The 255,930-nt window shown below is 45.0% G+C and overlaps 3 protein-coding genes and 1 long non-coding RNA gene across 6 annotated transcripts; 1 reads left to right on the top strand and 3 right to left on the bottom strand.

Annotated features, from left to right (window-relative positions):
• Positions 1 to 29,849: 29,849 nt before the first annotated feature.
• Positions 29,850 to 74,109, bottom strand: LOC118770105. The gene is made up of 3 exons (XR_005004536.1): positions 73,837 to 74,109; positions 55,586 to 55,621; positions 29,850 to 29,909 (listed from the first exon to the last, which is right to left on the bottom strand). It is a non-coding gene; the product is annotated as an uncharacterized LOC118770105 (long non-coding RNA).
• An 11,335-nt stretch (positions 74,110 to 85,444) lies between these two features.
• Positions 85,445 to 131,504, bottom strand: tspan11 (tetraspanin 11). Of its 2 annotated transcripts, XM_036518254.1 has the most exons (9): positions 131,370 to 131,504; positions 124,391 to 124,487; positions 117,883 to 118,074; positions 105,194 to 105,268; positions 103,762 to 103,866; positions 101,434 to 101,592; positions 96,448 to 96,534; positions 91,487 to 91,567; positions 85,448 to 85,525 (listed from the first exon to the last, which is right to left on the bottom strand). In XM_036518254.1, the coding sequence occupies exons 2-8, from the start codon at positions 124,475 to 124,477 to the stop codon at positions 91,490 to 91,492; spliced, it is 783 nt and encodes a 260-aa protein (XP_036374147.1). In that variant the 5' UTR covers positions 124,478 to 124,487; positions 131,370 to 131,504; the 3' UTR covers positions 85,448 to 85,525; positions 91,487 to 91,489. The 2 variants fall into 2 exon arrangements, with proteins under 2 accessions (XP_036374148.1, XP_036374147.1); XM_036518255.1 differs by lacking the exon at positions 91,487 to 91,567 and having other exon boundaries at positions 85,445 to 85,525.
• Positions 131,505 to 139,153: 7,649 nt separating this feature from the next.
• LOC118770520 (protein arginine N-methyltransferase 8-B-like) lies at positions 139,154 to 162,494 on the top strand. The gene is made up of 10 exons (XM_036518245.1): positions 139,154 to 140,359; positions 145,835 to 146,053; positions 146,761 to 146,916; positions 149,821 to 149,884; positions 152,486 to 152,628; positions 153,455 to 153,542; positions 154,391 to 154,506; positions 156,818 to 156,968; positions 160,907 to 161,028; positions 161,645 to 162,494. The coding sequence occupies exons 1-10, from the start codon at positions 140,291 to 140,293 to the stop codon at positions 161,726 to 161,728; spliced, it is 1,212 nt and encodes a 403-aa protein (XP_036374138.1). The 5' UTR covers positions 139,154 to 140,290; the 3' UTR covers positions 161,729 to 162,494.
• Positions 162,495 to 166,034: 3,540 nt separating this feature from the next.
• LOC118770771 (ras and EF-hand domain-containing protein homolog) lies at positions 166,035 to 196,752 on the bottom strand. Of its 2 annotated transcripts, none has more exons than XM_036518544.1 (18): positions 196,579 to 196,752; positions 189,069 to 189,361; positions 184,644 to 184,755; positions 183,811 to 183,997; positions 181,477 to 181,623; positions 178,821 to 178,911; positions 178,628 to 178,723; positions 175,805 to 175,992; positions 175,095 to 175,166; positions 174,794 to 174,839; positions 174,227 to 174,318; positions 173,293 to 173,692; positions 172,508 to 172,640; positions 169,949 to 170,030; positions 169,068 to 169,182; positions 167,860 to 167,961; positions 167,182 to 167,258; positions 166,035 to 166,444 (listed from the first exon to the last, which is right to left on the bottom strand). In XM_036518544.1, the coding sequence occupies exons 2-18, from the start codon at positions 189,279 to 189,281 to the stop codon at positions 166,351 to 166,353; spliced, it is 2,247 nt and encodes a 748-aa protein (XP_036374437.1). In that variant the 5' UTR covers positions 189,282 to 189,361; positions 196,579 to 196,752; the 3' UTR covers positions 166,035 to 166,350. The 2 variants fall into 2 exon arrangements, with proteins under 2 accessions (XP_036374437.1, XP_036374436.1); XM_036518543.1 differs by lacking the exon at positions 196,579 to 196,752 and adding an exon at positions 196,400 to 196,474.
• Between the last annotated feature and the right edge of the window lie 59,178 nt (positions 196,753 to 255,930).

The following is a 255,930-nucleotide window of genomic DNA, read 5'->3' as shown; positions in this document are numbered from 1 at the left end:
TCAGCTGCGTCTGCTGCTGCGCTGGTGTACTTCCTTCACACGCAGTCAGCGTACGTTCGAGGCGCTTGTGTAGTTAAAGGGGTTTCTGCGTGAGGCGCCGGGGCACGGGTCGGTCTGTCTTTGCCCCAACGGCCCTTTTTCGCTCCCTTGTAAGGAGCAGAGATAAATTGGCAGCCTCGGGGGTTATAGCGCCATTTCAGGCATGACGCTAGGCAGCGGCTAATGCACTCTCCACACTTTCCTGTGGAAACCCGGGGCCCGGAGGAGAGATTCCCTCCATCCACTGCATGCAGACAGCTGACAGCAGCCCAGAACGAGGGCTCTGAACGGAGACGCGACACCCTTTTTCTACATTTCATTTGCTGCCTCGTTAAACGACCACAATGAGCCGAAAAAAAAAAAGAAACGGCTGCATGCTGTCAGTCCAAACAGCCTGTTCTGTTCTGACAGGGCCAACAAGAAATCATACTGATTTTTCCAGAAGCTGTGAATATATTTAGCCCCGATAATTCCTATTTGCATAAACTGGATGGAATCACTAAAAAAAAAAAGGGGGTTACGAAATGGATGGCTTCTCATGGCAGATGTTGATTTAATCTTTAAGAGTAAACAGATTCCTGGTATTACTTAGGGGTTACGCACTGCTGCTTTAACAGCGGGGTTTTGTTCACATTTAATCAGAGTGACGTGTGTGCGTGTGCATGTTTTAGGTTTTAGGATACCGGCAGTCACCGTTTTTTGCCATTCCGTGCAGAGGCCGGTTCTGCTTCTGCAGCCCTCTCCCTCGCACCTTAATGCGACGTACAGCTGTCATTAAAACGGTCACACTGCTGTCATTTCCTCTTAGACTTAAATACGTTGTGGGGGGGGGAGGGCGGATCGGTTTACACGTGCGTATCTCCAGGGAGGTATTAATAAACGGAACCCAGGAGAGATCGCATCACAATCAAATTTAGAACCCTGCCACGGAGGTTCCGCCCCTATTCATCTCGTACGCTCGGAGCTCGTCCTGGATGCCACGGCGTAGCGGTGAGTTCGGGGGTACGCTCGGAGCTCGTCCTGGATGTCACGGCGTAGCGGTGTGTTCGGGGGGGGTCGAGCGGGGCTCATAAAGTGTGCACGCGAGCAGAGCCAGGGTCCCGGGATGCCATGATAAGGGTCCCTCCTGCTGCAAGGTGAAGCTGAGCGCTTGTGAATGCTGAACTCTGGGGGGGACAGATGGGAGAGAGATTCAACTGAATGGGTTTTAAGGTAAATCCAGTAATACCCTGTGTACACTTAGCCGCTAATCCATTTCTCCTCCATTTTATAGGCTAGACCGCCTTAACTGATCTGTGACAGCTTGGATCAAGTCGCACACAACAAGAATCAGAACAACAAACTGTTTTTTACCATAGTGGGCCGACCTAGAGGACAATTCTGCAACTCCTTCACAGAACAACTCAGCAAGACATAATGTTTTATTAACAGTCATCTATGTTAGCAACAAGAATATCAGCCAATTTAATCAATTTGAATTGCCATCTCAGCATACAGTATATAAATATAAATATATAAATATAAATACAGTATATAGCCTTTATATATGCTCTTCAAAGCTATGACCACACGAAAATACCTAAAAATGTATGAATCAAAAGCAAATGGAATATTGGCAAGAGGCTAAAGCATCCATGGTATTTAAAGATCTGTCATGAAGAAAAAATCTGTACAAATTTCCCGCTGCATATGAAGACAATAACAGCAAAACTAGCCTATTGAGTCATTCTGTACACACACACAAGCTCACAAGCACACGCATGCACGCACGCGCACACACACACACACACACACGGCCTCACAGGACCAGGGGTTACAGGAGAAGACAAGATGATGGTCATCCATCACATCTTCAATCAGACAGCTGATCAGATCTCACCACCTAATCAGGTAACCCCTATTTCCACCGCATGCTGTGTCAGCACCCTCTGCACCTTATTCTGCAGACATCACACACCTCCAGCCCACTGAGGGACCCAGTGCCATCGACATGTATGCTAAAACAATTACGCTTCATAACACTGCCACGATCCCTAGGGCACATTCGCACACTTTGGATAACATACCAACACTGCCACAATCCCTACAGAACATTCCCACTCTTTGGATAACACAGTAACACCGTCCCTACTTCAACAGGCAGCCTCCAAGCCTTTGTGATCAAAAAAAAGACCCATTCCACACTTCTTTAACTATTCTAAACCTAGGGACAATGTTTGGTTGGGATACCATGCCTTAATGAAGTCACACTTTCAGGTCCATTGAGTCAGCCTTTCCTGGGGTTAATTTTACGACACTCACAGAATTGGAGTCAAATAAACCAAATCATGTGGGTTTATTTATGGAGCGTCGGAAGTTACAACGTGATAATCCAACTAAAAACAGCAGATAGGCAAACACAATACAATCAATAATTGTAGGGTTGACCATTCAGTTAAAGGAGGCCTTTAAACCGAATCTCTGACAATCAATACCTGCCAACTAACGGCTGTGTCCCTCTCCCTACCTTTTCCCCGGATTTGCGAGCCCCATTCAGTTTTAATGAGGCATCGGTAAGCAGCAGCGGGAGAAGTCGGAGCGCTATCTGATTGAAGCATAGGCGGTGCCGTGTGAATTATTCAGTCCGTTGGGCCTGGAGGAGCCCTGGAGAGGCAGCTGGCCCTGGTCCTCGTTCATTTGATCTGTGCTCTCCTCCGGTCACCTGAAATCTTCACTCGATAAACAGTACATCAGATTCTGGCTGCCTGTCTCAAGCCTGCCCTCATAAATACGCTCGGCAGGGTCATTTCCTCTCGAATGCGGCTCAGTCCCCCGAGAGCGTCAGACGTGGGAACTGAGAGCCAGTCACCGTGTACTCGAGAAAGAGGTGTGCACTGCGTCCGTCAGCCATCAGACTCAAAGGGCACGGAGGGACGAGGACAAGGAGAGGATCCGTGACTGGTCACAATCTGGGCTCTGACTCGGCCATTTTGTCTCAGACTGATCCTCGCTGGAACTACACTGTGGAGTAAACTGCCTTGTGCTCTGGTCAGCAACTAAGATGTGATATCAGAAGTTGTCTGTGAAAGTATGGTACTTAAATATTATGTCCGTTTTAACAAAAGAAAAACCCTGAAAAGTATAATCTGTACAAAAAAAGTGTATAATTAATTCATGGGAAATGGACCTAACCCAAACCCCAACCACTCACCTGGAACCTCACTACTGAGAGAAAAGCCTGCAACTCTGGAAGCCTTAAATTTCTCTGTACAGAGAAATTTCTCTCATGCTACATCTGGATGAAAACTCCTCAAGCCTATTAGGGCCAGACGGTCTCACGGCCAAGCGGTCTACCCATTTCAGCTCCAGCAGTGGCCGTGACCACCAGAGCTTCAGGAATGCACACCACGCAGTCCACAATTTCTGGCCTGAAAACACACATCTAAGAGTGCATTTCACAGACACCACTATCTGCACTCCACACACTCAGACATGAATAATGCTGGCTGAGCTAAAGGTGGGGGGGGGGGGGGGCAGGGGGGAATTATCATCTTTCTTTAATTATCATCCATCTTTTCAAGAACATCCATATAATCAGCTTGAGTTCAGATTCTTCTTAAGTGGTTTTTATCTCAGTTGTAGGGTGAAATAATTACACTAAAGTATTAAAAAAAAGTTTGGTTAGCACAGTTAAAGCTCTTACCCAACGTGAGGCAAAGTTTGGCTTCGTCAGCAGTCTCTCTGTTCTTTAATAACAAGCAGAAGAGCTTAATTAACCAGTTTCCCCCAAACTCACCAAGTGGCTGCTCTGATGCACGAAACCAAAGAGCACAGACTATTCTCAAAGATAAATAAAAATGCTATTATTGTGCATGATGCAGTGTCCTAACAAAAACAGACAAAACAACCGAGGCACATTTAACTGCCACTTCACAGAACACTGTGCTCCTTTCAACATCAAGAGAGAGGCACTGCAGGCAATAGCTAACAGGCTTAGCGCAGGCCCGCTGGTCTAATTGCGTTCTAAACCAGGAATGTATGTGAATGGTACAAACAGGAGAAAGACACGAGAACCGATGTCCTCACTCAACAACGCCGTGCCTGTGTCTGACGCTCTGCGCACCACAAATTAGATGCGATTCAAATTAAATACAGCCAATGATCTACAGGTAACCCCGTTTGCAAATGTCTACATTTAGGGCATGGGTCAGTACAGTAAACAACCTATTTACATCTCCGCTGGCTGTTCCATCTGAACTCCCGAAATCAGCAGTTTATTTTCTCCTGTAGGGACTTCCCAGAGGGAGTGCGGGAGAGAGGGAGACTGTGAGAACACCTTGCGTGAAATCGATGCTTGTGCCGAAAGGCACAAGGGAAGAAAACTCAATGAAGTCTGTAGAACTCCATAATTCACAGCTGCTGGCGAAAAAAAAAGCCAAATGACCTGCAATCGTGTGAGTTAGCTCATTGATGGACCATTGCTCCTCAGAAAGACTGAGGTCAGAGGGGGGCCCTGGCTGATGTCCTTAAACCATTATTTGTAAGCCGTGCACTGACGACTATATTCACTCGCTCATTTAATTATGAGGGTCTGACACTGTCAGAGGACAAATAATTAGATCATCCCAGGACAGCCACCATGAATCCTTAAACAGCACAGGAGCACCTCCGTGACTCCTTTCTCGACAGGCACACATGCTAGAGAGGCAGAGGCTGTTCCAACACAGGTGAGAAAACAAGCCTCAGACGTCAGACGGACAGGAGTATGCGGCCCACACACTTCCACAGAACACCACGCCGGGGGAAGGGGAACTGGTACAGCACCGTGGGTGACTAATCACTCCAAAGACAGCTTCTGTCTGCCTGTGTGTGGCATTCACGAACAAAACATCTCCACAGAAGCTCCAGATACAGGTTCAGTCAAAGACACCTCCTTGCACCAAGAATTACATTACATTACATTATTGGCATTCAGCAGACGCTCTTATTCAGACATAGGTGGCATTTTTCTGTTACCCATTTATACAGCTGGATATTTACTGAGGCAATTTTGGGTTAAGTACCTTTCCCAAAGGTACAACAGCAGTGCCCCAGCAGGGAATTGAACCAGCAACCTTTCGGTTACAAGCCCTGCTCCCTACCACTATGCTACAATGCCACCCCAGGCAACACATAAAACACATCTTCAGGAGCGAGTTCAAATTTTTATACTTGCTCAGAAAAACTTGCGACAATATCTGACCTTTAATCATCTCTGAAAGAGTCCTGATGAGATGAGAGCGCCACATTTATTCGCTCTGTGATGACATTACACTGAAGATAATGAAGCTGTCTGGCCAGAGGACCTTGACCAGAAGTTATGAGACTGTACACGTTGACTGACTCTATTATCAGTATGACAGTCTAAAATAAAATCACGGGAAAATGATTTAACAAATCGTTTTAACTCTGAAGTGGGAATACCCACAAGCCGACACAAGCTAAAATCGTAATGGATCCACTGGAAAATAATGCCCCTTAAGGCTATACAGTGAAACCATATATCCACCTCTGGTCTGCTGGTTTCTAATCTGAAATGGGCAGGGGGGGGTTTGGGGGGTGGGGTGTCCAGGGGTGCGTTCTGCAATAAAGTGGCGGCAGATCCCCAACCCCCCCTCCCACCCCCATTGTGTGGGGAGCAGAGGGGATGGGCGTTTCGGGCCTCTCGATGAGACCTGGAGTGACAAAGCCATGAATCTGACAACCCTACAGACCCCCAGTGACTCATACACTGCCCCCGTAATTTAAACAACAGACCTCCCGGCACATCCATTAACCCGGGCCAGATAACACAGATCACAGCCACTATGGAACTAAAGCACACACACACACTCTCACACACACACACACACACACACACACACACACACACACACACACACACACACACACACACACACACACACACACACACACACACACACAGGCACATTAGCATTTAGAACAGAAAAGTTTTTTTATTTTTTGTTTTTAAGTTCCGAAGTTATATTACCACGGCGAACTCCAAGAGTCAAGAGCTGATAGAGGGGCTATTTTTGAGATGCCCTGAGGTTGCAGGGTACAGGGAAAGGCACAAAAAGGAAAACAGTGGCAAAATGTTATGGTACAGTTAATCAAGAGGGAGAACAATTTATTCCCTCAGACAAGGAATTAATGTGATATCAAAACTACACACAGTATCATGTATGGATAGATCATAAGCCAGCATTATAAATCTCATCCAGAACAGTAGAAAAGCACCCAAGTGTTAAGTCAGCTTCTGCGCATTGATTTATTTTGTGCAAAGTTAATTAAAGTTCACAGTAAAGGCCTTTTAAAACTAAGTAAAGGTCTTCAGAAAATCACTAATCCTTTCCTTCTCCAACGCAAGCTATAATTCAAGTCGGAAAATGTGAAAACCATTGTTACTGAATAATGTGGATATTTCCGTTACCTTGTTGTTAAATAAGATTATAATAACCAGAAAACTTTACCAGCAGAGTAAAGTTGAAGGCAGCTGAAGTCAAATCCATAAAGTGAAGAATAAAATGGCATGTCCAGGAAGGACGCAAAACTCTCACAGCTGAACTTCGAGGAAAAACAAACCTCCATGACAGCGTGGAGGGCCGACATGCTGAACTCAGGGGGTTCTGGGTAATGAATTTGGGAGGTTCTGGGTAAATAATCTGGGGTGTTCTGGGTATTGAAAGTCGAAGCCTATACGTACGGTGTAAGTCCATCCTTTGCAGGTTTGTTCCAGGAGGAGCTTTGGGTCAAGGGGTCACCTACATCTCAGTTTAAACACTCTCTGCCTTCTATTTCAGCATCACTGCAAGTGTATCACACCTCTTTGCCTTTCTTATAAAACCCATACCGGAAAACGCAGATAATAATAATCACTTCCCCTTCTATAGTTAGCGCGGGTTAGGTTACTCCCCGAGATATGCAGAGAAAAGGCAAGCAGGGACCTTTTATTTTGGGAAGGGGGGGGGGAGGAGAGTGACAGGGTGGGGGGGACTGCCGTTACAGTGTGCACGCTAAGCCGGCTGCCGTTAACGGTAACCGAATAGTTACCGCGAGATAAAACTTATTCTACCTTTCCAAAAGAGCACGCCCGTGCTCAGAGGTAGTACTGAGGCCTGCGGTCTATTTCGGTCTGCGGAGGTCTGTGATTATATCAGCATTCTGCCCCCCCCCCCCCCCCCCCACAGAGCCGTTCCCGAGGCCACACGCCGCCGGCGCCGCTCAGGCAATCCGACACATACTCAACCTCCCCTCTGTGGTTCATGGAAACAGGTTACAGGACACGGCAGAAGGCCAGGATAGAAATACACGCTATCCCCCCCGCCGATGCTAAAGCAGGGGGGCTGTGTGCAAGGTGCTTCCATTGACCCCGAGGTGTAACAGACCAATCGGATTCCTCCATGCTGAAGAGCACAGCACTGGCGGGGTGGGAGTGTTGGGGGGGTTGGTGGTGCAAAGTGTGCAGGGCTGGTTCCATTTGTCGAAACATGGTAGGATTAGAGGGGCCTGTCCCACATAGGGCCGATGCTGGGTTAATATCAGGGTCTTAAGGAGCAGCTGGTATGGTGTCTGCGCTGGGGGGGTCCAGCGGAGACCGAGGACAGACCAGACAACCAAAAGCCATAAGCGACTGACAGCCCGGAGAGGCGGAACCAATCACGTAAATGCTTCAGCCTCTCTGCCGAAGAGCGAGCAGACGCAGCGGACTCTACGTGGGCTTGCTTCACGCTGCCTCACTCCAGCGTGATCGCTCAGGGCGTAGCGGTCTCTCTCCCGTGTGGGTGCTGCCGTGGATTAAACACAGCGGTGGGCTCTCAGAGGAGGGCTTGCATTGTGTATAACACACAGCACTAAAGGAGGGCTTGCATCGTGAATATCACACAGTGAAGGCAGCACCAGAACTAAAGGAGGGCTTGCATCGTGTATATCACACAGCACATGCAACACCAGAAGAGGGCTTGCACTGTGTATATCATGCAGCACCAGGAGGGCTTGCATTGTGTACAAATCACAAAGCGCGCGCAGCCAGGGGGGCTCTCCAGAACAGCAGGGATGCCGGTATCTCCACATCCCTCCTCTATTTGTGCTCTTGGCTGTTTCTTGTATGAATCAATACCATTTGATCCTCTGCTGGTATAAAACCTTCAACTGTCAGCAAAGTTCCAACAAAACAAACATAAGTATTCAGCATAAAATGCCCCTTGCTTCAGAGTGAAGCTAATATTTGATCTTACTTTTTTTCGTCAAGGTCCCTGCAAATAAACCGATGGAAATTAGCGGACAGGAACTTGGCTATCGGATATACCTTTCTATTTGAACTTTGATAGTATACAGCATGAATTAAAAGGTATAAACACACAGGCAAAAAGAGTGGCCCCTTATCTTTGTAAGGAGAGGTATAAGGGATGGGGCCCAAGCACTGCTCATCAGATTTGAATGGCAGAGTATGGGGCAGTATAAGGCTGCATTTAAATACCCTGGCGCCAGGGTGCAGCTGAACAGGAAGCAGGCCCCTGGGGGCCTCTAGAGAAGCTGCCAGACGAGCGGCGTCCCCTCTCAAAATGGCCGGCAGTCGTGACGCCAAACACAGCCCGGGCACGCCACCAGCCTCGCCCCCGCGGCCTTGGGTCAAATTTAGCTGCGCGACTAAGCCGCCGGCCGAGAGAGGGCACGTTGTCCACCCTCCCTGAACTGCCGGTCGGAGGGGGACCAGATGACCGGAGGGGGAACGAGGCACTGGACCCTGAAAAAGCAGAGCGGCCGCTGCACCTTCAATTTGGATTACAGCGGGAAAATCCCCCGCTGAAAGGATTAGAGTACAGCCATGCCCTCAGGAGGAAGCCGGGCGCGTCTGAGGGAGGGGCCACTGCGCAAAGACCAGCGACTGCTTCTGACACGGCCGAGCGGACGTGACCAGGGGGTCAAAGGTCAGGGAACCTCCAGGAGCTCACAGGAAGTCTTTGTGAGCCCCATACCCACGCAGGCACTGGCGAACCTCCTAAGCATCCCATCCTCACTGAACAGGGGTCCTGTCGCTGAGAAAAGGGCAGACACCCCTTCTCTGCAGCTCATGGGGCACCCTGTCAGAGATCCAGCAGATTGACATCTCACATTGGTCCGATTTTGGGGGACAAGTCTACCCCTATTCATGCATGCCCTCACGACCCAAGAGTCCTCTCATATATACTGTAAGGGTGGTTTCTCCTAAGGATAATCCAAAGGCTAAAAGTTTGCACTCTTTTCCCCATTTTCAGTCTTTATATATATATTTTTTTTTTCAGTTCGATGCTTATTCACTGAAGCTCTGCTTGTTCTGTATTAACACTTACTGATTTTTCAATCCAGTATCAATATCAAATGCATTTCACAATGTTAGGAGGGAAAAACAAAAACTAAAACAGGGTAATTAATTCACCACCACCCCTCCTTTTTTTTCTTAGCCCCAATCTTTATTTGAATAGCGTCGACCCTGGCAGACAATTTTAATTGAACTCAGTGGAAAGCAGATCTCTTTAGGGGACTGGTTTAAATTAGCTCTGGTTATTCTTTATTATACTGTATTACTTGTATTTACAGACATAGTGGCTCCCAATTTTATCCTCTGAGCATAGATAGTCATAAATTGCTTTCATATTCTGTGTGTACATGTATTTCTTTTTTTTTTTTTTTTTACTGTGGCATGGTTGTCAATAGCTTATGCCCTCATCTGGGAGCCACAACATTTTATTCATGCAAAAAAAGGATTTGCTTTAAATCTATTGTCATATAATGGTTACTGTGCTGGTTTTATTAGTCTGAGATACTGCAGTAATAAGCAATGATGTTACCCACAAGTAAAATAACCCAGTTTTCTTCTCTCTGGTGGTGGTCTAGACGATTTCATGACTGACACATTATCATGTAACCCATTCTACCAGAGTCTCATCCATTCTGAATCAGTCTCAAAAGGTCATGATAAAAATGATGTCTAGAGAGAGAGAAATGCCTCCAAATGACCTAGTGATATTATATTTGCCACCCTTGAGTGAAAATCATTATCAACAGCATAAAATATTTAGCCTGTTTGAAAAATGCGGATATCACATTTTTCCTTACATTGTTAGTTGGATTTAAACTAAGTGTAATGTCACCAGTAAGACTGATTCCATCAGGATGCATGTACACACACACACAGACACACACTTTTTGTGGTTGATTTTGTTTCCATATGGTTGCAAATACACACACACATACACATGCATACACATACATGCGCACCCGCACACACACACACTCAAACCCTCACACACACACACGCACACACACACTCAAACCCTCACACATACACGCACGCACACTCACACAGATACACACACACACACACATTTTTTTTGCGGTTGATTTTGTTTCCGCGCGGTTGTAAATCGGCAGGCCACACATCTCTGTGTGGCAGCGCTTCCTGGAGACACCTTGGAAACGGGAAATGCTTGGCAGGTCATCCCGACTGTGGGGATTCTCAGCCCTGCAGGTAAAAATATGCTGCAGCTGTCTGTGGAGGATGTCAGCCACAAGGTCCTCTATAAAGTCTCCATCACTTTCACCGCACAGTTATACAGTTTCACACTGCTGGAGCAGGGGGCACTTACACTCTGAGCCCACACCATTAGAAATCAGACACCGGCCAAGGCCAACCTGCCCACAGAGGTGCTGTATATTTAATGCACTGGACCCCCCCACCACACTTGCACTGACCTTCAGCGCTGTGGAAAACAGCCTTCCCAAGCTTCTCCCCTCCTGCCGGGGCTGACAGAGAGCACCAAAACTTTCTGCTTTTACTTGTGTGACATTTAACGTTTCCTGTAAGCGAGCAACTTTGTGAATTTCACTGGGAGAGGGGGGAAAAAAGCCACAATGATAGTGCCAAATCCAACGTTGAAGCTATTTATGGTGTGCGGAACCAGCCCCTAAGTATCTGAAAGAATGCCTGTGTGCAACATGACATCTTTAGCAGCTGTGAATGTTTCCATTCCTGGTTCTTTGAGAATTTCTGGTTTGGAGACACCGAGTCCAAACAGTCTCCATTTGGCCATTCTTGCCAGATCACAGGTGTGCAGAATCGCAGCTGTCCTGGGTGGAGACCAGCCTTTGATTCCAAAGGACATCAGATCCTGAAATCTATCAATGTCGTGGTGGCGGACTCTCTGTCTGATTAATCAGGTTTATTCAATACCAGAAAATCACAAACTCTCACAAAAAAGAACTGCCCAGTCAACCAGCTCTCTCTCTGTAACTACATATGAAAGAACTAGACTAATAACTACAAAACAGAACGCACACAGCTCTCACTTCTGTTAAATACACCATGAAAGCTGATTTTAAAACATATAAAATATTTCTGAATATTTACCGGTGAGATGTAATCTAAATGCCTTGCACTATCAAGCACTATAAAAAAACAGACACAGCAGCTCTGATTGTTACAGCTAATTACTGAAGAGATCATTTTCATCTGCTAGTGGGACGCCAACTCCCACCTCCAGGGTCAAAACTTGTCTTCTGTCAAGAGTGGAAGGGGTCTCTGATATTCCCCCCAGTCCTGAAATGATGTTGCATTTAATTAAAGCAACAGATGTTCCTTTATTATAAAGGGACAATGTGTTTTTAGTGCAATTATGGTGCTCTCATTTTCTTTGACACAAAGCTGTAACTGACATTGTCACTCTGGGAAAGAATCTTCCGGACTGGCAGGTTAGACTCTCCAGAACAAACAACCGCAATGACAGCGGGTGACAAGGTGAGCAAACCCACGGGGGGGACTCTGACAAATGTGGACGGAGGCGTTAAAGTGGGGGCCGGGGAGGGCGGGGGGGCCGGGGGGGCCCGGGGGGGGAATGGGCGACATTGCCAGGTAACAGCGACAGTCAGCGCCAAGTTCACAGAGCCATTATGCACCCTGACAGCCTCGCCGCTTTTTCCGTTTTTACTCATCGATGCGTTTTTTTTTTTTTCCTTCCCAGACATAATTCACTGTATTTTAAACAAATATGCAAGGGCCACCTTGGTGAGGAACGCGTGAAGACTCCCTGATTGAATTCTCCTCGGAGCAGGCCGGCGGCGCCCGGGCACAGAGAGCCGCCCCGCAGTCTGGGTCGCTTGCAGGAGCGTGACAGAGCGTTTCGCATCGTCACGGAGACCCACGCCGCCCTTCAGAAGTGCTGCAGTTGCAGCCGAGCAGCAACGGTTTCACTGATTCACCTCGGTTTAGTCTTTCAGTAAAATGACATGGAATAAAGAAAAAAAAAAAACATAAAATGCATTAATATTTAATTCACTGTTCCTCACAGCTTTGAGGAATTCTATACCAACGTACAGCGTAATAAATAGTAACAGTGTTTCCTCTAAAAAAAGAAAAAGTCTTTCAGGGATCAAGTCTCTGGGTTTGTCTAAGACAGTGCCCCCCCAGGAGAGCAGAACGTCAACTGGTCATACATGAACTGAAATAGCTTCTGTGCCATTGTTGGCAGCAGGCACAAACTTATTTCAGTTCTAAAGGGTGTAAAATTTTAGGTGCAAATGATTTGATTGCACTTGTCAAAACACTTTCATAAGCACCGCCTGCGCTGTGCTAACAGTGAGGGCTCCTGGAATAGATCTGCAGACGGACAGAAAAGTCTCCCGAAAGGAGGCAAACAGGAAGCACCTATGGGGCCCTCACTGGTCAGCTCTGGGTGGAGGAACACACCGCATGCATCCATACGAAGGCTCCAAGAGCAGAAACTGGGGTTGAGTCTTAGGGGAAGCGCATGGCAGAAGTGAGTGGGAAGTACCAGGCAGGGAGTGATTTATTGGCTGTCCACAGAGAGACAACAGCCGTGTAGCAGCCTTGGTCCTGCTGGAGGCCTTCCGGCTGAAAATGACTCAGTCACTGGATGGGAAAAGCACCACAGACTTTCCCCCCCAGGGACGGGCAGCGCAGAACCCTCCAACTTTTGCGGGAGGAAGAGTCCTCATGCTGGTGCTTCTGCCAGCGGCTCTGTTTAGTCCGTCGCCCTTCCTCCGTCCACCTGACAGCCAGGAGGCGGCTCCCAGGAGACTCATTAGGAGAGAGCGGCACTGAGGCCCGCGGGTCAGACGCACAGGGCCCGGTGCCGGTCCAGGCCATGGAGAGCGGGGCGCTCGGGGCAGAATGAGCCCACAGAGTGTCACATCCCCGAATGCTCCCGGAGAAACGCATCTGATGCAATTACAACGACAGTAAACTGTAGCTGCAATGATCTTGTGTTCACTTAACAGGTTCTGCTCTTCCTGCAGATTGTCTTGCAGAAGTATGAGAGCTGGACCAGCAAGCCGCAGTGGGGACTGTTCCAGAACACCCAGAAACATACAGAACATCAGAATAATTGGTGGAATACTCTTAACAGGGCAATACACAATTTGATGGCCAGAACATTCTTTTCATGTCCCCCCCCCCTGTTGTGCATACCTCTGACATGCTATTACCACATCTCTGGCACCTCATCATAGCTGGGAAGATGCATCTGGTTGTTTTTTATATTCAGAATATAAAATTGCCCACTGCATTTGAAGCAGGTGTCCTGGACCCAACAGAAGCTACCTCTTTTATTTAGGCATCTAGCATTCAGAGAAACAGTCAAATCAGGCTTCTGAAATACTGGAGGTAAACCTTGCCCGTGTGTCATAATTAATGAACAACGGCAGCGACACGTCGCACAGAATGCCTCTGTTTGGTGATTGGACAGTCAGCTTTCGAGCAGCTGCTGAGGTGAGTCACTCAGACACACAGCAGTGTCCCATTCCTCTTCAAACAGGTCCCTGAAAAATTCCCCCCTTTATCTCTCAACAGGCCCCTGAAATGCTCAGATCTCATGACAGTAACCCTCCACAATAACAGCATTCCAGGACAGTGACACAAATATTCTCCATCTTGATCTGATATTAAGCTGCATGTGCTCCATTTTGAAAGTTCTGTCTCTCAAACTGTTGGACCCACAGTATAAGTGTTCCGATTTGCGAGCGTGTTATGAACATTCTCGAGGAGGCGTGGTCTAAAACAGAAGCTCTGAAGCTAAGGTAATAATGGAGACAGAACTGGCACCTTCTGTTACCAACCAGAAACTTCTAGAATGAGGAAGGAAAGAACAAAGGAATTGAACATCTGGTCATAGCCCAGAATATCTGTGGTAGTGAGGTTTGAGGTGTGACCTCAGTGAGGCCAGGTCACATGACCTCCTGCTAACATTGGCCGTATAATTAATCCGCGCCGGTGCCAGCGATCACATGGAGTCAGAGAGAATGACTGAACCTTCAGCGGCTCTAAAGATAGGCTGGCAGCGTCACTGAGCCAAGACACAGCGGAGCCAAAGAAACAGTGGAAAAAAAAAAAGTATTAAAAAATGGTAAGCGGTTGTTTTGGCAGAGCAAAGCTGAACATGTGTTTGGAAAAAAGGGACAATCTGTTCAGCTGAGCCTGTGATTTTCAGCACAGAGGAGGAGCCGGGTGAATGGCAACGGGACGACTTCCGTACACGAGCGCGCCAGGAAGGTGGGGTGCGATATCTGTCCCATTACGCCAGCAGGACCCTGACCCGAAGGCCGACGGGGCGCACGGGCTGACATATTTGTATTGGAAGCGCAGTAATTGGACGCTTCCCGTGTACGCGCAAATCGAAAATTCCGTCGTGAACGTTAAAGCCGGGGCCGGAGCTCAGGGTGCGGGAATCCGGCGCTCTGTCTTCCATGTAACACCAGCCACGACTGCGTTCTAATGAACAGCTGCCTCGTTTCCCCGCGACTCGCTCTCTCCGTACGTGAAAACAGACAAACCGGGCTCATTACGTGCCTTATGAATTAGGTCACCGCACAGATACGGCGTGACTCAAGGTAGGAGAGAGTCGCTCCTGTGTTCCCGCCCCTGCCATCCCCTCCGCCCCCCCAAATCCCACCCCCCCGGTTTATTTTTGACGCCGCGCTCCACAGCGCCGTCATTATCACGTGTGTTTACTCTACCATGCCGAGGCGAGCTGGTTAAGTTCCTCTAAATGAACAAGCAATCAGCTGAGGGTGGGGGGGGGATGCCCGCCTGCCGATGGTGCCTCCAGGACACGTGGGGGAGGAGGGCGAGTGTGGGGGTTCGGATGCAGCCAAACAGATTCCTCATTAGCGATTCGCTGGCCGATCCGGGTCACTGAGCCGAGCACTGGGCGTATGGCCGCTTTGGAACACTCCTCCCGGGCGACTTCGCCGGCTGCCTGCTGTCCGCGGGGAGATGGGCCCCCAGACAGCCTGTCTTGTTGGCGCGTAATGAAACCTTAACGAGCGGAGAGAGGCTGGGGAAGATTGGTAAGTGGCGGGGGCCTCCCTCCTCTCTCTCTGGCTGGCGTGAAGAGGAAAGAGTCGCAGAGCAGAGTGGAGCGGAGCAGAGCAGGGCCCCCCCTTCCTGTGTCCCTGGTTCCCGCACCGCAGCCTCCCTCACCACGGCAACCGTACCCAGAGGGACTCCATCAGGGCAACTGCGTCCAGCAGCCGCCTCCCGGCACCGGAGTGAAGCCCGCCTCCGGCCCAACCCTGAGTCACGCAGCACGCGGCCCGTCTGCTTCCAGTCGCAACAGCTCCGTCAACGAATCCCCCGTGGGAGGGGGGACAGGTGGAGGAGGGGCGGCAATCAGCTTCAACACGATCTGCATACTGCATCCAGAAACAGACAGCTCCTGAATCGAACACGCCATGTACCGCCTCAAAGTACACACAGAGTAACCTCGCCGGTAAGGTGCTTCTCCCGCTGAGCCCAGTTACGGCTTTAAACATATGCCAAACATTCCCGCATTAATATTAATAAAACAGCGCAGAGCTGCACACTGTCTTGATTGCTGTCTTCAGGGCACCGACTTCGTTACGTAATCAGCTGCGGTTCTGCAATTTGAATATGACATTTTTAAGCATGAGGGGAGCCTAATTGGAGGGAATCTGCACTGTTTGGTTTGGGAAGCAGGGAGGAAAGTTGCTGAAAAACCAGCCATGCTTGCTTTACCGGCCTTGTTGTTTTTCCCTCATCTCTTCCTCATGTATGAATGCCACGTCTGCTGGCTCGAACTGGTTACGTAAGTATTCTGTTGCATGGTACAAGAGGAATTTAGGAATTGTCAGGTCCTCTGAAACTGCCCCTTTAGGGTGTTGCATTTTGGTGTTTGAGAATTTGATCATGCCTTGTTTACATCATTTGCTACAATCAAGAGATGGAAAATGGGGAAATCTAGCAAAAGCGTTTTCTGTTTTTTGCCCTTTTCTTATTAACTGTCGGATAAAACCGCACTTTTAGCGCTGAAACGCAAGCCCTGAGCTCCCGCTTTATCTTTATATTCCAGCACCTGGAATGCCATTACAGCTAAACCCTGCAGCCTCTGTTCCTCTGAGTTTCTCATTAACGTTGATGGATCAAAACAACAGTTTAATCACCATTACCGTGCATATGGGCGAAGGTACTCATTCTGGGCAGACATCAGTCTGAGAAAAGGCAGCCTGAGCAAGAACAGGCAAACTTCAAAGCCGAAGGTGAGCCCGAAATCAGGCTTTTTTTTTTTTACTCACGTCTCCCTTTCGTGGAGACCAGAGAACACACGCGGTGTGTTAAATATGTATCAGCTGAGATGGCGTGCCTGAGACCCGCTCGGCAGACACCGTTACAGTGGGGAGCTGCTTAGTGCTGCTCCAGGACTGCACGTTCTCTTTTTTTTCCCCCGGCTCCCTGCTACATATGCAGGAATAATCTGCAATTTAATATCAAAGGTTTGAGGGAGGGGAATGGAGGTATCGCTTTGCAGCTCGTGGAACTCATCAATCACTCCCCAGCCTCTCACTCGCAGCCCCTGCTTAAAATGCTGCCCCGCTTCCCCTGCAAATTTACGCCACCTGCCTCTTGCGCGGCCAGCGCTCTTTTTATAATGTACCGCCGGCATCCTGTGCAGCTGCACCGTGGCTCGGAGCGTGACACACAGCAGAGGGGGTGTCGTGGGGGGGGGGAGTGAGGACACATGTGAGACATGGGACACCCCCGACTCCCCCAACGGCAGAGAAGGCGGTTCCACCTAGCGTTGCGTGTCCTGAGACGTGCCGATGGTGGTTGATGTTGCAGGGTAAGTAAGGCCGCCGTAGCACCCAACGCCCCCCCCCCCCCCCCCCCCCCACCCCGTGTGCCCCCCCCCCCCGTCCCCATTGACGATAGTGGAGGAGATCGCCGTCCTCCGTTCCACCTCACGCCACGCATCCTGAGACGGCCCCACGGTGCATGACGTCGCAGGGTAAGTAAGGCCACCGTAGCGCACCCCCCCCCCCCCTCCGCGTTCCCATCCCCCCCACCCCCACCCCAAGGTATCGCCAATGCGGAGCCCGTCCATCTGTGGAGTCACGATCCGGGGGCGAGATGAGAAACTAATATTAAAGGCGGAGTGACAGAGAGGGTTTCTGGTGGCGAGACGCGAGATGCCATCTGACATTCGCCGCTGTCACTTGGGGGCATTAGTGCTCCTCTCGGTCACTTCAGCACACTACACTTAATGTGTTCCTGTCTGACATCTGCCATCCTGCTCTGTTAAAGGTACAGACAAGTTCCTGTCTGACAGCTACCAGCAGCTAGCCGTCCCTTCTCAGAACAGCTCTATTTGCGTTGTTCCCCTGGACTGCAAGCCGCACTCACATTCTATCCCAACAGCAACACTCCTCTCCCCCCACCCCATCTACATAATAATTATCTTTGTGTTCTTGAGCTCTAGTATCAATTAAGCAATGAAAGTCATTTGCAAGCAATTAAGTCCACAAAGTACTGCGCCGTCTGGATCGAATGTCGTGCGTGACTGTGGACTAGGAAGGCCACATCTGACCGCTTACTTTCCACTCCGGGAAATAATGCTCCCTTCACATTGGAGGTGGCTCAGACCGGGACAATTTGCTGATGATCTTTCAGGGTCACTTGCTATGGGTTCGATATGAGTTCAGAGTTATAGAGTCATCCACAGTAAGTGTGCAAGGGCAGCAGAAGTCAATTAAATGACATTTCAATCCATTCCATTAAAACTTAAGGAGGAAAAAAAACAACCCTTTCTATAATGGTTTAATCGTTCGATAATAATTAAAATGACCGGACAATTAACCCGACTGTCTTCGGCGAAATGGATGAAATGAACCAGTTACAGGCTGACTTGGCGTTTGGCTGTCTCCTCTCTGCACATGGTAGTGCTGGATTCAGCAAAACAGCCCTTAATGGAGAGGGTGCCGGAACAGGCAACGCTCGCTGGAGAAACGCATAAAACCAGTCACGTGATCCCCTACGGTTTCAGTGGTGTTCGCGAGCGCGGAACTGAAGTAAAGGTGTATGAGAGCACGCTCCACACATCCTACAGAACATGGAACATGGAAGAAATGAGTGCTGAACCACTCTTCTTAGACCAAAAAAAAAAAAAAAACCCAAGCACTGCGCTCGCTCTGCCCATTTCAATCAGAACAGACGCGGTGGGATGCTCACGGGCTACGTGCTCCCCATTCCGAGAGGGCCCTCCCTCCTCTAAGAGCGGGGCTCTGTGTTCAGAGTTCACACCAGGTAAGCGGTGAGATTGACATGGAGAACAGGGAGGGGGAAGCGCGGCTGGGAGAATCCCAGGACTCTCGCTCCAGTATGTGCGGACCTGAAAATTAAAGGTTTAAGCCATAAGGCACACACCCGAACCTTTAACCTCGCTCTGTAGTCCTCGGAGCACTCTAATGGCCTCAGACCGCTGCTCGCTCCTGCTTTGGCCTGCACAGAGAGACCTGCAGAAGCACAAGCACCTCTCTTTAGCACTCCTGGGCAGTGCTGGGACCAGGACTAAAACATCCTCTCATCCACAGAGACTCCACCCCCTCCCTCCCCCAACATCACTTATTCACCACCTCTCGCACTCTGAGCCCCGGCTGACGGTACGACCGCAAACGCTGCAGCTACACTCCTGCATCCTTTATGCTTCTGAGTACTCGGGGATGTACATAGTTATGCAACCACAGAGGCTTTCAACAGACAGTCCACCAACTCAAGCGTGACAATTACCTTTAATAATATCTCAACCTGAAAAAATAAGCCGTTAATGAAAATACATGGTAAAAAATATTTTCCTCAACAATACTGTAAGATTTAAATTGCACGATACCAGCTAAACAAATAGCATACAAAGTTAAACCGAACCCAAAACGCTAAACCCAGAATCCCCTTTGTTACAGATTTTTTTTTAAATAAATTGTTAAAAAATGTAGAGATTCAAACCACATAATTATTCATCAGAAACAACAGAAAATTACATTAGCGTTAAATAATTTGGCCAAACCATAAAAGATGCATCAGAGAAAAAGCAATGAACAAGTGCAGGTCAGTTTATGAGATGCTGCTGGATTATCTTCATTGATTCTGGCCACAATTCCAAGGTAGTTTCTTTGATCATGAGATTCATCCTTTGAATTATTGCTACTCTCAGGAACAGTGCTTCCCTGACACGCTGGACGCTGGAAACAAATTGCAAAAGGAATACATTAATTTTCATTTTCCCCCACAGTGATAAGGTCACATTGTGGTGAGCAAGATTTAAGCAAAACTGATTTGGAGTTGAGTTTTCTCCTGCAGACCAGAAAATTTAAAGCCCTAACTTTAAGAAATGTACTTTGAAATTTTGAATTTTACATTTTGTACATCAAAATATTAAGTATAATGCTCCTTCATGACCAATCTGATTCAAACTGGACAGCACACCTGCAGCCAAACTCCCAATCATGGTATAGTTTTCTCTCCTTTAACCAAACTAGCCAGCATTCATATACAAACACAGACACACATACAACACAGGCACACACACACACACAGACATATATAGACGGCATGTGTAACATACAGACACATAGACAGAAGCACAGACACACACACACACCGATGGATGCATGTGTAACATACGCACACACTCACACACATGCACACACCAACCCACACACACACACACACACGCACACACACACGCACACACGCACACGCACACACGCACACGCACACACGCACGCACACCCACACACAGGAGCGGAGGGGGGGACGGAGGGGGGGACGGAGGGCTGGCGCAGTGTTAGAAGGATTGGTGGGGCACGGCTTTCAGTGACAGGAGATCGAGAGGGCGGTAATCAATAACAAGCCAGTCGATCGATCGGACACTCGCCTCACCCACTTCAGCCGCCTTCGAGCGCCACCGGCAAACTGCAAGGCTGCTGCGGAGGTGCGTGGGTGAGAGCCGTGCGAGCCGGAGAGACGAACGAGTGGAGAGGGACAGCTTCAGGCCAGAACAGAGCAGAGCCTCGTTCCAACAGGAGAAGCTACCGAGCTGCCGAGCCACAGAGATGATTACCAGCATTATAATAGAACTGTACATGCTGATTATTATGTTAATGCCTCGGCTTCATCAAGTAGCTCCTTTATCCGAGGCGGCTTACGATGCTTAGAATATCAATCTGATTGCGTTGGTCCCGTACACAGCTGGGTATTGAGACACTGTGGCTAAGTACCTGACTGAGGGGTGGAATAATAGTCCCCTTAAGGGATCCGAACCAACAACCACCCGGTCCAGTAATCAGGATACCACCTGGCGAGCAGGATTAAATTAATCATGAAATCCGTCATTAATTTAATCATGCAAAGTGAACAGGATCAGGACATGATGAGGGGAATCACAGCCTCTGTCTCTGTCCCTGCATGTGTGCGCATTTGTGTGTATATATGTGCATGTCGTGAGCGTGAGAGTGTATATGTGTGTGTGTGTGTGTGTGTGTGTATGTCCATATGCACATGTGTGAATGAGTGTGTATGTTTGCATGTGCAGTGTGTGCATGTTTCTCCCAACACCTCTGCATAACTGCATCACAAAACATCCAGCACCTTCCACACACACGCTTCCATGCCAGATTCAGTGCAGTGCATGTTACACACACCATCTTCTGTGTTCCACCCTGACGCCTTACTAAAGCAGAGGGCTGGTATTGTAAACGCATGTGGGCATAAGTCATCTCTCTGTGACACTGCAGAGGGCTTTCCTTCGAAGACTTTTGTCCCTGAATGTACAGGAAACGGGAGGTGCTCGTCTGCTCGTCATGCTGGCACTGCAGTAAAGATTCACCTGATGCACCTTTTTTCACTTCAGTCACCCTCATTCCTCCATCCATCCGACGCGCGGACGAAGAGAAACACGAACTCAGCAATATTGCAGGGAGGGAAGACCGCAGTGAGGGTGCCAGTGAGAATCAGACAACCGCAAACCAATAAGACAAACGCACGGCGCCGTGCAGGGAACACAAACTTTTCATTATCCGGGCTCTGCAGCCTTTCATATCTGCAGCAGAAATTGAGAAAAGCAATCTCGCAATCTCTCAATCCGCACCGCACCTGCGCCAGGCTTCCCACGGCACGCCGGCGATGTTCCGTCCCGCCGTAGCGCGGAATAAATACCACACACCGACGGCTCGAGCGAGAGGGTCAGGGACAGCCACGAGCCGCCACAGAAACCACGTAACGGTAAACGCTCGCTATTGAACGGTCACACGCTCAACTCCACTTGGAGAGGACAGCTCAGACAATGCTGGGGAATGCGGGGGAGTTAGGAAGTGGGCCGATAAACCACACACAACCTGAGGGACATGAACAGAATGTGTATTTCACTGAACTTAACAAACGACACCTGTTCGCCCCAGTTGTGTCCCTTCAGTCTGCAGGGCAGCGGGGACAGTCCAATCAATCTGACAAGGGGGACCAGATGCCCATGACTCCTGGGAGGGCTTTTACATTACATTACAATTCTGGGTTAAGTACGTTGCCCAAGGGGGCAGCAGCAGTGCCCCAGCGGGGAATCGAACCAGCAACCTTTCGGTTACAAGCTGTGCTCCTTACCGCTATGCTACACTGCCACTTCATTGAGGCAACAACATTTGAATTCTTTGTGTCACCATCCTTCTTAATTTCGACTATGTGTGGAAGTATGGAGGCAGACAGGAACACCTCAGCATGGCTTCTTGCTAAATCTCATGAACAACAGACATCATAGTCACATTAAAGCAGCTTTACAGGGAAAATCTGGATTAACCAACAGACGACAGTCCAATAAATGTGTAACAACCACAGTAAACTATAAGGAGAACAACAGGCTATAAGGCCGAAGCATTAAAACAGTGGTAAGCAGCAAGCGCTTTCACCTAAAATAGTGAACCCCTGGAACAGACAGCAAAATTACTATATGAAACAGCCAATTATTATACACCATTGATTTCTCTGCTGGTGAACTGCATCTCACTGCGAGTGCGTTGAGTGTTCGATGCCAAGCTTATTCTATCAGACAGGCCAGAGATGTCATTTAAAGGAAAACTATTAGCAGCATTGAGAGAATAAATGGGAAAAATATAATCAATTTAGTATATTTTTAAAGGCAGAATGATTAATGCATTTTAATTGAGTGTAGAGCAGTTTAGGAGAACAGGATTTCATTACAATGAGTGATTCTGTGCTAGCTTGAGCATATTTAGTGTCCTCCTGCAAGTGGTTGGTTGCACACAGCACATAATGGCGAAGTTTTTGAATAATAAGTAATCCTTTATGGAAAATTAGTCATTCAAAAATTGATTTCTTCACAAAAACACGTGTCTGTTTAGTGCCACTTTTCAATTTCACCTCGTTTCGAAAGAATCGAATGAAGATAACCGTATTTCCCGCTGCTACAAGGAAAGAAACGGAAATCGTCCTCAGAGCATAGAGAGAAGCCTCTGAACCAAATACAAATGCTGGAAAAACCCATGCAGTCATAAGCAGTGTGCTAGTTCTTTTGATATCCCTCTCGGGAGGAGGAACGCCTGCATTAGCAACACATGGCTCATGCCGCATCAAGCCTCAAGTTCTGCTCGTGGCTGTGAACACAGAGAGAGGACGTTTCCTCGCACAGACCCGAGCTCCCGAAATCTGCAGAGACAGCGGGCGGTTTTAACTGGCAGCTGGAGCCGCGGAGTCCGGCTGTGGATGTGAGACCTCCATTGATCCTGAAAGGGGAACGCTGCACTGTGGTGTTCTCGGGCGCTAATAAGAGACGGTTTGCCGTCTCAGGCCTGGGAGAGACAGCCTTGTCGGACCGCGGACACAGAGGCCTGTCACAGCCCTGTAATCGCCACCGCACGTGGATCTCTGAGCAGGGATCTGCTCCACCACAAAGATCCAGAAATCCGGCCTCACTCGGCAAGCTCAGCCTGTCTATCCCAGGATCAGTCCTCCTGAGCCGCGCCAGCAGGAGCTTCAGCGGGCTTTGTCCTTCTGAGTTTCACACACAAAAGTTTAAGAGTCCTACACGGACGTGACAAAGTCACTGTATAAGGTCGTACTTGCAAGGGCCACACCGCTTCCTTGAGAGATATCAGGTGAGCCGGCCACTTTATGCTTTGACGCGTATGCCTGTGTGCAAGGCTGCACATTTTCACAGCTCCGTCGAAGAGTACGGTGGAGCTGTGACAGAGAAAAATAACCACGACTTATGAAAATACAACACTATTCATCAGCTCCCCGCCAGACACGAACTTCACAATCGGGTATCTTAAAAGGTGAGGGATAAGGACTTCTTTCTTATTTTAAACATTACCATCTGGTAAAAACAGCCTTGCCCGGTCATTAAAGCTGAGGGAATGTGGGCTGACTTATAATCAGTCACCTTGCTTTTGTCCTGCTGCGCTTCCAATTCGTTTTGAGATCCCTTTCATGCGCGGATAAAGGCAGGTCTTTATCCACAGCACCGCAAAGCTTAGGTAAGAGGTTTTTCTTCAGACGGCTCCTGGAAGCGGAGCTGGGGGGGGGGGGGTGCACAAACTCTTTAATAAACAGAAAAACAAGCACACAGGGAAATGAGAGGCCCCTTGCTGATGCGAAGCCTGAAGCATCCGAACGGCACAGAACCCGCCACTGAGAGTTGATTTCACTAACACTTCCCTGTCTGTTGTCTTGGCGCAACAGAAAATCCTCCCACCGTCAGACAATGATGGTAATGATGCCCTCCTGCCACGACGCGGCTAATCATCTTCGCCTCTCAGCTAAACACAGACGATGAGCGGCACAGTCTATACGTCCGCCACCTTTCTCTCATAAATTTCGTTAAGAGCGCTGCACTCACCCCACTGTCACAGAAAGCCCCTCCCTGACATTTACATCATAGCCTGACAATCCAGCCAGGCCATTAAGCACACCAGAACATGGCTAATGGCAGGTTTGGCATCGGAGGTCAGAGGTCATTCTCGACTGATTTGGTAGCACCAGGAGGCTGAAGGTTAGATGGAAGAAAGGATAGGCTGGGTTTCGGTGATCTGTGACCTGTGACCCCCGCTCCACCCGGGTATAACCGAATTATATATATATATAACCGAACCCTTATTCTGACCCTGAGAGCCTCCATATGCAATTCTATTATTTAAGCAAAGCGTATCAGCATGACCAAACCAGAAAACGCAAACCGACATGTAAAACGTGTTAAGTGCCTGAATGAAGCTATAGAATATGCTGTTGCAGACAGGGAACATCAATTACAGACATACACAGTGATGCATGCGAAGAATTGCTGTGCTGTGAACTCAGTGTGGATGGCTGCCTCTCTTTGCATCACAGGAGAGGAGGATTATGGCAGACAGGCCCTCAGCTCTGCAGTAAGGCCTCGAAAGAGGGCACACGTTCAGGGATGTGCCAGTGCTAGTGTGAGAATTAACCTTCCCACGCTTCCTCGCGCTCCTCTTCCTCAGAGACCTCCGCCCACAGCCGCACACGCTGCCCTTCCTCTCTCTCTCTCTGCTCACGGACAGACCCTCGCGGTCTACACTCTCTGCCTGGCCCTCTCTTACACACGGGATCACGCGTTCCTGGTGCGATTCAAGACATCTGTGAGGGATGTGTCAACCCGGCTTCCCGCACAATGCTACGTGAAGATAGCACATGTCTGAGAACAAAAAAATAACACAAAAGTAAAATGTTTTCTGACAGAGTGTGGCGTATGCGTGTGTATGGTGCCCAACTACATTTAGAAGATTAGATGATTAGATGAGATTGTGGTTGTCTTGTGTTGCAATGCAAGAAACTGGCTATCTCTTAAGACTTCCACTTAATAAGAGACAGTGAATGGAGAATCCTTACTGTAATCTGTTTGATTTCCATATCAGGTTCTCCATTCCACTGAATATCCCTGACAAATCAGTTAGCAGCTCACCTCATCCCTTGTTCTTCTATATAGAAGTGTTTTTCTCACGCTTACAAAAACTAGTGGTGCCTTCCCCTGCGTGGGCACAATTCATAAAGTTGAAAATCTATCTGAAATCTGAAAAAAAAAAAATGCAAAGGAAAAAAAGTGAGAAGGATATAAGTAATGGTAGTAACATTTGAGTCTAATTTAACATTTTCCTTAAACGCCCTGTCAGCATTTGAACAAAGTGACAGAATGAGCCGTGTGTTTAGAGGGATGTGGCAGACGCCCCCATTACCCTCTCTGTTAGGTGATCATGATTAAAAAAAAGCAAACACGCTAATGTTCAAGGCCCCTGAATAAATAAGCAGGGAACAGTGACATCCATCCTTTTCTGCTCTTGAAGGCCTCTTCAGCAGCATTGCCTATTGGGGCACGACGACTATTTTTACTCAGTTTGCAGAACACGGCGTTCCCGCGAATTAAGCAGGACTTCTATACTTAGGTCATAATTACGGCGAGGCTCTTAAAGGACAGGGGGGAAGAGGGGGGGGAGAAAAAAAAAAGCAAAGTTCAGAAACAAGGCTGACAGCTTCAGGGCAGACTCCCGTAACAAGCGCTCCAGGTTCTGCAGAAACATGCGCTTTATGCTAACAGGGCACGAGGTTCACGGCACTTAGCTGTCAACAGCCCAGTCCACAGGTGGCACAGCTGTGAAAACAGGGAGGGGGCTGATTACTGCTTTCAAGCGACGATTTTTCCACCTTTTTCAACAGCCCTTATGCGTTCCGTCTACATGCACACGCACACGCTTAATGATGAGTCTGACCACGTTTCATTCCGGTGAGACTCCCACAGAACTTGCGAGGAAGAAGGAGTGTTTTAAGCGGCCGAGTGGGGTGGAGCGGGGTGGAATTCACACGCACGTGGGTGGCCTGGGAGATAGAGAGGGGTGAGGGGTCAAGCCTCGGACATCTCTATCCATCCACTCCGGCCGACGGCGGGGGGTCAAGTTTCAGTGCCCTCTGTACACGGCAGGAGAGAACTGCCTCCGTCTGGCTGCCGTTCGGTAAAACCTCACACGCCTCGACATCGCTCAGAAGCGCAAAGCCCACTGATGTGCCCGACAGGCGATGCTCTGTGCCCGCAGGGCATCGGCCTCGGGCGGCGGCAGATTGAGGCGTAATCACAGCGGGAGCACGGGGCGAGATCAAACCCTGGGAGACGGAGACGGAGGAGGGAGGGAGGGAGGCGTGGAACGGGGTACCCAGGGGAATTCCTGGCATTCCCGCTTCCCAGAACACACAGGGATCTCCAAAGACAGGGAGCCCTAGAATTCCTCCCCCTGAAAATCCCCGCGGAGCGCGGTTATACATAGCCCTGCGAGGTTTCCAGGGAAACGGGTTTAATAGCGAGGGGGAGCGGGTGGCATCGGCCGCTCCATTACCTGCGTGACAGAACCTCTGTGTGTGGCCACCTCAGCACCCTGCGGAGAGAGAGAGATCAGCGGAACAGCACCACCAGCTCACATTACCACCCTGCAACATGCCGTCCTCTTAAAACAACTATGCAAATCTGGACAACTGCCTCCCACCACTAAAAAAGCAGCCAGACGAGACTATTTCTAAACCAATAATCACCTTAGGTCTTAGATGCAAGCGGGGGGGGGGGATCAGTAACTACAGTCGTAAAAATCTGCACTCTGCATTATCACATAAAAATTTGTGTAAAAGAGTGAAATATTCAGCGAACAGCTTTCTTCTGTGTCTAACACTTCTCTGATGAAGGTAGCATGCCGGAGAAAAAGTTAGGAACCCATCGCTAGCTTTGCTGAAAATAGCACCACTAATTAGTAATTCATCTCTAATTAACATGGGCTGTACACCTTTAGCGATTCTGGTATCTAACAACTGCCAACAGTCCAATTTTGCCAATATCATTTTACAGATGAAGGCAGAATGTCATAACTGTTCTGCCTCATTTTTATAAGCAAAAATTTAGCGTGCATCTCTGCAGGCAGTTACTCCTATTCTGCAAACAGGAATGACATTCAGCCCTCGGCTTAGCAAGCTTAAATTTTCTGAATCTGTCAGCTTATGTAAACGGATGCTTTTTTTCATTATAAACAAAATATAACCGTGGAGGTAGTGAACTAGGGTTTTTCCCATTCAAATCCTGCCCCTTAAAATTTGACTAATCCAATTAGCCTGCCTCGACAAACTGCCAAGCAGCTCCGTTTCCATGCCAAGTTCCTGAAGTTAATGATGTTCCTGGGACTGCATCCCTGGGAAGAAGTCACCTCTCTCCATCCTGCTGATGATCACCACCCCACACTCCCTCTCTCTGGACCGCGGCCTGCAGCAGCCACCAATTACAAACACCGCCAGCGCACACGGGGGCGGAGAACACGGATCTCACATCAAAACGAACCCAGGGGTGAGGACGACGTCATCCTTCATTCAAAAACAACGACGACTGAGAGCAGCAAAGTTTCAAAGTCTAGCTACTGTTTGGTATCTTTTGCTACCTTGGGTCTATCTATCACCAAAAAAAAAAAATAGAAATGCAGATGAGCAAGATGGACCCTATTATTATCATCAGTGTAAGTATTCATTAAGTTCCATACAGGGAATGCGCTCCTTGTATAATAGCATGCGGCTGTCTGACACGCATATGTAATGAAGGATGCCTGGACAATACATACCGTATGAAAAGAAGCCACTTACGGCAGTGCCGCTGTCTTCCGAGACCAAACTCGAACGCTCATTGTCTCACATGAAGCGCGACTGTCCCCGTGAGAGGGAAAACTGTAATTTTCTTTCCAGAGAATACACAAAAAGAAAATGAAAACCTGCCACACAGCCAGAGCAAACAATCAGGAAGTGAGAAATAACTTTCCCTCTAATGCGTCTGGGTTGTATCATTAATTATCATCCACAGCTTCTTTTAAAAAAAAAAAAAAAAAAAAAAAAAAAGAATAAATCATTTAGCCCGAGCCCTTGCAAACACGCGCACACCCAACGGCACGCTGCTACCTCTTTCAGCCTGTAATTCATTGTCTCCCCTGTTGAAACAGAGTCAATCAATACACAATTAAGCAGAGGCCTGCACGGCTCCCTGGAGTGTTGAGGAGAAACCAGAGAGATGGGCCAGGGAAATATAAATGCAAATCACGCTAGTCGGGCAACACCTCGTCTCTGTGTAGACCGACGGGTCACCATGTTCTGAGTGAGCGCAGTGACCCCCCCCCACACACAGGTGACACCCCACCCCCCCGGTGACCCGCATACCTGTGGTCAGCCGGCCCCGCCCACCCCAGAACTGCTGATATTTCGGTGACCCTCCCTGTCAGCCTGCCTGAATGATTCACCAGCTGAACAGCCCCGGCCACAGCATCGATTACAACCTGCTCAGAGAGGGACACATTCAGCACACATAACCTGCCAGCTCACACACGCACAGACAGACAGACAGACAGAGAGACGGACTGATGCACGCACGCACGCACACACACAGACAGAGAGACAGACTGATGCACACACGCACACACACACATGCGCACACACACACACCTATGCATACGCACAGACAGACTGTCGCACGGATACACAAGCGCGCACACACACACACACACACACACACAGATGCACAGACAGACGAGCATGCATGCACACACACAAATGCATGCACACATACGCACGCAAAGACACTCACTCACACATTCTCTCACTCACACACACACACACACACACACACACACACACACACACACACTCACTCTCTGTCTAACCACACAGACCCCACTGTCCCAGCAGGTGATGATGACTGGGAGAGGACAGGCTGTAGGATAGGGGTCCCTGACGGTGCCTCTCCCGGCACGCATCTCCCGGAATGGAGCTGACACCTCGGAGACAGGGGCCTCTCACAGCGCCGCAGGGATGAATGAGACCGCGGGCCCCCATCGAAGGCCACAGGGGCCTCTCACAGGGCCGCAGGGATGATCGAGACCGCGGGCCCCCATCGCCACTCCGCCTGACAGCTCAGGCCCCCTTTGATCCGTGGACAGGACACAGGTCACCCTCCGCCCAGCTAATTTTAGCCTCCTTTTTAGCAGCGCTTGACTTTGAAGTGAGGGGCCACGGGGGGAGTGTGTGTGCGTACGTGTGTGTGCATGTGCGTGCGCGTGTGTGTGTGTGTGTGTGGGAGGCCACACTTCTGCAGAGGGAATCTGCCAACACCGAGAGAGATAATCCACAATGTTCTCACAAGATAAACTGACAGCAGCACTATCAGACACCCAGGGGAAAGCGCGAGTCATATCTGAGAGGACTGTACCTGGATTATATTTTGCCACCTTGCTGTAATCACAAAAAAAAAAAGTAAACGGACAGCAGGACAGTAACACCAGTCACTGCCTGCCTGGCTCTGCCGCCTGTTCCGCTGTACAGGTATTCTGCTAAAACTGATTAATTCGCTTTGGGTAAGTTTCCCCTCCAAATCCCAGCTGAGAAGGCGTCGGGGGACAGCGGTCTTACCTTTTTTTTTTTTTTCGACTGAGGGAAGATGGAGACTGTGGCCACACCTCTGTCACAGACGCCTGACCCCCGGAGCCTGCCAAAAACAAACACATCACTTTTACACACTGCTGGCCATGAATAATAATGCCCTATTTATGGAGAGGAACAGTCTGTGAGACACAATAAAAGTACGCCCATAAAAAGGGTTCATGTATTCCACAGGCCCATGGTAGAGGCATTAAAATTTTAAGAGCGTCAACACAGCAGCTGGAGAAAATGTACCTGCCGCACACTTTCATCTGACACTACAATCTGACTGCACTCTCTGCAACCTCTGACCCTGTGTCCTCACATTATACAGAGGCAAAGAGAGGCGGCTGCATTTTCAACAGAAGCAGGTTTTACGAATACATTGCGCAAATACACCCACACACTATATATACATTAAATGGTAAAGAAAAATCCTGCATTTTCAACAGAAATAACAGTTCAAGAAATAAAGTGTTCAACTATGCATGCACCCACGCACATGAATACCTATCTTCAATCATGCACATACTCACGCCACCACACACACACACACACACACACACAGGGGCTCTACCCCCACCCCATCACACGCACTATGAGGTCATCTCCAGTCGTGGAATGGGTGCCGGGTTTCAAAGGCCAGCCCCTTCACTGGTGCATGAATAATGGTACCCTTGGACAAGAAGTGCAGAGGACTACAGGCTGCGAACTGATTTAGGGCCTGGATGCTACACAGCGGAGGCAGTCTTTCTCATTGTGATTACAGTCACGATTCAGCTGTGTCCTTTTCGCTTCATTTTGAAGAAGGAGAACGAGACTGACAGCTTTTTTATCATATAAAGAGCATTTAGACAAAAACAGAAAACAGCCACAATAATGTGACTGCCCAAAAAAAAAAAAACCCTCCAAAAACGCAAATATGGGCCACCAGTTTATTTTCACACAAAAAACAGAAAGAGATCACTGACTAAACAGCAGCTGGTGCAACACCATTCCTCTGATTTCCTGTGAGTTTCTATGATTTTGAAGTTCAAACAGATAGGCACTCACTCACGCACACTACAGAAGAAATGACATTGGAATTTGAACTGTCCTTATCAAGCAAGTTCTGAAGTAATTTTCAATAGACGAAAACCCATGTTTGTCTGCCAAGTTCCATCTGAATATCCTTTTATATAAAAAGTATGTAGGAGACAAAGCTTTTGTTTAACAACTCCAAGGTTTTTAGTCAAACAAAGCACTAACCTCACAGCAGGAAGAAAGAGGTGAGGAGGCCTCTTTGTAAGAATGCCATTTCATACAAAAAGCAGGCACAAAACAAAAGCCTAACGCTTCCTGCCAATTCAGACTTTGGCCATACCTCTGGGGTTTGGGAAGGTAGGGATGAATATTTCGTGTCATTATTGACAGCTGTTTATTTAACAAATTAAACACATCTTTCAGACTCACTCCTGGACATGTTTTTTTTTTTCTTAATCATGTTTTTTAGTCACCCTATCTGTAAGCCCCTGAAGATGCCCTGTACCATTTTCCTTCCATTCTAGAACCAGAACAGCCTTCAGTGTTCCATCAACACATTACTGTGAAAAGGCCAGCCATCTGCACACGTACGGGAAACTGTTCACGCTAGAGCTTGTAATGACTTCCCCTCTTTGTTAAAGGATACTGGTAATGCAGGGACCGCCAGTTGCCCTTCTGTGAAGCTGAGCGTCACAGATGTGACACTCTTTGCTTCTGCGAATGGCAGAGGGAGATGGCATTAACAGGCCAGCCAATGCTTCGACCGACTCGCTATTGGCTAGTCCGTGCACTACTGTCACCATCTGTACCGCCCGTCTGAGAGCCGGGGCCGTTTCCCGCTTCTGGATAATGACAGCTGCTCATCTTAAAAGATAAACCCCATGGACAAAGTTTCAAAACTGACTGATTTGGAAACTGAATTTTCCTTTACAAAAGTGCTCTTCTTCCTTTCAAAAAAGTGTGTGGCTGTGGAAGTTGTGAGCAACCGTCACATAATTATTTAAAGGCGTTCCAATGTCAGCAGATGGGCAAAAGTAATTACAAGCAACAAATGGGGGATGTAAATTTAGAAATGGAGTGAAAAATGCTGTGAAAAGGATGAAATAAACAGAGATAGCCTTTTTAAAAAGGGAACAGAATGAGACAGAACCTTGGTATTGTGCTCTACAGAGACTGAGAATGTGAGAAAGCCTTGGTTTGGTGAGTAGAGCATGCTTATTCAGACAGTGCAGGTGCTGAACAGCCCAGCCTGGCTTTATGCCGCAATTTCCCTTAATGGAGGATCATCAGGCCTGAGGACCCACTGGGGGGACAGCAGCTGCTTCTGACACTGAGACCTGCCAGCTGTGAATCCACAGCAAGCAGCCAGAGCCTGGAGGGATATCTGTGAAAAGACTGGGGGAACTTCACAAACACAGGCTGGGAGAAGTTTTCTAACATAGGCTGGGAGAAGTTTTCTAACACAGCCCGGGAGAAGTTTTCTAACACAGCCCGGGAGAAGTTTTCTAACACAGCCCGGGAGAGGTTTTCTAACACAGCCCGGGAGAGGTTTTCTAACACAGCCCGGGAGAGGTTTTCTAACACAGCCCGGGAGAGGTTTTCTAACACAGCCCGGGAGAAGTTTTCTAACACAGCCCGGGAGAGGTTTTCTAACACAGCCCGGGAGAAGTTTTCTAACACAGCCCGGGAGAAGTTCTCTAACACAGCCCAGGAGAAGTTCTCTAACACAGCCTAGGAGAAGTTCTCTAACACAGCCCGGGAGAAATTCCCTAGCACAGCCTGAGAGAACCTCTTCAGCAAAGTCTAGTACAATTTTAGTGACATAACCTGGAAACACAATCAGAAATCTTTACCACAGTGGAGACAAGGGGAGGCTACAAAGGATAAAAAGAAGATGTGTAATGATGCACATCTGGAGGCCATGAGGGGATCATTTACCATGATAAAGCAAGAAAAAATGATTTTCCTTTAAGGGTATGTAACAGCAGTTCTGAATGAACTGTAGTTTCCTTCACTTGGTGACTGGGCTGAGGTTCGGCTGTTGGTTTTTGGTTCACCCAGCACCACATCAGCTCAATGCGCACTGGAAAATGAGGGTGTTGAGTCTGTGTCCTGCTGTCTAACAGCTGCTGCTGCTTGTCTGTCCATTCTCCCATAATTCCACGTGCTGCAGCAAGGCTCCTGTAGCCATCGCTCCGGGCTCCATCTACAGGGCCCTGGGGCCAGAGCGGCACATTCTCATGTGTTCCTCTCCTTAATCCATCACCATCAGGGTAACTTCAGATCCCAGCGCACAAATCCCCAACAGCTGCACCTCTACTCCCCCTCCGAGCCGCAAAACACCCCGACCCCCCCTTCCTCATCCCCGCGCGGCCCCGGAGAACCCGGCCCAAAGAGGCCCCGCCCACCCCAAACCGGCAGCCAATCCCGTGCCAGGAGCCACGGCCGGGTTAATGAGTTAACGAGCCGCACGCAGGTGCTCCGCTTCCCTCGTTATGACTTTGGAATCGTGATACATCACAATGGCCCACTCTGAGGCTTGGCAGGATCTTCAGTGTGAGAGGAGAGTGGCTCCTGGAGTTGGAGAACACTTTCAGAATGCGTGACTGCGGGGGATTTTTTTGAATAGACTGATTGCAGAAAACTGTGGCTCAGATGTTCAAATCTGAGCAATCATTGCCAAGCACTACCGTTTCTCTGGCAGCGGATCAGCTGGACTGCGTGTCAGAGTCACGGTCTGCATTGTGCCGAATTAAACCAAACACATCTGCGAAGGCTGGAATTTGCTGTGTTTGATACTGGGGATGCAGCGTAGGCTTTGAGCAACCTTTACAATTAGAGCAGATGCAACCCAGCAAATGGCCACATATACAGTATTCGCTGTGTCTATTCAGCATTTTATTTGCGGATCCAATTTTTGTGTCTTAAAAACACAAACATCTACACACAGTATAATTCATGAAGACCCAGCTAAAATTCACTGCAACAGTGCCAGTCAGTAAAGGGGCTTGTCACATTATATGATCAAAAAAGTACAACCTTGCTTGCTAGCTAACCGCAGTAGCAAAACTCAGCTACATGCTGCCTGGTTACATGTGCATGTACTGTGGAAACTTGTTTCCAGAAATTTGGTTGCAATGCTTTCCTTTCCTTGCCTGAAGCTCCACTCCTAAAATGTAAAAATAGTCATTTCTTAAGGCAACCAAAGCCTTGTCTAAAAAATCTTGTCAAAGGCTTGTCAAGGCTTCCATGACTCCTCTCAATTCAAAATGATTTTCAGGGAGACATTTTCAGAAAATAAAAATAACAAGAACAATTTAGATCCAAATTCCGTTCTTTTTCAAAGCAATTACCTTACTTTATACCATTGCTACAATGTTTAGCCATCAAACCACACCATGATAACTGCATATCACATCATTTAATACAATAAACACCTGTGCATGGTTCAGCAAATTTTTCGGCAATAAAAACTGTACTGCTGATTTTTTTTTCCCTTTATTAAAACTAATGAGGGTAAAAAGCACTGACATCTTTAAGCCTCGGTATATTCAGGCTTCAATATATATTCGGGCTTAAATATGAAATGCCAGGATAAGCTCTGTGCGTGCGGCAGTGAGATCAGATTCAGTCACTACGAGGGCTCGTGTGAGGAGAGACGTGCATCTGGAGAGTGTCCACCATTACGCCTGCGTTTCTGCCTCTCTCTGCCCCCGTCAAGCCCCTCTTCACAGCCGGAGGCCGCGGTCACTTTATTTATCTTCCTGGGCGTTTTCCTTCAACGACAAACGGAGGCGTGTTCTGAAGCTCCCCGTCGCCCCGCGTTCTCTCACAGGTCACGATTCCAATTCCACTTACAGCTCCTGCGGGGCCCGCGCCGAAGCTGACGAACCGGCCCGCGATAAATTCAGCCCCGTCCTGTCAGGAGCTGATCGTTTCTTCCTGCGAAGTTCACAGCGAGAGCTGCCTCGAAGGCCAGACACCCACCTACCCAGCGCAGGCAGCGAATCGCAGATCGAGGGACAGGCATAAAAAACGACATTACGCGTGAGAGCCGGGTACAATCGCACAACCTCTCAGAGGGTTTCGGTTACCATAAATCATCATCCCGCCTAACGCGGCGGCAGTTGTTTTATGGTCTGATAAGCCAACAAATTGTTTCGCTTTGCCGGTTTAAAGCTCACGTTTCCAGCGAGAAAGCGCCCTTCGCGTACCCGCTGAGCCGGCGCATTGATCAGCCCTGAAGATGAGCGACGTCTCGCAACAGGGAAAAAAAAACCGGGTGTGCTGGTACCAGCAGAACCAGCCGTGTTTCTGCCTGACAGGCTCTTGACATGAGGTGATGCAACAGTCTGGCACTTTGGCTCCACTTTGGGCGTGTGATTCAGCCCTCCTTTATTACAGTAAACACAGATTCACAGGGCAGGAGAATGCACCCTGCGGCTATGTGTTCTAAGTCTCCCTCTCCAGCATCTTCAATAAAAGATAACAAAAACATCTCTGCGTGTTGTACAGCAGCCTCCCCGCTTTCATATTTATGGTTTATAATTAAGGTACAACGCTACCAGCCACCTCTGGCCCTCGCTGCGGAGCTGTTATTCACTGCATGTGGTGAGCGATGAGGGCCGTGATAAAAAAGGAACTTTTAGGGAGGTTGTTTTGGTCAATGACGGAAGACTTGAAAAGGGGAAAAGAAAAACAACTCCGCGAATATTTTTCTGCTCATATTTCTCCGGCGCACATTTGTTTTGGGAGGAGAAAAGGGAAAGGTCAAAATAACAAACAAACAGCCGAGGGAAAAGGGCAGAACGCATTTTCAGCTGGCCCGCTCTGACATCAGAGCTCTGAGGCTGGAATTAGCTTGGCTTTCAGACGCCCACCAGAGGACGAAACGAACTGAATTTTACATTAATCCCTTTTATTTGCTTTGCCACCTCAGAGACATCATAGGTCCGGTACTAATCACACACCCGCATCTCTGACCGGCTGCTAATCTTCGCAGTGCCGTATGTTTCTCTCACGCACAAAGAGGTGTCCTCAATAACGCAATATTTCATATCGGTGGGTGCTGCTAAATTAGCTTGACTGATGCAATATTTGCGTCCTTCAATCTTAACTGAATTCCGTGCGCCGCACTTCAGGATGACAACAGTGCGGCCATTAATCTGCATTATCTAATTTAAAAAGCTCTTCCGCCTGACCCTGGCAGTGATGGATGGAGGGGGAAGATTTTTTCACTTGCAGGAGCTCCACACCAGATCAGCGCAGCATCACTCAGTGGATAAACGGCACTCACCACTCACACGCACCAATCGCCCGGGTCCTTGGGTCCGACCCTCTGGCGCGGTCCGGGCGGATTAGACTGCAGCTGCTGAGAGAGAGAATGGGTCCGACCGCGTTCGGCCGGCGAGCGGGACCTTGAACTACCCACTGGTTCGTAAGGAATTTCCTTCCTGATCCAGCGTGGAATCGGGGGTGTCAGCGGACCCCTCCTGGCCCAGATCTGCCCTCCCCGCCCCCCCACGAGCATTACAGATGCGCTGGGGCATCCGCGGGGGTGTGCCAGCGAGTGCACAGCTGCGCGCCCGCTCCAGCGAGCCAATCGCGACGATCCAATTCACGGGGGACGCCCGACCCCACCGCGGACCCGCAACAAGCGTGGAAATAGCTACAGGATGACCTGTCAGCACCGCCTGGCCTGAGTAATCCTCCGTATCATCTGGGAAGCCAGACATCCTCGACCCCGAGGAGACAGAAGTAGAAACCCCTGCCGCAAGACAAGAGGCGACGGGGGGGGGCCCGGGGGCGGGGGTAGGGAGTTGGGCGGGATGGTGGAGGTCAAATTCACGCCACGTTCTCTGCACCGATTTCGAGTTTAGCAGCTCAAGCTAATTCTCCCAGCATCCTCCGAAAGAGACCCCCCCATCCCACCCCACCCCCCCGCCATGCTTTTTGGCTCTGCTCCCTCCAAGGACCTTAAATGAAAAGAACAGGACTGCCGTGGATCAATCTGCACATCTCACAGGGGCAGGGATAGAGAAAGAAACAGGAAGATGGGAGCCGGTGATGAAATATGTGCTCGGAAAACAGAACGGGGGAGCCGAGCCGCGCCGCGCCGCGCCGCACACGCTCTCTCGCACCCCGCCTCACGGCAGGGAACACGCCCTCGCTGCGGAGCAGCGATGCACCGCGGGGTGCGTGACGAATCGCATTCCCTCACAGGCGTGCATCGGCGAATCGGGTCCCATCAATTAAACCCCCGCGTAAGACATGCGCTTCTCAAAGGCTCCTCGCAAGGCTCTTACTTGAGATGCCGCGGGCATCATCATAACAAACATACACACGAGATGGGAGATAACTAGGAAGGAAAAAGGCAAAAAACAGGAAGGGGAGAGAAAAAGGTGTCACTTCTGACAGCTGCCTGACAGAGGAAAATGAGAGGGTTTCTGACTCAACCTGCCAGACGTCTCCTCTAAAAAGAAAAAGAAAAAAAAAATCCTTGTAAAGCGTTCCTTAACTTCTCTGATGCAACCCGCAACAGATGGGCGAGAGCGCCCTGTCTGTGAGCACGCTAGCGCGTGCGTGTGTGCACACTCTCCTCCGCGGTCATGCTCCCACGGGTCCGTGACAGCGACTGTGCCCGTGCAGTACATGCAATAAAAGGGAAAACAGAAAAGAAAACTTATGATTTTATCAGTATGCATCTGGTCTACGCCGGGTGTAATCCAGCACTTTGCAATATACGGCCGTGAAATCTGAGGGTCAGGTCAGTCCTCGGATCTACGCTCACTGTATTGGGAGAGGCATCCAAGAAAAACCCTGCATACATAACTATTCCACAATATATTACACGTATAGAAGGAAAAATAAACAGCATTTAAGTCAGTTATCACTGATATAATAAAACCAAAAAGAAGCTCTGAAATTCTGAATACGTCTAATATGAAGTTTACAGGACATGTTACAATTTAAAGCAAAAATAAACACTAGATCTGAATCCTAAAAAGTCCCCTTCAGACAGCTGGCTCTGAAGTGAACTAATTCACTAATTTAGGCTAACAAACATCAGGCTTAGACCAGTGTTGCTAACCCAATGACTCATAATGTTATTAAACAAACTGGTGTGACAATCTAGGCTAAAACCACTAATACTGGGCATACAATTGCACACTGTCCAGTGAAGTGTGTTTGCGTCAAGCTTTTTCATCATATATTACATATTATTTGGCACTTATTATACCATCTGATGTAATTTACTCATATTATATGCGTTAACTGAAAGCTTTTTATACTACAGTGTGCTTCCTTTGTCTTCCTCTAGTCCTCTAGTTGCTGGTACAGTGTAACTGTAAGCATCTTGTTGTGGATACAGGTTACTTAGTTTATAGCGGACTACGTCATTTACACATCAATGAAATTAAAACATGTAATAAACAGCCTGAATGGCCCTAAAAAGAAATCAGAATCTTCCAGAATATCCCCTCACTGCAACAAATATTAAGAGCAGAGACCTGACCACTGGCTCAGTGACCACAGCCTGGCCATTGAGACAAGCCACTGCCGGTACACCTGGACAGGTTGGAAGGACAGGCTCTGGGAGGAGGTGTTGCTCATACCACGCAGGGACCGGGCTGCCATTCTCCCACTTCCCATGATTCCCTTGTCACTGGACACCTTTCCCAGCATGCACCTGCACCTGCAGCGCCACGGTGACGATGCAGCTCACAGCAAACAAAAGGAAACCAGGCTGTGGTTCCGTGAGCAGGCCTGTACAGTGAGGATTGGAGAAGGACAAAGCTATACCCTGGGGGGGGGGGGGTTATCCCCAGCTCCATTATTTCCGGGCAGATATACGGCCCCAGCATCAGAAAAGGCCCCCGACACACAGAGATACAGCCCTGCTTTGTTAAACTGCAAAAAAAAAGACAAATGATTTGTTTGCCTCTCCCTGGAGAAGCTCTCCCGGCTCTCTCGGGCTGCAGGTGATAACAGGTGATGTGAGATATGGCTGGGGAGAGGCGGTGCAGACAGGGGCATTAATACAGGAAGAACAGCCAGGCACTCGGAGGAACTGTGATGTCACTCCTACAGTGATGAGAAATCAGTGGACAGATGTGCGAGGAGAGGGGTTCAGTGTGAGGTGCTGCAGGATCACAGGCACACGTAACACCACAGAATGATGGGTTCTGGGAGACTGTTACTGTGTTTCTGCGGCTTATTCTGGTTTTCCGTGTGGCTTGTGCCGAGTTTGTTTAATGAGCGTGTGGTGCAAACGAGGGTTATCATGTGCTTTACTGCCTGCTGTAATGAACCATACTGGTATATCTGTAGGACCACAGACAGATGTACAGTTTCCAGAGTCTGTTAATGTGTACCAGGATCAGTAAGTCTGTAGGACCACAGACAGATGTACAGTGTTTTCAAGGTCTGTTAATGTGTACCAGGATCGGTATTTCTGTAGGACCATGGACAGATGTACACTGCTTCCAGAGTCTGTTAATGTGTACCAGGATCAGTAATTCTGTAGGATCTCAGATGTACACTGTTTCCAGGTTACCAGGATCAGGAAGTGTGTAGGAGTCTCAGGGGTCCTTCACTCTTGATCTGACTGTTATTTATCTGAGTGCTGACAGCAGTGCTGATGAACAGGTATCTCTGGATCTTCCTCCTCTGACAGCTTTACTCTGAGCTTCCGGCTGCGGATGGCACCGGACCCAAAGCTGGCGCTGACGTGGGTCATACCTTCAGCCCCGTCGGAGTCACGGGTAAGGCTCGGGCGGCTTGGTTTCGATTTACATGCTCCTGGTGGGGCCTGGGAGTGGATTAGGGCGAGGATTTCTTTAATGTCACGTCACATTGGGGGTCCTATTTTAATGACAGGCATAATTCAAAGACGGGCTCTTATAAGCAAAGCCTACTGAGCGTTTGGGAGGGTGCAGCATGCTGCTGGGCTTCGAGTGCGGTGAGCGGACATCAGATCCCCCAACCCCCCACCCCCACGCCTCCCAGTCACGCTGGCACCCCGCCACAGGCTGCCCTTCAGGTCCCCCCCCCCAACGCCTCCCAGTCACGCCGGCACCCCGCCACAGGCTGGCCTTCAGGTGTCCTCACGCCCCCGATGTCGGCGCACGGTCGCTGGCGGCTCCCTGCGGCGTTGAGTGGCGGCCAAATGCAGAGAGAGCAGACAGCACCAGGACGCCGAACTCGTCCCCGCAGACAAGCGGACCCCCCCCGCACCACAGCAAGTGAGGTGCACTTTCCCCTCTCCCCTCCATCACTCCCTTCCTCCTCCTCGGCACATCAATCCTCCACCTTGGCTCCGTCCAACGAGACGCAACGCTAAACGAACCCTTCAGGAAGTCTATTAAACGAAACTGCGTTCCCCATGTTAAAGTCATCAGGGACTGAGGAGCCCGCGCTGAAACGTCTCCACTGTTTCCACCATGAGGAACAGCCTTGTGAAATAAGCTTTCCAGACCACCGCCTGGATTTAGAGTGTCTGCAGCGACTCTCCCATCTATCTGGGTGTGCTCTTCGATACTAAGCTGCAATTGGTTTGACTGACGACACAGCAGTGTGCCAAATGGATATGTAATATGGCTTAGACCAGAGGTAGATGGGACCAGTCAGCCGCCTAGCAGAAAACACAGACCCACAGGCAATAAAACTGCTCTACAAATACCATATGAGGGCTCTCTCAATCAGAGACTTTAGGATGTGCAATTCACCCGCTGACAGTAACAAAAAGGGTATGTACCCCCAAAACGGGTGATGTACCAAAAAAGGGTACCGACTCCACTTGTCCGGATGTGTCCCCTTTTTGTCGTTCCAACCCCCGCAATCCTGAGCAGGAGAGACAACTCACAGCCAGACAACCTCCATACCCACAGTCTTAGTGTTCATATCACCTTATTTAATTTACTCAAACACCACCACAGCTCTGCTGCTATTTAATGAACACCCAAGACAGGGGATGGGACCCGGGCTCAGATTAGACTACAGATACAAGTCCCTAAAATAGTAAAACTTGTTTAAACTTATTATGCAAGGTTAAGGACAAAGCGCACTGCAGTGAGATTTAATCTGAGCCCTCCTGCAGGACCTTCATCGCGTAGCTGCAAACACATCGGGGACCCAGACCCAGCCTTGCATAGACCTGACCACCCAAGCGCTAGCCAGCCTCTGACACCTGGGCGGGTCTCGTCTACGCACAGCTTCTGACGGCTAAAAAAGGAACCGGCACAAGCCCGACACACTCACAAGCTGGGAAACAATGCACACATGTATCTGTGTAGACAGCCCGTGATGAGAGCAAATGACTGGGAAAAGCTGAAAACAGCTGAATGAACACCGACAGGCAGAAGATTCCAGAGCAGTCACCCAGGGGTCACCAGAGGTCAACAGGCTCAATCTGTTGTTACCAACTGCTGAGGACAAGCAATCTGACACACGAAAGGTCTGACGGAGGAGACAGGGGATGTGCGTGCCGTACTAATGAGCGCGGAAAGCCGAGCGGAGATAACACAGGGCTTTGGAGGGGAACACGGCCTTGAGAAGGCCCAGAGACTGTGCTGGGAAAAAAGGGCGTTTTTATTTGAGAATAAACCGTTGTGTGAAGAGAGATTTATACATGAAAGTAAGGCTCGCACACGCAAAGACTTCTATAGCTGCCGGGTATGTTGAGAGATACAGTCGAAAAAAGACAAATACCCAGAGACTGTTGTAATACTCTCTGAGCAACGTTTAATGAAAATAATGTTTGCGCTAATAAGTATGTCAAGAATTTAACACTTTTCACAATGCGTGACATCACAGTTCAGCACACTTCATCAGGTGAAGAATAAACCTACAGCAAAATATACGCACATATGTATATAACCAATTATGCACTCATAATTATTCATGCCAAATATGCACATTATGCATGATTTTGCTTGTATAATTCAATTATGTGTACCAAACGTCATCATCAACCATGAAACAGAATCATATTAATTGTTTTTGTTAAGGTTCAACGTTTCCAAAGTTTTCAATTTACTCATCATAAAACAAAAAAGTTATCAATACTTTTTTTTTTCCCCAAAACATACTTCACAGTAGGGCTGGGCGATATGGACCAAAAATCATCTCGGTAATTTTAGGTTGAATCGCGATACACAACATATCTCTTGGTATTTTCTATGTAGTAGGCTAAATGTTCAGTTGTAAGTCAAAGCCTCTTGTGAGACTAGGACTTTTTCTTGCCGGTCCGGTGTCCATAAAGAATTTATTTTACTGGACAAATTTGAAACTTAGCCTACCGGGCATGTCTCAATAACAGTCTATGTTACAAATGCAAATATAATGTACACCTAGACGAAAGAATGAAAATCAGTTTGACTATTTAATGAACGGTAACGATTAAGCAAAATGAACAATAACAATTGAGCAAAACCTCAACTCTAGCCACTAAAATGTAGCCTATTACAAAACATCTGTAACCTGTAACATCTGTAGCCTGTTTTTAAAAAAAAAGGCTAGGCCTACATGGCATCAAATGTAGCCTATAGGCTACCAGGTAACATTTTACTTTCTCCTGTTTTTCATTGCGGTAAAGTCCTCCGCTGCCAACTTGAAATCAAATGTGTCCAATGTGTCTTTGCAGCTTGCAATGTGCATAAACCGTGTCGCTCTCTCCTCCTCCAGACGACTTCGCAGCGCCGTCTTAATTCGATTCTGCAGAGAGAAGCCCCTCTTTGCTGGCACACCTGACACGGGCAGAACACAGGCAATTTTAGCCAGTGTAGCCCAGTCGGGGTACAGCTCGCTCAACTCATAAATAAGCATGTTTCGCTGTCAAAACACAAATCCCTGTTTAGGGATAGCCTTCGTTATAGCTACAGTTTGTATGAGCATTATTACCAGACAATTTGACCGGCAAGTTATTAATTTATCGTTTTTTATAAATTTTACCAGGCATAAACCGGTAATTACCGGCTAACGGAAACCCTGGTCACAAGCAAAATAAAATGCAAAGACAGGGTTTCTATCCCTGTTTGAAAATATACAGCTGCAATCCATGGTGCAGGAGATTGTGTGAGCGAGTGGGGCCGGGTTTGCACGCAGACGCAGAGGGAGAGTGGGGGCGGGGCTGCGCGGAGTGTGAGAGAGGAGAGATGCAAACGGCTTTACAGAAGAAACGGGTTATGTAATGCAACATCAAACTATATCGATATAAACAGTATTTTCTCATCCTATACCTCCTTCGAAAATATATCAATATACCTTAAAAAAGTCAATATACCACCCAGCCCTTCTTCACAGCAAAACGTATTCGGGGCAAAGCAAGTACTGAATCTGTAGAGACCTTTTGGAAAACAACCAGCAAGCCATGCTAGACCATATCATATATTCCATTTGATATGGAATGCCCTGTTAAGACCACAGGGGGACCCTGAATTCAGCATAAATATCTGGTCAGCTTCATGCTGCATTCTCTCACAGTTCTCGCTCTGTGTTGCCTCCTCAATGCCAAAGCCCAGGCAAAACACTGAAATTATCAGCCATCTGTTTAGAATAAGCCACAACACAGTTCCCACGTCACCTGTCCTTATGTTGCTGCAGGGTTCACTGATGCATGTCTTTTGGACTTTAAGCATTAAACACACATAAGAGGCCAGTACAGACCTTTGAGGAGATATACCACAAACGTACCGGTGCAAGAAATTAGTCTGCATGCTCTCAAACCTTTACCTGAGGCAGGGTACGGCATGAAGAAAGCTTTACCTTGAGCTCTAATGCCTGTGGAGTCCATTCAGGCGAAATCGTTTAAAGGATAACTCTTTTCTCCTAGTTCTGAATAGTTAAGGTAAAGGGAAATGGTAGACTGCCCACAGAGACCTGTAACGCCGCGGTGAGATAAATGAATGCCTTATTTCTGCTGCGTTTCATTGATTCCTTTTAAGTCAGGCCATTGACGTAGAGTCTGATATTAATGACACACATAGATTACGACACCAGGTCACTTTCCTCTATCATCACCGTGGAAACAGGAGAACGCTGTGCTCGTGTTCTTTTCCTGTGCCTGGACACCTTCATTCAGGTGCTCCTGGGCCAACACCCGAGGATACCGCTTCCCGCTTGCCGTGTTAGACTCACTCTCCTGTGTTCATTTTAAATGAGGGCAAATATTGGAAGATTAATATAACTTTCACAGCGTAAAACTCAATGCAAACACCAACAAGTCATCCACTCTGGCTTTCCAGTCTGATAACGGTTTCCGAAGTTCTCTGGGTACAATGCGTGCAGAAGGGGAAAAAAAAAAAAAAAAATCGCTTATGTATTCATATATTCATTAGATTGAAAATTGCCTGTGATGTTTGGCGGTAAGCATGAACCACACACGCAAGAGAAGGTGAGAAGGAAATGAGGGCACTTTGCTCACCTGTGTGTTTAAAGGAGTCAGAGCGGTCACCAGTACCAGCTACAGCCACCATACAGTAACACATGCACTCGGCATCAGTAGCCTGCACATACTCAGAGAGGGCGTGGTGCCTCCGCCTTTGAGACATTCATCTGAGAAACCCTCACATTCCCACAGGAGTGGCACGACATTCTAGTTTACAGGACACGGTATTCCGATATGAAGGATACGGTTGACCTACAGAGCCGAAGACCAGCGCGGGCCGACTGAGTTTTTACAAGGAGATTAGACGGGTCTTGGCTGACATCTGTGATGGATTTTGCAGCAACGAGATATGGCCTTATTTTAAAATTGTTAAAAAAAAAAAAAAGTCCCAAGTTTATGGGTTTCATCTCAGTTTCAAAGAGTGACATTAAATGTAACTTAAGCTAAATCACACAATAAACTCCAATCTAAACAGGGGGGAAAAAAGCCAAAGCTTTGGATTTCACAGTGCATCGATGCAGCAAACATATTTCTGTGAGGGGATTACATTTGGCGATACCGCTGTGGGTTGTGTGTGGGTTGCTTTTAGGTTCTGTGCAATGCGATGTAAAAAAAAAAAAAAATACACACACAAAGACAGGGAATTGGAGCCTTTCCACACCATTGCATCCATCCATACACACACTGATTTTCACAAACAAAAAGAGCATGCTCAGCGCCTAAATATATGCATCCAGTTGACATGTACCATTATTAAACCCGAGCGGAATGGAAGCTATGAGCAGCGCTATCGCGTGTAGCCCTGACCGCACCGCTCTCCCTGACCACGGCAGGCCTTCCACTGCCCGTGTCATTAAAAGGGACGGAACCGCTCCGTAATTCCGCAGTGATTAGACGTAAACGGCCACAGATGATGCTAAACGACAATCACAGAACGCACAGAAACGCGAGCGGGACGCAAAGCAAAACCAAGCGCGTGCATTTGATTAGGTACAAATGCTAAGCATTGTGTTACCAGGAGCGATGAAGCCCCTTAATAAACATGTAGGAAACGAATATGCTTCCACTGGGACTACAGGGAAATAAATCAGCTCTTTAAAGAGGAGTGTATGACTGCGTATGTGTGAGCCTGTGTGTGTCAGAGAGAGGGCGCGTGTGTGTGTGTGTGTGTGTGTGTGTATGAGCAAGCATGTGTACAGCGAGTGTGTGAACGAATACGAGAGGGGTTTGTGAGAGTGTACAAGTGAGAGAAATTGTGTGTTTGTGTATCCACGTGTGCTTGTGTGTGTGTGTGTGTGTGTGTGTGTATATATGAGAGAGTGTGAGAAAAAAAAGCGTAGGTTGGTGTGTGCATGTGTCATGTGTTATCCACGCGTAACATAGCATGAATGAGGTCATTGAGAGCTGCAACAGAGCACTTTCTGATTTAAGGTGTTTATTGTGAGCCAATTCAGAGGGATTACACAGAAAGTCGGCATAATACTATGATACCTTAATAACAAAGCTGAAAAAAAGCATGCAGAAGCATGATACATCTGCCAGTCAACGATGGATGAGTGTAGAATACATTACAGCCGCCTAACCACGGCAAGCTATGGTCTGGAGGAGAAAGGGGATCTGCTGACTGCTAACATCAACACAGAATTGGAAAAGTCCTGCAATTCTGCAGTCTGAGAGTGCCCGCGCAAGCCTTTGATAAACTCTGGTTTGGGAGGCTGACAGACATCTGTTGTTTATGATGCAAAACTGGGGAAGAAAAAAAAAAACAGCATGAGAATTCACCCAGTGCAAACTAAACACTGCGTTCCAGTAATAAAACTGAATATAATCGGTTTTCTTGGGTCTTTGTTTTTCTGCAGGCAACCTTCCGTATTCCCAAAGCCAGGCAATACTACCTGCCACATTTGGCATTTTCAAACAGAAAACGATGCAAAGTTATTCACAAACGCTGGACCAGGTGAAATGACTAACCTTTCCAATGCACACTACACCCTGATCTGCAGCGGTGCCTCCACACATTTACTGATCTCATGCAATGCGACTTAAAGATATAAGCACAGATTTCATAGTCTTAATATTAAAAACATACTAGACCGCATAAAAGCGGGAAAAGCAATGCATTCACCTCTGAGAGCGAATTCTATGGATGGCCGGGCTTTAATTTACAACCCAAAGAACGTTCAGAATTTGAACCTTGCAGACAGAATAAATGAATCCAGCGGTCCAAATAAGCCCTTGGGCAGAGCCGGGAAGGGAGCCTTACGGAAATATTACTCGAACGCTAATAAACGAGCGGAGCGTAATTGCAACAGATGCAGCGTGTCCCGTGCAAATCCCCCGGCGACTGCAACGCGATACATCCTGCCATTTGGCGAGAAGGCTTCCCTCGCGATGCACGCGGTGCGGGCATCGAGATCGAGATAGCGGAGGGGCGTTATTCGCTTGAAACCCTCAGGAGCGTGAGGGGACGGGGAGGGGACCACAGGGGGAACACGGTCGGGGTGAGCTGGGGGTAGCAGGGGCCTCATTAGTTTTGCTGGCTGCTGCTGTAATTACCCCCGGTAGCCCCAGATCGCTGCACCGAGAGCTGACAAGTACGACACCAATTACATCAAAGTCACTGTCACGCAAGCAAGCACCCCCGACTGGAGCACTGACCTGGAGTCAGTAGGGAACAGCTGGGGGGGGGGGTCAAGATTCTAGAGAGACCATGACAGGAGAGAGGTGTGCAGGTCAGACATGCATGGATCTAAAATGTGTTCTTGAATGCCTGTTCTCTTTCCCTCTCTCTCTCACAGGGCGACGTGTCCCACACCGACACACTCAGAGGCCAAGGGGGTTGTGAGGGGGCAAGGGGGCGAGGGTGGCCACCTCTGAAACGTAAGCCCTCGATTTCTGCACATTCCTCTCATGCTCACCCCTGAGAAACGCTGACCCTTCTCCGACAGGTGCCTGCTCCATTAGGCCACGCTGACAGCCGGCCTTTGTCGTGTCTGTTTTTCTGTCTTAGTGGGGTTAAAAAGTATCGCTTATGTGGTGGCCTTGGTATGCGGCTTAGTCATCCCTGCAACGGAATGCGACGGCTAATATCACATCTGAGCGCTTCAAGATAATGCAGTTTTTCGGGCATCTATTAAAATGTATTTTAGCTATATCAGAGGGGTGAGTCCATTCACTTCCCCATCTTGCAAACAGTTTCAGCTGATTCTGAGCGGTAAATAGAGGTGAGCCATGCAAAACAGCTTTAATGAAAAACTCCTCTCCATTCACTTTAAAAACGCTGCTGGAAAAGCCATTAACAGTCTATCCAGACTTATGACACGAAGTGTTTCAAAACAGAGCACTGAAAACATTTTGAAACACAGCGTTCAAGAAATGAGAAAAACAGCAGGAGGACGTTCAGGTCGCAGTTACACATTCACGCTATGCAAAAACCAGTTTTAGTCTCTGCTGCCACCTAGTGGTGATGCATGGAATTTGATCTCATTGGTAAAAGTACAGGAACCGTTTCATCTCAAGCAATTTCATATACACAAAAAATGCATTCTCTGGTGATATAAGTACATGTGTCCCTCCGACGATGTAAGCAAATGACCTCCAGAGGCACTCTACGTGATATGGATTTAAATTTCTTTTCCATTGATTCTATTTATAATATGTCCCAAAATCCCTAGAGCCCATGATTCATTTAGTTCTGGTAGTTTTTCCTCGATGAAAATGCCACCTCGTAACATTTTTCCTAATCAATACATGTGGCAATGCCTGTGGAAATGTCACTATAATATCTACAAAACTGCAAAGCCATCACTCAACTGAGATTCACTCTGTCTATTCTCCACCACAATCTGCTAACACACTCCAATTTGCAGCAGGTGAATAATATATTCATTCAAGAATGTCCTTTTAGCAAACCAAGCATTTTCAAAATGCTAGCAGAACCAGCAGAATAAGCCATTAACATGCATAATACACATTCGATCAATCGAGCAAGGAAAATACAGCACAATGCAAAACAAACAATGATAATTAACATCAATACTATCTCAAACGAGGACACGGCGCTATCTGAGATCAATCGCCCTCAATTTTCCACCAGAATAACTTAATTGTTCCTGCACAGCGCTACGTCCAGGCCATTGCTCAACGCATCCACAAGATGGCGCTGATCTCACAGAAACACAGTTGAGGATGGCAGACCCTGTTCTTTAGCTGCCAGTCATCAGAAGCACTGTTTCAGTGGGAGCCACTTAATCTCCATAGGGGGTCGCTGGCACTGGGAAATTAGATCTGAAGCTTGTTTACACACAGAGAAGAGAAATGTAGTCTCCTTTTACCCAGACATGACTACAGTAACCACACAAACCGAAGCAATATAGGAGATTTAATCAAGCCATGTAAAGTCACCATCAATCGTGAGGCGAGGGGCGGTTCTGCATTTCATGGAAATATTCCCCCTTTAACTCGAGGGACAGCGGCTGAGAAGCCATCACGGCAATGCTGCTAATGAGAGTGAAGTCAGGGCCTTGCGTGCTCAGTAATCAGTAGGCAGGGGCCGTATGAGTCAGCCCCCTCATTAACAGCAGCTCTCGCCGTTTCCACTCTGATCCGCTTCCTGCGGACAACAGCGCCGCGCAGACGATGTCCGTGCGTCTCGCACAGATGGTCCCAGACATCAAAGGAAGGCAGAGCAAGCCGGGCTCCCGTGGGGCTCGGTTCTGAGCATGAACCGAGGCCGACAGCACAGACCCGCTTTGAGGACGGGCTGTGTCAGTAGCCGATAACGACCGGGAGTCCACAGCCTCCAGGCACATTTGGCTTCCTTCAGGGTTTAGTCAGCTAGCATCCCCTCCCCCTGCTGCTCATTAGCACACTCTAGTGGCTCGTCAACCACCTGCAAATTATTCATTTACAAACATAAATAAGCCAGACCCCTCCCTTTATCAGACAATCTCAGCAAAAATCCTCCACCATCATCTTCCTACACTTATGTGCATCCCAGCTGCCACTGCTTCCAATCCTTAAAGCGCCACGCCCTAGCTGCCCCACATCTTTCATACATTGATGCCCCACCACTTTCACCCCAACTTGCCCCGCCCACATCACACCTGCTGGCCCTGCCCCTATAACTCCTGGCCATGCTGAGGACTCTCCTCCTTTGGACCATACAGGTAAACTGGCCTGGGTCACATCTGCCAATGTTTCCTTACGCATGACAGACATCCCTCCACCTGCCCCCCCATACCGTCCCTGGGTACACTACCTTTCCTGCCAGTCCAAGGACAATCTTCCATAAGCTGTCCTTGGTAAGAGGAAACTGTCATCATGCAAAGCGGGCCTGTTAACAGACAAAGCATGCCTCTCTGTCCCTGGTGCAAAAAAAAAGGACCTCCCAGTCTCCCGTAACCCAAACCAGATGTTTCTTCACTAAAGGGGAGGATGACAGTGACAGCCTCTTTAGCATCCCTGGCCTCCGTTTCCTGACACACACGTGTAACGCTGGATCAAAGCAGGAGCTGGCCTTCCCCGCTGATCTCATCAAACTCTGCAGTGTAGGCTGTAGACACAATATCTCTTCATTAGGAGGCAAATCTGGGACATTACATCATTACATTACATTATTGGCATTCAGCAGATGCTCTTATCCAGAGCAACTTACATCGGTTACACTATGTTTTTTTTGCCCAAGGGTACAGCAGCAGTGCCCCAGTAAGCAATCGAACCGGCAACCTTTCGGGTACGAGTCCTGCTCCTTAACCACTACGCTACACTGCCGCCCATCAATGCTCCCAGCATCCATAAATCTGCCTGAGACACTGCACAAACGTTTCAGGCCATTGACACAGCAAACACCAACACAGGTTCACACAGCAGAGACATGATTTTGAATGCACGGGTCAGCCCAACGCAAGCTCAGTCCGAGACTCCCCTAAATTATCAGCACTTTAGTGAAATGACTGGACTGGGGCAGCCAATGACAGTCTGCACAGCCCGGGTGATGAGGGATAGAGGAGAGAGTGTGGAGGGAGAGTCAGAAACTGCATGGAGAATGAGCCGCGTCTCTCAGTACCGCAGCCGAGCAGCTGGACCCCTGGGGGCTCCGTCTCCCCCTGCACCCACACTGAGCGCAGCTGAAAGAAATCAAAAATCAGACAACCGAAAGGCGCACAAAAACGCAGGGCTGAGAGTGCGGAGAACAGAGAGCTTAAAAACCCAAAATCTCACACTAAAGCAAAAAAAAAAAAACACACTACAAGATGAGCCTGGAGATACGCCTCAATGCCACAGGCCTGTCCCGCAGAAACAAGGAGAAGCCCGACGACGGGCTCTGCAGAGAGGGGGCCGAACCGGCGCTCGGAGGCCGCGCCGCCACACAGCACAATTAAAATTACAGCAGGCCAGAGGCCCAAGCCTTTTATCACCACATAAATGACTGCCGCTGCGGCTCCGGGCCCCGGCTGAACAATCTGCTGCAGAGTGATATCCCACACACACACGCGCGCACACACACACACACACACACACACACACACGCACACACGCACACACGCGCGCACACACACACACGCACGCACACACACACACGCACGCACACACACACACGCACGCACACACACACACGCACGCACACACACACACGCACGCACACACACACGCACACACGCACGCACACACGCACGCACACGCACACACAGAGGGGCGGAGAGGCGATTACGGATGACGCATCACCTCCGCCTCCCCACGCATGTCACCCCAACAACGCACCTCAGAGCAGAGAGCACGACACACGGAGGGGTCCTACCAACGACGGGAAGGAAAATGAAGCCGTCCGTTTATGTTCAATAAGCGAGACCTCCAGAGGAGCCATAAAAGCAGGCGCTGCTGGTTACTGTGTTTTAGTTTCAATTGATCGAGCTCCTCCATTCACAGAGAAAACATGCTCGCTCCTCATTGATAAAATCACCCCCCCACCACTATACACTGCACTCGGACCAAGCTGAACGAGCTAGAGTGATTTTACTGTGCATTTCCCTGTGTGTTTTAATCGACCCCTCTCTGGCAGGCTGGTGGTTTGAGGTTCTGATCTCTGCCTCCTGCCGTCTTTACAGAAAGAGAGAGAGAGAGAGAGAGAGAGACGGGATGTAGAAAAAGATTGAGATGTAGAGGGAGAGAGACAAAGAGGAAGACAGAGAGGGAGAGAGAAAAATATGGGGAGCTACAGAGAGTGAGTGAGTTAGAAAAAGGGAGAGATGGGGAGATAGAGAGGGAGAGAAAGACAGACTCATCGCTTTGATAAGCTGATGGTCAGAAAAGGAAAGGTGTGTGGGGAGGGTGTTCAGATTAATGTATGCTCATTGATTTTCCCTTCACTCTCATAGATCCATGAGGAGTGCATCGCCTGTGATATCAAATTATAATTCGCCTAAAACTTTTTGATCATTCCACTCTGGCAGCAGGCCAGGAATGGGTAAACCGAGGTGAAAAAAGTTTTCGGATATGCTGAAACGTGAAGTAGTTTTAGGCTAGTTATACACCGGATGACCCAGCTTGCGGTTTCCAGTACGTTCCAGTATCAGGGGTGCGTTATATACATCTAATAAAAGCATCCCACAACAGCAGAGATTTATGACTCTCACAGCGGCACTGTCACATTAAGGCCGAGAAATTCTCTCTGTCCTCCAGGTGAATAATTCAGGTCACGCTGTTTGAGCGCATGCAGTGTACTTTCACAGTTCAGACGGAAAGTGTGTGGGTGAGGGCGGCTTCCTCGTGCTGCACTCCCAGCACACAGAGGTGCAGTAAGGTCTGCGGGCATCTATGGCCTTCCTGTGCAAGGTCAAAGGTCAAAGGTCAGGTTCAGGAAATGGCCGAGTCCAGCCAAAAACAGGTCATACTTTGCATTCCCGCTGAGAGGCAAAACACAGCAACACAAGACACAAAGCGAAGCAGCAAACATGGGCACCTCAACCAATAATGCTTATTACTGTTCAGCCAGACACCTGCAGCCGGGGCACCCAGCAGAGCTTTAGCAGATAGGCTTTCAGTAAAACCCCAAGAGGCCTGAAGCAACAGATGACAGTTGGCAATTAGTTAATTAGCTAATCAAATTAGTGTGATACATCTCAGTTAGTTTTTTTTTCATAACTATTATTCACAAACAGAAAAATAAAAAAAAGAGGCAGTTACTCCTTGTTCTACTGGTTCAAGTCCAAAGGCAAGTCTCCATCAGAACATTACTGCTTGCTTTGCAACTTGCGGTGGCTAATTGCTGTTGAATATTAATGAGCTTGACTGGGCTTCCAAGTACAGCATATCTATTTTCCATCAATAGGGGAGTTAAAAAATGCAGATGCGCTCGTAACTTTTTGTCTCAGAAATTCCCCTGTGCATCAGAGTCATAACCCAATGCATTTTCTGAGCAAAGTTCAAGGTGCACTAGCAAAAAGAGCCTAAAATCCTTACTTGCTAGTGTGTACTTGCCTTGAGGCTTTAAAATGAAACGCACTGCAAAAAAAAGGTGATGACCTTGATGGCCTCGGGGTGAGACCACGGTTCACTGTAACCATGGAGACCAAGGTGATCTCTTCCACAGCTTTCAGTGCACCTGCAAAAGCTGCACTCTACGAACTCTATGACCCAGAAGACACACACACACACACACACACACACACACACACACAAACGTTCTTACAGTCATAAAAAAACACTGCAGCAACATTACCCCAGGGAAACATCAAACATCGCATTGCCATTGAGACATGATCAAGTCCGCTGAGAATACACTTTGGAGGGACGGGAGGACACCGCTGAGGACCTAACTAGTAACAGTGTGTCCAAGTCAAGAAGACCAGCTGCTTCCTAACTCTAGCTGCCCAGTGGCAACTTCACCCTGTAGGACAATGCTGTGCGTTTTTCTCAGACCGATTCACCCAACTTACATATTATATTACAGCTTCACATTCTACTTTATGCCCTGCGCCAAAACACATACCCTCTTGCACTTTTGCAGCTAGGGGGAGACACTATTTTTAATCTCTCCTCTGCCTGCAGACACACCAAAGCCCCTGTGCTACGTGTGGAAGCGTTGCTTGGAGTGAAGGCAGGATCCAGGCTCAGGCCTCCAGAGAACACCCACATCCGCGCTCCCCCAGCCGGAGATCTTGCACTCCCCCCCCCCCCCCATTTGCTCTTCATTCTCCTATTCGCCGCTGATTCCACATGAAACGTGGAATCTGCAGTCTGTAATTAGGCCCTGACGGTCGGAGCGGCGTGCTGAGGCCGGCCTGAGGGGACCGTCTCAGGAGGGAGAACCGCGGGTCTTCAGAATCAGCTCGAAGGCCCCATCTCAGTTCAGACTGCGTTCAAGCCAGCGGATTTTACACAGGCACCTAGTGGCCAGCTTTCCTCCTGATGAAGCTGAATCACTGTAAACATGACCCGCTCCAACAGCAAATTATATTTCAGTGCAGATGAAGCAGTGTGGTATTACTTGCTTTTTTTTTTACGCGTGATCTAGTGACTGATGTATGGTTGTGTACTTGGCTTCCCTTGTCTAGTCAGGCTGCACAATTTAACCTGTGGTACGGCTTGAACAGTGTTATGCTGACACTCACTGGTCTGGGAGTGTTTTTAGCCTGGTCTGACACTGTTGCTCATGCAACTTGAATGGATCTACTTGTGTTCTATTTTGCTCTAGTCGCTCTAGACAACAGCATCTGCTAAATGGCAGCACCGGCTTTCCTAACACAAGAGCAGAGCTATTTGGCGTTTCAGGCGTGAGGTGACACGCTCATTAGCTGGAACCCTGGAGCTGCAACATACCGACTCTGGAGAGCAGGACAGGGGACCCGAATGGCTAAAACAGTCCCCGTTTCAAACTCACTTCGCTATATTCGAGATTTACAGCGTCGGTTTTCCCCCTCCGCTTGCTCCCCGCTTTGCAATAACCCTTAGAAATGTTTCGGCCAGACCATATCCCCAGGGCGTCCTTCACGCAGTCCGAACAAGCTCCAGATGTTGCTACGCTACCACACTCAGAGAGGCAAAACAGAGAGGCCTGCAGGCTCAGGGCTACCTGATAAAGGCCACTGACACAATACAAAACCTTCAGACGATGCCGACTGCAATAGCAGGTCCTGTTCGAATTTAATTAAAAACACCGTGCTTCTGGCACGAGCCTGACCGGACGACCGCCGTTAGGTATGCTGACGTTAGTCTTTCCTCTAACACGACAAGCGCTGAAGCAACTCTCATGGGCCCTGTCCTCATTGTTTGTGCCGGTACCTGGACACCTTGTTCACAATCAAACGCCCTCTCTACACTTCGAGGCCTTGCCTTTTCTGTTCTGACATCCGCCTTGAGTGTGACCTGAAGCAGCTTTCACAGTTAGCACTAAACAGACACACACTTTCACTACCCTGACAGGCTCCTTGAGTTGACACAAGATGGAAGCAATGAGCTTTCCTGTGGCTTTTCAAGGACGTACATCGTGTGGCACTGGAAAAAATTATGATGGTTACAGTGAACTAGATCCAGGCACACTCGGTGTCCATTTTAAACTTTTTGGGCCACTGGGGACTGAAGCATTTCATTCTAGTAACTGACTCTCCACTGCCCTTCGCTGTAAGAATATCGAATGACGCCCCCAGAGACACTTTCCTCAAAATTTCCCTGGTGTATCATATCCCTTAACGGCTGTGCCGTGCCCTTGTTCAGCGAGTACTATACTGGAGAGGGGAGTCATTTCCTGGTCTCTACAACAACACCCCACGCAGGCTTCCCGACAGGAAGTAGGCCTAGGTCCAACAGGCGAGTCATTCCCCCTCGTTGGGCTCAATTTAGCCTCTTGGGGTCTGTCATCAGGACAGCCCACGGGCTCCACGCAGAACTTACGAAGCCGGAAAAGGCCCACAAACAGGCAGACCGTGCCGAAAGCAGGCGTGAAGCAGCAGGGGCATCCGCCGTATTCTAGCAGGGCTGACTCACAGGGAGCCGGAAGTGCCGCATTTCCGAAAATAGTTACGACGCAGAGCGACCATCAAATCTAATGGCGAATCACACGCGTGAGTACATGGAAAAGCCACTCATTCTAGAGGTGGAAATGTTACAGTGCAAAATCATGCTATTTTTGCCCTCTAACGACGTGCCATTAAGCTCATCATCATAGGTGCTTGCTTGCACTTGGTCGGAAGCTTGTTCCCCGACATTGCGAATGCATTAAGCAAGCAAAGCGAAATACATTTCTATTATATGGCTTGACGATAGCAAAATACACTGCATTTTTTAAAATTCTGTGTTTGTTTAATATTGAGAAAGAAATGTTCGTGTAATCTTACCAGCTTTGAAAAGGAGACACACGAACTGAGCCTCACCTGTCAAAGAAGAAGAAGGGAATTACTGAAACAGGCTTTTTTCATGAGACAGCAGCAGCAGCAATAAGAGTTATTTACTGGAATCCCTGAGATGACTGAAAGCCTAGAATCGAGCAGAGAGCTGACATGCAGCAATGCTGTTATTTTCACACGAGGAGGGCGGGAAAGTCATGCAGGCAAATGCACACAATGCAGACAGATCCAGCGAGAAGTCAACGAGGAGCTGGAATGCGCATGAAAATGGGGTCAGGTAGAACAGTGACGCGCAGCGAAAACGCTACAGCAGACAACAGCACATGTGACACACGCAGAACACTGAGGAAAAACTGTGTGAGAGCTGAGGTTTTTCAGCGCGGTACCTCCGTCTGTGTGTTTGTGTGTGCTCTCTGTTTGTGTGACAAACACACAGAGGCCGGCACAATGACTGTCATTCGCTGCCACAAACCACTCCGAAATGTAACGCGGTGATGTAAGAGCTGACCCCGGCATTTTCGGGCCAAGAGCCTGAGACAGATGCCAACTAATAACTCCGAATATCAATTTTAAAATAGCTTTCTGTCATTTACAGGCAAGAAATATGCACCCCTAATTACACAACACAGTTATTCAGCACACCGCAATATAATTCTGTACTTCGAACATGATCTCATGATCATATTGACCAAAACGAGTATCCCACTGGTACGGTTTTAGTTTTGGGAAGCTATTTAAGACTTTAAGATTAAAAGCAGACTCAAGACAACACTAACCTGAGACATTACACGCGTGATATAGCCAATTGCTAATGGCTTCAGAAAACACCTGTAAGAACATGTGTAGTGAGGAAAGAGCAGGTGAGGGAAGCATGTCTCACATTGGATGTAACGCAGTTGCTCAGACAAACAGCTCCAACGACAGGCTAATCAGACAGCGGGCCAGCTGCCGAGGGTCTCTTTCTGCCGAGCGCTTCTGAAAGCTGTTCCCTCGCTCCGGCGAGGCTCGCCCGAATCACAGTTCACTGCGTTGATTCAATTATCGGAAAAGCGCAACGCCTGGGTTCTCTCTCCATCCGGCCTAAGTCAGAGTGCTTTTCACGCTGATGAAAGAAAAGAGAGAGGATAACTTGAGGACGTGGCATTTTCAACAGAGCTCTTTTCTCTTTTTTTTCCTACCCTCACCAATTCCAACCAAACGTAAAGTCAACATGTAATTATTTTTCCTTTTTTGTTGTGGCACGACCACTGCGGGCGGAACATCAATTCAATATGTAGCCCTAAACTCCCGGCTGTCTAATCTCCCCCTCCCCGCTCCCAGCCGGCTCCGATGTCTCCTTTCTTTCGGGAATAACCCGGCTTCACACACCAGCGCACTCCTGTTAACACTCAGCAGTCAGACCTCCGCAAAGTCTGTATCTGAGAAGGACATTCGGATACAGAAAAAAATCCAACAAGTTCACGAGCAACTACCTTCAATTATGGCGGGCCCTTCAGATTCTACACAAGGTACCAGGTGAGGCTCACCTCAGACGAACCTGACCCAGTTTGATCCATGCTCCTGTAACTTTTCCTGGACTATAGTACTGTTAACACTGTGCTTTAGTATTCTGTCCCTTTCCCACTAAGTGATGCGAGGCATCTCAAGTTTGGACTTGCTAATTAGGCTCATACAACAACTTCTGTAGGTCTCAAATGGAGAAGCTTGTTAACAGGGATTTTAATTAATGTATTCTCATGAAGGCGATTGTTCCTTTCTAAGAGAGAAAAAATAGCTACTGTACAGGATGCATTCAGAAGCTGCTGCAACAGATATTTGTCACGTTTCAATAGTCAAGAGACACTAAAATAGCTGAATGACGAACTTCACTGCCATGTGACCCGAGTAATGACCTCTGTGAGTTATATTTCCCAGAATGCCACTTGTCAATGCCTTTCCTGCTGGTCTGCGCCAACTTGGCAGCCAATCAAAGCAAGACCTCTCAGCTGACTCCAGTGGGAGTTGACCAAAATTTCCCCACCCTTTCCCCTCCTCCCAGCAATCACCCGTCTGTTTATTTGCCTTCAATCAAAATCAAATGAGAGAAGGTGGGCTACCCTCTCCCCACCCACACACACACACACACACACACACACTCCTGTTTTCAGGACAGGACGTGCAAGCTGTTGTGTTGGGTGTGGTTCTCATTACTTCTCACCTCACTGAGTGCTTTCACCCAAATTTTCACTAAGAAATTCTGGGCTGTGTTAAAGCGGTCAGCTATCTGTGTGACAGACTGATACTTTGCAGGTGCGTTGGACGGCAGGGCTTGTCTTATTGGAATCTGTGTTTTGGAAGAGCCGCAAAGCGCAAACTGCTTCAGCTCCGTTTCAACCACAAACACTCCCAGAGGAGGAAAACTACATTATTTCAATTAGGACAAGAGGATTGGCTGGAACAGGTGCTTAAGTGGCCAGATGGAAGGAAAGCTTGCTGACAATGCAGCCCTTTCCCAAGCGAGGTTCAGTGGCCCTGCTCTGGGCTGTAATGTTGAGATACCAGAAAACACTCCTGTGTTTAGGTGCTGAAGAGTGTCAAGTGTGGGCGTCGGTGAGAAATATGCTACTTTATTTGTGCATATGCGTGTGTGTGTGTGTGTGTGTGTGTGTGTGTGTGTGTGTGTGTGTGTGAGAGTGTGTTTGGTGGATCAGCCAGGACAGGAGAATGCTCCACATTGTCAGTGTTATTCTTACCAGAGAATGCTGGTCCCCCGCCAGTCACACAGAAGGCCAAGGGGCTCATCTGTCCGAGATAAGAGCTGCTCTGCCTCACCATGCACACCATCAGCCTCCAGAGAACGCTATTTATACATCCTCAAACTGGATCCTTGAAAACACTGAAACACACTAATGCCAAAAACAGAACGACCCCTAAATATATCTGCACTCGATACTCGTGAGTCGTACACAGTACATCAAGTTTCTGGGAGTCGTTTTTTACTCCGAGCCCGACCTCTGCAAGGATATGCCATATCAATCAGGCAGACAGGTTATTAAACATGCAGAGATGGAAGAATGGAATATGGATGGCTTCATTTAAGGCTGTCAGTCTGCCTGGCCTACGACGGGCTTCGGACCGCGGGAGAGTCTCAGACCGGGGAACATGGACAACTCCTGACAGATGGCCAGCGCTTCAAGGGTGGAGGGGAAAAATTGCTGGATCAGCACTGGAGCTCTGGCTCTGACGGGCTCCATGCCAGAGTACCACGGGCCATCAGCACAGACCGACCGCTCCTGGAGAGTTAGGTGCGGGTAATGTCATTGGACGCTGACCAAACTGGTGAGCCTGGTCATGTGCTCACACCCAAACTCTGCCCAGACTCAACACACTTTCTCCAGGGAAATGACACCGGGGTAACAGAGCTATTGAACAGATGCTCCGTTGAAACAAATCTTCATTGTGTGACAAAACAGACCAAGGCCATGAGTGAGGAACTGGGAAGGATACCAGGAAGTGATGTGCCTCTCGCAGCCTCTCTGACCTCGGAGCCAGTCTCACACAGTGAGCCTGGAAGAATTTGGAGAGGGAACCTCTTACCCCAATAGGGTCTGCTTCATTGGGGTCACAGTGGGGTCTGTTCCATTTGGGGGTGACAATCTACCCCAACGGTATCTAGTTCATGTGGGAGTCACAGTCTACCCCAATGCCCCTACTTGATTTGGGTTTCACAATCTGTCCAAGTGGGGTTTTACATCACAAAAACGAGGGGCAAACTGTACCCCAACAAGGTTTGTATTAAAAAGGGGCACAAGCTACCAAAATATGTTCTGCATTACAGGCAGGGGGGTGCAATGTCCCCCTATTAGGGTGTGCCTAGGACACAGCCCTCCCAGAGGGTCTGGCTGGGTAATGGAGGGGTTACCACACAGCCTCCCCTGGCCTCACCCCCCAGCCCAGCCCAGCACAGCACAGCACCGACAGAGTGAGGTCAACGCAGGCCAGAGCAAAGGCATCATTCATCACTGTAACCTTCCACAACAGCAGGGTCACAGCAGGGTGCCAGTCTGTCATTGTCGGGGGGGGGGGGGCATTGTGTTAGGAACATCTCTGCGTGGGTCCCTGACATTCCTCCACTTTGCCCCGTGACGGGTACAAGGGCCCCCTCAAAAACCCCCCACTGCAAACTACACCACTCTCCCTCCTCCTCTCCCCAACGAGGGGTCAACAAGGATAATCAGCGTTTCACGAGAGCAGGACCCGTTTAGTGCTACATTCTACCATTCCTTCAAGAAGAAAATCTAACAAGTATTCTTGTAGGGGAAGAATTATTTGGAAGCATGTGATCTCATGTATCACATTTCAAAAAAAAAAAAAAAAAAACATCCTGGAACAGTTCTTCAGTTACCAGAAATAACTTTAATGGGGGAATACAGTTTATTTGGAACAAAAATACAACAAAGCTTCCATTTTGTAGACCTCAATTTTCCATAGTTTAGAAACATGGCAGATTATTAAACAATCCTACTCCAGTGCAAGGCAAAGTGTTCAATGACACAGTGCTACAGCTCTACTACTTCACCTCTGCAGTTTATGAATGGCATGATAACATTTAAACTACCCTCCTGTAAAATAAATAGGCACACTATGGGTTGCACATGAAACCAGTGGTTCACGTAGCACGCATGTATCATGTAGCCCTTTCTTCACTCAGTACTGTTCACTTATACCATGTCCTAACTGTTGATCAGTTATTACATTACACGCATTTAGACCCTATCCTAGCTGCTGATAAGTTAGAACCTGTCATAGCTGCTGATCATTTAGAACCTGACCTAACTGCCGATCAATAACATCCTGCTCTAGCTGCAGACCAGTTATTCTCTCGCATAGCTGCTGATCAGTTACATCCTGTCCTAGCTGCCGATCAGTTGAATCCGATCCCAACTGGTGAATAACTGAGACCGATTAGATCCTAACTTGTTCCCTGATTGGGTCCTCGTCTGGTGTCCAGCAGGATCCCAACACCATCGGTCGCTGGATTCTGTCCTTCCCGATGAGTAATCGGGCCCTGGCCCAGCTGGTGAAGGGACCTGTCCCGTGCAGCGATCAGGTCCTGTCCCGCCTGGTGATTGGGTCCTGTCCCAGCTCCATGCCAAACCACACTCCGCAGCCCACAGATTACTGCGGCAGCTGCTGCTTTCCAAACGCTGGCGAGTGATACGGAGAAAGCGTACTGTGGACTCCTAGCGCTTTTTCCATTCCAGCTAATAAAATTCATTAGGAAAAAAAAAAAAAAAGATTCTTTGATTTTGCTGGATATGCATTAGAGCTACCGAAACGGCTCTGAGAGACTGTAGCTGGGGGCTGCATATGGATTTAGTTGGGACTTTCTGGAGAAACAGCTGCCATTTAAAAGCAGAGCCCTGCTCTCATGACCAATAAAAGCCTAGCTGAACCAAACAAACACATACACAAAACAAATACGTGCGCGCGCACACACATGCATACACACATGCATACACACACACACATGCACGCACGAGCACGCACGCACTCACACGGCCACACACGGCCACACACACGGCCACACACACACACACACACAAACACATGTGCACACTCACACGCACACACACGCACACAAATACATTGCTGAGCAAACCGCGTAATCCTTGTCTGTAATTACTTGAACAGAATTACCATTCAGTGTTGCGCCAGTGGATCTGGAATGATTATTCACAGAGGGGTCTAATTTACACATATTATACACAGTCCCTTTGTCTCCGAAAAACAAGCTTACCTTGTATTTAGGCCACAAGAACACAGTCCGCTCTGCAGGGAGCAGCCAGATCATGTCTTGCACTGGGGAGGATCTCTCTCTCTCCCTTATTTGAGAACACAATGCACCCATGTGAAAAAAGAAGCACATTTAATTTAACGACTTTCACTGAAAAGAAATGGGGGGTAAATTTACGACTGCTGTCTGGTTTCAGACCTCAGCCCAAAAGAGATTTTCTGTTTTGTTTCTTTAACCATCTTCCTTCCAATTACGAAAACCAGTGTTTGTCTAACCAGCCCGGTTCTGAAACTTTGCTTCACCTCGATTCCCCCAAATTCTCCGCATCCATTAAATATGAAGAGCGGTTCTTTTCAGCCCTAATGGAAATCGATCACTCTCAGCTTCCACGCAGATTTACCACCTCAGAGAAACGTGCAAAAATATGCAAGTGCTTTAAGAGCGGACAGGAACAACACGGCATCAGTGCTCTCCTCTCCCGGGGGGAAGCTCTACAACACTTTCTTCAGCTCTGTGTTACATTAACAGTTTGCTATACCACAGGGTCACGTCATAGGCTTCACACCTCAGACTACAAAAGTGACATCACCCAGATTAAACAGCAACAGCACTGTCCTCCATAATATAGATAGATATTTAGACACAGCGGCAAACAAGACTAAAGAGGCCGTTAAACACCTGGGCAGGTCACCACCACAGATAACCTGACATGATGGGCCCCACTGGTGACATCACCACCGATACACTTTGACCCCACATTAACAGCTCATATAAACTCTTAAGGTTTTAGCACTTTATCCAGATGATTTATCAACTAAGACTTAAAAGTGCAAATTAAAATTTTAACATTCTATTTATGCTGTGGCCAAATTAAAAGTTAAACACAGAACCGGAGATTAGGCAAGAGGCCAAAGAATAGCCCTTAAAACAGCTTAATAGTCAGGTTGGCATTACACCTTTCTGACAATATGGGGTTTTGAAGATAATTACCAATGACGCAAGATACACAAAAGGCATTTGTATTTGTATTAGCCTGTTACGCAAAGCCTATTACCATTCAGTGGTGTGAAACAGGATCTTTACTGTTAACAGTAAACTAATTCGAAAAAATGGATTACTCAATCAATACCAAAACATTAACACACAAAAAAAAATATGTAATCCGCCCAGAGGCCTAGCCTGTGTGCCCAACTTATGAATTTTAACATCTAATAGCACACAGCAAGTGATATTACTGTCCGTATTATACATCATACGGACAGATTAAGCTTATTCTTCACACTCACTGAATATAAACCGTCCAAGGGTTTTAACTGTGCCACTGCTATTAACACCCACCTGCAAATTACACAGAGTGAACTACTGAAAAGGAGAATAGACTGTAATTGGCTCGGCCGACTCACCAACGCTGAAGGACATATCAAACTGTCTTTTTCATGCACATTAAGTAGCTCGCAAGAAATCACATATTACAGTCCACAGAGTAATTATCATCTTTCAAATGCGCCGTGGCCATGATGGAAATTAAAGTAATTTTGATATGTAATTAGTCAGGTTCAGAAGGGAAGGCGATATTGCTCTGCTCAAGAGGGGCGGGCGTGTCCTGTATCCTAATCCTCATTCCTTCATCGCTGTGCGTCAATGTAATCGAGCAGAGAAAAAGCAAATCTGGTGCATCTACACGTGAGATGTTATTTTTTTCCCCTTTCTCATTCACGTCTTGCAAGTCATTCTCCATGATGGTCTGGCTTGGCAATGACTCACGGAGTCAAAGGTTCCTAGTCTGATGTTAGGCTGTGCTGCGGTCCCAAAGGACCTGTCAGAGTCTCCGGAGGACCTGGAAACATGCAGCTGCCTTCCTCTGAATGGCTATGGGACCAGACCCCGACCCTGAGCTGTTCCAGGTCTGTGCTTTCAGCCCAGTGGGTATCACTAACAGCTACAGCCTCCGGCACGTACTGCAGCAGTAAAATCATTAAAAACGTCTTTGTGAGTCTGAATTCACTGCTGTTGAAATGGTGGTACTGTGCATTTTTTATGCATAAGTATGTGTGCGAGTCCCTGTGTGTGTGTGTGTGTGTGTGTGTGTGTATGTGTATGTGACTGTATCTGTGTCGGTCTGTGTCTTCTCCAGGGATCAGATGAAAGAGGTTTATTGGTGGTCTGAGCGCCAGTCTCATCATAAAAATCAGCATGGTGCCTTCAGCCACTACATTACCCGTCCCAAACAACACAGCCATGTAAGATCCCTCCACTGTCTGACGAGGACCCCAGTATCCACTGCACATCCTGCATGGAGTCGCGGATGCTTTGCCTGGGAGTGCGTAGGTCTGCACCCTGCTGGGCACAGAACCCCAGGGGAGAGATAAGGGGTCGGAGGGTCAGGCTTCCTGCATTGCTCCAGGGCAGAGGAGACATCACCGGCCCCTGCCTCAGACAAGGACAAGAGCCTCGTGTGATTGGCTGACTCAGACAGCACCATACAGAGCCACCAGAGCTGGGATACACCCATAAGTGTCCAAGATATCTTAGCATAGTGATGCACTTATTTGGAAGTCGCTCTGGGTAAGAGTGTCTGCTAAATGATGTAATGTAAAGATATGAAACTATAACAGGTTCGCAACATGTTCACTACATTTATGATTGCTGATTCAGGCTGTATTTAAATAAATGGAGAATACAGTACTGCAGTCAAGCTTGAGGGTATTAAGTTTGAGAAAATGTGCCCTACTACATCAAACAGTGTCATTCTGACAGTGTTTTGTCAGCAAAAATATCAGGGTTTCAAAAAAATTCTTACTTACTTTTTAAAGATTATGTTTTATGTTTTGTTTTTCAGACAAGGTTTCAAATGCACATTAATGCTGTCATAGACCATTAGTGAAAGAACTTTTCAGGGGCTGAACACTGCTGAATGTTACATTATACTGTCAAATGTCTTCAATAGGACTGTGGCTTTTGCTCTGGAGAACAGCTTGGATATACGTCTACATTACATTCATTCATTTGGCAGACACTCTTCAGGGCGATTAAAGCAAAGATGTCTGGATTTCAAGTGTGTGGACCAGGGCTGTTGCTGGCTTAGGAGGTGAACATGATATATAGTCACTGGGTACCACTCAAGGCACTCATATCAGACAGGTATTGCTGCCTAAGCTTCAGGTGTTCGAAACCATCAACTTCGTACTCTGCTTTTATCAAAAAAATCCTTGGATTTACACTAAAACCGTGTCATATTTCAATGGCTTGAAGCACTTCCAGACCATTCTTACATGAAACACTACCTTTCGCTGTCTTCCTCTAAGCAAAACGGGAGATCAAATGCACTGAATGTGGTTTGCACAACAGCCTTTTTTTAGACTCGAAATGGCTGCTTATGTCCAGAGCTGGTCCTTCCATTTCCCATCTCTCTGTCCAAAGGGTGAATTTCTAAATAATAAAAGCAACATTCTTACACGGGTACTCCTACTGTGTCCATCCCTATGGAGTCTGAATGTTGAACCAGCCCAAAAACCTTAACTGCACTTGTGCTTCAATTCTACTTTTCCCTCCACGGTAAATCCTTCTATATGTCAGTTTTGACGTTTCTTCAGCTGTCCTGTTTGGTGTGTGTCTGCCCTGTTTCTCCATCTTGTTAAAAGCTCATTTCAAAGTGCAGACAAGTAAAGACAGCTAGGAAATAGGTCTCAAATTATTCACAGGAAAAACTTTCATAATAAGGTTCAATTCCCAACTTTTTGGAGTCATATAAACAGGACAAGTTGTTGACGGGATGTGAGCATAATATTTGCTCCCTGGTTAACTGTAAAATCAGTGTCCTGCCAGGGTCCGTGGCCTGTGTTCAGTTATGGCCGAACCCCAGTCATTACACAGTACTGCACACGGTCCCTGCCTGATCAGTCTTTCCAAACCTTACACACAGTTGGAGAAATGCTTTGAGGGGGATTTTCTTTCCGTCCAAATAATGAAATTCCACTCCGGGAACATGCGCCAGACGGCTTGCAGAAAAATATTTCAGGAGGGAGCACCATCCAAAAACCGTCCTCCTCACATTTAATTAAACTTGAGTTAATCCTGTCAGCAGACTGACAACGCCGTGCCACTGACACTCACTGGAACAGCACAGAAGCGCACTCTGCTGATGATACTGACCGAAACACCTTGTGATGAAGATGTCTGGCACTTATCATTAAAAACAGACAGAGGGAACACAACTTACAAAAACAATAACAAGTGCAGATATTGACAAAGGATGGGTCGGGGATGGGTGGAGGCCCTCCTTTACAGGTATCCAAAAGATCTCAAATTTAATTAATTTAATTAATTAATTTTAATTAACACAACCTAAAGTTTAACTGATTTGCAGAGAGAGCCACACCATACAAGGATGAACAGCCACGCTTGCTTTTATACAAAACTTTTAAAAAGGTTTTCGAACGTAACCTTTTCATGTATTGTTCCAGCACTGAGACAGGTGCCATGCATGTGTCAGGAGAGAAGCCACTTAATTCTGTATCTGCATGGCTGTAACACTGAGACAGTTGTGTTTGCAAAAGCTAATAAATTCTGGCTGCTTTTAATTCCTTTTTCAATTTGATTAATTGAATCGTGACTTTTTTAATACCAGTAATTAACGGCTGGAATGAGTCTCTAGTGATTAAATGATTAGACTGACCAAGGCCTTTTCCAATCTCTACCCATCAGCACTCAGACCGCTTTTAAACCTCCCTGCTGTTCTCACATTTAATTAACTGTCTGTTAAGTGGATGAAACTGTCAATCATGGAGAGACAAAACAAACGGGATACCAAATGGACCAAACGTGTCAATTATTTCTGTTGGAAAGACCTCCTGAGGGCAAACGTGGATCAAGTACCAACACATGAAGTGCTCCAGTGATCACAACAGCGATTAAAGAGACGGTAAGGAGCCACAACAAAGACACAGACACACCCACCTGCACGCACACACCTGCACCCACACACACGCACCCGCGCGCCCACACACGCACCCGCGCGCCCACACACGCACCCGCGCGTCCACACACGCACATACACGCGCACACACGCACCCATGCGCACACACACACGCGCACACACACACACGCACACCCACCTGCATGCATGCACACACACACGCACGCACCCGCACACGCGCGCACACACACACACACACACACACACACACACACACACACACACACACACCCCCACTCATTCCTCCTTATGTCCACAGCATGGAGCAGTTCCTGCCAGTGAGGTCACTCTTAGGTCACTGTCAGGAACTGCTGGCTCAGGGATCTGCGGGTGGATTCAGCCCTGAATGGATGTGCTGACAGACAGCACCGATTGGCTCAGACTGTTATCTTTGATTCACAGACACACACACACACACACACACACACAGACACACACAGACACACACAGACACACACACACACACACACACACACAGACCCACATACACTCAAATCAGTCATGAGAAATTTGACCTTGGCAAAACACAAAGACTGCTAAATACTATATAATATAACTGGATTTGTGACAATGTATACAACTACTTCAAACAATGTATATTTATTCTATGCAATTCGATACAGTTCAGCTAAGGACAAGTAATCATAGACAAACTACAGTATTTGGGCAATTCAGACTGCCATCTACTTAATGCACTATTGTATCATTAAAAGACTTCATTGACCACATGTTTGAAACAACTTCTTTTCCCTAGAAAAATCTTGTTTAACCACTAAACCAGCCGTGCAGGATGATTGGTGCTATGGGGAGCACCGATTCCTCTTCCAACTGAAGTGGTGCATTATGGGGGATGCAGAAAACAAATGTCTTCAAGACACAGGCAAAGCAAACTGCTGCTCTCTCCACCCCAAGGGCCATTAATGAGCAAATTAAAGTGAAACAAGATGCAGTTCAGATCACACTGCTAGAAGATCTAGCCTCACAAAATCCAAAGGCTTGCATTGGTGCAGACTTTACAAAAGCTTTTTATGTCTTAAAGATGTTCTGAAACAAGCACAAATATCAAGACAGGTCTATTTTGGTGAAGGCACCAAAATAGCTTGAATTGATAGAAATCCATAGATCTCAGAGACTTGCCAGGGTTCATTTACATTGAAAACCCACATGTAAAACTACTACTGTCTGTACACCTGAACAACCTCTGCTCTTCAATTAGTCTCCAGGAAACGTGAGGAAGACACCGGCTCTTAACGAGAGCAGCTTCTTAACAATGTGTCTGCGTTGGAGAAGCCGGTAGCGGTGGAGGTGAGCAGGTACTGTTTTCAGGCTTTTTTTAATTGCCACAGCGGGGCAGTCATCCAAGAGGCACAGCCTTAGTTCTGCCTCACAAAGCCCTCTTGATAACAGGTCTGTCAGGAAGCGGGCTTTCTGCGGCGTCATTAGGAACAGCGTTCTCAGGTAGCGGGGATCACTCCCCCCCCCCCGGCCCCCACCTGAATTCTCTTCTCAATCTGCGTCTGTTTACACGGTGCAACAGTGACCGGGGCACTGGCCTGAGATAACATGCGTCCAGAAGGAGCATCAATTAAACACGGACTCTCCTCTGCTCTCCTCACGCTCCTCACTGTCTCAGTGCACTGGTGGAATGACACAAACAATGTTATTTTACATTATATTACATTACATTACATTATTAGCAGGTTATTTATTATTATTATTATCATTATTACAGGTTTTTACAATGTTATCTATTTATACAGCTGGATATTTACTGAGGCAATTGTGGGTTAAGTGCCTTGCCCAAGGGTACAGCAGCCGTGTGCCCCAGCAGGGTATCGAACCGGGAACGAGTTTCGGTTAGTCCTGCTCCTTAGCCACTATGCTACACTGCCGCTCCATGTTGGTAAGAGGTACGTCCAAGAGCAAGCCAGAGAGACCGAGTCTCCTGCCCAGAGAAATGATGTTGTTATCTGAGAGCCGAAGAGGCTGCCCCCTTGGTCCTGCACCCAGAGGAGGAGGGAGGTGTGAGCTCCACCAGGGGGCACCCGTCACTGCACCCACCTGCCCCTGGGCCTCCACGGCCACAGCTGGGGCTCGAGCCATCCCAAGGAACACCAGCGGGGCATAATTTGTGGAAATAAAAAGCCTCAGATCCCATTTTTCATAGGGCTCTAATCCAGCATGATGTCATTCCCACCCCATAAAGCAGAGCGCTTTATCGTATCCTTCATCCAGAGGCGTCAGATGAAAATGTCATTACAGAAGCCTGTGGAGAGTCAGTGATAACCTCCTTCCCAACACGGACAATTCACACTGCACTGGAGGCCCATCTCTGTTCTCCCATCTTTCCTGGCCCGATAAAAAACAGAGGATTTCTCTGTTACTCAAACTATGACAGGTCCCCTAAATAATCAAAACACACTGTTGAGATAATGAAAGAGACAGAAGACCTACGTCTCCCTCGCAGGCGTGGTCATGACAGCCATGCAGGTGTTGAGCAAATAAAGAGAAACAAGGGCAAGACAGATGTGAACATGAAAGAACAAGAACTTAAGTGGTGCGATTGAACTTTCCAAGAAATGCATACTCTTCCTCAATCTCATCTCTCACTTTCTCACCTAATTAAAATGTTGGAAGTAGAACTTACGCACATACTCAGACAACTTCACATGCCTCTGGAAAATAGCAATCTATTGTTTTCTTCCAAGCCAATCACGTTCCAGAATGAGAAAGTCCCGACTTGTACAGGATTGATTCCACAGCCACTCGCGGGACAGTCCTTTGTGGCACTGTGACATAGTGTTGCGTCTCTCACAGGGGCGGGGCAATCACGCTCCCCATGCGTGTGCTGCGTGGCCGCAAGCAGCATGGAAAAGACGATAGCCCGAAGACCAAACACAGCTAATTGAATAAGCGTGGTGCTCACAAACTGAGGCGGGGCACTGAACCACGCCAGTAAAGTGCCAGGCGAAATACTGAAACCGTCTTCATAACGGCTGTGGTCACATGTCTTCCCCTCAACCTGGCCACGCCGTCCCCCCGCTGCCGGTAGCCCCGTCAGCACGAGAAAAACACGTGCGGCGGACCTGAAGAGTAATGACATTTTTTTTTTTTTTTGTTTTGTTTAAACCCGGAGCCCCAAACTCACTGTGACAGGACATTACAGTCTGTGCATGTAAACACGGCAGCTGCACCCAAACAAAGACCCCCGCACGCGCCAGGAGAGGAAATTAACTGCCACGCATCCCTCGGCTCAAAGCCCTTTCATTTCCCCCCAAAAAATCCAATCGCGTTTGAATCTCATTCCGTGACGTTTCCATTAATTCCAGAGACAGCGATGAGCACTGACAGGCTCCCCGAGCTTCTCCTCCCGTGACCCTGGGGCTCCAGAATGTCCTGACTGCAGGACACTCATGGGTCATGGCCGCCACTGGGTCCAGAGTCTTACAGTGCATTTTCCCCTGAAAGAACACATTCTGGATCATTGGTTTTATTGTCAGTCCTGGTTTTAATATGGTTCCAATAAAAACATCTCAACACAGTGACTGTCAAAGTCACACTTTTTTTTGTTTTAAACCGACAGTGTTTAAACTGGCAGTGTGGTGTGGTGGTAAAGAGCAGTGCTCATAACCGAAAGGTTGCCGGAGCGATTCCCCAATGGGACACCGCCATTGCACCCTTGAGCAAGGTACTTCACCCAAAATTGCAAACCAATAATTGTAACCTATGTATGTCACTCTGGATAAGAACATCTGCTAAATGACAATAACATAATGTAAACTGTAAACACAGTTTACAGTGTTTACACACTGTTTATTGTTACAGCCTCTGATAAACACCAACAAAGCCAGAGGCCATTTCCCAGACAGAACATGCCCACGAGAAAGACCACCAGCGTCACAAAGGCTGAGAGAACCTTCGGCCCCCTTAAATTCAGCAACCCAAACGTGGCATCTAAGCCAAAAGATTTACGAGTGTGACTTATCCGGGGAGAACAGAAGTCTGAGAGGGCCTCGTTAATTTGAAACGTCGGTCTTCCGCCATGTGGATGAGGTGGTGAGTATCTGATACCATAAAAGAAGAGCAGGATCCATTACAGCTGCCGGCGTGAAAAAAATCTCAATGGCAAAGAGGAAGGGGAAAAAAAATAAAATAAAATAAGGCCGCTCTGTAAGAAGCAGGCAAGACTTAGGCCTCTGAACTGGCAGCTTTGAAAGGGGCTTCAACACTTAGAAGCTTAAAAACAACAGTGTCCACTGGGCAACTGAAGTAGGAATCCATCTTGGCAGTGATGCAAAATAACACTTTAAGAAAACAGTGTAACCGGAGCCAGTAAATAAGATGCCATTAACCGCAAGGGAAAGACAAAAATTGGCCCCCCCCTTGACTCCTCCAAACCACCCAAGACAAAAGAAGCCACTGCAAAGTGTGGTTCTGCTATGCTTAAACACATATAGAAGTTATATAACACATTTTATTACTAGGTTTTTCCACCGGCTAACAAGCGTCTCTGCACGAAAATAAACAGCTCTAGCACCAATGCCTGGGGTCCTCCTGTGGCATAAAGGGAGACATATGTTTGCCACATTTGGACAAATCACTGTGATGTGTTTTTGTACAGTGCAAAAAAAAAAAAACAGAGCAAGTGAAACGCAGCCCCTTCAAAGCCAGTGTTTCGACCGTTCTTCAGAGCACAGAGCTCTGACCTCCCTACATGAGACCTCTGCCTTGCACTGCACAAATCTTGAAGTCTCCGTCTGCATAGAGGGAGCCTGGGGAAGATGGAGGTAGCCGTCTCTACGAGCAGTGCTACTGTAAAAGAAATCCAGAGCTCTTTAACAACGCCGTCCCCATCAGACACAGTCCCGACCCTGTTGCCGCTACAGATCGCTCAGCGCCGACGTCTCAGTGGACCGACCGGCACAGAACAGAGGGGACAGGGACCCGGGGCCGCTGAGGTCAAAGGGGGGGGAGAGAGAAAGTGTCAATGCAGCAGACAGCTGGGCCATTGTTGGGAGACAGCAGCACGGGATCCAGGCCGCGCATCGTGACCGGTCACGCTGAATGGGAAGCTTCAGGAAGGCGAGGCACAGGGAGACGGTTTGGTGACGGCGACGGGCCGAACGGGCCGCGGCGGGGCGGTAAACACACAGAGCACATCTATTCTTTCACTGTTTTCAGAGCTGCTCGGCAAACCTCCGGAAGATGATGCACAGGGAAAAAATGGTATTGTTTTGAGAGAGGCGGCCGAGGAGGGGGGGGGAGGGGGGGGGAGCGTGCTTTGATGCTGGTTAGCTGGTTTAATGAAGCCAGCACTGACACAACAAATAGCCCACAGCTATTAAAAGCAGCTGTGAGGAGGAGAAGAGCTAGAGACGTCTTGAGCCAAACTTGAGCAGAGGCCATCTCCCTCACCCTGACAACGCAGCTACCCCCAAGCGAAGAGAAAACAGGAAGTGAAGGCATTCCTAAGGGTCAATGGCAAAGGGCTTCAGCCTCCCTTCCCCAAAATATCCATTCTCTTGTCACTGCTGGCAGTGAAAACAGTGTTAGGACAGAGGCTGAGATACTGCAGAAAAGAAACCAAATATTTTTACAGCTCTTTTCTTATTATTCATCTGAACACCCACCACTTTTGGCGCCTAGGTACATGTGGCCTGACACTCACCGCATACCTAATACCTAGGTTCTCTGTCCTCTACAGCAGCCATGCAACAGCAGAGCCTACAGTGGCAGCAGGTAATGACAAGAAGCTACTGCTCACTTTTCGCACGAGCAGCTGTTGCTGAGCAACAGCCAAGAATGTTCTTCCTTAAACTCACAAAAAAAAGTCAAGTCTTAACACCTATATGGCATAACGTTCATTTTTCTGCCGAGCATATTTTTGTGAGCAGTAACGTGCTAGCTTCAATCTGTTCGACGCAGGAACGTTAAGTAGCGCGGGCAGAGGTGACAGTCGACAATTTAATCAGAAAGATCTCGCAAATGTTGCCATATGGTAGACAAGTCACAAGAATCAGATGTGTTACATAATGAAGTCTCGTCCCATTTGAGGTCTAACGCTGAGAGTACTGTTTGGATGGTATTGGATGGATCTGTTTGGAAGCAAGCTTATGTTAACATGGCAGGGGAACTCAGTGTAAATCAGAGGCGATACCCAAAATTCCGCCTCACAAAAGTTCAGGAAGTAGTTTTAAATGTAGTCTGTCTCAAAATCAATTACATCTGTCACCGAAATTGGTTATCTCTGTGACCTTTTGCACTTCATGAAATTTCACTAAAGTTATACAAAGAGTGAGTCATATTGATTTCATTGCTTCCCTCCTTCCATGTACCGGGAACAGAGCCTGAATAATTCCCCATGTAGCCGAGGGAAAAACTCTCTCAGGGAACTTCCCCGACACTGGTGAGGAGTGAACAGCGCTGTAGGGCTCTGCCACTGAGGCCGCCGCTCGGCATCCTCGTCGCATTCCCCGGGCATACCAGCCAGCGGTCAGCTGTTACTTCTCGAAGTCCACGAATTTATCATTTAATTCTTTGCATTTTTCTACCTCAGAACGAGCGGCGTTCGGCGTCCCCTTAGATCCGTCCATGATGCTATTTTAACACAACTTTCCCTTCCATTACAGTCTATCTTATAATTTATGCATAAAACCTTGTTCGCCTTAAAGCGTGTGTCTCTAGGTGCAGAAATATGGGTCAACAATTACTTTAAAATCCCAGTTTTGGCGTATGTGCTGCATTTGCCGTTATAGATTTCATTACCAATAAATCAAACGTCAATAGTCTTAGTGCCCCCCGTTTTCATTCTTAATACCATTGGCTCAAAATGTCGAACTAAAATGTGTGATAGTGAGGAAAACAAGTTTACTTAAGCGTAAACATTTTAATTACACACGCTCCCCCGTTCGTTTATCGTGATTACTTTGTATTTGTTGATGCATTTTGCTAATACACAGCGCCATATAAACAGCGGGCTATCAAAACAGCTCTGGGAAGTAAACTTTTGAAACAACCAACGCTATCCCTAGAGTAAACTGGAAATAGTACTGCATGCGTTAAACTGTTATTCAACCTAACATGATGTAACATTTACTAATTTGATATACGACTATTATATACAAGACAAGAGGGACCACTCACAACTGTATTTTGCACCTCATGAATACTGTATTCGGTTTACTAAAAACTCTTCAAACAATTACTGAAGGTTCAGTCTTACGTTCTCACATTCCCTACCCTTAACTTCTGTTGCGAAGCAAAGAATCACCAATAGATTCAGACTCGCAATAAACAGATGTAAGTTATAAAACATTACTTTTAGTTTAGGAAGATCAATGGTTAGTTTAAAAACCAGCGTTCCATACCTTTGTACACTTCAAACTCGTACAAGAAATCTGGGCATGCGCGAAAGAACACACTGATTTGTTGCAAAGCCTTTCGGTTTCAAAAGTCATAATTCTACAGCGTTTTACAAAAACGTGAACTTACCTTTTAACAATCTTCCCGTCACACAGTCAGTCACTTTCTAAATCTCTCAGACCCAGGCCAGAAATCAGTGCCGCTGAACTTTCATGCACGCAAACTTTATCGCTGAACTTGTGTCTTCAAAACGAAAGCTTCCTCAATCCAAGTCTGAATTTCCACTTCGTGTCTTCTGGACGTCTTCGATACTGGGAGAAGAAGAGGTACACTTGCACCGGGTGTACTTTTGCGCCTGTTGATGGTTCTCACTACTTGTTGAATAAATTAGCGACGGTGGTTTTTTCCCCTTCTGGAAGCGGAAATGGAGTAAACTATAGAAAGAAGAGAGAGAGTTGTACTGACTCCTAGAGGCGTGACGGCGATGGCTTTTTTAGGGGGAGTCAGGACTGGGATCATTGCGCTGTAAGGACCAAACTCCCGACACGAAGTTTGAAGCGGGATTTTACGACCCCCATAATGCCATGTACACGCCGTTAGATTTATGAAACTCAATGCAAAGGTCCCATTTTATTTGTAAATGACTACTTAAACAGTATTCGACAGCTGAGCCTCGTCTCTGGGGTAATTTGGGAATTCCTGCAACAATGGAGATATATCCCCTGTACAGCTATATAGCAATATTAAATGTTTTATGGCTGTTCAGATGTATAGTACATGTATGCTATAGATTGAATGTAATAGGTAATACAATACCGTTTCATTTTATAGATCTCTATTTTATCTACGATTTTTTGTGTGTTGCAGTGTGAAGGTTTTGTTGGTGTAGTGTATGTTGAGGGTGTTTCCATAGATCCTGCCTATATAGGCAGAAATAGCAGTCGGACTGTCACCTTGGTGGCTGAACCAGGACCAGAGTAAATCACGGTAAAACTCCTCTGCTGTAGATTTTTTACTGTTGCACGCAATTTATTACATGCGCTTGCTTCATCATTACGAAAGCCCATTGTTCCAGAGCAAGTTTCCTGCATGTGTCTGGCAAAGATTGATTTCACCCAACCACACAGCGCTGAGGCTTACACATAGTTTAAATTACATTTGTATTGCTTGTTCAGTTGCTTGTGTTTTGATGCATGGAACACAATAGGATTCCACTGTTCCTCTGCTGTTCTGGGACCTCTGGGTCAGGTATGATGGGCCTTCTGGGATGGTGGGGGTTCGTCAGTCCCCATCAGTGTGATTCAGGACCCACACATCCCTTAAGTGTCACAGACAAAGGCTGCTGTTTTTAAGGGTCTGGTAGGCTGCAGTGTGCTTTTCTACCCAGGTCTGGTCTTTCTATAGAGCCCTGTTATCACTGTCTGACTATCCCATATGCATCAGTATAGATACTCATATCATATTAGCCCTTGTCTTTTAACTGTCCTTGCTAAAAATCTGCCATAACGCTATCACCATCCCACTGTTTTAAGTTACTGTTGTCCTGTCGTTCTACTTACCCTCTGTTACTGTCTTTCTTCTGTGCTAAATGTGTGAGAAAACTCACACATGAAATGTGGATGAAATGACTTGAGGAGGCAGTAAAGAGACCCGTGCACCCAGAACAGGACTTCACAGCAGAAACTGCTATGGGTACCTGCTTTAGTGAGACGCTTGAGTGCTTTCGTCTCTGGCATGCTGCTATGAACTGCAGTGGTGGTGTAGTGTGTGCGCTGTTCGGAGAGGATGAGCAAAGTCACTGCTGTCTTTTTCCATGATGTCCCACCAGAGCGCTCTGTCTGTCTCTGACAGAGAGGCTCCAGGCTCTCTGCAATGCCCTGGCATTTGCATTTTTAATGCTGCACCACTGCAGCGAGTCCCTGCACCGCAGAGGAGAGTCCTGCCAGGAACCCCCCGCAATGTGCAAGGGGAGAAACGACAGAGCAGGTTTAACGGGGTACAGGGAGTTCTCTCTTATGAAGAGCCGTTTCGGGGTCAGTTTCTCGCCAGTCACAAACACGGAAAATGTGAAACCACCATATTCTTGTGTTTGCTCATCAGATCTCTCAGTTCTTTTTCTTTTGTGAAAAGGAACAGAATCCTGTGCCACCAGGAATTCCAGAACAGAACATCGCCTCTGGAGGGTTCTACACTCACATCAAAGTGGATGGTTGTGCTGGAAATGTTACTAATATGAAATATTATTCACTGAATCTGTAGATAGGACAAACCCTGTTAGATGGAACATTCTTATTCAGGACATACCTGTTACCCATAAAAAATCCAGCTGAACCAGCCTTACTCCTCCAGCATGGGTAAAATTCTACTGTATAAATGTATTTGTTATCTTTATAGTGGAGTGGAGAAATAGTGGAGTAGCTGGGTCCCAGTCAGCTCACAGAAGCCCTTCTTTTTAAGAAATGACCAACCCAGGGCAGACTGTGAAGGGAAACACCCATGACAGCACAGCCCGTAATTAAATTCACTCCAGTTTCCACAGCGAGAAGTGCAGTCCTGAGACTGAGGTCCTTGGTGTTTTCCAGGGCATTTTGGAGAACCCTTCCCAAGTACTGACTCAGCAGAAAAACATGCCTTTCCTCAAGTTATGATACTGATGAGTCATGAGCATATGGTAAGTGGGATGTGTGGTTGTTTGGGGCGCAGCATGCTTCAAAGAGTAACACAGAGATAATATCTACCCCAGCAGAAAGATAGATATAAATTAATAAAAATAAAAACAACAATGATTATTATTACTATGCTGATGACAATGATGATGATGATGAAGAAAATTTGATTTAAACAGTCATTTTGAATAGAGTGGACATATTTAGATTTTCAAAATAGAATCACATAGCTAAAGAAACCAGTAAAAACTTTCAATACTTTATAAAATCCTGGCAGCCAGAGAATCACTGTCTGTTTCTCCAATCATCTCCAACACAACAATGTGAGATGCATTGTGGGGGAACAGTAAAGTGGGTTTATGGAGCTCTTTATGCGCTTTATGACACCGTTTCTTGTTTTAGTGACTGAAATTACGCTCATTTAACAGACGGTTAAATTTCTCATCATCCAGCTGAATCAAAATAACATAAAATGCAAACATAAACATTAACTGCTACCTCACAACAGGTCACAAAAAAGCTGCAAAAAAGAGACATTTACACAGACATGACACACTCGGAGAGCAGTGGTAATGACCAGAGACACTGGCAAGAAATCATCAATGCCCCCATATGCCATCGGGAGTAAGGGTCCGAAGTAAGCAATAACCATGGCAACTGGGACAGACAAACACCAACCCATATAAAAAGCCTCTCTAAAAAGAATGCATTGCACACAAGGGTAAGGTCATCCAAGAAAGATTGTTCAGAAGATAGCTTTGCTTGTCAGGTGCACTGGTGTGTGATTAAAATGTAAATTGTAAAGACCACCTTATACATACCCTATGGGTTATAGCAGAGCCCATTACTGAGCTCCAAAGCGCCCTCTAGTGAATAGCGATTGCAAGCAGAGACTTTGATGATGCAAAGAGGTGATTGGCTGCTTAAACAATCTCTCCCACGTAGACAATGATGCAATAACAATAATAAAACCCTTGGATTACAACTTAAGTGTAACAGCACTTGAACTTCAGGGCTGAATTAAAACCAGGCCCTGATGCCCCTCTCCATGCCAGATCCATTTGGAACGAGATACAGCTGGCCTCTTAACAGGGGACAAGCACAGACCTGCTCATCTGCTTCCACTTTCCCTGAGCTAATCATCAATTGTCTCCTCTGCTTACTGTACATGAAGAGGGCCAAAAACTGTATTCAGAGCTGGCTGTCGTTATTACTGCTACTAGTAATACTAACACTACCGTCATTATCATCAAGCTACTTCAAATCAGATCTACTGTGCGGAGCTGCGCTGGGGTCTGATGTTTACAGGACACGGCTCAACCCGCTCTCTTCTTCATCACCTTGCTGATTTTCTTTGTAAATGTTAGCGCGAAAACACGCATAATAAAAATATATATCTTGGGTCGGTGGTTACCTGATGTCAGTCTGAGATGCTTAAAAACCCATCCCCGCCATGGCAACCCCACGACAGAAAGAGCGTCGCGTTAAGGAAAACAAACACCTTTTAGCAGCAGATGTTGGCTCAGAGGAGAGAGGCTCACGGTGAAACGGCTCCTCCTCCCCCTCAGACAATGCACTCAGATGCCGCACTTAAGATCTCATCAGGAGGGCTTTGCCCAATGCGGCCTTCAGCATGTTCCTCTCATTCAGGCTGTTCACATAAAGATAAAGGGTAGGACTCTTATTTCAGAGAGTGGTGCAGACAGACAAGAGCATTACTGTTTTGAACCATGAGGAATATGCATACTGCGTATGTATGCAAGTATTATTTACGTAATGTAAGTACGTAAGTAACACTACGTCAGTCCACCCATGGGCACAATCATAGCCAAATCCGACAGCACCAGCCCTGTCCTGGGTGGGGACAGTCACGCAGCTCCAGAGAGTTCCCTGTGCTTCCTCCTCCAAGAGTGACAGTTTTAACTAGCAACAGCTATGAGCTTAAAATAAGAGGTGCTTCAACAAACTAGTCTGTGAGCAAAGTCAATGCCTGATCTGCTGCATTTATGCACTTTAATTTATGGAGGTTCCGCATCCCTTCCACTAACACTGTCTAACCAACCTTGAAACACAACTGGTGTGGAAAATAGGAAAGAAAAATGAGCTACGTCACAGCAGAAATTACAATTCTCAAGCTAATACGGTCTCCTCAGAGCAGCAATTTATGAAGCACAGATAATAATCCACCAGTTTAATTGCCTAAATCATGCCCTCCCTCTCCACCTCGGCTGATGTGTGGAGAGCATTAGGTTATAAAATGACTGCCATGTATCACCTAGGTGGGTGTTACACATTGAGGGTAACTGAGAGGAGCCTACCTTCAATATCCAATGCTTCCAGATTCTTGAAAAAACATTAAGGATGCGATCTGTTAATATTATACAATGTCTTCATCAGACCGTATTTAGCGTCATGTGTCCCACATCTGGGTACCTCGCTATAAAAAAGAACATAGTGTAGAAGCTCTTGGAAAGTACAGAGAAGGGCAACAAGGCTGGTTCTGGGTATCAAACATTTTTGAAGATATGGCTAAGCCAGTTCATTGAGACTCAGAGCATATATTAGGTAGGTTTTTTTTATAAAAGGAATAAAATACTGAAGCTCTTTCAAGTTGAGTTCTGTCAGCAGAAATAAGCGGCCAGAGGTGTAAATTACTTTAAGGTGAATTTCACACTGGCACTGGAAGTATTTTTGTATTATTCATAAAGTTATTAATGCATGAAGCAGCTTACAAGAAATCGCAAGGGAAGCAGGGACACTGGGATTGTTAACACCAGGCTTAAGACAGTGCTATACACTCTCTAGAGTACAGGCAGAGTGGTACGACCAGACAGGCTAAATAGCATATTCTAGTCCAAAAATACTACACTCTTTGGTAGCTGCAGAAGAGGCACCTCTCCTTTAGCTGTCATTACCTACACTCTGATCAAGTGTGCACGTTGGTTGGGGTGAATCTAGCGGCAAGAGCCCATATTAGCAGTAACTTCACCACATAGATCAGGCCTTGCCCTCTCTCCGGCGATACAGACTGCCTGATTGCAGGGTTGTAGCGTCAGATTGCTTGCTGTGCACCCCAGCGAGGCTGAATAATTCAGCGCGCAACAGCAATGATGACATGTTTACATCGTGTGCTTCAAGAAGCTCCCGGCGGACTCCGGATGCACTTCGCATTTCAGACAGCGACTGCGTTCCTTCGAAACAATGCCCTCTGTTCAGCTGCTGCCCTGAGCCCTGAGGTGATATTTGTCTAACGTTAGCAGGTTTGTTGTGGATATTGGCTAGGTTGTCCCCTATACACAGAGGGGCCATTCCTGCTCCTTCCCAGCAATAAGTGTAAATATCTGCAGGCTTGGCTTAAAGCCAATACTCGGAGCTGCATGAAAAAGCCAAGCTGCAGTGGCATCGATGGGTTAATGTTCCTCATCGTAGCAGGGAATCGTTCTTAATCGTTCTTCTGGTGACCTTGGGAAAAAATTTGGCCTCTGATAACCGTGCAAGGTGGAGCACCAGACAGCTGATTCCTGCCACCCTACTGGATATCAGTCCTGTCAATCATCCACTGTCTCCGCCCGCTGTCCCTTCTCTCCCCCGTGTGACTGTCTGGGATGGAAAGGGATGTTGCAGGGGTGGGCGTTACATTCGCCAGAAAGCATCACTGTGAACGCTGGTGGATATGACAGTGTTCACACATCCCAGAACAACTGTCAATGCTTTCGCAAGAACAGAAGCATTTCAGTTAAATTTTTCATGAAGTCAAGCTACTGTGCCAAGAGGTTGAGAATTTACCATCATTGTTTTAACAGTATATAGACAAATTGTGTTTCTTTGCATTTTGAGGGAGGGCAGAGGTGTGTCCATACATACTTATTTACTTGTCACTGGCTATCCCGTGCCTACATTTATGTGACTATGCTCTTCTTACTCCTGTGGTTTGTATTTATAATATGTATATATTATATATATCCTATTAGCATTGTAAATTTATCTGGATCAATCAATAAACCAATCAATCCATCAGTCAATGGAGAGGGCAGTGAGAGGCAGGTCAGAGACCGGGTGGCGGACCTTAGCAGAAAGAGTGAACTGATGTTTAAACAGATGAGTGAAAGGTCCGTCCAGGCCTGGCTCGGACCTCTCAGTTTAACCGCTGTGTCATCTCCAGACCTCCCACAGAACAGTTCGACTCCTCCCAGACCATCAGCGGTCCTAATCCGCCATGAAGGAGATCACCGAGACACAGCGGTTAACTCTAAATAGATTCTAATTTGTTCCAAGTTCGTTCCAATCAGTTCCAATCAGGCGCAACTCATTAATCTGAATTCAGTCCCCTCCCCAATCATGCCGTATTTGTTATTGCAGCTGCTGGTGGTTTCCTTCACTGAGCTGTGACTCAGGTGGAAAACACCCACTGTGGCTCCCTCAGGCAAGACCCTGGACTGGAGATGCCATGGAAACTGGTTTCCTTCCCTGAGGCTCGCTGCTCCAAAACAGCAGCGAGGATCATCCACGGCGAGGGACTCGAACTCCAATCCTGCTCCAGCCTCTGCTCTTACCGACTCAAATCAAGTTGACCTGTTGTGCCTGGCTCCGTGTTTTTCTCAGCTCTAAAATGGATAAATCACAGCTGAAAGTGGTGCTTTTTCAGTAAATCCAATATTTTACTGCAGTGCATTCTGGGAAATGTACAGGCTCAAATGGTACAAATAACTGTACCAGTAATGCCAGGGCAGGTAGCTGGATCATAAACCGGCATACACAATGCCTCCCAAGGGCAGTCCCCTGTGATGTTTATGCTGTGTTGAAGCCTCTTCTCACGGTCTTAAAGCCAGTCTCACAGTGCAGCCATGATACCTGGCAATGAGCCAAACCAATGAATCTGACCGCAGGGCGGTTATTACACACACCAAAATTACATGATGACATCACAGGGAATTTACCCACAATGCACCCCCTGCAAGGGACATGTAAACTAATATTCATAATTAGTCAAGTTTGCCTAAAGATAACACATTTTTGACTGTAAAAAACAGCTCATAATAATGACAGCAGAAGTATTCTTAAAATATAGTGAGATTTATTGAGTTTTGCGAAACCTTTGAGTCTTATGCACATCACAACAAATCCGACTGCATGTTCACCGTACAGATTTTCAAAAGCTCTCGTCACAGGAAAGAAGTTTGCAGTTTGTTTCTCTTGAATATTCAGACTGTAATCTTCACGTGAGAAGGCCACATCGTTGTTAAGGCATTAAGGCGGGAACTACTTCAGAACAGCAAGAACCCTTAGAGACACTAGAAACACTTAACACTGTGGAGACTAAATGCAACGTGCTCAACAAGGCATAAACAAATTCAAACATTTTGATGCACAGAGCCTCACAGGAAAATTAACACATTCATATATGTATATACATCTACTGATAACACAAATGCGGCAATTTTTTTTTTCCAGTTCAGGACTATAACTCAGATACTTCAACACACATGACTGAGAACAGGAAAGGTTAAACCATGATGGCCGTGAACATTGGTTAAGCAAAAGGAAATCCTGCTGTACTTCACCTCAAAGATGTCAACTGGATTGGATTTGAAATTAGCTTAAAAAAAAAAACTTGACTCTGATGCATTTTCTAGAAATGTGTGTGTTCAGCGTGTACAATGAATGTTACATTCAGCATTATTGAACAATCTAGTTAGCCTCTAATGACTTGCATACAGACAGCACGTAACTGTTCATGTATTTCTTGTAGGGATTCAAAGATCCATAAAGCCTTTCCCATTCCCCGAAGGAATCAGTTTCATGTCTTCGCGAGCAAACATCCAATCCAATTAAACAGCATTTCCATGACAACCACTCTTGCCTGCCAGTATGAGGTCAGTCCATGTCCATCTTGCACATTCATTGGTCAGATAAAAACATGCAGGCCCTCAGCAGATACACCATCTGAACCAGTGTAAAACCAAAACCATGAGAGCAGGAGCCATTTTAGAAAGCATTCCCTCCACACTGAAAAAGTGCAGCAAAATGCGCATTTGTAACCATTACCAGACAATAAAGCACTTAGCTGTGTACGTACAGCTACATATATGTGCTGTAGGATACAAAAAGAAACAGCTGTTTAAGGGCTAGACATAAGACATTACTGTATGACACTGTTTGGTCTCGGAGGTCATTCTACTGACCGTTTACTGAACGCTATGAAACATTTCACACCTAATCATATGACCTTCAATCAACAAAGTATGACATGAGTTTGATTAATTGCTCACACTGGTGCTATTGTTAGCTCTCTTCAAAATGCAAAATTAACTTGCCACTCAGAGCATGGTGAGTAAATGAGAAGATGTCAATCCTCTGTTACCCCTCCAGGAGGGAAAGAGAATACAAGGTCACAGCTCTGATCCCTTTCCAACATATGCCAAGAATCAAAAGACCTGCAGCTACAAAGGGCCTCACTAAAGCCTGAGGCAGGCAATGAATGGGCACAGCGATGTCTTTTTTTGGTTAAAAAGAAAGAAATGAAGCAAAATACTCTATTAATGTGATCCCATTCACATTAGAGATGAGTAACCATCAGTTACCTGTCATGTTATAAGAAATGTGAGATTTGACTTTAAAGAGTGATATGGACCACTGTTTCACCATCCAAGCCCAGCAAGGTTTCTATTGTCAGATCAAACATTTTATAGGGGGGTCTGGCTGTCTTAGATTACAAGGGTACCTTGCTTTGTAATTTATCTGTTTTTTTTTAAATCTGGGATATCAATGAAGTATGACTAACTCCTCCTGTAGCAGATGTCCGCTCTGGGGGTAATTAGTCTAATGACAAGGCAGTATTATGGATTTCCACATTAATTTCCAATTCACCATTCTTAGTGTTTCACATCTTTTCTTGATCATCATATACTCATGTATGGCAAATGTCTTTTTTTACACTTGGGCCTGTGTAAATGGCTGACATTATCAAAAGCAGTGGTTCTTTCATGTTAACGAATGCAAGCATGAGACATTTATGCACACATTTCAATAATAAAATGTGTGCATGCAGCGCGATGCTCAAATGTACCCAGAGGTGCTTTTGCTCTGTGACAACTGCAAACACAGTTAACACACACACACACACACACACACACACACACACACACACACACACACATAGAAAGAGTGACACATAGGGAGACAGAGAGAGAGGGAGAGAAGGGGGAGTGGGGGCGTGGAGAAGGAGAGAAAGAAATAGAGAAAAGGAAAAAGGAGAGAAAGCAATAAAGTGAGAAATAAAGAGACCGAGCGAAGGGGAGAGAGACTGACAGAAGTGAGGGAGGTATGTGAGGGAAGAGGGGACGTTGCATTTATGCACTGCAATCAGAGCATGAAGACCCGCTGCTTCTCGCTGCTGCACTGAGACTGCTCCAGCACAAACTGCTCAGAAAGGCGTGGAGCATCTTTAAAGCATTTAAAAACCTCCCCTCATAAACATCCCGAGGAATGAACAGCCTGCAGGGGGAAGCCGAGGTGACTCATTTCAAAAACAGGTGCGAAACAGTCAGAAACCTGAGTTAGGTGTAATAACTGTGAATGAGACTGAACCAGCGCAGACTCCCAGAGGCTTGGGGTGGGGGTGGGGGGGGGGTTGGAAAGCACGCTTTAACTGCCGCAACAAGAAACAAGTAAGACCTCACAGTCCAAAGGTGCATTGAGCTGCTTCCTAATACCCAGCTAACAGAGAGATGCTACGCTGGTCCTCACTGAATGACAAGGGACTACACAACAAACAGCTCCACGGGGACAGTGGACTCCCCCGATCCACAACGCCTCAGACCTTTCTGCCCTCCTCTAAGTCGGGCTTTAAGAATCCATTTCCCCTCTTCATTACTGTGCTCCTGTCCTGTGCTCTGTCAGGTTATTGACAGATCGTCAGACACTTGTAACACCCCGCAGATCTAAACTGGCTGAGAGAGTGAGAAGGACCTTTAAGATGGCTGCTTCTCTGACAGCTCGGTAATGAGGGCCAAGTAGGCAGCTCTCCATTGAGCTCCTGCCAAATCCAGCCCAGACCGGCACAGGAATACCAGCCTTCGCTACACGCCACAACGTCTTTTATCTGTGACACCTGAACCCCCATTAACCTGATGTCTGTACGCCGCAGATGCTAACCACATTTCCCCCGCTGAACAAATTAGCGTTACCTACAGTAACAGTGTCAGACTCATGCATCTTTAAATCTTTATGTCTTGTAGCAGTCAGCGTGCCACTGTGGAAACCTAGCTATTTTGGTCTGCATTTTTTCCCCCCTGGTGTACCCAAACCTGGTTATGGGCGAAAAATAAAAAGTTTATGTCAATGTTGAAATGTTTTTAAGTGCTCCCTTTGAAGTTCTACACTCAGTTCAAAGAAACACAGTCACAAAATTGTTTTGGTAAAGCCGCTAGCAAATGCTCCCGGAGATGTGCTGCAATAAACAGCACATAGGTCCACGTTTTATCAATTACACAAATTTAAACACATAATTAGTAATTAAAACCAGATAAATACATGTGATGATCTTACCCTGACCCTCCTACCAAACAAACTAACCTCTCTACTTCCACTGTTTGTATCCTTATATCAAATCAGAACCGTCTAGTGAATCTACAGTAATTCTTTGAATGTTCTGAAAGATCACATGGTCCGTGTTGGTGTACATCTACATCAACCCACGTGTGTGCGTGGGTTTAAGCTAAGGGTGAGATGCACTGTGCTGTAACAGGCTCTGCATGCACCCAAGGTGCAGCAGTGGATGTGACTAACGGGTGGATCTGCTCTGTGCTGACCTGAGAACAGACTGCATTTTTTTTTTTTTTTTTTTTCCCGCAGTAACGGGGCTGCAATATTTTTCAGACTATGCATTCCATCACAGAAGTAACACAGCAGAAACAGAGTAAGTGACCAGGAAGCTGAAGGCAGCATGGCCGACGCTGGGGGAGGGCCACGCACTCATGCAAGCTGATGCAGAGAGAGGTAGGAGAATGCTGCTGGGGTTCGGCAGGCTGGGGGGGGGGACGACTCCCCCTCCCCAGAGGAGGAAAGGGGGGAGGGGGGGGGTGAGCTGGTCTTCAGTAGGGATCCAGTCGGATTCTTCTGTACAAGCAGCAGGTGAAAATCATTCCGCAGATCTACAAAAGGACACACAGGAAAAGCGTGTAAAACCGAACCCTTAACAATGCAGTAAAAGTCTCGTGCTATAAAATGATGTGTGGGGAGTGGGGTGGGGGGGGGTAGGTCATAGAGGTCAGGAGGGATGGATGGGGGGGGTTAACAGCATGAAGGCTTGCAGGTTTAGGGTTACCATGGGAACTGGGAGTCAGCAGTTGTTACTGCGCTGGTGCTGTAATTGGGTCGTTGTGAGACGTGAGTTTGTGTGCGCCTGCTACCACAATTCTCCTCACCACCTGGGGCAGGTATACGTTAAACAATGGTGGGGGGGGTGAACCTGAGCCCCTCACTGTGGGAGTAATTAGGCTGAGCCATGGGTGCAATCATTACCATTCACTTATTGATTTTTTCTTTGCCAGGTTACACCTCTGTCACAGGTGTTGCCAGACGAAAGACAGAACAAAAGCCCCAGGCCACGGAACAGCCAAATATGAAATTACACAACATTAATACAGAATGAAAAAAATATAGTAACACAGTATAGAAATGTATAGTAATACAGTTTAGTAAATAAAAATAAGTATATGAACATGAGGTAGAAGTTAGTGTGACATCCTGTAATTATATGACATGAGCTGGGATGCTCATTATCTCATGGCCAATAGTGATCATGTTATTAGAAAGGACTGCGTATTAGTGACACACAAAGCTAATGTAGACTCTGTGTGGGTCACTGATCAACGCAAATTTACACTGCTTCAGATGCGGCCATTTTTGTTAAGCGAGAACAGTTCAGCTGATTTAAACAGTATGGCTAGTACTTTAAGAGGTAACGCCGTGGCGTTGAGAAGGGGACCATCAATCATCCTGCCAATAACCTGTCTTCCCCCTCGCTTCTCTCGCCTCGTCCATCTCGTGGACCCAACCCTTTTATCCTTCCTCATCCATCGCTCCCCTCTTCATCATACCTCTCCAGTTTACCTCACACCTCCGCAAGGACCAGGCCGCTTTAGCGCCTCCTTTGAAGCAACAGGCCGGAGGAACACCTCCTGCTCCTTTCAAACGTCAATCAGACGAGGATGGCTGGAGAGGTCCTGAACCGTGGAAAAGAGAGGAGTGTGTTGGCAGACTCCCGCAGTGAAGCGGGGTTGGGGGGCGGGAGGGGGGGGGGGGGGCTCATACCCGAGCGCCCGTCTTCAGCGGTCACGGTTCATGCGCTGGGCTCTTTTTTAAGGCTGCTGATGCAGATTCGCGAAAGATTCAGAGAGACGGAGACGTCTTCACCACTTACTTCTTCACCGAGCAGAATTATAAATTATAAATAAATTATAAATTACAAAAACGATTTCACCAGTCAACCCCATATTCAACCCCAGTTCCCTCACCTTCCCTTTGCACACAGCCCCTTTGGTTGATATGCACACATACGGCTGGAGCGAGGACGCTACACACGCACCAAGGACAGAACTCGCTCTCGGGTGGAGTTTTGCTAACGTGAGGCCACAGCACTAACAGGCAAGCCGTGCCAGGTATTGACAGCAAACAGCTTTCTTTGAAGATGGGACCAGTGTAGCTTCAGAAATCAATCAAAAGCAAGCAGCAGTATGTTGAGCTCTCTGTAGCTCAAATCCAATATTCAGGTGGCTGTTTGCTTTTTGTTTTTTATTTCATTTTTAGTTTATCCCACACGTAAAATTACACATTTGGTTGTTAGCTAGCTACTAAGCTCCTTCAATCATAACACCTATGCAGCTGTATACTACATTTGCCAGAGATGCACACACATTAGCGCATAAGCAGGAATGACAGTGCAGCTGGGAACAGGTAGCCACAATGGCTAACAAATTGTGGTCACTGTTCCCATTTGCAACCAGTCAGCGTGCGAACTTGACCGTTTCAAGAGCAGACGGGAGGACTTGCAACCGCATTTAGGTGCTGTGTGAAGGAGGAGTCAGTGTCCATGACGCTTCGCCTGAGAGAGAAAGATAAGGAGCATCTGAACCTCAGCCATCTGGACCGGGAGTGTGCTCGCAGCTGCACCTGTCCTAATCGCAGGCTGTGAGCCTACAGTGTATACTACGCATGTAATGAATGAAGTCAGACCGCAGACACATGGCTTATTGCCTCTCTTTAGCTCAGGCTGTGGGAGACAGATACTGGACAGTCAGCCTCAACAGCCTGTCCACAGCGAACTCTGTAAAACACTCTCGTATCCTTGTATACAGGGTGGTCTAGAATCCAGGGCCAGGGTGCCACACACAGCTCCTCCCAAACCGACTTTTCACACAGGCTGAAGGGGTCCATCTGAGGAGACTACAGATGGAGTCATAACAGCCTGGTAATTACCGAAATGTATCTCTGGCACGCAAGCGTGCAGAGTGAACCGATGAAGTATGGATTTCGAACAATAAATCAGAGGAGCTATGCGACTGCTTCTTTCGTTTGTTTCGATGTTGTGGGCTTGCTGCTGGGGTGGGTTGGGGGGGGGGGGCTTGGCTTGCACTGCTCTCCTCTTCAGTTCTGTATAAAGAAGTTATCCATGGAAACCGGGAGGCAGTGTGACAGGCCTGAATCTGAATCGCCTTTTCTGTGGACCGTATCATCTCCGGTGGCAGCTGACCGGGTGCCATGGGGAGGGGTCACTGGCACGACTGCATAGCTTTTAGAATGAGGCAGCCACCCACAGTTGCCACCGAGCCCCCGCTTCCTTCTGTGACGTTGCCCAGCTAGTTAACCCCAGGCGGGGTGTGAAGGAGAGCCTTCACCACCTCTCCCTTAGAATCCAAATGCTAACTGTAAATTGATTGTGTGCACCTGTGTTTCTTTGTACGAGGACCAGCCTATTTGAATAAAGAGGCACACCTTACTGAAGGTGAATTAAATACAGGTGTGGCTGCGGAGCATAAGGAAGGCTCACTTTGTCCCTGCTGTGGGCTTTGTCCCTGCTGTGGGCATAGGCTGGTTTCTTTGTCTGTTTAGTATTAAAATAAATTATTGATTTTTAAACTTTTGTTCTTTTTGGGCTTGTTTATGGAGAAGTGTTGGCCAGCTTCTCTACGTGGGGGCCACCGCAGCACAGCAGAGCCCTAATGCAGTCTAATCGATCCCAGCCCAATCCCAGCTTCCTCTGTCCTGCTGATGCTGATAAAGCCACAAGACTCCTGTTCATGTCAAGTAATCAATCACTTCAGAACAACGAAGTTCTCACTGCTGCATTTTCCCATGACCGAAGGATAGACTGCGGCAATTAAAGGGGGGCATCTCTGAGCCTTTGGATTGGTTGGAATGAACATATGAAGATTACAGGAGCCTTTTTTGGACATTAAGGACGTCAGTTTGGACATTAAGGTTTAGAATGTGTGACATCACAGATCAACAATGCAGATATCATTTTTTGTCTGTTTCGAACTAAATTACATTTTCTTTCAATCTCTTTCTGTTCCATATGCTTTGTGACCTTGCAATGACTCTATAAAGAATGAAGTAAAATCTCTTATTAACCGGACAAACTTTACTGCCACCGCAAAGCGCAATGTAATATTCTGAAAATAAATTATAATTGCAATATAATTCAAACAAATCCCATTTTGCAGTTATTCAAAAGCACTAAGATAAGAGGTCCCCAACTGAACAAAGGGCAAAGTGACTCATTTATTTTCTGGGAAAATGAAAAGAAAACCCTCCTCTAGCCTCCTGTAGGGTTCTCCCTCGGAGAGAACGACTGCATTACTGATGAACCTTCAGCACAGACACAGAACACACACTACGCCTAATCAACAGATGAAGTCAGGTTACAGGAGGGAGATGGAGGTTACATTTGGAATCAAAAGGGTAACACGAAACCGGCACTGTGTCTTTGATAATCGGAACGCATCGCCTCCCAAAACTGGCATGACAAGGGGCCACTCCCAGTACCATCCTCCTCACAAGTCTTCATGAAAACTCTCAGTTTCAGATTAGCACAAGTTTAACTTTGTGGTGATGCGTGGATGGTTTGTGCATGCACTCACTGGTCTGGCAGGGCTGTTAGTGTGGTCTGACATTGTTGCTCACTGCACTTGGACACACTTCTGTTCTCTTGTGCTGGAAGTCACACTGAATAAGAGCGTTTGCTAGCTAAATGGATGTAATGTAATGTAAATGGAAGGAAAAAATATCCTGTGAAACAAACAATGAATTACATGTTTGTTCCAGCGTCAAAATCTAAATCATGTGGATATTACCACGCTTACCAGACAAGAAAACAGAAAAGAGAATAAAATGAAACTCAGATCCTTGCTTTTATGACACACTGCATTTATTGTGGATCCATCAGGGCTGGCAGACCTGTGATTACGCTGCCTTTTGTGAATCAGCTGAATTTTAAAGGAGGGTTTGGTTAAGTGCATTTCAGATTAAATCCAACTCCACGCAGACTGGAAACAATAAATCACCTTGTCACTTTGTCAATCTCTCGAACCCTAAAGCTGTGACACCCTTCTGGCGGTGTTTATTTCTCAAAGGACGTAAACTCGCTTTTAAAACTGATGAAAAGATTTCGGGGGTTTGAGAGCATTCCAGACAAACCTGGGTGCACAAACATTTCTGGCTGTGACGGACTGAATCGCTCGTGGTCGTTTCACGGTTTAGTTTTTAGTTTAAAAACGCTTCACTCACGGTGGACAGGAACATCAACACTCTGATAGTCTGATTACACACATCATTAACAAGTGAAATCTAGCCTGGCTCTCCTCAACAGCCATTCTCTGCATGAGCAAACTGTATATACGCGTTTTGGCATGAAGCAGATTAAAGAGTAAAACTTTATTGTAGTTAACGACACGCCAGAAACGAAGGAGGAGAGAAAATGGCAGAAATCTTGGGACAGATTACTCTGCATACAGACATGCTTTTCTCTATGGGCATACATTTATCTTGCCTGATTACATTACATTTTTGTCATTTAGCAGACACTCTCACCCAGAGCAACTTACATAGATTACAATTTTTACATATTGTCCAATTATAGATGGATACTTACAGAGGCAATTCTGGGTTGAGTACCTTGCCCGTGCATACAGAAGCAGTGCCCCAGCAGGGAATCAAACCAGCAACCTTTCAGTTATGAGCCCTGCTCCTTACCACTATGCCACATTGCTTGCCTTATATATGCCATCTGTTAAAACACAATCAATGAGCTTTCATCTGCCCCGAATGTTGGATGACCTACCGCAAAGCTGCTGTTGCCAGTCTTTTTGAAGGATGTCATTAGAGTGTCACAGCGGTAGCACCTTCATTTCTGAATCAGTTCTGTGAAATACCTCTGGTGTATTCCTGCATTACACCACGTGAAGTGGCCCAGAGTATCTCCGACACGGCGCTCACCCTGAAGAGGTGGACGACAGCTTAGAGCGAAAAAGATTTGATCAATGAAGGGCCTCTTCCGCTTCACAGATCAAATGATTGGTTTCGGCTTGGGGAACAGTCCTGTTGACTGACTCAGTGGCTTCTGTACTTATTAAGCTGTTGCTGAGAGCCACTGCTGGATACGGTCCTTGAAAGGGAGGCAGGCAGTGACTCTCAGGGAGGAGTAAAGGCAAAAAGGCTATGGACACTATGACTATGCTGTTGGATCACGATAACGACACTGGGGGTTGCTCTGTAAAAGAGTGTGTGTTGTCTGTCTGCACAGGGTAAGAGCTTTACTGTGATCAAAAGACACTCAGAGTCGTCTGTTGGTTAGAGGCGATGGGGGAGGGGGGGGGGTGTATCCATGAACATTTGATGATGCAGTTTTCAGCCATTTATTATTAAGCATGCAGGCAGATGTAAACCACACTGGGCTCTTTTTGGCATTCCTCCCTCTGCCTATGACAGGGAGGTCAGCCGCTAAGACATTTGCCAGAGTGACCAAGCACACGGTAGCCATGGAGCACAGAAGCCAGGCAGAGGCCATGCATAACCCCCATCCCTGCCAGGTGCAGAACCAAACAGAGGCTGACCAATCACACGTCAGAGAAGACTTCCTCCTCTTCTTTATAGAGCAGATAGATAAAACAGGAAGTCAGGACTGCGCCAGCCAGCTACAGCAGTGAAACAGGAGCAAGACAAGATTAGTTCCACATTCACATACAAGAGCGCTGCGGCTGTTGAGAGAACAGAGACAGAGGCACACATTTCACACAAACAGGTACACAAAGGACAACAGACCGCTTCTCTACTGCTTCTGTTGGGAGAAACAGAAACAGAGACAAACACATCACATGTATATAAAACACATCACCATGCAAATAAAAGACATCCAGGGCGCACAGACTTGACCGCAGGTCGAATTAATCTAATAAAGATTAATTCAGTGTATAAGAAAACAATAATCAACATACTGTTTTCAAGGAATAACAGTCTCAAAAAAACTGTTTGTGATTATTGCAGGATTTGAATTTCTAAAGCTGAAAAAACACAAAGAAATTTGAATTTTTAATATAAGACATGCAGACATCTCTGCATGGCATTGGTAAAAAAAAAAGTGATGTCACTACTGCTACAACACATATTTTGTTGAACATTGCACACAAAATCTCTATTTGAAATTTAATTGGATTCATAGAAAGAATTAGTTTAAATATTGTAATTCTGAGTTTAAACATTTTGTTTAAAATATTCAATTCTTATATAAACATAAAAATGATGAATGAAATTCAATGAAAAAACCTGAATTAATTTCTCTTTCTTGGAGATTATATTTACTTGAATTAATATAATCTCCAAGAGTTCTGAACCTCCAATACTAGCCATTTCTTCAGAATGATCCAATATGTGGTATATAACTTTGGGCACCAGTGAATGAACCTTTTTTGTTCCCCTTTTGATCACCTCATCAACATTGTCACATGACACTGGGATGCCTCTCACCCCAACTATGCCATGTGTGTCATGTGACTCAGTGGGCAGGGGGGGCAATTATCTTTATTTCTACATAACACAAGTTATGACGTGATAAAGTGTGTCAAGCAACATACACGCTGTGTTATGAGTGCTGAATGCAGCTTTTACGCCATGTTTATACAGGATGGGCATGTGCTTTACGCAGCACTTAATGTACAATGTGACCGGAATGATCATTTCAATACATGGTCTTTGAACAGGGAGGGTCATGGAGGAAATGTTAAGTGTACAAAGCCTCTTCACACATTCATTAAAATAAAAATAAAAAAATATTAATTTGCTTTTGCTGCTCCGCAGCACAATGTCCCCACCGCTTCCAAAAATCAGACCACTCCAACGGCCTCTGCATTCCCGTAACTCACAGGGAAAATGCCTGCCAGGATCCGCGAGAGCTGATCTCAGAACAGTGAAGAAAGCCATTATCATGTTAAACTGCCTGTCGGCTTCGCTTATTCGGGTACAATCTATGCAGAGCAGACTGGCCTCTGCCATGCTTTGCTCTCCGGGCTGCAAACACATTAGTATGGGTCCAGTTATAACCGGGACAATCAAAGTCAATCTCTCGGAACCAGCTGATATAACCCTGGGTCCACATAATATTGTGACTCACAAATGCATAATGTTTCTGATTAATAATACAGTTCTTGTTTTATTTTGTAAGGTTTTTTCCCCCAAGATTCAAGCTTAAAAACCTATTTGTTCTCTGTAAAGGCAAATAACATATTGGTCTGTCACTTTCACAGATCTGCACAGCCTCAGGCTAAGATATGGATGCTATTAAAAAAGTAACATCGGCCAAACACATTGTACCACGCACACACTCGGCTAATTAGCGCACAAAAAAAGACCACATGAGAATTATCTTTGCAACCAACCAGGTCATTTGCTAGCGCAATTAAAATGACAGTGAGAACATATTGGTGCCCTAAGACATTATGAATATGTCAGCTGAATTTGGAGGTACAAAAGGATAGGGAGTACTGCTCCCTGGAATGCCTTAACAGTCCTAAGGCAGAATAGAGGTGGTCTAGGTCAGGCTTAAAAAAAAAAAAAAGTTAAGTGAACTTCCTGCTGGCCATGTCCTCAAAATTCAAAGTACAGCCTGAAAATAAATATATAAACCTCTTTTACAGAGACAAATGGTCCACAAGGTCTAGTCCTTCGGAGGGTTATCACTCATATGGTGAAGATGGTGCTCTTTAAAACTACACAGCATCCTTGAGAATAAAGAACTGTGCTTTAGGCTTTCTAACCGGCAGGACCAACATAATTTACTAATAAAAAAGGGAAGAAAACACTACGGCTTCTGCAGAAACCGAGGGGGGTTTAAGAGGACAAAATGATGAGTGACTGAATCAAGATCAAATATTTAGTTCTACTGCCAACTTCTGATGTGTCTGGGATTAAATGTGTCTCATTAACCCCGTCAACACAGGAGAGGACAAGCAAGTCCCCTCTCGGAGACAACCTGGTCTGATCTGTGCAAGTGTAATGTGTTCAAGTCTTACAATGCAGCATATGACTACCCTGCTAATGAGGTCAAGCATCTGTTCTTATTACTATTTATTCTTGAATTTTTACACGGAATGCATTAAAAACGATGCAATATGATCTCACAGCCCCAGAGATTTCAATCTGTGGACTGTAAAATTCAGCAAACGGTCTAATTTTGCCATCTCAGTTCTATTCTAACCAAAGATTCCTTTAAACAAAATTAAAATCGAACACTGTTTATAAGCACAACTTGTTAGAAGCCCTGCCAGGCGGTATTGGCAAATTGCAATCACCAACGTTAAACTTTGATTAAACATGAATGAATCCCACCAAAACAGCTTCATGTCTTTCCAGAACCAGGCGTACTTCAGCGTTAAAGGATCTGAAGCATGTCTTACACTGACATGACGCTCAGTAAAATGTATGCACATGCTTGGTTTATGTGAGGGCAGAAAATTGGGGTGCTACAGTAATTCTGATTATGCTACATGACAGGCACATTCGCTAATTGATGTCTGGGGACAGCATTGTTAAACCAATTCAGATGGTTAGGAGGCAAAAAAGGCGCTTTACCCATTAAAGTCTTTAAACTTCAATTAAGTAACTAATTGGGTAATCCTGGTGGAGCTGAATTAATGAAGCCACTCTACACCCATCTGTTTGTGAGACAGGCGGGGTACTCCCACCCCGTGCCCGCCCCACCCCCACCCCGCGGGTGTCAGTGGCACTGTGGGCTCCCAGGCATGTGGAAGCCATCAGCAAACACTTTAATAGACTCCACACTCAGAGACTAGAGTTTCACCGCACAGTCTCTCCTCCTGTCTCCTAACGTCGTCCTCATTAAACACACCACATGAGCGCACACACACACACACACACACACACACACAACAGATGCGCCCAAACACACACACACACACACACACACACACACACAACAGATGCGCCCAAACACAGATCCATGAAATCTGCTCTACAAAAGAGGATTTTTAGGGGCAGAAATAGAATGGAAAGTTGAAATGGAAAGCCCACGTACTGTGCAAGCCTCCCACGTCCTGTCACCTGCAAAGACAGTGGGTGCCTTTGAGTGCAGCGTGAATCAATGTTCAGTCACTGGAAATGTCTTACAGCCCTGACGTACATAACCGTTCTGCACACAGCCCTGGTGCATACACACCGGGGTGGCCGTTGTCTCATATGGGAATAACATCCTCACAAGGTCAATCCCATGAATTGTTTTGATCACCCCAAATGCAAGGGGCCAGCCATAACCCCGCCCTTCGGCAAATGACCCCCTCCTCAGTGGGTCTGTACAGAGAATATGGGGCTAGTTACAGGGTCAAGAGGTCGTGTCTTTACAGCTTGACCAGGCCTGATTTAAGATCCCCACGACTGAAGGTTGAGGGTTCCTTTTACACCTTTTGTGACTGTAGCCAAGACTGGGATTAATGATTTCACTGCTTTCCACCTTAAACATTTCCATATCCAGGGAGCCCAGTATTCTGTGAATAGATACTGCAGTGCTGGAAGACAATGATTGGTGTACAGCTGGACTTGGAGATGAAATGCACAGCAAAGTATTACACATTTCACAGCACAAGCAAAACACTTACATACAATCTATATAAAATCAAACAACATAATAGAATAACTTTACAGGGTTCAAAAAACAACCCATAAAGGGCTCAACAGAAGGGAAAAAAATCAATACAAGTAAGGAAAATCCGATTACTGGGGAGTTTGCTCACAGCGCACAGATTAGTGAAGGTCAATGTAAGCATCTTTCTGCAGATCTTAGAGAGACCAAACACTAAGTTTGCATTCAAGGTTTTGATCTAAAGTGCCTCATCTGATCTGAGCTGAAACAGATTGGATCTGACTAGAACCACATGGGGAGGGACAGGCTTAAATTGCAAAAATAATCATCGAGTCCGGGACTTTGGTTTCAGCTTTGAGAGTGATTGGATCTTCCAGTGACATTAAGGAAAAGTAAATTCCATTATGTTTTACAGATGACTTTATGGTGCAGTTTTTAGTTGCTTTAAATGACATGTAGATATCAGCAATGCCTGCTGCCTCTCTGGCCTGAGGAGAGATTGTGTCCATCTGCTTCACAATACCACGCCAGAACACGAGAGCACCAGAAATGTGCAATTTGAAAGATCAGTAATCCAGACATTCACTACTCCCAGTAATAAGACTTATATCCTTTCACTGGAATTGAACACAATTAACAACAGATCAATTTTTGGCCTAAACATTTTTACATTATAACACTTCAAAAGGTTCTCACACTTCAGCAACGTTACTAATCAACATGGAATTTGTGTGACTTTTTTAAGAACCGCAGAGGTTCTTGCTGACAAGCAGGGACGCCAAGAAATGAGTTGTCAAATTTCACCGTTATGCAGAATTATGCATGGGAATACTCTCATCAGACAGGAGGGGTATGACCTCTGGATTTGTCACGAGCAGAGTGAACATTAGTGACCGTGTTCCATGTTGCACAAGGGGAGGGGCTTACCTGCAGACAGGCGACTCCTATCCCGACAGCTCCGATGATCAGCAGGTGGTCGGCCAGGAATTGCTCCAGCTTTGTGATGCAGCCGCCCTGGGTTCGAAAGGTGAGAGAACGCGTACCAATCAACACACGGCAGGTGTGTACACAACCACAACCCTGCCTGGGGAAAGAAAGCAGAAGCGGGCGTGTTTTCACCTGCGGAGAGGACTTCATTAGGAAGTGCAGAAAAACAGGGAGAGGAGACACTGCCCAGATCCCAGGCTGGAAACAGGATGTTCGTTAGTCCTGTCCCCGGGGGGAGGCGTCTCTTCACCGGCCCCCTGTCTGATCACGTTCAGACGCCTTACAGAGCGCGTGCAGGGCGGGAAGCCAAGCCGGCATTTTAAAAAGGGGGTAGAGCTTGCTCGTTTGAAACCGTGCGCAGTCGACACCACGCGACCTGCATGTCAAGCAGACCCGGTCACCCGTTTGCCAAAGAGCCTCAGCTGTGACCTTGAAAACTAAACAGTGATGGAAACGGTGACTCTCAGCCGTTATGGTGATTGCCGTGTCCCTTCACATTAGCCTGGAGTAGCGACATTTACACAGTTCAGTCCTCTCCCTTTCCCTCTTTATGCCTTTTTTTAAACGGTGACATCCCGAACAGGCAAGGGGCAAAGGACCAAACGGAACACACACATACTCGTGCACTGAGAATGCATTCAGAACATGAATTACAGAAAACTTTATAATTACTAATGGTGCGCATATACAAACACACTTATAAGTGCATAGTAAGAATTAAGCCGTAACTCCTTCAGTTAATTTTTGACCAGATTTTTTTCCAGGTTTGCTTCCAGCCTCAGTGGCTGATAAGACTGCTCCTGCACGCTTAGGACAAAGGCTGTAATGCTTTAAATTTTTTACATTTTCTTATGGAGCTTAAACACTTATACTGGATTGAAAGGTAGGCTTTTCAAGACAGGAAATGTTATTTCCATGGGTGCACTCAACTCTGATTCCCTCAATTCACTACATTTAATCATTGAATTGTTGTAATATTAGACTCAAAGAATGTGTATGTGTTCAACAGAATATATGCACAATCTGGACTACTTTAAAGTAGGTGTTTCTTGGCTGGTCTGCAAAATAAAACAGGAAAAAAATGCATGTGCATATATAATATAATGTGAGTGAGTTATTATATTACATTATATAAAGAAGTGAGATGAATCAACGCTTTATATATGACAGTGCACTTCCTTTGACTTTCTTTAGTCCCTGGTACAGCATATCTGTACGCATTCAGCTGTTGATATATGTGTGATGTAATTTAGAGCAGACTATATCATTTACATCTTTAATACAGTCAGATGAATTATCGGTGCTTTTGCTGTTATAAGTCTACCCTTCCATCCATGGCAATACTAGTCATATGCACTACTTTCATAAATAATGCATTAATATGGCGATGGCAAAAGACGATTTCAATCTGTCTTACACCAGCCAGATTTATGGGTATACATCCAAATAAATAAGCCTGTTTTGGGACTACGGATCAAAAAAAAACAAGATGGATGTCTAACCATGAAGGAGCCAGTAGTGTTTTGATCATCTCCAAATGTGGGAACCGAGAACGGCATGACATGGTATCTCTCAACATCATTCACATGATGTTAAAGACTTTGGTGTCACACAAGAGGAGACAGCAACAGATGAATTCAATCACAGACACTAATGACTTTGGGGGTTCAAAGAATGCTGTCATTTCCTCTGCCTGTTTAACAGAAGGCACGTAAAGCAGGGTTCTGCTTTATGGAGTAAGCCTATTCTCCCAGCGAGAGTTGAGCCATCACGCGGAGACAGCGACCCCTCGTCTCACGGCTCTGGACAGTAAAACCCGCTGCGTCCCTGGAGTAACACCCTCTGGGCCAGTGACACACAGCGCAGTCCTCCAGGTCTCTCAGTCTGTCCATCCGTCTGTGTCACCCAGCCGCCCCAGGGTAGCTCCCTCTCACACCTCTTCAAAATCTCTCCACCCGGCGAGCTTCAAATGCAAACAAAGCGTTTTAATTTCCGGAGCAAAGTCTGATTACTGGTCCGTTTCCAGCTGATGAAAAATTAGTTCAGCGGAGTGACGTTTCACAGTTCCTGGAGCACAAGGCTTTCCACGCAGTCAGACGACGCAGAGAGGAGAAATCAATCTAAGAAAGGGTAGGCTTTTTACAACCCCATTAGTTTCTGCAGGAAGTTATGAAAAATATCATTACCGTCCTGTACCTGACCTTGCTGAAGTGCAAGAGGAGGTTAGGCCTCCATGATTCCTCTCTCCCAGCCCTATAAAACCGAGGCAAGAAGAATGTCTTCAGGGCAGCTTCACTGCTTAACACCTTTAGCGATTCCCAGATCCTGATGGTGAAAACTCAGACCCCAGCCTGACGCCCAGGTTCCACACGGCTCTCATTCAAAGCCTGGATATGCAACTATCAAAAGCACAAAAAATACGAGTTCTGATGTTCTGAAATACGACTTTCAAAACATGTATAGAGATTTCGACTTGCTCTTACTGTCAAAATTAGTCTTGCTCAAACTGGCAATCTGCAGACTGAACCGATTCTTACACATTGTGAGGTTGGGAGAGACTGTAATAGACTACAATTAGTGCCTAAAAATAAAAGAAACATATCTTAGTGGTTAGACTTCAATGCCCTTCCCAACCCCCCATCCCCCAGGTAAGTAATTCATACAATTAGACATAAAAACAGGCGCTTAATCCAACATACTGCTGTGATAAGGAGTATATATGTGCAGGCTTTTCAAGAATGGACTGCATTCAGCACATGTGTTTTGCACTCAGAACGCGATGTGAATTTAAAAGTCCGCAAACAAATCTGCCAGCCATAAACATATGTACGGATTTATCCCTCTATCAATATGGATGCTACGCAACAGTCTGGGGTCAACTCCGGCAGGGGCAATTACTTAATGAGCAGTGAAGCAAAAGGAGACCTGAAATTGAGGTGAGGGTATCGGCCAATATTGTCCCACTTCACGACTAAATGAAGTTTTTTTTCTCAGGAGCATTACAGCAGCGTGGGGCTCCATTAACTTCAACTGTGAGTCATTTGTCAGATCCCATCCCTGCGGAAGCGTGTGGATGCGCCAGCCTCCTCGTTTTCTCTTAATCAGGGTATCATCAAGGCCACAAGCAGTGGAATGGAGGATGGCAGCTGGGAGTGGTGGTCAGGTTTATTTGTTCACGAGAGAGGCCCTTCTGAGGACAGGCCGCGAAGCCTAGCCACCTCGTGATGAGAAGCACGGCTTCGCGACGTCTTCTCCCCAACCTCGCTCACCACGCTAATCTGACAGCGAGGCCGCGTGTGTCTGACTGCGGGCCGAGGGGGGATGGCTGTATGTGTGCAAGGCTGCGAGCGTGGACCCGCTCGTTCTGAAATCCTCGCCCCGGAGACCGAGATTCGCCCTCGGGCCCTGCTTTCCCTCACGGCCCTGCAACAGGCCAGCCTCAGCCACATCAATCCACACCCCTCCGGTCTCCCTCTAATCATCCCAGTGTAGGCACCCGCCCTTCCACATGAGTTGTGGAGATGAATGGGCCTGAGCGGGCTTTGGGCCAGGAATCAGAGTGGTGGGGGGGGGGTCGGCGGGGAGAGAGCGTTCCCTTGTGCCTCCTGCCCTCTCGGTGCTCAGCCCTGCTTCATCAGAGCCCTGCGTAAACTGCAACCTCCACTTCAAATGCACGCACGCACTGTTTACACGCGGGATCTGAGAATGACTCACTTTTTTTTTTTCCTGGCTCATGAGGCGTAGCGTAAATAAATTACAAACCCATTAACGTACTAACTTCTTTTTTTTCCCTTTAACCCCCCTTTTCCTTAGCTGGGAAAGGCCAAATGCAGGACATTCCAGATGCCTGAATTTTCCCTCCCCACTACATAACATGGCAGAACTCTGCATGGGACCATGAGATAGCCATCAGGGATGCTGGGAATCCTTAACAATGTAAAATTGTAAAAGCTCTCCTGAGAATATTCTCATTAAAGCTCTGACGTCCTGCTATCATCAACGGAGCAGGCCGAATGAAACCACGCCGGACATGTAAGGACAGCTTCCGTGACACAGAGGGTGTGCTGGGGGTGGAATAATCATCTGTTAGTCCTGCTGCCCTTTGCTCTCCTGCAGTGAAAAACCTCTCACTCCCTCAGACTCACTCATGTGCTTTCCCTGTACCAGGAGAGCGCTGTATCTGGAATAACAAGGCAATGGCACAGAGCTGATTAAATACCATGCTGGCATTTGAATAACAGAGACACTGAAATAATAAGCAAACTGATGTACAACACGTCTTTGAACACGCAGCTTCCCGTGGACCTTAATGTTGAACTGTAACAAGTTTTTACAACACAAGGTTTCTGATGCTGTTCTATACTTTATGACCAGCAGCATCAAGCTGAGCTGAGCTGTGCATTTATCCCCCACAGCTACCTAACTCCTCCAACTCACCTGAGGCTCACACCTACCTCCATCTCACAGATCCTAACGGAATGGAGACCTACCTCCGTCTCACAGATCCTAACGGAATGGAGACCTACCTCGGTCTCACAGATCCTAACAGAATGGAGACCTACCTCCATCAATCAAAATTAAACAGAAAGTGAACTGAACTGAATATACTTTATTAATCTCAGAAATCTGTTTACCTCATTACGTCATTTACACTACGTTACATCGTTTAGCAGACGCTCTCACCCAGAGCAATTTCCAAATAACTGCTCTTAGCACAGTGAATGCCGTTATCGAGAAGTATTACAAGGGGTCAGCAAGATACTGAGTTAAGTGCTACACTAGTGTAGAGTGCTTTTTTAATAGAAAATAGGGATAGATAGGATAACCTCCAGCAACAGACATAGACTAACAACACACAGACACGGAGACACACACCAGAGCCATGGGTACCGCTGCCTGGTGCAGACGTTGGTGGGGGAGACCTACCTCCACCTTGTAGATGTTGGAGGGGTGGTCTCTCTGGCCACAGTGGGGGGTGACGGTCTTGCAGCAGCTGTCAGGCACCACCCGGCCCCCACCCTCCAGGGAGGTGATGTACATGCTGTGGAGCCAGTCTAAGGAGCTGTTGCTGCCGCAGCACTTAAACTTGGGGTGGGGACAGAGGAGGAGAGAGCATGAAGGCCAATTAGAGAGAGAATTAAACATCATTTACTGCTCCTCACCAACGAGACTGTCACATTTACCAAACCAATTCATCATTTTGTTCCAGCACTGAGAAGCATGCACTCAGACTAAAGGTGAACCTTCGATTATTGTGCCGACACACTGATATACTTGAAATATTTTAATGTCATGAGAGGGATGCAGGGTTTGCATTAACAGCTATAAAGTGCCTTGCAAAAGTATTCAGACCCTTGATGAATTCTCACACTTTACTGAATTACAAATGATACATTGATATTTTTCACTATGTGGTATTGTTTTTTTTAAAACAATGAAACTCAAAATGAATTACTTTAGGGTGACATTGGTATTTATGTTAGAAAATATTTTTAAGAAAAATGAAAAACTCAATGATGACAGTGATGCTTGGTTCCTCTTCCCTCCTGCCTGCTGCCCACGTTTCCCACGTGCCTTTGTGCTGAGACAGCTAAATCAAAGCTTGGGCACTGATCACAGTGTGGCATTTTCAATTAAAGCTTGTCCTACCTCTTACCAAAATGAGACAGCATCTCTTCTCCCAAGCCGCGCCTCACTTTAATTTTAACAACGGGCAGAAACGACAGAGTGCCTTTGCGTCTGAACAGAGGAACGCTGCGCCGTATCACGCAATATTTAATGTCCGCGTCCCGTTATGCGCTGGACTGCGCCGTGCGAGGGAGAGGGATTCCTGGCATCGCTGCCCTCAGCCGTGCTCCCGGGGCGGTGGTGGCGGTGCTGCTGCTATTTTTACGCGCTAACGTCGGAGATCGCGGCAATGCGGACATGCCTCGGGGCATCGCTCGCTAATTGTCCGACGCTGCGGCAAAACAGCGCCGGCTGTGAGGCGCGGAGGGACCGTTTATAACCCAGGCGCGCCGCAATTTCAGCTCAATACAATGCCCCTCGCCCCTCCCTGGATTAGCGGAGCCGGCCTGATGTCCTGTTACTGCAGACAGAGCGCGCTCCGTAGATGCCCGAGTCTACATGGGAATAGACGGCCCCTTGTATTTCAGATAAGGCTGTGTGTGGCCGGCACATACCGCCTTCATGACCAGCTCAGTATCAATCAGTACATTAACGCCTGTCGAGTCTGATAATTGTGGAGGCAGGAATGTAAAGCTAGGCTGAGTGTTAGTATGGCCGGGACTGTTATGCAATATTCGAATACAGCTGCCAGGCTTTTTTTGACGCACTCCCACTGGCAGAACAACCCTTCAGAAGCGCAGGCTGCTAACAGCCAGAAATGTCTAACCAGGCTTTCCACTGTGATATCATAATGTTTAGCCTACTTTAATTGTGCTGGTAGAACTGAACAATAGCAATCTATAGCAATACCTTCATGTGTGTTCAACCAATGCTCAGCGCTCCCTAAACTGAGCATGGAGAGAGCATACAGTGCATTATCTGCAATATCTGCAATTTCACTTACAAATAACAATTTTTAAAACTGAAGACAAATGATAATATCAAAAAAGTAATGGATCTAATTTTACTCACACTAACAGATGTTTTGATGGTGGGTGATGACTTTATGATGATAAATTAATAATAATTAAATGTTAGTAAAGTTTTAGCATAGATTAGTTTAATAGTTTTATAGTTACAGTTATATAGTTACAGAGGTAGCTTCGTCTCTTTTCCACACTTTGAAATACCTCACAGATGGTGATCTCCGTGCAGTTTAATATTAATTTAATTTCCAAAGCCACTTCTGTCAGGAAGAAAATAGCCAAAAATTGCGGATAATCACAGCATAAGCCACAGAGAGGCATTCTAGTCAGAGCATATGGAAACAGGCCACAGACAGCAAGCCAACACAGCTTTTGTGCTTGCTCCAATTAGGCGCACTCATTTATTTGAGTTCTGGTAACACGCAGCGAACCCTAACTGTTCAATCAGATTCGCTGGCCTGTCTGCTTGTTTATAAATAAAGTTTTACAATCCAGCTCACTCATCCCAGGGGCATGGGGAGCAAAGGGGGGGGGGGTTGTTTCTGTTGCCGTGGTGAGGCACAGATTTATCCCTGAACCCTACATCTCCGCTGTGAATGCAGTCCTTTCTTTCTCCCAGGGCATTGTGGGATATGCTGTGCAGAAAAACGTGTGTTCTTACATCCTGTTGCAGCCTGTCCACGGCCTTTGTGATGGAGTGCTTCCCCGGCTGCGCGTAGTTCGCCGTCATGGTCTGGTTGAGATGCTGCTTCAGCTCGTCGCTCAGCTGCGCAGCCAAGCACCGGCCAATCAGAGAGAGGGGGGGGACACAGACGCACAGTGAAAGTGAATGAGGCCGAGGGGGCGCAGTCGGCCGGGACAGGGTGCCATTAGCATTCCCCGCACAGCCCCCGCACACAGACACAGTCACACGAATAAACGGAGGGGGCACCATAAGGAGGACAGATTTAATCGGAATGTGTTTTCGCTTGGCTGTTGGGTGTTGGTGTGAGGAATAGCGATGAGTCTATAATGGGGAGATGGGGGGGGGGAGCATTTGGAGGAGAATTAAATGAGTTTCAGTGAGTGTGTCCACATGTCTGCTTCTCTTAGGGCCTTACGCAGGCAGACGGTCCCTTTCAGATCACATCTTCCACTGCTACACTTCCCCGTCACAGGCACAACAGAATAACCATTAGCCGTTAGGCCAGGCTGCTCCTGCAAAAGCCAGCCAACTCAGAGAACAGAGACACTTCTACTCCAACATTATTTCAACGTTACACATTGACAACCAACTTCTTTTGACTCTGATGTTCACAGAAAGGTGTTGTCAGACACCAAACCTGCAGGAGGTTCAAAGGTCACCGGGACATCTCCGCAGCGCCTTTAGCTGAGACAGAAGTAGCATTAGCGCTGGGCCTCCATCCCAGCAAGCTCTCTGCTTCTGGGCGCTGCTCCCACAATGCACAGCACAGTTCCAAGGAGAAGTGAGTCATTGCACATCCTCCCACAAATGTGGAGTGTGGAGCAGTCACCCTGCCCACACCTCCCCCCCCCCCCACTCCATCTGTGTCACCCAGGAGAACACCCTGGAAACAGACAGCTAGAGCTCACTTTCCACCAGGCAATCCCCTCAGATCACACCACGAGCCTCTCCTAAATTCAGATGAAGAAAGCCAAAGAGCCACCGACGTCTCCACTGAATGCCAAGCTTCCTGGCTTTGCCCGGCATATGCAGATGAACACAGATATATAGATATCTGAGCATAGCGTCTCATTGTTCTCGGCAATTCAAAGTACTGTGAAGCAAAGATAAACCCAACGTGTGGGTTTACTGGCTGACTGCAGAGTAATACCCTTATCCCCGCGCTGATCTAATTCCACACTGATGTGACAGCCCTTAGAGTCGTCTGAAGCACTGCTTATGGATATTTCTCCGTGCTCCCGAGCACTGTGAAAGCGCTTAAAAGACTTTCGAACCCTGGTGCAATAAGAGAAGCCTCCACAAGTCAATTTTTTTTTTTTTTTTTTTTCCTGATGGTGTCACTGTGGATTCTGGGTATTTTTAGAGAGGCACCCAGAAGCATGAGAATGGAATCTGCTGGTATACTCACCCTTTGGTAGTAGACATAAGCCAGGACTCCCGCCACAAGCTCAATCAGAAAGATCAGCAGGAGGCAGGAGAAGTACTGCGGGAGGAGAAGGACGCCAAGGTTAAAAATCTCACTCCGACGATTTCTCACGGTGCCACAGGCAGAAAGCTATTCCACTGACATTATCCTGAAAAGAATGACAGAGAAAGTGAGCAGAGATCTCGAGCAGAGCTGTTTGATAGATCTGCCCAAATACTCCTCCAGGCACGCAGACAGCTTTATAAGATTGGTTGTGACTTGATTGAACAGGAATGTGGTGTGTTATGGATAAGATAATAATATTTGCCACCCCGCATTAAAACACAATAATCAAACAATGGCGCACTGTGACAGCACTGTGTGTAGTGGAAATATGAAACTGTCCAAGACTAAGCAGTTTTCGTGAAGCCATAAACAATGATGGGTGATGATTGGACCTTTCGTGCCCGTTAAGCTTGGGATGAAAGGCGGATGAAAATATGAGAAATGGAGGAAATTTCAGAAATTCAATTTTTTTTTTTTTTTTTTGTGAAAGGCAACTTTTTTTCTGTATCAAATGTTTAACCAAACCTCAGATGAAAGTACTTATTTAAACAAAGTTTCACATTTTCGAAAAAAACATACAACATATACCCCTATATATTCATCTCCGTATGACAAATCTGGCTCGCTGAGATGAGTTGCTGCTGGTAATTCTGTCAATCACATCCTAAAAGTCCATGATAAAAAAAGTCTTCACAAAGACACGGAGTACATGTCACCCGGGCCTGTGATTCAGCCCGTTCTCTACACAGATGCCAGTGTGTTGGAGCGATGAGGCAGCGAGTGAGAAGAGGCCATGGAGGGGCCTTCTGTTCAATCCCTGTCGCCTCTCTCTGGCTCCTGCAGGGGCCTCTGACAGCACTGGTTTTACCCCTCAGGGTCCCTCAATACTTGGAGTCACTGAGCGACATCCTTATTTTTTACATTTACATTTAGTCATCTGGCAGACGCTTTTATCCAAAGCGACTTACAAGTGAGGGAGTGTTGCGTGGTCAAAAACCTGCTAGTCTAGGGCCATGCCAACAGCCCGGGACAGGAACACAGGAAGGGGTCTTGGGGAGACTCTTTCTGGTCAGAATGCTCGGTCATTGTTCTTTAAGAGAACACTACACAATGGCCGGGCGCATTCCGGAACAGGAAGCCGGTTTGCTGTGCATGAGGGCTGACCAGAGAAGAGGTACTGCAGGGCCATCAGGAAGGCCTGGCCTTTACTGTGAAAACTGGGGGAGATTTCGGGGGGGAGGGAGTGGGAGAAAAATGAGATGTCAGACTCCAACATTCGTCTTAATCTGGGATCCTCATTCTCACAGCTGACAGAGACGCAGGTGAGTGAAAGCGACAAGGTGGGCTTTTTATTTTTGGCTTTTGATGATATAACAAAATGAATGAGATCTCGGCATAAACTGTCATACTCGCTCTCGGAAAAAAACCGAGAGCCTGATTGCGGCTCAGGGCCCGTCTCGGAGTCGTGACAGATCGATGTACTCAATGCAAAATTGAAGCATCAATAAAGTTCCTTCACATTAATTTTCATTGGCAATGGGGTGCACTGCCAAAGGCCTTTTTGTCTGGGTTATTAACACTTGAATTCTGAACAATATCAAGGATTACAGAAACTCACAATAAGCAGGAGTGAATGTCCACGCTGGACCAAGCATAACTTATCCGTGTACAGGAGCAGAGCCAATAATATGTGATAAATCCTTTTCACAGGGATTAGAAGAGCACCCAGATGATTCTGATATAGTGGGGGGGGGGGGGGGGGGGGGACAACTGCAGTTGGAACCTGTTTAGCCTAAAACGAAGCAGAAGTTTAGTGTTTTGGCTGGGATTCCAGGTCACACTGTACAGGTTATTGCATTGCGGCTGAGGACTAACCTCAGCTTAACCGGCAGCTCTGATTGAAACAGAATGCCTTCAGAGTAAACAGCCCCTTTTTTCCACAGTTTTTCCACCCTCTCTGGAGTCTGGCACAGGGGAAAAGCATTTCTGCGGTGCAGCAGTGAGGTTCAGCGCTGACTGCCTCCCGGGTCACATTCGAACGTGTGTATGATCAAAAGGCTCAGAAGGCCGACTGTAATTCTGCGGCTGGCCTGGGTCCTTACCCCAACATCGCTCACGTATGTCGGCACGCACGCACCAACATCATCAGCATATCAGATCACAATAAGAAAGGGGCAAAAAAATAGGAAATCAGAATAACAGAAACGAACCTGACTCTGACTCTGAATCAGAATCAGAATCTGGGGTACTTCAGTATTCCGACAACTCTTCTGAATAGTCCCGAACCTAAATTAAATATATTGTAACATACTGAGAAATATGGTGTTCAGCCCAAGAATATGCTCCAAGTACAGTTAAAATATATTAATGGAAATCAGACACATATTGCAATATACCAAAATGGCAAATTTACATATTTTAAATAAACTGTTAGTGCTAAGAATATACTCTAAGACATATTCCGAATATATATGTATGGAGCAGAGGTGGAAAACCCCGGCTTCAGAAAGTAAAAGTCCTGTATCCGTTCTAGCCATTCACCAAAAAAGGTGATTTCACTAATTAGCTCCTCTACCTGGCTGAAGAGTTGTGCTAATTAAATTCAGCTGGTGTAGTGCATGGATGGAACAAATACGTGGCAGGACTTTTACTTTCTGAAGCCGGGGTTTTCCACCTCTGGTATGGAGAAGGGCTTACCTAAGCTGTACAAACACTGCTCAGTGAGCAATCGGGCTGCTTTTAAATATACCGAATGCAGCTGTCAGCTCCCCCAGAATTCCCCTGCCCTCCGCCCAGCTGCCTTCGGTGTTTCCGCGGCTTTTACAGGGCTTTTAAAGGATTGTTTCACTGGTTCACTGGAGCAGAAGAGCAGCCGTCCATTAAAAATGCCGATTTAAATGCCAGGACGGGGAGATCTCTGCATCGCTCTCTGGAGTGGCGAGAGCGGCTTGGCAGGCCATTGTAGCGAGTGGCGGGGGCTTCGGACCACACGCTGGTGGGATGATACACGCCCCAGTGCATTATGGGTCTTCAGGAGCCCATTATGAGCAGCTGCACAAATGGGCCGTAGGTGGGAATGATTAGCCCGCCAGCGCCAAGGTACACAACGGCTTTTATCCAAACACGGTCCGCTCTCCCGTGCGCAAACACTTTAACGATAAGTCAACTTAATTTTCCACCGCTGAAATCGGCCGACCCTGTAATTACGAGCGCGCTCGCCTTGTAGCGGGGGGCCAACCCTTCGCTCTCTCTGTGGTCGGTAATACATTATTTATGTCTCAGGCCCTGCTGATTGCGGTGCAGCGACTCCAGGCAATCTATGGAGTAGGTGAGGGAGCAGGGCTTCTGATTAAGACTACCCCTGAAGGGTGAGCCAAAGTCTGCCGAATGCTGCACACTCTCTGAGCAAACTGTGGCATCTGCACCCGCTCCAAATAGAAAGGCACAACTGTCAATTTAATACATTTCGCACATTATACCATGTCCCGGAGGGCTTGAATGAGAAAAGACTATTGTGTGCATAGCATTCTGATTACTGAGCAGGTGCTTGAAACCTTTCTGAGCCTAACAGCATACAAACGTTTCTCTCTGATGTTTTTGTTTTATCATATGAGCGTTAAGGTTGAACAAGGAGAGGTGCCTGTAGGGAAAGGCTGGGACAATGTAGGGGTGACATGCAGTGTGGATGTATGGGTTAAGATGTGGTGAAGTTGCATGGATGTGATGTGAGATGTATGGATGTATGTATGTCCTGAGCAAAGCCAGTAGGGTAGCAGGTAGCAGAGTTGTTTCAGCGGTGATGTCACTCCCTGAGACTTAGTTGGCCAGGCGTTGTTGCCAATGGCGCTTGGGGAAAATTGCCTTTAGCTCAAACAGCAACAACATCGGCCACCAGAATTTAGCTGTGCAATGAGAACAGGGGTTTGGATCTCACTTGCGCCAGCACTTGCGCCAGCAAGTGAGATCCAAATTCATTCACATTCATTACACATGGATGTGACAGATGTATAGATGGAGATGGAGATGGAGATGTACGGGTGTGGTGATCTTATCCCATAGCTTCTTCCCGATGCACATCAAAGCCTGCATTGCTGCGAGTGGTGTGCAGAGTGCGTGACAGGAAGCCGCTGCTGTGCTGTGCTGATGAACCCAGGAAGGGTTACAGCACAGGTGGGCACGAGGCAGAGATCAAACGCGCTAACTACAGCACAACGACCGCGCGGCTGCCGGAGACACAGCCAGGAGGATTGTTTATCAAACGCTCCAGTTGTGTACGACTGCACTCCAGAAGTAATTAAAAAGCAATAACACCAGTTACGGCTCTCCTTTGTAATTAAAGACAAGCAAAACAAGAGAACGGCGGGAAGGGCTCCTCACTCTGAGGTTCGCGATTCAGCACAGAGAGGAGAATATAGGGAGTTTCCGCCATGTGGATTAGCCTGGCTTTAGAGCAGTGCATCTGAGCGGTAGGGTATAAACAATATAAGGACACACGCATTACCATAAACCGCACGACAGATGCTCCTCTACAGCAGCGTGATTGGGAAAACTCACAAGAGGCAGCAGTGTAGCATGGTGGTAAGGAGCAGGGCTTGTAACTGAAAGGTTGCTTTTTCGATTCCCCACACTGCCATAGTACCCTTGGGCAAGGTACTTAATCCACAACTGCTTCAGTAAATATCCAGCTGTGTAAATGGATAACATGTTAAAGCTGCAACCTGTGTAAATCGCTCTGGATAAGAGCATCTGCTAAATGACAATAATGTACTGAAATGTAATGTAAAGAACAGAAACAAATGCCCTCTGATCTGCTTACAATACAGCATATATCACTAACCTGCAAAGAAGGTTAACGCTTCTAAGAGGAAACAACTGAAAGGCATTGCTAACAAATTCCTCCTCTGCAGACTAACAGAGAAGCCCAGTGCTCCCACACAGCTCAGCATTGACTCAGGTGCCCGTCCGCCCTCGGTTCCACTCTCACATCCTCCTCCTCCTTCAAACCCCCCAACCCCCAAATCCCCCCCCCCCGTCACACATTCGTCCTCCTCGCTGAGGCATCGCATTAAGGGCTGGCTAAAAATAAGTTCCTCTGCAAAGTCACCACACCTCTCCGCTGCTTATTTTTCCCCTCTTTCTTAATTCCCCCCGGGGCAGAAATGAGGACAGCCGAGGGCAGCTGCTGGTGCTGGTACCAGCGTGCGGATTATCTGGGTCAGTTAACCGGGGCCGCGGGACCTGGGAGCCACGGTTCTGCCGCTGCCCGGCCTGGCAGGCCCAAATGGACAGGCTGACGAGGCTCGGCAAGGAGGCCAGTCAGTGTCACTACATCACTGGGGAAAACACTGACGCAGGGTGGGCTGAAATGCTACATTCAACAGACGCAGCGGAAGTGGGGTGGGGTGTTGGGAGGAAGGCACGGGGACTTTGGTGAGAAATCCAAGTCTCTTCCCCTGCCTGCAAAATAAAATGACCTGAGGGAAAGGCTCAAGCCAGCCATAAGCTAGAATAACCTTCCAGTGATCCTTATTGAGTCAGTAAGTTCACAAGTTCAGTAATACTGGCCAGAGAAGCTGTGTGTTTGCGTGGTATAAGTCTGTCACTTATAAAAATCCTATCTTTTGTGCTCAATCACAATTACTGGGTGCTTTTCAGGGATCAATTAGGGGGAGAGGCAGAGTGAAGGGATGTTCAAGGACAGAGGCTTGCAACCAGAACACAGCAGGGTCCAAATCCTCATCGGACACTGCAGCAGTACCCTCCAGCAAGGTGAGTTACTCAAGCTCAACAGCTCAGATATATTCAGTAAATGGATTACACGCGAAAAGTTCTGCAAGTTTTCTGGCACTGGTGCCTGCAAAGCAACTTAATCATGCTTTGAATTAAGTTAATTGTCAGGAATAGTGTCTTTAGCATTTCATGATTTAGGAGGGCTCGGGCTCAGCCTAATGAATTCCAGGGTGAGAGGAAAGTTAATCAGGTTCAAGGCAGCGTTATTATGCACAATTTTAGTAGAGCGCAGAGCATCTAGCCAGATGTTGGTGATGCTGGTAATATGGGGCAAGTTCCCCCCCTTAAACTGTCTTCAGAAAAGCTGGTTTACGGTGATGAGGCAAGCATTTCTTCTTATCCATTATTACCTCCCTGAACCCCCCCTCCCCCCTACCCCCCCCGCGTGCCACCTCCGCATACTGTACCGGCAACAGTCTGAGAGAATATCCAACTGCATTCATTACGCTCCGTTTGCTGGAACCTTTCCCGCAGAGCCTGAACACCGAGGGTTTCAAACGGGGGAGGCTTGTGAAGAGCGCAGCGCAGGGGAGTGGGCAGACTTCTGTGCCACCTACCCGCCAGCAGCTGCTAAAATGATAACGCCTGCGCTATTGCAGGGTTCGACTGCTCGTGGTAACGGATTCTCCGGCTCGTGCTCGGAGACGACGGGTACCGCGACACCAGCGTGGACGCAGAGCGCGGCGTTTCGACTGGGCGTGTAAAAACCGCAGAGCTCTGTCACACCTGTGCACGTACGGAACAGAATACTCAGACATTCTGCTTCTATTCCTGACTCCAGTTAATTCATAGTAATTAACGTGGTAAAAAATTGAAAAGGCCCGTAAATTACTCCCGAGGGGACTGCAGACCGCAAACTCCCAAACCCCTCCTGAAGACGAACAGGACGAAATCACTCACTCGTAAGAAGTGCTCATTAGTGTCATGGTGACTAATGTGCCATCATTCCACTTCCTGGAGAGACTAAACTGCGACTGGGCAAAATCCCAGCCTTTAACTGCCGGCCAATCAGCACATAGCAGCTTCCAGCCTTCCATCTGACAACTGCAGAAGCACAAACAGAACCAACCCTGCCATGACATGACAGGAAGTGTGTTGTGTAAATCAGATTAGTTTACCTGAAATAGGGGACGTAAATAACATTCTGTAACATACTTAGATTACATCCATTTAAAACTTGGAAAATATAGAGTTAATCAGGTTGAACTGGCTAATTCATTTTACGTAATTCAATTTATTTTTATCAACAGCATGACACTGAACATATTGCAGCATTGTCAGCTCAACAGAGGTATGGAAATGAAACTGATTTTCTGTTCAATTTCTTATTTCTCAGAAGTTCTCTTGACTGTTTAAGATCCCTGTCATACCTGGGCCATAACTCATTAAAATAATACACAAATAAAAAATTCGATTATCTTGGAGGTGACAATATAGACTCTACTTTTGCCTCCCCCAATCACAGTCCACGTAGTGCAGACTGCTGGTATAAATAATACAGGCTCTACCCCCATAAAATAACCCCCCCTCAAACAAACCCAAATGTGACCAGTCATTCAAGCAAGACCAAATCAGAAGGAAGAGAGGGAGTCAGTCAGTCCCACAGGTAGTTTATTCCACCTACTCTGTGCTTAAAAAGATGATAAACCTATACTTTTCTTTTTAAAATGTCTATTATTCATAGACAACTGTTAAACAGTGCCAGTTAGACAACCATCACTGATTAACTTAATGCCCAGATATTTGTTAACATCCCTAACTTTAAAGGGAAGCTGAACAGCGCCACTTCACCACTGGAGAGACACAGCATACAGCAGATCATTTACCACCCAACACAGCAGACTGTAACAGAGCCAGCCATGAGGAAAAGAGATGAAGCACAGGACTTTGGCTCCGAATCCTCCACACCACCAGCACAAAAAAACCCCCCAGATCTTCCCGAAGAAAGCGCAGAGACGCAGACGTGTTCTGGAGGAGTGTGGCGGACAGATGGCGTCGGTCTAACCGAGCGAGGCATCATTATCGGGACGCGAGAGCGACTTGATATGCCACCGGTGTCCCGGGGCCACCTGGCTCGTGCCAGCACCGCGCTCCTCGGCAGATGTCACGGACACAGGAAGACGGGAAGGCTGCAGACGCCAGCTACCGGATACCGACACGGCCTCTCATCCAGACGCCGATTACAAGCCTTGTCAGATACAGTGAGAGGCACCATTTCGCACGGAAGTGAAAGGGAGACTCTGCACAAGAGCACATCTTTCATCTAAAAATGACTATCCGAACTCTGGGCTTTGAAGTTGAGGTTGCATGTACTAAGGAATACTACTCAAATATTCACAATATTCACTGTATTCTGTATTCACTGTAACCTGTACATCATGACATTGATAATACGGGACCTACAGAACAACTTCAACGTTAACATTCTGTAATGCAGTATGCACTATATTACATCCGGTGTAACCGTGACTTTGACAGTGCATCTGTGTTTGAATTTTCATAATAGAATTCTGGAGTTAGGACTTGACAACACATATTGCGGAGATACCCAGTGAGAGAAGCACCGCAGACATGTGTGATCACACAGCTAGAGCTCAGAGAGCAACTGGATTTCGACAGCAAGAAAGCAATATGGTGCTCACAACATTTTCCCACCATTAACTCCAGCTCAGGCATGGCTGTGCCCCGCCTTGCTAATCACAAATCAGCACCCACACGGCGGTCAGAGGGGGACTGCCTGCGCTTCCTCGCAGACACATGTCCCATCAGATCAGGGCTCTAATTAACCGTCAGCAGGGCGGGTCTGGACCACGGTAAGAGCAGGCCGTGGGGCTGCCTTCCCCAGCAGGATGTTACCGAGATGGGGTAACCGCGGTAACCGTAACTGATGCAGGCACAGTGCAAAAACGTCTAGCGGCAAACCTGGATCGGGGAACCAGAGAGCCCAGCTGCTGCTACATCAAAGCTCTGAATCCACGGCCACAGACAGCCACTGTGCACAGAGACAGTTTCCCATCATTCACAGGGAACACATCCTGGTGGGAAAAGATCCATCAAACTCATAACTGCCTGAGCAGCCCTATGATAATTTAGCGGCTCCTGCTGTGAACGGCACACTACATGTATGAGAAAATGTCCTATGCATAATGTATAGCTTCTGCTTTACAAAAGATGAAGCGATAGCATATTATGTACTGAAATGGAGACAGTACAAAAAAAATCACAAATAAGAAAATGATAGAAACTAGACATGCATTAAGGACAAGAAATATCTTTGTCCAGACAGTTCCATCATCCCGGTTTAGAAAGAAGACAAGTTCACACAGGACTGAGACAAAAGCCCACGCACTCACACATTGGCAGAATACAGACAAAGAGGACATTTGAGTACACTCCCACAGTAAAGGAGAACAAACTACAGCCGTGCAAGCACCAACGGCACGGACACATCCAGATAAGGGGGCACTCTGGTGGAAAGTCTGCAGAATCATCTGTACTCTGTAACGAAAAATAGGTGACCTCAAATTCCTTTATCGTTCCTGACTCTCCCTTTTCTCCCCTGTGTTTTCTTTTCCATTTCAGGGAAACTAGAAAATAGGGCACCTGAAGCCAACATCGCCTTTACGTGAGTAGCAGAGGAGCCAGCATTCAACACTAGCTCCTAATTAATTACACAAGGCTACTTTCACACACCTTGAAAGTATTTTCCTGTATATCTCAACCTGGATAAACTCCCATGCAAGAAATACATTTTTACCTAAATGTTCTTTTGGTGATAATATGGCAATTTCAGTATCTCTTATGTGATACTCTAGTGAGGACGTGCTTCTTTGTTCTGGGTTGTGCCATGAACAGTACATGTCTACAAATCCAGAGTACTAAATATTCAGTCACGTCAGCAGAGATCAATAAACATCAATAAATACAGCTGCTACAATGCTATGAGTAGTGTTTAACTTGGGAGCTATTGCGTTCTTTGTTTTAATTGTTGTCATCCGTCTGCATTTGAATTTTATTGAAACAAGTGGACTTTCCTATTTTTTCTCATGCAGTTTAAAGGTGGTGTACCCAGCTTCAAAACATGTTATGCAACTGATGTTGCACATCAGGGGCAATGCCAAAAAATCTCCCATGATGCACTGAGAAGCAATATGTAAAACAGGTCAGGATAATGTCAGCGAATCAGCACAGTTCTATACTAACCAAGAGAGGTTAAAGAGAAAAAAAAAAAAAAAGTTAAACACAACCTAAAGAAAAACAGTCCCGTTTGAGCACAGCCATAAGCTTCCATGCAGGTGAAGGTTGTCACTGTGCTGACATTCCAAAATCTGAAATTACTAGCAGCTCGTTCAGTCGCACCATCGGGCCTACACAGATATATTTATTTAGTTTAGTCATCTTGACAGCTCATTTTGCAAAACTGGGGGAAATCTTGTGCTATTCATCTCAGCTGAACAAAGGCACAGATATTACAGATTGCCAGTCACAGACTTAAATGAGAACAAAATGCTTTGCCCCAGAAATACACATTTTGTCTGGGAATATAAAAAAGACCTCATGACCACAAAAAATGAAATAAAACAGATGACAGTCCTTGAACATAGCTTCCAAATCAGCAAAGACAAAAAGCATATGACATTGAGCTACCTTTGTTAAAGCCATATCATCCTAAAGCTCTGTCCTGGATTACTATGCACACCCAGGAGAGTTCAAGTCTAATATTCTAAATCCTTGTAATGTTGCTGTCTTGATACCAAATGAAATATATTCCTTTTTCTGTATGGTACTGAGAAGACCTTAAATGCCCCACAGAGAGGATACATTAGCATCAGAAGAGCTTATTTTTGGGCTGTACAGCCAGCCGTCCTTGGCGGTGGCAACACATTCTCAGATGTGCCTCTCTTGTCACGAGAGCAGATGGGCACCGGGACTCTGTGGGATGATCGTATCACCGCTACTCCATTTTCCCAGATCTCACACCCTCTACAGATCTCAAAGGCTTCTCCCCCCCCTGAAGAGACGTCTGGGTTATTCTCCACAGGCAATCAAACTACAGAGAGACCAGAGCTTCTTTAGCAGAGGTTTTGTCAGGGGCTGAGGGGGGTTTTGGTGTTGAGGATTTTTAATATCTTAAGAGAAAAATATAAATACACAGGCCATGAAAAATGCAGACACTGACTACAGTGCAGTATAGTGCAGCCATATATGGTGATGTTTTGAACAAACCACAGCATTCAGTGACTCCTGCATTAAGGCCCTTTCTCTAATGCATGACGGTCTGTTTTTATCTCCCCTATATATGGTGCATCTGAGAAAACATATATTATGTTTGGTGAGTGCAGGAACCAAGCACATTCCACAGATATCGCTACACTGACTAAATCTGGCAACCCTTCCCTTTCTAAAGCATCACACTCAGCAGACACATGGTTGGATCCCCTGAGGGAGGTCTCCCAGCACACAAACAGGGAGAGATGCCATCCCACACTTCTGACAGCACAGCCTTCGTCTGCACTGAGCCAGGCTTCTCAGGAGAGGTGACACACGAATCTGTTAGTCATCGACTCAGGGGGATATCTACTCCACGCTGGCATCCCCCTTCAAACCCTATGGGATCTCTTTGATCAGTCTAATCAAGATTTGACTCCATAATCTGCGTTTTTTCCCTCCATCAGACCCCTGTTATCTCACTCCTCCTGGCAGCCTTCCACCAACTCAGGACATTTCCCCCGAAACAGTGCTGTGCTCCTCAGTCCTGTCCTGACCTCTCCTTACAGACAGAGATTTCCATCAATGTGCACGTTTTGTTTCACTGGGTCAAGGTCAGATTGAAGTCAAGATCGCTGTGCTGTTACCACATTCAATACACAGCGCAAACAGGCATACACACACCCCGACACGCTCACTCTCAGAAATACACACACATATGCGCGCGCACATGCACACACACGCACACGGACACACACGCACACGGACACACACGCACACGGACACACACGCACACGGACACACAGACGCACACAGATACAGACACACACAGATGCACACAGACACTCTCTGGTGCACACACACACACACACACACACACACACACGAGCACACACGAGCACACACACACTCACACACACTCACACACACTCACACACACTCACACACAGACTCTCGTGCACGTGCACACACACACACACGCGCGCACGTGCACGCACACTCACACACACACACACTCACACACACTCACACACACTCACACACACTCACACACAGACTCTCGTGCACGTGCACACACACACACGCGCGCGCACGTGCACACACACACACACACACACACACACACACACGAGCACACACACACACACACGAGCACACACACACTCACACACTCACACACACTCACACACACACAGACTCTCGTGCACGTGCACGCACACACACGCGCGCACGCACACACACACACACGCGCGCACGCACACACACACACACACTCACACACACGAGCACACACGAGCACACACGAGCACACAGACTCTCGTGCACGTGCACACACACACACGCGCGCGCACGTGCACACACACACACACACACACACACACACACGAGCACACACACACACACACGAGCACACACACACTCACACACTCACACACACTCACACACACACAGACTCTCGTGCACGTGCACGCACACACACGCGCGCACGCACACACACACACACACACACACACACACACACACACACACGCACGCACGCACACACACACACACACACACACACACACACACACACGCACGCACGCACACACACACACACACACACACACACACACACACACACTCACCGCAGACAGGCAGCTCCTCTGCTCGCGGATGACGGCGCAGCAGCCCAGGAAGCCCGTGACCATGACCAGGCCGCCGGCGAGGATGAGGATGTAGGCCGACACGGCGAAGGTGCTGGACGCCAGCAGGCTCAGGTAGTCGCTCTTGTCGATCAGCGTCCAGATGCCCACCGCCATCACCGCGGCTCCGCCCAGCTGGGGACACAGAGAAGCGGGAGGCGGAGACTCACAGTGACCCACGTGACCTTGATGGATCATACACAACCTGCTGCACTTGACACTGAGAGTGAGGACAAGCCCCTGAGGTCACACACCCTGCTACAGCACAACAAGGGCAGCCACTCAGTCCCGCATCTCTCAGCTCTCAGCTCCTCTCAGTCAAAATTAATGTCAGCCAATTAAGCTAACCGTCTGAGCGCTGCTGAGAGCCACAGCCGTCAAATCAGACAACACTGATTAGCTCCCCAAACAAACACAAACATACACTCATGTGAAGTATCATTTCGCTAATCACGTAAAGTATCATTCCGCTAATCCGCCCTCCCAATCAAACCCCCCCCACCAAATAAGACAGGAAATGCCTCGCGGAGGAGCTCCCAATTAACCTCACTTCCCTTCCCTCCCCTCATCCCCCCATCCCCCCCACCCTTGCCCCAGAAACGGGCGGAGTCCTTCGCTCCCTGAACGGCCGGCTGTGGATCTGCCCGGGCCTCCACCCCCAGCTCCCTCCGCCCCCCACAGCAGGTGGTGCTCCTTGCCCCAGACAGCAGGGATAATTAACTGCCTTTCCCAGCAAAGCAGTCGCACCAACAGAGAGCCGGAAAATCACCACCATTAGTGCCGTGTTTTTTACTCCGATCTAAACTCCCGTGCCGTGTGCTAGCCACAGGTAAGACAGTAATGAGAGAGAAATCAGAATCGATAAAAGAAGAATAAGATGTGTTTTTTTTGACTCACACTGGAAAATACAGTTTGTTAAGCCAAGTGACTTTTCTTCCCCCAACTGCACTCATTTTCAAGGGCAACGTAGCTATATCAAATATGTATGTATCTAATTCTAGCACAAGAACATGAAGTTCCTTTACAGGCAATTTGTTAACAAGTAAAGAGCCTCCTTTTTCTAAAACATAATATAGAAATAAAATGAACCAAACTTTGTTTCAGTCATACTGCCTTTCCCCCTGACCCACCCATGTCCTCTTCTGCCTCAAGATAGCCATGTTAGCCAACAGGCTTGCCAGCTGCCCACTCTTGATATGAGCATTAACATTTGAAAACATGGATTTGGACTGAACAAATTAATGGCCATATTTTCCCCTCACCGTCATCGTTTCAAGTGCTCATTTGCATTTTTCAGCGCAAACTTGCTTGGTGTAGCCATGTGTGGGAATGTGCTCCCTGCTGATGACCTTTGACCTTTTCAGTAACCAAAGATAAAGGAATGTAAAAAATCTGTTTTCATGCATTAAAATGCTTAGCTATAGCAGTCTATTCTGACAATCAAGTCACCACTGGCTGTACACATCTCTTTGGTCAACTTAACCTCTGCACTAACACCTGGCTATATTATATACAATGCTGACACAAACATGTAAGGCAAGGAGCAGGACTCGTCACCAAACAGTCACTGGTTTGATTCCCTGCTGGGGCACTGCTGTTGTACCCTTGGGCAAGGTACTTAACCAAGAACTGCCTCAGTAAATATCCAGCTGTATAAAGGAGTAACGTGTAGAAATTGTAACCTATGTAAGTCGCTCTGGATAAGAACGTATGCTAAATGCCAATGGGTACAAAGACTTAGTGCCTGTGAAATGACAGTAATGTAATGTAATGTACTGATTCACTTACATCCCAGCAAAGCAAATGCAAATACATTTTAAACGTGACAGACATTTCGACAGGCATCCTTCCTTCCAGTAAAGCTACAATGCTTTATTAACCATGCATTATACATTCAAAGGTGACAGGTCTGATATATTCCCACCTCACACAAATGAAAACGGGGAAACATACCACAGTGGATGTAATAGTGGGGCCTCAATCAATTCAGTTTAGCTGCCAGGTGCAGCCAGGAGGAACACCGCCGGTGGCAGGTCGTGACCCGGGCAGCGAAAAACGCCTGTTGTTGTTGAGCTGAATTGCAAAAGCTGGAAAGCACCTGAAGTCAAGTCGAGCCGTAACAAACACAGAAACCCTCCACCGCAGGGTGCCCGGGACCGCCGTAACAAACACAGAAACCCTCCACCGCAGGGTGCCCGGGACCGTCGGACTGGCTAATTAGACACCTGATTTGGCAGAAGTATAAACACTCATTAAACAAGGTCACGTAAAAGCCAATAACCCTTGCTAATGACTGGCCAGCGAAACGGTCATACTCCATTTTCTTTACAAAAGAGCACAGGACAAACAAACTTTTAGAGGGTTGCCTGCCAAGCAGGGCTTCAGCACACGCCCAGAGGGACTGTCTGTTCCCCACAGCTAAGCATCCTCTAATGGAGCTCCCTCCAGGCTCCTGTAGGCCTGGCTCTCCACACTCCCGCACCGCTTACACATCACAAAACAGCTACCATCTGAGGAGGCCGCGCTTCTTCAGTCTTCGTTTAATGAGAAGAAGATCAAAGATGAAGGAAAACACACAGCTGCGTGCGAGCCGGCTGCACACGCGGGCCGCCAGAGCAGGAGGATGAGCGCCTCGCTAATAAGGTAGTTAAAACATCAGCAGCATGGCTGTTCGACGTCAGGCCTCGCTGACAGACTGACGGATGAGAGGCGTTTGAGAGACGAGGTACTCTGGCTCTTTGCGGGACTGAGGGACGATGGCCCGGTTCCAGCCGTCGGGAATGAGACCGGCCTGCAATTCGGCCCCATTGTGACACTTTCACACCTGGTTCTTCGTACTAAGAGTCAAAAAATGCTCAATTATGCACCCCGTGAAAACGCTTGGCTACACAGCTGCTCCACTTAGCCCGTGTGCTGCGGCGCTTTCCTCAAAGTATCTCCCAGACTCAAAGCTCAAAGCATTCGAGGTCTATGCACAGTGACAAGTAGGTCACTATGACAACTGCATGGGAAAGCGCTTCTTAAAATAAAAAAAAAAAACATGCATATGTACTTCTGTGCTACAGATGGACTGCAGAGTTCTGCTGTGCTCAAGGAGTCAGAAGGTGCTGCACCTGGAAACCATCCCAATTAGAACACTCGCTCACACGGAATTAATCACAGCGACCAAAGGGCAATCGATCGGCCTCCTAAGATATTACAGCGGTGACTGCGTCGTGCATTACGCATCACTGACTACCGGCGAACGCTCCAATATGTATGTAAATAAAGGATCAAAGACAGAGCGAGAACAGCCCTGCAGTTTGAAGATTGTCAGATAATACAGGCACTTTAAACATTTTGGGTAAATCAGATAGACGTATCTTCAGAAGCTCCTGGAACTGTTACTTGTGACTGCAAAAAAAAAAAAAAACAGCATAAAAGCAGACTGCATATTGGCATTCACAGCCAGTCATGGCCCTGATATGTTTAGCAAGACAGTAAGGCTCTAGCATGGAGTGTGTGAATCACAGACGTTGACATGAGTTTGATACTGCCTGGGACAGAAAGTTCATCACAGGTGGTTTTCTGAGCAAGAATCCCGCCACAGCTGTCAAAACTTCAGACACTGCTGTGCTTTTTTTAAGTGCATGCTTTGGGCTGGGGGGGGGGGTATTCTCTGTTGATCTGGAAGCATGACACTGGTGGGAACTGAGAGGGAGAGGGGAAGGGGGCTGGAGGCGGGCTGGAGGCGGGCTGGCAAAAATCAAAAATAAACCTTTTCATTTTTGCTCATAGGCCGGCACTTCAAACCCATTCAAAGCAGCTCTCCTCTGGCGTACATCTCTCTCCCTCCCTCTCTTCTCTCTCCCTCTCCCTCTCTCTGGAAACTGTGTTGGAGGCTCAGTATTAAGAATTCATCGTGGGGGCTGTGATGCCGAAGCACCAGCGAGCCTCTCAATACACGGCAGTTTGTTCTGCTGTGGCCCATTTACATGCAGGGGGGTCATAAAATATGCATTTCACCGGGACCCCCCCCCCCTCTCCTGAGCTCAGAAATGCTGAGAAGAAGGAAAGAGAAACACAATGCCATGCAAACATTTAACCTTCTATTCCCCAGGTGGCACGGATACAGCACTTCCACATAGACGCCGAAATAGGATAGGGGGTGCACAGGGACCTTCCCTGGCTCGGCACAGGGTTCTTACAGCCAAACTGCAGCTGGCATCAGGACGTGCAGAGCGGATGCAGTGATTTTGCATCGTTGCAAACAAATAAAAGCTCTGCGCTGCATTTGAAGGCAGTTTTCCAAAGGGAAAAGAGGGTTTGTGGTGTCGTCCGAATACCCTCTCCGAGCTGAAGAGATGCTGATGAGAGCCGTGCCTGATGTTGGCATGAGGATATGAGAGCGGAGACTGCAGGTCACACACAGAGACAGCGTTCGGAGCTGAGAGCGCAGACGTTGGCTTCGAGGGCAGTTCTTGAGGTGCAGTCAACTGCAACTAAGTGCACTTCGGGTCAAATGAGAGAACTGCAGAAATCTACTAACGGCCCATCTGCCCATCTCTGCAGACACCCCCCCCCCAACACACACACACACACACACACACACACACACACACACACACACACACACACACACACACACACACACACAAACAAACACACACCTGGGCTGCCCCCCCTCTGCCCCTTCTCTCACTTGCTCTTCATGTTTGACCAAACTCCGCCCAGCCATCATCAGGAGGGCAGGGGCACGGCTCTGTGCTGCACCTCTAAGTCACCTGGGGGTCGCCACAGCAACACATCATTAAACCCCAGACTTTAACGGCCACTGCATGCTCCAGAGCATGGGAAATCTCCATGGAGATGCTGTGACGAGTGAGACCGATACGAGGCAAGAAATGTTTCCTACACATGGGACCCAAACAGGTTCATTTCCCACTGACGAGGAATTATACAGAGCATAGAGTCAATGCAGGGATTTAATGACCGAGCCCCCTTCTCTACAATGGAGCCATTCAGCGGCCCGCATTTGTCAGCCGGTCTGGCGGCCCAGAAGTCGGAATGAGTGCGGCGTTGAATGATCAGCCTAATTAAGGGGTGATGTTTTCGGGGCAGAGATTAAGTGCAGTACAGAGGAGTGACCGCGTCTAGGCGCTGAGTGACTCCCACAGCCTGCGCTGCCAATGATCAATCCTCGTCAGCAGAGCGAGCGAAAAATGAACCCCCCCCTCCGAGAGAACATGCAGCGAGCATCTGCAGCTGTTTGTGTTGTTTTTTTTTGGGGGGGGGGCAGACAACACCCCATGCGCTTCCCAAATCAAGGATGCTGCCTCTGCCACTTCAAATCTACCCACAAACCCACAGCTGTGGTTCTGAACAGCTCGTCTTCGATCATCACTGTCTCTCAAGAGATGAAAAAGGTAAAGAAATTCCTGAAGGGCTATGGCACACTGTTTAACATTTAGGCTAATACTCCTCAATCAGTCATTCCAACTTAGTAACACTGTACCCTTTTGGAAAGTCAGTTCCTGGGTTTCATCTATCTGTATTTATCTTCTAATGAGTGTGAATTCTTATTGGTTGAAACTGAATTTATGATATCACTAACTATTTTCCACAGACTGTTACTGGAATTCTTGTTATCAGTAATGAAACTGCAAGAAGTTACAACTTCATTTCTCGATATGAACGAATATCAATAACCACTCTTAAAAATGTATATATTATTGCTATCAAGAATTCAGTTCCAACAAGTAGCAATCATACTTATTAATACAAGAAGTTTTTCCTTTGTGGTAATTTAACATGTTGCAGTTGTGAGCAGAAAAAGTGATCTACATCTCAAGAATACTGATGAGCTGAATATCAAGAATAGTAACCAGGACTAGAAAGAACAGACTTGTTCACATTGACAAATTTGTTGAGTAAGAATAGAATTGTTATCAATTAATTATTAATGGATTTTAACGAGTTGTACTTTGTTGCATGTAATTTAATCATAACCTGTATTTTAACCGAATCTTTCATATTAATAGAGAGAATTAACAGAGAAAATCACATGTATTTCACATACTGAAACTGAAGTGCAACTAGTTATTCAGGATGCATTAAAAGGTTTGCCATAGACAAACACAAGTGAGACTTACATATAGATATAGATGTTCACAGTTCTATATTTCTACAGGCATATGACCGCATTGGGGGTGTGAAAACATAGATCCTTCTGGCAAAAGAGCGCTGCTCTCTGAGCTATTTTTAATCCTTCCTGTCTCCTTAAGCTCATTACTCTTACACTCGCAGACTAAAAATAATTCCAGATGGCATTATTTCTGCGAGATGAGGCCGTCAGACAACGGCCTTGTCTATAATGCATGAGCAGATGCTGGTCTGTTTCGGTAAGCTTAGGGGGGTCCTTATGGAGAAATCAATTCAAGTGAGCATTTCAGAAGCTGCTTTAGAAACTCACCCAGAAGAGGAAGTTGAACACAAACAGCAGGTACTTCAGACAGACTGTGATCCAGTCATCCTGGTCGTCCTTGTACAAGCGAGACATCTCTTCCCCCCTGAAAGCAGAAAACCGCAGTCACGTGTGTGCATATTCAGGTGAACAAAAACACACTAGGGCGGCAGTGTAGCACAGTGGTATGGAGCAGGGGTTGTTACCGAAAGGTTGCTGGTTCAATTCCCTACAGGGGCACTGCTGCTGTACCCTTGGTACTTAACCCAGAATTACCTCAGTAAATATCCAGCTGTATAAATGGATAACTTATAAAAATTGCAACCTCTTTGTTATTCTTTGTAAATTGTAAATCTCTTTGTATAACAGCATCTGCCAAATGCTGATAATGTAATGTGCTAGACAGTTTAAATTAGAGCAAAGAATATATCAGGGCAACAGCGATGACCTTAGCTTAGCATGCTACCGTCAACAGGATTTGCACAGGCTCCAGATGGTATTTCTCAACCCACAGCAAACACATGATGATCTTGTGATGATTCCGTTTCACTTACAACAATTGCAGCGACCTCCTGTGACCTTTGGCCGTAGTGACTTTGCCCCTCAGGAGTATTTCACGCAGTGGGATTAATGGGTTGCTTGTACTAACTGCAGCAAACATCTTGGAAAGCGCCGGGTATTTGGTCACAGGAAACCAAGCTCACATGTAGCCAGGCTTATTGCCATGGCAACACATTCATTGCATTACATTACTGTCAGCTAACAGATGCTGTTATCCAGAGCGATTCACATAGGTTTCAGTTTTGACATGTTATCCATTCATACAGCTGGATATTTACTGAGGCAATTCTGGGTGAAGTACCTTGCCCATGGGTACAGCCGCAGTGCCTCAGAGGGGAATCGAACCAGCAACCTTTCTGTTATGAGCCCTACTCCTGTCTTAAAGTTGCTCCGCAGATAGCTAACTTGGGACTATCTTGGCTGCCTGTATACATTCAAGTTTTCTTGAATAGTCTTTATGAGATATTTTCCATTCTGGAAAAACTGACATCACCAAGACAGAGATCCCACTGTCTCCGTGGCTGGAGAATAAAAGAGAGAACGCTGGCAAATAAAAATGGATTTTATCTGTATACATTCACACAACACTGAAAAGCCGGTAAATGAAGGTGCTGCGCATAACAATGTGTGACATACCAAATAATAAAAAAATCTGACACACAACATAATTATTGCATTTTTAATACACCAGGAGAAGGGTGCAGCAAATTAACCAGAGAATCAACAAGTTTTCTATGTGCAGGTGCACTTCCGTTCGTGCCATAGAGAATCTTCTTTCTGCCAGTGTATTGTCAGTATCAACAGTGCGGAAATAATCCAGGGCATTATGTTTTCTAAAATTACCACTGCACATTTTGATAAAGGGGTCTGGCACTTGGACAGCCCCCTATACTCTTCCAGGCAGCGGCCGTTGTGTTTTTTCCACGGTTCCGATAAGGCGCACTCGAGCACCTTGTATCTCCTAATTAGCCAGTTGCTGAGGTGCATTTCATCCACACGCCAGAGTGAATTAGAATGATGAAGATCGTGAAGCTAACTTTTCAATTATATATCAAATTTTAGAAAAGAGACCATATTCATATACTCAATTCTGTGACAAAATTCTGTTTTCACAGATTCTATTTTACATAGATTTAAGAGCTGTGGCCTCAACTCACCCAGATGTTGCATCTTTAAATGAGCAACACCAGGTCTGTTGTTAAACAAGTGCTATTAGCAAGGAGCTAACTAAACCACAACAAACAAAAATCTCAAAGGCTGCCTCAATAATCCTAGGAGAACAGGACAATCTTGGGTTTGTTGATCCTGTGCAAATCCTGTTGTTAGCAGCATGCTAAGCAAAGTTCAACTGAGTAAGCCAAGATGTTCTTGACAAGTCCCTGAGCTGAGGGATAAAATTAGTGCCAAATCACTGCTATTAAAACAGAAATCTAAGTCTAAATGCACTTCTAAAATTGCTTTGGTAAGCAACAAAGGTGCATCTGTCTTTTAGCAAGGTTTCAATTTATTTGAGGTCCTTCATATTCTGTCTTGAAAGATCATGTCACTTTCATCCTATAAAGGGGGAGGTTCCAAACCTAAACTGTATGTGTCAGTCAAGGTCATTACAGTGTCGCATAGGTTGACCGGATGCTGAGCTATGGAAACAAGACAAAGCCGATGTAAACACTATGGAACAGTCTAAATAACAGGAAAGTCCTCAGATATTTCCGTTAAATCCACAGGAAGGAAATAGAGTTTAAAAACATCACAAAAAAAGCCACATCAAAAGCTGTCAAACTGCTGCGTCATCAGTCAGGAGCTGTGCTTTTTCACCACATTAATTAGCAGCTGACTATCGTCATCTGTAATGCAGTTGACAGCTGTATGAGTCAAATGGCTACAGAAGCCAGCGGGTTTCAAAAACCAAACAGAAACTCTGAAGTGAGAGTCTTTACAGACAGACCATCATCACTTTCCGACTAGAATCAAGTTCAATGGATTTCTGAGGACTTTACAGACAAGCAGCCGTGATCCTGCAGCATCCACACTGTCCCACAGGAATCCACTAAATAACCAGCTGCAGGTGATTATAAAGCTGGGCTATAAACATCCTGAGAGGGCTGAAAGGATCTCCTAGGTATTAATTCTGGACCTGTTATTTGCCTGAACCATTCAGCTGACATCCATGGGCCTCAGGCCCTAGACCATCCCAGGACAATTCAGACAGCTCTATCTACACAATTTATCAACAATACCGATAAATTAACTCTGCCACTAAAGTGGGCGTGGCTTTTATCAGTTAACCACTGTTAAATACACTAGCCTAATTACTGCTTGTAAAGATGAGACAATGCCTCAGTAATTCTTTTATTTGACTACATCTTCTGTTTAACACAGCATCAAAAGCATTTTACCATGAGCATGAATGACAACCTTGGTAAAATGTCATTCAAAATACATCCCAGCAACCAACTACGGAAAGCCAAATCATTAATTACACTCACATATCCACCACCCCATGGAATGAGCTTAATTAAATGCCTAATCCAGCCACATGCAGCTGTCAATCAATATGATTCCATTTTCTTCAGAGGGATAGAATGACAGCTTAACCTCTGCATTAACCTCAGACTCAGCAAGAAGCATTTAAATGTAGCTGTGCTGTAGCTATTATGGGGGTGTCACTGGTAGACTTTGTTGTTATACATCCCCTCCCTCTCCCAAAGGAAATAAATTAACATTTTATAATCCAAACATAATGATCAAAATTCATGTAATGATAATGTGGACTGTACGATAGAAACTACACATTCAATACATATGCCTTTTAATACAGTTGGTAATGTAAGCACCGCTGTTGATCAGGGTATGGGGGTACTGAGCTTTGGCTTGGAGTCTGGTGAAGACATCTGGCCACAGGGACCACAGGTGGTTGCTGACCCCCGCATTTGTTCATCTTAAACAGGGCAGAGAGAAATGGGGGAGATGGGGTGGAGGAGGGATGCTGTGAACAGCTGACATGAAAGGGTTACAAGCAGGACAGATGTGGATGGGCCAGGTTCGTTCACTGCATAGGCACGGTCTGAAGACTCTCCTCCTGAATTGTTCTGTGTAGCTTCGATACACAAACACTACATTCACAATATGTTCCTGAGGTTGCAAGATGCTTTCTCTTACTTCACGACCTTGTAAATAGAAACAAAAATGAGTCCATTTCAGTCAGCCAAGTCCACTAAGTAGCTTCTGAAGTATACATTTTGCGGTGGGAGTTCAGCCCTAGTGTTTCTGCAGACTACGTCTGCTATGTGCAATCCTCTGCTGCATATTTCACAAAATCCACTGGGGAAAACGTGGGTCTCCTAGCCTCTCCTCCACACAGAGCGCTCACACACGAGCCAATCGCTTCCGTATCTGCTTCAGGATCCTATCATGTACAGTACCAGTCAAATGTTTGGACACACCTGATTAAGACAATGGGAAACATGCATTCAGAGACATTTTGATCTGAAGACTTAGGTGCTTCAATAAATGCTTTAAAAACTTAAAAAGCTGTTTAAATGCTTGAAAAGCTTGATTCTTAGACAAATATAGATAATAGAGTTGATGCCTATGTATGAACATCTTTCCAAAAAAAGTTTAATTTTAAAAAGTATTTTGGCTACTTTAAAGAATCTAAAATATAAGATTTGATTTGTTTAACGCTCTTCTGGTCACTGCATAATTCCATTTGTGTTGTTTCATAGCTTTGATGTCTTTACTATTATTCTAAAATGTGGAAAACAGTAAAAATAACAATAGACCCTTGACTGGTAATGTTGTCTCTAAACAGCAGCCCTGTTCTCCTACTGCTTTTGCTGAAAATATGAAGGAACATCAGAGGGCGTATACCAGAAGGCATCAGAAAGTGGCCTTCCTCTTCCTATCTGAGGGCTGGTAGGATGTCCAGTGCAGTGAGGTGAACCATATTAAAAAGTGCCCTTGCTCCTCTTTGCTATGGGTAGTACCAATGGGTAGAAGTGACCTTCCCCTGTACTTCCTGGGGGCTGGTACCAGTGGGTATTGAAACATGTCCTCCTCCCTTTTCTCAGAGGGCTGGTGCCGGAGGACTGGAGGTTTGAGTTTCACAAAGGGCCTTGCCTCTTCCTCCACAAGGGCTGGTGACATGTGTAGTGTGCTGGAGGGACGAAGCTGTGCATTTCAGCAGCACCTGAGCTACATGCCCTGAGACAGCATCACTGATAGTGGAATATGAGGTCTCTCCTCCACACAGCTGGGACACGAGGTCTGACACAGGAATGCTAGCTGTGGGCATGAAAGCGTTGACTATGTCCTCACTCTAATTTCTTTATTGTTACAGTTACAGGTTTGCGTGACATTTCAAATAATGTCTGGACTGACCACAAAGTAACGTTTTTTTTGGGCTACATTTAAATAATCTTACCTTCCTCCTTGTGAACACCGAGTTCTCAAGTTGTTTCCATTTGAGAGAAGAAAACGAGGGCGGTTGACAGCAAATCTCAGCATTGTTATTTGGGTTCTCACAAAACAGGAAGCGCAAGACATGGGTGTGTCAAAACAGAGTGCCCCACCAAGATGAGATTACAATGCTACTGCATAAACTACCAGATTTCATTTTCCGCTCATCAAGGGTGCTTTTGTCCAAACAGACAGAATGGTGAAAACAGATCATTTTTCTATCACAGCTACTGTGCAGACATGCTCACTTTGCCCAGTTCCCTTTTCAGTGGGATTTGGATTTACAGTATTGAAATTTGGCCCAAGGAGCATTTCCTCTGAAAACAACAAGCGTCACCATTGAGTCATAATGGAAATGCAAGATGAATGCATGGATATTTGATAAACACGCTGTACACTGTGGAAACAGGAATCTAACATTTCTTTTGTACGATCCAAATAAGGTGAAGTAACCAATCTACAGTGGAGGAATCATGGAGGATTCCATTACTTTAAGCGTCATTAATTCTACACAGCAATAGCTTACTGATTTATCATGTTTTCCCCCCTATTGTAAATCTTCCAGAAACTCAATGCCACTCTTCTGAGGTAACTGTACAGCATCATTCACTGCAGTGGAAGCCACCACCTTTTTGCAAATTAATCTTGCCCAGTGTTTAAAAAAAAAACAAGAAAACAAGCCCGGCGTTTCCTTTCCAAAACGATGACTCCCTGATTCCTGTCTGTCTTAAAGGACGCTCACAGAACCCACCCTTTATTGAAGTGTTGAACAACACCCGGAGATAGCGCACAACTGCAAGTTACCTACTAGTTTTCTCAAACTGAAACCCTGCCACATTCAATAACAGTATGGTGTCATTCAGTGTGTGAGTGCCTTATCCAATCAAGCACTGAGCTACCTCTCAAAGTGTTCCTACTGTAAACATCTCCACAAAAGCTAGTTTGTGATATGATCCATTTCAAACATCTTGCTCATGGCACTTCTGTGTCCACAAACTTCTGGGAACATTAAAGGTGGTATTCTCTAAGGAGGGCTTCAACAAAATGACATTCAGAATATGTTATATAGTAACCAAAATGGTTACAGAGGTGTAGTTTAAAGTTCGGTTTGGCTATATTTTGCAGAATTCTGTGTGGATGTCCCAGCGCTGCGGCTGAACGACAAGTTTGAAATCTCCTCTGGCACTGTACAACACAAATATCGGGGAAAAAAGAAGCATCCCGCATTCGCATTACGCGCTCACATCCTGACATTTTAGTTGGGTCTACTCGAACCTGTACAGTTAATGCATAAAAGCAAGACACTCGTATGTGTATAAACACTACACATTCGGGAATGTAACTAATGAAAATGCACTTGCTCTTATGCTGTGATATTCATTTTCAAAAAAATAATACCGAGTGACTTTTTTTTTGCCAAGGGGAAGTATGTGTTCCCCATTCCAGTTGTTTGTTTACTTGGTGTGATAAGGGTTTATGTAAATCTGCGACCACAGTTCATTTGGTTAGAGAAAAACGTACATTTCGATCATTTATAAATAATATATTCCAGCCAAGGGAATTGTCGCCTTCCACATTACTTAATAAGGTTTATTGCTAATCCACCCGACTACGAATCTTACATTTTTCACTTCCCCGCAGCCATGACGAGCTGGATACTACGTAAAAATTGTACCTCCGCTGCATTCTGTAACCGCAAATGCGCTTTCCATTCGCGGTCCACAAACGCGTAGCGCTAACAAACGCATTGGAAAAAGCGTCGATTCGCAGTCTGCATCCTCTGTGAGTTAAAGCTCTGTACCGTTATTTGATACCCTTACGCATCCGCATTCCCATCTTCCCCCTCCATAACAAACGCTGCCAAGAGCTACACCTGCCACAAAGCCAACAATATGCAACATGCTTAATGGATGTACCGGTAAATGAAAAATAAGGAAACAATAGCGTCGTTAAACTTAGCAAAACTCACCAGAAAAACACGCTCCGCGCAATGCTGTGTATTTGTTGATGTCCAGCGGTCTGCTATCTCATTATGCTTGATTCTATCTCCAGACTCCAGCTTGTTGCTTCCCTGGCGCCCAGCCTTGGGAGGGAGGGCAAGGTCAACGGGGGTTCAAAAGGAAATGCAACAATCTCCCGCCTCTCCGTTTATGTGTAACCCAATGTGGCTTTACATCCGTCACACCTGTCAGTACAACCACGCATTCGTGTCAATGGACAGCGGTCGCAGAAACACTCACAAGCACACAAACACACATACAAATAAAACCCACAACGAATTCTGCGTTTAACAATGCATTCTGTTAGTTAGAAATCATCACACTGATACAATGTAGTTTTGTTTGTACTGGCAGTATTTTGGACACCAAAAGAAGTTAACAAAATGGTGCTAAATGCAGTACATTTAATTCATTTCTGTTGTTTATTTGGCAAAAAGTCCATTGAAATTTAAATGAATCATTCCCAATTACTTCCACATTTGAATACTCGTGGCTGTGTTTCAACATGCAATGCCTAAATCTAGCTTTACTTACACAATACTTATTGTGTTTACCATAGGTGAGTGAGAAATGATAATATATTCCTGATTTCTCATAAAAAAGATTTTGTGCCATGATTATGCACAAAGCAATTAGATGACTGGTCACGTGTTATGGGTTGCTATACAGGTTAATGTACTGTGGTGCTGCAGCTCATTAGCTCCTGATAATTCCCATATTGCAAAGGTCAATCTAATAACCACAAGGCCAGAGCCATGTTGATTTGATTGAAGTGTTTGCCAATTGTGAAGTCAGTCTGAATACAGAACTGGATGTGCAATACACGAGTACTACACTACAACGACATAGGAGCTCTGAATCAGAAGCATTCATTCAAGCTGATTGGCAGTAAAAATCTGAACCTCCTGCAAAGTGCAAATTAAAACTGCTCAGCCTGTCCGAGTGACCAGGATTCCACAAAACAAATCAAGGTCAGAATAAACGGGCTGTTGCACTGACAGGTATTTCTTTTTTCCGTTGCGCTCCAGTAATTTGTCTCATGCCGAAAGGTGCAGCTCTTGAAGTCAGGTGTGTAGACGAGTGATGGGGGAACGTACTGGTGTCTCCTGTGGTGAGGCGTTGTCATCCTCCACACGCCCCACTCTCATGCACACACAGAGGCGTGGGTCCCTGTGCTCCTTCTCCTTGATGCACGGCTTGCTTGCTCTTCCTGTGTGTCACCACATCTCCGTAATGAAATAACTCAAGTCCATTAAGAGGTGATGGACTGCCGCAAGGGGGGAATTCAAGCAATTGTCACCTGCCACGGAGACACTCTGTCGGCTGGAGCAATGTTAATGTGGAGGATATCTATCTAATTATCTACCCATTTATCCTTAACTGACCCATATTTAGATAAAGCCAATATTATAATATAATGGAAAAACCTGGAGTGGGTGGGTGGAGGAGGGTGATGGTTGATAAGGTGGATCTTTCTTGTGAGGATCTTTAAACATGAAGGAAGAACCACGGTCAGTTTGTGAAAGATATGAAAGATTTTTTTTTTTTGTGTGTGATGATAATGAGGACTCCCTAAAGCAATAAACAATGGGACGTTTTGGAAAAGACTGTAGCTCTGAATTCAAAGTCTGCTTTAAGACTGTGTGCAACTGTACAATACTGTCTGGAGGGGAAAAAAAAGGCTGATGGATTCAACTCATCTCAAAAAGAGAGCGGAGCATAGACTAACAAACAACAGTCTGGGAATAAGCTGCCAATCTTCTGCTGTGCACCCACTGCACAACTCTTAAAAGAAGCAAGGAAGAATTGCCAAACAATAGAGCCATCATCCTGCAGACAAGAGTGAAGCTATTGTGATAACGGATTCAAAATATTCAAAATCAGCACGTCATAGTGAAAGTAAATGATGTTTCTTTATATAAGCTAGGATATGATCAATTTGGTGTTTTAATAAAGGAATCAGACAATATCTCTAGATGGTTTTGAGGATCAGTCAGTCACCAAAACAGAATATGAGCTCTTGACAGTTCCTTTTCCTGTAACTCCTGTTATTTAGTTGTGTAGGAGGATCCCAATGCCCTGCCAGGCAAGGCAATATTTGAAAGATATGGAGTAACCAAATTACTGGCATAGTGTAGCAGTTTTCTTCCTCAGAAATTATGGTCATGCCTTCCCATTATACCTTAATGATATTAGAGATTTGCTTGCTTTCACAGTGCAAAACTGAACCGAAACTGTACTTTAGTCTCATTGGATGATGAGAATTTAAACACATGCATTCTTTATATCAACCATATTGAGATTATATGTAGCGGCTCTTAAATCAATATGATGCATTGCTCCACATAACTTCTTACTGGATCTTATTGAGTTAGATTTTCCATATAATTATTTTCCTCTTAACTACAGATTAAAGAAGAGGTCTTTCTAAGGAACAGAGACAACATATTGTATAGACAGCAAGGTAACATTTTACATTTGTTGGTATATTAATGTCAAAATAATATATTGCAAAATATTCAACCCTGCAATGACTTTTTCAACTATGCCTAACAAATATTTATAGAGATAGAGCCCTTCTTAAAAGAAAGACACTCATTGCACAAAGATTAGAAAGACATTGCAAAGTGTGATGCTTCCAGGGTTTTCCGTTTTGTGCTACACTATATATTTGTATGTACGCTGTATGTTTGATGCCATAAGAAACATTACCATAGAAGAATAGTCAAGCACTCATTCAAGTACATCCAAAGGTCTAAAGTTAAAAATGCAGAAAAGTGTACTTCCAATTTTAGTGATTATAAGAGTTTCCCCCAGACTCTTCGAGCAACACGCTCTAGCTGACCTTCACTTGTTACCATGCACACGATCACTGGGAAATCCATGGTACCCTGGAGGCTCTCTCCCCAGATCTTTGTTGAATCTATCTGAAAACAACAAAAAAGGAAAATTCAAACCACTGTTTACCATGTCCTTCTTTCACTTGCAACTGACAGACTCCCATACCCAATTTTCCCCTGTCCATTTCAGCTGCCTTCTGTGATCAATCCCCATCCCCTAACACCTGCTGCTTCTTGCATTTGATGTTAACTTTATGTGTAGTATTATGGTGTATTATGAATTTGTGTTCTAGGGACTGTTGTATCGTAGTATACCTGGCTTTTGTCAGCATACTTGAATAGTGTTATGCTCACTCTTACTGGTCTGAGGGTGGTGTTATCCTGGTCTGACACTGGCGCTCATTTAAATTGAATGGATACACCTTAGGTTCGATTGTGATGGAAGTCTCTCTGGATAAGAGCGTCTGCTAAATGCATGTAATGTGATGTAATGATCAAGGAAATAAGCTTGGTGTGTGATAACAAGTAATGCAGGGGCCTTTTTTTCTCCAGAGAAATGTCTCCATCTTGAAAAAAATCGCAAGCAAAAAACACAAAGGTTTGAGCTCTAGTCAATGCCTTGCAAAATTCACACCTGCAGAAAAAAGCCAGCTATTAAAAGGAATGTTCTCCTTCTTGCAAGATGCTTGACAGTTTTCCCAGGTATAGTTCACAGAAACCACAACTTCATAGTTTTATCTGGTAATATGTTCCCCTAGGCACAATTCTTTCCCATGCATTTGACTGTGTTTATATAATGGAGCCTGCTTTTATTGTAAGCATAATAAAAAAGCTTTGGAATCATTCACTGTGCAAAAAACAATAAATAATATATGGTTTGCATCTGTTTTATAGGTTTAATATCATAAAACACACTTCACAGATGAAGGAGTCCATTAAATGCATTGGCTGGATATTTTAAGGGACATGTATATGCTTAATTGAATCAGGCCATTCAGACAACTAATAATGGCACATATATTGAAATAGACTATATTAAATAGACCATATGCATGACCTGCATAGTGCTAAAAGGCTCTTTCTGTTTCTGGTTACCACCATACTTTCTCAAATATGTGTACAAGACTAACAGTCCATCTTATGTCACATACAAGATTAGATTTACATTTAGTTGTATTTTTTCCTTTTTCCATTAACTGATAGTGTTTTTATTGTGCAGGATGCCATGGTTTCAGTTCACCAGAGCTTTCTTTTATTTTCGTATGTATTCAGACCGTTGCTGTAAGTAATCTTCCACTTGTTAATGAGAGTAAGGCAACCTCCAAGCATCTGAAATGACTGTCAGTATTCTTCAGACCTGGTCTCCACGGGGCAGCTCAATAAATGAGTTCACTCCCTGATAATTATTCTGGGGACTCGAATCCATATTGGAGTTATTGTTATTGCGTATTGACTGGATAAAAAAAAAAGGTGGGTTGAATGAGGAGAATGTTCTACTCAATCAGGCAGATTTACAGGTTGTATTAGATGCGAAAGCTCATTTCCATGAGGAGGTTCTGCCTCACAAAAGGCCTCACAAAAGAGGGTGAAATATGTTTTTCTGCTTCCCTAGAATTGGGCTCATTCTAATACTTGCCCAGTCCTTTCTGTCGTGTTCCATTGTGCATCCTTATTTTATTACCTTCCTTTTTTTATTGCACATTTGGCTTTTTAAAATGGTGAATCTCCCAGGGTACACTGCAGAGGATATGGTTCAGCAGCCTCAGACAAAGACAGGCTGGGAAAAGAAAAGAATAACACCCTGACATTATTAGCTCCACAAATACACCAACCATTATCACACATATACTGATTGTTCCAGAAAAATGCTTCTCAAGCCAACACGTTCTCTCGCCTTGTTTATTTTTGATGCACATGATAATAGCAGTGAATAATGGCTATTTATTGTCAATCCTAAAATGTGGCATCATGGATACCACGGTGGATATCTATGATTCATTCCAAGCCACCTCCGGATCATGTAATAGCAATGTAGCAACGGGGAAAAAGTGTTTACTTTCCAATACTATCACTGAAAAATGCATGAAACACATTCACACAATACTGGAGGTGCAGGGAAGTCTTCTTAGGAGTCCCATTGACTCTGGAATGCACTGAGATCTCTGCAAATGACACTCATACTGGCCCCTCAAACAATGTCTCACTGGCGAACTAATACCCCTTTTCCACTTTTTGAATTTTAGAAAAAGTCTTGGCTTCCATGTGTCTCCACTAACGGCTGGTGCTGCTGAACAAGAGCCAGCTGTGAAATTCTTGGCCCAGTGACTTACCTGGTGCTATCTCCCTCAGATTGATACCACAGAAGGGTGCCGAGTTGAGACTGTTTGTCACTGAAACACACGCTCCATTCTCGGCAGGGTTTACACTACAGTACCTCCTGTGCATACAATGATCCTTAGTCCAAGGTCATAAGGTACATACTTGTGTTCTCCTTATTATTGCTCACATTTAATGACTTAGTTACACCACTGCATGACAGGATTTACATTCAGGTCTCCCTGACAATGACGTATGCAAATCAGTAACATGAGTCCGTATGACCAATCATGACAAACTGTACCCTGATGTGGGAAGAAATGGCTGCGAACGCTGTCTAGCGGGACGTGATGAAATAGTTACCAATATAACACAGCAGCTCGTGAAGCGAAGGCAGGAGACAGCGCCAGCAGTCCAAATTCTTTCAGTGAGTAGTGAGACAGGGACTGTGAAACAGCACACGCTCCCACATGCAAAATGATCTCACATGGACCTCGTTCTGTTTCAGCACTGTCCAGGTGGATCGTGGGTCAGATGAGAGAGAGAGAGAGAGAGAGAGGAGAGGAGATGATGACATTGGCCTTAGTGTCCATCTTTCTTTTCTAGCATTTACTCATCCGAACCAGCACATTGTGCGCCCATTGTTTCAGGGACACGTGCACCAGCATATCCATGGTGCCAGCAAAGTCAACGATTTCTCCACCCACTGCCTCTTACTGTTTCATCTATTGACATCCACCCACCAAATGTGCTTAAAAGTCCTCTCAAAAGCTTAGCAGCACCGTGTTCAGCCTGTGAACGAGCTGGGATGGTAAAGAAAGAGGACCTGGAGTCCACCTGATATTGTAAAAGTGGGGCAACTCTGTATAGACAACAAAAAACAAGTAAAAAAAAGTAATTCTTATGTAATGTTGCCATATAGCGCAGTGAAACCCTGGAATTCAAAACCCCTCCTGAAATGAATTCGCATCTTTTTTTTTTCAGAACCACAAAAACATTCGCTTAACGAGTATGTGCTGTTTCAGTCAGTAAGTAAAACTTGTGCATAAGTTATACCCGTGTGTTATACCGGGGAGAGCTGGAGAAAAGAAAGCACATTGGTTGAAAAAAGTTGCGACACGTCTGGCATTCTGAGGGGCAAGAATGAGCAAGGGAACAGAGGTAGCTTTGCTGTTGTCATCACGATGACTTTGTTGTTGTCATCACTGGCTCTTTGCTGTTGTGACAGGTTATTTTTTTTTTTACAGTTGATACCAAGACAGAACATAGTTAACAACAATCATTTGCTCCTGAGAAAGGGGGAGCAGATGTTCAGAGAACATCACGCACAGACGTCAGAAGATCTAACAAACAGTTTTATGCACATTACTTTAAAGAACGCTTTTTTACTCTAGTTGATAGAATTTTAACATCAGTCAATTGCTGTTGTATATGAGAATAAAGGTACAGACATTAAATATGAAGGGCAGTTCGTGCTGAGGTAGAGGGTGGAAAGTAACTTTATATCTTCAGGTATTCTCAGGTCAGGAAGACATGAGCAGGTACTCCCAGTATTCTGTGAGGGGAGGACTGCTGTAGTCACAACCTGACAGTAGTACACAGAGCCACTGCTTTGGGTCTGCTCAACCTGTCAGTGATAATAGTGTTCAACAGAAGTCTCCAACTCTAGGAGCGGGGAGCCAAAAGCCTTGGGCTTGAATGGCGGGGGAGGGGGCGGCATGAAAAGGGATGTGTGAGTGGGTTAGATTTTAGCTGCCGTGGCTAAAACTGAACCTGCTGTACCGTGAGATTCTGCCCCGAGTGACGAGTTATGCAATCGGAGATGTGGGTGGCAGGAGAAGCGGGTGGCCTGAAAATAAACAGAAAATCTCCATAATCTATAGCCACGAACAAGCTCACATGGCAGCGCTACGTCAAGATGCGCTACAGTTGTTCGATCAAATTTCTCTTTATATAAAAATAGCAAGTGAATCTAATGCTGTCTCTGTTTACGTAATCGAAGTGATTGATATTTGAAAGAGTTTGTTGAATTTTGTCCACAGAAGAATTAAAAACAGAGCTGGAAATCAATACAGTGGAACAAGAGGAATCTTCAGGCACGGAACTGGCAACCACCTGATCCCTGAGTTCCGAGTTGGCTCTCACGAAGTACCACTGGGTTTATGACACTGGTAAACACGAACAACCTAATATCAAAAGGAAACAGTTTAAATAGTAATGAAATAGGTTTTTTTGCATGCGCACCGACTGATCTAAAGTTCATCGCACAGCACACGGACCAGGCACCTGCAAATTCACATAGCCAAATCTCATACATGGAACCCAAATCAATTTATGGAAGATTTATAACGAGCCTTTAAATTAGGTCGCTTGTGCAGAACTCAAGCTGTCTACCATCCTCTGTTGAAAATAACCAACGCACCGTTAATAAAGATCAGATGTTTAAAAGTAATTCACACATTTTTCTATCGAACCATTCAAAATAATAATAATAAAAAGATTGTTATAGACGATTTCATGTTTAATTTGTTCATGAAGTTTTATCAATGTCGGCATAGCGCATTTCGGAGAGACAAATCATGCCGGTTTGTGGCGGGTTCTTGAAGAACAGCCCGTTTGACAAGGTGCGTTTGTGTTTTAGGCTAACAGTCGGAGGAGCTGCAGACGGCTATGGCACGGAAAAAGAAGGACTGGTCCCATTGGTTCCTACGGGTCTAAAGATACGACTCCGACTTCCATATTCTACGATGCAAATATTTAGTGCGAAGGTAGAGCACCAGTTGGCGTGTAGGAGGCATCGATTTATGAAATGCATTCTCACACATGAAGGTCGAATGTAAGATTACTTCCCTGTGGCCAAATGTTCTTCTCAAATTCCCCTCTCGGCTCGCTGCGAAGTTCAACTTTCGGCATGACGCTGACGATTAACGGTCAAACGAAGCGGCAAAGAAGGTTCAACTGAAATCCCAAGAATCTTCACGTCTACAGCAATGGGAAACCGCATTATATTTTCCGATAGATAGACAACGCCAATCGGTCAACTGGCGACTAGATTTTAGTAGTCTCGTCTCTGTATTTCCTGCAAGACTTTCTTCTCAGTCTGAATAACAACCAAAAGGCGCAGAAATCTGATTACCGAAGGATTGTCGGAAGGAAAAAATACGAATGTGTGGCATTAAGTGGCAAGGACATTTTTTTCATACTTTTTCTGTGAGATGACATCACGCGCGAGGACTTGAACCCTCTTCTGTTACAATGTTGCGGAATATGATTTAAGGAGCCCTACCTGTGCCCCCTGGCGTGATGAATTAAAGACATTTTGTTGGCTGTCATGAAGTTACTGTCATTGTATGTCGCGATATCCCACAGAAGGAGAAAGGAATGCTTTCTGCACTTTTCGCAGTTGTTGCCAAGTGATGCGCGATGTTCACTAACACCCCAAAAGGAGCAACACTGTAGATAACTTTTGCACTATGGATTCCCGGATCCTTTCAGCTAGAAATAGAGGTCGCACTTCTTCGGGGACTTAACCAAGTTTTTTTTTTTTTTTTAAATATTCTTTCTTATTACATATGATTTATTGTTTCTTGCAATAGCCGTTTAATGACTTTTAGATAAAGCATACGACGAAAGGGGGAATATAAAAGGACTAATAAAGAAGAAGAACTATCCGATGCACCTGATCTCTCTCATCCTTTTCCTCTCCTCGAGTTAAACAAATCCCGTTGGCTCTTATGGGATTGAAACACTCCTCCCGCTGTATGCTCCTACGGAGAAAAATGGCGGAGACTGAAAACCCAGAGGTAGGTAAGAGAGAGCCTTTGGTGAAATAATTCGAGAAAATATGTGCATATCCATATTTTCCGCCTTCAGAGCTTTCTCATATAATTTTGAGAAAATACAAACAGCCCGGGAATCGGGATGATATTACATTTAATATCAGGGCTGCGCGCCTGTCAAAATTCCTTTACACCGTCCGGTCATCTGCAGTAATGGATGCTGCGTAGGCTATGTCCTGCACAGTATCTGTGGCATGAGAATGTCACCTACACTTTTGCCATCTTCGTGCACAGAGATATTAATAGAAACTCATTAAAATGTATCGGGAATTGAGACAGTAATAGAACCGTGTATGAAGCAGCAGGGACATCGTACGTATCTCAGAGCAGCAGCCTTGCATGAACGATAATGTGTTGGGGGTTGGTTTATTGAATTATATTACGAATGATGAACACCAAAGCAAATCAGAGTCGATTGCCGGCAGATCGAGACATTGCCGCTCGTGAAATGCGATCTTGCGTTGTGCTGCAGTGGGCTTATTGGCACGAGCTTTCCTGCTTCCCTCCAGCGGACCTTTAGTGTTACCAAAAGAGATTAGACCGACGTACCGGTAATCAGTTATCTCTTGTTTGCTCGCTAATATGGACATCATTGATGTTATTTCTCCATGCGGCAGTTTTGGTCAGCAGTAGCGCCACACATTTCTTTGCAAATGGTCGTCATTGTCAAAGTTTTCCACAGAGGTCCACATGTCAATGGCCAATACAGTATTGGCGCTTCCTATTCTCACATACTGCTCTTACTGTTGTCTTTTTTGAAGCGGGTATTTCGCAATATATGGACCGCAGTGGGATTACTTAACTTTTTCCCTTTTAGCTCACTTATACCTACGCAAAGTTTCTCAGATGTCGTGTATGACACCGAAGAAATGAATTAGCCTTTTCGGTTGTGTGGATATAGAAAAAGAAACTCTATTAAGTACACATGAAAGATCAGACCTTCCACTCATACATGAACATGTGAAGATGTGTATGCAGTGGTAAATAATACCCTAATACAGACACGTGTGTGTGACCTGGTAGGTCAGTATTTTGTGAGGGCCTGCCTAGGAAATCTGGAGCCAGGATGTTCATAATGGATGAACAGAAGTTTGAACTCCCTTTGCAGAGTCTGAAGAAGCAGATGAGGTTGCTTTGCTAATAGAGGCCTCACAAACAGAAAGCCCATCAATAAAAGTGTTTTCACACATGTGGATTGGTACCTTTGTGTAAAAGTTACACAGATGTCAACTGAACAGTCAGCATCTTCTCAGAGCACTGGGGGTTCATGTTCATGTTTCTTTTCTTGCACCAGTAATAATGGACAATCTGAGGCTACTTCAAATACTCCAAATTCAGCTTAAGCCTCTCCTCCCCTGTGGATACTGTAGAGTAAATACAGATTACAAGGAGAGTAAAGGTGGAACACAGTTCAAAGCGAGACTAAATATACATGAAAATGTTTCTTTGAAAAATAGTTTATCCTAAGCCTCCATCAAAGTTTGAACTTGTTCCTTTCCTTCAGGCTGCAGTGCTGGGGTATAGGAAGAAGGATGACTCAGTAGAGCTTGAAGACATTGTATGCATAATTCATTTGCAAACACCCTCACTGACCCAAGCAATTCTAGGAAGAAGCATTCCCCAAAAACCGCATCACTCATTAGTAAGATAGATGTGTGAAGCTGGTCGTTTGTCACGAGGCAGCTTGTGAGTATGTTTATTTTCCATTGTCTTAGCGGAACACCAATGCTCAGCTCTGCAGGTCTGCAGAAAATCTGAGCATGATGGGAAACTTTCTGCCTGCCCTGGTGGAATATGACCAAGCAGTCAGGGCCCAGCAAGAAACACTGCAGCTACATACTGCTCATAAGCCTGGTGCCAGGGTACTGGAGATTACCTTTTAACCAGCGCTGGGATAGCTCTGGCCAGCATGCATGTTTCCATGCGTGTTTTTAATACAGGTTCCCAGCCAGCCAGATTTCAGCCAGGCTATTCGTTTCGGTAGCTCAAGCTACAGGAACACGTAAAGCAGCCACAAGGGAGCGTCTTAAAATAGACGTTCAAAAAATGCAGTTGAAGACAAGCGAGGAGACAGATAGCTGAGATTCAGTGCCCGCCCCTTGAGAGCGAACCTCTTTGGAAAGGTATGAGGGTGTGCAGCGGCTCCCTCCAGGTTGAGGTTTATAGCCCTTCTCTGCAGCCCAATTAAAGCAAAGGGCCCGGGCCCACTTTCAGGCGATTACATTTAACAACTCCGCGTTAATGGCGAGTGACAATCTTTGAATTGAAATGTTGAATTATCCCTTAATAATAGGCGGATGTAACATTGAGGTGCACCTTAAATTAAAAACGCATTATCACCAGCACAGATATGCAGCATTCAGACAGTCCATTACTGCATGTAGCCTGAGGAGCAATACATTGACCCTCAGCAGGTTTTAATAGCTGCTCAGTAGACGTTGCTCGGCGCTAATTGAGCCAGTGCAATGTGCAGGGAAGGATGGTGAGAGGAGATAATACAGCAGTAGGAATTAAAGCAGCATGAGCCAGCCTGTGTCCCTGGTGTCCACGGCAGCGTTTCCTAATAAAGAGAACAACATCACAGTGGCTTCGTGTCACTCTCCCCGCGACATTGATGAAAGCATGCTGGTTGCTGTTGCTTTGGTCAGCTAGTGGCTGGAACTGCAGGTACAGTAACCTTGTTTCCAGAGAGGAGAGGGGAAGACACGCGGCACTGCGGGCACCACCGGGCTCTTTAAACTCTGGGGGCTCATTTGATCACAGCGGCTGTAGAACACCCATCAAAAGTGAAGAGTTAATCATGAGTCAAGAGAATCAATGCATTTCCATCCACAACCTTATAGTGTTACTAAAGGTAAGAGAACAATCAGATGGTTTCCTGTCATCAGTGTGTAAATGGTCCCCCACCCTGATGTGGCACATTGAGATTAAAGAGTGAGGAGACAGATGTCCCATGTCCTCCATGGTCATCTCTCAACATGGCTTCCAGTTGCTCATCCATTGCTCATCACGTCCCTAGATCTCCAGACACACCGCAGCAGCTGACGCAGAGGCCCATAATGCCTTGCACACTCTCTGCCTAATCACACCTCACGTATTCTCCCATTCTCATGCACACTGCCAACTGATGTCTTGGTTGGAGATGGTGTCATCATCCAATGAAACCCACTGTTTTTGACATTTTGCATTGCAAACAGCTTTCCAATAATGTTTCACCTAAGCCATGGTACTTTTATTGTAGTTACATTTGTCTTATGTTCCAATCAAACCATGCTAACCACTTGTTCACCTGCCCCACCTGTTCATTGACATGATTTTTCAAGGAACCGTTTTGGCCAGTAGTAGCCCTACACATTTCTTTACTGTGTTTGCAAATGGTCATCATGGTCCAATTTTTCTACAGACATCAGTATAGTACAATAAGATTTTACTCAACTGCATGATTTTTTTAACAACATAGGTCCCTAAATTCTTTTTCCTTATCTGAGTTACAGTATACATGCAGTTGTGCAAAGCTGAGAGAGTGAATGAAATTAGAAGTTATGTGGCTGAAAGATTCTCTAGTACAGGGAAGGGTGGAGGTGGGGTGTGTGGCGGGGAGGCAAACTTTTTTTTAGAAGTCCTTAACTGAAAGAAAGGAAATGGGTAGTTGCCTCTTTAAACTAGGTCTAAGCCAAAACATATTTCAAAGTTATTTGGGCAATCAAAAACCAGGACATGGGTGAGCGTAGCAACCAATTTCCATACAAAAGCAATTTAAAGTGGAAAAATGTGTGTGGAATTTCCAATCAAGGTGTTTCAGAGTGAGGTAATGAGGGCAGTGCGCGTGAGAATGGGAGAATATCTGAGGTGTGATCAGGCAGAGAGAGTGCAAGGCATTATGGGGTTTTTGGGTCAGCTGCTGCGGTGTGTCTGGAGATCTAGGGACATGATGAGCAATGGTAGGAAATGGAAGCCATGTTGAGAGATGACCATGGAGGACAAGGGACATCTGTGTCCTCACTCTTTTTTTAGCTATAGTTACCTTGCTACCATACAACTCTATGGAAGGATTGGTTTAATGTTATTTGCTGGCTGGGCGTATCCTAACTGTTGTGGAGTGACCTTTCCCTGTCTGTGTAATATCTGAAGTAACACTCTCACTCCGAGCTGTTATGGCGATCAGATTTCTTACAGCTTAAGAAGGCAGCCCAGCTATTTATTTCATTAGGGTGACACACTGACTTTGAAAGAGATCTTGCTCCATTGCATTTGGAACTCAGTGAGTTTTGATTAGATTAGAAAGTAGAGAGTAGTCTCTCTTCCATATCACTTCCACCTGCTTCGTCTTGAACTTTGGATGACACGATTTCTTGTTGGTTTTGTTTTAAAACAAGTGTGCATAGATTTTTACTGAATGGCATATCAAAAACATTTGGGCATTTTGTATACTGCAAGTATGTGTGCTTTAGTGCAATTTTTACCAGTTGTGTGGATCAAATCTCAAAGGCTGCTATGACTAATAAGACATAAATTCATTTTGCCTTCTATCTGCTTTTAGTGAATTACATTAACATTTCTGTGAGAAGCTGTCGCTTGTTAGCTCCGGTCTTTTTGACCCCAATTTCAGAGAGAACAAAGGAAGACCACCGAGATCAGAATATGAGGTCATTGGGTCAAAAACACTGATTTGAATCTGAACAGATAGTGTGTGTTGTGTGTGTGTGTGTGGTGCTGTACATGCTTCTGTGGGAGCTACTCCTACTCAAAATTCACAAATTTAGCCAGGACAGCTTGTAACCAAGGAAAAAGGGCAGTTGACAGGATAGCATTTTTGTATGATTACAAGGGGTGACAGAGAGCAATATACTGAACTTTATTATCATATGCATAAAGTATAATCAGAAGTCTCTTAAGGTGAATGTGCTCCCAAAATAAAAAAACAGTAAAAAAATGAAATGTAGGTGTTTTTTCAAGTGTCATTTCTCTCTCCTGTCATACCTGATCCCAAAAGAGTGAAAAAGTGTCACCTGATAGATGCTGTCACATTGTGGTGATTCAGCAAATAGGCCCCCTGTTGGATTCTCACACAGGTGATGCAGGTGGTAATGAGAGCTTTGGGTGTCCCTCCCCGCAGTGCTGAATTTGACATAGTCTTTCTCCCCCAGAGTAGGCCCACTCCCTGTCAGTGGAGTCACAGTGCTGTCTTGGTGAGTGGGCTCTCAGATCTCTGTCTGCCTGCGTATGAACACTGCTGACGGCTCATAGGCAAGACGGAAAGGGAAGAGAGGACATCCTCCACCCTGGTCTGACTCAGGAAAGACTCTGGACCATGGCCAGACTCTGGCCACCTGATTCTAAAAAATTATCTTTTTTTTTTTTGCTCAGCAGGGTCTCTAACATGATTTGTCCTCTAACCCCTCCCCCTTACCCGTGTCCCCGCCTCCTGTCTCCCGGCAGCCACCAATCAGCGTCGCCCCCTCCCAGTCCGTGCAGCCTGCCCCCCTGCCGAAGCCTGTGCCGTCCGTCCACCATGTGCCACTCACCCCCCACACGCCCCACCCCGCCGCCCTTCCCAGCTGCCCCGGACGCGGGAAGATGGCCAAGTTCCTCAACCCCGAGGAGATGACCTCCAGGGACTACTACTTCGACTCCTACGCCCACTTCGGCATCCACGAGGTATGGCGGCTCTCTCTGGGCCCCTGCGGGCTCACTTCGTTATCGCCCCGGCAGAACTGCAAAGTTTCTCCTGCTTCTGTTATGCTTTTACTGTGTAGGTCAGGTGTTTTCCTGCTCCGTGACTGTGGCTGGCAGGGCAAGACCACATAAAAAGCTTTGCAAAGGGATACGGATGTATGGGCTATTTACTGTAGCCTGTAAATACTGGGCAAGACTGCATGCATCCAATAAGCTCTTGGCTCTGCATCGCACCAGCCTTGCTCCCCTTGCTTTCTTAACTCCAGCCTTGAATAGAGTTGTGAGAGATTTAATTCACATGCTTTGGAAAAGTCTAATGCCGCAGTAATGAAAATGACATCACTGAATGTCACACTGGCTCTGTGTGATTTGTATTGAAATTCGCTCTGACATTTCCCATTTCCTTCCGAATTCACCTCTGATGGCACATAACTGCCCCTGCTTCAATTCTGCCTCCTCGTAATGTCTCACGATGATCCATTTCCATTATGTGCCGTGTCCCCCCCGAAAATGGAGTCATTACACTGTAGCCGGATGTGTCAGAAGTCACTTTCGAATGGAACGTTTTGAGACGCCCTCATTTTGTGCCCTGCGCTGGGACAGACTGACAGGCACCCAGGCTTTCCTGGGGGAGAGGAAAGAGAAGGGTCCAGACGTGCGTCTGCTTGTTTCCCCCTCCCCCCCCGCAGGAGATGCTGAAGGACGAGGTGAGGACGCTCACCTACAGGAACTCCATGTACCACAACAAGCACGTCTTCAAGGACAAGATTGTCCTGGATGTGGGCAGCGGGACCGGCATTCTCTCCATGTTCGCGGCCAAAGCGGGAGCCAGGCACGTGTACGGGGTGAGTGACCACCCCCACTACAGCCGCAGAGAGGCGAAGGGTCGTAGCGTAGCGTAGTGGTAAGGAGGAGGACTTGTAACCGGAAGGTTGCTGGTTCGATTCCCCAATGGGGCACTGCCGTTGTACCCTTGGGCAAGGTACTTAACCCCAGAATTGCCTCAGTGAAATCATGAAATATCCATGTATAAAGGAGTAACGTGTAAAAACTGTAACCTCTGTAAGTTGCTCTGGATAAGAATGTATGCTAAATGGCAATAATGTAATGTAATGTAATTAGAGAACTCGGGGGATAAACACCAGCAGAGCTCCAGTGCTGTCCACTGCCCATGTTCACAATCACAAGCCACAGTGTCGCACAGGCCTTTGAAGCCTGCCCTGGCTTGTGCCTCCTGTTCTTAGTGCTGTGTCTGGTGGGGCAGTGGGACAGTGGTATTTACACGGTTATTCTGGGGTGTGGATTTTAAATGAAAGAGCTGTTTACACACTGGAGAAAGCCCTTAAAGGATATGGGGTGCCGTGAAGTGGCTCAGTGGCTTTTCTCATCTTCATCTGAGTGAACGCGGCTTTGACTTTGTGTGTGTGTGTGTGCGTGTGTTAACAAGCTCTGGGAGCAGAGCTGTTGGAAACATCTACTGTCATTGCAAATCTCTCACTGCCTTTCCAGTGGTTTTTAAAACAGTGATTTGTTATTCATGTATTCTTGTGCACAAAAAAAAGTTTCCAGGACAGCCCAATTTATAGTGTGTGTGTGTGTGTGTGTGCATGTGTCTGGGTGTGTGTGTGTGTGTGTATGGGTGCATGTTTGCGTGTGTGTGTGTGTAAGCGTGTGTATGGGTGCATGTTTGCATGTGTGTGTGTGTAAGCATGTGTATGGGTGCATGTTTGTGTGTGTGTGTGCATGTGCATGTTTGTGTGTGTGTGTGCGTGAGCGTGTGTATGGGTGCATGTTTATGTCTGTGTATGAGAGTGTGTGTGTATGTGCCCATGTTTGTGTGTGTGTGTTTCTGTGTGTGAGAAACACTAAATTTGAGATCCTACCTCTGATTTCATGTTACATAGCACAATACCTGAGGTATGTCCTTTTAAAAAGATCCCCTGCTAAGTTTTCAGTGGAAGCACATCGCTGTGCTCACATCGCACATCTCGAGGTTGTAATTCGTCACACAGATTTGGATAGAGGGGGGAAACATTAGCTGTCATAAAGACCAAAGCAGGAGAAAAAGGCTCCCTCCCAATCCACCACTCTACACCCCCTTTTGCTAACTTGCAGAGAGTCTTCTGCTTGCAATATCAAGCACAATGAATGTGCAGTTTTCTGACTCAACCCCTGTCCTGCTTCTGATCAGGTCACCACCAAATGGCCACTGAACTTCAATGGGCCAGTTCCATGTCTGGTCCCTGCAGAGCTTGGGTGGAAATACAGTGTAGCTGTACTGAGGCCGGTAAGCCTGGTCGTGGCTCGAGAGTGGAGACTGAAAATAAGAGCGAGGAGAGAGAATAAATGTGTCTGAATCTGCATAGAGCAGGGAACAGATATCTTCTGAGGAGGAGAAGTTCCAGGTGACTGTAATAGACCCTGACGTTAATGAGGGCTCTGCTACTCTGAGATCGGGACAGGGCTGGAAGCTGTAAATAATAGCTTGCTTTTTACAGCCAGTGGAAGCCAGGCTGATCCGTTGTGAATGAGATGGAAATAGTGCCAATCATAGGCCGCGGTTATACAGCAGGGTCCTGTTACCGGCCTGCACCTTATCGATGTTTCATTCATTGTGCGCGTTTCAGCCGGCGCCCGGATTTGAGCGAGAGCCAGCGGGAGACGCAGGGTGGCTGACCCTCAGCGGCAGCTCAAAGATGAGGGGTTGTTTGTACAGTAATAAGCAGCACAGCTTGCACAGTGCAGAGTGTCAGACCAGGGAGCTGCGGGGTAGAGTGGTGTTGGGTTACTGTGTTGAGGCTGTAGTATAGCGTTATCCTATTTTCTATAAAAAAGCACTCCACACTAGTTTAGCACTTAACTCAGTATCTTACTGACCTCTTGTAATACTTCTCGATAACTACTCTTAGCATAGGTATGCACTTATTTGGAAGTCGCTCTGGGTAAGAGCTAAATGCTAATGCTGCTAAATGACGTAATGTAATGTAATGTAATGTAATACTGGGTTTCTGTGTTTAGGCTGTAGTGCGGTGTGGTGTTGGGTTCCTCTAATGAGGCTGTAATGTGGTATGATGTTAGGTTCCTATATGCAGGCTGTGGTGTGGTGTGATGTTGTTGGGTTCCTTTTCTGAAGCCTCATTGTTCACCAAAGCCAATTTCAAAATTAAAGTATTGAAGAACACGAACATGTTCAGTCACTGAACATGGATTATTTCCCATACTGAATCAGACCGTAAATCACACCTAGGATGCAGAGAGGAACAGGAAGGTCCCATCCCTGCTCTCTCGCTGGTGTCCCGGAGCGCTGGTTGTGGCGTGAGCGATGATTCAGGGGCGGTGAGAGTCTCAGGCCGGGACCGTTCCCTCTGACAGACTTGGAGGCACGGGAGGTGTTGCTTCGCAGATTCGCTCGGAGATTCGCCAAATGCAAATGTGACATTTTCTACAAGCCTTCTCCCGCTGAATCAGAGAGGATCTGTTCCCAACAGGAAGGACACGGCTCAAGTCAATCTTTATCACCTGAACTAAACGACTCTGGTAGAGAGGTTAAAAGCATTCATTCTGCTGCTTGATCTCACTGAAGTGTGAGCAGAGAGGTAGCCTCGCAGAGTAAGCAGACACTGCAGACCTCACAGACCGCTAACTTTCCGGAACACAACACGCTGTTAACGTTCCAGAATGTGACTGTGTGTGTGTCCATCCATTCATAGTTTACTCCCATCATGCATTGTGGTTTTTTTTTGTTTCAGATTGAGTGCTCCAGTATATCGGAATACTCAGAGAAGATCATCAAGTCCAACCACCTGGACAATGGTAAGACCTGCATGGTGTGGCTTTAGAGGTTGTGCTCCGTTCCTTAATATATGACTGGAGTCACGGTAGAGATATGGGGGAAAGGAGAACGGGTTGACACTTCAGCCTATGAATGCAGTAAGTCATTCAGTGAATGTACAAAGCCATTCTGTTACAGCCATCTTGCTGGTGTCTGCCAATTTAACTTATCTTGCCTCCCTTTCACTTTGAGGTCAGACTGGTGTATCCAGGTGACTCAGGTCATAGGCCATTTCAATTATCAGAACACCCTTCCTGCATGACCTAAAGCACAAAGGAAGAGTCATAAAGCAAACCATTAAAAGGTATTAGAACACATATTTATGTCAGTAAAACAGCCACGCTCAGCCAGCAAACCAATCATGCCAGAAGACCCAACAAATAACTATAAAACCTTTACTACAGAGAAGATTTAGGCGTATCTGTACAATGCATCTATAGTATGTCATTTTGGCCTAATTATTATGTATTTGCTGTGCAAACGTTGTTTTTGGGGGTAACTTACAGAACCAGCATTTCCCTGTTATACACTTGGATATGTACAGATGCAGTTCAGGTTAAATACCTTGCTTGAGGGTACAACAGCAGCAGCAATTTGTATACTTGGTTCCCTAACCATGACTCCACACCTTTGCCCACCTGTCCTTCTGCTTGGTTCTGTTACATATTGGCAATGCCAGGACACGGAGGACACTGTGTTCCGTACAAAAAAAGGGTGGTTGGGGGGAGGGGGTTCACATTTCCCTAACAAAGAGTTCCTCTATCCACCACACCATGTACAGAAACCTCCCAGAAGGCTGCGAACAAAAGCTGCGTTTCTAAGTCATCTCTGTCGGAAGGAGAGTTCTCTCAGTCACACGGACTCGGGGAGAAGCTGATTACCATACAAGCGCAGCAGGCAAGGAGCAGCTGGTGGTGTGATACCGTGGGCAGTCACTATTCAGCATTAACATCGTTACTAGGAACTTTTATCACAGTTTATACTGGGAATTGGCAGCCTGGCTCAGCTCAAAAAAAAAATCTGCAGTTATTTAATACGAGCAGCTATTCTAAGCAACCGTTTCATCCTCGGGTTTAAAGATAGAGATCCAAGGACATGATTAAAGATAGTTTTAAAACCCTTAATGTCTATGTATTAGCTTTCCTCTCTAACAATGTCAGTTCAATGAAATATAATAGATTGGCTGGGCACTACCCTGTGAAAGGACATAAGTACCAAGAGATAAAATATTAGCTTTAAGGACTACAAAAGCCGGTGAAAATTAACTTACTGCTTTAGGATCTCTTAAATCCTGGCAAAGATATAGGTTCATGGAGGACTGATTAGATGATCACTGCTATGTTGTAATATATGGAATGAGACTGCACAGATTTAATGGGTAATGTCACAGAAAAGCTCAAATTTAATGTTTTTCCTTACTGTGCACCCATTACTTAAGATAATGGGTGCACATATTGGGAACCTACAAAAAGAACACAAGTGATTTTGAATCCTTCTTTCTTAACCAGCTTCATGTTATCCAACCCTCATACAAGACCCATAATTCATTGCTGCTTCTCTCCCTCCTTCTGTGAAAGTTTTCATATTGTCTTGTTACCCGTTCTATAAATTCAATATCTTAGTCAGTGAAATTTATAAATACAGACCTTAACTTAATAAAGTTGCTCTCTGTATGCTTAAAGAGGTTCAGTCTTTCTGTGTGAGCGTGTGAATTTATATCCATTTAGCAGTGCTCTAGCTGCGTGTTCACAGACAGAAGGAACAAGGCTGGCTTCACAGTGCACTCAAGGGATTGGAAACCAGCATGTACAAAGTGAGAAGACTTGGTTGCTGCAAAAAAAAAAAATCATTAGAAACGTCAACACTGAAACAGAGGGCAAATAGCTTAATTGGTTCAGGGCACCTGATTTTAATGTGCTTTGAAGTGCCATAGAGAAAGAAAACCAACTGACTAGTGCCGGTGAGCTCAAAATCAAGTGTCCTCTTATTGGTCATGCATCAGAGAGAGCTGAGTTTAGATGAGAGTTTAGATGTTCTGTTGTTATCAAGACCAGGCCAACATATTTTTTATGGACATGACGCATTTACTGTTTATTGTACATTAACGCTAATTCCCTACAAAAATATACTGTATCTGTATTCAAAATCAGTAAAATGTTTGCTTTATAGGCGTGAAATGAACACCCTGAATCTTGAACACCTGAACACTTCCTGAATCTTGGCTAGGGATTTCAATTGTTTCAAGTTTTTTTTGATAAAAGAATTACATCTATCGTGAATATTTTAAATAGACTGTTGGTTCTAGTGTTTGCACTGTAGTGGAAAACACACATTCCTATTACTCTGCTAGTGTTGACTTTGGAAAATGATGAACTGCAATCCCACCAGAAAAGCAAGAAATTATATTTTTAATGAGGTCAACCAAAATAACTGAAACAAGATGTGTATTCAAGGAACCTAAATACTGTCAGATTTAATGGTGTATGGTTTATTTATTTGAATGTTCTATGGAAGGCTGGACAGACTGTGCCCTGTGGAACTGTACCTGTGCTGGCCTCTCACCTGGTCACCTTTTCTTGCAGTCATCACCATCTTCAAAGGCAAGGTGGAGGAGGTGGAGCTGCCGGTGGAGCAGGTGGACATCATCATCTCCGAGTGGATGGGCTATTGCCTCTTCTACGAGTCCATGCTGAACACCGTCATCTTTGCCAGGGACAAATGGCTGGTAGGCACTGTGTCACCGTGGGTACATCCAAACAGCAGGGTGTGTCTGCGCAGTGATCCGGCAGTGTCCTCAAATGTCCCTCTGGTGCTGGAGTGAGAATCCAGAGACCGGAGTATGTGTGTGTGAGTGTGTGTGTGTGTGCGTGTGTGTGTGTGTGTGTGTGTGTGCGCGCTAATATATGTATATACATATATCTGTCTGTATGTGTGTGTGCATGTGCATGTATGTGAGTGTTTGTAGATGAAGGTTGTGTTTCTGTATGCGTATTCATGTACACTGCATGTGAATGTGTGTGAGTGAACATGTGCGCTATGCCTATGAATGTGTGTGTCTGTGCGTCCGTGTGTGTGTGTGTGTGTGTGTGTGTGTGTGTGTGTGTGTTTCTGTGCGCTTATGTATGTGTATGTGTATCTGTGTGTGTGTGTGTGTGTGTGTGTGTGTGTGTGTGTGTGTGTGTGTGTGTGCGTGTGTGTGTGTGTGCGTGTGTGCATGTGCATGTATGTGAGTGTTTGCAGATGAAGGTTGTGTTTCTGGTGTTTTAGAGAGGGAGATCCGCTCTCCTCATGCAGCTGCAGCTCTGCTCTGAGATGCGCAGTTCTGCGCAGTGATGTGCAGGGCTGCAGTGTTCTGGGGCTGGCTGATAAACGATAATGTGACGTGTGACGGGCTGCTTGAAAGTGCCAGGTACTTGACTAGCAGCCAGAAAACTGAGAGAGAAGGTCAAACAGAGGGTTCACTTGGCGTTTTTTTTTTTTTTCTCATCTGCGCAGCTGAAAAATGTGATGCCTTCGTCAGGTAAATTGATTATGCTCATTTCCTCCAACAGAAACCGGGGGGGTTGATGTTTCCAGATCGGGCTGCCCTGTATGTGGTGGCCATCGAGGACAGGCAGTACAAGGACTTTAAAATACACTGTGAGTGCCCGTCTGTCTGCGTGTCGCCTCAGGCCAGAAAAGGCCCCATGCCCCTCCCTCTGTCTAAAGAGGGGTATCAGCTTAGGTCCTCACTCGTGTTTCTGCATTGTAAATGAAATTAGAAGTGTGCTCCTATGCACACACATGCACACACACACACACACACACTCAGAAACCCACACACACACACACACTGGAACATACACACACTCACATGCGCGCACACACACACACACACACACACACACACAGACACACACACACACACTGAAACATACACATACTCACACGCGCACACACACGCACACACACACACATATACGCACACACACACACCCAGAAACACACAGACACACACACACACTCAAACATACACACAGACACACTCTCACACACACGCACACACTTCAGTCTCGGTCCTGCATGTGGTCTGTCCTCCAGGCTGACAGTGGCAGTGAAAAGATTGATATTAGGAGAGGAAGTTCTCGGTGTAATCAGGCCTGCAGGCCTTCTGGGTGCTCATCTCTCATGCGAATGATGCAGGAGGCACGAGCCATGAATTATGTAATTCCCATCTGAAAGCAGCAGCAGCCGTACAAACCCTCACGATCTTCCCCTGCCGCAGCTCCGGAGTCCCGTAGGTGCCAACGAAATGAGCACGCTGGGCTTTGACCACGGCGCTTCTGGAAGCAAACCCCTCCTGCACGAAAGGGGACGTAATCACGTCTGCATTTTTCCTGTAGCCAGTTTTACAGATGTCTGACGGAAATGTGACCAACAGATGCACTCTTAGGTGTGCCGAGTGAGCTGAACACGCCCGTTTCTGTGCGCCTTCTGCTTGTCCTCAGGGTGGGAAAACGTATACGGCTTTGACATGACTTGCATTCGGAACGTGGCCATGAAGGAGCCGCTGGTGGACATTGTGGACCCTAAGCAGGTGGTGACCAACTCCTGCTTAATAAAGGTCAGAGATCACCTCGTTCTCAGTGCAATGTGTCCATGTATGCATGTGTGTTTGTAAGTGCAGGTCATGCATATGACTGTGCATGTATATATATGTGTGTGTGTGTGTGTGTGTGTGTGTGTGCGTGTATAAGCGCATGTATATGTATGTGAGTGTATGTGTGTGTATGTGCGTATGCATGTGTGTGTGTACGCGTGTGTGTGGGCACCAAGGGTGACTCACAGATAACTGACTAAACACTGGGTCAGAACACACACAGTGTGGTTGTATAACCGTCCCTAGGTATCCAGGCGTATTTCATAATGGTGCATTAGATGGTGAGAGCATACTGTAATGGCCGTCAAAATGCTGCAGTCAAAAGCTGCTCTTTCCAAAAGACCTCGGTATGTACTTGGTACGTTACAAAGGGGCAAATGGTATTCCATGAATATACCCTCGTCCTTAACTGCAGATGTGTCTGTGAGGTGCATGTCAATGGCCATGTCTAGACTCCTGCTTTCGCTGTGTTCCATCGACCTTCTTATCTGGTAATATCAGATTGTACTGTTTTGTCCTTCCTTTGCTTCTGTGACAAATGACTTTTCCTCCCCTCTGTCCTCACTTTTAAAGGCCCTTTGATTTTTACCATGAAAGAAGATACAAATGTCAAAAGAAATTGGTCTTCCTCCCCTTTTCATAATAATGACGGGAGCACAATTTTCAGTGTCTAAAAAGATGAGGCGCAGATAAAATCAAAGCACCCGAGCGCCGCACGGTTGGAAACAGTTTCTGAAAGATTGAACGGTATCACTGACCCTATGGAGACACACCAGGAGCATCTGTGAGCTCTCAGAATCTTATAGATTTTAGAAAACACAGAAATCATCGGTCTCAGCAGTATAGTTGTCAAAGCAAATAATGGTTCCTCTCTTTTCAATGGGGACTGTGACTTTCAGGAACTTTTGAGGCTCTTGACAGGATGTAAGGTATAAAATGACAGATCGATAGAAGGTATAAAATGGTAGATACCTCAGGGATATGTCTGTAAATGTGAGAAAGAGGGAATGATGTTTAATGATCCTGTTCTCTCTTTTTTTTCAATCAAATAAATAAGACTTATTCGCTAGGGGAAAAGAGAGCGATGCCCCCAGCTGTGAGCGCATTATAGAACTCATTACATCGGATCATAAGGCATGCCTCTCTCCCACCCTTCGGTTACCCAGCAGTATAGAATAAGAACAGAGGGCCTCCTCTAATTGCCAGTTAATCAGAGCTTAACGCTATTTTTAAGACACATTTGTGAGGACGCCTCAAAGCAAGTGGGGGGCGAATCATTTAGCTCTCAGAGGATAGCACTACCTTGCTGAGCCATGCAGTCAGACAGAACTGCAGTACACTGGTGCTGTAAGAGTGATGTCTGAATTGGTGAGATCTTAAGACCTACTTTAGACTATCCCAGCGACGGCCGTGCTTTGTCTCTTTGGCTATTTTCGGATCTCTAAATCCCTCTCTCTCTCACGCCTCTGCCTTAGGCGTTCTCTCTCCTTCTACTCCCTGGCTAGCTGCTAGCAAGCGGCGGCTAGATAAAGCAGGTTTTCTCGTGTTACGAACTGCTCCCTGCAAGGACACACTGCCAGTAGTTGGCTGGAGTTTTTGGTTGCAAAATATGTATTTGGCAGTGGTTTTGACAAGACTTGAGTTATATTTTTGTACTGGACTAAATAGCTTAAATCCCTGTAGCCTCCTTCCTTCCTTTGTACCCTCAGTATATATGGAGAGTGAGAGAAGGAGAGACTGATATCTGATTGCTTGTGTGTTTGAATGTTTAGTTTTTCCCTACTATTCATTACTGATCTGTTTACATGTTACAACCTAATTGTAAGATGATTGCTTTGGCAATATTGTTATCATTGAAGCAGTCATGCCAAAAATAGCATTTGAATTTGAATTTGAATTTCAGAGAGTACAAGAGAGAAAGAGAGAGACAGAAAGAGTCAGAGATAGAGAGAGGGAGCCAGAGAGAAAGAGAACTCCCAGGAGAAGAGTGGAGTGTCTCAGGTGTAACAAAGGACACCTGCATAACAGATCAAGGTGCAGCACATGACAGAGCAGGGCCCTCCTCTTCCTCCTCCTCTTCCTCCTCCTCTTCCCGTTAGACTCCATGCTGTGCAGTCCATCCTGTTTTTTCTGCTGTAGAAGCCGCTTGTGACGGAGTGCATCAAAGGGTTAAGTGTTGCTGACGGTGGGGGGGTGCAGGTTACCCATCTGCCTGCGCTGGGGTTCAACTGCATGTTCACTCAAGTGATAGGGCGGGGCTTGTCTCCCTCGACAGGAAGTGGACATCTACACGGTCAAGACGGAAGACCTCTCCTTCACCTCCGCCTTCTGCCTTCAGATCCAGCGCAATGACTACGTCCACGCTCTGGTCACCTACTTCAACATCGAGTTCACCAAATGTCACAAGAAGACGGGCTTCTCTACAGGTAAGGTCTCACCTGTTGGGCCCTTCATCACTCTAACAGTGCTGTACAACCTGTCTATATATGCTCAGCACTCTCAGCTTCCGCCACCTTGGAAACCGTTCACCTTTAAGAACATCCTCTGTGCATGGCTAGCAGAGTTGGGGTCAATTCCATTTAGATTAAGTCAATTAAGGAAGTGAATTAAAATTCAATTCATTCATTGAAAAACCTTCAATAGGAAATGATGGGCAATTATCCATTCATGAATTGAATTTCATTTCATTCCCTGAATTGACTGAATTTAAATAGAATTCACCTCGATCTGCTGGCAACGGGAAGCAGCTGGTGTGCTCTAAGTCCTCTATGCCATGTGCATTTGAAAATGACCTCGATGGAAGACTGCAGGAGGGAGAGAATTGCAGAAATGCCCAGATCATGTTCGGATGTACCGACAAATGCAGCAAAATCAGTGACTGAAGAGAGGGATCGAAGATCTTGCTTTAGTAAGATATGTTTAACCTGTTGCCATGTTTAACCAGATACAGAGTTAGTGCTGTGTTCAACTTGCTGTGGAGGCAGTGCTTGTAATGTAACATGCTGTTGAATCAGTTCTCAGTTTTTTGCCAGTTTTGAGTGAGTACTCAGGATTTGGCCTACTGCATAGTGAGTTCTCATTGCTTAATCTGCTCTGGATTCAGTACTCAGTATTCGCCCTGCTTTTGAGTCAGTGATCAGCATTTAATCTGCACCGGAGTGAGTACTCAGTATTGAACCTGTTGCAGAGTCAGCACCCGGCATTGATTTGCAGAGAGACTCCAGGTGAAGAGGATGTGTGTCACGTGACCGATGCAGGAACAGGGAGTTCTGCTGTCACTGCTGAGCCAGTGTGTGTGTGTGTGTGTAAGAGAGAGAGAGAGAGAGAGAGAGAGATTTCACATGTCTGACAGTAAGTCACTGCATTAATTTACATCAGTCTCCCAGTGGCAGAGTAGTACACTGACACCATCTTTACATTACATTATTATTGTTATTTAGAAGTCACTCTTACCCAGAGCCACTTGAGCCACTTACATAGGTTATAATTCTTACATGTTATATTATGTTAATTTTACTGAGACTATTGTGGCAGTACCTTGCCCAAGGGTACAACAGCAGTGCCACCGAGGGGAATTGAACCAGCAACCTTTTGGTTTCAAGCCTTGCTCCTTACCACTACGCCGCACTGCTGCCCACTTACCTCCGCTGGCCTCCAGGGGGCGCTCTGCAGTGCCCCAGCTGGGTCAGTGTAATGAGCAGTAGATTCTGATATCCTTAGAATGGCAGGAATGCACTGTAGAATTTGGTACAGACGTTTCACCTCTGCAGCTGTCGGTCCCAGCTATTTTGGACAAACTGAAAAGAAGCAGACTGGTGTGTCTGTCTCTTTTACTTCTTACTGCCTTTTATTACTGTCCAGAAAACACCCAGAAATCAGGCTTATAAGGTGGAACTTACAACATTCTCACAACAGAGAGAAGAGAAGAGAATCTTGTCTTGTGGGTTTGCTTGGTCCCAGCTGGGCCAGCATTTCACACACTAATTGGCATGAGCCAGACCGTACGGTCTCTCTGAGCCTCGATCTCTTTACAGGTCAGAGAGAGGGCTTTATTACAGAACAGAGAGAGGGAGAGAGAGAGAAGTAGGTTTGCAGCCAAGACTCCTTTTCCTGTAAGAAGACTGTGGATGAGTGTCAACTTATCAATACATAACTACTTTTATCTAATGTTGTTTGACTTGCATGGCAAAGAGGCTTGGCTTGACGGTGATATTGAGTGGGAAAGGGTACATTATTTGTAACTGTCAGTGACTGCCCCCTAGTGGTCTTCTTGTGATGCAGTAGGCAATATACTGAGCCAGTAAAGTTAGCAGCCCTAATTGCAGGCCCTGGGGAAAATACATTTCTCTTTTTGACTATCAGGAGCTAAAAGAAAGTGATGTAACATTATGATAATTGGTTCCTCTGTATAGGGCTTACATAATATTTAGCAGGCGTTTGTTTTAATTCTGCACTCTTGCCAGCTGTCTCTTTCATCAGTGAATTCCAGAGAGAAATTCAGGCATTCTCCCAGCCAGCCTCTTCTGCCAGAACCCCTGTGCTTTGAAGTCTCTGATTGGACCACTGTTCAGGTCAGGTGGGCGGGGTGAATCCCATCAGTCTCTGATATGTAGAGCACAAATGGAAAGACCGAGAGCAATTAACATCGCAGAACCATGTGATTGGTTAATGTAAAGCATCAAGCACGAATCATGTCACTAACAAGAACTAGACTGGAGACATCTTTGGTGAGAGGTATTGGAAGAACTGCGGCTTGAGCGAGGGAGAGAGAGACACCTTGCCATTGGTCTATCACAAGTAGTCACAGTGCTCATCGTCAGCACTAAATGTCTGATGGCGATCACACATTCAGGAGTGAAGTGATGAGGAGAGGGAAAGCTTAATGGAGTGCTCTTAAAACCCGAAGCTGCGGGGTTACCCCAGGACAGCCCAGTGAAACCCAATCCAAGTCTGCTTCACTGACCCCCACGGCTGAGCCAGCTGTTCGCTCTGCAGTGCGGATGTGTGGGGTTGGGGGGGGGGTATGAGCTAACGGGGGTCTGCGGCCAGAGATAAGCACACGCAGTCCTTGGAGCGGCAGTGTCTGTTCTGCTCCACGGTAATGAGGTAACGAAGACGGACGGGGACAGGAGCCGGACAGAGAGCCAGCGCCGCCCGTCCGCCACGTTAAAAAAACAAAAAACGGCTCTAATCTCGGAGCCCTGGCGGAGAAACCACACGGCCTGTTCCTCACTGCCGCTCTGTGCCAGGAAAACGCCGGGCGGTCAGGAAGCTGCGTGCCGTATCTGTCAGACGGATAAGGAATTGGGCCGGAGTGTGTTCGGTTCCCCAGTGCTGCTGTGCCCTTGAGCTAGGTACACAGCCTGAATTACCTCTGCAGTACGAGTACTGTATAAATGTAAGCTGTGTGTGTGTCGCTCCGGCTAAAGGTGTCTGCTAAGCACATATGTAACACAATGTAACAGCCAGAGATGGAGACATTCTCACCTGCTAGGCATAAAGGTACCTGAGAGTGCTCGAATTACTGTAATCCAGTGTGGAAGTTGCACCTAAGTATCATTTTGCTATTGGCTGGAAGTTGCTCTTACTTTGGAGAACTTGAAAGAAACGTCTGTCTCTTCTCGCTGCTATTTTAGGAGTGCCAAAGGCCTGTAAGGCAGCATAGGAGTTTGAGACGAACATGTTTACTATCCTGCCAGAAGACATCAGTAACTGCTTCTCTTTGTAGTCAACTCTTAGACAGCAGTTTGTGATTCAGTAACTTACCTAGCTACCTAATCAAGCTTGTTGTCTGATCACGACATTAATTGCCCCCGGGGCTGTATTATGTTCACTGTGTGCATGTTAACCTTTGTGCTGTACAGCTCTGGGCAAAAGGGAAGTGTTTGACCAGAATTTCTCCACTTCCTGTAGCCACATCGAAACACAGTTGCGGTATTTGAAACACACAAACTTCTGCATATCGCCGTGAAGTTAAATTTTGCGTTAATAGTTAGGGTCAGATTCACTGTGTATTGGCAAGACACTCTCAGGGTTACAAGTCAGGATTAATGGGCTCATGTTGATTGTCAGTCTCTGTTCTTGCAGGGTGAGTATGTAAAGTAAAAGTAGGTTTGTGTTGCCTGTGGGCCTAACGTTTAGGATTGTGAGCATAAGAGTGTAAAATTAAGGTTTGTGTTAACACTGAGGATCGTGTTCATCTTAATCTGAATCTCTCTCCTTGCAGAGAGGGTGTGAGGTAAATAGAGATTTGTGTGTAAAGGTGTAAAGGTTAACATTTAACGTTAAAGGTCTTTAGAGGATTTAGGGTTTATGATTAAAGAGCAGGTTCGTGTTGACAGTAAGTGTGTGTTTCTACACACAGCTCCTGATGCTCCATACACACACTGGAAGCAGACGGTGTTCTACCTGGAGGACTACCTGACCGTCCGCAGGGGGGAGGAGATTTTTGGCAGCATCGCCATGAAGCCCAATGAGAAGAACAACGTGAGTGTGGGACAGATGGAGGAGGCAGGAAGCACACCTTTAATCCCATCGCGGTCCTTAACCTGTTTCGCCTGATATCACAGCCTGTTTTCCTCACCAGGCTTTCTCCCTTCAGCAGTTCATTTCTCTTCATTGAGTCTGAGGTGGTATGAACTCAGCATTCAGTCATTTTAATGATCGCAAAGAGATCTGATAAATTAGCGTGTCCAGTTCCATTTCAGACGGGGGTACCGTGTCTGATGTCAGCAGTAAGATAGCAAGCACATTCTCAGCGCATCCATTCACATTCATTAGTTCCAGTAACGTTTTCCCACAATCCTCCTGTCTCATCTCTGACTGCGGTCATACCTTTGTGATATACAGTATACTGTCGAGGTCAAGAGAAACAATGTGCTGTAAATACTACCACAGTAAACCAGCAGAATTTACACCGCTAAGATCTTTTGATGTCTTCGGTCGGCAGTGATTGAGGAGGCAGAGTCCTTGCGCCTGCTCAGCTGACAGACAGAATTGGGAAGCTCTGACAGAGCTCTTAGTCTAAGAAATGTTTCTCTCACTCCCCTTGCTTACTCATGTCTGTCTCCCCACCGCCCTGAAGGAATGTCTTGTCTTACAGCGTGATCTGGACTTCACCGTCGAGCTGGACTTCAAAGGGCAGCTGTGCGAGGCGGCCATCTCCCACGACTACAAGATGCGCTAAGCGTCCAGCGGAGGGCGACGTGGAGCCAGTGACTCCCTGAAAGGGGGGGGGAGCAGAGGGGCGCCTCGCCGTCATCAGGCTCTAATGAACGAGAGATGAGCCCCGATTGGAGGACAGGGGTCATCTGCGTGATGTCATCAGCGCAGGGTGGCACCCAAAGTAATGATGCCGGTGCCTGCCAGACCATCGCTAGCCAGAACCCCCAGACAGCCCGGAGTGCAACTGGGAATATGACACTCCAAGATTCCAGAATGTTCATTTTTGTTATGAATGTTGTTAGTGATAGTGATAATTTGAGAAGACAAATGATAACGAGACAGGTTGACTGGTCTGTGGTGGTCGTATATCTTTGAAAATTAATTTGTACACAGGAGGACACTGTCCTGTATTTATATTGTAAAAAGAAAGCTTCCATATGTTGCCCCCTGCACCACACCATGTTATGTACCTGATAGTGCAAGGACTGTTACTTACCTTAAGGATAATTAACTGTTAGTAAAGTAATAAATACCAGGGAGCATACTGGTCCCAATCAAAAATAAAATATTTTGACATTTTGAATGTCAACAATTCAAAATAAGCTTATGTTGTAAGTTAGTATTTGATATTAGTGTTCATTTGCACGCTTGGTCCTTTATTCTCCTTTAAGTCAGTGTCAGAATTCTTCATTTGCCGGTATTATATGTTTAATTATACATTCAGGACAGAGAACATTATTTTTATCAGTAAAGCAAGAAGAAAATAAGCTTGGAAAGCACTTTTTTCATGGGCAGTGCAATATTCTGTATAACATTATTTCTGCAGTGTTTTTGGGGGTTGCTTAAGTGGGGTGGGGTGGGGGTAGGGTAAGAGTGACTAGAAAACAGTGATACATGGGTTGTGAATTATGGTTTGTGGTTGCTGTAGGATGTGTATTTGTGTGTGACAGTGTGCAATACTGAGAGGTGCATTACCTCCAGACTGCAGTTAAAGCTGTGCTGTTGGTAGGTATAGCATGTGTATAATCGGTGTACTTCAGAAGGAGTCCCAGGATTACCGTGGCGAGACAGGTCATCAGCCTCCCGTGCTCCAAGGACATTTCCCATCATGCCTTTCATTTCTTCAGCTGAGCAGAGGAATGTAGGTACATCCATCTCCCACCGTGGACTGGACAGGCTCAGTGTGAGGGTACAGAGACATGTTTCCAAAGGTCTCCAAGAAGCAGAACCCTGTTGGCCTGACCTTCCATCCACTGACTTTCTCCTCACTGGATATTTCCCATCATGCACTGGGGCACCAGCTCTGCATCCTCATTGGTCAGTCCTGGAGAGTGGGTTCTGGGCAGAGGCTTCTCCTCTTCACTTGTGCTCTTAAACAAAGGTCATTGCCAAGGCAACAGCTGGAGGCTTCCTCCAGCCCAACTGTGACCTCCTTCTCAGCACTGAAGCACGGTACACATCCTTACCAAAGACATCTTATTTGTGAACATGACACAGCCCTCTCGCTACCCTGCTCTGAAGATCTCTCTGTATTCCCTCTCGCTCTCCTCTCCGTGGATATTCATTAGCTGTCAGGCCTTGAAACTTACGGTTTCTGAATGATTGTCAGTTACAACGATTCTGTGTATTTCGACTGCAATCAGAACCAAGCAAACGGCGGTCTCACTGGTATTGAATATTCATAGGCACCTGCACTGACACATACGCAGCAGGGTCCAACGATGTCCTGTCTTGACAGGAACAGAATGTTCAGTTCTAAGGTACAGAGAGCTGTGTCCCACCTGTAAATAGGATGTCTTTGTATTTACTGTACTTTGCTTTGGTTCAGTATAAATCTGTGTGTGTATATGTATAAACTGATTTACGTATCAACTTGTACTGTACATATTGGGAAAGACTGCAATACATTTCCTTTATGGCAAACATTTATTTAGGATTATATTTGCACAAGAATAGATTGTGTAAAGCAGCATGCACAATGACAGTTGTTGCCTTGAAACTAAAGTCAGTATGTTTTTTGGGTTTTCATTCTTGTAAAGATTATTGCCATCAGTAATAAAGCTAAGACTAACAGTATTTGAACACAAACAGAAAAGATGATTATTTGTACTTCTGTCAATACATAATAGAAGAATAATCTCCAGTCTCCAGTTTAGTGAAATAACAGTCAACAACTGTAGAAAGCTTTTTTTTTAAGCTGTGGTTATTTTATTACAATGCAGGACACGCAGCTGGCCAAACACATAAGTTATAGTGTGGTTATGTGACTGAAGGGTTAAACCTGAACCTGAACAACCATGTACCAATATATTATATTTCTTATATTACATTCGCCAGGTTTGTCGCCACGAGTAAATAGTAATGATGCTACTTGCACTACTTTGTCCACTAGGTGGCATCTGAATAATAGAAACATCTGAGACACTTAATTCCTCATAAAAAGGAGAAACATAATATGTCAGTGACATCAACATCAAGACTGTTTCTCGGACAAACAGAAGCTGTAATCCGAGGAGAACATCTGCTATTTTTAATCAGAAGGATAAATACATCTGACAGTTTTTCAGGAAGTAATCGCTTATCTGTACGAGCCTGTCACATCTCATAGAAGGCATCCATTATGAGCAGGTTATCGGAAACTGAGGAGGGCGTTTAGTGACACCTTCTGACTTTCCCTGACTTTCAGATAAATAAGGAGGAGAAGAAAAAGACCTCAAGAATGAAAATGTGCAGCATGAACAGCCAGTGACCGCAGTGATAGGATGAACAACTTTAACATTTCAGAGGGTGAAGGTAGGATTGAAAAGAAAAAAACCCACTCAGTTATGTAAATACACCTATTTATTCCTAATTAAACTCAATATTCATTAAACATGCAACACATATTTACAACTGGCTGTGTACAGTATTGGGTGAATACAGAATATCAAGGGTGTGAAACAGATATATTTCACCTGGTCATGAACAGTAGTATGTCAGCTGGCCTATATATATATATATGAAATGGTCTGGCTCGGGGAGCGGCACAACCTTCGAGTGTTCCTTTCACAGTGTTCTTCAGAGACATTGGAAAACAAAGAAACATGGACAATACCCATCAGGTTGTTCTTTAGATATACAAAGATCGGTACACAACACAAGATCCCAAAGAATGAGAGCACAGATGCTGAGAGGTGCTTTGTAAGAACTTGTTCTAATTTTTCACAGTAGGAGCACTGGAGGTTGCGCGCACCAGTCTAAGAGTTTGCGGAATTCATATGTGAAAGTACATATTTTTCTTCTGCTGATACAAAATAGCTTCTTAAGTCTGATTATTTCTCCATGAATGCGGCAACTCACAAAATGCTACCGCATGCACTATACTAGCGTCTGTCCTCGTATTCAGATCCTTGGCTCAATCCCACCAGCAGAGGGCGACATTGCACCAATGAAGCCCTTAAGGACCTTGAGTAGCTGAGGTGCTTTGCTGGCAGAAGTATACCCTCTTGATTCGTTTGATCAAACCTGCTTTTCCAATATCAGTCAAGTCCAGAAGTGCAGAGATATTGATGAGGATGAACCTGGTCTTTAGAGTCGAGTATGAAAACAACACTGAACTCTTTACAGCAAAAAAAAAAAAGAAAGTACATATGGAAATTCAACTGTTGAAAGGTTCATATCAAGGTGTATCAGTGAACAGCTAACACTTGGTTTGTGCTACCTTACCTGCAGTGCACTCATAGCAAGGTGGGGCTATACTCGTCATCAACAAAAGTACAGCCTTTAAGCCTTCAAAACCACAAACAATAATGGTACACTGTGATAAACCACTCTATACATAAAAACTATATACTATACACTACTTCTTTCTATTACCTCCATCATAAATACAATGTCCAGTAGTGTGCTTACTTAAACTTCAGTTACAGTGTAATTCACCACATGTGAGGGTTCCAGTGAAGATGCAGATCAACTCAAGTGAGTTGATATGGTGACAGAATCCAGCAAATCTCTCAAACAGAAAACACTTTATATTCACTATGGATAAATATTCAATCATCTGTGATATGTGTTGCATCAGTACATAGAACAGTCCTTTTTTAGTGCATTTCTAAAAACACCAAATCAAAGGTTATGCCCCCTATACAAGCAAGCACTGGCCTCAGAACTGTATTTCAAGTAAATTACTACCTCACTTTAATTTGATCAATTTACCTTAAAAAAAAAAAACATCTGCCTTACTTTTGTCTATTTTTAAGAGGCATTTTCATACAAAATTTCTGCACAATTGAGTAAGAAAATATATATTTATAACAATAGTGCAATCAGAATCTATTTAGCCAAATTGTTGATAATATTTCATGATTTAATTAACCCCTGTTAGAATTTAGGTGGATTTCCTTCCTATTGACGCAGTCAAGGCTAGACTCAACATTTCCTCACCTCCGGTGCTAAGCTCTGGCTCTAAAACATTACATGAACGTGCTTCCAGATTCACAGCGTAACGAAACAAGAGTGGCAGCAGAGAACGCGGAGAGAGTGATTAAAGCAGTGGGGTTCACCAGGCAAGGCCTGATTGTGGCTAAAGGTTAAAGGTTACAGGTTAAAGGTCAAAGGGAAGCGGTGGCAGAAACAGTGGTGGCAGTCAGACCCCGGCCGGACTCTCTACATTCTGGAACAGCAGGATTTCTTTCTGGAGGGGTCGTCCACCAGCTGCACAGTCCTCTGCTTCTCCCTGTCCTCCTGCTCCTTCAGGATCCTACCAAATCAACGAGGAATACACTCTGATGAAGGCGCTATGATCACTACTGCAGTGGGTGGGACCTCAGTGAAGGGTCACCAATGCAATGTAGAAGAAGAAGAAGATGGTATTTACTGATGTACCAAAACATGGGCAAAGATGCACTTTGCAAAGAGTCCCACCGCAGTACATGAAAATAAGAGAACACACCCATGCACACACGTATGCACACATGCATACAGACACAGGTCTTGATTTATGGTCGAAGAGATTTGGAGTTTGCCTTTTTGGCACTGTGTTCAAGATCAACAAAGTGAAAGAGCTCAACAACACTGACACATTTGGCTTCCACAAAATCCAGGAGATTATTTTCCAGCCCTAATGAGCCCCTGCTTTAATTCAGTGCCAGAATTTTGGCTTTAGTGACTTACTACTGAACTCCTAGTTTCACAAGACCAGGAATCCTGTCCCAGAACTACTGATATCTGACATTCCTTTGCACAGATCTGCTATGGAGTACATTCTCACATTGCTAATGGTTTTTGATCATTCTAGCATTGTTTCAATAGCATGGTGCTGGTACAGTGGCAACTGTAAAAGAATTCAATGATTCATTGGTTCGTTCATTTCAAAGAAAAGAGGTATCAACTGAAGAGCAGCCCATGCAGTCCCAGAACGCACTTCTCCTGCCCCACCCCTATCAATACCATACATGATGCCTTGCATTCAGTGTTAACCACCAACACACAACTCACTTGGCAAGGTGGACCATGGACTCCACCACATTGTGGCCAGAGAGAGCACTGCACTCGTAGAAGATCAGCTGGGAGTCCTACAGGAGCGAGATTACAGTACAGCACAGGAGGACCAGATCAGTGACATGAGGGAATATTTAACCAGGCTAAAGCTGCTGGCATGTTCACTAGAACTGGACTTACATTACATTACATTATTGGCATTTAGCAGACACTCTTATCCAGAGTGACTAACATAGGTTACAGTTTTTACACGTTATCCATTTATATGGCAATTATAGGTGAAGTACATTGCCATGACTTTTTATAGAAGAAATAAAGACATGTAACAGGGAAGTAGCAAAGAGACTGGTGGAGCTAAGAAGAAGACAGCACGACATACAGCAAGCATTTGCTCTTGGATCATTTTTTCAATATAATGCTATATTTGCAAGACCAACAGAGCGGACCTTAGCTAATTAGAGGGACACACTTAAAAATCAATCTCCATAGAAACTGCAGGCAGAAATAAAAGGAAATGAGTGGAAAGAACAGCTGATGACTCCTTGAGAGACAGCAATTTCTCTGAGTCACTTCTTTTTTTTTTTACTATTAATAATTTGGAAAAGGGGCCACTTTTGTGGCTGTTGGCTTCGAGTGGGGCCATTAGTGGCTGCTCTGAGAGGCCCGCGCACCCACCTTGGCTAATTTGTCGCCCACTCTGTCCTGGACTTCCCTCTCGCTCTCCTTGTCAGTTTTGTTCCCCAGGAGCATGATGGGAACATCCTCTCCTGCCCCTTCCTGAGAGAGAGAGAGAGAGAGAGACTGTAATGATGCAGTCCATTAGGAGCTCTCTAATGAGAAGGGCAGGTATTCATACTGTAACAAAGACAGCCCGGGTTTACTCCGTGATAACCGTCTGCTGAACGAGAACGTGATCACCTCTCATGGCCCAGCTGGTGATAGCGCTGACTCAGAGCAGCTCTACAATACAAGAACCCCTTTCACGTAATGTGGCTTTTTGTGATTTTAGGCACTTCACACTGCTGAAAACCAGGTAATGCCCAAACTCAAGAGGCATCATGAAAGCTACAGTATGTGTGCATGATGATCCACATTACGGTTCTAATGCAGTCACACCCTCTTATGACAACAAGCATAAATAGCCAGAAACAAATAATATTAAAAATGATATTAAGATCAAAAATAAAGCATAAATATGTAAAATTAAATATTGGTATCGACAACTGAATTGAAGATATCTTCAATGACAGGTTATTGACTTAAATGAAGAAATTAACAATACTACTTTCAGATATTTTCAATTGAATTACATATATATGCAACTGAGGCTAAATTGGCAGGTATCTGTAATTGAACTGCAATCCAATTAGGATGGCAATTGTTGCCTGTATCTATAATTCAGGTGGGTAGGAATGTAATGTGGCTGTTTTTATCTGGATGAGTTAAAAATAGTTAAGACCTACACTGTGAATCTACAACTGAAATGCAGAGCAGAGATCTAAAACGATCTAAAACGATCTAGCATCGGTCCCTACAACAGATCTGTAGATTAAAGAAAACTTATCTGTTGTTGAAATGGTTTCCCATACTGTAAGGCCAGTCTGTCATCTGTTTATGAAAAGGTACAAATATTCATGAATGCTTATGAATGATCTCACATGGCTGTAATGGAGACATTGTGGTCGATGTACTTGACGCAATATTACCCACAAGTCATTGCTGCAGCATTACCTGTAGATCACTGACACAATATTACCCACAGCTCACTCATACAGTATGACCCAGGAGTCACTGCAGTGTTAACCACAGGCCTATTACCCACTCGTCCCTGTCTGCTTGATGTGCTGGATCCCTGGCTGTGATTGACAGGGCGTTAGCCTCACCTGCACACTGGTCAGCCACTGCCGCACGGCCGTGAAGGTCTGCACCGAGGTGATGTCATACATGACCACCACACCGTCCGCCTTGCGGAAGAACTGCTTGGTGATGCTGCGGTACCTGAGAGGGCGTCGGAGCAGAGTCAGAGGAATCATGGGGCATGGACACTGTGCTTTCCTTATCCTGAAGCCTTAATGGGCTTACTGGGGTAGGACTGAGAGACAGGTAACCTGCCTGCTGCAGGTACACCACAGAGCCAGGTGTAACACAGAGAGACAGGTAACCTGCACACTGCAGGTACTCCACAGAGCCAGGTGTAACACAGAGAGACAGGTAACCTGCCTGCTGCAGGTACACCACAGAGCCAGGTGTAACACAGAGAGACAGGTAACCTGCACACTGCAGGTACTCCACAGAGCCAGGTGTAACACAGAGAGACAGGTAACCTGCCTGCTGCAGGTACACCACAGAGCCAGGTGTAACACAAAGAGACAGGTAACCTGCCCGCTGCAGGTACACCACAGAGCCAGGTGTAACACAAAGAGACAGGTAACCTGCCTGCTGCAGGTACTCCACAGAGCCAGGTGTAACACAAAGAGACAGGTAACCTGCCTGCTGCAGGTACTCCACAGAGCCAGGTGTAACACAAAGAGACAGGTAACCTGCCTGCTGCAGGTACACCACAGAGCCAGGTGTAACACAAAGAGACAGGTAACCTGCCTGCTGCAGGTACTCCACAGAGCCAGGTGTAACACAAAGAGACAGGTAACCTGCCCGCTGCAGGTACTCCACAGAGCCAGGTGTAACACAGAGAGACAGGTAACCTGCCTGCTGCAGGTACACCACAGAGCCAGGTGTAACAGAGAGATGCCTCTCCAAGCCTCACCTCTCCTGCCCAGCTGTGTCCCACATCTGCAGCGCCACCTGGCTGTTCTCCACTGTTAAAGTCTTCACACTGTAGTCAATACCTGTAGAGGACAGGTACACAACACAGAAAACCATATTTACCTTTACATCTACATTCCATTCCATTACATTATTGGCATTTAGCAGATGCCATTATCCAGAGCTAGGTCACATTACATTACATTACATCATTTAGCAGATGCCATTACCCAGAGCGACCTCCAAATAAGTGCATCACTATGCTAAGGGTAGTTACCGAAAAGTACCTCAAGAGTTCAGTAAAATACTTAGCTAAACTAGTGTAGAGTGCTTTTTTAATAGAAAATAGGGATAGATAGGAAAGCAGACTAGAGATAAAGCTCAAAGAGATGAGTTTTCAGCTTTCTCTTGAAGGCACCCAGGGAGTCTCTTTTACGTCTGTTTACAACTTTATCCATTCATACAGCTGGATATTTACTGAGGCAATTCTAGGTTAAGTACCTTGTCCAAGGGTACAGCACCAGTGCCCCCAGTGGGGAATCGAACCGGAAACCTTTTGGTTACAGGCTCTGCTCGTCACCACTATGCTACCCCCTGTAGATATTTAGCAGACACTCTTATCCACAGTGACTTTCAAAAGTGCATACAAAAAGGTTAGACTAAAAGCAGAGATGACACCAATTCATAAATGCCACAATCTGACAGGCTATGTAATGACTCATATTATCATATTTTGTTATTTGTCATAGTAGGTGGAGCAGGAAGTTTGAGGTTTTAGTAAATGTACTTGAGGAAATGACATGATTGTTCAGACTTTGGGCTTGGCTGAATCATGATGAAGTTTGAACAGATAAGTTTTCAGTCTGCAGTGGAAGGTGTTCAGTGGCTCAGCTGTTCAGACTGTTGCAGGTACAGTTTCTCTTGCTGCCTTGTAGGCTAGGACCGGAGACGTGCATTTTATTCTGTCTGAGGTGTGACACATTAGTATTTTGGTTAGTTGTAGACAAGACAAACAGATTACCCTGAGAATGTGGACGCAAAATACCAGATATTCCAGGGATTCACATGATTAAAGTGATGTTAAATTACATATCGCAGTCACCCGATCAGCCTCCAAATCTTTTACGTCCACACGGAAGCATTTTTCAAACTTTCTTTGTCCTTGCAACCACTAGAGGGCAGTATATTTCCCCTTCCACTGTTACACACAGTCAAATCAATCCTTATGAGTGAACGCGTAGCATTTCGCAATGGGAAAGGTTAAACTCAGATGAAAGCCTGGTACATTGATTTTCAGATATAAATTCTGGCAAAAATAAAAAGCAGAGGAGCATGCTGTTCTCCCGTCATCCAGGGAAGCAAAACAGCCAAAAAGAGACCTTCAAAGGTCAAAAGTGATTGGATTTTACTGATGTCACTTGAAGTTGACTCTTAGATCTCACACTCACAGTTTGACTGTAACGTTAGATACACCTATTATTGCAGTAACTGTGTAGTACTGATAAACTACACCAAGAAGGACTGAATGAATTATCACTGTCTTTCAGAGACAGTCATACTCAAAAGTTAAAAGGTTTTATTTATGAAAACGAAGGTTATGAATACGTTCCGGAGCAAATTTGAAAACAGTTTCTTTGGACGGAGATATTTTATATATTGTTTCACCTCCACTCCTCTTCACTAGACATTCATGAAATCAGAAATGAGAGGGACCAGAGTCAGTTTCCCACAATGCTCTGATGGGTGTAAAAAGAGGGATAAACCACAGCATGTGTGTGTTATTACACTGGCTTTGGTGAAAATATGCACCTCCATTGCTGCCTCAAGCTTCAGTCTGAGACAGCCACATGTCCTGTTTTAAGTTTTGTTAGTGAAAAGTAAAAAAAAAATCCATATTATATCAGAGGTAATCTGCTGTGGGGCTTGTACCAGGCAACACAGCGACCTAAGAAGGAGGTGTGACTCCACAAGCCTGTTCATGTGATGCCGTTTGCTGACCACACACCCTTAGAAAAACCACACAAATCCACCCGCAGTGCTCCTCACAGAATGTATGCATTATGCAAAGAGATTAAGAAAAAAAAAGCACTGTTGTATTACCGTAAAATCTAGAATATAAGGGCAAGTGCCTACCAACCACCATGCTTCTGTACCACGTTCCTAGAAAACACTACAGCAACACACAGGTATGACTTACACACCCACAGGTTATTATGGTGGGCCCTACAGACTAATGCTGAAATGTAAGCAATGTGTGATTATGAGGCCGGAGCAGCTTTTAACTTTTAACACAGAGTAAACAGCATGTAAATAGCTGTACACATAAAAAGACCGGGAGAGAGTGTGGGAGACTGGGGGGAGGGAGTGTGTGGAGCTCCAATCTGCTCTGAGAGAGTGTGTGAGAGTGTGCACCTACACTCTGCTCTGAGAGAGTGTGTGAGAGTGTGCAGCTCCACTCTGCTCTGAGAGTGTGTGTGGAGACCCGGTCTGCTCTGAGAGTGTGAGAGGCTGTGTGGGGCTCCCGTAGGCCCAGAGGGGAGTGGGTTGTGTTTCTACCCACCCACGGTGGCGGAGGTGCCCGGGTAAAAGCAGTCGTCACAGAAGCGGCGCAGCAGCGAGGTCTTTCCCACGCTGGAGTTCCCCACCAGGACGATCTTAAAGAGGCGGTCTGGGGTGGTGACCACACCCTCCTCCTGAGAGTCACACACACACACACGCAGACACAGCAGTGAGGGTGGTGGGTGGAGGTTTTGGAAAAAGTGACAGGTTTTATCAGTCTTAATTTTTTCCCATTGTCTGAATGCTATGGTGCTTTGTCATTAACTTTTCAATACTGAATAATATCTCTCGTTTAGCAGTCAGAAAACATATGAACATGAAATAAAAAAGCATATTATATTGAAATATAATGTGCTAAATGTGTTATTAGGTTGAATGTCCCCTCTATTCCACTAATATAATCTACGGTCTCAGTCAGGTCAAGCTGTATTTATTATTAAACATAAGAATATAAGGGTTTGGTCTGTGCGGTTGAGCTGGTGGTGGTTGAGTTGATTAGAATTTACTAACTCCAGAGTCTTGTAGGGAAGCTCTGGCTGTGAACTGTGTGTGAGAAGAGGGCAGTGGAAGAGGAACCTTCGGAGTTGTTCTGCTTTTTCTTAATTCGGAGAATAGAGAGGAGACCTTTGCCCACATGGAAGAATGAGGTTTGTGAATATAATACACCCATACTCAAACCCACACCTGTGTGTGTGTGTGTGTGTGTGTGTGTGTGTGTGTGTGTGTGTGTGTGTCAGTGTGTGTCAGTATGGGTGTGTGTGTCCTCTGCACGGGCACACATCTTACGTGAAGGACCGTTTCCTTTCCCACGGGCTGTCCTCTGGGGGACGAAGGGGTGTCTCCGTTGCTAGGTGACGGGACCCCGTGGTCAGTGGGTGGAGGCTCTTCTGGGGTGACAGGGACAGCGGCGGTGGGACTGGCTGGGAAGATGTTACTCATTTCCAGGTCGGTGTGCTCCTCCTCCTCATCCTCCTCTTCCTCACTCCACTCCTGCAGCTGGGCCTCGTACTGATCCTGCAGGAGTTGCGGCAGGTGATCCTCCTCGATGGAGATGATTCTCCCGAGCTGCCCTCTGACCCCGGGTTTACCCGCACCCTGACCCTCCTGGCCGGGGGCGGGGCCATGCCCGTTCATGCCCCCAGAGTCCTTCCTCCTGGAGAGTGATGTCACTTCCTCCTCATCCTCACTGCAGGGGAAGCAGGATGGAGAAAGGGTGATTTTCAGTTGAACGTCTGAGATCAGATGATGCACCGAAGTATGTACACAAATCTATTCAAATAAGCTTCAGGTTTCGTTTCATACTGGCTATGCTTCACTGGCATTGTTTGAGAGTGCAGGTCTGTGTCTGTGTGCTATCCACACACTGCACTATCATCACATTCAATTAAAAGGGCTGTACAGATGCACTCATCACAGCTATTGAATTAAGCTGCATGTTCTGAGCGAGGAATTACTAGCTCTCAGGTATACTTTTAGCTTTTCTATTTCACCCTACCTTTTCGCAAATATTTTTTATGGTGATGATTCAAGAGGATTTCAAATTTTTTTTTGATAACGGTCTAATCTTCTCCGTTAAAAGCTACCCAAGGCACTGACATGGTTAAAAAAATGCATTACAGCTCGGCTGAAAAGCCAGATCTTTTAAAACCCTCTGCCGTGAGAGCACCTGATGGAGCAAGGCCAATTAGCATTAAAAGCATGTCCGAGCGAACCAACTTACCTTTTCTGGGACTGTTTTCTCTCTGAGTATTTAAGGCCGATTGAACCTGATCTCTGCTTCCGCGAAGCTTTTCTGGCTGAATTCTTGGGTTTCTGAAGTAGGATGAAATAAGCGTTACTGTGGGGCCTGGACTAATGCTTACCATTAACCTGGCTACATCTGCTAGGACCTTCCACTTGTGGCACTCATAACACATCTCTCCTAAAACCCTGATCAGGGTCAGGATATCAGATAGATTTGTCCTATTTAATGTCACATTTAAAGTAGGAATGCTGACACTGAAGCTATACTTGTCAGTGCTACTTTAAAAATAATACTTCTTTTTTTCTCCTTTATTACTTTAAAGTCAGGCCTTTAAGACAGCAAGTATGTAATATAGTTTTTTTTACAACTATGGTGTAAAATTGAGGATACATGTGCAACCTCATTCATAAAATATCTTTATAGCATAAGAATAAGAAGAATAAGACTGAAACCTTATTATAAAAGCATAAAATCACTCACTTCCTGTAGGAGTCTTACACACCATCATAGGAAGGCGGAATGAAAATGAATAAAAGCACTTACAAGGAAACACATATCTCTCTCATCTCGTAAATGCTTGTTCATTTCCCTGCAAAAAATTCAGGGGAAAAAAAAGACAAGTTATCAAGTAATATAGCATATATTTCACAAACCATGATGGGGGACCAGGAGCTCAGTAAGAAAGGAAAGAATCAACTGCCAAGTAACACACAATTATTTTAACCACAACGGCTCTTTTAATTGGCCTTGTAAGTCTGATACAGATTTGTCAAATTCGGCTCATAGGTCGTCACGCCTCTCTAACTCCTCTCTCCGCTATTCAGAATAGGCTCTGTGTCCTTACCTCAGCAGGTCAAGCTGTTTGAGAAGGCTCGCCCTCTCTCTCTGCATCCCCTCTGTAACCCTGTACAGCTCCCTGTACATAACAACACGGCAGGAATAACTCATATAAGCCCCTCCGCACACAACACCTGGCTCATGTTTTACATAATAACTTCCTAGTCATTCATACTCACTGCTCGTGTACTGTAGTGTAGGAAATCTGGGGTGCAGTAATGTTTCATAAGCAACTGTGATGAGGTGTGAGAGGGACTGTTACAGTATAATCAGGTGTGCTCAGGTGTGAGGAGGACCAATATAGTACTCTCAGGTGTTATCAGGTGTTAGGTGGAAAAGTAGATATATACTCATGTGTTATAAGCTGTAAGAAGAGCCTTATAAGAGGAGGAGCACTAATACAGTATCACCAAGTGTAACTGGACATAAGGACTGCAACAGCCTAACCAGGTGTGAGGGGGACTGATACAGTATACTCAGGTGCGATCAGGTATAAGCAGCCCTGATGCACTCTAACCAGGTGTGATCAGGTGTAATCAGGACTGCTACAGTATGAGTGATCAGGTGTAATCAGGACTGCTACAGTATGAGTGATCAGGTGTAATCAGGCCTGCTACAGTGTAGCCAGGTGTGATCAGGTGTAAGGAGAACTGAAGCAGCCTAAGCAGGTGTGACTGGGCTTGGCCAGATGTGATCAGGTGAGCGGGCGGGACTCACAGCTCCCTCTCGTCGTGCAGCCGGGAGGCCTGGACCTGCAGCAGGGTGAGCTGCTCCTGCGCCAGCGCCAGCTCCTGGCAGGTGTGCTCCAGCTCCCGCAGGAGCTCCTCGTTGGTCTGCTTCAGCTTCACGTTCTCCACCTTGGTCTCGTGCTGCTCGCTGTGCAGCTCTCTGCACTGCAGCTCCAGCTGGGACACCAGAACCGCAACCACAATGTTCATACACACACAGCGACCGCAACCACAATGTTCATACACACACAGCGACCGCAACCACAATGTTCATACACACACAGCGACTGCAACCTCAATATTCACACACACGCAGCGACCGCAACCTCAATATTCACACACACAGCGACTGCAACCTCAATATTCACACACACGCAGCGACCGCAACCACAATATTCACACACACACACAGCGACCGCAACCACAATATTCACACACACACACAGCGACCGCAACCACAATGTTCATACACACACAGCGACCGCAACCTCAATATTCACACACACGCAGCGACCGCAACCTCAATATTCACACACACAGCGACTGCAACCTCAATATTCACACACACACAGCGACCGCAACCACAATATTCACACACACGCAGCGACCGCAACCTCAATATTCACACACACGCAGCGACCACAACCTCAGTATTCACACACACGCAGCGAACGCAACCTCAATATTCACACACACACAGTGACCGCAACCTCAATATTCACACACACGCAGCGACCGCAACCTCAATATTCACACACGCACAGCGACCGCAACCACAATATTCACACACACGCAGCGACCGCAACCTCAATATTCACACACACACAGCGACCGCAACCACAATATTCACACACACGCAGCGACCGCAACCACAATATTCACACACACGCAGCGACCGCAACCTCAATATTCACACACACACAGCGACCGCAACAACAATATTCACATACACGCAGCGACCGCAACCTCAATATTCACACACACACACCAACCACAACTTCAATATTCACATACACCCATAGACCACAACCTCAGTGTTCACATACACCCAGAGACCACAACCTTGGTAACGATGTGCACACAGATACTGCAACCCCAGTATTCGCATACATGCAGAGACTGCGGTCTTGGAATCCACATATACAGACCATGGTTATTATGTCCTAACACAGAGAAAAACACCACTGTCCACACAGTGGGGGCAGCCTACACACAGCATAGTATTGAGGCAGTTCTAACAGAATGCCACAGAATAAACAGCATTTTTGTCCATTTCACCTTGAATGTCTGTAAGGGACATTTTTTACTGCAAAAGACAGAAAGAGAGCCAAACGATGATCTTCAGGCACACTTCTGCCCTCTGATAGAGGTTTGTAATAGGCCTGAAGCAGAAGCCCAAACCAGAGAGCCAGACTAACACCTTACAGTCCCTCACTGATGAAGACTACATTTACATTTATTCATTTGGCAGACGCTTTTATCCAAAGCGACTTACATAGGTTACAGTTCTTTACAACGTTATCCATTTATACAGCTGGATATTTACTGAGGCAACTGTGGGTTAAGTACCTTGCCCAAGGGTACAGCAGCAGTGTCCCAGCGAGGATTGAACCGGCAACCTTTCGGTTACGAGTCCTGCTCCTTTACCACTATGCTACACTGCCGCTCACTAAATACCGATAAACGGTTTACAATCCTGTGCGCAGCAACAGAGCCTCCAAGGCAAAGGTGGAGGGTGCTAATCTGTCAGTACTCTGATCAGCCTGGGCTGCCAACAAAGCCTGGATTCCTTTTGTGCAGAAACCACGTTGACAATACAGAAGAGTGGAACGCAGAAGGACTCATTACCAGCTGCGATAATTACGAGATGCCAAGGACCTGCGCAAAAAGCCCATAACGACTCGGGGCACGGAAGGCAGCCCGGTGCCTTTTATTAAGGGAGGATCTGGGGAAATTGACTTAATCAATTAAATTGATTTAGGCAAACTAATTTCAATTCTAATACAATTAGCCTTAAAAGCCTCGGTGGAGCTTCGGTTCTGAGAGGAAACAAGCGCGCAGATTACGGCACTTGAATTTACGTCAAGCAGTGTGACAAGGCTCTCTGGGGAAACGCTTGGTTCATCGGGGTGTAACATTTAATCAATTAACGTAGATGTGTTTGCTATAATTACCCATATCGCCTACGGTATTAACAAAACTTTTTTTGGCAGACTGACAGTCGAACCCTTCAAGGTGCGTCAAGCAATGGCTACACTGTGAGTTGGCGTACAGCCCAATATGATAATCATGATCTAGTGGTTGGTTGGGGTTAAGGCTAGGTTTAAGGGTATTGGGTATACACACACTATTATAAGCACCATGCAGTGGTGGGTTGGGGTTAAGACTATATTTATAAGGCCAATGGGCACACACCAATACGATAAGCAGTATGTAGTGGTTGGCTGGGGTCAGGGCTAGGTTTAACGCAATTGGGCACACACACCAATATGATAAGCAGTATCCAGTAGGAGTGGGAGAGTCATGCTGTATAAAGCTCTACATAGGTAAAGCCATTGTGCATCATCAGTGACCCGCTGATTCAACAATAGTGGTGTTTTTCTGTGGAAAGCAGATGTTCGTTCAAAGTAGCCAGTGTCTGACAGGGCATGGCAGCTTCACACATTGCGGACCTTGTGAAGCCTCGCCCTCAAATCACACCGGTTATCATATCACATATCACTATCATCATATCACTGTTGCTCATATCACGCAGGGACAGAGGATGAGCGTTGGCTCAGGGTGCGAGAGGCCTGGAAGGGGATCCACTCACCCTCCTCTGCTTCTGGAAGAGCTGCTCCAGCTCCAGCTCCTTGTGGGACAGCTGATACTCCAGGTCCTGGCTGCGGGACATGAAGCGCTCCGAGTCCTGCGTGGGGGGGGGTTTGTCAGACAGGAAGCTGGGTGTGGTGGTTTCCGAGGCGAGCTATGTTTTCGTGCAGAGCGAGCGCCGGACCGGACCGTACCTGCAGTAGGATGCGGTCCTTCTCGTTCTTGATCTGCTGCTCCATCTCTTCGTACAGGCGCTGAATCTCATCATCATGCGTCGCCGCTTTCCTGTGCGTATGGGAATATCACACAGCACATTACATTATCCATATTCAGCAGACACTCTTACCCACAGCGACTTACAGAGGTTACAGTTTTTACATGGTTAAACACAGTTTCACTCAAGGCTGGCAAAAAATGCCAAAAAGTAGAACTCTGTCAATACCACACCTACTGTTTTTATTTGTACATTACACTATGACCACTTAACAGACATTCTTATCGAGAGCGACTTACATAGGTTACAACAGTACATGTTATCCATTTACACAGCTGGGTATTGACTGAGGCAACTCTTGGTCTTGAATACTAGGTCTTGAATACTAGTTAATTTCATTCTTTTTGTCATTACTATAGGCTTTTGGTGTCTCGAGTCTCACAATCTATTATGTAATATCGAATCTCTACAGTCAAATCAACCTAATTTCAAAAATATTTTCCATAGTACTTTTCCATCTGGTTCTCTATAGATCTGAAATCTTATTTTAAGATTTTACCATATATTTCACACAAATTATGTAACAAAAATTCTAGATGGTATACAGTAATTTACAAAGCAAACTGCATCATTTGCCAAGTGAGATGTGTGTGATTACCATACAGAGCTGGTCAAAGAGAGGGGAGACAATCCCTGCTACCACCATACATCACAGTGGAACTCAAAATCAACTCAAACACAGTATCCCCCACACATGCTTTTCAGTAATAATCACTAACAATTCTACAGTACCATCTGCTCTTCAAACACACAGAAATAATTCTTGAAGAAAAGTCTGTGCGCCATATGTGTATTATATTATATTATATGAACAAGAAATTATCTGACCAGTCAGTGCTGGACTCCACTGCTGTATTGAAACAGAACTCAGAACTACAGAGAGCTGGCACAGAGGTAAGGTACGCTCCAAACAAGCTCAAATGAGTACACACATGTTGAATTCTGTTTTTGATTACATCAGAACATTCGCTGTGTGTTCACTTTTTTAAGCCTTAGAGCCAAGTCTATAAAACACTCAATAAACATAATTCTCTCTCTCTCTTGCTCTCACTCACACACACACACACACACACACACACACACACACACACGGGGCCTTGCACAAACGAAACCGTTCACGCCTCCCTGTATCCACAGCCACATGAATACCTTCCTTATTAACGCATTTACATTCCTCGCACTCCTATAGGTCTTAAGGGACCCATTAGCCAAACAACAGAGGAGACATGTGGGAGGTAAATAGCCTGAGGCAACGTCACAACGCATTACAGCAACACAGGTGCTAATGAACCACACATACACACATCAAACACAAACTTAGCACACCAATTAGTCAAGGCAATAAATAATGCTCTTTTCACTGTCAATGAAAATAGCTTGTGTATGCTTCAGTAAGCGTGTCTCTCTTTCTCTAATATTCACAAAAGTTGGGAAGAGATGAAAAATGTAACGGGTCTCGTTTAAAGTCAGACTACTTAAGGACATGTGCGTTTTCCCTCACAGATTACTGGTCACTCAAAAGGGATAAAAACGCGCATTCTATAAGGCATTACCGTAAAACCCGACCCTTGTGTTCACTCTCCAGTGTGAGAAAGAAGACCGAACATCAAGGCTTGGAGCTTCAACTGAGAAAAATGCTGGCCTGTGTTCTGAAGGAGTTTGATTGGACAGCAGTAGCTTTCAGTGTTGATATCATACCAGTCTAACATTATTTGATTCTTGCAAGTGGTTCTCTAGTAAGTCAGCTATTTAGCATGGGTTTTCATTAGTTTGCTTTAATTCCAAAACGTTTTAATTTAATAGTGTTATATATTCCTCAATCTGATTTTTTTTTTTTTTTTACAATCCAAGTGCACTGTGGGACTTGGGAATTATCCCATAGCTCTCAGCTGTCTGATGATCAAAAGAGAAAGAAGGCAGAACCAGTGCGCAGTGGGAACGGAGGCTTCAGAGATGTGCGCTTTGATTCAGCCACATTGTAAAAGTGTAAAACATTCCGCTAAAGCCATAAAACTATCACAGGGATGCCAGCTGAGGCCCTGGCTAAGAACACGCAGGACAAAGGCTTCAAGCACTTAGAAGTTAGAGAGGGAGCTGATCAGGTGATGCTGAATGCGACAGACCCGCTCACAAGATAAAATGTGATTGGACTCCTCTCTTCAGAGAGGTAAGATTACATTACTGTCAGTCTTTTCAACAGCAACTTACACAGGTTACCATTTTTACAAATCATCCATTTAAACAGCTGGACATTTACTGAGGCAATTCTGGTTTAAGTACCTTGCCCAAGGGGTACAGCAGCAGTGCCTCTGCAGGGAATCAAACTGGCAACCTTTTGGTTATAAGCCCTGCTCCTTACCGCTGTGCTACACTGCTGCCTTAGAACTGCAGAAGATCTGTCATTCTGAGTATATACTTTCTTCTTCTTTCACTCAGATACAAAAAAAAAACCTTATCAACTTTCACAACAGCCTCTCTGATGTGTCGGGACAGTAGGAAAAAGAGTGGCCCGGTAAGAAAAGTACTCCTTTCACGACACAGAGAACAGACGACAGGGGGGGCCTCCTAGCGCCCACCTTTTGAGCGCGCTCTCCATCTCCCTCTTCTCCTGGTTGGCCTCGTTGATCTGGACGGTGACTCGAGCCAGGAACTCCTCGAAGTTGGACAGGAGGTGGGGCTCGTCCCGGCGGAGCTGGGCCCACAGACTGCGCACCTCCCCTGGGCTGGGGACAGAAGGGGGGGGGGGGGGTCAGTCTGGGATTAATCTGAAAGAATCTGCGATGAAAAGGGGTTGGGAGGTTCTGGTGTCAGCTTTGTAATTTTGGGGCAATTATTCTTATGCTTCCAGTATGGAGTTAAAACAACTTCAGAAACACACTTAAAAAAAGATTTCAGAAACATCAACAAAAATAAATGTAAAGCTTTCTTTTGTATCCATAAGTGATCCTTTTCATTTCGGAAAAGCCTTCCAATTGAGAAATGAAATGATGTGGAAACGGCAGTCCTTTTTCATCTGATCCGCCTTTCACGCTGTAAAAGGCTGCAGTATGCAGAGCAGGCTCTCTGGGCACCATGAGCGCACGGCCAGGAACCCATCAGCTGATTGCTGTGCCTGAAATACAGCAGCTCATCTGAAGCGGGCAAACCAAATTGCCTTTTTATCAGAGTGACCTTGGTGTTGCAAAAAAAAAAAACATCTCCCCTCAAAAAGAGGCAGAAAATGCCCAGAGAGCAGCCTGGATGAGGGGGATAGCACCCATTCCGTGCTACCTTTCATCTCCATGTCATTACAGATGCTCTTATCCAGAGTGACATACACAGGTTACACAGGTTTTTTTTATTTTATGATATCCATTTATACAGCTGGATATTCACTGAGGCAGTTGTCCGTTAAGTACCTTGCCATGGGGTACAGCAGCAGTGCCCCAGCAGGGAATCAAACCAGCAACCCTTCTGTGATGAGCTCTGCCCCTTACCACTATGCTAAAAACTGCCAAAAAACCGAAACCAAAGCTAGCCTTTCTTTGGAAAATACAAAATAAAACGAAATATCAGTTTAATTCTAGAGTAAAGCATACACCTTTGTTAAATAGAGATTAAAAGGCCCCTGTCCTTCAGCATAAGAAAGCATTTAATTTCATCAGTTAAGCCACAGACAATGCTATTCAAGAAGTCCAGGCAACTTTTCACTGAAAGTCTTCCATTGAAGACAAAGAAGGCAGGTACATAGCGTTACAATCTGAACTGACAGCTTTCCTTTCATGACCTAACTCAAGCCTCGCAGGTTTACGGCCAGTCATCAGGACACAGGTTATACACCACTGCATTCACCTGTATCGAACGAGAGCAATTCTCTAAGGAGAACTCCAAGATCAGTCACAAAGCGCAAGAGGCATCACGAGGAAGGACTCTCATGCTCACTGAAGCATCCCAAAATATCATGAAGAGTATGCATATCTATATCAACATATACTTGGTATATAACTGCTGCCATTATATTCCATCCTGTTAAAAATGAGCAATAAATAAAAAAAATTCAGGAGCAAGACGGAGGCAAAGGGTCACTGCACTCTACAAAAAGATTGCTGTGTTATATCCAGAGACACTGAACGTATTAATGACTCAGTATATACTATGAAGAGATACCAAACAGTATCAACAGTTTGTCTTTTGAATCGCCCTGAATCACCAGTTTCTGCAGCCCCTTGCAAACCACTTGTTGCATTGATCCTAACCACTTATTGACACCACAGTGGTGTTCTGGTATACTGAGCTGACACTCACAAAACATCAGAACAGAAAGAGAAAGTGAAAATATTCAAAAACCAATAATTTATTTTCAAAACCCAGCAAACCATAGAACATTGCCGTAGCACACAAGCAACAGAAAAAAGTAAGCCTCCTCTTTCTGCAACCATGGAAGTGTATTTAACTACCATTAATTAGACAGGTGTGACCAATCAAGCTGTTCACCAGGTGCTGGTTCACAGGACACAAAGACAAAGACAAAGACAATTACAAATTGACAATTAACCTGTTAGGATGAAATTGACTGACGTGAGCTCAATTACTCACAACAAATTATTTGTATGAAAGACAAAGATCCATAAGACATTTAACAGACTAACGGTTTAACAATTAACAGTTTGGTGGGGGTGGGGGAGATGAAGGCTCTCCACACAGAGGTTCCTTTTTTCTGCAAGGGGCACAGTAACAGATATTCAAATGCTCAGCCCTAACAGCCGCAGACGTTTAGTGGCTCCGATCGTGTATCTGATCCGAGTCTGCGGCAGAACGCTGTGACCCAGGCAGAGCAGATGAGCAGCAGGGAACCAGACATGCCAGGGCTAACCGTCAAAGCTGAGGGGCAGCGGGAGGGGAAACCCTGGGCGGACCCCGCGCTCACTCACTCCTCGAACACGTTGTTGGCACCCAGGCTCTCCATGAGGATGCAGAAGTGCTTCTCCTCGTCGTCCTCGCTCCCCGCTAGCCGCTCCTCCCACTGGCTCTGGTACAGCGCCTCCGGGGGACTCTGGGGAGAGGCCGGCTCCTCCGTCACCTCCACCACGGAGATCCGCCGTCCAAACAGGAAGTGACCTGGGAGACGGGCGTGAGGGGGACACAAGGGTCAGGGACTTGATCTGATACGCCACCAGAGTCCAAATCACAGCCCCTCTGTGTCCTTTCATATACACATATTTACAGTGTGACTTGTTGGGTGGTTAGAAGTCTACCTCAGGTGTTGGCAAGGCTTTCATAATAAACTGACTACCTTTAATCATTTAATTATTTTAAGTTCAGCTCTCCACACACAGACACACCTCTAGTACAGTACAATATAACAGTAAAGGATAACATTCACAGTCTGGAGTGCTTCCATTTCAAAAAAATGCAGTAAGGTTTCTTTTGCAAGCCCTGTCTTCATTGATTAACTGGGTATTACTTGATTACTTTGACAACAATTTTTGTTCTGATGAGAATGTCAATGTCATAAGCTGTAAATTACTTTGAATAAGCGCATTTGCTAAATGACAGAATACAGTACGAAACCAACACAATCTGGCACGGTCTGTGCACAAATCACCTGACCATCCTGCTCACTATGGCTCTAAGGGTGGCATTTGTTTTTTTTAATGGTTTTATTTTACATATCTGAAACACAATAAAATCCACAAGGTGGCAGACGTGCAGAGCGTGGTCATGTGATCTGTGCTTTGGTGGCACACGGCGAATCGGAACGCACTGAATCCCGAGGAGAACTCCTCCAGTGTGAGGTAGCCATTCCCGTCAGCATCCAGCGTGTCAAAGACGTTCTCCAGCTCCTCCGCGCTGAGGGGTAGCTCTCCATGGAGTCTCTGTAACACACCCGAGAGGGACTGTAACACACAGCACGCGCCCGAGAGGGACTGTAACACACAGCACGTGGCCGAGAGAGACTGCTGGCGTCACCGCGGAAACAGGGGCCTCTTCACAGCACAAAGCGCTGACTGCATTCATCAATTTGTTTATGGTGCACTTAAACAAAAAAAAATTAACATATACTCTCCTCTGCTGTGGGACAATGTCTGTTTTTTTTTCCCACTACATCAGGAGAGAGGTTCACCTCTCTTTGAGTTCACTGTTCAAATCGAAGATGGTCTTCTATCTGACCATTTGTACCTTTTGTGCTCTATGTAAGCTGCAAGACACAAAAATAACCCTTTGCAGCATGTCCACAAAGAAGGTCTCTCACCCCACAAATGAGACACAGACATGGTCTGTGTGTGTGTGTGTGTGTGTGTGTGTGTGTGTGTGTGTGTATGGGGGGAACCTAATAAATAATAAAACACAAAGTGGACTGCCTTTCTCCATTATTTTCTGTATAACCCACAAGGCAGGAAACAAACAAGTAAAAAATAACATTTAAAGAGAGGAACCCGAACTTTCAACTGCAACATGTGATCAGGTCAACTGCTTTATTGTAATACAGTGTAGCGGTAATGTCTTTTCTTTTTCAAGACATCAAATACATTCTGTCCTTCATAACTCAAATGGACTATTCTTACATACAAGGCATTTCAGGACACACCAAATATAATTTCCAGATATCAGATGAACTATATTAACTTACAAATATACAATAAATAACACCAAAACACTGTTAGCCTTGAGTCAATGTTAGGCTTTTCCAGGGGCCATCTGTTGTGATCAAACCTTTGGTAAACACATACTGTCATGACGATGGTGATGTACCTTTCCAAGAACCATGAGGCCTTGCACTGGGTCATCACAGGAGAAACTCAGTGTACTCATAGCCATCTACACATGGCAATCGCACTGCCTGTGAGAAACACACATCCTTCAGACAGCATGGCAGGCTGCTTCATTGGATTAAGGTCACTGGTTCTGCGGACACCGTACACAAAACTGCTTTTGTAAGATTCACACTTTGAGCAGCTAATCAGCAAAATACGCTGTCGACACTTCTTTTTCTCTCACATCCACTTGTGATATATTTAGAGTACATCTAGGTCAGGACTCAACATTAATGGTTGCCCCAGGCAACCAAATTTCACCAATCAAGAGGTTTTGGCTGCGTCTCCTGGTTGTCCATCTTGGCAAACAAAAACGTAAAAAAACTCTTAACTATTTTTTCATCTTTAAATAAAACTCTCTCCCTTGTCATTGCTTTGCAATTCAGATGAATGTTCTTTTATTAGCAATTTAACTGTAATGATGGGGTTGGGGGGTCAAAACATAAAAACATGGCAACCATATTGCCCATTCAGGTAATCAATAGCTCATCACTGGTTGCCTGTTTTAAAGTAAGCATTGTGTCCCGTACGTTGTCCATAGTCGCAAGTTCCAATAGCAACTCCAACCTCACCACCATGAGGTGCAGATATTTGATTATTGTACTGTACATGATCAGTCATAGGTTACAGGAAGCTGTATTAGTCTGCAGCGAAAACTTAATGATGCATCTTGTGGAGGACACTGAAGGAATACCAATCTCACTCAGCCTGCGGTTTGGAACGTAAGCTTCTGCTGCTTCTACCCTCCAGATCACACTTTTAGTGGGTGTAATTCTGCAGCTTGGAACTCAGCCCAGCATTGGTTTAGCCCTCCCTGTGAAACCACCTGTAAGTAAAGTGGTGTTGACTAGATTAAAGATTACGTCAGCGTCGGCCGAGACAAGCTTCACGCACAGACGCAGAGTGCTGAGGAGGCTGAACATTTTCTCCACGCTGAGGAAACATTAGTATTGCTTCTATATGCACATATAAACAAGACAGAAAAACAACCCCACAGCAACCTCTCTGTGTTCCTAAAGTAGGATGAGATGATTTAAGTATGAATGGCAGTGCCGCATATAGGTAAGGAGCTGGGCTTGTGACTGAAAGATTCTTGGTTCAATTCCCCGCTGAGGCACTGCTGCTGTAGCCTTGGTCAAGGTACTTAACCCACAATTGCCTCAGTGAATCTCCAGCTGTCCAGATGGATAACACTGTAACCTATTTAAACCATAAAACTGTAAACTATTTAAGTCACTCTGGATAAGAGCATCTGCTAAATGATAATAATGTAACGTAGATAAAAAGATCATTTTAAACATATGAGAATTACATGGGAGATATGTACATATGTACATATAAGCCTATGTGGATATCTATATACGTATACATGTACATAGATATCCAAATATACGATAAGCTGTACCTTTGATAGTCCAGTTATATCGTTTGTGGGCTCTGATAAAAGCACCACTAAGACTCCATCATCATTGGCAAACAGTGTTGCAACAGAAGCACAAATATACCATAGGTCCTAAACTTCATAAGGTAAAACTACCTTTGCAGAAACAAATTTCCGGAGCCAGCATTTCAGGATGAAATGGCCGGGGGTGGGGGCGGGGGCGGGGGCAGCGAGTACGAGGGCGGCACGCGTGTAGCGTTTCGGGCCGCACACATATGAATAAACATGGAACTGCCTGTGATTATGGGAGGGTTTTTTTTTTTGGTGAACAGCGGATCAGAGGAGACGTGCTTATTGAGAGGCCTCTCGAGAGCGTGGGCCGAACCAGGGCGCCATCAAAGAGAAACCCCCCCCCCCCCCCCCCCCCCCAAAGGGACGCAACATCTGCACAACAATGCAGCCTGAGGAGGGGCCACATAATGCGCGCGTGTGTGTGTGTGCGTGTGCGTGTGTGTGTGTGTGTGCGCCCTGACAGATACCCCATCCTTATTACCCACAAACGGTCCTCACGCACACACATATCTCACTGATCGCACTGCTACCGCACACCGTAAGTAAGCAAATGATGTCCATGTTATGGCATAATCAATGTTTTAATTTTATGGTGGAGATGATTCTGTTCTGTGCCTTAGTCATTCTTGGTGCGTTATGCAACATGGCATGTGATCTGCTGTAAGAGTGAGCTGGCATCACACATCCACCTGTTCAGCTCAGAGCAGTCTTTAAGAGCTTTCACAGCGGGACCCAAGAAACTGAACTTCCCGCCTTCCTCAGATAGTCAAGCACAAGAGAGACAGAAAATGCAGAAAGCATAGCACAGGAAAATTTGTTGAGGAAGAAAGTCGTAATCGTCTCCCCATCATCAAGTAAAAATTACAGCAGTTAGCAGTCTGAAACATCAGAAATAATGGTTCCATAAAACCATAAAGACTTGTTTTCATAATCTTCATTTTTCAGTACTATTATTGACATGCACATCAATGAATATAGCAGAGAAAAAGCACGAGGTGGTTCAATCTGAACAACATCGAGAAATCCAAATTTAATTCAGATGTGAAATCAATTCTGTACTCATGTACAGAAAACATATTTTACATACAAAGTCTCATTTTCATGATCAGTCCTGTCTCCAGGTAAGAGACCAGGCCATTTCAAACATGACCCCTGTCCTTGCAATATGACTGCAGGAATCTTACTTTCATGCCTCAGATCAGAGGTAGACAACCACACGCTACATGCAAAGCTGCAGGTTAACAGAGCAGTTACTGCAGGATCAATGCACTCTCATTTTAATGAACCGATCGATTGATCGGTCTGTTCACTGAGTGCACTGTTACGAGGTCATGCCATCAGCTCAGTGAGCTCACATGGTGAAACAGACAAATAACAGCACCACAACTTTATGCCTGCATAAATAACAAGGATCTAGACGGCAAGACCACCTCTAATGCCTGAAGGAAAAAAGTGACCAAGAGGAAAATCCTATCACTTCTCATACAAATGACACAGAGCTGGCCAGATTATAATCATGGCAGATTTATGGTTAGTCACCACAATGCTATTTAGACATAAATAGAGACATAGACATAGAGATACTTCCTCTTAATTACCATTTAGCATAGCATGCATGGTAAAACTGTACTATTGCACACAAATATTTATATCACAATTTATATTCACAAATTTAAATATCTAGTTCTTCTTGCCCTTTTGACGTTCATTTAATGTATCTTGGCATGCAAACTGAGTAATAGTCTTGACAACATTGTCCAGCAAATAAATAAGTAATAATCAATTAAACAAATTAATACATGATTTTCAGACTTCTTCATCTTTTCCTGTCAGATGTATGTATAAACCATTGTGAGAAAAGTTCCTGTTTGAGCAGTCTCCCCAAACTCTCCCCCCCACCCCCCCCCCCCGGCCGCCATACCTGCATGTCCCTGCGAGTGATGAACCCCTTGTCCTCGATGTCACATATCTGGAAGAACTCCTGGGTCTTCTCCAGCATGGCGGCGTGGGACCCGGAGTCGCGGGGGTCGGAGCCGTTCCGACCCGGGACGGTGGGGGCGCTCAACGCTCCGTCCTCCTTGAGGCGCGCCGCCTTGGTCACTTTGGTGGCGCGGGCGTTCCCAAAAGCGGCCATGCTCCCGTCTCCTCTCAGCCTCTCCCTCGCCCAGCCTCACATGAGGTCAGAAGTGGGCAGGAGATGACAAAAAAACGGACCTGGAGCATCGAAAGGTTCAAGCACAAAAAAAAAAAAAGAAGCGCATCAGAGCCTCCCTATGAAGCCGCCGCTCGTCATCTCTTAGCAACGGGCTCTTTGATTAGCCGAGGAAGCCTACGAGGAAAAAAAAAAACACAGAGGAGACCATAAAAAGGACCTTCAAAAAAGCCTTCCCAGAAGACATGGTTGCACATGGCCGGCACACGAGTCGTGGGAAATGACATTTTTCCATATTCAGGGCATGCAGAAATCTGAGTGGGCCATGAGATGAACAAGTAGGAAGTCTGATATATAGAGCAATGTGTACATTTCCTGATTGTTGTGGTCTTTTCTTGTTTTTTCTTTTTTTTTTTTTTTACAGTTTTCACAATTTTCCAAATTAGTGAAAAGGCTGCAATACATACACATGAGCTTAACAACAACAACAAATAAATACATCCACAGAAGAACACTTGTTATCGTGAGATGGGACATTATGGCATAACCTGCTACGCTAAAGCATGGTGCAACCGTGGTGTTCCTAACAGTGTCCCCACAGGTCCAGCTGACAAAGCAATAAAGAGGAGCACAGTGTGTGTACAAAGATGACTTTTAACAGAGCCTGTTTCTCCTGGGACAAAGAGGAACAAGGATATCAACACGCATAAAACAGCCCTGAGATGCAGGGTGGAAAACACCTACAACAGTATCCACACACCCATTTGGTAAATACAGGGAGCAGGGAGGTTATCACGAAGATGGATTTCAGTCTAATCTTCTCAATAACATCCATGGGCTGTGCCTCTAGGAACTTTATTTAACCTTTGCATGACAGGATCAGGCACCTGCTATTCAAGACGCTGTCGGAATGTAACACACTGAAGACTGCCCACACCCAAACAGTGGCTTCTCACGTTACACCGCATGGTCCTGCTTCAACATCCACACCATGTGTTCACTGTTCACACCATTTTACCTGTGAAAATGTCATACATGGTTCATGAAGTCACATGAAGACGGTGTGGTGCTAGCTGCATAATTTACTTAATGTGTTTAAATGTCATGAATTGCCTGTTTCTATATCTCTGTATTAAGAGGACATTAAAATGTAACTCGTGTGAAGTCAACGAACAGAAAGGAAATTTGTTTTATGTAGTATCTACAGAGGATTAAAGTTCTGTAGAACTAACTCCTACGATACTGAAAGTCTAATGACACCATCTTAGGTAAAACTGAGTACGATATATCATTTATACCATAAACTAAATCTTGTACAAGGCCTTCAAATGTGTCAGAGTGCCGTGAGATCACAGCACCGGTCAATGACGTGGCATTAAAACCACTGGCACTTGAGCTCTTGATAAATGTCACGACGGGAGCCATTCTGAGTATGACCAGTCGGGTGGGATTAATGGCAGGTGACAGGCCGAACCCTGCAGTAGAGCGATCGTTCCAGCCTCACTCCGTCTGAGGCACAGATATTGAACGGGACCGCAGGGATTGACCAGGAGTGTGGGGGCCGGTGTGCACGGCGGGCCCTTGGGGCTGTACACCCCCCCCTGCGGTCACCCCCTCACCCCAGCTAAGGCTGTGTCAGAGCAGAGGGGGTGCAGACTGTCCCGCCCAGTGGCTCCCCGTGGGCCGTCTGGGGTGGACTGGTTGATGCCTGGTTCTCCAAGCCTCAGGGATTCACGCTTGTCTTCCTGGACCAAACAACAAGCATCCCATGCAGGTTTAAAACAGTGCAGATTTCCTTTTTTTTAACCAGGAATGACCCCCCTGCCAAATTTCTACATGAAAGAGGAAGCTCTCCAAGTTCCAAACTTACAATTGCTTCCTTTGATGAAGAATATTTGCGGAAATAATCCAATGTAGGACATTTACGACTACCGATGAGCATAAAAATACAAGTGCATGTGCCTGTGATACACTGTGATACAAGACATTCAGGATCAATGTCAGAAAAATAATGAAATCCCTCGCCTGGACCCTGTACCTTTCTTCTTTCTCCAATAATTCATCTTGGCTCGGCTCCAAGAATTTCGTAACCGCTCTAGATCTGGCTCCTGGCTTTGCCTGGTACTGGGAACTGGACTGAAGTCACAGTAAAAGTGCATCAGATACAGAACTGTAAAACCAACCTGGGATGAGGACCCACAGCAAGAAACCCAGAGTTAGATGCTGTTCATTATAGCAACAACAAATAAATCAATAAATAAAACAGAGCGTTACACTACGAATATTTCACAAAAAGAGGTCAGTGTATAGATCAACATATCGAATAAATGTCTATAGAATGTCAAAAAATGCTGCTGAGGCGTTTAGTCTGCACTGAAAGGTAGCCAGTGTCTCAACTACTCTGACTGCAACAGGAAGCCTCTACCCACCATAGGGGCTGAGAAGACAGTGGAAGTGATCAAGGCGCAAGGCGGGGGAGGGGGTAGAGCCAAGCTTCCTGGAGAAGCTGACCACAGTGGTCTGGCCAGTGTGTAGCGTCAGATGATGATAGTGTCACTGATGATGAGAGAGAACTATTCCCCTCATTGCTTCTTAAGGTTCTGAAGCTGATGCAAGCTGTCACCGACAGCCAATGAAGAGATATCAGGAAGGGTGAGACATGGGAGAATTTGGAGACATTGTGGACCAACCGAGCAGCAGCATTTTGAATAAGCTGCAAGGGTTGGTTGCATGTGCAGGAAGTTTCTGCAGGAAGAACTGATGCCAATCAGATGTCATGATCTAAGAAATGACCATTGTGTCTATATGGTCTGTTGTAGACCTATGTGCTGCAGCTTGTCTGTCCTCGGAAAGTATTTTCATGCCTGTGTAGAGCTTGGTGTGAAAGGGGGCAGCAAAAAGCGACTCCTTTTCATTTTTTTCCTCTAACATAACATGGCAAATTATTTCAAACTCATGCTATTTTTCTAAAATCTAAAAGAGGGCAAAACTGCATTGATCAAATAATTAAAAATGTAAACATTATTGTATTTTGCTTTTCAAAGATTTGCAGTGAAGATCTGACATTTTGAGATTAAGTACATGAGTAAGATAATTTAGTCCATTTTAGTTCAGTTTTGTGAAAGGTAAAGCAAGTGTTTGGGGGACCTGGCTATGGGCTAAGGGACATTGAAAGGGAATTGAATGGAGGGGGTTGTAGGAGAATATTAAATTGGGGGTTGTAATTTTTTAATTAACTCAATGTTGAAATTGAACAGAAGTGAATTGACCGAATTAAAAGAAATGGACTGGAATTGGAATTAAACTGAAAGTACTTATTGGGAAGGGGAACTGAATTGATCTGAATTTTGGTGAAGTGAAAGGGAAAAAGCATAGAATCATTTCTTACATGAGATTCCATAGAAGTGCTAACTAAAGTGCTGAATTATGCTTCTTGCTGTCAGTCCGGCCGTAACTCTCACACTTAATAGCAAAAAAAAGAATTACCATATCATTAAGGACCTGGCATGCAGCAAAGTTGTATGTTGAAGCAACAGCGCTAACACAAGGTACACCTGACGTGTTAGTGGTCCACCGTCCAGCAATGAGTCACTGAAAGTAGCTTTCGGCTTTATTTCCAGGAACTGTCTCTGACCACAAATGCTGCACAAAGGCCATGCGCCCCACACAGGCTGTGGCTGACGACTACTAAATCCCATCAATAAAATTCCAATATAATCACTTACTGTTGCGCTTAGTTTCAGTTCTGTTCACATTTTTTGCATCAACAGGTGGTTTATTCAGGGTAAGTTAACAGGTTCCCATGTACTCAGTGGAAATGTTTAGAGCTTGTACACCGGATAACATAGCTTATGTACACAATGTCGTGTACACAGCACCCCACCTTGAATTTAAACAGAAACTGTTATGCCTGTGAACCGAACGCAAAAATGAACACAGAAGACTGCACAGTAGCTATGTGCTCTCACTAAGTGTTCATAAGGGACAATTTTCTTTTGCTTTAAAACGTTTTGCACTCAATAGGTTGGAGATCTCTTCTGATGCGTCTACCAGAGGGCTGGCAGACGTAGCTAAGTTCTTGGAATTCTGGGAGTTGTGGTGCTTCACGGATCTTAAAATAATTCCTGCGCACAATAAGAACCCCAGTTTTAGCATGAATCCCCTCCATAGAACAAATGTTGACGCTAAAAAGTTTTTAAGAAAATACAATATTGACATCAACAAAGTAGCCCTGTATCAATGTTCCGGGATTCCCTGCTCAATGCATTGACCAGTCACCATGTCACTCCTGAATGGGATCCAGGCTACGCTATCACCGAACATCAAGACCGCAGCATCAAGACTCACAGGCCTGATACAGGCCTTTCTCTCAGTTCACACATCATGATAATGTCTGCAGTGGTCCTAATTTGCTTATTTATTTATCTCTGCATGTTTGAAGAAACCAGAGGTGTGATGTAAGTGCTTGTTAAAAAAAAAAAACTCTGTCCATCCCATTACTGTCATTATAACCACTACTTCCCAATTCAAGAGGAAGCCAGATGGTGCAAACATCGTGTCATGGTCAAAAAGTTACAGAGCCACGTATGTCAACTGACTGTGTAAGGCTGTGCTGTTCTGGAGAAGTAAATTTTACTAGGTCAAACTTGCACCACAGACTGTGTGTTAAATACAAAACCCAGTACAACAGCCATGGAACTACGCATTGTAAATTCAGTGCAATAGTCGCTTTGCAATAATATCTCCAGCCCTGAAACTCACTCCAAGCAGTGCTATTTCTTTTCAAGGCTTTCTAAAAAAAATGTTTGAGCTCTTTAATAATCCAGTCCCAGAGGAACCTGGGAAAAAACAACAAGTAAGCAGGAGCTCACAAAAATCATGTCAACAACCACCTGTAACTGGCCAGCCAGGCATGTTTGACAACTCAAGAGAAACGTGTGTACACGACACCCTCTCATTCAGTCACTGGGTGAAAATAGGCCATTCCGATTCATTCTGGTGCACGTTCACAGAAGCACCTTGGGTTTTTGTTTTTTTTTTAAACTCTGACTGTGGTTTTGTTTGAAGTCAGATGAAAGAGGCAAATGACTTTCCGTCTCAACTAGACCACCATGCAGCTTCTAGTGCATGCACTGGTCAGGCTGTAGGGCGCGCAGACACCTCCGCATCTTACTGCTGTGTGCTGGTGCAGTGCACTCAGTAGGAAACTGCTGTCTCAGAGGCACCATTTGCCAAAAAAACGTCAGAGGTAGCTGTGAGGTACACCACAATAAGCACTTTTCTGACACGATTAACTCACAGAAACACAGCACTTGGATTAGAAAAACTAGTACCTTGGTGAGGAGAAATATAAAAGCTAAAGTCTCTCCATCGTGTCTCACGGAAACCATGTTGAATTACATTTCCGCATCGTTTTGTCATTCCTGACATTTGAAATGAAACTGTAGTAGACTTTTTGGCCCAGGCTCTTTGTTTTCTAGCATTCAACACATAAGGTGTATCTTCAAGTGTAAGACATGACATACAAGTGAAGAGGGTGGATTCTGTCCTCATTCTGTCATTTAGACATTTACAGACTTACAGAGTGGTATTATCTATACTGTTTGTATACTACTCAGCTCTTACACATGACATTTTGGCTTTAACTGAATACTGGTGAGGTGTCAGTCTTAGTGGGCAAACAGCAAAATTAGCCACTTGACATTTATGACGCAACCTCAGAATGTCTCCTACTCGCCAGACAAGATCTTGGCTGCCATATCGGCACACTGAAGTGGGAGTCTTGCTGAAGCTATTTCGAGTTTATCCAGTCAAACAACAGCCAATTAAAATATTTACTTCCTGGTGATTAAGGGTGCTGCAACACAATCATCTTGGTGGTGTTGTTTTACCCTTGCCTCTTTGATAATGGAAAATAAATTGGAAGAGAGATTGCACCTTTTTAAAGCACTATCTGCTCTTTGACTGACAATGAAAAATAAAGCCATATGTGTGCGTATTTAGTGTTTCCAGAGAGGTGTTGGCTTGATATGACAGTGTCTATTTTCCATTTCAGGTTAGGTGGTCATATATCTAGGTCTTTGTACAGTTTTCAGCTCATTTTCAAACAAACAGTCTTACACAAGTAAAGGACAATTCAATAGTGGTTACAAAGAGAAGATACTTCAGCTTACAAGACAAAGCTTACAGAATTTGAAGGTAAAAAAATTAAATACTTCTACACGCCTGAACAACATTGTTTGCCAACAGGGTATTAATCTCTTTCAATAAAAGGACCAGGACCAAAACTCGACTTAGTTTTTAGTGTGTTCCCACAAAACTGACTCATTTGCACTACTGCTATGACCTGCCACGACAGCGAGCGTGCAGCAGGTTAAGACTGAAACAATGACGATTTGACTTTTTATTGCATGCAGGCTTATCAGTCTGCTCCCCTGCACTGCAATAACCCGGAGTCACAAAATTCAGAGATGACACAGTGCAGTCCAGAGGAAATGACATCTGTAGAAAAACACTTGTTTTTTTTTCTTTCTCTGACTGTTAGTAAGCCACACTTTAGGTTATGCTACTAATGTTTGCGCGTAACGCAAACTCTCGCTGCTACATAACAACAGCGCGGCAGTTACGTTTTCATGAATGAAAGGGATATTAGTACAATACCAAAAACCTGAAGGATTTTTTCCCCATGAATTACAACACTTTACAACCTGTACAATGAAGCCCGCATAACTAGGATTGCTTTGTTCTTCCTTTCAGAATTAAGAATTATGCATCAACCTATGTAACCACGGTTAGACCTTTTAAGTCAGAAAACTTACAGATCAGCATGTTAATATAACATTGTACATCATATATCACGCTGCAAGAAAGTTGATATTAATTTGATATTATTATTGATATTGATATTGCCGTTGTATGAATAGAACAACTTAATGAAAACAGTCACTGCTTAGAAACCTAATAGCATTTAAGGCAAAACGGACAGGCCACCCAGACTTTCATTACTTTTGAGAAATGAAAATAGACGATGAGTCATAACTTTCACAGAAGCACCAACTATCCTAACAAGACATAAGTTTGTTATTTTAAATGAAACTTACGGACTCGTTTTCATTCCTAACGCAGCGCTGTTGAAAGAGCGTCGGGAGTACATTCCTCTTTTGACAGTGAACACGTGTAACTGGTTCAGCTTTCTGATAACGGACATGCAATGTACACAAAGCATCAAATTACTTGGTACGATTGTGAAACAGCGGACTGAGTAAAAACGTAAACTTACCTCTATTTTGATGCCAGAAGAGATCTGTAACTAGCTACAGCACGTATTCATTCTTAAAGCAAGTGGGATGAAGCTTCTTAAGGTTAACGTTTTACTTGACGTTAACGTCCACAGTTTTGAGTTTCGTTTGTGAAAAGTTAAAGATCATGCTATGTCATGGGTGGGTCGGCTCAAAGAAACTGTTAATCCGATTCTTATCGCATTTTGATGTAAGAAGTTAAGTTCGAAGTGCCACTACTTGGGTTTGAGGGTGGGACTTCATGAACTAATCTCGTTGGTTGGGGTATCGTAGTCATAGCAACACCGGCCGCCTTACTTTGAGGCTAGCTTTTTGGCTATTGCCATCAACATTTGGAGACCAATAACAAGTTGTGAAATGAAAGGTTTTATGGAGTGTGTAGTACAACTGCTACAAATGCAAGTAGATATGCAAGTAGAAGATACTTCAACATTGCAGAAACTAATACTGTTACAGCCAATATGCACACAAAAATGTGCAGAAGTGATACTGAGTTTGAAATATATGACCTGTGTTCCCCTAAGTTTCCATGTAACATCACAACAATGCATCAATTCTACCACTGCCAATGGGAACAAGAGGGCTTGGGGAATTCTGCAGTTTCATGGGAAATAGTGGGACTATGTGATGGCCTTTTGCAAAACTTTTAAAAAGGCAAGATGCTGTTTTGAGATGAGCACTTAATTCTACTTCAGGTACACATTGAAGTGGGTTTTCCTCCCATCACCATCACTGTTTCAGTTGCAATGCTTAGCATAGATCATCACACTGGTGATTTATATCTGTATTAATCAGAAAAATGAACCAGTAATTAACAGACAACACTTACCATTAGTATAACATGTAATGGGTGCTAATCCCCAGAAGGGGTGAGCCACATGTTTTGTTGTACATTACATTACATTATTGTCATTTAACAAATGTTCATATCCAGAGAGACTTCTAAAAGCATCTAATAAAGAGGCATGAAAAGTTGCACGAACGGGACATCGCTAACCACATGAGCAAGTGTTAGTGCTACACAGAGCACTGAGACTGCAAGCGTGTGCCTGGATCAACATGCAGGTTCAACTCAATATACACAACAGAAGGGCTACACCGTCCCAAATACAAGTTTTAACCCATCTGAACCCCAAAGTTCACAGTGCTGAGACAAGACTTATCTTTGTATTCACAACATTTTGTGTGCTCCAGAGAGAACATGTATGCTTGCCTGCAATTGAAATGAGGAATCTCAATTTGGACAGAGCATGTCTTTATGATGCAAACATGTGCTGTTTCTCCACAGAGGAGCATGGGTGAAAGCAGAGTGTTGCGTAACTGCTATATTCACAGAGCTGTCCAGACGCAAATGAACATGACAGCATATTTCCATATGAACCGCTGTCCTCTATATAATGAAACATAACAGCAAACAAACGAAATATTGTGTTTTTTCCAGTACATGCACCATCATTTTCTCATTTTAATGTTCCCCTAATTAGACCAGGAAGACCTCTGATCCTCTGCATTATGCTGGCCACTAGATCCTATTCATTGACGACACGACCAATTACGCTGGGTGATTCATCGGACAAAAAGCTGTGAAAAGCAGAGATATTCTACATCAAAGCCGTCACCGCTTTTGAAATGCTTATGTGCCATTATCATTCTGTTTTAACCTCTTTCCTCGACAAATTCTTCTTTCTCAGGTGCAAAAGACCAACCCTTCTGGCAGGTTGGCTTCTGCAGGAGTTGGCAGGGTGAAATTATTTCTGGGGCTTTATGAATGCATCATATTTTGCCTGTGTTGTAATATCCTCCAATTTTAGCAAGGGCTGAATTTGCAGGTAGGAGCCTTTTTTCTGCCTCCACTGTGGCATCTGATACAGAAGAGGAACATTGGTGGAATATGTTGTAATTTTCCTTTTATCAGACGTGAGGCCACCGATGGGCTGTGTCTGACTGTTAAAACATCATTTTTATACTAAAACCAATTGTCTCCAAAATGCTGAGGGTAGCATGTCTCTGACTGACACCCTGATGTAGGAACCATGTCTATAGCTATGACAGCTTTATTGACTTTGAATCTCAAAACAGAAAGAACACTAACAATAAATGAATAAATCAGCTGGCTGAGGACAGCCCCTGCCTTTCACATGAACAATAACATGTGACACATACAGGAAGCAAGGCCTGCATGATTAAAGACAATTATTTTTAACTCATGAGCTACATATTGAAAGGTCCTACATACAGAAATGTCCACTCTGGGAGATAGAAACTCTTCCTGAAATATACCTGTAGTGCTCACCCATGCCCATAGTAAAACCGGTGCTATTAAACAGCAGCTCTGTACACAAAGTTTCCAAAAGAAAAGGTACCTTGTGTTGTGTCAGCTAGTGCTGACCTTGAGTGAGGCAGAAGACAGCAATGAATATGCATTATAATTGACAGATAACATGCAAATGACATGTTAAGTGGCTGTACCCTGTGCCAGTGTTCTATATGTAAAACAGAAGCATAGTGTAGTCGTTCAAAAATGGGTGAAGTTCCATAATGTAATAATAATTAGAGGCATTCTAATGTAAAAATCAACAAATATGAATTTCTTCATTAAAAAAGTTACGCAATTAAGCACAGCTGTGTTCTGCTGTGTTTTACAGTTCCAGCTCCGAACTTTGTTCAGCATTTCAGATGTAGGCCTACTGTAAATGCGCCTCTTGTGGCATACTGCCACCTTATGGTGTACAATTAAATTACATTCAATGCAAATGTTTATTGAGTATATAAACTGGACTAAACACCAATAAATCGTTCAGTACAGTCAATTCATTCCATGAAAACACACATTGTTGTAAGGAGAACATAAAAAAGCGTTATGAAGAAGTTGTAGTACATCATAACCATAATCCCTAGGGAGACACCCTTTGGAATTGATAATCAGAACATAAGCAATATTTTCAGGACACTTGGTTTTTCTTCATGTTATCGATTTCTTCTTTTCCTTTTAAAACATGTTTCGGTTTATTGGTTGGATGTTTTCAAGAGAACGTCTTGAAATAGTGCAGTGTGGAATAGGCATAGGCATACGCCTGTCAGATTAACAGGTGTATTTCCAATACACCAGTTTACTGATAATTGCCATTAACTGTTAGCGGGAATGTCACGTACTGGTGGTGAAGGTGCCAAGCAGGGGCATGTACAAACATGCTTCTCTGGATGTGCCACATCTTTATATATATTTTTTCTCTCAATGTATTCACCGGTTCCCTTCATCTTTCTCTTGGATTCCTGTTATTCCCCTTGTCCCGAGACCAAGGGCGGGTATACTGCCTACCAACGTGACTATTTATATAAAAGTGCATGAGGATCATGCCGATCAGAAATTTAGGCACTGACATTTCCTTCGTGTTCTTTTTGTTCACGTAGCCTGAATGTGCACTTACGCAGCTGATTCTGCTAGTCGCTCTAGATAAGATCTTAAGCCAAAAGTATAAATGTAAATATAAATGTAAATGTTCTCGGGTCGATGACCTCGTGACTAGTGATAGCATTGTTCCCTGGTACTGTACTCACTGTCGAGGATCAGCACCCTCGAGTGTCAGGAAAAGGGAGCGTTGTCACATTCAGGCCTGGCAAGCTCATGTGTTTCATTGTGAATTATCACAAATCTATATGCGTTTGTACAAATGTATGTGGCTGGTGTTGGCTACAAGAGATTGATGTATACAAATTTAGGTGTCAAGAGAATTTCAACTGCTGAAAGAACTGCCAGATGCACAGTTAAATACTTCAACTTGTGAATCAAAATCCTCCCCCATCATTTAATTTCCCCCCATTTAAATAAATCTCCCTCTTTTTATCATTTTAAAATCTCCAAATCAGATTTCTTTCCGCAGCATTTTTCCCCATATGATGCTTCCAGCAGTCACTCCTAGCACTCAGTTTGTCTTCTGCAGTTTGGGACCTCTGGGGAGCGCGCATCGTTTCATCAGCGCATCACCCACATGCGTGACCTTTTAGTACCGTCTATGTCCAGGAGAGGGCGACAGAGGATAAGAAAATGGCTTTTGAGGGGAAAAAACGGCTGCAAGAAGAGGACAGGTGATAGGAACAGAACTCAAACAGTTGGTGCACTGCTAAGCATTTTCGTTGCTTTGTCAAATTTTACCGTAGTGGTGACTATAAGACCTGTAACATGTTTACACTGATCGGTAATTCCTAACGAAATCAATTAAAACAAACCCGAAATCCCATGACTCTCAGCACTTATGATTCTGAATGAACAGAAGTACTATTGTCCTTGACAGAACTTTAATTTCTGAGAGACAGGAGATGGGATGTACTTTAATACTCCAGAACTTACTTGCCTTTATCTTAAACCAGGTAAAGAGTCTGATCACAATGCTGAGGACACAAGGATACATTTAGGTCATGACCATGTATCTGATATACCCATATCTACCTTTTTTGAGACAGATACAGTATTGGAGAAAAGGAGAGATTTTTATGAATGAAACAAAGTGATGCAAAGTGATGGTTCCTGCATTATTAATATTGTATGCTTGAAAATAGCACTTTTTCCTGTCCATGTCTGCTCAAATACCTGTCTGCGGTACTTTGTCTTGTTATGCGTTTTTCAGTGGCCTTTATAATTTATTAAAGCAGTTATGGGTTACAGTTTTTTTATGGGAGCTGTTTATTCTCTTCCAATATGATATTCCATACTTACTTTAAACCCAAGTAAAATATGGATATAGTACACCTACGTATGCTATCATTCTTTGTTTGCTTTCCGCACTATCACAAATACAACCGTAGTTTATAACAGAGTGACTGTGAAACTGATCCACCCCAGTGCATCCAGCCCAGTGAAAGGTCTTTGCGTTGGAAAACTGGAATCCATGCCCAGCATCTTGAAATTACATTGCACGGTTTCAGGCTTTGATGTGGAAGAACAGAATCTCATCAAAACCCACTCGGTCTCTGAGGCAGACTGCAGCTAGACTCCCACTCCTTGTTGTTACATTTTATTTTTTTCCTCTTTTGCAAAAAAAAATCAACGTTTCTATACGTCATCGAATCACACAGCAACAAATCAAAGAGTTTATACAGCAGCCATTGTAAACAGAGTGGGGAAACCAGGCGCAACACTGAGTTTCATCCACGTGTTGGACTGCATTGATCAAAAAAACGTCCGAAACAAATGAGCTCTGTGGTCGTGTAGAGTGTGTTTTATGTGGACCACAGCATGCACACACTAATCCCAGTTGGTGCTGGTTAGCGAGGTTTGGGGATAAATGGAAGACTGCAGATCTGTAAAAATCACTCTGAGGTCAGTGCTTACTTTATGAGGAGACCCACGCGGCTGTGGAATATGGACACAGAATGCAAGACATTTCACACTCATGCTGTCAGACATTAAGGGATAAGATTATGCCTGGTTTGTGTAATGACTCAAAGCAACTGGTCAATGTGGCCTTCCTCGAATCCACAAAATCGTACCTTCTTCCAGACCTTGGAGGCCAAATCCACTGACAGTTTATAAGAGCCTGAAGTAAGCATCGAGAGTTGCTTTTGCGCCCGTTTGGTAAGTCCACATTCTGTTATACAGAAACAACAGCCTGCTCCCCTATATCCCCTAACTTCACAGTCCACACTCCCTGTTGTCCAAACACCCCCAACCACTTGTGCTATCAAGATACAGTCAGGTGACAACTGATAAAATATACTACACGGTTAAAGCTGATTTCTTGTGAGCAGGATGATGCCCCACAGACTGAAAAATGGTGGCAGGAACCTTGTTTGCCCGTCGCCACTCCCACTTCAACACATACGAGTCTAGCTTTATGATTCATTGCAGCAATGTGCTGTCATAAGGCCGTCAGGACTGTTTTAGGTAGAGGTACGTTTTGATGAATAAATAAGAGGATTATCCCTTTGACAGGAGCTGCACCTCTCTGGAGAGGCCGTTTGATGCACTAAAGATGTGTTCACTGCAGCTCCGTGAGTCAGAACAGGTGTAAAAACACTTCTGCGGCTGTTGCCGTCTCTCCTGGCCTTTTGGACGTGCGCCCAAGAATGTTCCGTATATATATTTGCGAAGATGAAGGCTCCAGGGCTTTTTAGCGTCCTTTAAATTTTCCTTCACGAGCTTGCTCGGGCTGACGGGTTCAGGTGTGATGTCGCTTTCAGATGTGCTGCTGGAGCATGAGGAATTTATGAATTCCATGCGGTTCCAGGGTGAGGCCTGTCATGTGTGATGCGGGGGCCAGTCAGGCTACATACTGCCGAGTTCAACAGGTGAGATTTTCCACACTTCTGAACTGAACTGTCATATTCACTTAGGCTGTGGTCTAGCAGCCAAGATCTGTAGCCCCTATACATCTATGTGGTGTCAACAGAAAAAAGACGTGAGACATCCTGAAACCCAGACCAACTTTTACAGTGCTTCATAATCAGACATAAAATAGAAACGCATACAGAATGAGCTTGTTATCAGTCCATTCCCGTTCACGTAAACAGAAGGCAGGCTTTGATTGGTCAGTTCAGTTCATGTCAGCCCCTTATTTCAAGCCCTACGACTCATCCAGCAACAACAGCGGTGGAGCCCGGGAGAGGAAGAGGAAGCGGAGAAAGTAGCGCAGATCCTAGCAGAGACGGGGCAGAACAAGGCCCCCGGGAGCCCGCTCCGCGAGACGAAAAGGAGCACAAAAACAGGCTCAGGAAGAGAGGAGTGAAGCCGGCAGACTCGGGAGTGCTGGGGAACAAAGGGGTGGAAGGAGTGACATCACTCTCGAAGGCACCCACATCCTCACTGACACACCCTCTCTGGTGTGTCAGTGAGGCTGTGGGAAAGTGCCAGGGAAAAAGGCAACGCAACACATGGTTACTGAGCACGCTCTGTCCTCTACCAAAAAAGCCAAATCCTCTGCTTCCTCTCTGATCCAGATTCCCCAAATGAAGTGCACAGATAGGAGAGGGCAACCTGGAGATGAGGGCCCAGAACTTTCTGTGCGCACCTCTGACCTCCCATATTACCATGGAAACAGAGCTTTGAGAAAATGTTACAGACTGTATGGTAGTTTTTGAGCTTCACAAACCAGTACAACAGTGTAGCATAGTGGTGAGGAGCAGGACCCGTAAACAAAAGGTTGTTGGTTTGATTCCCCGCTAGAGCACTGCTGCTGTACCCTAAGTACTTAACCCACAATCGGCTCAGTAAATATCCACCTATATAACTGGATAAAACTAATCGGCTGCATACCAGTTTCTCTGGGTGAATAATCTAATTTCATGTATTTATTAACACTCTCATTCATGTGATGCATGAAAGTCATCGCCTGTCTCTCGGAATACCTTTTCCACCACAGGCCCATGTATGCTTTGCACATGTACCTTAACCTCCTTGTCTCCCATCTCCAGCAGATGTGGAACCCATTTTAAAAAAAACACAGAGAGACGTTTACTGGTGGTATTAGTGGTTGACGGGTTCGAAATTTTCCATGTTGTCATGCCGCCAGGGCGGAGGGATCTGCAGCGCCGTGTCTCTTACCGCCTCGCCACGACCTGTGTGTTCCGCCTCCGAGAGCGCTGCCCTCCGGCCCTGTGGTTCACCGAGTCTGGCGGTCTGGAAAAACGCCTCCCTTCCTGCCAGTTTATACTGGCGTTTCTGATCTCTCCACCGGCCCTGCTGGCAGCCTGCACGGCTGATTGGAACGGCGCTTCGGCGGTTTTGTGTAGATACACCTGCACCTGGAGATATGAATCACACCATCTGTGGCCGTGGTGATGGCGTGGAAAGTAGATTTAAATTTGCATTCAATTACACCCTGCTCACCACTACACAGAGCTGAAGCTTTGCTACTATGAAAAATATTTGTCCATAACTTCAGAGTCTCAATGGGAAAAAACAGGATATTACTCAAGGCACCTATCTGAATGAAAACTCATATGACAAACTGTACATTTTTTTCATTGTATTTGTTCTTGACTTGATAGAATAGACTTGACAGAATCACTGCAGTATTATTTGCTATGATTTTGCACAGATAAAAATGGTAACAGTGTACATTTCTTTAAAAACACAACCTGATAATGTGCTCAATATCTTCTGCATTCTCCTGTTATCCGGTAAGCAACAGCTGAGTTACCATGACGATTCTGTAACGTACGATTCTATTCAATTCTAAAGTCTTCCGAGAGGATGCAAAAAAAAAAAACAGATTCCTTCATATATCATGGCATCTGAAAGCTGCCCTTAATTCCTCCATATCTTACAAATTTTATGCTGCAGGGAACAGCGCTTCTTGGAAATTGCTCATATGCCCAGTTTTTTCCTCATTTACGCAGCGTGTGACTTACGCTGAATTCATGAAGTCAGTAGCAGGTTTGAGAGCTTATATATTTATAGTACCATACAAAGTGTGTGTGGAATTCATAACTGTGTGTGCTTATTGTCTTTGGTAGCAGATTTGAAGCTAAATGCGATTTATAATGTAGGGTGTATGGTAACAGTGGTCAGTACAGTAAGTGCGTTTGAGCCCCTCGTTGATTTTACAAATAAATTATTGCAATTATTCAAACACTGCTTTTCATTTTCCTTCTATTTTCCTTAGCAAAACTGTCGTCCAAAAGGTGAAGCAACTATACGGCTTTAAAAAAAAGAGGTTATACTTTTCATACTTCGCTACTATGCATCTATTATTACCGTGTCTGAAAACACCCCAGTTTTGTGAATTATTCATCAAAACTTGAACAGTCCAGCGCTGAAAGATTTGACATCTCTGACTCTCTTTCCAGGGTGCACTCATGGTCGGCCGGCGCATGCACGCTACCCTCCAGCAGCCTCTGTGTGTGAGGCCAAGCTGGGGCTGGTGGGCTCGTGAAGGGCGGGGTGCTGCTATCACCTCTTATCAGAGGAGTTTGATCAGCCGAGACAGGGTCATTACACGCCCCGTTTCCAGCCTGGCCTCGGGTACGAGTGAGCAGGGGAATACTGGCTGATTACTGGGCGATACAGGAGCTGGGCTGCCATGGCTGGTACACATAACCTCAGCGGCACGGCTCAGTTTTGATCAAGATTAACCCATTCTAATTACCCCGAATTAATTTGCCCCAGTGCATAAAAACCGCTGGCTTAAGTGCCCTGTGTTTGCGTTCGCCCTCACATGAGGGAGAAAGCTATCCAGTGCATCTTCCAATGGAGAGAAGGACTGTACAATGACTGTCTGTAAGTGCTGTTCCCCACAGTGCTCTGCCCACAGTGCATATGGTTTCCATTCAGTCAGCTCCAGACCGAGCCAACCTTTACTAACATTTCAGTTCTGCTTTTCCCTTCCCAAAGTCCCATGACTCTTCTACAGCTTGTTGTTTGAAATTAAGCATAATTCCATCACCTGGAGCTCTTAATTGGCTGCATTTTTGAACATGAGCACAGGAAGAGGGCACTTAAAAGCACAAAATTGACGTTGGAGGGACACCAAGAGAACCTTACAACAGAGAAAATTTCACCTGAAACTTCACTGTTCTTATCTGTTCACTCATCCATTTTGCCAAGATTAAAGTGGTCACCTTATCCAGCCCTGTTGCTTTTATAATAGTTTTGATTTTTAAAAATGTAATTTAAATGAAGAGACAAGATCCAAACTCTGATCAGGTTTCAGGTTTCAGGTTATAAGAGCTATTCAGAGCTCTATTCATCTGCTTCTCAGGCCAAAGTTGAACAACATTCAGTTCAAAATATCTCATTTGGCGAAGGACCAATGCAGATGAAAACGGAACTGAGAGATCAATGATTTTTTGCACTCTGAAATCATGTTGAGCGCTGAAATACATCAACAGGATATGACATTTATGCTGCTATTCCTCAGTTCACAGCACTGGACTTCTGACAGGCAAGGTTATCAGGGCAAACTTTTACCTGGGGGGGGGGGGGGTTACTTTTCAGGGTCAGGGAAACCGCAGGAACCACATGAATACTTATTATAGTATTTATTTTTTATTAAGTACATATCTTGAAATCCAGGTTTACAATTTCAATTATGTATTTGTTACAGGATTTATATATTATGATCATTGTAGTTTTAATCTGAAGATATGAAAATAAGACATACTTAGGTTGCCATTTAAATCTGAAAAAAATTAGCCTTAATAAAAAAGGCATATTTATAAAAAATCTGGGAAAACAATTGCGATTTGTGTGTTGCGATTTACATTACTTTATGCTATAGGCAAGTAATGTAAGGGTTTTTTTTTGGTTTTATAATGTACTGTGATGGGTTACCAAGTTTGGCGATTTGGTGATGTAACCTAATGAAAAGTTATACAGCTCCTAAAAGGAACATTAAACTATTTAGAATTATAAAATATTTTCTATGAAAGCTTGTGAAAGCAAAACCTACCTGGATATTTCATTCAGCACATGTTACGGATTAAATCTGTGTCTACATTTTATTTTTAATAGGAGCGAGTATTATGAATTGGTAAGCTTTCCTTACAATAGCCTGTCACTGAAGTGCAGCAGATGAGACCAGAAATCTGGATGATCAGAACAGGGAAAAAAAAGAGGATGGGGAAAAGCATAATGTTTACACCCTGTCATAAGTGAGCAGCAAAGCACCATGCAACAGGTACTTATGTAAAATGAGCCAGCTGTGTGCATGGAAACATCTGTCCGAATTCCTAAAAAATCCCTTTCATTTCAGGCCCGACCATAACTTGGGAAAGTGAAAACATTATCTTTTTTTTATCTTTTATTTGGCGTTCCTTCTCCCGGGTCCCTTTTAAAAAGCCCACAGGAGTCAAACCCTGCTGCCATCGGGGGAATAAGACCGTTTTCTGACTTGTACGGCTTCCAGGTTAACACTGCGTGCAGAAATGAAATGCAGGTGTTATTACAATCATGTGAAGCCGCTGTTATAAGATAAATTGTTTAATTTAGTGCTTTTATTTAACTGAAACAAACCCAACCTATGATTTTTGGCTTTCCACCCAAAACCAACTGTAGCTGAAACTGTGCCTTGCTCTCTCACACACAGATCACTATAGGTCACCTTGTAACATTGGGGAATAGTTTACACATCTACAGTACTGGGCCCTCCGTTATATCCCCAGCCACACACTTAATGTACAACCACAAATATTTAATTATAGCCGCAGACCTTTTGTAAGGAAACTTGAATATTCACATTTATACTGGCAGGAAATTGTTCTTTGCTCTGGTTTTTTTCTGTTTGGGATTCAAACTATTTTACATTTGTCAAGGCCCAGGCCAAGCATTTTTTAGCTAGATCCAGGCACACAATAGTGTGATAGTATGGTACAATTTGAGCCTAAGTGTAGCCACTGGGTGGGTTCTGGCATAAATTTGTGGAAGAAGAATACATTTCTATAGCCGTGGAGCAAATCTCTCAACCAATGACTGGTGTCTCATTTGGATCCCACCACTGACACCAAGACAGAGACAGACCTGTAATGTCACGTTTTCAGCCGCCAGAGAAGCTTCATTCTCTTAGACCCATATTTCCCAAACCTGATTCACTGGTTTATATTCCATGAGCGTCTTTAATTTGGTTTTGAATAGGCTTCTCTGGAATTAAATCTCTGAATACTGAAATTAAATTCCAGAATTTTAGAGGGTACCTCATCATACCCTCTAAAATCCAGTTTCCATAACCTCGGAAAGGAGGATTTACCGTTTACCAAGTTTCAGAACTGTCCTGCTTTCCTCCCTGTATTGTGGTGCTTTGCTGCTTGTGCTCAACCAATGTCCTACCAAGTAGAATATTCTACTTCCAACAACATGGTCTTTCATTACATGACCTGACATTACATTATTGTAATTTAGCACATGGTATTATCCAGAGGGACTTACAATTTTTTCATGTTACCCATTAGACACATCAGAATATTTAGGTAATACTGAGGTAGTGCTGGGTTAAGTACCTTGCTCAAGGTTACAGTAAAAGTACCCCAGTGGGGAATAGAACCTGCAACCTTTCGGTTACGAGCCACTACATCACACTGCCGCCTGATTGTAATGCTCAAATTCTAAGGTGTTTTACAGACACTGTTGAAATTATGTAGACCATCAAATCTAAAAAAAAAAAAAAAATTCATTTTGAACATTATTTAGAGCCGTGTTTCCCAACCCTGCTCCTGGAGGCACACTGTCCTGCATATCTTCTATGTATCCTTGCTGCTTGACAAAATCAGGTGTGCTCAGCTAATCAAAAGTGCCACTGATGAGTTCAGTCAGGTAGGTAGAGCAGGGATAGATAGAAGATATGCAGGACGGTGTGCCTTCAGGAGCAGGGTTGGGAAACGCTGATTTAGAGGATGCTTGGCTCCCCATCCCTCCTCTGTGCAACCGCCACTGAAAGGGCCAAACTCTCAGAGCGGTATAAAGTGTTGGGTATGCCCCTCTAACCCATAACTTGGTCGACAGCATCTGTCACCTAACAGCCTAACAGTTTAATTATTGGAATACTTGAATAAATACAGTATTTAATTACAGTAATTTGGCTCATTTTGGAGGTGGTTCTGTAAATATCTGATCGTCAACACCAGGCTAGCCTGGGGCTAAAGATTGCATTGTTGGGACCTGTGTGAAATGGTCAGTCCTCTTCAGTTTCTAGAAAACTAATATTTTTTTAAGATAAGATGTTCAACTCTTGTTTTTAACTGTTGGAGTCCTTTAAAAACTTACCACGTAGTCACTTCCTGCTAGCCATGGCATTCCTGGAATCTCATCAGATCGTCTCCACGCTGCTTTCCAGCTTGGCTCTCGCAGTTTTCCTAGATGTAGGTCTCTGGGAAAATGAAATAACAGCTTTGATCTGTTCCTTCCCTGCACAGCAATAACTAAATAATTGCTTGATTGATTTGTTAATCTGATGGTGTGACAGGTTCAATAGTCCCTTGTTTCATCTCAGGTCAGATGGACTGGGCTATGATGAGACTCATTATCAAGTTTAAGGTGGACCATATTTCATGGCTGACAAGTGAAGACAACTCCATGCATCAGTGTAATTGGTGAGCCTGGGTCATTGTTCAATGGTTTTTTCGTTTCTTTTCCATAAATCAAAGAAGAAACAAAGTGATGAATCTTGAATGCTAATGGGTAATGGGCTAATGTGAAATTTAACAATTTTGTAGCAGTATTACATTTTTCACAGTCACGTTTTTAAAACATGCTGTCCTTTTGGTTTGTGTCATATTTTTCACTGTACTTTCTGCAGGTCTAGGTTTGAGTTGGGCTTCAGCATCTTTAAGCATTTCTGACTGTCTACCCCTAAACAAACCGCATTTCCTGTTCTGCTCATAAAATGTCGATCATCTCTGACCATCAATGAGAGGATCAGATGTAAATTTCAAATGTGTATTGAAAAACCAGAGAACAGCTGTATTTAAACAAAAGTATCAAAACACCCGCTTTTGGTACTTTATATTACTTTCCAGATTGATTTTCCAGGTCAATTGTAGGAAGCTGATTTACCTGCGTTTTCCACATGCCTAAATCTATACTCCCTGTTGGCAGTCTTAATTGTTTTAAGACAACAGCAGAACAGTGGTCACATACAGATGCAAGTGGCAAATGGCTGAAAATAATCCTTGAGCTGAAGTATGAAGGGGTGGCTGTACACCAGGGAAACAGTGCAGAATTAGACTGCAGGTATATCCTATATGTGCAAATTCATTATAGCATAAATTCCTGATATTTAAAAAAGTTCAAAAATAAAATAAACATTTTAAGTGAGAAGTAAAAATAACGATGTCTTTAGACATGGGCCAGTCAACGTCTCGTGATGTCTCCCCTCATAGGCCTGTTCAATAAATCTAGACATTTTTGCTCATCACCACCCCAGATAAAATGTTCCGGTGTCACCACTGCACATTTGATAGATTTGAAATGCATTAGCTGAAAACACATTTTTCCTCCTTGTTGAGATGATGTCATAGAATTAAGACTTTGTACATTCTTTTGAGCTCATATCTTTAGCAAGATTCTTAGCTTATAAAGCTGCTAGTGAAACTGGACTGGATGAATGTCCAGTTCTCATTTGTAAAGACTCCCATGTTTCCATACAAATCTGAAGGAGCGGATACATAAATTGACTGAAACGTACTCACTGCCAAGAGGAGCTTGTTAATCGGTCCCAGTATTTACAGATGACTGTCTCAACCTCACTATTCTCCCCCTGAAGGCCCTCCAACACGAACAAAAACATTTTCACAGAGCAGCCCAGGTCAAGTGAGCTAATGCAGATTGAATGGCATTTTTCTGTTAGTCAGCGGCTGGATGAACAAGCACTATCCTCACGCAGACAGGTGCACACACAGTACCGTGGTTATGCAGTTCAAAATCATCCATAATCTTGAAAGTTGATGTAAGGCTAGCCAATGCTGAAACTCTCCCCATCACTGCTGGGCAGAGAGTTACATACCAAGTTTCCATCCCTGCTCCTCAGCCCATTAGTACAGTTTGCTTTTGCTCAGTATTCATGTCTGCAGCCAAACTTAAAATGATTTTGGAGGCCATGTGCAAACATGCCTCCCATATTCCAGCTTTTGCACAGATAACCCACTGCAGTTGAGAGTGACGGTCTTTTTAGGTGCTTTTTGGAAAAATGCTAAATGTTGCAAAGGACCAAAGGCCAGTGTGAACCAGTGTTAACACTATGATCTGTGAAGATCTTTGTCACAAGGTAGTGAGACACACAGAGCCAAAGGAGGTGGCAGGGACTAAAATCCAGTGTGAGGCTGGCGTTTATTACTGCAAAGTGAACATGCAGAGGTGAAAGATACAACGGATGGGAAATATACAGCATTAAACCACACTAACACTGGCCAGCAGCAACAGCAGAACCTACCTCACACTACTGAGCAGACTTACAGACAAACCATAGTCTCAGGTGGCTCCAACTCTCTCTCCCCCAAGCCTTGCGAAGAGAATGACTTATATACCCGTCGCCTCACAGGTTACCCCCGAATGGAGCATGCCACCTTGCAGATTAGTAAATTGCTGTCACCTGTTTAAAACCAGGAAATTCGCCACATCTCAGCAATACCTTACCGAACACATAAAAAAGTCCGTAAAGTCCGTTTGGTTGTGTTACCCAATGTCTTTTAAAGGGGGTATGCGCACATACCCCTGTGACCGCACCCTATACGCGACTGTGTACACTGCGAGGTAAGTCACCTGTTTCCGCTTATTATTGAAAAAATGCAACACACCTAGTCCAATTAGACAGAAAAGACGGATTGCAGGAACCGACGCGATTTAAAGGAACGCGCACTTTTCCCTTTGCGTGCGCGAAAGTCGGCATTTCACGGGAATAAAGGGAAAGTCCGCACTGATTCGGCAACCGTCACCTAGAGTGTGCAATAGTGTTGTTAACGGAACACAACAAGGGCTCCTTAGGACCGTATATGTTCTTTCTTCCACATTTTGTCAAAGAGAACAGTTCGGTCCAGATGAGAGGTTACAATAAAATGCGACGCCAGCGCTAAGCTGCATCGTCACATTCTTCGAAAGCATTTGTGCTTTCACTGCTCCCCGTGCGTTATTACTTCAGTCTTGCGGGACATATTGAGGCCAGATCACTTCGCCGGAGAGAGCCAGCTTGCAGTGGCCGTGGTGGAATAGAGGAATGAGAGCAGCTGAGGTCTGGAAAGCTCAGCACTGAAGAGTATGTTCGGTTTTTGTAGATGCCTCCTCTGGACTGTGGACTGCCCTGGAAAGGGTTCAGTCAGAAAGTTGTAATGACCAGAATCACTTCCTCAGCATCTAAGAAATGAGCAGATCTGGGATATACTTGTAAGCTTCGTTACACAGTCGTTTAGCAACTCAAACCTTCAAAGAGACAGCAAAGCCGCAATTCTTCAGAATCGACCAGGCAGTCTGTCGGCCTTTCTGAGAGTAAATTCCTAACTTGAGAAGTTTCATTCCATTCATTCAGAACTCAGACTTCATTGAAGTCCACACGCTGTACCATTCAAGTGTTAAAGGCTTAAATTTATCTTAAATTCTTGTGAATCTACAGTGAATAATGCTGTCAGTAAAATAATTGCACATGAAAATACCCGTAGGTGCTCTACAATAAATAGAATTTTACTGATGTTGGCACAAATGTATTAAATCTAGATTGTGAAGTCCGGATGTGTGGTGCATTAATGTATCTCCCCCATCTCATAATGAGTCGCAGACAGAACTCTGGTTGTGGAAGCAAAAAGATCACTGCGATCAGACCAGTGACCACAGGTAACCACATCCGCCTTACAGTGGCAGACTGCAGTGGTCTGAGTCAGGCTCCACTACAGGGACAATGCCGGTCATGGTCACAGCTTTGTTATGTGCTTTATTTATAATAGTTTTCATATGGTGTTATTTAAAATGATGAATTGTCTGTGGAACGCCACAATCAATAATACGTGAGTCAAACTTATTTGCACTGCTTAATCAAGTGTTCCCAGCTCTCCACTTCCCTTACATTAATGCTATCATTTAATGCATCACTTTGATGATATCGGAGATCAGAAACGGGGCATTTTAGGTTGGCTTTGCCCTGTATTTACCCTGAAGATTCATCTCTTTTTTGCATATACCCCAATATTTTTTAAGTGAATGTATGTGAATGGGAATGTATGATAAATGTATTATGGCCCTACAGTTATGGCAGGTGTAAGAAATGTACAAGAAAGTAAAGCAGACATTAAAGATGTATTCCTATTACTGAATGGCAAATTGTGCACGTTTGAGTCAGTGCTTTGCCTCTGTAGAAAGATGTAATGTAGGCCATGATGTAAAAGGCCACACAGGTCACTAAAGTCTGATCACATTTAACAGGCTGTTGGTTGTCTTTGCTGTATAAGTGGGTCTGCTTTTTTCTGTCTGTAAAACCGAAAAATTACAGGACATCCTGACATTTTGCTTATGTATTTGCATTTTTGAATGAAATATTCCGAAGGGTTTAGCCAACGCAAATAGTTTAGTGGATCTCTGAGATCACCTTTTAATACGCCCTGAGGACACAGGAAAAAAGCAGGAAATCTTTACTCCACCTTTCCACCATGAGAGAAAGACCTGCTCTTTAAAGGAATTTCCAGAAGGTCAGGCAATAGTTGAGGTTTTGATGGAAATGTGGATATTTACAAGTATTCTGTAGAGTCTATCTTAAGCCTTAACCCTTAAAAGAGGGGGAAAAATTCCCCTTCAAAAATTTGTAAATTGAAAGTTGCAGCAAACCAACACTCGCCAAGAAATGTGTTTGTTGTGGGGAATTAAATACCCTTAGTGCCCTTAAGGAAAGCACTTAAATTTCTTTAGTTCATTTCTGCGGCTGGTTTTAAAAGGAACTTAATAGACATTCCCTCTGAAGGCTCTTCCTGCTTCAGGCTGTAAATTTTTGTCATCTCATATATGTGTTGCTAAACCAAGTTTGTTTTCAGTTTGTGTGTTATAAAACCCATGTTTTATGCATGTTATTTGTACTCTTTTTGTATAGTATATGAGTTTAATTGCTCTGCCTCTTGGTCAGGTTTCCTTTGCAGCAAAGATTCTTTATTTCAGTGGGACCTTGGTAAAATAAATTAAAAAAATTAAATCCTTTTTAGCTAACTAGCTTTACTACTGGGTAAATACATAAATTAAGGGGAATAATTAATGGTGAGTAGATTCTAGTGCTACAGTTCTTCAACTTTTCTGCGGGGTGTTTGGTCTCAGTACTGTAAGCACTTTTCCTCATGTTATGTGGTATTTGACCTCTTTACTTGTGACCCAGCCTAGTGTATCACTGGGCAAGGCCTTACTCTCATGATTTGAATGGTGAAGAGGATGGCGAGCTACCAAACACCCTGAATATCCTTTTAAGTAGTAGGGCCGGTTATTACTCTGCTGAGCCCCTGCTAATGCTGTTTGTAAACCTTGTGGGCAGAGCTTGAAAATCCAGGGGATTTGGCTTGACGAGTAAAGCGCAATCACTGCTCTCGCATGTGTTTTCTGTGATGGCCTGACTCAGTACAAGGGAGGCCATCCTCCTGAGGAAGAGGGAAAAAAAAACCAACAAAAACAAAGATTAACTCGAAAATTTTCCTCATATCCTTGTTGGGGGGCTGAGTGCCCTTTTATCCCTGCTTGCAGCCACGAGCCAAAGGTTAATTACAGAAGAGTTTGTGCCGCCCGTTTGAACGGTACGTGCCTCCTCCGGCAGCTATGGACCACCGCGGCTCTTGGACGCTGTAAAAACGAGAAACGCAGCGTTTCTCAAATTATTCCAAAGCATTCAGTGCTCTTAACGTCCAGAGCTTCATAACTTCATAACTCCTCAAAAACACATGCCTAATAGGTAGCTGCCGCTGCGGGGTGATGGCAGGGAGGGCTGCAACTGAACTTAATGGCATTCCTGAGGCTCTCTGTGGTGGAGAGAGCAGCGCTATTGGCCGATTCTCCATCCGGCAGCGCTATTGGCCGGCTTTGCTGCCTCCCCCCTGTCTGCATGGAGGAATCGTCCAATCAGTTGCAGCGTTTATTATGACAAGGATTTTTTCCTTTCCACTGAAAACCATTGGGAGTGGGATGGGGGCAGCTATCATTCACATTACATATTTGCCTTGTGGAATCACTTATGTAGGGTAGCTTAACATAGCATACATTTTTACATATTATCCATTTAAACAGTTGGGACAAGGGGGCTAACAGCAGTGCCCCATGTGGGAAGCCAGCGCTTATGTCTGTAGTTATACATTTCAAAACGCAAACAAAGGCTCAATAATGGCTTCCAACAGCTGTGAAGAACTTAAAGTGACTTACGCATTCAGTTCTTCATAGTTTGCGGCTCATGACTGAATCTCTCAGAACCGAAAAATGAAAATAATGTGTTGTTTTTGTCTTCCGGATGAAGCGGTCACTGGTTTTTATTTCTGGTTTGGGCTGAGTAAGTCTGTGTCATGTTATGGAGAGGAAGCGGACTGGTTCAAACACACGACTAACCTGCATTACTGTTAGTCTGTGTATGTGTGTGTGTGTGTGTGTGTGTGTGTGTGTGTGTGTGGGTCTGCACATCACATGTACAGTGAGATTGGGAGCTCTGAGGAGGGCCAGAGAAGAATAAAATCATCTCACACTGCTAATGGAGGTAAGTCTCACCTTATACTGTAGTTTAGTTTTTGTTGTAATATTATGTTTTTTATTTGTTATTACACCATCACCATGCATGTGCAAAAGAGCCCAAAATAACAAATAAACTGGGCGCATGCTAGGCCCAAATTCTGACCCACGATGCTAAGTGCCCCTAGCGTAACATTCCAGTTACTATGGTTACATGACCGTGTTGTTCTGTGGAGGAAAAAAAAAAAAGAATAAATATGACACTTTCAAGAGCAGAGGGCGAACAAACAACAAGACCTGCCATGTCCAGTGAAACAGGGACCTCCTTGGAGGGTCTCTCCCCTCAGACCGCAGAAGTGTATTTATGGCTGCTCATGAAGCTCTCGAATGGAGCCCTTGGAAAGTGCTGACACTGATGAGCTGTCTCAGACCAGGACGGCCAGGGCTCCCCCCCTCGGGCTGGCTGACCGCTAACCGCCGCGAGCGGGGCACTGGAGCAGAGGTCAGCTCCTCTGTCGTTCCACACCGGCATTACTGGCATGGACCGCGGTGCCTCCAGCGAGGTGGAGAGGGGTCGCCGGTATCACGTTTCTCCCTCTTGCTCGGCTCCGGCTTGGCTCCCGAAAGCAGCGTTTTGCCGTTTGTGTGTGCCGGAGCGTAGAGGCACTTCTTGGCCAGCGGTTTGGCAGTGACATCACCCTCAGGCAGCTGTGCGGAACGTTGAATTGAGTGTCGGTGGATTTCTCTGGCAAAAAAAAAAAGGAGCGTTTAAGTCGACCTCTGTCTTAAAATGGGGAATTCAGACCCGAGCCAGGAGCCAAAGTCATCAGTCCACCTACCACGAGTTTGAGTGCGTTTTGTGTCTACCTTGCACATTTTCTTGTTGGTTACTTTGCGCACACCTTTGGAAGAATGTTCTCCGATGGTGTGGATGAAAGTCAGTGATGTAAGGGTTTGTGGTCCTGAGGAATACTGTAGCGTTTGGGGCAAATTGGCTGTGAAATGACCTGAATGCTGAAATGAACCCACCTGGTGGTCAGAGCATCTGTGTTTATGCCATGACTGGCTTCCTGCTTCCTTCCATAAAAGTGGTTTGGAGAAAGGCAGAATTATAACCCGCTGAAATGAACCTGAGTTCAGCTGCTCAAGTTCACTGTTAAATGGTAGGCAACAGACTACAAACAGGAATGACACACTGTAATCTTGTTGCATCTACAGTAGGATTCTAGACCTGGCAATGAGCGTGTGCTATTGTGTGTCACCAGCATCCAACAGCAGTAAATATTTTTAAGGCTTCGTGGGTCCACTTCTTGAGAAATCACTAGGTTCTTTTAGCTCCCATGGCACCACTTAGAACGCAACTGAAAACAAGCATACTAAAGTGATGAAAGAATAACCCGGAGAGCATACCATCATCATCCGTTTGCTTTTCGTGGATAACGTTTGCATAGCCGCTATCATAAACTAACACCGTTTAAGGTGTTTTCATCTTAATGTGGTTTTGTGACGTTTTTATCTTAGGATTAATTTAAGGAAAAATGCCATTGTTTTCGCATGTGAGCTGCCCATAAACCACTCCAGACTGTGTCCTTATTGTTTTTGTTGTGTTAATGCTTTTACCCTCTGGCTTTTCGCAGATACTCCACAGCTTACATGATTTATTGTCAGAGTTGGACAGTAGGTTCTGGAATATTCTGCCTCTCTCTCTCTCCTCCCCCCTCTGTTTCTGCGCTGTGAGAGGGACTCCTGTAGCTGCCCTGAGCCGGTACCTGTTGGACTACACTTGTTACGCCTAATCCATGTAGTCCTCTCCGACTTCGGCGTTCTCCGGTCTCCCTGCCAAAAGTGATAAATCCAGCTTTTGTTTTCCTCCTGGAGATATTAAATTTAGTTGGATTCCTTATAGTCACATAAGGTTAAGTATCTCTCAGAAACCTGATGGGAGTGAGAGTGCAGTGAGAACCAGGCCCCTCACTGGGGAGTTTTTAGGGGGGGGTTTAGTTCAGAGGTACTGCTTCTTTTCCTCGGCCAACTCAAACTGATTCTTTCCATGAGGGCCTAAAGTAAAAGCTGCAGCCAAAAGGCCAGGCACTCACACAACAGATTAACTGTACTCTGGACCGGTAGAATGCTATGTTCGTAGCATCACCAGTCTAGCGCGGAGCCAGACCAAATGTACACATCCGAATGATGGATTTTCACTGCTGGCATTATTGGTTAGAAGCAGATTTTGGCAGTGAGAGACCGCTAGCGCTCGGTGGTGGGTGGGGCTCCTTCCTGCCCCGCCCATATAATGGGAACCTCCGGTCTGATGTCTGGGACCACCCACAGAAAGCGCTGCCCCGGTGCTTCTGTTTCTCTGGGTGGCAGTACCCTTAAATCCTTGACCTCGCCAACAGCCAGACAGACGTCACACCCCAGCCAAAACCATGCTGTAGCCGAGGCTAATGAGGGCCCAGGGATCTCTTTCCCTCCTGTTTCTATAGTAAAGCATTCTGTGATGGTGATCCAAATATCTGGGCAGACCTCTGCAGACCAGCATGGCGAGGCCGGGCTTGCATGATTTCTGAACAGTGATTCTCACGAGCTGGTCTCTCAGTTTATCAATCATTAGGCGTTGTGAGAGAATGGTTATGGAGTGAAAAATAAACCCAGTGTCCATCCCTACGAAAAAAATCAAACCTTAAACGTTTAAATTTCAATTAAATTCGCATTCTACAGGGATAACCCTTTAATGGTTGTTTATCATATTATTTGTCAAGATGCTTCATTTGAGTGTGTATGTTAAACTGAGTTAGGTGATAATCCAAGGCTTATAGAACTCATAGAAGGTAGCAGTGATTTTGATATATAATGCTGAATTTAATTTTTAATTGAATCAGTCATTTCTTTTCATGATTTTATTTTGCCATTTCATGCTAATGTAACAGACTCCTTGAAAGAGTATTGCATGTTGCAATATCAGGTGTTTAATATACTACCTGTTACTGTATTTAGTTATTGTAACTTTATGATGTTGTCTTATGTTGCTTTATGAAGGTTTGTAATTCTGACATACCGTAAGAGTGCAGGACTTTATCCTCTTCACCAACAAGAGTATCACTCGAAGTGTTCTGCATCCTCTTGAGGGCTTACCAGTTCTTACCGTTTATCTTCTTTTACTGTTGAATCAAGGGCGTAACCACAGTGTGTTCTCAGATGATTTCAGGGTTTGTTTTCCCTGGATCTACTGTGGCTGCAGACGTGTAACAGAAGTGCATACTTCAATCCGCGTTTCCCCTGGGACTGTTGTAGGCTTGAGTTCTGCGGTAGCTCTCAGATTGTCACCATAAATATGGAAGCCCTCAACAAATGGGCGTGCAGACAGCGTTGAGTGACAATCCTGAGTGACACTTCCTTTAGATGGTTAAGTTTCACTGCTGGCTTGATGGATTTGTGGCTGCTGTTGAGACATTACATGTGTATTCAGCAAGGACAATAGAACTTTTGCCTCTTCAGGTTGAGTGATTCATGTAAACTTCAGCAAATTTGTTCCACTCAAGCAGTTTTTCTCTATGTTGATACTGAATGAAAGTGGAACACATCACCCTATATCCCATATTCCTTCTTGAAAACTATTGATGTAGTCATGCTACTATATCAGTGTGTATGTGTGACTACTGATATCTTCAAGGAGGGCTTATAATAGCGACGCCACTGCTTTATGTCTGATACTTCATTTGTACAGTTTTTGAGCGTTATTATATAACATGGTTTAAGTAGGTTATTGTATTAATTGTTCTCATTCATAGAGTCACTGTCATAATTTTATCAAATGGGAATGACATTTGGCTGTTCACCTTTGCCAAGTGTTCTGCCACAAAGCATATGTTTTAGGGGCAAATGTTAAAGAGCTCAACGTAAATGTACGAGGCAATGCATGACACAGTACATGTATACTACCACTGAATTACATTCTTTCATGCTGGATGTGTTCTTGTACTTCCCCAACAGTCATAATTCAGATTATTGCCCTTGTATCCAATGGAGAACTTTAAAGATAATTTAAGGCAAATGTGGAGTTCGTTTTGGCTTTGGGGGAGTGCATTGTAAAAGTTGACCAACAAAACCAATAATTCATAGGGATTTTTTTTTTCTTTCTGGACGGCTTTTCATAAAGATGTATGTATGTATTTATGCAAGACAGTTACAGTAGATCTTGGACAATGATCACCACTTTTGGGAGCCAAATCTCATCGGATCACTAATCCTGATAAATGCGCTGTGATGTGTCTGGGAGGACCAAACAGGTTATGCCGCACAGGCACCAGAGGGTGGCACACTTTGCTCTTCAAAGCCAGTAGTCCCCCTCGGTGGACAGTGAGAGTCACCGGAGTCGAAGGGTGTGTTTATGCAGTCAAACCACAACAGGATAAAAAGAGACCTGTGTTGATGTTATCCATCCAGGAGCTAAAAAAAAAATAAATCTGGTACCAAAACTCTTAATCAGCCCTGTAGTCATGCTGCACTCATCGCAACAACTCTGCCCAAAATACACATAATCCTACAAAACCTTGTCATTATGACATTCGGCTGTATACACTTAGCCCCGAGGGCAATTTACATACTGTACAATTTACTGTAAAACGGCACCCCTTGAAAACAGCCATCGTCAAACGTAGAACAAAATAAAGTTTTACATTTTCTTATTTTGTGAAGCTAAGGTTGTCAGGTTGTTGTTGTAGTTTTGCCCAGAATTGCAGTTGTTACCGCGAAAGCTATGAAATTACTTATTACTAATACCTCTCTCAAGGCAAGACAAATGGAAACTGCAACTTTTTTTTTTTTTTTTTTTTTTTTGGTTTGACTCAGTTCTTTTTAGAATGGTGGTCAGAGATTCTGGCCTTTCTCGTCATGGTGGAAAGCCCCAGCGGTGCCTTGGGCCTCCCAGTGAGCCAGGGGAGCCAGACTGACTCAGCCCGCTTCCGTGGATGAAATGCCAGGATGTCCATAACAGCACAAAGACATTCAGCTAGTTCTCACTCTTACAAGCAACGCGGCAGGTTCTTGACAGCTCTGGTTAGTGTGACTCATCACAGCCGGTTAAATCTCCTGCAATGTTTATGTTATCCGTCCTGTAGCGTGAAGCGCAATCGTATTTCACCACGCCTCTGCGGTCTTGCGTTTCACCAATCGACAGGAAAATAAGGCGATTTTCAAAGCAGTAGAGAAGCGCTTTGAATGGGGGCTTCCATACAGCTTATCAGATTTAGCTTCTCAGCCCTGCCCACATTCCTTGTTCATTTAATCTTGTCTTTATTTGCAGTTGCGTGATGGAGGTATTGTTCTTCAGCCCACAAATTTAATAAAAGTTTCCATAACCGTTAGAGATGGCTCTTTATACCTCTCTGCTGTCTCTCTGTTTCTCTTGTAGGTAGTTAAATGGCTAAATAAGTTTCAGCTTTCTCTTTCAAGGCTTTAGAAAGATTACAATCCACGTGTAAGAATCCTAACTCAGTGTTGTGGGTCTGATCGTGAAAATTACCTGCTTCTATGTCATCAAAAACACACTGATGCTTTGCAATATGGAATGTATATGTATACGTAGATTTATTATAAATCACAAGGTTTTACTTTTTTTTTTTTTTACAAAAAAAGTGACATATTTTGCAAATAAGCTGTACCTGTTTCTCATTTGTTTCCATTCAGATACTTTTAGTAAGAGACCCAATACATCTTTGTTTTTTTTTTTTTTTTGTCAAGTTCACATGATTACATTCTGTGTACGGAATCTCTAGAAATTCAGCATTTCTAAATTTTACAGAATGATTCATTCTGACTATTCTGAGCTGGCCGCAATCTTAGAAGAACAACAATAAACACTTTCAGAAGTTGGAGAGGAGCAGTCACATTTCCAGCTCCAAGCCAAAGCTGTCTCTCTGGATCATAACACTTCACCGTACTTCATCTGGGATACACTGAATTATATAAACCTACCTCTCCAACTGTAATTGTCCTCCTAATCCCAATACTAACAGAGGTATGTCTGAATGGGTTCAGCAATATGGGCAAAGGAAAGGTTATTTTGGTATGTACAGCTAAAAACAACGCGGGTTGCTTTTCATCGAGATTATGACATAAATCAATAAGGTCACAACCTTAAGGATGTCCCATGATCCTGGGACATAAGCAGAGGAGCGTGTGAATAAAATGGCATAGAGTCTCCACAGCTGTCACAGACCCAGAACAGCCATAGTTAATAATGACCAGGGGCTGAAATACAGAGCAGCACTTTACTCATGACCAAATGGTTGTCGGTGCAGAGCAGTTGATGGAGAAAGACCTGGCTGGTTTTCCCTTTAGTCAGGGGTTTTACCTGATTTTTCTCAAGTGAATGTCTTCCTTTACAGATGGCTGACCTGTGGAAGGTAAACAACGCCGGAAAGAGAGTGCTGGCTCAGAAAATGTCTCACTCTAAATAATGTCCGACAGTGAAAGTTATGCGTTCGTTAACGGAAACGGATTCGTGTTTCAGACCAAAAAGGAATAGGAGACACGTTTGTTCAATCAGGCCTAAACAGATGCAGAAATTTAAATGCAGTTTTCTTTCATTTGTTTTTCTTTTGTGTGAGAGATGCCTTTTGTTAAGAGAACCACATGCACACAGGCCATTCGGCCAACAGCAAAAACAAATCCGGGGTCTTGGCACGAATGTGTTCGGCTTCACATGCTCCGGTGGATATTCCTGCTCATGATCATTTGTGTACTCTGCTGAGCTTTACAAAAGCAAGATCTTGTTTGGCTCCGAGCCTTCCCTGAAACGAATCCATCACTGAGATGAACTTAAGAGCAGCAAAATGGCCTTGCATGTGGGCTCTCCACAAACTTAGTCGATATTGTAGCAGAGGTGCACGTAATTGCATGCTTTGAACACACAGCACTGGAGTCATGATGATGGAAATGTTTTTGGGAAGAAACTGTTATTGCTCTTATACCCTTCGGTCTCCTTGGTACCAGTCTCCAGCTGAGCTGACATTTCAGCCCAGTAACTCATTTTCTCATATGCATTTCAAAGTTTGCTTTTGGAGTTCAGTATTGTCTCAAAATAGTCTGCTGTTTTTTTTTTTTTTTTTTGTTCTTTAACCTAAACCACAGTGAAATCTGCCAGACTCATACAAAAACTATTTCCCTGTTCTCTCCAAAATGTCCGCGTCAAGCTTTGTTCTGTATTCTGCATTGGAATGTTCCTTTCTGCCCCGCGCCCTGAAAATGTGGAGCTAATCAGCGGATTGATGCATTTAGCAACTGACTTACTGTGACACTATTCTGGCATTTCCCATTGGGATCAGTTGCTCTCCAGTCAGTTTCAGTGCGGAAGCTTCCCTTGCAGAATTTTGCAGTCCAGCGGATTTGTGCATGAGCTCATGCGATGTACTTTATACTGTGAAAAGAGCTTCAGGAGATTTCAGGACAAGCAACCGTGGACACTGAAACCCATGTAAAAGTAGTGATTTAGCATTCTGACATGTATTTGAGCAGCTGACAAGAGTATGTCACGCCACTCCTGATATATGATACATTACCACCCCTATGCAACCTCTACATATGAATATTTATTTGAATTCATAAAGATGGATTAGCTGTTTTAAACTATGCTTTCTCCGACATAAGTGGCCTTCGAGGCAACGCATGAAGAGAGCACTCTCGCCTATTAATCATTTTGAGTGCTGTTAATATTTTGAGACCGTCATGGAAATACCTCTAATAGTCTAAAACAGGCTGCAGTCCTTGGCGGTGTAAGCACAAAACCTTTCACGGCATAAATCTTAAATTATGATCGTCCATTGGAAAGGGGGGTAAGATGAGTGTCTGCCATCATCAGCAGAAAGACGTTTAAATCTAGATTTGAGAGTACCAGATGTTGTTCTGAAAACCAGTGTGAGTCCTCTTGAAAGAGTTCTGCGCAGTGTGTCGGCCAGGGAGATTTGTTTTTAATTCGCAGTAGTCTTGCTGACCTGTGCGCTGCGGTGGATTTGTACTTGCTTTGACACCCGTTGTTTGTGCTCTCTGGACACCGTTACGCTCGGGGGTCACCGCGGCTTGCTGTCTTCATTTTCTTTTGGTTCACAGCAAACGTTGACAGCGTAGGAAGTACCTGTCTGTGCTTCCTATCTGGCTGCCTGAGGTGTTTTATGTCCCTTGCACCTCCCCATGGAGCCCCTCTTTAACAGAACTTTTTAGAACAAGTAAGAGGAGAACTTGACTGCTGTCTCTTGTACACCCTCATTGTGCAGTGTGACAGAGTCCTGTCACTACGGCTGAGTATGCACTCTGACTGCCGTACCAAAGAGCCTGGGGATCGCGGTTGCGGCGTTGTGGTCAAAGCTGCAGTTTGGTGCCCTGTAGACCTGGGTTCGAGGCCGAGTGGGGTGACTGCTCTCTCCCTTTGCTACATGCAGAAACACCCCACTCCTGTTTACATTCTTGGTCCTCTGTTACCTTGGAGTCCCCATTGCTCTGAGGACATGCATAGAAGAGAAAAGGCCTCCTGGTCTCAAACAGGTGTGAAATTGAGGTGATTACCTGTAAGTGTTTTGTGGTTCAGGCTGATTTTCAGTCCTTTCCTCAGGTCTTCATCTGTGGATGATGTCACCTTAGAGTATCTGCACAACGTCCCCCTGATACCACCAAAGGCAAGCTTAAATCCCACATGGTGACCCGCTTCCTGCCTCATCACCATCTAAATGGCCAGCAGCGGAACAAGCGCATTTCAGCATGTGAAAAGGCATCTGTCGTCAGCTTTTAAATTAGCGACCGGATCTACTGCCGGCTCCGGTTTCCTGTGAGATGTTGGTTTTCCTTTCAGTGGTGCGGTTTTTGTTTCTTTCCTTGCCGTTTGAAAACAGACCGCTTTTCTACATGAGGAACTGCGGGGTCGTTTGGTCGCGATCCCGCTGTCCGTGTGTACTTAAGATCGGTCTGCCTTCGCTTTTAGAAAATGAAGAATGCTCCCATGAGAGTCAAGGTACTTACACAAGTTGACTGGGAAGCACGGATCATGAAATACCCTCATCAGGGGAGAGTTCTGTGGAACACAGGGACTGTAACCTCCCCCACGTAATTCTGCGGCTGCCTGGTGTGTTTCATGCCCCATGTAGCCTCCAACAACACTCTCTCCCCTCAGGCTAAGCACTTGGTAATCAGCTCTGTCGTCCTCCTGATGAGGATAAGGAAAGGGAATTAAGGTGTGAGGTTTTTGAGCAGTTTTATTGCCCTGTTTCCTGGAGAGCTCATGGCGTTTCATTTACTTTTTTTTCAAGAAATAAATAACAACAACAACTTTGGCTGATTGCCATGTGTATCTGCGAACATTTTCTGTGAAAAATTTTTCTTTCAAGCTTTACAATTAAAAGTTTGTGATAATCCCTTGTTTCTGACAAACTGCACAAGTAATTGGTTGTGGAACTTGGAAAGAATAATTTGTTTAAAAGAAAATACTTGAACTTGGTGACTATATTAAGGCTATTGCACTGTATATTTTTAATAATTTACATAGCATTCTCATTTGGGCTGCCATTCATTTGCATCTTAAACACATACAGAGAATGGCCAGTAAAGTCTGAGGATGCATACTTTTTAAAACGGCAGTTGGAAATTGTTTGTTGTGATGATGTGTCAATGTCGGTACATACATTTGAAATACACAAGGATCAGGCTTTAAGTATTTTCCCATAAAGCAATGGGAAAGAATGTCAGCAATGTAACTTCAGAAATAAGTAATGAACCAATGTCAGAGGAGATTTACCCGGATTAGTTGTTTTTTTTATGCTATAGCGCTTTCCTGAGGTGACCTATATGAAATTATGTTCAGCAGGACAAACCTGTTTCGGCAAATGGAAATGACGCTGATGATGTCTGATAGAACTGGCACTAAGCTCTTTAATGTCCATTATCTTCTTAAACTAATTTATATCAGGCAAACTGTCCATACTTTTACACACATTTCCACTCCAGAAAATGTCATTGCAGGTTATCACTGAAACTAAATGGACTAAAAACAGACTTAGCGTTTCAATAAGTAGAATGGGAAAGCCTATGTGGGACACTTGGCATTGGTGGAATATAATGACATCATAAAGGTTTTAACTGTTACTTTAAAAGCGCACCAGAGACTTCTAATGCATCTGTGGTGTGATGAAATCTGAATGTCATCTCTTACTCCATGGAAAAGTATCACACAAAGAAACATCACTCTAATGCTATGGGGTCAGAACACTTCATTAAAGTCCTTGGCATATTCTGATGGGGAAAACCGCTGTCTCTGTAGGGTTGCCAAGGTCTTTAGTACGTGAGAGAGGGAAAACACGTTTTGTATTCTCCATACCTGCTTCCCTGTCTGAACGCTGCCTGCTTCCAAGCATTTGATCCGGGCTGCACTGTATTGAATATCAGGACTGAAGATGGATATAGGGAGAGTATGACTCAACACAGAGGGATGTCCCGATCGCAGCAGCACCAGCCCTCTAATTTTGAGATTAGAGGCCGTCTGAAGTGAGGGGGGGTTCTGTCTTGGCAGTGGGAGGCATGTGGGGAACCTCTTCGGGGGACTACGTCTAGAAGGCTCTCAGGAAGCTGGAATCGGATGAGTCAAACATCAGCGCTGAAGGCTGTAGTCGCCTTGTTGAAAACTCAGAATTACGGGAATAGAATCATTTAGTAAGAGCCAATAACATTGGCTGTCACCTCACATTGATAATGTTTATAGTTCTGGACATCCAGCAGGCTTTGTCACAGTATTTCTTATTTGAATTGATTTCGTGTGGATGTTAAACACAGACCTTGAAAAAAAAAACATTTTAAATGTAAAATATTGTAGTAAATTACCCCCTTGCCTCATAAAAGTGATAGGCCTTTTACCATGAGGAAAATACATCACCACTTTCCAACACACTCCATGTTAATCTTAATAAGCTGTTGTCTGAGTTGTAAACTCAACACCCAGGCCAAAAAAAGAATGGCAATAATTTGCTGTTGAGTTCACTGGTTAATTTTATCTGCAGGGGTCTGTCATAAAAGAATATACTATAATTTAGTGAAATTGCATTCTGCACACCAAATAGGAGCTCCACAGATAGGCTGACCAAAGTCATTCATTCAGAACATAAAAGTAAAGTAAGAAGCTGTTCTGACATCCTCCTACAGTACAGTGTACCCATCTTTAAATTTGTGTAGGGGTAACAATTACTTAAAGCTTTGTGAATGGAAAGACAGGTAGTGAAAACCAGATTGAACTGTCTGGTGAACACCACTTTACTAGGCATGTGCAAACTATGCATATAAAACTACCTAATGGTACGAGCAGTTCTTCCAATCCAACACTCCATAGACCCTTTTTCCTCCACTGTTATCTTTCACAGACTTCTATTAATTATGTGAAATCTATGCTATTGTATTGTTTTTTCAGGAGTTTCCCTCGGCTACTATTTTCTGGGTAATAATTTTCCATGCTTTTCCCCCTAATTGGTGTTTAATTTCCTTGTTTTTGTATTCCCTTTAGAGAAGACTAGAAGAAGTCCAGAGCATTCTGACAAAGCTGCTGTAAAAAGGCTCTATTACAGATACATTCTAAGTGGTGCTTTAGGATGGTGGTGGGAGGTCAAGGGTTAGACCTAGCTATTAACCTGTATAACACTAACTATATCTCCGCTTTGTATTCCACATTAATTAGTCTGTAAAGAAGTGTGGATGCATTTTAGTAACACATTAGTTACACTATAACATCATGGCTAAATGTCTTTACCTAACGATCATATGAAAATGATGAAACATTTGAAAAGATGTTTAATACATTAATATGCAGAGAGGCCCCACTTTTAAAACATCATGCATTCTTGGAATCCCATTTGTAAATTGTTATGAATGGAATTCTGTTTTTCCATAGACAAGAGATTATATTTGGGTTACAGTCCTGAACACAAACTAGAAATCAGGTTTGTCACAGAAAGATAAATATGTTAGATCATCATAAATATGGGATGATTTATGTAGTAATGTAAAATATACAGTTGTTAAAATCATATTTAAATGTACTTGCATGAATAAATATTGGTTTAAATAGCCTCAGTTGACTCGCACTGTGTCATGGCTGTGTCAGAGCAAGAGGTCATGGAGCACGGAAAACTGCCGTTAAATCCGTAATTGGACCAGTGTTTATTTACAGGTGGAAGGAGACACATGCACACTTCTCACAGGTTTACTGAATGAAAATGACCAATTAAAATCAGACAGACCACGCACCAACAAAAAACAGAGACCCCCAAATGATAAACTAATCTTTGTGTCTTCTTCCAGCTCTTTTTCCTAACCACTTTCTCTTTAATAATTTTTTTTTGTGGATTATTATTTTGTGTCATAAAACAATTAACGCTGCTATTTTTGTAAATAAACTCGCACCACCAAGAAGCAGGGGCAGCCTGTACATGAGAACTTTCAATTCGCAAGCTCCCACTGTAGATTTAGCACTGTATTTAATCATCATGTTAAATGTATACAGGGCATTTTAAAGGAAAATTATTGCGGCTTTGCCTAAAAGCAATCCAGACTGACCATATCCATCAGCACAAATATAACAGCAGAGGGGAAAAAATGTATTGGCCTGACTCTGAGTGACCTATGGAATTTCATATTTCACTTTACACAGTGCTCATATACGCTGTGCGGCATTAAGGTTTAAGGATATATTTGAAATTATTCCAGACAGGCGTGATAGATGACTGGTGAGGACATAAATCAGAGCAGAACACTTGCATTCTTACAGAACTGCTTACTGCTACACTAAAGTTCGGTGTTGGAGGCCGAGGCGTGTTTGTTTTTCACATGCCAGGTGTCCCTTAGGACAATATTAATGGCCCCGGTTTTTATCTGGGTGGGTTGAAATGAAAAAAGGCTGAAAACTGGATTATTTTTATCACGTCCCTATTAATTTTCCAGAAGCAGCTCCTGCGGCCATCATCTCTGCAATGCGACGCAAGTACGACAGCGCATTCTAAACTAGCTTTCCACTTTATAATCCCAATGCAATTATCTTCGCGTAAATGAAAAAAATGGGTGGTATCTAACTCCGTTTGAAATCTGCGTACTGGAAACAACGTCTCCCAGTTATTTGACAGTTGAGGAATGCAAGTAATAAACATGAAGCAGGGAAGACGCAGCAATAAAGAGAAAACTGAAGGAAACTTATAGCGGGAGGGTTTGCATGACACCACAGAAAGCTGTGGCTTTCTGTTGTCTCCAGTGTTGGGCGTGTTTAGGCTGCGTCTAATGTTTCAGGCCGAAATGACAGCCAGTTGCTCTTTGAAGTCAGAGTGGCCTCTGCCTCGTTGATTTTACTGCCAATCTTGTTGTCCAGTAGCCAGTATTTTAAACACACAGCCTGCAATTATGTGACGAGTGTCTCAGATTGGGATGATCATGTATAGATAGCAGTTCAGAGGGTGCCATCTTTTAAATGCCGGTCGGGTTAAACTAGGTGCCTCATGACTTTAATGAGAATAATATATCGTTTGAAACAGACAAGACAGTCATACTGCACAAAGATCATTCTTGGTCTTTAGTTTAACTAATTCAATTCATGCCATCAGAGTTCTTGCTGTGAAAATTTTGTTTCATTCCTGTTCTGAGATAACATAAACTTCTTTATCTGTGTCACTTGTGACACACCAGGACACCATCACAAGTAGCTCATAAGGACATTCAGTTTCGTGTGAATATGAAAATTCATATATTTCATGTCACTGCATGATGGACATTGGAGAATTTTACAGAAGTTTGGAGAAGGAGAGGGCTGTTTTTCTTTGCTGGTATTTGAAAATCTGGATGGTGCTTAATGTCTGAATTCCCTCTGTCTTTAGCAAGGATTTGAACCAGAATAGCTTGGAGTGGCTCTCTTGAGTGGCGTATAAGCACACTGTTTGACGGCTTATTTGAGTAGCTTTAGAAGCAGGGGATAGCGAGGGAATGTCAGCAACACAGGGAGCGAGCGAGTGTGTATGTGTTTCTCAGCTCGTCCCCCCAAGACATTTTTCCCGAATAGAGATCATTTTTCTCCTTCGTTCCTCAGAAAGTGACAGATTACCGATCTTCAGACGTTGCCCATTCTCACTCCGTGCACTCTCAGGCACCTTCAGATCATGCCTGCCTCTTTTCTCACCGACAAAGGATGGAGGCATTCAATATGGCCGGTGCCTCTTTCTTTCTCTCTGTGAATGTGCACATATGAGATCATTTCCCACAGGGAGACCTCTGCCAGGTCGTTTGTACCTCAAAGGCAGCCATTTTCAAAAGCCTGAGCTAGCTTAGCTTACACACATCGTGTATATACATTTTCATATAAACAACACCCATGTTACCCTTTGAAGGTGCAGATTGAATTTCTGTGTATGTTTATGAAAGAAGAGGGTGAGAAATATGCCCGACAGGGAGTGTATATATTTTGTCTTGTGCCCATATCAGCACTTCGGATTTGCAGACTGCCGTTGTCAGTGATTGGTGACAGGCTTTTCATTATGTCGTGAGGCCTATGTTTACGGTTACGAGACTGCAGTGTGTAAACTCTGAGATTAATGCTGGGGAGAGATATGCTCTGTGTCAGCTGGTCCATTCAGAGCCACATGGAGCCAAAGCGCTAATCTTACCCATAAGGTCTCTCAGCTGCTCCTTAATCAACGCAGAAGAGATCGTTTTCTTATGATAGTCTTTGAATGGAAGTGTAATTAGGTCCACAGCACCAGATGCTAAGGTTAATCAGATTCTCCTTCGATGACTGTTTTCTTTCTCATATTATGCCAGTTTGATGCAGATACAGTGAACATGCTCCTCTGATTTGCTGACATTACACTGTGCCCCCTCACTGGGATTAACCACATGGAATATGGATATTGTGAATTTGAGGCTACTCACTGCTGTGAGATTAAAGCATGTGAGAATATGTGCTAATAAGGTTATTCCCACTGCTGTGAATGTAAAAAGCCTCAGTTCAGTGAAGTATGTAATAATGAATTCCTTCTAAACAAGGGAAATTATTATATCTTGAACCAATGGTAGATTAAAGAATTGTATAACCATAAACCACAACCTATTGAAAAACCAATCAACTGTTTAACTCTTGGGTATATTTAATTGTGTTTCTTTTCTTATATTTATGTGAGATTGTTGGTGCTTTATTCAGGGGGGTGCAGGAAACTCCCCTTGAAAACATGATCAATTTGGTCATTCTCTTCGACATTTTGCACCATTTGTGGAAAACTCAAGTCTGTTATGTTTTTTTTTTCTTAATGTGGTCTCAGTGTTTTTCAGTTGTTTTGAGTCATTTCTATCAAAATTGCCAGCACCCTTGCGCTCAGTTACCGGCTTAATTGAATTCCGCCATCTGCCCTGTTTCTTTGGTTTTCGATTGAAGGTGTCCTTGGCTCCTTGCGTCAGAGGACTTTTTATACTCCTGGATAGCCTCAGCTAACAGGGGGACAGGTAAACTGCCAACTTCATTATGACCGAAATCGCTTGGGATGTGGAGATACGATCGGGCTCTAATTGTAATGATTAGGAAGGCCCTCTTTGCCTCCAGTGCTGCCCACCCTCCAGTCCTGGAGTTTGTGCACTAATCCCATATGCTCTCCAGATGTTTGGGCTCATACTCTGCAACCGCAACAGAAAACCTAATGAGAACTTAGAGAGAACTTAATCTCTTTTGTTCATCCATAATTACGGGTGTCTGCAGTCTCCAAACCAGCCCAGCCCATGTGAAAATATTATCTCTAGTGTACTGTGAAGAGCTTTTGTTTTTTCAGTTTCTCCGCAGGCTTCGGAACCTATGCGCCGACCGTTGCGCTAATGGTAACCGAATGTGATCACATCCTAAAGAGAACCCTGTTGTCTTCCACTTCTGGGAAATTCATTCGATTTTTTTTTCAATTTTTTTTTTTTTCCTCTCCACGTGTTTTGTTTGGTTTTCACAACGTGCTCTTTTTCCGTGATTATCGTGGGATGTTCAGATGCTTTAATAAATGTTATCCTTTTCGGTAATGATACGGTGTGAATTGCGAGTGGCATCTCGCGGCATTCTGGATGACCCTTTGGGCCGGTACAGCGACCGTGTGCACTGTTCCGTTTATCTCGAGAAAAGAAACTCGCATACAGACTTTCCTCTTTGTTTGGAAGGATGTGTTGCTGCCATGGAAACAGCATGTATACCACAAAACAGAAAAAAACCGAAGTGTTACGTACCGACAGCAAGAGCGACCGGCCGCGCTAATTACACGTTTAGAGACTCGGGCTGAGACACAAATGTGAGAGCAGGCCAAGTGTCAGGAGATCGAAAAGTCATGACACAAAACAGGACACTAGAGGGAAAAAACTCATATTGGAGTCAGAGCTGTAAAGAAAAAGCATATGCCTTTGTCTTGCAGGGTTAAATTTATGGTCAAGTCTTTAAATTCCCTTTCTGTTGGTTTCTTGCATGTTATTCCTCCATTCTCTCAGCTGGTAGGATTTTTATGCACCACATTCAAAGATTTCCGTGCCTTATTAAACCGTCTCTATCAAAGAGGCAGATTCTCTGAGTGAAATCCAAGTAGTAGAAAGTAGAGCACAGTTGTGAGCTGTATTGAAGGGATTTGTCTGAATCTACAGTTGTGCTTCTGGAGACGGTGAGACTCCAGCCGTTGGAACCGCTGTGTATTTTGGATAAAGCAAGAACATGCAAAGCTGTGGGTTTTCTCGATTACTTTTATGACACCATCCTCTATACACCTGCCCAGAAAGGAGATCTAAGAGAACGCTGATTTATCTTTGGCTGAAGCCCACAGTTATTTTGGAACTTGCCTAAGAGAAGTTTATGTGGAGTACGGAGGTGATTGTGTTAACCCTTGGCTGCAGTCAAACACAGTGCCCTTTGCACAGCAGTTTTGTTTTCAGACGAATCACCTCACAAGTCATTTGCATCAATATGTACAATAACAACGTCTTTAAAGAGCGAGTTGTAGAGTGTGAATCAATCCATTGTTTACCTTTGTATTTGTTATTTTACTTTTCATTCTTTATTTGCTGTACAGATTCCCTTATCCAGAGTTACTTATGCAGTTCACACTTTGCATAGTAGACCTATCACAAACAACACCTGGATATTTGCTGGAGCAGTTTGGGTCATCCTGCCCAAGGGTTCAGCCACAATGCCCTTCTCATGATTCAAACCAGCAATCTCCTAAGGCCAGCTCCCAAACCATCACTCAACACTACCACCCACAAACCATTTGTCTCTACTTTAGATTGACTGTATTGCTTTAAAATCCATTCAGAAGACAGCTTCTTGTGAGGCTGGCTTGTGAAAAGACCATCGGTCTTGGCCACAGAGGCACGGTTCAGGTCAGTTGAAACTGGGGGGGGGGGTTTGAGGCTGGTATTAGGTCACAATAAAACCTACCAGTCAGTGTTCAATGTAAAAATTATGAACATGTTTATATAATTGGCGATTATAAGCATACACCCAGTGGCACTGCACCCTATTGTATATGACACTTGATTCCTCATATTATGAAGAGAACCATTATGATGGGCTGACATGCTGGGATAATGAGAGATCCATCTTTGACGGCTCCAATGGTGCTGTTTTGCTGGGGTGATGTGCAAACATGTAATCTCTAATGGCTGTTTTTAGACTGTCTGTCGCTAATTAAATTAAACCACAGCACTGTACATTGTATAATTATACAGTCATATTATATGACACCCCATATGCTGGCCAGTAACAGAGATTACATATTCATGCATGATGTGTTAAAATATATAAAATGAATGCACTTCTATGGAAGAACTGCTTCCAAGTGCCACAAAACCTTACATTATGTCTTTTTGTATCACTTGGGTTTCACTGTCAGTCATTAGGACAGAAATTAATATTTACCGTGTCATTCAAGAAAGTTGCATGTTTTATAAAACTGTCTTAAATATGTCATTTGCAGTAAGACCATCATTAAAATATGTCCAGAGTAATGAGAAAATTAAATGACACCGTCCCTCAGCAACATTTGGAAGCAATTTGCCAAGATTCTTTGTTGAATAAAATATTTCAGTCTGAGAGGGTTTGCATGGAGTGGTCATGGTGTCATGGAAACCCAGAGGGGAAAAGAAACATTCCCAGAAATCCCACAGTGGTGGACTTGTTACAGTGTGTCGTTTAGGTGGGCTTTTTCACCATCACTCCAGCGCCATGGCCTCATTGTGGTATGGGCTGATTGGATGACAATACCATGCTTCCTAACGTCTCATTGGCTGATCTGGGTCACGTGTGGGGCCGTTGCTATTGGCAATGGTGGTGGCTGGGGAGTCTGTTTCCAGTGTGGGATCTTGTGGGGAACACACGGATGAACTGTTGGCCGAGAAACCCACATGAGCCACACCCCAACAGGGGCGGAACCCGCCCATACCAATGGCGTGAGACGGCCGATTCGAAGGCTCACCAGCAAGACGTAGTGTTGCAGGATCTGGAACAGCAGACCAATCAAAGATGACAGATAGTCAGCATTGACTTCCATTGTAATGTGAAGGACAGAGTTTTGCCAGTGCCTGATTTATGTGCCATATTACTTCTTTCCAGCATGACATTGCTGTGAAATTGACCCAAAACGTTGCCACTTTACTTGAGATCTGTAAATCACTGATTACCCTTGAAACGCACTGACACCACACTCATACTTTTACCTCGGTCTGCTGGTGCCATAGTTTTCTGAGCGTATATCAGTCGTTTCAATTTAGTTTAACATTATCAGCAACATCGCAATTGCACTGTAAAAGCAAAATCACAGAGAAATAAATACTCTGTATTAAGTTTCATGTCTGTTCTTCCACACTGAATCTGTGCCCATGTGTCTGTGAGTGAGGGGAGTATAATGCTTTATTGTAGTGTTTTCGTACTGTTTATTCTTTTTGTTAAGGTGACAGTGGGGTTACGGGAAAGAGTAGGAAAACACAGTGTGCAAATCTTCTAGAATTTTAGAAAAAGAGTCTGACTGCCGTGATATTTTTACAGATGTTGTAGCTCAAGGGGCTCGTTAATGACATATTTTAAAAGCAGAATACTTTTCCTTCAGGGCTTATTTTATGCAGACTGATTCCAGCAGCATGGCAATCTTTCAATAAATTGGGATATCTGAGAAATCTGAATTTTTTTTTGTTTGTTTTCAAAATTTTTCCAAAGACCACATCTTTTTCTGTTCTGATGTAACTCTTTAATCCTCTGATATGACTGTCATTGTGTGGAACCGACCATATTTCAGAAAAGCAGTTAATGCTTTCATCTTCTCAAATTAATCTTATACGCTTTTATGAGAAAGTTCATATTATTATTTTTTCCATTAAATTCACGTCACACCTTAGCATGTCAGTATTCCTGACATTTTAATTATGTGTATCTTTCAGGTTGCATAGCTTTCCTTGTGCTCTGTGTCTCTGGGCTCAGATGCAAGGAAAGATCCAATAAAACCTTTGACATGACCCGACTCTTTCCACCATGACCAAAAGAGGGATTTACGACGCAGTATCTCTCTTGTACCGTGAATGTACTCTCCTTTAATGGTGGGATTTGGCTCAGAAAGGACAGCATCGTTGGAAACTCCTCCTTTCAAGCATAAAAAAAAAAATGCCCCCGGGTAGTCCTTGATTTGAATTAATGGCTCATGCTAAACATAATTTTTTTTCCAGGGGATTTAATCAGTTAAGAATTGTTATCGATCCGTCACTGGCTGAAATCTCAAACCGTTTCCAGGACAAAGGATGTCTTTTCCATCAGAGAGAGCCTGGATGCTTTTCTCCGGCTTGTTCTATGGCAGGAAGAGCTGCTGCTTTGTTACCCCTTAACAGAAAACAGCTTCTGCCGTGCAGATTCCCTGTAAATCATTTAGCGTAGGTGAGGAACTCGCTCAACCCAGGGGCGTAAAACGTGCACAACTGAACACCGCTGTCTGAGAAAACCCGATTTGCGCTTCTGAGGCTTTGCCTTTCAAACAAACACTACTGTTGACCTTAAACCATATTATGTGGGAAAATAACGATGAAAAATGCTTCCTCATAAATCATGTTGTGATTTGCAATGTTGTCTAGCAAAAACACAATCAGTACTCACGGTTCCATCCCGGCCAAGAGAAAGCTTAGAATTACTGCTGACATGACTTCATAGTGAAAGACATAAATGATTACGCCGAGTTCCTGCCATGGGTTGTTAATTATGACATACTCTGGGGATTCTCTCGACCTAAACAAACGACTTGAAAGAGAGGCGCATTTGTTAACGTGTCACCACTCAGGGGTTGCTTTTGGCCTTGTACAAAAGAGTACAGTAAATGTTTGGCCTGGACTTGGCGTCATCACTGATTCTTATGGTTATGTATATATGTGTGCTGTTGTGAAAGACATGCAAATAGCCTCCACACTGCACATGTGAGAGAATGTGAGAGCAGGGATTGGAAGGATACGCATGTTTTTTTCCTGCCTCAGGACATTACTATATTACTCAGTAATAATATTGGCTTCAAACATTTGGCAATACTTTACTTTAAGCAGGTCATCCATGTTACCTTAATCAACTGTAAATAATGCCCATAACTGTAGACATTAACATTATGAATGGCCCATTACAATTGACATAAGGTTATGAACGATGTTACAGTAAGCAGTGTGGCACTAATTCCATAACATTGTATGCTGTATGAAAACCAATAGCTGTAATCTTGTTATAAAATGTATGCTTGTCACTGAAGTTATAATGCATTATGTACTGGTTATTATGGCATTATAAATGCTAGATAAGACCTACGCCAATTGGAGCATTACCACTAGTTTTAGAACTTCCCTGTTGATGAATCATTTGTCCTCAGAAATCACCTTTGATTATTTGCATATCGTGGACTAGGATGTACTTTGCGATATTGGCAAATAAATGCTGTTTTGAGTTTGCATATTTGCATTGCAGTATCCTGAACAAGTCTAAACAAAGGCTTATGTGAATTAAATCTCCTGGGCTTTGTACATAAATTACACTTCTAACAGGCTCCTGCCTCCACGCTTATCCCCCCCCCCCCCCCCCCGCCGTTGTATTTGAGCGGTAATTCCGTTTGAAAGTAGCACTAAGCATCCGTGAATAAAACAGAGCAGATGTCTGTATTCATCGATAAATCCATTCGTCATTAGAAGGGATGCATTAAAATGGGGGTGCATTTCTGAAAACGCGCGCACATGTTGGAGAGAATATTAAAAAGGCGAAACTTCCCAAGGCGCTTTGCTCCGCACGCAGATGTCTTTCAGAGCTGAGCCTTTCGATTACAGTCGCGTCAGAATTTTAATTTATTGCACCGGAGGTGGAAGCGTTCGGTGTCACTGCACCTGTAAATCCCTGCTCATTTGCGCAGGTGTTTGTTGTGGAAAAAAATGAAAACAGGTCTCTGAAGGATTCCTTTTAGATGGTGCTTTATTGCAGATGAAAAATAATATGATGTCAGACAGTCATGCTCTCAGTTCGGTGTGCTGGTGCTATGAAAGGATTTTGCCTGTAAACCCTGGTGAGGTCACGACAGGTGCAATGACTCTTGTCTCTTTGCAGTGACAGGTAAAGATATCCTTGTGCTGGACAGGTGTTCTGATCATGGGGTAGGTGGGGCTGTCAAGCTGCTTCAGGCCGCAAAAAAGTCAGGATCCAAATCAAATCCAACCTCATGAGCTATCCAAGCTTACACTCAGCTCATTCTGTTTGGGATAATTCCCTGGAGTTCTGACCACTGTCAGCTTGATGATCTTGGTAGGGTTACATCTTATAATGAGTTTTGAGTGTGTGCAGGTGTCTTATTAGTTTGCTCCCAGCTACGAGAGGTCTTCAGCAGTAAACCCTTCTGGTGATTTGAGGCAGCGGTGGAGGGGAGAGAGGGAGGGAGGGAGGGAGGGAGGGATTAGTTTCCTTGTCATCGGGTTCGGTTCATAAACACTTACAGCCAGACCCTTTGGTTTGCTCACTGCTGCTGGGAAGAAAACGTGGTCCCTGGCGTGCGTTTACGCAGATCATAAAGTCTGAGCTCACCCAATGAACAGAGAGGCCCGCCACAGGGCCTGAGTGATGGTGAACGCCCGGGCGGCCCTACTGAGAGAGGAAGCGGCAGTGAGAGAGATAGACAGACAGGGTGACCAGGGGGAGAGAAAGAGAGAGAGAGAAAGAAGGAGAGACAGAGAGTGAGACAGAGAGAGAGAGAGAGAGAGAGAGACAGACAGAGAGAGAGAGACAGAAACAGAGAGATGGACAGACAGACAGAGAAAGAGTGAGAGGCAGAGAGATAATCAAGGGGATAGAGAGAGAGAGAGACAAAGAATTTTAGAAAGAGAGAGAGAGAGAGAGGACAAGAGTTAGAGAGATACAGAGAGCAAGAGGAGAGAGAGAGGGAGGTTCAGGGTCTCCAGGGCTTGTCTTTAAGATCTTACCTCACTGTGCTGTGTTTTCAAATCAAATATTATGAAGTGTGGAGCTGTTTTACTGCAGTGTGTGCGAGGGCCGCTCGGGCTGTTTTGTGAGAAAGCAGTGCGTGCCGCACCGAGACCGAGGCGCTGGCAGCGGGAGTCCCTGTATCAGATCAGACAGACCAGCCTCCAGCCTGTCAGTGATCTCCACTCATCCCGGTGCCTGGCTCTGGCTGCTCAGAATGACATGACTGATTGTTTATTGTGCGCCGATGGTTTTCATTCACGGTGAAATCTCTGCAGCCGAGGGCTTGGTTTGTGCTTAGTCACGTCCTATAACACTAAATTAAAGTCAAAGTCAACACCATCAGGGAATGTTTCCACGGACCACCACCGTGTGGCTGATGCAACTGCTAAAATGATTTCTTTTCTGTTCCGTCTGGCTTTTTTTCCCCCCTGCCCTCTTCATCGACGCATTCAGTTGTTTTTAGCAGGGTTGTGCATGCAAATAACCCCCACTGCCACTTTGAATTTAGCCATAAATCTTTGCATGGCCTTTGCGCGTTCTGAGCTGGAAATGCAATTGCTGCTGTATTACGGGCAAATTTTGAGGAGCATGCAGTCAATCCATTTTCTCAGTGATTCTCCTTTCTGATCTGATTAAGGTGAGGGACGGTTTGGGGTTGTGTGTGATCAAAGCCCTGTACAATTCCAGAGGTCAAGCTCTGTTTCCAAGATCATTCCAGAGGAGTGTGGCTAAATTGCAGGGGGTCTTCGTATTCTTCACGCTTTCTCTTGAATGCCGTGTGTACCCTTATTTTAAATAGGTGATTTAAGTCTCCTTGGGTATGTGTTTTATGAATGTACAACAACATTAGGATGTATAACAACATTAGGAAGGAAACAAGAAGGATGGTTTTTTGGTGGTTTTAAATGCCACAGACAATACTAGACAATAACTTTGCGTATGAACAGCAATGTGATGTAGTGGTAATGAGCAGGGGTAGTAACTGAAAGGCTGCTGGTTCTATTCCCCGCTGGGGCACTGCTGTTGTATTGTTGGGCAGGGCTCTCAACCCACAATTAGCTCAGTAAATATCCAGCTGTATAAATGGATAAGATTGTAGCCTATGTAAGTCGCTCTAGATAGCAGATAGACAGCCTCTGCTAAATGACAATAATGTAACATAAAAGCAAAAGCAAGTCTACATAGTGATGAAAGCAAAGATGCCTCTTTTTAATACAAATTGGCAAATCTGCTCCTGGTATTCAGTCCCATTGTTCAGATCTCCATTTTCTCTCATTATCATCCCTGTGTACACATATACTTCAAATGCCAAAACATCTGCAAACAGCGAACGATCGTGGTTTAATATCTTAATGGAAGCTGAAGGAGGTGACAGGTGCATCAGTCAAAAACAGCGCCAATGCGCCGTCTCCACCGACCAGTTGTCATGCCCAGTGGATGTTAATCCTCTCTGTTAGCGAGACGTTCCTTGCTGGATGTGGAGGGAAATAAGGATGAGATAAACCAGCCGCTTCTTTCTCTCCGCCGTAAATCTGAGGATGGAAACGAGGGCGCTCCGGTTCGGCTCTCCCCTCAGCGCCGCAGAGAGCCTTTCTCTCACTGCTGTCACCACAGTCATTTGTCACATGCTGTCACTTCTGTCAGGACGTCCGTAACCTGCGTTCTGTTCTTATAAAGACGCTCTAGCTGTGAGAGAGGGGGTTTATTTCTAACCCTGTGGGGAAAGAGGTAAAGGGACAGGTCTTTGATGTTCTAAATTTCTACTTGGATACTCCACACTGTGGCAAAGTGGTTGCCGCTTTAGACAAGATGCCATACTTGCTTTCTGTTCATATGATGTATGTTTTTTTTTTTTTTTTTTTACTCCTATTGCTTTAATTCCATGCTGATGTGATCAGCACTGTGTGTGTATGAGAACAAATAACAAAAATTTATGGATAGATTTTCTTGAATCTCGTTCAAAATGACTTGTACAATAATGAAACTATTAGATTGTAAGCATGCTACCACAGATTTGAGGGGTAAAATGTACTTTACTCACTGGCTCTGTGGAGCTTACTGCGTGTCAGGTTTAAGACAGTAATTAGCCCAAGGAATTAAACATTATCTATAGTCCCCTTAGAGCCACCTAACCTGTTTACTTTATAATCATGTTCTCCTTTACTGTGAGAATATCATTTTGCATTTTATATGTTAGAGCACATTTCATAGTGCAGTGTCAAGAGTCTAAGATACAGTGCTGTTATTGTGCATATCAAAATTTGTCCAGTTACCTGTGCAGGTTTACCATGCACATATAAAGCCCGGAGGGTGTTTCAGTACATTCTGTGCTGCTCACACTGTCGGTCACAGCACATCTCCAGGTGCACGGTGGACTTACAGACCAGCTTAGCCCTGGGATGTTTAGCTCTGCCACCCGTTCCTGCACTATATTGCTGTGAGAACCGTTATCCACAGACAGCCCCAGCAGTACTGAGGACATCCGCACTAGGTGCACTGTGTGGCTGCTTCGCTCCGCTACAGCTGCGTATTAGCAGTGTTAGCGGGGATATAACGTGCAGTGGCTCTTCCTACGGTCAACGCTTGTCGGGTCAGTGACTGGGAGGAGAAATGGGCTCCATATGGCCAGAGATATATGGCTGAACAGTGGCTTTGTAACGTGAGTGTGGGGGTGAGGGCTGGGAGCTCTGTGTTTGATTCTGTCGGCCTGCTGCGGGTCTAGCGCCCGTGCGATCGTTGACGGTTAGATGCATAACAGAGGCCTTGACCACGGAAAAGGAGATACAGCTGGCAGGGAGTATTTTCCAAATAAAAACGCATCCGTCACAGGACTTCACGAGTGTCATGGTGGCTATAATCTTTGGAGCATCTTTTTTTCCATTTGCGGAGGCGATTGCTTATGACTGCAAAGAGCAGCACCCCTCCTTCAAAGGTTGTGTATTCTACAAGGACACTCTTCCCTGGTTGTTAAATCTTATTGGACAAAAGGGGTTGGTTTATTACTGACAGGAGTCTCCTTTACCTAGTTATCTGTGCCTGGGTGTGTATGTTTGTGTAGCAATGCATGTGGGAGAATGTATGTTCGTATGCTGTGATATTCATTATTGCAAATGTTGAAAATGTGTTTAGAATCACTTGGAGTCTTTTAACAAACGCTGATGCTAAGAGAGTGTATCCGCCATCGGGGTGTGTACAGAATGTCACATCCTGATGTGCGGCGTCCGGTGACCAAGCGTAAGTGTCACTCAAGTCACCAAGTGCCTGTAGAGGGAGACATTCGTCCAGGCTGGAAGGCGTGGGGATTACCCACAGTGAAAGAGAAGAGAGACTCGGGCTCTAATCGGCCTCTCAAGGCTCCTTGTTTGGGTGGAGGATATAGGATTCGGCCTGCCTACCACTTCTGAGACTGCGGCAGTGCAAATAAAACAAGCCCGATGGAGCTGAGCGCTTCAAGATGTTTTCATCTCCGCTTAAGACAAACAGAGGGAGCCGATCTGTGCCTTTTCTGTGTCATTTCCTGTTGTTTTGTCCCAGTGCGTACCTTCTCTTTCACGCACACGCTCGGACCGAGTGACGACAGGCAACGCTGCAGCTCCGTAAACACACCCCGCCATTTCCTGACCCCATTTGTCTCGTCGGGAAAAAGGGGGGGAAAGAGGTGCAGGATGCGGCGAAAGATGCAATTGAAAATGTCTGCGGGCCTGAAATAGACCCTTGATGGGGGAAATGCGATGCTTTTTGTCTGCGTTTTTTTTTTTTTTTTTTTTTTTAAATGAGGCTTCTCATCAGCGGATGGGGGAGAGTGGAAAACCAGGGTGGAAACGTGTCCCATTTGCCGCCAGACACCCTTAACGATTTACACACTTTTCTTACCTTGTAAAAAAACAAAACACAGAAAAAAAAAGTTTCCATTACAATAGCCAAAAACTTACAGCATTTTGGCCGCCGTTCTGCATGCAACTACAGAGTTATAGCGTCAAAACAAATTTATTTTGAATTGTTAACTTTTTTTTTTTTCTCGCGTACACATCCACTGCTCAGCCAGATCTCTGATCCTCTGCGGCGCTCTCATTCGGACTTTCCAACATATGCAATTCTTTCCTTTTTTTTTCTATAGGAAAAAGGAATTGCATTAAATGTACATTAAAATGAGAGGCTCGCTGTGTTTGTGCCTATGTTTTTTTTTTCACACTCACTGTGTGAGAAAGCGCACATTTGGAAGGCGTTCTGTGCCACGTCTTCACAGCTCTGTGTTACATGCTCGCTGGGCTCACAAATGTGCACCAGAAAAAGGCCCGGGCCAATCACCAGTTAACTTCTGAAATTGCGCGTTAGTTACCAGTGTCTATCATTGGACGGGTGCGGGGCACCTAATAAAACTCACCCTAACCTTAGACTGTGGGGGAGGGGGAGGATCTACCTCTTTCTTAGCTTTTATGTTAATCGTTGCCATGGTTCAGGAAACAGAACCTGCGCCGTCGGTAATCTGTGATAAATTTTTTCAGTGAGACAGACTGAAGGAGCTTTTGTTTTGTTGTGTCCGTATTATTTGCAGACTTTCATAATATTTTGGATCATTTGTCTTTGTATGAGCATCAACAGGCTTTTTATGAATTAAATGCGGGAATTAAATATTAAATATGGGTGTATAGCATTTAATAGATTGTTATGACAAGAAGGACAAAATTTGTGGCAAAAAAGGCCAGTGTAATGCAGGGTAGAAGTCAGAATCGCATACCTGCATTGGGTGTTTTTATGTAGACGTGTAATGAGCAAGGCAGGGCGATGAAACCATAGCCAGTGGGTAAATTAGAGGGGCCTGCGGTGTTTACTATAACAATGCTACACAACAGAGGCACAGGGAAGGTCTCATTCCCTTTAATAAAGCAGACACATTTCAAGGTAAACCCAGGCATAAAACCCCTTTTAAAACTGTCTGCTTTAATCAAAGGGGTCTGCTTTAAAACCACAGAATAATTGGCCGTCGTCCCATTTGTCAGCCCTGAGACCTTGAATCACACAATTACTTTCACCAGCAGCTGACTGTCGTTTGAGGCCAGCGCTTTCTTCTCTTCTCCCTGGCATTTCTGTTTGCTGCTTATGTGAAACGTGAAATGGATACACCAACAATAAACCCACAGTTAGCTGATCTTGGGGAGTTAAAAAAAAACAAAAAAACACCTGGCTGGAAACCAGAAAACATGGAAGGAGAGAGGAACATTATGCCACTCTTCCTATCTGCTGTCAGTTCCTAAGGACCTAGAGGCATTACATTACATTACATTATCGGCATTTAGTACATACTCTCATCCAGAGCGACTTACATAGGTTACAATTTTTATGTTATCTATTTATACAGCTGGATATTTACTGCGGCAAGTCTAGGTTAAGTACCTTGCCTAACGGTACAGTAGCAGTGCCCCAGTGGGGAATTGAACTGGCAACCTTTCGGTTAGAGTCCTGCTCCTTACAAGTACACTACACTGCTGCACCTGGAGGCAAATATAACGTGAGACTTTTCACTAAGCTCAGGCAGATCTCAGGCCAAGCAGGATGTCACATCCTGGAAAAGCCGTTTGTGCCCCGTCATCCCTAGAATTAGCATCTTCCAAACAGCCCTCAAACGTTATAAAAGGATATCCATCTGTAAATAGTCTCCATTCTGTTTCCAGTTTCAGTGTGCAAAGTGTATTTATATTAAATCTAGCCACAACCTGCTGTTGTTGTAATAGCTTCATTAGCTGCAATATGAGACAGACATTGCATCATCTTCTGACCATATTCATTGTGTGTAGGCCTGAATTTCACATATTTCATCATGGTTGGTAAGACCATCGTGATGGTATTAAAAAGAATATGACTGCACCATTAATAATCCTGTCTAGTGCGTTCCATATTTTTTATTCTTTCTACTCATACATTCAATTAGAAATATGTAGAAATATATGTATTGATAAGCAATCAAATAGAGCTAAATAAATGTTTATTTTAATAACTTTGGAGTGGATTTCAAAAAGACTTAAATGCTAAAGAAATTCCTGTGCATTGTAATGCATTTTCTTGCAAGCCGTGATTTGCCATACGACACACACGTCTGTTGGGAGTTTCTACAATTTTGGAACAGGAAGCTTTTCTCTCTCATTTTTTCAAATGAGTTGCCACCCCATAAATTATGAGGTGAAACCCTCAGTTTTCCTATGACCTGCGTGGTCAGTATTCTCTCACTTGACATTCTCACTGATAAACACTTCCATTTTAATGAGGGCTTTTTGAGCATTCAGTCAGTTAATTGTATTAACATCACCAAAGCTGCCCTGGGGGTAATTAGAGTACATGACTTTGATTAAAAGGTACAATTAGAATTATATGCACCACTTAGGATGTAGGTCATTTGCATTAAGACACATGCATTTGGCTGGGTGATGTTGACTACTGGCTTCCATATGACTGCTTGAAACATCTCAGACCATGAGATCACTGCTGAATGATTTAAGAACTCAGAAATTAGCACTTGATGTGTTTGTTGTAGTTGAATGCCAGAGTGGACTGCATTGCTTTGTAAAATTGAATTTGCTATTTTGTTTTCAATGAAGGTATTAAAACTGTAATCTATTTTCTGTTTATGCAATGAACAATTAAATACAGTATTAAAACTGTTTTACAATAAAGAGTCGTTGCCAGTAGTTATGAACTCAGTTTCAGTTTAATACAGTGATTTATATAGTCAATCTAAAAAAGGAGGTTACTAAAAACCATCTTAAACAATCGTATGCAACCCAGCTGCACCCGCTATAATGAAGCAGTGTCCAGACATTATCTGCTCACCGTGGATCATGTATGAACTCGCTGAACAGGAGACCGTAAACCCATAGGAATACTGTAGAAAACACAGATTTAGTTTTAGTTTTGGTACGTTGTGGTATACATGCATCCTTTAGATTATATGCCAGTGTCAAAGCCTTTTCTGTTAGGCATTGGTTTAAATCCCAGGGCCTGTATTCATTCTCTTAATTTCAGGACTCTTGTTTTCGTCTTGATCCATTTCTAAGTGCTTTCATATGTCAATGCTCCTTTGAAATGACTCCTTTGAAAAAAAAAAAAAAACTGTAGCTCTTACTGCAGCTCTTAAAAAATGCCCCATCTTCCCCCAAAAAACACCAAGTCTGGTCATGCAAAGTCTTCCATTTATGTCACTTTCCATGTGAGCTTACCCACCATGGCTACAAATAGTTCCCTCGCAGAGTCTTTAACAGGGCTTGGAGCAGACAGCCTCTCCCGTCCTGTAATTTGCAGAGCGCTGGTGACGTTGTGATTGCGTTTGAGAGAGCACCAGACCATGACCCAGGCTCACTGCTCCCCAGCTCTGGGCGGAGACTACAATGCCCTCTAGACGCATCTGATTGTTCCAGCAGGGTAGCACTGTGGTAAGCAACAGGGCTCATAACCAAAAGGTTGCTGATTCAGTCCCCCTGCTGGGGCACTGCTACTGTACAAGGTACTTAAACCAGAATTTCCTCAGTAAATATCCAGATGTATAAATGGGTTTATATATTTAGTTATATATAACTAACCTATGTAAGCTTCTGTGGATAAGAATGTCTGCTAAATGACAACAATGTAATGTAATTCCTTTTCCCAGACTTCCAAATCACTCATCTCCAGGACAGACAGATAGCAATGTGACACTCTGCCTGTACCTGCTTTGCTCTCAGTGGCAGAGTGGGCTTTCTCCTGGTGTGCCAGGTCTATGTGCTTTAGCATTCCAGTCACAAATCCCTTTTGTTATGAACCTTTAAAGAGTTCCTCTGCAGTCTCTGAGACCTTTGAGACTGGAGAATGTCAGACCTAGTTGTGCATTGTGGCTTGCATCTGCTTATACGTCTAATGTTCTGTTCACGTGTAACACATCAGATATCACAAGAGATATCATTACGGACACTGATATCTCCAGAGATATCATTACGGAGTTTCTGAAGCCTTGATTCGGTCAAACTACAATGCCCTTTGGATGTCTGATTGGAACATTATTTTTAGATTAGTCATTAGTCATTAGTGGGTATTGCTGTTGGACCCATGAGAAATTGCTTACATAAATATGTAGATGTATGAATGGATGTTAAAAAAAATTGTTACCCAGGTAAAGGGCACCTGTTAAGCAAATAGGGTATAATAATAATTGGAAAGCATACAGCGTGCAGAGCTGTGATTAACTGCCTCTTCTGAGGTGCAATGGGGAGGAAGCTCAGGCAGGTGCAGCTGCAGAATCCTGCTGCAGTGTGGCTCAGAAGGAGGCAGAGAGGTGAGAGAACAGGATGCCCATGTCTCACAGCCAAAGCGTTTGCTTTAAGAAGGAGCCTCCATCTCTGTCCGTCTCCGGACAGCCGCGTTACAGCGGAGAGGAGCTGGCTGCTGCGTCTGTTGCTGGCTCAGAGGAAGCCGCAGAAGGCGGGGAAGCCGACATCAGCATGCAGGACCGAGCAGAGCTCCATTAGCATTCTGCCACCGGCCCTGCTCTCCGCCGCACACGCTCTCCTCCATAAATCAACCGGCGTGTTTATGGAAGACAAATGCTTAATGAAATACGTTATTATTTACACACATCACGAGTCTCTGTCTTGTCAGTTTTCCAAAGACTACACCCCGTTGTTAATGTATTCCAGAGAGGTTGTTAGACAATTATTGCACATGCTCTTTTTTGAAAATTGTGTTAAGGAGCTCTTTGTTGCAAAAGGGTGCAACTGCAAACTTGATTTGAAAGAGTTAAGATTGTTAACATGTTTAAAGCAGCAGGACACAAATCACAATAACTGTTTAAAGTCTACTTTTATGCAAGTTAACAACTTTTAAAGTCTGCCAGTCAATAGTTTTATAAATAAGCATTGCAGATCTGTCTGGCTTCTGCGCTCAGCTGAAGTGATTTATCTTTGTACCTTGTTCACTGTGCAGAAGCAATCTGCTGATGATACATTCTCAGTGTCAAAAACATTTGGGACATGGCTGGATTCTGGGGACAGAGAGTGCAGTGCAAAATGTCTCGCACTCAAAAAAAAACCCTTCTGTCAGCTCAACTGTGCTTCGTTAGACCTGTGCTCAAAGGGCATTGGGTCACACTGCTCTGTATCATCCATAATTTATTAAGTTTATCGCTCTACCTGTCAGGTTCCAGCAAGTCATGTCCGATCAGACTTTGTCTTGAAGTGCAAGCACTTGGAAAACTTGTGTTGTCGTTCCCCTTGCGGTTAATACAAATAGCAATTCTCAAATGCAAACAAGCACTTTATGATTACACCACATGTGGATGATAGAAATGACATCAAATTGTGTCTTTTATGGGTTTTTCAGTGCTTCTTGTTCTCAGTCAATTTTGTTAGTATTACTTAACTGCAAAGAATCAGGCAGGGTTACATTAGTACAAAACAAGTTGCTTCTGTTTGTTTTATTATTGATTCAGGATATCGACCGTGTCTTCATGATGCGGACTTGAGTTTCAACTGTTCTGACGCACAGCCTTCACAAATCCAGGTGTTCTTCTCTTCACCACCCAACCAGTGCAAGCTGAGAGAATCCCGTGACTTGAAGGCAGACTCAGCCCGCCTGACAAGTCCACTGCCGGCTGTGTCGAGATGGATCATTTCTGCTTCTCGTTGAAGGCGTCCAATGACAGAGGAGCCATACAAAACCTGCCCCCTATCACTACAAACCATGATTTTATAATGAAGGCAAGCATGAACCCCGGTTTTATTATGAAAATAAGTTTGAACCATGCTTTTATTATTGAGTTAAGCATAAACCTTGTTTTTTTTACGTTGGAACCATGATTTTATTATGGAGTAGACCTTGCTTTTATTATAGAGTTAAGTATGAATCATGTTTTTATTATGAAAGTAAGTTTGAACCATGCTTTTAATATGTAGGTAAATGGTGTACAGTTTAGAGCGCTCACCCCACAGTAACTGTCCCAGGACATTCTCCAAGTATCCGCAAGTGTCTTTTCCCTTTTTTACCTTTTTACCCCATTTCCTTTATGAGGATTTCTATGGCGGTCAGGTTGTCCGTGCTGAAGGTCACCACCCAACCGTCTGCTTGACCCAGCTTTAAGGCGGAGCCACAGTAAGCCGAGCCAATGAGTGGTGGACCCTCGCCAAGGTAAGCAATGCCAACTGGGGCAGATGGCTGGGCGTCCGTTGGCCATGTGGCAACTGGCGAGCCACGGCGAGGCCAAAGCGTTGTTGTCACCTGAGAAAGCAAAAGCAGGAGAGGTCAGAGGAGAACGGGAGAAAGCCACACAAAGTCTGGCCCTGGCGTCCTGCCTCTATCCATTACCGGGCTGGGATGTGGACACAGACGTTAGGAATGACAGAGGTTTAGGGATCGTCCCGGGGAAGGAGACTGATTCGACCATGGAAAACTCTGCCGCGGGGGTAATTTGATTATGCAGATGAACCTGGAGCCCCCAGGCCCCAGCCCTCACTTAGAGGGCTAGGGCGTGCGGTTGGCAGATTGCTGAGCCTGGTGGAGCGGTTTGGCCGTTGGCGGAATGTGTGCACCCCCACCCCAACCCAACCCCCCACTGATTTCCGCTGATCCTCCACTTTGGGTTTGAATGAAAAAAAAAAGTGGAAATTCAGTTCCAACCACAAACTCCCCATCAGATGCCTCAACAAATAAACAGACCGGGCTGCATCTACATGGCTCTGTGGAATTACTGTGTTTTTCAAACACTGTTTACAGAACCTCCGGGAATTTTTTTTTTTTTGCATGTTTAAAGAACCCCCATGAATGTTTGCCACATCATTTTTCATTAAAGAGTTTAACTTCTCAAGGCTGCACATAAAGTGGTTTGATGTTGGATGTTCACACAGACTGTTGTTCGTTTTTCACGCATGCATTGTACTTCTCCCTTTTTTACAGTGGGAAAGTGCTCTCTATATTTGAATGGAAATATTCTTCACCTCAGCTAACTGACGCAGGTGTGTGGGTGCAGGTACCAAAGTGGAAGATACCCTTCTGCTTAGCACTGTGGGTATGAAACACGCCTGCCCAGTTTGCACAATGACCGCAGTGGATGTGACTCACGCACCCATACAGAGACTTCCCTCCATCTTTACATCACAAGCGCTGGTGCCTAACTGACCTTGGGCCCCAAACCAGGCACACGCTCGCTTCAGGAAACGGCCCCGGAGGCCACAGCTGAGTGTGTCCAGGACCGAAGATGTGAAGGTTGTTTATCTGTGACTTACCCTTGACTTATCCAACATGGCTCTGTAAATACTCTGCCCGCACTAACCTCACTGAAACGCTGCGTGGACTCAGAAGAAGCCAAATAGAGAGAAGAGTAGAGCAACACAAAAAACCAAACTGATATTCACACTGTTTTGTTCACCTCCATGGTATACAGAGTAAGATGGATCCACGCTGATGCTCCCCTGATCCAGGTTACGTTCCGAAGGTTAAATGCTATGAACTGTTTGGAGGGACGCATCATCTTTAATTCCCAGTGAGTGCCTTCCAATTCATGTGTGAAATGAGAGCATTGCGTGCGTTTGTTTTTGTCCATCTCATATGCACCCCTGCTATCGCTAACAGCTAAGATCCGCACCAGAAATGATGACAGCTGTGATTTCCTTGCTTTTACATTTGGAGGACAGCTCCGTGGTGGGAGGAAATGTGGAGAAGACGTTTCCCCTCAAGATGTCCTGTGGAAGCTGCCAGGTGTGCCATATTGTACTACTGGCGTGGTCCTTTTCCCACCCCACCCCCACACAACGCCTTAAAATTAATCATCCTGGCACAATCCTGATCCCTCATGAGTAATGGAGAAAGAACAGATTATATTAATGACTCTGGCACCGGTTCCAGTGTCATTATAGACATAAATTATTTTCTGTTCCCTCAGCGCATTCATCACCAGTTTGTCTTTCCTTCCTCGTGATGTCACATCATCCTTGAGTGAACACGTGATTTAAAACCAATCACCAGCAACGTTTGGAGAGGCATACAATACCAGTCAAAAGTAAGGACGCAGCTGATTAAGATAATGGGAAACATGCATTCAGACATTGAGCTAAAGTCTTAAGTTTAAATGTTTGAAATTTGTGTCTTAGGCATCAGCTTCACTATTTATATTCTTCTTTGTATGAATTTGTGGCATTTCATAGTTTTGATGTCTTTACTATTATTCTAAAATGTGGAAAATAGTAAAAAATAAAAAAAAATCCTATGAGTAGGTGTGTCCAAACTTTTTGCTGGTACTGTATTTTTGGACGCTTTGTTTAATTTAAAATTTCAGCACAAACCTTTAAAAAATATGCGCGATAGGTAGGAGGGGAGACATGGGCACAGGACGATGCTGAAAAGGGAAGGATTAAGATGAGAAATTACGGGGCAAGACCCTGCTGATGATACATGATACTTCTGCCAGACAATCACTCATTCCGTGTCGGAAGACAGAGGACTGCAGCACGGTTCTTGATCATGCCGGAACGATGTCCCCGTCACTTCTGTTCTGCAATTCAGCATATGTGCTGTCACTAATCAGCATGTATGATTTCCGTGCTCCTCCATAGCCAAAAGCAAATTTGCATTCGTGTGTCTCTGCTGTGCTGCTGCCAATCCCAGAGGAGACGTATGGTCGTCTGCACGGGAAATTAATCCGCGTCCATCGTGCCTATGTGGGACAAATCAGGTATTTTCTGGTCTTGGCGTTTCTGTCCACAAAGCATGTGGATGGACCGGCTCTTGCTGCTCTTCCTTGGGGGGTTAGTATGAGGCTTTCTGTGGTCATCCATGTACATCTGATCTGCTTCCCATGTTGAACATTAACAGAACAAAATTCAACTCTTCCCTTTTTTATTGAGGTCCATCCTTTCAGATGGTTTACAACCAGCAAGTAAATTGATGACGTAGCACATGGCATTTCAATCCATGTGTGAGAACAGGACATGCTTTTGACACACTTTTGATACACATTCAGTGTTCTTTACTTGTCTTACCATTACCATTTATACATCAGATGGTATTGGCTGTTACTTCTTTCTCTGTGGATGTCAGTCATAACATTAGTTAAGGTATGCCATCCTGAGGTTATAGGCATGCAATGTGTGAAGCATTCTAGCTCTTAATTCTGCCATTAGTAAGGAAGAACTTTTCAAGCAGCTGAGCTGTTCTGTTGGAAAAATGGATTAGGTCATCTTTCCATGCTCAGGATATTGGTGTGCACAGTGCCGTGTACATATAATACGTCTCTGATTTTGCTCAGTAGAATATCATGGCACCTGATCAATCACAATGTGGAACAGGACAGCTGACAGCATTTAATGTCTGACACTCTGGTGGCTTTCACCTTGGCATTACTCATTCTATACCACAGTGGCCTTTCTTCTGTTCTTATCGGTTCTCCTCACTGGACTCATAGACAAGCACACAAACCTGCAATTAGCTTGCAACCCCCCCCCCCCCCCCCCCCAAAAAAAAAAAAACAATGGCCCTGATAGTTCTGCTATGTCTGTTTCAGCACAGATCTGAGGATACAGTGTGCTTCCCTCGTGTCCACAGAGTCCACGCAAATGGCCTTCGGTGAGACGGAACCTTCAATCAAGTGAGGCTGAGAGGGGAAGTGACACAACGGCAAAGCTCTGAGAAGTGCCGGGCAGGAAATGATGCGATAAGTTGAGTTTGGAAATCAGAGAAGCCAGACCCCGTCAGGGAAATGGTTTCCTTGTCAGCAGAGGTCTGTTTGTTGTAGGGCTGATAGTACACCCCGGGGCAGGCCCTATTATTGATAATAAGCCACTTCCTATTTAGATCATCTGACGCCTGATGACCTTAGCCTGGAAAAGGGGGCATTAAGAGGAGGTTTGGCATGCAATGAATGGTGTCTGCCATTATTATCAGATCAACTTTTTTTATTAATTTTGTGTCATAAAAACCATTAGAATATATCTTTTAGTAAAAAAAATATTCTCACAATTCACCTAGTTTTTTGGAGCATTTCAACTACAAATTATCATGAAACAATGTCATTTAATGATCTGCCTTCAAGCCTCCTTTCATACAGTGGACTATTTTGCAGTTCTACTTTTGACTCAAATAAGATGTAATTGGTCTAATCTGGAGAGAATCCATATTTTCCTTTCAGGCCGCAGAAACTTTCAAAGAAACAGGTGCGTCTTTTGAAGTACAGAAAAGGAAGTGTAAGAAAAGGAAGGGACACAAGAGAGTCTGATAGGGCTTGTTGAGAAAATTAGCTGTTGAAATACCTGAATGAGGAGGTTTTGCCCACGTGCTCAGAATGAACACAATTGCCTTAAGCCAAATAACAGTACAGACACCATAAGAATATCACATATGAAGGGAAGAAATAATATCTGAGCACGATTTTACAGGGATCTCACTTGCATTATCCCAAATCATGTAACAGTAAGCAGCTTCTTCATCCACTCAATGCGATGTGGCAACATGACAAGTAGCTATTTAGTTGCAACAAAGCCTGCAGTGGTTTCCTTGTCCAAGTGAAGGAATGCGAGTGAGACAAGATGCACTGATGATTTCTTCCTTTTTTGTTACGCCGTGTTTTCATACTTGGATCACACCAAATAAAGCAGGCAGAGAAGAAAGAGTTCTTGTAGGAAGTATAGCCTGTGCATTCCAAAGCAGCGGGGATGGTCTTGATCAAGACGCACTGCGTCCAACTTGAAAGAGCATCTCTGGTTGTTTGTGGAATGCAAGAAGAGGAATTGCACACAGCAAAGGCAGATGATTCTGGATTTTATTTTCAGAATTTGCTGGTTGTTCAGTCTCAACCTTCGCCTCGATAATCACAACCGACCCTCCCAATCACAGAAAACGAACCATCGAAATGATGGTTTGATGAGCAAACAGAAAATTATTTTTTAGGATTAATAAAAGCAAGTGGAGCAGGTAGTGCGTCAGTCATCATTATGAGTTTTTGTGTTGAGATCAGAATCTTTTCATAAAAATGGATGACTGTTAATTTTTCTTGCTTTAATCATAAAAGTAGATGCAGATAACGGCTGCTGCTTTTGTTAGTGCTATTTCTAGTGCTTTTGATCCCCAGAAAATGTTTTACTAAATGTTTCTTGATTGGTATTTACAGCATTTTCAAAACATCTTGGCGGCTGTTTTCTCTTATGAATCAACAGTAAGGATACGGACAATATTTTTTTAAAAACCTTCAACATTTTAGGCAGTCTGATTGCAATCATATTTGAAAGTGACCAACATACCAAGAATACTTCATGAGCTCCTCCAGGCTATGTCCGTGCGATGCCAGTGCAACAAATCACGATGTGATTATGAAACAAACTGCACATGAAAAAGATGATTGGTTACTGGTGTTTATTCCGCAATGACTTTCACGCAGATCCAGATATTTTTCAGCATATTTCCATAAACAGTTTTGTTTTGGCGAGCAGATTGCCCATGGGCGTACAAAGGTCTTGGCCAGTCATCTGATCAGTTTAATTAATTCCTGAAAAGTATTACATCATAGTGTCCTGCTGTTCTGTGAATGGACACATTGATGTGGCCCAGGGTAGACCAGGCTCTTTCTATTGAAGCAGAATTGCATCAATATGCACTGGACCATACTGGTCTCTTTGTTTCAGCCAAAATAAAGGACCAGTCTTACATTGATTCTTTTCTTCTTGCCCGTTTCCTTAATTCCTTCACCCCTTTTCCTTCAAAGCTTCTGCTGAGGGGGAAGAAAAAAAAAATGAGAATCAAGTCAACCCTGTAACGCTAATATTGGAGCTGCGCTGGTTCTGAATGGATATTTTGAATTTGTAGAAACCAGAAGATCATACAATATTAAACACATTCGTGTAAATGGTTTCCCGCTGCTATACTGCCGCACCGGCTGTGCTCTCTCTGCATGTGGAAAGGAGGTTGTTTGCATGGAGAGTGAGCCCCCTGTTGGTTGGTTATTGTAGTGCTGGACCGCAGCCATGCTGCCTCCCTGCTGAAAGTTTGGGTCCAGGACCGCTGAAATACCGAACGCAGATGGCGATGCCTCTCAGCGAAAAAACCGAACAGTATGTGTTTTTGATTGTTAACGATCAAATAAAAATGATTGTCACTCGCTGAAACAGATGGAGCCGTGGGTCCTGGAGGAAATGACTGAGGATTATTCCTCTGTCTCTCAAGTGTTTTTTTGTATTGGGTATAAATATGAACCATGAATCATAAGTGGATATGATTTACAGATCATACTTGTGCCAGATAGATGTCTTCTCTGCACAGTAGCATAAACATGTCTTCCTGACAAAGAATTGCAAAATGGGGAGGTGTTTACCAGAACCAATCGTGTGGTTTTACCTAAAAAATAGCAAAATGGAGGATTCTTTGACTCACTGTGTTATTGCAGGCTTCTAATAACACAGTGAGTCAAAGAATCAAAAGCTGCGTGTATTCACACTGTAGGTAATAAGCTTGTTCCACCCTAGGCTGTTTACAGTCTCTGAAGGAGCAGAAAAATAATTGCCTCTCCATGAACTAATCCTTTCATCACTTCGGCTTGTCATGTTCTCACCAGGAGCCCAAGCATAAATTGGCCTTATGAGTGATCTCACAGAGTCTTCTCCTTTTTGAGGGTTTATTTCACTTCAGCCAGACTGCTTTGCCTTTCAGGACAACCTCGTTTGGCATAGATAAGCCTCACATCTCTGATGCCTGACGATCAACTTTCCGAGGGTTACTCATTTCATTGGATGATTCTGTTGTGTAATTCAGAGTTGACTTTTACAGTACAGCGAAGACTTTCCTGTGTGGTACCTAATGATACTTACAGTTCGGTTTAACTGCAATACTTTTTTCACTTCTATAGCAGGAACGATGTGTAGATATGTACAAGGGTCACGAGACTCCCATTATAAGTGAAAGATAAAATTAATAACTATTTATGGCACTGGAGGCCATTTTTTTGTTTTGGCATATCATCTGAAACCGGCAACAAAGTGAACAGCAGTCTTACCCAACCGCAGTGATAAGCATAGGTTGCTGCTTTAAAGAAAAGTTTGTTTCTTTCACACAGCACTTTTGTTTAGGTGCTAACAAGGAGCATCAATTCCCAGAATAAGACCGCGAAAATGACAAGATCGGTAACACTAATTTGACATGGTCTGATTTCACACACACTTTCTGAAAAGTTGCACGGGGGTGCTTTGTATCACTTAAAATCAGGCCTAAGGAGTCAAATGTTTATTCAAGTATCGTTTTGTTTCCTCCTTGATAAAAGAGTTGAGTAAATGTGCCAATTACAGCATGGTCTTCCCTGTGGTGTGTGTATACATCACATATATTTTAGTATATTGCAGTCTGCACCCTCAGGTTTAAATACACGCTATATGGACAAAAGTATTCGGACGCCTGACCATTACACCAACAGGGACTGTAATGACATTGTATTCAAATACATATACTTTAATATGGAGTTGGTCCCCCTTTTGCAGCTATAACAGCTTCCACTCTTCTTGGAAGGCTTTCCACAAGATTTTGGAGTGTTTCTGTGAGAATTTGTGCCCATTCATTCTGTAGAGCATTTATGAGGTCAGGCGCTGATGTTGGACGAGAAGGCCTGGCTGGCAATCTCCGTTCCAGTTCATCCCAAAGGTGCTCGATGGGGTTGAGGTCAGGGCTCTGTGCAGGCCAGTCAAGTTCTTCCGCACCAAACTCATCAAACCATGTCTTTATGTCCTTGCTTTGTGCACTGGGGCACAGTCATGTTGGAAT

Source organism: Megalops cyprinoides, chromosome 23 (assembly GCF_013368585.1).
Source record: "Megalops cyprinoides isolate fMegCyp1 chromosome 23, fMegCyp1.pri, whole genome shotgun sequence".
In the NCBI taxonomy this organism is placed as follows: domain Eukaryota; kingdom Metazoa; phylum Chordata; class Actinopteri; order Elopiformes; family Megalopidae; genus Megalops; species Megalops cyprinoides.
The sequence above is the reverse complement of the archived record's forward strand: the minus strand, read 5'-3'. Positions and strand labels throughout refer to the sequence as shown.

What these genes read in the sequence shown, in the direction of transcription:
- LOC118770520 (XM_036518245.1), top strand. Translation starts at nt 140,291, where the DNA reads ATGGGATTGAAACACTCCTCCCGCTGTATGCTCCTACGGAGAAAAATG. An exon ending in CAAGGACTTTAAAATACACT is followed by an intron (nt 153,543 to 154,390) that starts GTGAGTGCCCGT and finishes GCTTGTCCTCAG; the next exon opens with GGTGGGAAAACGTATACGGC. An exon ending in GAAGACGGGCTTCTCTACAG is followed by an intron (nt 156,969 to 160,906) that starts GTAAGGTCTCAC and finishes TTCTACACACAG; the next exon opens with CTCCTGATGCTCCATACACA.
- tspan11 (XM_036518254.1), bottom strand. Translation starts at nt 124,477, where the DNA reads ATGTCTCGCTTGTACAAGGACGACCAGGATGACTGGATCACAGTCTGT. An exon ending in CCAACATCTACAAGGTGGAG is followed by an intron (nt 96,535 to 101,433) that starts GTAGGTCTCCCC and finishes TTTCGAACCCAG; the next exon opens with GGCGGCTGCATCACAAAGCT. An exon ending in TAGGAGTCGCCTGTCTGCAG is followed by an intron (nt 91,568 to 96,447) that starts GTAAGCCCCTCC and finishes TCACTGCTGTAG; the next exon opens with CTGGCTGGCGCAGTCCTGAC.
- LOC118770771 (XM_036518544.1), bottom strand. Translation starts at nt 189,281, where the DNA reads ATGGCCGCTTTTGGGAACGCCCGCGCCACCAAAGTGACCAAGGCGGCG. An exon ending in GGAGTTCTCCTCGGGATTCA is followed by an intron (nt 183,998 to 184,643) that starts GTGCGTTCCGAT and finishes CCCGTCTCCCAG; the next exon opens with GTCACTTCCTGTTTGGACGG. An exon ending in AGGACCGCATCCTACTGCAG is followed by an intron (nt 178,724 to 178,820) that starts GTACGGTCCGGT and finishes CCCCCCACGCAG; the next exon opens with GACTCGGAGCGCTTCATGTC.